Raw genomic sequence first — 247,760 nt, forward strand, 5'->3', positions numbered from 1 at the left:
AGTAAAATATATAAATTAATATATTGCATTAAAATAATGAAAAAAAGAAAAGCAATTTACCAGTGTAAAGTTTAGAGGGTTGAATAGTTCGTTATTTATTAGTTGAAAAGCATTTTTTACTTCATACAAAAATAGTACAGTGATATCATTAATTGTCATATGTGAATGTGAACGATTAATTTAATTAGTAATTTGATAAAGGGGACGATGCAATGGAATTATACCTTCATAAGTGTTGTAAACAAGTTTAAAAACAGAACCATTCGGTGTATATATTCTTACAATAAAATCAAATCAGTATAAGAGTCGACCAACGATGAAGGGATCTGCGGAAACCACTACAGAAGAGAAAGAAATCACATTGGACTATCTGTTTCAACTTACCATGAAAAAGAAATGGGATGAAGTTGTCGAAGTCTACAGACAACAGTCATGGGCTCAAAGCGCTAAGCTGACACACTCTGAGGAAACAGCTCTTCACGTAGCCGTCTCCAGTTACCAGACCGAAAGCATCAGCCCGTACGAGAGCTTCATCAAGGAAATGATCGACTGCATACCTAAAGGGGACGTGTTCGACATTTTGTCGATCCAAAACGACAAAGGAAACACCCCTCTTCATCTTGCAGCAGCAGTTGGATGGGTAGCTATCTGCGAATGCATAGCAGCCAAGGATCGTAGGCTCGTCGGCAGTCGAAATCTGAGAAACGAGACGCCATTGTTCATGGCAGCCCATCATGGGAAGCTCGAGGCTTTTCTCTGCCTGCATGAGATGTACACTAAGGAGCAAGAAGAAGTGGACGATTCATTGTGTAGGAGGAGTGATGGGAATACTATTTTACACTCAGCTATTGCAGGAGAATACTTTAGTAAGAACCATGTTAAGTTTCTTTTCTTTTTTGGTTCATATATATATGAATTTATGCATTTGCATTCTCTTCGATTGCGAAAAACTTCGCCCGGATTAGATTTGATCGAATCAAATCAATCACATAGCAAATGTATCATATTTGCTATATGATTGGTCACTTTTCCTAAACTGTACAAAAATCACACGGCAAGTGTATTCCACTTATCGTATGATTAGTTTAGAATCGGTCAAGTTGGGTCAGAATTAGAATTTCCTTTTTGTTTTGAGGAAACAATGCATTTTTTATCCTATCAAAGGATAATAATTTTGAAAATGTAGTATATTTGATCCAATTTTTGCAAAAAAAGTGTCAATTTCATGGAAAAACCACGTGTTTAATATGTCCGTTCTTCATACAAAAATCGGCATTTCATGACAAAAATCGGACCAAAATGTGCTTTTTTTTTTTATAAAAAAAGAATTAAACATGAAATTTCAGTTACGTAACTATTCACGATTGACAATTTTTATCCTGTAATTCAAAGCACAATTTAGTCCTGTATTTTTTTTTCTTCAATTTTAGCACAACTCTGGCCAATTTCACTAGAAAATCGTATGTGACTTGCATATGCCCCAATTACATTAAGATTTTCCAGCAGAACTAGACGAAGTTGCCTGAAATTGCAAATATTTTTAATTACAGTACCAAAAATTGTGAAATTTGATTTCAACAAGATCAAAATTTTTACCCCTAGAGTAAAAGGACTAACATTGCATTCAATCGTAAAACTAAAATTACAGTGGATCAAAAGTGTCGTCCCGCCACATCTATAGGACGAAAAATGTATTTGTTTTCCTCTTTTTTTTTATTATATGTAGGATCAAGAAATATATAAGTATATACTTTATATGAATTAATGTTAATATAGATAAGTATATTCTATGGAACAGGATTAGCTTACCAGATAATAAGCTATTATCCGAAGCTGATGAATTCGGTTAACGTGAAGGGAGAATCCCCTCTCCATGTTCTTGCCAAGAAGCCTAATGTGTTCAAAAGCAGTATCCAGCTGGGCCTCTATGACTCTCTTATTTATCACTGTAAGAATCCTTCCCCTCAGTAATTTACACATTTTTGCTTTCTCATTCCGTTTCTTCCAAATGAGACTGTTTTTTCCCTTTTCCAAGAATGTCAATTTCTTACAGAAGTTGTTGTGCTTCAAGACACTTGCTTGTTTGAAGAATTTAACATAATATTATTTTGCAGGATTATTGCAACAAAATATTGAGTGATATTTTAAAATTTATCATTAAAAATATTTATTAAGTGACGATAAATATTTATTAAGTCACAATATAATTATTAACGACAGAAATCGTATATAAAATTGTGGTGTAATATAGAATTCCGAATACAGGGGCAGCAAATAGTAACTTAGAATTAATTGATTTCCGACAATTGCAGGTCCGGCCGCCGAATTATTATAAAACAGCCGGAATTTGCTCGGATGGACAAACTTAGAGCTTTTCTATTTGGAGTTTTTATTTAGCTCAGCCTAAATTTCCAACAAAATCGAAAACAAAAAAAAAAATCGATGTTAAAATCAAGGATGAGTTAATTACCGAATAAATATTTTTCTTCTTGAATTTGTTGCTAAACTTTAAATTAGCGACGAATTCTATTATTTTGCAAGGGACGTGCGTTGTTGCTAACGACATTATTTCTTGGAGTGAAAGAGGATTTCTGATTTTTAATTTGTGGTTACAAGGTATGTTCGTGGATGAACTGAAGAGACAGAAATACAAACCTGGAGCAGTCCACAACGGTTGTTCTCCCAGAAACATCAACTACCCAGAGAACTACCTTACCTGTGCGAACATCCTACACCTTGTCTGGATTCCGATTCACAAGACCATCACAGGTGATTCTCCGACAATTGCTCTACATTCTACAGCTTAAAGTCATACAGGATTGATAGTCGCTCGTTAATTTGTTCCAGCTCGTCTCAAAGACGATACTACTGGCCGCCGGAAACAAGCTGGAATAGACGTGGAAAACCAACAGAAAAGCGAAGCAGAATTTGAGAGTATGATTAATTTCTAAACAAAGATTTTCCTTTACTGTTGCTACAAAAAAAATTTAAATTATTTCTGTATTATAAATTACTATAGCTTCAAAATCATGACAGATCAATATATTATCTACTATTGTCAAACAAAACTAATGTTAAAATTTAAGTTTGGCTGTGGGTGGTCAACATTTGCAATAGTTTTACTTATGGCCAAAATATTTGCTATAGAGTTTAACTAGATGCAACTAATATTTTAGCCTCGCTTGCAAAAAAAAAGCAAATAGTCGTTACGGAAGCATGGTGAATTAGTATTTGATATGATTTTTTTTATACCATAACAGGGTTAAAATGCAATTTACTTCCTTGTGATATGAAAAATAAGCAAAAATAAACCTTCTGTAAAAAAAATAGCAAACTACCCCCTATTATTTTTTAAAATAAAACAAAAACACCCTTGACGCTTTTGATGAGCTACATGAGGGTTTCTCAATATTTTTATTTTTTAAATTTTTTAAAAATGATATTTAATCCCTTATTTTGAAATTGTTGGATATTGATTTCAATTTAAAGGCGAATTTAAGAAGAAAAGGCTAGGGGACTGGTGCGGAAGGGGAAGTAGAAGGAGAAGGAGAAGGAGGAGAAGGCGACAGAAAGGAGAAGGAGGGGGGCCAACACTGTTGAAGGGGATTGGGGTAGCAGTGATGCCAAGGGAGGCAGAGGGGGAGGGAAGGCGAGGTGGAAGGGGGAGGTGACGGTATGAGGTGAGGGGGAGGGGGAGTGGCGCGGGACAACACTAGTCCTACAAGGGGAGGGAGGGGAAGAAGAGAAAAAAAGAAAAACATTGTTATAAATAATATATTAATATATATATATATATATATGTAAAAACATTATTTGTATCATTAAAAATCATGCACAGATGCAAGAAGGGAACGTGTGCTACACCATTGACAATAGGGAGGTATTTTACTTCATTTTAAAAAACGTAAGAGGGTCATTTGATGATTTTTTTTCTCAAGATTTTTTTTTTTGTGCATATTTTTTATGTCATGTGGGGAGGGGGTAAATTGCAATTTTTTTTTCAATAGAAAACTCATATTTCTTCTAGTGGTTGTGCTTGTTCATGAATAGGATGCTCATGTGATTTTTAAACTTTAGCAAGAATATAAATTTTGTGGAATTCCTGTAGCAGCCCAACATGTGGAGGAAGAGAGCAAGGATATCAATTCTTTTCCAGCCAATTATGCCACATGCATTATGCTTTTCAAGTTCGCAATGAAGGTCATCCTCACTGTTGTTGGAGTCGGTGAGTATAATTTTTTCAATATCTTGTGATAATTATGTTGGTTTTAATTGTTTCTAACTGGCGCTATTGCTCGTTAATCTTGAAAATGAAGGGTTTTATTGTGATTCTATTAGTCTGTAATTACAGGTGTTTGGCATTTTGGTGGAAAAATTACAATTTACGTTCCACAACTAACGTCGTTTGCAATTTTGGTGCCATTGGTTTACTCTTCACCACATTTAGTGTCATAAGTGTAAAAAAAATTGCAATTTACGTCCCACGCACATTTTCTCGTTAGATTCTTGACAAAAGGCACATGCTCCATTTACTTAACAGATGTTTGACTGCAATAGTGTGGAAAATTACAATTTACGTCCCACAACTTACACAATCTGCGATTTTATCCCATTGTTTACCCCTCACCACATTTAGTCTAATAAATGTATTGTTGTTTTAGTATTGGTTTGTATTTGTTGTTTGTTGTTCTATGGGGAGAATTGCCTCTTATTTGTCGTGTATATATATTTTGTTACAAGTTTGAATTAAATTGGGATGGAATGTTATTAAACCTATATTTTCACACTAAAGTATACATTAAATTAAACATACAACATATATAGATTTTCACAATAACAAAAATAGTAATGTTAACATAAAACTTACCATTTAAAATATATCTAGATTTTCACACTAACATATCTTTGATCCACAAAGTTCGTAATTTCACCCTCTTGCCACAATAGCATAACACTTCTTCATCACCATTATTTGTTGCTTGAGAGCTTGACTTTGTTCTTCTCAGGGCTTTGTGGACAACTTGATGCCTTCCCCTTATGCTCCTTACTGCTACTTTTCCCTTATGAATTAGGTGAAAAAGACAATAATTTATCCTTTCGTAAAAAATGTGGTAGGGATAAAATGTGAGTGGGAAGTAATTTACAATTTTTATGACACTTATAGGTCTAAATGTGGTGAGGGGTAAAATATAGGACCAAAATCACAAACCATGTAAGTTGTGGGTTGCAATTTTTCACACTATTACAGTCAAACGTTGGTTAAGTTAACAGATCTGTCAAGAATCTAAAGGAAAATATGAGTGAGACGTAAATTGCATTTTTTTTACACTTATGGGACTTAATGTGATGATGGATAAAACAATGGGATCAAAATCGCAAACGGTGTAAGTTGTGGGATGTAAATTATAATTTTCCCGCATTTTGATCCTTTAAGAAACGAAACTTGCGAGTTGGTTTGTTATTTTTCTAAACCTCTCTATTTTATGACATATTTTGTCAAGAAATTCCGAAAATTGGCATATACAAATCATATGTCGACTTAAATTTGGGAGCACAATGACTAACGCATGTGGTTACCCAACTAATTTTCAAATTTCCAACTAAACGTACTCTTGAATGGTAAAATTTAACATAAAGAACAAAATCACAAGTTTTATTTTTTAATTTATTAATTATCTCATTAATGATTCATGTAGGCTTTGATAGAGTGAAGAAGATCAAAGAAAAGAAAGAACGACACGCCCATGCATTTCGGATTATGAATCTATTGATCGAGTCAGAATCAAGCTACAAGTACGACAGTGATGGGCGACAACCTGTGCAAAAATTGCAACCTCAGTATTCAGGACGTATCGCACTTCCCGACACCCCACCTTCAGATGATAATCATGATTTAGAGTCTAGTACAGGAGCAATTTCATCAAATGAAGGTCGATTCAAGAATGAGAAAGGAAAAGATCAAAATAAATCAGGTAAGCAACTATATTTTTTTCCTGGTATGATCAAAGGCAACTCCATCTTGTACAACACTATTCAATTGCTAATATAACGCCGAAAAATCTTTCGGGGTGTGGAGATTGCTCTAATATTTTATCCAGGCTAATAATTCTGGAATTAACTTGTAATTTTTTTTAGGAGAAAATTTGTAGTATAGATAGTAGATAGATGACCTTTTATTAGGAATTTTTTTATCCAAACTAGGTTTGATCGAACCAAACTAATCCACTTTTCATGTGATTGGTCATTTTCTTGAACTTTACACCAATTGCACGGCAAGTATATTGCACTTGTTATATAATTAGTTCAGATCTGACCAAACGCGATTTGTGTTTAGAATTTCCCCCTTTTATTATGATTCACACCAAAGTTTCCTAGTAGAACTTAATCTTGAGCAACTTTAACGTAGGAAAATTTTACGAACCACATTAATTTTGTCTTTTGCAATTACCCTTACTTTCTGATTAACTGCAATTTACTCCCCTGTGATATGTAACGTGAGCAAATAACCCCATGTGAAAAAGAATTAATAAATTTTCTCTTATATTTCAAAAAATGAAGCAAATTACCCCCTATCAATGGTTTAGATAGGGGGTAATTTGCTTTATTTTTCAAAATATAGGGAGTAATTTGCTATTATATTTTTTATAGGAATTTTTTTACTCTTTTCTCGTGTCAGAAGAGGTAAATTGCATTAAGCCCTTTTTTAAACTCGTTTTCGATATCATAAAAACATATTCCTAAAAAAATTAACCAAAAATCCCTTAGATTAGAATTCCCTTGTCTTGTAGTTGAAAAGGAGAGTCCATTGTTACTAGCAGCGAAGATGGGAATTCCAGAAATGGTGGAGAAAATACTGAACACATTTCCTGTAGCGATTCAGGACATTGATTCCTGCGGGAAGAATGTTTTGCTACTGACAGCTGAAAATCGACACGCCAACGTTTTTGATTATTTACTGAAGATAGAGCTTCCGGAGTACGTTTTTCATCAAGTGGATGATGAAGGAAACAGTATTCTCCATCTTGCTGCAAAGCTGGGAGACCACCAGCCTTGGCATATTCCTGGTGCTGCTCTACAGATGCAATGGGAAATTAAGTGGTACAAGGTACTCTTTCTCCAGTTACATAGTTGCATTTTACTTGGGCAAACCATACTTTTTATCCCATAACATAGAGTCTTTTCACTTTTTGTTCCGTTGATTACGGAATTCTCATTTTTTGTCCAATATTTTTAAAAAAATAGCAATTTTGGTCCTGTGACACATTTTTGTCGATATTTAATGAAAAAGGCCACATGACAGTTAAGTGCATGGACCAATAATGCTACTTTTTGAAAGTTATGGGATCAAAAGTGAGAATTCCGTAACATATAAGACCAAAAGTGTAAAAACTCTAACAGCCACGTGCTAAGCACGCGACACGTTCCGCTAAAATATATAACGAAAATGTGTCACTAGACCAAAAATGCCATTTCTTAGAAGTTACAGAACCAAAATTGAGAATCTCTAACGAATAGGATCAAAAGTAAAAAGGCCCTAAGTTACGGGATGAAAAATGACATTTTCCCCATTTTAGTCCTTTATAAATATATTAATAGACAGAAAATCTCCTTAAAACAATTACAATGAGGTAACAACACTCTTGACATATAAAAGAAAAAGGAGAAACTACAATGACCTCCCTTGAGGTTTGACATAATTACGAGCATCCCTCGTTGTTTGAAAAATTACAAATACTCTTCTGATATTTGATGAAATTTAAATAATCCTTGGATGGAGGTATGAAATTGTCAACTATGCCCTTATTGTATTTTTTTTAAAATAAAAAATAAAAATTTGTAAAAAGAATCATATGGAGTTCATAAAAAATATATTTAGTCAATAAAAATTTTAAAAAATAAAATAAAATTATAATTCTTAGTTCATAAGGGCGTGTTGGTAAGTTCACTTTACAAATTAATGGAAACCCAACAGAAACAAACGGAATGGGCTAATTGTTAGATGGTTGTTAAATCAGGAGGCAATGGTAATTTTTCAAACAACGAGGGGATTCATAATTATGCCAAACCTTAAGATATGTCGTTATTATTTACCAAAATTAAAAAAAAAAAGGTCATTAGCTTTCGCGGTAGGGGTTTGCATTCATCTTTTACCTTAGGGGGGATGTTTTGCCTGTTATTGAATTTAGGAAGGTCATTGCATTGAAATATTTCGTGGTTTATCATGTTATCAGATTCGGACAAGAATTTTTCATTATGGTTGAACTATTTTCACAACATTGTGTAAAGTGGAAAGGTTTAGGTAGAAGTTATACCAATAGGGAGGATGAGGAATGGTTAACATATCAATAAGTCTAAAACAATTCAGTGAAGGCAATGAAATAACCAAGATGATTCATAATGCAGTATGTGAAGAGCTCTATTCCACCACTATGCTTTGCTCACAACAACAAGAAAGGCGAGACGCCTAGGAAGATATTCTCCAACACACACAAAAAACTTGTGAAAGAAGGCACCAATTGGCTCATCAAAACCTCAGAATCTTGCTCAGTCGTTGCAGCACTCATAGCCGGCGTTGCATTTGCTACATCAGCAACCGTCCCGGGTGGGCTAAATCAAGACACCGGTTATCCAATTATGGAAGGTCGCAGAGCTTTCGATGTATTCTCCATAACTTCGCTCGTGGCTCTCTGCCTATCCGTGACGGCCCTTGTTTTCTTTCTTGCAATTATCACTTCGCGTTGTCAAGAACACGATTTCAAGACGAATCTGCCTAGGAAGCTCTTGCTGGGGCTGACTTCTCTGTTTGCTTCCATTGCTGCTATGTTGGTGTCTTTCTGTGCAGGGCACACTTTTACTCTGAGGGAGAAGCTGAGACTAGCTGCGGTGCCCATATATGCGATTGCTTGCTTACCTGTGACATTTTTTGCTGTTGCGCAGCTGCCATTATACTTTGATCTTATGTGGGCTGCCTGTAGAAAAGTGCCATTACGCAGTTACAAGGTGTTCTATCAGTAGCCAATTTTTCCATATTTCTCAAAACATGCAATGCTAACTTAGTTGTTTTTCAGATGATTGTAATCAAAGACAGACATGGTATGTCTAATGCTCTATATTTTTTGGTAAAGAGAATTGAAGAAAAAACTACAAAGTGAAGCTAAGCTCTATATTATATTCAAGACAGAAAGAGATACAATTTATATTCAGATAAAGAAAAAATCTAGAGCGAAATTATTCTTTTATGCTAATTTCGCTAATTCTATCCAAAGATGTAATATACTAAAATATACAGAAATCAAGCAATATACATAGTGGAGTAGGATCTGTCAGGGAACACTCGACGGAAGCATGTGAAGCGATAGACGTACCCTTGGTGATTCCTGGGAATTTGATGTAGCATATGTGAATTATAAACAATAAAGTAAAATCCACATGTGAGACTATGGATAAGGTGCAAATAACATAAAATGGATGTTACCTCTTTTTGTTCTTTTTGAACGGCAAATGCTCTGTCGATTGGTTCACTTTAGACTTCAAAATAGAAGTCTTCCCAAGATATCCACACCACACGGAGAAGAGAAAGTTTGTGATCTCCTTGCTAGAGGAAATCAAACTTCGTTTGTGGAATATAGTGATTCAAGAGAACAACACTATGAATTAATGTTTTCTCTTTTATCAAAAATCCTTTTACTTTTCACTTGATCCTATATCAAATAAAGCAAAAGAAATAGCTAAGGGAGTGAGAGGTCAAGTCAATGTGTAGTTAAAGGAGAGTTGAGAGTGTTTCTGTATATTTGAATGGAAGAATAAAAATATGTTTAAATACATTCCACTCAATTACATCAATCAAGCTCCCTTGCACATGGTTTGATCACGTCATACCATATAGGGGACCACCAATTGTGGCTGAGTTGCACCTTCCAAAGGTGCAACTGGGTCACCTCCTATTTCTAAATAGGACTCCTCCCTTTCTAACTTGGAATCAACTCCTAGCTCATGGCCGTTAATTTAGTGGGCCGAGCTTCTTTTTCAGTAAATAAAACAAGCCCAAAAGGTCCAATGAAATTTAATTAAATCTTGTTTAATAAAATTCAACTAAATTATACAAACCATCATTTTATCCAATTAAAGACATAAGCACAAATACTCTTAATTAATAAATTCAATCTATTAACTAAGATAACCCAACTAAATTAATAAAATTAATTTAATCTTGGATCATTCATCCAATGAATTATCCCATGTGTAAATAATTCAATTATTTACGTCTTTCAAAATCAATTCTAAACTAATTCATCTACATACTCGGTGATCTGTGTGTGATACTTTAGGTTCATACTAAGCTAGATTTGGACTTGTGTCCAATACTATTGATTAATTAAATCTAATTTAATTAATCAATTTTAATTAATCATTAATTAGAAAAGCCCGTTACCATAGATGGTTGTGTAGCAACAATCCATGTCACTAGAGTCTAGCAGTGAATGTCAGTGTGAACATTTAGGCTTCCAAACTCCAACGTCACAACAGATACCCATAAAATATTTTACCGTGATTAATATATTAAATTTACCATTTATGATTTTGTTTAACTCTCGTTTCAAAGCTCACTCCCGACTTATATAGCTTAATAAAACGTGATTAAAAAAAATAAAAAAAAAAGACATTCAAATTAATGTGATTGAGATTTGAACCAGCACACATACTGTCACCTAAGAGTATTTTAAAAAAAAAATTATTTATGTTTCTTTAAAAAAATTACAAATATGGGGATGCCCTATGTATTTTGAATTGACTCACCAACTTCGATTTCAAGGCAGACTTTGAAGTTGATAAAGACAATCACTATTTTCAAGAATGCTTCTGAATTTTGTTAATTTCAATAATATTTTTTTTTGGGAGAGAGAGAGAGAGAATTTCAACAATGTTAGGGCCTTGAAATTTGCATATATAGAGAGTGATTACCTTTTCATCAAAACCCCTTGTAAAGTTTGTCATATTGAAGGTCAAAATTTAAGGTTAATTAATTACATGAAATAACAAAAAGTTTCCAAGACTTTGTTTATTTATCTGTAGAACATCATGACATGCTTTAAGAAGATGGGATAACCACAAATTTGTCATAAAAAAAAATAAGGATAAACTACCATTAATTCTTCTGAAGTTTGACATAATTACAAATACTTTCTTATTGTTTGAAAAATTATCAATATCTTCCTGATTTTAATTCTCGTCCAACAATTAGCTCAACCTGTTAGTTTTCATTAAGTTTCAATCCAAAGTTTATGATGAACTAATAAAATTCCCATTGTGGACTATGAATTATGGTTTTACTTATTTTAATTATTTTTGTGGAATTGTGATAATTTTTTTATAATATTTTAAAATTATTCATCCAAATCATTCGATTTTCTTGTAATTCAAAAAAATACAGTAAGGGCAAAGTTAAGAATTCTAGTCTCTATTCAAGAATTACATAATTTGATCAAATACCATGAAGTGTTTATAATTTTTAAAATAATGAAAAAATACTCGTAATTATGTCAAATTTTAAGAAACGTGTTGTAATTTACCCCAAAAATAATAATAGTTTTCATCTGTCAATTTTTTATTTTTTTCTATTGTTACAGATGCTGATTAATCGTGATCAAAACTTAACTTTTTCACATTAAATTGTTATAAAATGGTAGACTATAACTTATTGATGTGGTAGAGTTTTTTACGAAGGGATAAAAACTATGAATTTTACCTACGGCACAATTATGCATTAGGTGAAACACGATTTTCGAGAAAGGTCTTTTTGCAAGAAAAATAACCACTATTCATTGATAGTGACTATTTTTTCTTGCAAAAAGACCTCCCTCGAAAATCGTGTTTCACCTGGTGCATAATTGTGTCGTAGGTAAAATTTCTAGTTTTATCCCTTCATAAAAACCTCTACCACATCAATTATATATACCAGGATGTTCAAGTTTATGTTGATTTATATCGTACGGAATATTTTTTATTTTTTATTAAATTTAAAATTAAAAATAATGATTAGTATATACAATTTTACGTTTTAGAGCACGAATATTTAGGAGTTTGATGTTTATGGAAATTTGGATGGTGGTGGAATTAATTTTCCCAATGAAACACAATGTGCATGTTCTCAGCCGCATTGCTCGCTCGTCGTCGCCTCCAAATATTCTTTAGAAACATCCATTCATTGACTTTGAAAAATCCAACTCTCCGGATTCCTTCACGACAAAGATCATCCCCATTATTGTCTCCTTCTTGTTATTTTATATTATTTGTTAGTCATTATGGGACATTATTTATGCGTACATATAATAAATTATCATCGTGATACGGTATTTTTAATTACATAAGATAAATAATCTTTGATTTTATAAAAAAAAAAGATATAAAACCGACAAATTAGATTTAAAAATAAATAAATAAGTGGCGGCGACAACATAAACACGCTATTATTTAATACAGACTAAATACATATATATCCATAGTACTTGAACTCACAATCTCTTGATTGTGAGACCTCAACATCGAGGTTATATAATAAGTACCGGAAACTGCCTTCTTCTAGTAGGAGAATACGGATTTTTCGTTCCATAACTTTGGGTTTTAATTTTGCAATGAGTATGATAATACAAAAATATAGTACATTTGATCTAATTTCTATTGAAAAATACCGATCATTTCACTCGAAAAATGAGGTTGTCGCCGAATAGTTAGTATAAAAGAAATTCAAAGGAAACTTTGTAACATGGCTATTGGCCAAATAATATAAGCTGCAAATACAAAAATATAAAGAATAAACATCAAAATGATAATATATGTGTTTCAAGAACATAGTCTGGGCAAGGGTTTGCAACTTGTTGGACATGTTACATGATGATCACTCCTCCTACCAACATTTGCTGACCTCTTCTGCATTTTGCCCTTTGAGAAATGTACTAAAAGCTGTTCATGATCTAGGCTTGAAGATAATGAAGAATTACATGCGAATTCGGGACCCTTTTCGTCTTTGGATCGAGTTTTGAGCTTCGCTTGCAGAAACAATAGAGCAGCAGATGATGCACAAGCTGGAAATCTTGCATTTTTAGCTATGTTTGCTAGTGATTCTGATGAGAGCTTCTTATAGTTCAAGGCTGAACATACTCTGATTCTCTCTTCTTCACTTATGTTGTTGTGAGCCTGTCAGAAACACGCGATTTCAAAATTCAAGAATTATGAGCCGTCAACTGGATCAAATGCAACAGCCCTTTGTGAAAAAAAAAATAGCAACGCAACATCCTGAACTTTTGAAAAACACGGCGACGTGACTCCTGATGTGATGTGAAACGTAATAGGCGCGGGGGGGGAATGCAGTTAACTTGTAATAAACTACACTCAGAAATTTCAATATTACCTCAAAATACATGTCCATTACTTGACAAATTCTGTCATGGGATTCTCGTGCTGTGTCTGGTAGACCAGAGGCTAAGGCCAGAAACTTGCAAGGTTTGAGGTGAGGATCTGGAGCCACTTCAGCAAGGAACATATCAATCAAACAACCGACGTCCTTCAAACGCTGCACCAACCGTGTTTTTCTGCTTTCACCGATGAATACTTTCAGTAGCCTCAGAATCAAATCCACATCATATGCACAAGTCTTTCTGTGAGGCGAAGGAAACAACAAATCATCCAACGTAGCCTCGTCCAGACGGGGACCGATCATTCTCTCTAAACTCATGGCACAGTGTTTCTCCATTTTCAAAGTAAAGCATGCTTGAAGCATGTAACATAGATTTCTGAAGGGAAACCTCATAAAGCTTCCATTGACTGAGCAAAGAGAGTTGATCATAACCTCTATGATCTTGCACTTGTGGTCGCCTGATAAAAGGCCGGCGAATTTCACTCTCTGATAATGAAGAAGGAAAGAACAGATCATCCCATGGTCTAGTTTCCGCGAAATCATCGTACCCACAACTTTCTCAAACAATCCAACGGTCAAGAACTCAAGATCCCGTGACCAGTTGATGGTGTGAAAACTACTAGACCTGCTGCTATTAGTACTTATATCACCAGAAAACTGTACATCCGAGCAAGAAAATGCAAAGGGGCTGGAAACATTAAGCATGGAAATCTTTTCAACAACAGCATCCAAGAGTTCTTGAACCATATACCAAGATTTGATAAAAGACAGCAATTCTTGGCACTGCTTCAAGCACTCAAGAAGCTCAGACCATGTCCAGAAGTGAACGCTCTCGACGTATTTCATAGCGTCTTTCACATCAATTTCCAGGAATTCAGCGGCAGCATGCAGTAGAAATACATTACAAGGGCTTACGTCGATTCTGCGTCCATTGTAGCAGAATCTAAGTATTAGTTCAAACCCCTCCGGACCACCTGGAAATTCGTCGAATATCAGCTTGACGCTTCCTCTTTCTGACTTACTCAGCAGCTTCCATAGCTTACCAGAGAAAGATGCAATCAAATTCTGCAAGAAAAGAAGAGCAATGATGTCATTACAAGAGGGTACGTAATAGAATCATTAGAAGTTACGATGAGAAAGAGTAGAAAAGGTAGACTTTGAAAGTTACCATGCTGACAAAGAAGGTCTGTTGGCCATTCACATCTACTTCAAGATTACTGAACATGTCCAAGCAACAGCGGCTGTCTGAATATATATATATATATATATATATATCTCAAGATAGAAAGCAACTATCAGGAATCGAAACAAAGAGGCTGGATGGAGAAAATAAGAGGGAAGGGAAGATAAAGGTTTAGCCTAGCTCTCAGCGTTTTGTAATTGGAAAAAATGCAAGCAACCATATAATCGTGCAAATGAATAAATTATTCTCTGTAAAAAAATATAATTTATCTTTATGTATTTTTTCAAATACAATAATTTATCCCCTATATTTTTCAAAATGGAGCAATTTACCTCTCTTATACAAGAAAATAAATTACTATTCTATTTGCTTTATTTCCAATATCGCCTGGGTAAATTGCATTAAACTATTTGGAAATTCGGTTAGTCAATGAGGGTAGAGAAGGTGTCTGTTAGTATGGGGACAATGCATGGTATTAGTAGCATTATACATATGAAAAAGGGTCGATTATAACGACTTACCGTAAAGTTTGACATAATTACGAATATCCCTCGTTATTAAGAAAATTATCAATACCTTCCTAATTTTAACGGCCGCAACATGTAGTTCATTGTTCGTTAGTCTCTATTATTTTTTCATCCATTTGAACATATTGAAATGCCCTTGTGAACGAAAAGTTATAATTTTATTTATTTTTAAATTTTTTCGTTGATTAAGTGGATAATTTTTCAAACTTTTTCATCCACTCCGTCTAATTTTTCTTAAAAAAAAACTACAAGGGCTGACATAGTTGACAATTCCATACCACCATCCAAAAATTACATAATTTCATCAAATATCAAAAAGTATTCATAATTTTTCAAATTATAAAAAAATATTCATAATTATATCAAATTAAAAAAAAATCATTATAATTTACTCTATAAAAAACGAAACAAAAAATTGGAGGGACTTTGTTTTACTTAAATAAAGCTCCAAAATCGTTGATCAACAAGATTAAATATACAAGAGGTTTGCTTCCCCCAAGGTGCCAACTCTTTTTCAACCACAATTCTCCAATGCCAACTGATGATTTTGCATCAAGTTTTGGGAAAATTACATTTTTCATCCAATAATTTTCCGTGGCAATTTCCATTCGCTTCGATTTTAATTTCGTAGTCTATACTATTATATAAAAGAAACCTCATTTTTATTTACAAACAGTAGATACGGACACACCGCAACACCAAATTTTAAAATGACCATACATTTCGTTGACAATTTCTCTTTTTTATTCTAGCCGATGTTATTATTTTATTTCCTAAAAGTGTGTGACTCCACAGGTGGATGAATTCAATTTAATTATATTCATCTCCAATATGTTTTCTATTCTAATTAGTGAAGAATGTAATTTGATTTGAAAGTGGTGGCCATACTTTTTTGTCTTTTGGTAGGAGACATTTATAATAGATTGTTACTCTATATATTATCAGGTTGGTTTTGGTTTTTTCAATACTTTCAAAATTTCTTTTGGTACGTTTATTTGGTGCTTATATATTCCCAACCCCATGTGGTCTTTTTTTTCCTTTTCTTGCATAGATTTAGTATTTGATGAGTAGTAATAATTAAATCCACATATATATGTTTAATCACACTTGAATCAAATAACATTTAGCATAACAACACCAATATTTAGAGGGTTTTATAAAATTTATATTATGTTCTACATTATACTAGAAAATTGATTAAAAAAATATCCACATATTTTATTGTTTTTCAATCTAAAATGTTTTACTCCTACAGAAATCAAGATATTACCTAATAATATATTAATTTTAATATTTTAATGGCTTTCGTTATTATATATTTATATTTGAAAAGATTAAGGAATATAAAATACTTTATATGCTCATACTTTCGAAGTCACAGATAATGTTTTGATTATGAATCTAAGATCAATATATAGATTCTTAACAGAAATTAAAAAAAAAAAAAATAAGTACGTACCAAGAGATGTACTTGGGGAATTGATTATAAAAATTCTGTAATTTTGAAAATGAATTTAAACAATTCAATGAACTTTAACGAAATCTATTTACAAGAAATGTCCACATTCAGTTTTTTCAATTAATATATTTTATTAATTCAGTATGTTTCTAAAATTAAGTTTTATATAATTATAATATTGATTTACGAAAATACCAGTAAACTAATATAATTATAAAGAGAATTTAGTCAAATAAAAAAAAATGAAAGAAATCTTATTATGCAGGATGAAGTGCAATTTAGTCAGGTACTGGCATTCTGACCAATAGGGAAGGGCTCTGATTTTGAATTAGAACAGAGAACCGAAGCCCATGACGGACAAAAACAAAAGTACAACAGAAAGTGTCAGCAATCTGCATAAACACAAACTAGTATATCACACAAACACAACTCTTAATCAAGCAACCAAAACCTGACATTTTCTAGCCTTCTTTGTTGGTGACACTAGACAAAGGAAGAAAGTATTGACCAAACAACAAAGAATACTTCCATCAAATGCTATCAAATTACATTTACATCTGCAATTTTACAAGAAAGAAAATATCGGACAATAGAAGTACAAAAAATGGAATGAACAAACTTATATCATTGGAAAGGTTCCGCCTCCCAAGTGAACGTGCAACTTGTTCAGCCTGCCGAGGGAATACGCAACTTGTTGGCAACGTAGAGGAGATGGCTGATGTTGGTAGATGGATAGTGTTGGAGTAACTTAAGATTAGAAGTGAAGTCACCAGCAAGTAAACGCTTCCGGACAATAATCAGCATTGCACAACAAATTCGGAGCAGTGTTTCCTGCAGTTTTGTGAGGATAAGGTAAACTTGTAGACTAGTTCATTTTTTTGCACTTGTAGCTTCGGGCTGAAAGAAATAAAACTAAAAAGAATAACCAATGGCATCTAAAAAGTACCACCATTTGGGCATGCCAGAAAAAAAGAAAACAAGTAGACCAACATGCATCAACTTAGCAGTTATTGGGGGGGAGCTCGAATGGCGGATGGTTAATGATACTCAAACATTCCAAAAGCTATAAATGCTTATGATTAGGGATAATTGTACCTCCTCCCTTTTAGTTTGGCTAAGTTATATGAACGTCGTTCTCTGGGAAATTTCAATAACCTCCCTTGTTACTTATCTTTTGCTAACCAATTACTCCCTTCCCTTCTAATAGTCAACCTGATAATTTAGTGACATCATCACCAGAGCTTTTATAAATTTCCAAGATGCACTCATATATTTTGATGATGTCACATATTTTGTGAAGTCGTTCATAAATTTTACAATTACCCTCATATTAGACAATGAACCTGATTTCTACATCCCTGTAAAGATTATCCCATAACTAGGCATACCCACACTTCTAAACAACAACAATAAGAACTGATATCCAATTAGGTCTCGACCCTCCTAATAATTTACTAACACAAATTCCTAATTAACAAAGTTGGACACACTAATTTATGCCATAAAAATTAGTTATTTAAATTTCATTTTCCTGATCAAATTATAGACGATGTGGTAAATGGGATGCAATATCAGAAGGTTTCACTAAAGTCAACAGTGTGATTAGGTTTGCATAAATGTGTCTATCACATTTTTTATTTACTGCATAGTAATTGGAAGAAAATTATGTAGAATACAGATTAGTATGAAAAACGACTAGAAAATTGATCCCTATGATTGAATTTATAAATTCTAATATAGGACTTATCCATACAATACGGAGACGAAAGTTTTTTGCAATATTATTGTGAGTACTAGAACGAAATCAATTCTTACAATATGCCGTGAGCTCAATTTGTTTGGAAAGAAAGGATAACTAAGAAAAGAGAAAATAGAGAGAGATGTTTTAGGATTCCATCCTTTCCACAACTCTTACCACCTCTCAAATGGTGTCTAAATGAATCTGTCATTGTTTTGTTTAAGGAGAGTTGGACAAAGATTGTTTCATGAGTGCATGTGACAACGACATTGACCAAGATTAACATTGCATCGTAGCCTAACCTCAACTTTGGTAACTTCAAGCCAACTCAAGTAAATCTTCAGTACAGAGTAGGCTTATAGGTCTCTTCTTCTATACTGCTTTATGATGGTCATTTCCCAATTCAAAATCATTCCATGTATGTTAAATCAAACTCTTCCTCTAGGCTTGTCAGCAGCCAACCATTCTTCTTGGTAGGGGCATGGAATGTGCTCAGACTATCTCAATCAGTTCTCGCTCAATCTATTTCGACGAAAAATCAAGTTAGTTAGTTTGTGAATATAGCCATTTCTTTATCTGTTCTTCTTTCCACATAAATCTATTTTAACAATCTTTAGTTTCAGCTATTATCAAGTGTAACTATCATGCAGCCATCAAAATATTTCATGCAGATCCTAACTATGGAATTATCCCAGCTACTGAGAGAAGCTAAAATTTAGGCATTTTGACTTCTAACTACACCATGTGGGCAAATGCTTTTTAATCTACAAAAAGACGATCCAAGTGCACAATCTTCATTTAGTTCCAAATATTTTTGTTCAAGATTGTCTCATTACAAAATCCACTTCAGACATAATTGTGAAGTCTAATCAAGCAACCACTATCATCCACTTCAAAGGTACACCATAAAAGCTCCAGCTAATGTTAATATCATCTGAAACTGATAAATATTTGACTCAAACAGAACGCTTGATGCAGCCGCTATAGTCATCATAAGATGTGCTGAACTCTTCCTCTCTATTTTTCACTTTGATGAAAGCTTCGTTGTACAATACCAAGATACAATGCTCTAAGCTCTATATTTCTTAATGCAAAAGATATGTAACCAGAAAGGGTAAGTAAATGCTCTATAAACTAGAATACATGCACAGATATGTACCTCCAAATCAACACACCAGATAAGAAAATGACTTACTTGAGGACCATCAGGGTCACTCAGAAGTGTGTCCCAGATTAGGAGAATGTCTGTAAAATTGAATTCTTGGGTCAAAAGGAGTGTAATCCACCTGAATGCATAAAACTGGGGATTGACCTGCACATACAGACACAAGGCATAGGAAAAGAACTGTGTTACATTACACCGGCTAGAAATGAGGTAATAATCAAAGCTTCCATCAGCAGAAACTTTCACTAGATTATAAATTATATTCTTCAGTCATAGACACGACACTTGGATGGAACCGAAGTAGTGAAATGCCCAAAGTGCATCTAGCCCAGGGTCTTGCGGGGATTAGGCACAAGCTGTGGTGCATACCTCATCCAGTGAAGTAAGAAAATGTATGATTTTTCAGCGAATGATGATAATACCAATAACATAAGCAAATTTACAAAATGAACAAACAATATTTAAGACGGAGAATAACTTAGCTGGTAGAGTACATTCAGTAAATATTTATAAGATTTTCAGAAATAAATATGTATTGGAAAAAAACAAATTGAAATCAAAAGCAGCATAAACTGACAGCAAAAAAATAGGCAGTATCTCATCTAGGTCAACTCTTTGTTGCTGTCACGATCATCATTAGTTGATGCACAGTGCTCGTCATCTTTGTCAGTGTCACATTGGTCCATTCTACTTCCTCATCCATAAGATGACAAGTAGCAAATGTACATCAGTACATGAAGTGACAATTCTCTTAGTAATTGCTCTCGAGTTTTTAAGTAGATGCAGATTGTGGTAAAAATCCATAACCACAGCATCTTCAAGTCTAGAAGATTTGGCAATTCATGTCCAAATGCTATCACAAACAAACATAAGATCATAAGTGTCTGAAACAATCTTAGGGCAGGCATCTTTTTAGCATCCAACAATAGTGCTACCAAATAAAAAAGATCTACATGTTACAAGCAGTTGTTAATCAGGGAGGAAACCGAGCAGCTTAGCTTTCTCAAGCAAACTGAATTACTAAGGATGCCTTACACACAATGACCACCCTTCTACCTTTTCTTTCCAATCGTGAAGTATGGATACACTCCACTAGATGAAAGACTAATTAACTGAAGAAGCTAACAAGTAACAGGTCAAAAAGGCTGCAGTGTTGGTAATTAATTATCAACATAGAGATACAACGCAACTTTACTCGCTTCAGGGAAATTTTATAGATTCACCATTTAGCCACATAACCTTTGACTCTCAATGGGGATAATATCCATTCATAATACACAAAATTTGGCATGATCTAATGATACACTGAAGACTCACTGACAAAAGATTAAGCAGTTCAATTATTTGGTTGTTTTGTTTGTATCCTCTAGCACAACAGATGACCTTTGCATAAAAGTCTTAATGTCCTTTTCCCTTGAGATCAACAATACATGTATAAGTTAAGATGCGCCTGAAGGTGACACAACAATATTATACAACATACAGTTGAAAATTGAAGTTTGAGTATCTTCTCCTCTCACTTTCTTGTATGGATAAAGAGATCATGGTGTGCAAATCTGCCTTCCTATACTAGATTTTCTTGAACATTGTAATTGAATTTATATTCTTCAGCACTGCCACAACAGAGAAGATAAAACGCAGGGGATTAACAACATAGGACGCATAGATTCTTACTTTTGTTGACATCTCAAGATGACGCCAGAGTTCTTCATCATGCTCCTTTAGAAGCTGTGATAATCTTGTAAGGGTCGAACGGATTCCCACAACACTGTTATCAAGTTGTTGAACAAAATTATCCCGAAATCCACTTAATAACTCCACAAAACAGAAGAAAGTGTCTGCTTCAGCAGAAGCCTGCAGGGCTTGCAAAAGGAAATAGTAACTGAAATATAAACCAAAACAACAATACAAAGATACAGCACCCAATGCTGCATAAGGAAATGTCAAGCCTAAAATTACCCCCCCCCCCCCAAAAATGTAAAAGTTGCTATGCAGAATAAGAGTCAGCCTATTACTCCAAATGAAATGGGGAGTGATGCGAGCACCTTCTGACCCCAAGAATACCATCCAAAAAGTATCAGAGTGTCTGTTACTCTGAGTGAAACTAGGGAGTGGTGAACCTCAAAGTCAACTCAGTTGGGATGTAATTTGTATAATGACCAAATAATGGATATGCTCAAGTTCGGAGGACTGGCAGTTTGGAAAACTCTTCATGCAGCTGCTTTTCTTGTTATTAGACGTGTCTTGGGGGAGAGAGGAGGGAGTGGATGGAAGGTGAATAGATGGATCAACATATCTTTAGATAATGCTTAAAGACAGACTTTATATATTTAACTGGTATAAAATGGAACGAGATGATATTTTATTCGAAATGGGGTAAAAATTTCAATGAAGTCCAACTGGAATAATTAATTTATATTTGTAGTATTTGTTGTACCATTTTTTTTAAAGATAAAGCATGGTTGCATATTATCATTCAATTTAAACTTTTAAATCACTCGCATATTGTTGTAAAACAGAAACATTAGTAACCAAGAAAAATAACTTACGGAATTTTCCTCCTCGGGATCATTTTTGAACACATAGAATAGCGGCGCTAAGATTTCATTCATCCCTTGCACATATTTTATTCCAGGATTCAGTTTTGCAAATACAATCAATATGTTCCTCAAAGCCTCCTGAAAGCAAGATTCACGGGGCACATGCACTAAGCATGCATTGCTAGACTAGAAACAAAAGGAGAAGATAAATGGAACTAGAGCTCACTTGGTTAGATATAGCAAAAGTTGAGTCCCCAGAGAAAAAGTTCATGTCTGGATGAGTCCGCTTGACATCCCGGTCAATCTGTTGCATGATCTCACTGTCCTACAAAGTATAGATGTTGGAGTCAGATAACATATTTATCTTAGTTGGCATTGGTCTGCTGTATACCAGGCATACCATTAAGCACGCCGACAACTTTAAAGTCAAATAAAAAAGGGCACGAACACAGGTTGCACATCAGTGCATAACCTCAAATACATGCAATGCATGATTTTTAAGTGTTGTAAGGAATAAAGGTACCTGAAAGAATTGATTCCATATACTATTCTTCCCAAGACTTAAGGGATGCTCTCCATGAGTTACCTCTGATCTTGTGAGGAAGCCTGGTATGCCATCTAGATCATTGTTCTCAATTCCTGACTTTTCCAGCCTCCTCGTAATCTCTGACTGACTAGCCATGGAAACATTCAGAAACATGCTGGAAAATAGAAAAGATGTGTAGTCGAGATTCAAGAAATTCACAATCACAACTATGATGTCCATGCAAGCCAATCAAGATGCAAGTCTTAAGAATTCTCCTGAACACTAGCTTGCCACCCAAAAGGATAACAATGAGCTAATCAAGCTTTTAGGATTGCTGACTCTCAAGTAAGTGATGCCAAACTTTCACTTTAGAGAAATAATATCCTCCTCTCACTGTCTAAGACAGCCAATATCCTGGTAGCGAAGGATCAAAATTTCTAACTTAATACATTAACATCCGTAATTAGATAGCGAATTCGCCCAGCAGAACCAGGTCAGGAATTTTGCCCAATCAAGAAACTTCGTAAACTTTCGACCTGCCAGAATTGGTTTTTGTTAGAATACTTATATTATGTTGTCTTATTTATTTTATTTTATTTTAGTTAGGCATACAGATAACTTATATCATTCCCTAATTTATACTTAACCCTAATCCTATCTCTATCTATATGGGATGGAGATTCTTCAATAAAATAAAATTCAAAGATTCTCTTATTTCACATGATATCAAGCAGGTTTGGAAAGGAAAAAAACCGAAAGAAAAAGGATATTATCCCCCAACAGAATTACAACAACCCACTGTTATCCGCTCACTGCCACTCTCCTTCATCCTTCACCATTCACATCCAACTAATCCTCTGTTTTTTTCTCCAAAGAAAAAGGATTTGTATGTTGTGAATTTCATTGGTTGGTTGGCTGATCTGACTTTCACAGGCGATTACCATGTGAATTTTGCCGTAGCTAATTTTCTATTAGTTTCCAAGCCAACAAGATCTTTTAATAAAATAATTGTAACAGTCAGCACTTCTATTGCTGGGTCACTACCCTTACCATTACTGAGTTGTATATATCGGAGTCTGATCTAGTTACAATAAGCCAATAAGACCGCAAAACACTTTTTCACTGTTATGGTACATATTCTGCAACTTCAGTTGTTCCATCTCCAAGTGTTTTACTACTTCTGATGGTGTGCCTTCAATGTTAGATCCCCTTATCACTGATAGTGAATCTTATTTCTCATCCGTGTCTTTCTCTAATTCCTTGTCACCTGTTTGTATCACCAGTCCTAATGGAAACATCACTCTTTATGAGGTCCTCTTTGCTTCTCCCTTTATTATTATCTATATTATCTATTAGTCAACTTACTAAATCCAAAACCTACTATCTAACTTACTTTACTTGAAATTATGTGTTTTAGGACATACAGGTGGAGGGCGATTAATGGAATCCATGAGCATGGTGGCACTTTTACTTGGACGAAACTACTAAACCTGTAGATGGGAGTGCTCTTTCTGCCTCTTTTTCCCTAGCATTGTCGCCTTGGTCACCCATCATTTCAAATTAAGACAACTATTGCCATTAAATCTCCTATTGCTATCTTGGACTTAAGTTGTTTGAGTCGGGCAAGCATCATCATGCTTCCTTTCCTCCTTAAGTCAAAACAGGAAAGCAATATGTCCTCTGAGACCTGGTCAATCCAATGTCTAGGGTCCTTGTCTTGTTGAGTTTGTTGCTGGAATCCGAAACATTCTTATCTTTGTTGATTATTCCAGGATAACCTGGGTGTATATTTTATGATAGACCTCAAGTTCCTCATGCCATTACCTTTTATTGTAATTAAATAGAAACTCAATTGACTGCACATATTCATGTTATTTGAACCGGCAATATGCTGGAATTTTTTCAAAAAGAGGTCTCTGTTTCCTGTGAGTCCTTTTTACATCAGACTTCGTGTCTCACACTTTCTCAGCAAAATGGTGTTGCAGAACACAAACTTCTAGATGTTGCTCACACTCTAATTCTCAAATGAATGTTCCTCAATCCATTTTCCTTTGTTCTGGCGGGTGTGCCTCTGAGCAAATGGTGTTATAGAAAGCAAACTTCTTGATGTTGCTCACAATCTAAAGTTCAAATGAATGTTCCTACATCCATTCATTTTTTTCATGTGTCCTTGTTAATCATTACCTTCTAGTGTTCTCCATGGAGACCATCCCTACTTTTGTCTTTCTCTCGGTCAATTTCTCTTTTATGTTACTCTATTTCATCTCTTTTCTGCTTTAATTCACATTTCCTCCCCTTGTCATGATAAATTGCCTCCTAGATCAATCAAGTGCATATTTCTTCGCTATTCTTGCATGCAAAAGGGATACAATTGTTTTGATTAAGTCTCGCATTGATCCTTCAGTTTCTCCAGGTCTAGCACCTAGCACTCAAAGGTACCTCTCCTTCTGGGTTTAATTCTAAATCTTTTCCATTACTTATCCTGATCATCTGATGTTTGACCTCCTGAAGATATTACCACTCAACCAGAATAGGTGTATTCCTGTCATAGGCAACTACTACAACCCATCATGTGCAGTACCTCGGCTATTGACCTTCTTTTGCTGTAGTTTCGAAGTTATCCGATCTTTCAGCCTCTGGTGATGATCTTCCTATCTGTAATTGCAAAGGTAACGATCTTATATTGCATGTCCTTTAGCTACTTATCTCTGTTTTGATAATCTTAGCGTGCTTTTCATAGTCCCTTGTTTCCCTTCCATTAGAAACTATTCCCAAGTCTTATCTTAAGGCATTACAACACCTTAAATGGAAGATGGCTATAGATGAGAAGATGGCTGCACTTGTCGCTCAAGGGACTTGGGAGCTCATACCAGCACCTACTAGTGTCGAGACTGGTGCTTGCCTGATGGGTGTTTACTCTTTAATATTAGACTAATCAGCCTGTTAACCAATACAAGGACAAACTGGTTGCCAGAGGGTTAACCCAAACCTATGGTGTTGACTATCTTTAAACCTTTGTTTGCTAGTTGCATACTTAAACTCTAATCAGGTATTATTTTCCTTGGTTGTTAGATTGGCCTATACACGATGGATGTGAACAATGTCTTTTCATATGGTGATTTACACAACACTATTTTCACAGAGCACCCAACTAGGTAAGTTGCTCAGATGGAGAAGCAAAATGCGATCTGTAGATCAAAGAATGCAATTTAAGATCTGAAGTGAATCCCAATCATGATACTGGAAAAGTTAGCTTCCATATATGTCAGTCAAATTACTCTTTTTTGGCAATAGCTTTTGGGTTATAGAAGAAACTAAAGCATAATTTTCATCAAGGACCACCACATTCCTACAGATTTAATCGTCAGTTATGGAAGCCTGATGGTAACTATTTAGAGGAGAAAATGAAGTACAGAAATTTGTAGGGGAGTTGATACACCTGCAGATAACTAGATCTGACTCGCTTTATTGGCGAACCACGACTTATTCACCGAAGTTGCTCCTAGGATCATGGAGTACGTTAAGGCATCTCCAAGGTAAAAGGGTTGCTATTTAAGAAACATGAGCCCTTGAAGATAGAGGCCTAATCACATGTAGACTGTGTTGGCTCTAAAAGGTTATAGAAAATTCTACCTCTGTGCTCTGGGTATGGCAATTATGTTGGTGGAGATCTTATGACTTGGTCAGTTTAGAAACAGACTACAACATCTAGATCTGGTTGCAAAAGTTGGAAATAACAATGGCACATAAAACCAGTGACATGCTGTGGTTAAAGAAATTACTGGGAGAAATATAAGTAATTCGAGTTTGCTTATCTGCAACTTATGAACTTAGCCAAGTGCCAACAGAACGCTATAAAATGGTACCTAATTTTTCAAATTCAATGTAACAATCTATTATTTATGATGCATGGAGGTTGATAAGATCCATGCATTTAGCAACATCTTAGTTGTTTCTCTATCCCCCATTTATCGATTTCTTTCTGGTTCTTTATAGAGCAATTATGAAAAGTAAGTTGATCTAAAGGTTATTGTGGCTGATCCAGCAAAATTAATTCAATGAGAAGATGAAAAAGTGTGGGTTGGCTCTAGTTCAAGACCATGTGTTCCTGCTAAGTAGGTTAGTGATCTGTGGGAGGCCTCACAGTCAATGTTGGTTAAGAGCACTTATGGATAGTGTGCAGTTTACGTTTAGGATATTCTAGAAAAAATCATCACATAACCTACAAGAAGCCCTCATCTGTGCACTGAGAAAATCAGACAACTTTTATATTGCTAGTTTGCTACTAATCTAGTCTTTCATGAAAGAACTAAGCATATTGAAATTAACTTGCTTTATTTGTCAAATCTGTGATCAGCCAACAAATTAGCACCTCACCTACTCCTTCCTGGGGAGACCGCGGATGTCTTCAGCAAAGTATAGGAAAAATCATTTTAAGAATTTATGTGAGAGCCGCTTATGAAATTCAGCAAAGAGCCACTTTTCGATATTGTGCAGTTTATACTGAGGATATTCTAGAAAAAATCATCACATAACCTACAAAAAACGCCCTCGCCCGTGGACTAAGAAAATCTGACAACTATCATATTGCTACTAATCTGGTCTTCAACGAAAGAACTAAGCATATTTTTGAAATTGACTATTGCTTTTTTTTTGTCAATGTTAGCACCTGATCTACTCCTCTCAGGGGATACTGCAAATGTCTTCAGCAAAGCATAGGAAAAATCAGTTTAAGAATTGATGCGACAGGTTGAGCATGGCTGATATATAGCTCCAACTTGAGGCCAATGTTAGAATATCTTGCTAGAGCATTCAGATTACTCTTGTTAGAATATCTTATAGCATCTGGTCTAATTGAGTTAATTTACTTTAGGTATTCAGGATCTTGTTAAAGAATCTTAGTGTGTCTCGTCTAATACCAAACCCACGAGATGTAACCATCAGCAGATAATGCGAAGTGACTATATGGTCAATATCCATCAAATTCTTTTCCTTCTCCAGCTTCACAATCATTACAAGGAGAGAAATAGATAATAGCAGATACAGATATTGGTCAAAAGATTTGCAAGAACTTACAGGATTCATCAATAACTCCTCTTTTAAATGCTTATATTGAGACCTCTTCTTGGCCAAATCTGAAGGCCAAAGTGAGCGATCGGGTGGCAGATACCCCAATAATAGCTGAAAAGAGTTCAAGATAAAACCATAATCTAATTTTATTAAAGTTCCTAAATCAAGAAACAGGATTAAGGGAGAAAACCAAAAGCAAAGAAGAAAAAGAAAAAGAGTAACATCTCAGTTGTTAGTATTAAGCCTTAATGAAATTTTATATCAATATTTATTACGCATAAAAAGAGAACCAAGATTTACTCTCATTTATTCTTTTGCTATTAAGAAAAAAAGGGACAGGAGTTGGATATTGCTACTTTTATACTTCGATAATAGATTATCAGTCTTGGACTTCAATCAATGGCTTTGATATTTTCCAACATAAAAACTCCTCCATTCCTAATATTCTTGAGAAGCACGAGTACCCCATCAATGGAGTTACAAAAATTAAGAATCATGATGAAGGATAGGTGAAGCATTAATAATGGAGAAGAACCTCCATGGTAGGCTAGGATAGACTACTGTGTAGCCTAAATCAGTCAATACATGCTCTGATTCTACAGATTGGTCATAACATGGGACTGCTCAAATACTATTTTCTTTTCCTTTTTTTCCTGTGGGACTATGAGATTTCATCAGGTTTGTTTGAAAGAACGGAGAAACATAATCTATTCACTATTGGTATCCTTTATGTTAACCTAATAAATAGTTCGTTTTAAATTTGAAAATTCCACCGTGGACTACCATTCTGAGAATTCCATCAAAATATTGTGCCTCACTAGTTGATTTTGCTTCTCAAGCTCTAAATTCAAAAACCAGATCAGCATTGATGAAGAACAGTTTAATTGTTTAGACCCACAATGTATCGACATGATGCAGATATTGTAATTCCATGAATGTTTCCCTGTTCTTTTGTCATAATTCTACATTTCTTCATGAAACATAATTGGAATGTCAACCAGTGTACAATTATTTCTAATAATAAATAGTTTAACGCCCTTTCTACAATCGGATACTAATTGGTACAAGAAATTCTTACTTCTTAAACATCGCTTAAAATAAAATGCACCAAGATCAAAGACAATAACTTAAAATTAGTACCTTCCACACAGTTGCGCGAATACCAGCTGCACCAGGGATGCCTTCTGATGCTAGCCTCCTCAATTCTCCCATATTTATAACCTTCCTCGAGAGCTATGGTTAACAATAAAAATAAAATGCAAATTAACAGATAAAATAAACCAGCCCATTAAAACTGTAAAGGGAGAAAAAAAGCAGAAAGGATAAACAAAAAAATTTAATGCCCGACAAATGCAGTTATCTAACATGCAACTTTCAAACCCCATGCATTATTGCATGTACCTTGACCTGGGAGGACAGTGTCTCCTGCCTTGTCATGATTCACATCACTTATTAAATTGAGTATCCCTCTTTTCATGAGCATATATCTCTTGACAAGAAATAAAGAGGCACAGTCTACATAGCTGATAGCACATAGCAACTAATATACAGAAACAAGTTAGCTGTCAGAGATCAGTACAACAAAAAGAGTATATTCGTTTCATCAGGAGGTGATATTGAAGTTTATCTCCAGTAGTTGGAAGATCCCTATCTTCACGCAAGGAAAAATACCTACTCCCATTTTATTTGGATAGATCATTTGAGAGAATAGTTATTTTATATTATTAGATAATCCTAGATTTTTAGCATCATGATCATGACTCATACCACAGTTTCTCCGCGCAACAGGCCTCCACAGACTCAGCCAGTGTGGTAGCAGGGAGATCATCAGTGTCTCCTAATATGGGAAAGCTCTTTTATCTCTCCACCACCAACATGACCATAAGAAGATAATTTCACTAATTTACTAAAGGAAATTCTGAACTTGAGTTCAGACTGAAAGAAGCATTTCCCCTGGTCCTTTGCCTGAATAGATAATGTATAGCATTGCACATTGAATGCCTTCTCAAGCCCTCGTGAACAACACATGTGCGTTAAACTATATAGGTAGATTTATTATTTCTCCCTTGGGAAGCTGCATAATTTGCATGATTAACCATACCCATTTGTGAGTTGTGTAGTTCAATAGATCAGGGAACAGCCTATGAACACAATATAGAGTTAAAATTTTCGAGGCTCAATCCCTTTTATATCAAAGACATGATACGTTGGAAGAGAAAACCGGCGGAGGTAAGACTTATGTTTTGTTTACTATAATAAGTTGCAATAGCCAGTAATTATCGAGACCACTTGTATTTACATGACAAATTTAAACTGCCAGAATAAATTCCAAGTCAACGAGGACTTCAAGCATCAATGTGAGTGTGAGCAACAACGAGGACTTCAAGCATCAATGTGAGTGTGAGCAACTTTCATGAGATCCTACGTAGTACGTTACTCCTGCTGCAGTGCGTGTGAACATGCATTGTTAAGGCGCATGCACAAACAGTGGAACCATCCGCGCAGCACTGTATTCTGAGTTCGTCCGAGTGTTTGTGTTTGTACATGTATATAAGAGAGAGAGAGAGAGTTGAAAAACCTCTTGTAAAAGCTGAACATGCCTAGAGATTTCTTCAGCAGCAGGATGCGCGGATCGCAGACCACCAGCAGAAACCGTGGAATTGGCAGAAGAGCTCCTATTATCCTCATCACTGTGACACGTACTACTATTACTAGCATAATTACTGCTCAACGGATCCCTAATTCCCCCTTTCGCAGCACCAGTAGCGTGACCAGAAGAAGCTCTCACAGGCTCCGGTGGTGGAGGCGGCGGCTCAACAATTGGGGATGCAGGCCACTTCACGGGTTCCTTTGAAGGCGGTGATGGAGGCGGCTGAGGATTGGACCAGATGGAGCTGTTGAGCCAATCGGGCACTCGTTTCTTCACCATCATTCGAACAAATTACAGTAACTATTACTGGATCAACGGATTCGTAACAGATTGTCGTCAAATTAGTTGATGGAAAATTGGAGAATAAAAAAGCTTTAATTTGATCGTTGTGAATTAAGATGGTCGTGCTCGTGTGGAAGCATTGCCGCAATCAGCCGTATGCATTCTTCCGCGCGTGTGTGTGGGAAGAGAGTGGGGACTGGGAGGAACGAGGTTTGGCTGCCAGGTGGATTGGCCTTGGCCGTGGTCAAGTGAGTCTGGAGCAGTTGAGAATTTCAAATTGAAAACCTTCTGATTTCTCAAACACACATATATTCATCTACATTTATATCTATTTCCATATTTATTTAAAGGTTAAGTTACAATAATCTTATTTAAAATACGATATAATTATGAATATTTTTTTATTATTTTAAAATTTTTTGATTTTAACAGTCGATTAACAATTAGTCCAATCCATTGGTGTTCGTTCAGGTTTTCATTCATTTTTTTTCTATAAACTGACCAAAATATTCTTATGGAGTATGGACTAAGAACTATAGTTTTATTTATTTTTTTTATAATTTTTTCATCCACTTCGTTTGATTTTCTTTATAAATTTTTAATTTTTTTAAAAAAATAAAAGTATACAGTAAGGAGAAAGTTAAAATTTTCATAACTACATCAAATGATTACATAATTTTAGTAAACATCATGGGAATATTTGTAATTTTTTAAACAATAAGAAATATCACAATTATGTCAAATCTCAGTAGAGAGAGTCATGGAAATGAAATATAATTATTATGCGAATACCTCTTGATTATTTTGAATAGCTTGTGTGGTAAAATAAAAGGATAAATAGTTATGAAGTAAATTAAAAGAATTATGATGTGAAATAAAAGAGCTTCACGATGCATAACGATGTTGATGAATTTGTGTGGCATGTCAAGGAGATTCATTTAAATAGTAATTGATGAATAGTGATGTTGAGTTTGTGGAGAAAAAGACTATATCACTCGTCTTGTAAACAGACTACGAAAAGAAGAGTTTAACTAATTTTGTCAAAAAAAAAACGGGGAAAATGCAAGCAATTCCCATGTGATATCGCAATGAGCAAATCACCTTTTTATGAAAAAATAAATAGTGATTTATCTCCCTATATTTTTTAAAATACAACAATTTACACCATAAGTTTAGAAAAAAAAAATGAAATTTGTGAAAAATGTCAATGTAAAAAGGACATAAATCCTGGCTAATTAGTTAACTTGTCACTAAACTGTTAAGTTGCTTAGCACTTTCATAGATGGAAAATGCGCCTTCGTCGTTGGTCATTTTCTGCCTGAATTTGCCTTCATAACAAAAACCCTCTGATAAACCCTATTTCATAGTTAAAGACCACATTTCATACACAAAACAAGAAAATGGGGAAAAAAGATAGGCAGCAGCAAAGATCCGTGGAAGGGAACAACCGCGGCGGAGGGAAAAAGCAAGAAGAACTGCTGAAGACTCTGGGGGACTTCACGAGTAAAGAGAACTGGGACAAATTTTTTACCATAAGAGGCAGTGCTGATTCCTTTGAATGGTATGCCGAGTGGCCCCATCTCCAGACGTTATTAACACGGCTTCTGTTATGTCAGTCATCGGCACCGGCGGGATCCATCGGAGAACCTTCGCCGGCAGTGGAGGCGGCGGAGGTTAGTATTTTGGTGCCGGGGTGCGGGAACTCGAGTCTGTCGGAGCATCTGTATGATGCTGGGTTTAAGAATATAACGAATGTGGATTTTTCGAAGGTGGTTATTTCGGATATGTTGAGGAAGAATGTGAGAGAACGGCCGGAGATGAAGTGGCGCGTTATGGACATGACAAGCATGCAGGTAATTCTTTACCAATCGGAGGGTTGGAACATGGAAGCTCGCTTGCGAACTGAGAAATGATATATTGCTTTTATGTCGAATTAGCTTGTATATTCTACGTCCACGTTTTAACTTGGTTTTGTTTGATATATTGACAACACAAGTGAGACAAAAGAAGTTAGATATACTTTTGAATCCAATGATCCAAATATTATAGCATCTGTTTTCCAAGCTCTGCTTATGATTTCTTATTAAAAATTTTGTATATGAATATATTACTTAAATGGAAGTATATAATCTTAAAATACTCCATATATATTGTCAACAAGGTGAATTGGTCCTTTCCTTCACCTACTTTCATGGTATTTGTCATGTGTGACTTTGGGAGTGTAGGTGTCATGGATGAAGGGGGGTAAGGAAGGAGATTGTTGGTGCAGATACAAGGTTAAGGTAGAAAACAGAATTTTCGTCTATAAAATACATTATTGGGATTGATAATCTAGTTATGATAGTTTACACGTACAACTTCTGTGGACTGAGGGATCACACCCCTTCTTGTGAGACTCCCAGCTTCCCTGGTACACACCATCCCTTGCTGAGCATGCTTTCAATAGCTAGTATGATGTCTTGAGATGGGAATGCATTAAAAGAAAGACGCTTCTGCTGTAATTATCATTCATAACTTTCGAAGTAATAGACTTTCTTGTAGCATCTCTATTTGAGTTGAGAAATGAACTCCTTACCTAAAACCAAACATATACGTAAAATTTTGAATTGCTTATCAGTATTAGTTATTAAAATTCAAGCCTCTGTAGACTGTAGGTATATCAACTTTAGGTGCTTAAGTAGCTCTGTGACCCTCCTCAGTCTTCCATTTCATCTTTTAAGAATGAAATTCGCTGCAGATGTACTAGAATAGTTGCTGAAGAAATGCCACTGGTGTTTGTTATTTAAAGAAAAAAAGAAACGCAAAAAGAAATAAAGAAGAAATAAGTGCCTGTGGATGTGAGGAAAGTGGAAGCTTCCATTAAACCGAGCCTGGGTTCTTGCTTTCATATGATTTTCTACCAAACTGTTGCATGAGAGCTGCATCGCTGACCGCATTACTAGTGAATCCAAAGAAATCATCAACTTATCTATGCATATGATGATGGAATATTAGACCAGTAAACATTAAACAGAACAGAGAACTGCTTTAAAGTTTCAGAGTGGTTTCTTTTATGTTTGAAATCTCGTTTATGTTTCCCATATAATGTAGCAAGAAGCAGGCAGAAACCTATTGTATTCACTGATAAATCAGAAGCTATATGCTAGTTAGCTTCAATGGTGAATCAGAGTACATAAATTCTTGGCTTATTCATACTACTCCAGGGAGCACCTAATGTAACCCAAATATTTCACAACATTGAGATGGTAGTGCATTTGATGAGATACATATAGATAACTATTGGTGTCTCACTGTGAGCTTTTGGTGGATGCTAATCAAACCTTTAACTGTTAATTCTGATCTCTGGAATTGATTACCATTGAAGCTGATACTATGAATAGCTGCACGAGCAGAGGGTAGTTAGACCCTTGATACAAATAAATATAGATGCACGTGCAATAGGTGAATGAGGCTGCAGTAAACACTTGTGTGGGTTTAATCTAAACCTGCTGTCACATGGCTTGATGTTTTACTTATTTATCAGAAATTGCAATGTAACCCTGCTGCTGGCGAGATAGAGTTGGATTTGGATAATTTGTTGGCTTCTCTTTCTTTTTCTTATGCACTTGCAGCTAGGTTCTTGTGGAGGATATGCTTTTGTCAGTTGTTGAATGGTAGATTAGCATGGAACTCAGTTCTAATTCTTGACTGTGAAACTTTCTTCTCTACAGGCTTCCTTTTTTCTAACAATTTTGACTTTGGTTCAGTTTGCAAATGAGAGCTTTAATGCCATTGTTGATAAGGGAGGATTGGATGCTTTGATGGAGCCTCAGCTTGGACCCAGATTAGGAAATCTATATTTAGCGGAGGTATGATAGTCTTATTTGAAAATATGATTTTGATCTTGTTAGTTGTGATAGGTCCAAAAGCTTCACTAATCTAAGTCTTTTCTGTGTGTTACAGGTAAAAAGGCTTTTAAAATTTGGAGGAAAATATATTTGTCTCACCTTGGCAGAATCTCATGTGTTAGGTATTGTTCCTCAAATTATATCTGATTGGTGAAAAATTTTGGCTTCATGCAGTGAATTGTGGCAAGCTTGCTTGTCAATTTCTTCTTCCCTTTCTCTTATTTTGTCTCTATCTTTTGGTGAATGTAAACGATATTAGATAGATGTTTTGTTGAGTATCCTGTATTCTGATGCTGCTCCTTTGCTGTTTCTGTGCCGAGTTTCTAATTAATAGGATACAGTGTTTAGAATTGATACCATTTTCCATCATATGACTTTCTTCTAGATCTACTTTTCCCCAAGTTTCGCCTTGGGTGGAAGATGAGTCTTTATGCCATTGCTCCGGATCCATCATCTAGAAACTCAAAATTGCGGACCTTTATGGTGGTTGCTGAGAAAGATAATAATACTGTAGTTTCTGAGATATCATTGTACATGGATGAATGTTCTGTTGAAGCTCATAATAATCAGGTAGATGTGATTTCACCTTTTCTTTTTGCCTTTCCACTCCTGTTTCACGGAATAACATAACTTACATGAAATGTCTGTTTCCAAGAAAAGAGCATGGATAATTGCACAGGATTCCAAGAAATCCATCTTCACATTATTTTTCATCAAAGTTTACATGTTCATGAGATTCTTTAAGCTGAAGTGCTTTTAACGCACATTAAATTCCTTTTACTTGTATGAAGAAATTGATTTATTCTTTCAACATGTCTTAGGTGTGTGAACTGTACGATGCACTTGAGAGAGAAAAAAGGGTTCGGTCAGAATACTTGAGTGGCTCTGATATATTATACTCGCTTGAAGAGCTGAATCTAGGGGCAAAGGGAAACCTTAAAGAGCTTGAACCAGGTCGTAGGGCAAAGCTGATTTTAGGTGAACCTGGAGTATCCCATTACATCTATAACGGCATACTTCTTGATGCTCAGCAAGATTCTGGACCTTTCTCCTATCACTTTGGTGTATTCCTTGTTCCGAAGGTTAGTTCCTTTTCTTACAATCCTTATAGTGTCTTGTCTAACGTACTTGGAAATAAGTCGATTAAGCTTACTTGATGAGCGTTACAGAACTCTTTGTACTTCTCATTTTATTTATAGTTGGGATTCTACTGTTGTTTACTTCAGGAAAAGGTGAAGACCGTATACTTAAATTTATTAAAAAGCTGTAGATTCCATGTGCACAAATCAAACATCAGCATTCCCTTGGGATCCACATAAACATAATTCTTCTGAAAAAGTAGAACAGTGTTGAAGTGATCATATTGACTTTATTTGCCGAAGAACAAACCTCTCTTTGCATTTAAAGCAACTATTCTTTATTTTTTCTGCTTTTTTGGTAGCACAGGGTATGGAAGAGGGATCATGTTATTCCTGTAAATTAATTTTTCTTGTTGACCTGGATAACATTGCATTGAATTTTTCCCCTTTATGCCTAATGCTTTTGCCTTTTGGTGGCTGGCCTAATGCTATAATAAGAATGTCAAATCGAGTTCCTTTTCTTAACTGTCTTTACTTTTAACTTATATCTGTATTCTTTTGCTTTCTCATTTAAATACCTTCAGTATTTCAATTTCAGAATATCTCAGATCCTAGGAATTTTGATGGTTTCCTTGTTCCCTGTTAGGGAGTTGAAGCTGTCCCTTTTTCGGCTATTATGGTTCCACTCAAATATTGGCATATTGCATTATTTAATTAGTTTTCAACCCACCTAGTATGTGACTGAAGTTTAGATTTCAGACTCGAGTTCATGAGTGGCTCTTCTCATCAGAAGAAGGACAATGGCTTATTGTTGCAAGCTCAAAGGCTGCTCGATTAGTAATGGTAAATCTTTCCAGTCACTTTACAAACTTTGTGTATTCTCTTCATTCATCTTCTTTCTTTGTGGTTCATTCTTTAATAATAAAATTCTTTGAATTAATTTAGATTTTACTGGATTCCAGCAATTCTAATGCTGCCATGGAGGATATCCAGGTAATATCCAGTTTAAGTTTCTTTATCAGAAGGGTCACATCCTGTAAATTTGACGGCTGCTTATATTTGTTCTCCATATTTCAGATGGATCTCTCTCCCTTAGTAAGGCAATTGGCCCCAGGAAATTGTGTCGATGGAGTACAAATTCCGTAAGATCCATCAACATCTCCTCATGAGTAGACTATCTGATAATTTTAGCTCTTGCTTTCATCTAGTGTTTGCTAGTTGATATATGAAAGTCATTTCCACATCAGAATTGGTGTATGTTTGTAACAGTTTTGAATCCAAGAGAGTAAAAGAAAAGAGATGGGAAGTTGCCTAAGAGAACTGAGGATGGGGAGATAAGAAATTGCTAAAAGATTTTATAGATAATCTACAAATGTTCTTTACAGCTACTTAAACGTTCAACCTACAAGACAATGCTGACTCAGCTTTTTGGAAATTGAAATTAATCCTAATTAGGGGATAAACTGATCCCCCTAAAGCTAGATCAGAGTAGTGCTGCTGGAAGCTTTTGCCAGATGCCAATTTGCAGAAATAACATGGGCCGTTGGGTTGGATGAATGCATCTGGGCCATCCACGCATGAGGTCCTTGCTTGTACTCTTCGAGATGGCGTTATCCTCCTTAAGGGTTGAATGCAACTCCATAGTCGCGTTTGTCAAAACGTTGTCCTCTCTCTTAAGTTCTTTATTTCCTTGCCCTTGATCCTCCGTTCTAATTTCTTCCCCCTTTTTCTGATCCGACGACTGACATTGAAACTGGTTTCCTTCTCTAAAAACATAATAATGTTCTGTTTAGTTGCTTACTAGAATACTAGTTTACATTTTTGGTGCCATCCTTGCTGGCATTTGCCGATCTTTTGTGTGTTAGTCGTAGGCCACACAAGTTAACTTACTTCGATGATGTAACATCTTTAACTGGGCTAAAAGAGTTATCGAGGTACTAGGTTAGGCAATAATACCCTGCATGTGAATCAGTTCAAGGTGTATCTTATGCTGTGGTTTGATACTCTTGTAGGCAACTTGCCATTGAACAACTTGATTTGAATTGGATTACCATGCTTAAGCTGATGTATATTGGCCTTGATTTTACCATATTTATTTTGAAGTGCTTTGAATGACCAAAGTTTTGAGAGCAAGTAAGATGGCTTCTTTGAGAAAAATGAGACAACATACCCTGTAAAAGGATCCTAAAACTGCATGGCAGATGCAGTTTTTGCCTTTTGTTGGGCAACATAGAAGGAAGCATTTGAAACCAAGGGGTGGGGGTTGGGAATGCCGCTGGAGAGTGCATGTTTAAATGGCTTTTTGGAGTTCTGATAGGTACTTGATTTAGTGGAACTTATTTATAAGGAAGAGCGATATGCAGCATATCATTCAGTTGCATCTTGGGAACTGACTACTATGTTTATGAGATGTAACTTATTCTTCATTCTTTTTCATCGTTTGCGAGGACCATCTGAACTGCTGTATAGAATGCTCCAATTTGCACTACAAAATGACAAATTGAGATGTAAATATAACTATACAAGCATTAATTGGACATTTGTAGTATGCTTAAACTAAGTTGCACAAAAAGATCGTGAGAAAAGGAAGCATTCAAGCATGTGATGTTGCAGGTTCATTATGTCTGTAACTCGCTACAGAAATGAGTTCAAGAGTTTTGGTACATTAGATAAAACTCTTTCTTTGTTTTTGCTAGAGTTTATCAAATGTGTCTTTTGCAGGTTTATGGCTGCAAGTGATGGAATTAAGCACCGAGAAGTTGTACACCAGGTTGAACATCTACTTTCTCTTGTTTCATATTATCAAATGCCAAATTTTAGTCAATGCTTCTCCTTTTCATATGTGTAGAATTAATAAGTTCAAGCGTGTAGGTATCAGACAGTCTGACTGCTATACTATGAAGTTACATGTGCTTATACTTTGGTAGACACTGATAATTTTGACTTGGTCAATAGAGACTATTTTTTAGTTCTTACATCGATTATTTACTCTTTTAATATGCCTTACATGGTTCACACTGGGTTCCCTGATATACTTGTTTATGTCATTTGCATATGTACTTAATGCTATTCTGATATTGCTCCATCTCCATGGCGCAATTGAGCTTGTTGTCTAAAGAAGAAATCCTTTTTTGTGTCCAATTATGTCTCTAATCCATGGAAGCCATCTTGGTTAAGAACATACAAATATTTGTAACGCAACACGGCATGCAATTTGACATGTTTTTGTTGGGGAGTGTGCAAGCTAGCTGGATAAAGAACTCGACATATCTTTGGAATGGGGATATTGGAAAATGGGTTGACTGATGTAGTTGCATTTGTTTCTTTATGTTTGTTGATAGATAGGATGATTTTGTTTGTAAGCAAATTATGTATTTGGTTATCCTGTTGAAGCATATTGTAATTGACTCTCAGCTTCGTTAACGATGAAGAAATGTGGAAGCTGAAGCCTAATTAGAAAAGGTGAAAATAAGAAACAAGCCTGGACATTTGACTGGAGTCCTTGCGGTTACTAAATTTATCTACTGTGAAAGAAGCAACTGGAATGAAATGGGGCTGAGACTTGAGAACACATTAATGGTCCCTTGTGGTTTCAGAGATCAACTTATTCTATGATAGTATCCCCTTTTATTAGCACGGGTGCACTCATCAAAAGATGACGAACTTTTGTAGCTAACGAGCAAATATTTTGCCTGGGTTGTGCCTGAACATCTTAATTGAATCTTAGATTTGGAAACCTCTTGCTTACAAGTAGATAGGTGCGAGCGGAAATCCTATATTAACTTAAGAAAAGGAAAAGCAATCACAGTAACATCCTATTGAAGTTTCTCCTAACAATGGCCTTGAGAGGTGTCTTTTAACTTCATCCAGTTTTACTGACTAGCTCTTTTTAAGTGTTTAAACTGATGAATGTTTGCAACTAATCGTTGAGAACAGAGTGCTTTATCATTGCGGAAGGGATCTTTCAGTATAATAATTATGAGGGTAAATTGTTCTATTAATATCATTAATATGTGAGGTCCAACTTTCATTTCTGTATCCTTAGACCTAGCTGTTGCCCTTACTTGACACATCCCATTCTCATCTCTTTTGTCCTTTTGATATGTCGTTCTTTTGGTTTATCCAGGTTACATCGGCCTTGACCGGTCCAATTGTTGTCGATGATGTGATCTATGAAAAGATTGACAATGATCTTAATCATCGCTTTTCATCTAAGGATTTGATATTCCGCCGCCTTATTTTTCAAAGAACTGAGAGTTTGGTGCAATCAGAAGCTCTTTTATTAACTGAAGGATCAAAGGGAACTTCAAGTGAAGCAGAAATAAAGAAACTGCAGGCAGCTCCCAAGTCCAGGAAGAAAGGAAGACAGGGGAAGTTTGATTCTCTGACAATTGGGTCTCATGGTGATGCTCTGATCTCTATCTTGTTCTTGGTTAACTTCGGAGAAGTTTTCTTTGAAAAATTACATTGTTTGACTGAGATTTGCTTTTTAAAAGGAAAAAAGATTGATACCTGGTATACCTTCCCCTTTATCTTTTCCGTCCTGGCAATCTGGCTGAGCTTTTAAAAGCTCAACCCCAAATGAAACATTTGTACCTTAAGACGTGACTACATCTCACAGACTTGCATGCAAGAATGCAAAAAAGTTTGTAATGGGATATAAAAATGGTCAATGGGAAATATATTGTAAAGGTGACCTAAATTCACAGTTTGTGAAGATTCTCCTAATTCATACACTAAATTTTTTGTGGTTGATGTTTTCTGTGTTTGGTAGTTGGGCATGGCTGGCATCTTGGCTCGTCATTGTTGTTGAACACTTCCAGACCAGTGTAAATTGAGAGTTCCCTTAGTAGCTGAAAAACTTGGCTATGGCAAGGCCATGAAGCTCAACTAGCTTTGGTCTCTTTTGAGTTGCACTTCCAGTAAACTGATCCTAGTCAAGATATGTTGGAGCTTGCAACTGAATGTCCCTTTTCCCGACAAACTTGATAATACAATATAATTGTGAATGATTTGGTAAAACTAAACCCACATATTCTAGGTTGTACGCAGGCCATTCACACTATTCTCCCACAACTAAAGTGGGAAAACTTGTTGAAATTAGTAATGTTGGATGCAGAATATAGATACTTGAACATGTGTTGTTGAATTGTCTTTCGAATTCCTAAATGGATCATAATCATTCGGAGATGGCTGAAACTAACTCTTCATTTGAACTTAATTTTACATGCTTAATCAATAAGTTTTGTATTCTTCTAGGTGAATGTTACACGTTTAATAATTAAGTTTAACTTTATTTATTTTTCTTATTTTCTGTTCTTCTTTACCTCCAATCTCCCCACCTATATATAGAAGGTTACTAGTACCACTTCCTTTCTGCTTCATGTATTATCTTAATCTTGATTAAATGACATTGAAATAAAATTTTGGAAGTCTCATTTTCATACATTATTTATGCCACCAATAACATGTTAACCCGGTACTTGAGTAATAGAGCTTTCTTGATTCTATGCTACAGTTAAATGATGAAATCCTTGCACTTTTGTCCTCAAAATCTTTTCAGTTCACCAGCCTGTTTCTGTAGCTCTTAGTATTGTTTTGTAGGATTAGTGGACTTGATTCTTACATTGCAAGGATGGTTTCTTTGTGTATGCGTGCTATCAAATTTTTTGTTTGTTTTTCTATTATTAGGTAAACATTGTGTCTATTGATGCGCATTTAGGTTCCAGCAGCAGGGTATAGTAAGAAATGTAGTTCAGTGCAGTGCAATTTCCATGAGGTGCAACAGGCATATAGTCAACTTTTACTACTAAGTCATAGCTGAAATAATTTTAGTGCAAAGCCATTGTTTAAAATTTCCATTGGAATGTGAAATGTCGAATTTCAGATTTCCTGACCATGCTAAGTGAAATTCAACTTGCAGTGCATGGTAATTAATTTGATAATGAAATAATACATAAAGTTACTTCCTCAAAATTGACATGCGAATCCAAAAGCTTCTTCAATAAGAAATAGTGCCTTATTGTGGGATAAACAAGAGGGGATAGGAGTAACAAATTTGTGATGGATGTTGAAACTGATATACAATAGTGAGGAGGTCAGAAATGCTACTTATTTTTAAATTAGGTGGAATAGAATATAATCTAGTGTAACTTGCTACATGCATCTTTTACACATACTTAAGCTTGAAAGATGCGTAATTGTGCTAATTGGAAGTGATGAAGTTTCAGTTAACATTTCCAATTATTTCCATAAAATTCCATGATTTTTCCAAACTGAAATCAAGTTTTGGATATCCATTGAATCTCCACAGAAATTTTCATAAATTTACAGCTCCGAGATATTCACTGGAACCAATATGTTACTCTGCCCATGTGCCTGAAGTTTTCACCTTTTTATTGTGTTTGTTTATAGTTACCATTAATTCTACTGACCGCTGACAGGTAGGGGTAAATATGTTTATTCTTCATCATTAACTTGTGGATCATCTTTTGTCATCCTGTATGTGGCAGCATCAAGTGGTGAATTGGAAGCTGATCACAACTATTTAGCAAGTTCATACCACAATGGGATTATTTCTGGATTATTGTTGATATCCTTACACTTGAAAGGATCTACCACAGCAGGTGGGATGGTGAGCCATCCACTTCCCCTCGGAAGCACTTACAAGTTACTTGTCTTGTTTGGCCTCAATGTTTCTCAACAAGGAGGCCAACAACATAAGTTATATGTGGAGTATATACTATAATTTGTATTCATATTTATTTCTAAATTATAAACATGTGTATAATAGTTATTATTATTATTGTTGGTGGTGGTGGTGTTGCTGGGAGGATGAAGGGCACAGTTGCTGGAGAGAGGTATCGGTGTCGTAGGCTGTTGTTGGAAGAACATACAAATTTTCATACTACCAATATTACATGTTAAAAGTGATGCCTGTCTTCATGGGCTCTGCCCTTTGCCTGTGGCTCCAGTTTCCTGAAACATGCTTTGAACTGAAGGTGTCTCTCCCTCTTTTCCAGGTCAAAACTGTGGTTATTGGTCTTGGAGCTGGATTACTTCCTATGTTTATGAAGAAGTGCTTACCTTCTCTACAGATTGAGGTGTAACAGAATTCTGAATGTCTGTATTAGTATTTTTATTTTGCTTCCTGTTCTTTTGCTAATTCCTAATTGACAGGTCGTTGAGTTAGATCCTGTGGTTCGGGATGTTGCTAGAGACTACTTTGGTTTCAGAGAAGATGAGCGCTTAAAGGTGAAACTCCTTATTCTCCTAATTCGTGTCATCATCCTCATCAACTAGGTAAAAAAATTGGAGTGTGCTAAAAGGATATGTTTCTGGCTTAAGTTTTTAAATAAATTGTTTTAGTTCTATCTCAAAGTAACATTAAGCTGTTCTTTTAGCAAACTGTGTTTACACGGTTGAAGTTATCAATTTGTGGATTTGTCAATAACCTCAAGTCTAATGTTGAATGATTGAAACAAGAACATACTCTTACCTGAATAAATATGCCATGTGTTGATGCTCAATTTAGTCCAAAAAGATTTAAATTATTAGAAGATAAGATACTAAAATTCTTGTCAATCAGTCATAAGGTAACCAAATACTCCTGTTGGACTTAATGATTAATATGATGCAAACTGATGCATGGATTAATTCTTTGTGTTCAAAATTGAACTCCAGCTTCCTCATCTGTATCTTCTGAAAATCCATTTGACTTTAAGCAGAAATCAGCGTATTCATGAGTAACTTAACTCATAACCTTGGTCTGATTTTACTGATATGTACGAGAAGCTATTGAGTTTATTATTCTATTGTTGTTGTTGATAATTGGAACTTGAATTTAATGCGATGATTTCCCTCTGTGTGAGATGGTTTGGGCAGAGCGAAGCAGACTTATGACTTGCTTTGGCATGGTAATTTGTTTTGGTAAGGTTGAAATTTGTAAATGCAATAGAATGTTGTTTTAATGTTGGATGTGGAAGAGTTGCTTTACAGAGTCTTCATAAAAATCTCGGGGGCAGTTGCGACAATCCATATAGATTTCACAAAGAGGAGTATTCATTTGAATCTATATCAGGCCATGTCATTTTATATACTGATATTATCATCATACTTATAACTGTAACCGCAATTACATAACTCATTTATTTCGGTTGGGTGGGTGATGATTAGAGAGTTCACCTTTTGGTCTTATTTGCTTGGGATTAAAAATTAGTTGACCAGTTACCCTTTTGATACAGTACAAAGTCATATTTCACCGAAAGATGCTTGTATTGCCCTTAACTGCAAGCCTTAGGATTAAAATTAGTTGACTTTTTACCCTTATGATGTTACAATGCAAAGTCATATTTCACTGAAAGATGCTTGTATTCCCCTTAACGGCAAGCATTGCTTATATTTTTCCTTTCTTTTGCTTTTTCTCCTGTTAAGGTGCATGTTGCCGATGGAATTGAATTTGTCAGGGAGAAAGCAGATTCTGGGGCAGGTAAAGTACCATCAGCTAGTTCTAATAACCATGATGATATGCTCAAATAAAGTTACTCAGTCGTTGCACTATTGTCCGTGTAGAAGGAAATTGCACTTGTAAAATTGACACACTTATAGTTGATGTGGACTCATCAGACTCAAGGTAGCGTAGCTTTTAATCAAATCACTTTTGTCATCTTTATTCTATTCTTGCAAGTTCCATTTTTTAGAAGTGATCTTTATTCCATTCTTGTAGTTCCATTTTTCTAACCTGGTACACTTATCATGCAGTTCTGGTTTGACCTGTCCTGCAGCAGATTTTGTTGATGAATCTTTTCTTTTGACTGTGAAAAATTCACTTTCTGAGCAAGGTTTATTCATCATTAATTTGGTCTCAAGGTCCTCTGCTGTGAAGGGTGCAGTATATTCAAGATTGAAAAAGGTGAGAACTGAAGTAACATAAACTATGATTCTAAAATTATTCTAGTCAACAATGCTTTGCCTAGGCTAATGTTTGCCAGTCCAATTCATGGAAAGTCTTTTCCAACTGAAGCATAAAGTATAGATTGCTTAGGGTGGATAGATGCCAACTTCTGAAAGAAAAATTGTTGCTGAACACAATTCAACATCTTGTTGAGTTCGTTTTAGTGGTTGCTATTTGAGCTTTCTTCAGCATTGCACACTTTGATTAATTTGGTGCCTCCTTGGTGCATATTTGAAGGTATTTAGCAACCTCTTCTCCCTCCAGCTCGAGGAAGATGTCAATGAAGTAATTTTTGCTCTCAAGACAGACTCTCCAATCGAGGAGGAGCAACTTTCTGAAGCTTGTGAGGCACTTGCCAGATCATTAGAGCTGGAAAAGCAGGAGTGGGGTCAGAAAATCATAGATGCCTCAAAATTCATCAAGCCGTTGAGATAAGTGAAGCAGGATTTCTATCTTAAAGGTTGAGAATTACCATGCTATATGTTTGGGGGTATTTTGTTTCTCTCATTCAAATCCGGAAAAGATAGAAGTCCGTTCAGTCCTCTAGTTTCCAGTGCGGAATGGTGTATCTTGTGTACATTCACCTGTCACTTACAATGATTCTCTCAGAAGCAGACAACTGAACGGGAAGAGCATGAATGCAGGTCTTGTGGATTCTGCAGCTATTCTCTGACTCTATCCAAATTAGTATGGTACATAGGTAGTTTTGTGCCTGATGGTCAATCATATTATCATCGCACGTTGGATACTCAAAAGATTGTTTAGTTTTGTATTTCATTGGGGTGCTATCTGTTGGTGCTAAACCGTATCATAATCAATTTTCATCTAAATGACAACTTTGCACATTAAATACGATGTTTGTCTCGTGGAATTACGTATTCTGAGGTGCGGTCGCTGTTTCAGAAGCTCCTGCTACCTGCCTATGGACTCGTGTGCTAAATTCTGTTGCAACTTTGGTCACAGTGAAAGATGAGCAAGCCTATCAGGCATGGAACTCCATTACCAAGCATTTCAAGTAGGGGTGGCAAAATAGGTTAAGACCCATGGGTTCAACTCAACTCAACTCAATTAGTTTTGGGTCCAATTCATAAATTAAAATAATAAAAATTAAAAGAATTCATCATTTCCTCTTTTCTTATATACACAAACTCTCTCACATCTCCATACACAAATATATTCACAACTTCTCTTGCTTCATATATACTCACTCTCACATCTCTCTCACACACAAATACACTCGCAACTCCTCTTGCTTATTATACACACATTCTCACATCTCTCACTCACACACATAGCCCTCTTTTTCTACACACACATGCACAAACACACACACACAAAATAAAATAAAGTTACTCTCACAACTCCTCTCGTTCATTTTAAGTTATATTATTTACTATAAATATTATTTAAAATATTTTTTATTTTTTAAAAATATATTTTTTTGGTCTTCGTCTCCGTCGTCGGCCTACATGGTTGGCAATGACGCTTGATGAGGGGGCGACGTTGCGCAGATCTAGGGCGATGGTATCGCCCCTTTCGGAAGGTAGCGAGGGAACAGGGGCGACGCCAGGTCACCCCATTTCGCAGGATAAACCTCATCGTCACCCTCTCTGCAAGGGCGACGCCGCCGTTGTGCAGTTTGGCGGTGATAGGCGATCGCCCATATACATATATAATATATATTAAGTGTATATATAATTTTATATATAAATAGATAAAATATAATGACCATTCATTTTTAATAATTGAGATCAATGATAGATATAAGAAGGGTATAATAGACAATTTAGGACAAAATTTAACGCAGTAAATTTATTCAACAAAAGGGGAGATTATGCAATATTTGAGAAACATAGGAGGTTTTTTGCTAATTTTTTAATACATTGGAGTTTTTAGCTAAATTCTAAATATATTGAAGGATTTTATACAATAAATCCTTTTTTTATTTATAATCTAAGGGTAATATGAAGTGATATTAATAATGACATTCGAGTACTAATTAAGTTATTCTTAATTATCTATGCATTAATATGACATTAATAGTGAAATTGGAATAGTAATTAAGTAATTTATAATTACTCTAACACAAATATGACATTAAAGACAAAATTGGGGTGCTAAATGAATTTTTCAAAAATAAATTCAAATTTTGGACAAAAATAAATATTGGTTTCAAATAAAAAAAAATTCTGATTGGATTTTTAATTTTGATCATCACTTGGGAGTTTATATATTATACTGGTTATAGTACCCTTGATGATGTTTCCAAAATTTTGTAGAAACGTCAATGTCATTCATATATAGATAAAAGTGGGTAAATTACAATAAAATATTATTGTGAAATTATATCAGTTTAAGATAGAAAAAAATAGTTCTTTATGGTTTCCTATATATTACTACTAATGACAAATGTTGTATTTTTCAAAACATAGTATTTTCTTTAAAAAGTACAACTTATCTAAGATAACCAATTCTAAATTTAGTGAACTATATTAGTCATGAGTGGAGACTTTAGGAGAGCTTCACTTGACATCTTCTCCTTTCCAAGGAGGAGTTGACTCCTCATTGTCTTGGGTTGGACTGTACTTGTTTAATTTATCCGATAAATTAAATCAAGTTCAATCAATATTTAGAGGGTCGTTAATTAGTTTAATTAATTTTATACTCATTAGAAGTCTAAATGTCTATTATTCTGAGTAAGACACATGAGTGAGTCCAATCTCTCTAATTAATAAATTCAATTTATTAATTTAGACAAGTCAATTATTGATTAATTAGTCCAAATTCAATTTAATTCATCCTGTTAATTTAAAAGACTAAGTCCAATTAATTAATTAAATCTTGGATCATCATCAAATGGATCTTTTTTTTTAAAATAAATGATCTTAATTGTTTATATTCTCCATGGCTTAATTTAATCCAATTAAATGAATCTGTATATTCTAGAATTAATTCCAAATTAATTTCACCACTTCCACAGTGATTTGTGCGTGACTCTTTAGATTCAACATCAATTAAGCTTGGGTTTGTATCAAATACAATTAATTAAATTAAAATAAAATAAATTAATTATTTTTTATTAACCATTAATCAGAAACGTCTATTTTCATGGGTGGCTGTCTAACAAGGGTTCATGGCACTGGAAGCTAGGTGAATGTTGACATAAATATTCAGGCTCTCGAATTTCATACAGATATGGTTCTTCCATCAACCATCTCTCAGTCTAAGTCCAAAGCAAAGAATTGGATATGGGTTCGCATCCTTGACTAGACATCTATAGTTAATATTCAAGACGCGTTTACTCTACTGATAAACATAGGAAATCATTCCCTATTCGACCAATTGTTCTGGCCATAAGCTCAAAGAGTTTAAACCATCTTATAGCGCATAAGAGACTCGATTGTCATATGTTTACAGGTGATGGATCCTCTCTTGGAACTCACTGTCCTCTCTACATATTCTGACTGCATTGGATAAGGCTTATAATCATCACGTCAAAGATATGATCATTTCTCGCTAGATCTAAGATATGTCCATCATATGAATGTGGCTGTCGTGATTCCTCAAGTTCGAGGACTAATCCTATACTATCGAAGCTGAGGAATTTTAATCATACCGACCAAGCCTCAAAGAATTCTCTATGACACTTCTCCACGAGTCAGTTCAGTTGCTTGACAACCTGCTCAACTACCTACTAAAATTGCATAGACGTCTCATGTTTGTTGCAAATAAAACGCGACACTCGTCAAATAAATACAACTTTATTTCGAGTCTCAAAAGGACTCTCAACGCACTATCCCGAGGTCCTCGAATTTGAACTTTTCAAACCTAACCTTCAAAAATTGATTTTATAGTTGTCATTCAATGCGTAACTCAACTACATGACCTGTTTGATTGGTCAGTGGATGTTTTTTGTGATCTGAAGGTAATTCAATGTGATTAGTAAGCACAACAAACACATATAACCAAAGATCAACACTTACTTTATTCATCACATTAAATATTACATTTTCAAGTTTCTGAAAAATGTCATACATCATTTTTTTTTTTATGGCCTATTCTAACAGAAGGGGCTACTGAAAGGTGGTCTGGAGTTAAAAGTGTGCTTGCCTACAAATGAAGAGGGCCTAGGCATTAGGAGTTTACAACCTTTATTTTAAATAAAGGGGAGGGGGTTCATTTTTCGGTCCTGCCCCTTTGGGGGGAATGCCTCTTGGCTCCAGGGTGGCGATCTCTATAGCAGCAGGCATATCGGCAGTAGGAAGGGTTGCGCTTCCCTCATTACTGTCTCTAAGATGGTATCCAAATCTTCCTCTAGAATAAGCCCCCAGCCATGTTTTTGATTAGCCTAAATATACTTGAAAGAAAGGAAAAGAGGCGAGCAAAGCGATTAACTGAGTCCACGGGAGGTTTCTCCTAGCATGGCTGCTGAGGGACAACCTCATCAAGGTCGGAGGCATTCTCCAAACTCGCCTCCATGTCCAAGAAGGAAGCTTCCATGCTGGGGGTGAGGAGGGATGACCGTGAGCCTCAAACTACCATTAGCAAGTTGAAAATCCATGTACAAAATAGGGCCCCGCCAGGCAAGCCAGCTTTGACTGAAAGTCCTCAGACATGTTGTACTCAGTCAGGTAGCTCTCCCAATGGGATTCCTAGTAGGCTTGCTCTTTCTCTATCTAGAACCTAAATGAAGCCTTGTTGATGACCTCCTCTTGAGGCTTGGAAGAGGCCTTTAACTACTTTAGGTCCTTGTTGGCATGATGATCAAGAACTCCCTCCGGAAGAGCATCAAGTGATCAAGTCCCAAGTCTCCTTGACCTGAGCTTCCAGGGATACCGTGAGTCGAGGGGGACTTATTCTATAGCTCCTGGAAGAGGGCGAATGAGGGCTCAAGTCACCCTATTTCTGCAGTCCCCCTCGCTCGAATGAACTTTTTTGATGCAGAAAATTTTCAACTGAATTTTTAAACACAAAAGGGTTTTATGGAATTTATCATTCTAATAGATAATTCTTATAGTTCTTAAATTTTTCATCTTTTACTTTATCTAATATATAAATAATGTTTAGAAAAATGATAAATAATCACTACCTCTATCTTTAATTAACAATTAAGGTATACTTGATGCCAAGGAAGATAAAAAAAAAAAAAAAGTAATTGATCAAAATGAATAAAATGTAGGGGTTTTTATCGTTCAGTTACCGACCTATTCGGTATTCAATACAAGATTTTTTTAAATTTCAATATTAAAATATTGTATCGATTTTTTATACTACTGATACACTATACTGAATAGAACTAAATATACATTAAATTTTGATTTAGAATAATTAAATGTATGAGACGTAATTTCTTTTTAAAGAAGATTAGTAATTTCGATAATATATCAAATCGCACTGAATAATCTAATTTGATATTCGATACATCATTCTAGTGTAACAATATTTCAATCCGATAAAATTGAAAGCACAGCGTTAACAAAATGAATTAATTTTTAAAGTAAAAAAGAAATTATTGATTGAAGAAATAATTTATAAAAATAATATTTTGAATGGAGGAAAGATGATTAGGATTTGGATTTTAAAACATAGTATAGATGATAATGATATCATCCCTCTTAAAAAGAGAATGGGAAAAAGGGTTCCTGTAGAGTATTGGAAACTCCTATTACATGACAGGGGCGCGTGCCAACACTCGCGATCACGTTGGGTCGAGCGTTTCCAAGTTCGAATCTTGTTCAATTAATAAAATCCCTCTTTCGGAGTTTAAATTTAATATTCCCAATTGAAACAATAAAGGGAAAGACGCGAAAAGTAAAAGGGAAATCCGGCGATGTACTACGATTCGCACACACCAACATATATAGATACGCCTATTCAACGGTAATATCTATATATTTCTGCCGGAATTCGAAGGTTTCTTGGGGTGCGTGCAGCGGCGGCGACTCAGATCTGAGTTTCTAGGTCAGTAAAATAAGCGATTTGTGTGGGGGGGGTATGTTATGTGTGTGTCTGTATTGCTGGTTAATGTAATGTGGGAATCAGCCTGTGCTGCTGTTTGAATATGAGGCATAATTTTTAAGTGGGTTTCTGGTTTGGGAAATTTGTTGAGTGGGGAGATTGATTGGTGTTTGATTACTCAATTAGTGCACCCTTTGCTGTTTGCTAATTTTTTTTTGTTATGAATTTAGAGGGTAAATTCTTTTGTTATGGAATATTGATTCGGAATTCATGCAGTGGAATATTAGCGTTTGATTACTAATATTTTCTCCTTTTGCTAATTGCTGGATTTTCTCTTTTCTGGAGTGATTTGGAGGTTAAATATTTTTGTTGTAGAAGATTGTTGTCTTTCAAGTGTAACATCCGCCCCTCTTGTAAATGGAGTATGTTGACACTGAACATGAAAGTGGATTGACAATATATTTGCGTGTCCAATTTGTAAAAAGAGTTTATGGCTGAGACTGCTGCTTTATAAGTCCCTTACTTCTACAAGGTTTTTGTTCCAGAATATGTTCCCTAGTACTGAATGTAATGATAATTGAGTACTTACCCAACTGCAAGTATGTAGTTGCTGTAGAGGTTGAAGAATGTTTTGTTTTCTGCTAAATACAGGGGATCAATAAAAGCTAGGACCGGGAGTGTTACTTTTTATTTGTTATATATATATATATATATATTTTGTCTATGTCTTTCTTTATACTGGACACTTCAATATGCTGTATTATATTTTAGAGATTATCTGGTCCCTTTTTGATTGCATTAGTTTCATTTTTTCCAATTTCACTAGAAATTTACACATTTATAGGAGTTGTGCTAAATGAATGCTTTTTTACTCCATCTGTGATGCATGTTGTTTAAGATACTTCTAAAGTTTTACTTCTTTTTGCAATTGAATATTATGTTCCGAAATGTCCTGAGCACACTTTTCTGGACAGCATAAATGGTACTCCTCAAATTAAACATTCAGTGAGATGCATAAATTAAGCGTTGTGATTTAAGCAATTTGGACCCTATGTTTCTATTTGTTTGGCCCAATTTGGCATGCTTGTTCTGTCTAAACTAGTGGAGCACATTCGGCTACAATGTTGTGATTCTGGGGGGTGTGTGTGTGAGCGTATGTCAAATGGATGATATTTAATTTTATTATTGTTTTATGAAGGAAGCGTGGGTGCCTGATAAAGCATTCTTCACATTTGATTGCAAATAGTAGCGTTTCAATGATATAAAGGATTGCACTAAATTTTTGAAAAGATTTTCATTCAGATCACTTCCTTTGTTGTTTTAGAGTTTCTCCCACAGATATTCATGATGCAGTTTTTGAAGGAAGCCTGAAGGACTAACAATATGAGAGTGGGGTTTACCAGATAACTAAAGAAACAGATCCTTTGAAGCCTATAAGTTAACTGAAGGAAAGTAAAGAGACCGTGACCTAATTCAAAATCTTATAAGGTCTTCTGGGTTAAAAAGAACATGATTGAAATGCATTCTTTAACTTCAACAGTTGCTTAGGCATGCTATTTTTAAGATCTATTTATAAGCATGCCTAGAGTATGCCGTACCCAAGAAGTTCACAACCCATTACCATATATGATCTGACGGATAAGGTTGTGAGCCCTTTTCGTTCTTTTGCATTTTGTAAAAGAGTATCTTTCACCCATAGTTATATACACACCATGGGCATGATGCAAAAGGTGAGAGCCCAGCTCTGGCTTTCACCTGGCGCAGCCATGGTGCGCACCAGGGAGCTTTTTCTGGTGCGCCAGGCGTGCCTGAAGCAAGCTTTGAAAGGCTGCGTTTCTATGTAATGAGGGTAGAAAAGAAAAGCTGAATGATAGCAAAATTTGCTTTTTTCTTCAACCTTTTGGCTAAAATTAAAACCTAATCTTGAACATGCTGATTTTGGTAAAAATACTAATGGTAAAAAAAATATAAATTATTTATGCAAAGGTGTTGTGCAGCAAGAGGTGCGCGCCAAGCCGTGCGCCGCGTGCCGTGGTTCTGGAGCACCTTTCCTCTGTGATGCACCATATGCTTTTTAACAATTTCACCTGATTATACGATTCCTTATGTACATCTCATTTACTTACTCTCAATTCAAAATTGAGGGAATATAATTATATTTAACAATATTTTAACAGTGTTGATGCTTTCCTTAATGTAAATGTAGTCCATGGTTTATTCGCAATAGGACTACACTACCTTGTGGACTCCGCTCTTTGAGTTGGCAGTGGATTCTTTTGTTGCTGTGCTAATTTTTCTACAATGATTTGCATATTTCATCAGATTATGGGGCGTTTTAAAATTTTAGTTTTATAAAGAATAAATCTCAATTTGCAGCTCTGACACTTCCAAGTTCATTTGGGGTAAAAATTACTCCTTTGTACTTTTAAAATTTCTTTTTTTCTATTTTTTTTTTACGCGCACACCCAGGTTCAGAGCACAAGACCTTTCGTAGGAAATCTTGAGCCCAAACCAGTGTGTTGTGCCTTCAGGGGACAGTCTTAAAATTTCTATTAAAGGGGCCTGTTCCAGTTAATTAATAACAACTGATTAAGTATATTTTGTATTTTCTGATGCTTCATTTTTAAATGTCATTAAAATTTGGTGACATTTGATTATTTCTCTTCTATGCCTTCTCTAAACAGTATGCTTATAATCATACGTGTGATTGTTGTGTTGGGAAGAAGCTCTTAAATTAAACCTTAAAGCAAAGTGGATTTCTCCAAAGGAACAGATGAAAATGACATCAGAATAGAGAGTGCCCTACCCCTACCCCACTGATAAACTGCAGTTAGGCATATATATGAACTTTTAAGGTTGCGTATCTTTTTCCTCTTTTTCGGGTGGGGGCATTAAGGTTGAGTATGCATTAAGCTCACACTACACTAGTTAAATTCCTGAGTTGGAAAAGTTCCTAATTGCGCTGGCACCTTATTATTCTCCTACTATGGTGGAAGTCAATGCACGATAGGTCGTTCTAAAGCATGTTTGTTATTTACATATGGATGTCTTTTTAGCTTGAGACTTCATACAGTCTCTCTTGTCAATATATCAGGTCTACATGTATAAATTTGAATTGAACATTCTTGCTACTTGTTTATTGCTTTTGTTTATTATCTCCTATTTATGGATCTTTGTTTAGATTTATATTTCCACTCAGTGTATCGTTGTGGTGCAACTAAATTAATTATGCTGTTCCCTTTATTGCAAGTACACCAAGATATATAATTTTGTTGAAATTCCCATGAATCATTTATATCAACGTTTGATTGTGATGGCAGAAGTTCCGATATATTAATGATTGATTGTGTTGGGTAAAAATATATGATTTCCTGATACTTGGTCTTATTGATTATCAACTCCTTTCCGCTGAAACACATGCATGCCTACTACATTTAGAGGAAAAGAATTCTATGTCTTCAGTGTGATCGAAAGGAGTTTCTTGACTTTTTCTATATCAGTACCATGTGTGGCCTTTTAATAAATGTTGATTTTATTTGCTTATGCATGATCATGTTGGGGATGAAGTTTTATATTATGTAAGCTTACTCATAATAATGTGCATATTTTAACAAGGATTTTACCTGCATTTTCATCTGCAGGATTCGTGGAACTTATTTTACTTCCTGACACAATCTTCAAAAGGTCTTTCACATTCGAAGCCTTAAATATTGAGAAATGGCAGATGGTTTTTCAAGTTTTTGGGGCCCTGTAACATCGACTCATGAGTGGTGTGAGCCAAATTATGTCCACTCTTCCTATATTGCTGAATTTTTCAACACCGTCTCTAATGTCCCCTGCATTATTCTGGCACTTATCGGTCTTGTGAATTCACTGAGACAGCGTTTTGAGAAAAGGTTTAGTGTCCTTCATATATCCAATATGGTACTTGCCATAGGAAGCATGTTGTATCATGCCACACTGCAGCGGCTGTAAGTTTTCCTTTCATCTCCTTGCCCTTTCTAGTTTTACTTATCATTTATACTGGTTTTGGTGGACCTCTTTTTTCTTTTTTTCCTCTTCTTCCCTTTTTTATCTAGTACTAATATGGCTGGACACTTGCAATGTGATTACCATCTTAAATTGGAGATTACAGGGTCCTGAAAGAAAGCAAACATATAATATATCTATATATATATATATTAATAAGGAGAAGGAACTATAATCACTTTTCGACCATTGCAAATGCCAATATGATAAACATACAGGAGTTTGTAACTCAACCTTATTTGACTGGTAGTGTTTTTTTTTGTGAGCACGCTTTAACTAAAGGGTCTTTTAAAAGAAGTTAAAAAAATGAGTTTGCTCGTTTAAGCTTGAGGAAAGGTAACTGTACGAGTGATATTGATTATTTGTCTTTTGATAAATATATAGAGCATAATATTTCACATGCATGAACACCATAGCTTATTTTTAATGGAGCAGCAAGGAGAAATTGGGGAAGTTGGTAGCTAGCTTTAGTTTTGATTGTATCTGGCACTAGTAGCGTCCTGATATAATCCTGCTTTGAGAGTTGCTTTGAATTCTTTCTCAGGCAACAGCAAGGTGATGAAACACCTATGGTCTGGGAAATGCTCCTTTATATCTACATCCTATACTCTCCGGATTGGCATTATCGGAGTACAATGCCAACTTTTTTGTTCCTCTATGGTGCAGTATTTGCAATTGCACATTCACAAATTCGCTTTGATATTGGTTTTAAAGTGCACTATGCGCTGCTTTGTCTTCTTTGCATTCCTAGGATGTACAAGTATTATATTCACACAGAAGACAAATCAGCTAAGCGGCTTGCAAAGTTTTACCTGGTAACTCTTTTAGCTGGGAGTTTCTGCTGGCTAGTTGACCGTCTGTTTTGCAAGGACATCTCTTCTCTCTGGTACTTCAATCCACAGGGTCATGCCATGTGGCATGTTTTGATGGGTTTCAACTCATACTTTGCCAATACATGCCTGATGTACTGGCGTGCTGAACAACGAGGGTGGAATCCAAAAGTAAAGCAGTTTTTGGGTGTCTTCCCCTATGTGAAGATTCAAAAGCCGAAAATCCAGTAGAAGGTACTGCTCGTTAGCACCGAGCATTGCCCGAGTGAGAGTGAATACATGTTTCGTGCTGGTAGGCAAGCGCAAGTTGTGGTAATTCGTTTTTGTCCTTTTCATTTGAAGCATGTAATGTAAATGATAGCTGGGGGTAATTTTGGTTGGTTGATAGTGGTTAATTTTGACTGTAAAATTAGCATTTTGGTGATGTAGCATATTTATATGTACTCCCACAGAAGATTACGTGAACTAGGTATACTTTATTGATTTCTAATCTTTGATTCTCTGCTCGGACGTATTTTACTAGCTATTGACGAGAAAAAATGATTTGAATTTCATCTAATATTGTCTGTGAAATCCTGGATATACTCATCACAAATATGCACCAAACTGCATTATTTCCAGCCTTGTATTTTTGTACAGGGTGCATACAATGCACCATTACTGTTTGAACAAATTCTCTTTCTTCACTTGAGATGCAAGTATGTTCTTAACTGTATTTTCTGCAATACATATGGGTATGATCATCTCAGTTCCCTGGAATCAAAGTTTGTGCTTGTATTGAGTGCTTCTGTGCCGAAAAATATCTGTCGAATCTTGCGCATCTCTTCGGTAATTACTGAGATCCCATACTTTGCGGCAGCTCAAAGCCCAGAGATGCTCACACTGAAAGAGCTCGGAACTATTTGGGTTTCAGCAGAGGGATGAAGGGGATTTTCATTTGGTGATTTCATCTTTTCGCTTAATGGGACTCGAGCTTTAGGCATCTACAGATTACTGATGGAGAATTTACGAAGTGATAATTAATTTAGAGACATCGAAGTTTTCCAACTCCGTGTGAGGTTACTGTTCTACCTTTGATCTCAACGTTAAGAACTTTGGCCGAAAATGTAAACTATGGAACTCTATTGAATTAAGCATTTATAACAAACTTGCAACTACATTCTCACCATCACGATATCAGTGGTTTCTTGCACCATTTGCGGCACTCAATTCCATATCGAAGAATACAGGACTCGCGAGAGAGAGAGAGAGATTAAATTATGAATTTTGCATTCATTGGGTCAATTGGGTGGACCAATAGTCTTAGTATCTTTCTCACTCTTAAATCTTCTCCAATACTTTCGTTTGACTTATTTTGTTTAATTATTGCTTTTCGTAGTAATTCATCATCCAAATAACTCGATTAGTCATAGATTTGGTAGTTATTTCATTTAAATTCTTGTGATACATATTATACTATTTGACAGATAGTGCACTTGCCAGAGACCTACATATATTTTGGCAATCAGACTGCAATGGTGCATTCATTAGTTCTTGGATTTGAGGTTCCACAGTAACCTTATGTATAGGACAACTATAACTTAATTATGCCCAAAATAGTCTAAATTTTTACTTTAGGTAAAGGTAAATTTTATTAAGTACAGAAAAGAGTACAAATAATACAACATTTTCAACCTTGCCTCAAATCTAACCTGCGGGCTGAAAGGAATGGTACGACTAGGGAATGTGGTGGAAACGCAAAAATTAAAGCAATTAAAACAATTTCAAAGGGGTGTAATTCTAATGCGAGGAGCTAGTTGCACGTTCAATAGGTCCAACTCGAGGTATTTGGGCCTGGTTTTTCACAAGCCTTGGAAAGAAAACTTGAAAAAATTACATTAGTGCTCTAACACTCAACTCAGTATATAATGATAGAAATACGAATTAAAATTAAAAAGCATAATGTAGAGCAGTAATTCAGTGTAAAGGTGCTTTGAGCAACAATGGTATGCATGTGAAAGTGTTAACAAAACGTTATTCTTTAACGAGAGAAGATGATCCTCTTTATAGACTTCGCTTTCTGCCCGTTGGAGAGTCTGGTTCCCTTGAGAGTCAGGAAGAGATTGCTAAAGGATATACTCCAACTATCATTAGGCCTTTTCTTGTCCATGTGTTTTAAGATTTTTAGCTGTTGGGAACTTATCTCTTCGAATTGAATCCCTTCCTTGGATATAGCCTCTTCTTGAAAGGGGTGGTTATATCAACCCAAACCTTCTCCCCAGGTCTTCGCCCTTCCTTCCTGTTAAAACTCATCCACGGTGATTCACACTTTCTCTAGAATTGAGTGAGCGGTCCTAATGGACCTCCACAAGCTTTCCTAGGCTTTTGTGACCCTTTATAGGCTCCCAAGAGTCACCTAGCGAGTTGGACCTCCTCTAATGGTTGAAGCTAAAACTCTTTTTACTTATAGGCCTCTTAAGGAGTTGTCTTATCTCTTGGACTTCATTCCACGTAGTCTCCTTCTTGGGCTTCCACATCTTTGGGGCATCAAATTGATTATCACTTATATTCATAAAATTACGTAAATTTTAGTATATTAATTTTTGTATTGTGGTTTTAAGTTATTTTTTTAAATATAAATTTTTTAGTATTTTGATATTTAATTAATATATCCTATAAATAAATGTACTTTATTAAAAATATTTAGACAAAACAATAATTTAGTTTAGTTTATAATATATATAATAATTATCATTTATATTCAATATTTAAATTTAAAAAGTGATTTTAGTATATTAATCTATGTATTGTGATTTTAATTATTTTTCAATTTAAAAGTTAAACTTTTTAAAAATTTTGTGTTTTTACATTAACCTAATATATCTAAAATGAGGATCAAAGAACATTGATTTTTCTCATATATAAAAAAAAAAAAAATGAAGCCTATTCACAGAATAGACAGAAAAGTATTCATTAATTTCTAACAAAGAAGGAATTTCATGCTGTATTTTAATAATTCAAGAAATTTTTGACCTATAAATATAAAATTTAACATAAAGGGATTTTGTGTTATTGAGTGTTGTGCAATTTACCCTTTCTTAAAACAAAAAATTGAAGATTCTTACACGCCTCAAATCGCGATCTGATTGGAGGAGACACGTCCGGATACCTCAATCACGTGCGACATCTTTGTCCGTCTCTTTCATCTTGCAACGGTCCGTCCATCTTTCATTTCTGTTCTTACCGGCCCAAGTGTCTGAAATAAAACAAGAATTGAGTTGCACGTTTCTAGAATTATCTCAGAAGGATCTCTGTAACCAAAGAAAAGACCCCAGAGGATCTCTGTCGCAGATCCCAAAAGAAAACCCGAAAAATAAAATAAGGGAACGTTATACCCAGATCTGTCTGTCTTCCGGACAGTTTGAGAAATTGAAGGAAAACAAAATTTGTGATTGATTTGCAGAGGGGGAAGGGGGAGAGAAGATGAATATATTTAGGCTAGCAGGGGACATGACCCATTTGGCAAGTGTTCTTGTTTTGCTCCTAAAGATTCACACTATTAAATCATGTGCTGGTATGGATTTTTGACATTTCTTCTTTCCTTGTATTGCTTCTCAAGATCCAGACAAGTTCGATTTTACTTTTGGGAGACCAGTTTATGATTCTTACATGTTCTTATTTCCACATTGTATACACGTGTGCGTGCGGGGGTGTTTGTGTCTGGTATGGTTTTGAATGGAACTGAGTGTGTGGGTGCGTGTGTATACACTGTCTATGTTACTTATCGTGTTCTACCTTTATGAGGATACGCATATAATATTGTATGCATATGCGCCCACGCTATTTGGTTCTTGAATTTGTATGCTATTCTCTATTTCATTGTGAGTGGAGGATTCGACGTTTGTGTATCTTTGAGAGTGTGCCTTTTTTGTATTTTAGCCGTATGAGGGAATACATAGTTTTATGGTTTAAGGCAACTTTTGGAGATGGTTGAGGATGTTGGAAGGTGGGTTCTGAAGAAGTTTCTGTGTTGGCTTCAAATGTGTTTGATGATTGGTAGCTTGTAAGCTAATATATAGGTCGAATCTGAGTGAGGTTGATGTCAATTTGGTTACCATCAAGTGCTATAGGGTGGATTTTAGTATGGAGACCTACAAGAGTAGTCAGGCTATCTCTTTCTAATGGTTGAGAATAACTAAAGGACCTGATTTGTAAGTCTTTACTTGAGTTTGTGGAAGTAATTTGGGAGCTCTGTATTATAACCAGCTTTTTTTGCATCTAAATTTGCTTTGTGAGTGATAATGTGCACTGATCGAGCATGTCAAGTGTAAAGGAACTATCACCATTTTCCTGGTGATGCATGCATACTTGCAGGGTGCCAGGTTATAAAAAGATAGCGTCGAAACTCTAGTTCTTAAATGATTGATCGATTTCCAGCTCTCTCTATCTCCAATTCAGTCAACTCTTAAGTGTAGGTAGCAAGGTAGCTCAACTTATAGGGTACTGAAGACACATAGCGAGTAGAGAGGAGAGAAGTAACTCGTACGACAGGTATAGGGTCAATGAAATTGATAGAAGCAGGCAACCAAGCTCCAATATCGGGTATTGACAAAATACCCCTTTTTGGTACGGGCCTCAGGTCAGGAACGGGAGTGAGGGTAGAGTATGGTATCCCGAGAAGGAAAGGTGTTTATTGTTAAGTATCAGATTATGTGGTATTCATTAATCTTTTCACATTACCCTCTAGAAACAGCGGAGGTGGTAGTCGTTTATTTCCGTGCAGATTGATGAAGAATCGCCTTTGTTTCACCAACTACTATGAAGTGCCAACTAAAAATCCTTTTTGAGTTGTGTGTCCTTTAGTAGAGGAGAGGAGATCTGCAGTCTGCAAATGATATTATAGTGAGATCATATACGCACGTAATCTATGCTAATCGTCCATAAATATACTGGCTTGTGCGGGTAGACATTTTCCTTGTTTTCTTTTCTTCAATTTGATTCTGATCCACACATGTTATGGCTCATCAAATTTCTCCGGCTTCTTAATCATCTTGTTTGATGTTGATTTTATTTATTATATGCAGGCATTTCTCTTAAGACCCAGGAGCTCTATGCTATTGTTTTTGCTACTCGGTACTTGGACTTATTTACAGACTACATCTCGCTCTATAATACACTGATGAAATTAGTATTTCTGGGAAGCTCTTTCTCAATAGTCTGGTATATAAGGCATCACAAGATCGTCCGCAGATCCTACGACAAAGACCAGGACACTTTCCGCCACTATTTTCTTATTATACCATGTTTGTTATTAGCACTGCTTATAAATGAGAGGTTTACCTTCAAAGAGGTACTCTGATCCCATCAGATAGCCCTTTACTTGTCTTCATTTTATTGTGAACAAATTGTCAGAAACCTTTATATGTTTAAATTTTTTGTGATGTGATTAACCAGGTTATGTGGACATTTTCCTTGTACCTTGAGGCTGTTGCCATCCTTCCTCAGCTTGTCTTGCTGCAGAGAACAAGAAACATTGATAACTTGACTGGGCAATATGTTTTGCTTCTAGGGTAATTGATTACTTCCTTATTCTCACTCGTAGTGGCTGAAAATACTGTTCATCAGTAAACATTGTGTGAATCGAGTCTTGGGTCAAGTTGGGGATAGTGTTGCTTGTTTAGGTCCAATTAAATTCCATCCTTGACTTCAAAAATCCATTTTCTGCATTTACTTGTTTGCAACTTTTCACAATGTGAGCATATATGCTTGTAATATGTCTGCTTGCTTTTGCGATTTACCCTAACATTCCTGAAATCAGGAAGATAAACGTATATCAGAAAAATGATACTTTAGCAATTTCTCAGTCATTTGCCTATTATATTCCTATTTTTCAACCTTCATTCTTGTCAAGATTTGGCCACACAACACTAATATACTATGTTTAGCATTATTAAACAATAGGGTTTGATTTGGATTTGGAATTGAAAAGAAAGGGAACTGGATTTGGCGTCAATAACGTGTTTTGGAATAATTAGAAGTTTTAAGAAATTGCATTCACCATTACTCTTCATGTCCTTCAATGATTTACTGGGTGAGGAATATATGAAAGAAGTACCTTTTTTTCTTAGTTACAAATGGAAATCCCATCAAGTACCCCTTTTGAAATTGAAACATACCAACTTCGAATATAATCAAATGTGATCCATCTCATTAATCTAATCATGCCAAACACTATAATTAGGACCAATCAATACGAAAATCAACAAACTCCATCCTCTCTGGATTGCAGCTGCTGGTTACTTAGCTATAAACTTAATGCTGTTATTCATGAATGATTGAAGCAATAATATACAGGTTAAAAGTAAAGTAGTTCAAACCTTCCTCATTCTGACCTCTCTCCTATGCTGTTCTCACTTTCACATGCCTTCATAATTCTGCTTCCTCATCTCTCTCAATTTTAGGCCAACATTTATGACCTGTTTAATTTCTGATCAAGAGTTGGTATACTGGATTCACAGTCAACAGCTGTTGTAATGACACTTTCTTTTCATTATTCTGGTTCTGTTTATGGAAACAGAACTAAGTAGCATTTTTTGATCATTGTTGTTGTGAGTGACGGCAATGTAGACAATGTTAGTTGGAGGTGACAGTGCAAAACATGTAGATTTGTATATTCAGTTGCAAGGCCTGTTTAACTTTTGGTTGGTCTTAATCTAAATGGAACTCTTCTATTTGCTCTTTTTGCTTTGTTGGCTGGAATATTTTTACAGATAATATCTACTTTGTATTATCTGTTGGTTAGCCATCCGCAACACTTTTTCCCTATATTTTAATGTATAGGAGAAGAAAGAGATGGAAGAAATAGGATGAGTGGTGAACGAGTCTATGACTAGGATAATATATAAATTATTTGTAATAGTAATCGATTGCCTGTAAAGACTTAAAGTTTCAATTTGTTTTTTTTTTTAAGTAGCTAAAAGGTTCCTAATTGTTCACCCTTCATATGTTCACGTTCTTTTGCTTACTGCATGATCTCTTATACTCAGTTTGCAATAGCAAGACGTTATATGTAATAGTAGTATTGTAACATGATACATTGGATAAAAACTATTGAAAAATGACTCTTAGAAAGTTTGCTCGGAGACTTTAGTAATTGGAATTATGTAAGTTTTGTGAAATTGAGTCTGAGAACTAATTATCTACTTCCCGTGGAACAAACCTATTTGTCTAAGAGTTTCATGGCGTACTCAGTTTATGACTTTCCAGTTCATCATATAGAAAATGATTTGAAAACTTGTGATGCACGGTGTCCCAATGGGTACCTGAAATTAGTAATGTCAATTTTTACTTCTGTATGACAAAGACTTGTTATTGAAGATGTTGCAAAAGTGTTGTCTTCCCCAATTGCTGAAATGATTTTTGTAGGTTCTGATTTAGTAGAGATTTGATCAAACACGCTCTGTATCTTGCAGTGCATACCGAGTGTTGTACATCTTGAACTGGATTTATCGCTACTTCACCCAACCACACTATGTCCACTGGATAAGTATATTCTCCCCCCCCCCCCTCCATCAGTGCTTGGCACATTTTCTGCAAACATTTATTTTCTATACTCACATGAAAAATTGATGGGAAACTGGTTTTCTGCAGCTTGGATTTCAGGGCTTGTCCAGACGCTGCTTTATGCCGATTTCTTTTATTATTACTTCCAAAGGTAAAAAACTACCTTAGCATTTGTCCATCTGTAACAATAAGCCAAAAAGATTCCATCTCCAGAACATAATTAATTTGTCTCTGATTTCATCATTTCAGCTGGAAAAATAATGTAAAGCTCGAATTACCTGCTTGAAGCTCATGCTCGCAGAAGATAGAAGTCCAAAGAATTTGGAGAAACATGCAGAAAACATATACCCCCCCCCCCCTTTTCAGGCGTTCTATCTCACCATCTTTGTGCTGTCTTGTGGATTATCGATATGCGAAACAGGATTATCATATGTAACCTGGCGGAAGCTGGTTTTAAGTGACTTATGCTTAGTTGTAAAGGTATTGAAGCATAAATGCGCCAAGTCCAAGATTTGGGTAGGGAATTAGCATAGTTATTGACAGGTAGTTGCATAGCAAGACTCGATTTTGGATTGGTGCAGAGTTTGGGATTCAGAGTAATACATTAGCATTTGCCTGTAGCTTTTTTCATGGCTTCTTGTCCTACTATAGCTCTTGGATGAATGAATGCATCTCCTCCTGTAATCTTGGGATGACTAAAACTAGAGGGATCCGTGCAAGAGATAGTTATATGAAAAAGGTTTATTAGAAGAATTTACATTCCTACTAACAAATTCTGTGTTTGGATAATTTTAAAGCCTTAAAATCCAAAATTAAACTATATTTTGCAGGATATTAGTAAAATTTCAAATTCTTTTGATACGGACTCATTAGAAATTATTTCTGTTACATTCTCTAAAATTTAAATCCATAATCTTGCTTGTTCCCAAGCTTAAAGAGTTTGCTTTCATCTCTAATCAGTTGTGCCTTACTATATACACTGTTGACGTCCCCTATTTTGTTCCAATCTTATGAGTTTCAAAAAACTTGTAAGAAGGGACCACTGCTCCGGACAGCCATTTTTTGGTTTCGCAATACCAATGGTTGAACAGTTAAATTCCACCAAAATCGACCATCGTGGCCGAGCATGTCGATGAGAAGCAACAACATTTATTTGGAGAAACTGCTTTACTGAACTGTTCACTGGGGCAAAATTAGTTTAAATATTAATAACACAAAAATAAAACATTAAGGAAAATGAATTAAAAGGTAATATAAATAGAGGCATTTATTTCTTTAAAGCCTAGTGCAAAATAGATTCTTCTTATCAGCATAGCTAATCTACCAAGTTGTGGATGTAGAACATGCTGCTGGACCTAGAGGCTAATCTACCAAGTTAAAGCACAAAATTAAGGAGAAAGAAGATAATTAGTTGAAATAAGTATATTTTCACACATATAAAAAGAAAAAAGAAAAAAAGACAAACCAACCAACTTCTAGAAGAGCCTTCTTCCAAGATACTCAAATTTTGGTTTGAACAAAGATTTCCAGGAGAAAAGATCCAACTCAAATGATTTCTATCTTTGTAATACACAGATATGACAAACAACCATCCTCGATAATGTAAGAAATTTAGGTACAGGGAAGAGATCAAAGAACTCCAAAGAACGGATTATTGATGGCACTGTTTAACTCGCTCCCTGCAGAGTGAAGCACTGCAATGTCAACTTTCTCTCTCGGAAGATACAAAAACTCACCCCCTTCGATTTTCTCAAATCCACAGAGTTGCAGAAACTCAATGCTCCCTTTCAGTTTACCAACTCGGTCCTGTCCATCATAATCAAAGTATGATAGCCAACAAAACTGAATATGAGGATCAGCATGAAAAACTGAATTGTGGTTTATTAAAAACTATTCACTTTGCATGTCCAGGTGTGAAATTCTCATATTGGGGGTTTTTAGCATTCACCAGTTAGAAAAAGTTTGCACAGACAAAGTAAAGAGGAAGACAAAATAAGGTCGTTAGAGAAAATACAGGCGTCGATATATACAATGGGGACAAAGTAAATATAAATTTAACAGTTTAATGAACAGCACCTGAAAATTAGGGTTAGTGACTCTAATTTTGCGGTATTTCTCCTCATTCGGATTCGTCGCAACATTCTTTGCAAAAGTTAAAAGCGTGTTGAAAGCCGTCTTGACTTTGGCATCATCATCCTAGCCAATTAAAAACCCAAAATGTATTAAACCATGCTGACAGAATTAAAGCATAATGTCAGCCTAGGCACAATTACTAGGAACAATTCTTCCAAAAATCAAAATTAAAATGTAGCTCAATCATTTCAATTCTTGAAAACAATGTTCCCTGAACATGTAAGATGTCATTAAGAGCAGTATGCTTTTGTCCAGTACGTAAAACTAAGTGTGTTTTACTCAAATAAGCTCATGATTCCTCTGCAACACCTATATATCCTGGACAGAAACGTTTCTTCTGTGCAGAACTTGCACATATTCTTCTGTGGATAGTAAAAGTCACCCTCACCAAAATGCAAGACAAACTCCTATTTTAAATAGCATATTACAATTCATTACAATAATAAAAGGTTGCTATTACCTTGTGGTTCTGTTTAATGGCTCTTAGGCACTCTCTCATTTGCTCTGCCTTTGTAGCTGGCCTGACAGGCAGGAAGCTCTGCAGTTTAATTTTGAGAGGAGTAACTCAGAACAGCATATAAGGGTACACAAAATGGAGCAGGCTATGTAACTGAAGAATCAAGTAAAGCAAATACTTTTTTTTCCTCCACAGGCGGAGCAGAAGGTTTTGCAACAGCTGGATCTTCCGGGGGCAACCCAAGCTTCCTACGTCTTTCCGCCTGTTATACCAGAGGCTGTTTCTACTCAGAGCTTGAAGGAATTGATTTAACTGGAAAAGAAAGGGAAGCAAGAAGGAAAGAATACTAGTCTAAGAAAAACTTTATATCTATCACCCTGCAAGCAGAATAGGTATCCAGGAAAGTTATCATGACATGATTATCAAAGGAAACCAACTCCATTCTAAAACTCTAAAGCAGACATTAGAATACAGTAAAGGAGTGTTTCTGTAAACTTTTGCTTTGAAAAGCACATATTGTAGGGACAATGTAAAAGATATAGGAGGATATCACATGGACCTTATCTTCCTCCAATTTTTGACGAATTTTCTCCCTAGCTCGTTGTTCTTCCTCTTTCTCTGCTTTTCGCAAGGCCAGTAAACTGTAGCACAACCCAAGTCATTGAGTATATCGCCACTATTATCAATATCTAAATAGATGCAGACAAGTCATGTCAAACCGTTTTCTTTCATTTTCTTCTTCAATGCGTTTTGCTTCAAGAAGTTCCCTTCCCACTCGAATTCTTTCCTGCCAAGTTGTTTGAAACCATGTTACAGAAAATTGTGAGGAAATTGCATGAAATAATAGATATGCAGAAACTGCAAAAAAGTATATCAAAATATAAAAAATAACTAGAAATGATGCATTTACAAATTGAAAGTCAGATATGTTACATAAATTTAGACGCGAATAAACAACTAAACCTTCTCTCTTTCTCTCTCCATTCGTTTTTCTTCCTCTTCTTTCTTTTTGCGAGCTCGCTCCCTGAAATTTACAAAGTGGTTCGCAGCAGGAGTAAATAAAACAAAGAAATAAATATATGCAAAACTATGACATGCTATCAAGCATGCCAACATCATCTGGAATATAGGAGCAGGAGAAGAAACTGAGGATCATGAAAACATCCAAATGATGCTCAGTAACTGAATGGCAAGTATGAACAATGCCTGCAAAAACTGATTTAGGTATGCAGACTTATTCTAGCATGTGCCGCTTTTTTGAGTAACCCAACTTTTTGGGCTAGTTTACTAGGTAGGATTGGGCCGCGGTCTAGTGTTCACTAGCAAGTTCACTAGCAGATTGTCAGGCTCGGTTTGTGCTGAATTAGCATGGATAACTTGGGTGAGATAAGTATCCAGCCCGATACTGTTGGACCCATTGGATGCGAATTGTCTGTAATATCATTGTAGATTGGGACCACCTGAAGATTCTTTGGTCAAATTGGGAATTTTGCACTTAATCCCATATTGTATTCTATGTATTAGATGGTGTAATAGCACATACATACTTTTATCATCTTCGCAAGAAAATACAGTAAATGTTGAATTATTAATCCATACCCAATCCTATTCCAGATTTCATCCCCATTTATCCTATCCACCATTTTTCCCATACAAAAAAGTAAACAGGGCCTTGCTGTAGGGCAGGAAGCTATTAATACGTAGAATACTTCAATGAACAAGCAAGCAATACAGTAACTGCAAGAAAAGATGAGGAAAAAGTCCATCAATGAGTCAATTTTACCTTAATTCTTGTTGTTTCTGCTTAATCTCTTCTGGTGTGAGGGATGACTTAGCAGCCTCAGGCTTCTTGGAACTTGCAGGTACCTAAACATTCGGCCGGAGAGAATACAATAAAGTTCATGCTCTAACTAGCCAAAATCAGAAGACATTGATGCAGCAGTAGTACAGGAAGTAGATATATAGTGTTCTGTTCGTAAAAGCTCATATTATCTATATAATATATTAAAAGCTCATATTATCTCTATAACATCTTTACAAAAAATTGAAAGAAACTCCAGTTTCACTACACATTCTGAACTAACAAATAATGCTGGTACTTTGAAAGTAGAAATCTGATTACATGTGTTATACATATAATGTAAAATACTTGACAAAGAATATTAAGTTTCAACAAGCATACATTCATCTATTTAAACCATAAATATTATTAAATTGTTGTAATTTAACTGAATATTGTACACATAGAAAATAGACTCCAATACCTAATAGAAATACTAATTATAGTCATGTAGTTATTTCTAGTTCGTGTCATAATTGTAAACCAATAATATTGTTTTAGATATAAAATAGTTCTTGCATAATATCAAGATAAATAAAACACATATCATATTTTGCTCCTGATCAGTTCTTCTATATTCATGTTTTATCCATGTCCACGAATCGTACTATCCCTCCCTATATTTTCAGCCAATCTTTCACCCTAACTTCAAAGAAAATTACATAACATACTCGTATGTATTAAATGCTGAATACCTCACCACAAGTACTAACTAGGCTAAATATAATTTGAGAAAAGTCGAGAAAGAAGCCATAACCATGTTGTGCTGTTGCTGAATGGCAATGACAGCTTAAAGGAATGATTTTAAATAGCAAAATCATTTAGGCAGACACGCAGTAAAAATTTCAAATAACAGAAAAACAAGTTATCCAACAAACATCAGAGAAGATCAGTGGCCAATGGATCAAACCCAATAGACATGCTATTTACAAACTTGATTTTCATACTAAACAAACTGAACTAAAGCAGGAGAGTGTATAAAGAATGGGTCTCTTCGATCCTGAGCCCGATACACAAGCAGCTCAAAAAAAAAGAAAAAATAAATCAGCAAAGATTTGGAATACGTAGCCACATTTCAATTTTAGATGGAAGGTAACTTTTACCCAAGGTTAAACCAAATCAATGTCACGGTGATACACTTGTCTGTGATTAATTTTTTTTTTTTTTAATTGTACATCAATCACACTTCTCTAGTATTGACTAAAGAAATTGATTGTGCTTGCTTGTGACATACATCTCATCACTCTATCTGACCAAATTAAGATAGTGTTTAGCCGTAGAAATAATTTTAGCATTCGGAAAAAAAGAATTTAAACACATTTCACTAATTTTAAGGATAAACATATTATATTACCTGTACAATCATTACTTTTTTTTCCGTAACATATTTTACACATCACCTTTTATAATTGCATTATTATGATTATTTGAAAAGAAAAATAACCACTCTTAAATTTACAAACTATAATATTTTACTGTCTCTTGCAAGGATAGGATATTAAATTTTCCTACCATCTTATTGGTAAATAGTTGATGTCATTATACACTGAGATAATATAATATTATTCTGTAGTTAGAACTGGATTTCAATAATTATTTTCTCAAAACTATAAAGAAATATTAGAAATCTAATTTAATTATCCTAATTAAGAGTAGATCAGTTAATTTTTTTTTACTTGAAGATACGTGCCAGCTCTTGCTTGCCCTGTACACAGTACCAGGCTCAGGATCGAAGAGACCATAAAGAATGTAGGAGTCGAGTTCAAAAATAAAAGTTCTACTGTTTGGGTAGACGAGCTTATTTTATTAAATATGCATGGTTCCTTTGCAATCATGCATTGACCTTTTATTTACAAGCTTGGGGAACTATGGCGAACCAATATAAAAAGACAGGAAATTGATGACAAGGCAACTGGACCCTTAAGACCTGATCTCATTTAATTTACTGACCAGCAGGAGGAGGGAAGTGAATAAAGTAGAAGTCCAGTTCCCAAACAAAGTACTCCTCATTCCATGGATAAGCTTATTTCAAAAAAATATGTATGCTTCCTTTGTAGTGATGTACGTTTCACTTACAGCCTTGTGAAGTCTAATAAATAAGCAAAAAGGTAATAAAAAAAAATAAAAAGAGGATTAGGACAGGACCCGTTTAACGCCTGATTTAGTTCAAATATTGAGTGATATATATAACAAGAGCTAAGACTTAATTAACATTTTTGTGCAATCTGGTCTCACCTAAAATAATATTGTTGCAAGTTTTAGATTTTATAATGTAGCAAGCTCTTACTTAAACTAATTAACTTAAATTATGAACATGCATAGTTTATTATAAACAGATGCATATAAACTGCAAGGTAAGAATTAAGAAAAGAGCTCTTTTCTGTTTTCTTTTGTGAACTATTTTCCTTCTTCTCTTCTTTTTCTTTTTATTTTCTGTGTGTTGTGGGGGGTTGCAATTATTCTTTTTTTATTTGAGTACAAAAAATAAAAAAGAAGAATGGCAAATGTCCCGTCAAACTTTACTGCATGTCGGATTTGGAAAGTTATCAAAGATCCAACAGGATGAAATACTAGATCATGATGTATGAAGTGAGTTTACATCTGAATCCTAGCAGAGCTGGAATGTTAACAATGCAGAACTTTTATAAATTAAAAATACAAGGTAATGCTACTCCTTAGATAAGTACATCCCAATTTCTTGACATGGGAGACAATCAGCTTTTTTTTTAAAATTTAGGGATTGCATTTTCTTTTAGATTTTTTTTTTTGGGCCTATAGTGCTTTCACAGGAGGGTAAATGCAATTAAACGTTCCTAAAATAGCATGTCATACACTCATCAGAACGTAGCTGTCAATTTGCAGTTCCTGCTTATCATCAATGTCATAAATGAGCTGTGGGGATATGCGCATAATTCATTGTTGCAACTCAATCTAAATCAGGTCATATATTTGTATTACAAAATAGGGAAGGCATGTGAGACAATTGGGGACGGGGATGAGATCTCCAACATACCATGTAAGTTGTCAATAATGCATAAAGAACAAGAAAACATACCAACGGCATTTGGTCAATGTCGGGATCATTCTCATGTTCAACTATCCAATTTGCAGCTGCCTCAAGGCTAACATTGCCTGGAAGAAAAGAACACCAGTATTAATCCACTAATTTAACTTCATATATTTGGGACAAAAAAAAATCACAAAATTTAGCAAAACAAGCAATGTACACATCAAAAAAGCAATTAAACAGTCTGGTGGAGTACTTTTCTTTTATGTGTGTGTGTTTGAGAGAGAGATTGAGAGATGTGCACATATCTCGTCTTGACATCAGCGATAACTTGCAGAAAAGTACATAATAGAAAGTGTGACAATACTGAGGCCTTTGTTTGTTTTCATTCATCTGTCGGAAATGCAAAAAGAGGTTTGTTTTCATGTGATTTTATCTAAAAATATTTTCATCAACTTCTCATAATCATTACTTTTTCTATATATACACATATACAGACACATATTACATATATTTCAATTATTAACTTAATAAAATAACAACATATATTGTTAACCTGATGTCGCACCACTAACAACCTTAAAACAATAAATGATACAACTCCAGATTTTGTTCAAATATTTGTTGTCACAAACAATAAAAGTGCACACACCTTGTCAACTAATCCAAACATAAACCAATACAAAAATAAAAATAGATCTCTCCGCTTAGAAATTAAAAAATGAAAATGAACTCAAATTCTCTGTGAGTTTTCTCTGGTTCTGCAATCGTTTTCAATGTGTACCAACCAAAGTAAGTATAGAGCCAAGGAATAGACCCTAATGACATTCAAAGCTTGACATATGGCTCTCCGCGTGTTGGAGTCAATCTCATATAGCTTATTGATAATTCTTGGTTGTTAGAAAGCAGGCTATGTATAGAGTAGTTTTTGGTTGTTTTGGCATGGTGTACGAACTTTTTTTGAAAAAAAATAAAATATATTCAAGAAGATGAATGTTTGGATTTGTTTCTTAACGTAGCACTTTTTTCAGTTTGCTGTGCCGCCTTACGTTTTGACCATAAATATATTTCTTATTAATAAGTAATTTACATATGTAGAAAAATCTATTTATAAATTAAACAATTGAGAAATACATATATTTATGTACATGTATTTTGATGATTATGAATTTTCAATAATATTTTTGAGGAAAAAAGTTTGTAAACTTGAGATATAATTGGTTCTATTTTTGGAAAAAGATAAAAACCAACAATTAAAAAGAACCAAACGTTTTCAGCTTAACTAGAGAGTGAATAGGACACCAAAAGAATTCATCTTTTTTTTGGGATAATTACGTTTACACCCCCTCACCTATTGCCTTTTAGACAAATCAACCCTGCCTTTTGAAAAATTATACAAACCACCTGGACAACCTTTAAAACCCAAAAATGCCCCTGTTGACTAGGTCAACCTTTAAAATAATTTTTCAAGGACAGAAATGCCCTTAGGGGTGTCTCTGTGATTATCAAAAGGTAGGAGTGTCAAAGTAATATTTATGAAGATAAGTAATGAGCCCATATATTTTTTTATTATTTAAACCAATTTTTAATTTAAATTTAAATTATTTTATTAACTTTTTGTATTGAATCTCTATATAAAATTGCACCTTTAATAATTAAAATATTCAATTATTCAATTAATATATAAATAAAATTAGTTAACAGATTAAAAGTTTAAATTAAAAAATTATCACACTAGTATAAAATATTGGAAATTATTAAAAGGGATAATTATTTAAATAAAATACATAAATTATTTTTAATTTTTATTTTAGTAAAACTTAGTTATAAATAAAAATAGAGGATAACTAATCTTTTAATTTTGATGATTTGAAATATTTTATATAAGTGTGATAAATTTTGTAATTTAAACTTATAATCTATTAACTAATTTTATTTATATATTAATTGAATAGTTTAATATTTTAATTATTAAAAGGTGCAATTTTATATAGAGATTCAATAAAAAAATTAATAAAATAATTTAAAATTTTAATTAATGGTATAAATAAAAAAATATATATGAGGTCATATTATTCATCTTCATAAATATTACATTGACACCCTTTCTACCTTTTGATAACTACAGAAATACCCCTAAGGGCATTTCTGTCCTTGAAAAGTTATTTTAAAGGTTGACCTAGTCAACAGAGGCATTTTTGGGTTTTAAAGGGTGTCAAGGGTGGTTTCTGTAATTTTCCAAATGGCAGGGGTGGTTTGTGTAAAAAGGCAATAGGTGAGGGGGTGTAAATGTGATTATCCCTTTTTTTCAACAAAAAGAACTCACTATCTTATTCATAATACCTCCATTTCTCCAATACACATAAACCCTAATCTCCACCTTAATCAACAAAGATCCTTTCCCTGCTAATTTGAGTTAGGTTTTTCAGCTTCTTTCATTCGCCTAAACATTATATTCTTTTCATCCTTTCTCTTGAACACTAACATATAAGGAATCAAATATAAGAATCATTTTGATCCATGACTGTTTGATCTACAGGATAATATCTACCTATTCCACTTTTGTTTTTCTTTTTAGTTTGACATATGCAAGCGTATGAATTAGTTATTACCCAAGATGGATGATTATCAATGTTGATTTAAACCATGCATATCTGATCTTGGATAACCCCCGTATTTACCAAGAAATGGTAGTTTATTGCTACAATTCCAAATCCTATTCAACCAAAATTCCTTTTGGTAACTACAATGAGTTACGGCGGGAAAGGTACTTAACCATATGAAAGTCCAAGTTGGAAAAGAAATCTAAGACATACACTATATTTGTGAAGCTCTTTACAAATGAACCCACGCCTCTTCATATTCACCGAGTTTTATAGCTAGAAGGGAAACTTCAAGCAAATATGATCCATATAAAAAGGCCAATTATTAGATTCCAAAAAAATAGAACTTGAGGTATATTCATTACCTAATTTTTCAAGTATCCTCAATCCGAAACCATATAATTGTCATTGTAACTAAGGTAATTCCAGAATCAATGATTTACCATTGACATAATAGAAGTAAACGGATGAACCAAGAGCAACTAACATTCATCTTCACAGCATAACACCTTTTCTTCCTTACCTTCATAATCTCATTTCATCCGTCCGATCTGTAATACATCCACCGCCAACACTCTCAACTCTCTTTTTCCGTTTTTCACCTTTTCTGGGACTTAGTTAAACACTATCATTTATCATGTACGAAGTTCTTCGTCAATTGGAGGAAAAGAGCTCAATGCAAGATTCTTTTCTATATGACAAACCTACTATCTATTTATATTAATCTCTCATTAGTGTTTTTAAGTTTTTAGTTAACAAATCACGCATGAATTGCCAGGGTTACTCACCTAGCACAGTTATATCGAGAAAACATAAAGAAAATTATACCAATTCCTGTGTTATTAACAAACTGTGGTGCATTTTCATGTACAACAACTTCAAAAGTACAAATTCATCACATAGCATGCTTCTTAAGCACTAGACTTCAGCACATCCAATCAAATATTCGTTGGTTTCTCCACCACAAGCAGCTAAATATTATGTTAAACAATCTAAAGTATTAATAAATTTTTGCTTCACCTCCCTTCCAGATAACATCAAAGATCCAATTCATTTAATATTACTAAGTTCAGGTTACAGCCCATAAACTCTGATTTTTCACAATAGCAGACAACATGTGAGGGTCCAGCTTTCTCAAATTATCTTATGCTGACAACTGGCACAAGCAGCGTTGTGTCTTCCCCGTCCTTTTATCTAGGAAAGTTCTTCTTACTCTAATGCCCACACTGCATACGGAATCATGGATAAAACTATCTCATGAGGTTCCAACCCAGCTTTAATAGGTCAAAAGAAATCCTTGAAACATACTACAGCACTAGGTGGCGAAGAGCAGCACAACAAAAGGACAGTATCTTTCTAAACTACACTAGGACCTCAGATATGCGACTTGTCTGACAAAGCACCAAAACATTTAGGGGAGATGCATCACTTGTTCAATCAAGTAATTAACCAGAAATCAATAATATTCCCCAATTATACATTATTCAGGATAGTACTCAACAACTAGCAAAATAAGGTCTTGCATGAAAAACAAGAAACCAAATCCTTTCCATACTGATTTCTGGATCATGTGATAGCCTTGTACTAAACACACATGCTGGTAAAAAGAAAAAAGTAGGAAAAACAAATTGGAAACTTTGCAACACATAAGAACAGAATTGTCTACCATCACGCGATCCTAGTCATAAACTACCAGGAGACAAGAGAAGACCAGCAGATATATATTTGTATTTAAACGAGAGGATACCAGAAAAGTGAAGTGCACGAGTTGCTCTTTCTTTAGGAAATCCCATTTCCTCAAGTTCTGAGAGTAACTGCTGATTGACTTCAGGAACAATCATCTCTAAACAAAGGAAAACCATCAGGCAGCAGTGCTAGGAGATGATACTAACACTAAGAGTGCAGTTAAACAACACCACTAGCCACACATTTATCAGATAAAGATGTTCAATGTCAATGCAAAGATGTCTTGCAAACTCATGTCCTCATTCTTGAATTAATCAAATCAACATCCAGACAAATTAACTTCAGAATGAAACAAAAGGTAGGTTGAGATCGTATTCTGAAGATTTCCACACACACACCCGGGGGGGAAATAAAAAAGAAACAATAATGCCTGTCCAACACGTCCTTCTCCTCTCAAACTAATAAAACAAATGTCGACAGACTACAAACTAATAGATCCTCAACTTGGAATATATATGTTTTATACAAAAGAGTTAAGCTTTCTAGAAGAATACTTTACACCTAGCAGACACATGATCAAGAATAATGAGCCAGATAACCACACAGAAGATGACTACCTTCTTCTTGACTGCTACTACCACCGCCAGCCTCCTCCATCTCCAGATCCTTCTCAGGCTTTGGAGCTTCCAAACTTATTGGTTTAGCGGCCTCAGAAGTCTTATCCACAAACTCAGTGTGCCCCGTCCTCTTTGTATGCAGATCACTCTCCTGAGCTCCGTAAGGAAAGAAATTAGAAAAACCAGATGCCACATGCAATATTCTAAATTACAGAGCATTGTAAATTGACTAATCATTGATTATAATTACATGATACAAAGACGTGCAGGTTTCCTGGTGCAACCTTTATAATAAGACAAAAGGAATGCCGACAGAACATAACAGATGTACACACAGATAAACGCATGTGTGTGAAATATATTAAGCTAGTCATGACCAGAATGCCAAGATTTGGATGGAGAACCATTCCAACCATTTATCAAAGATCATAATCAAATGACAATGCATCTATTGCACTTTTATGCTCATAGGTATAAGAAAATCCTTGGTTGTTGAGTTTGATGGTATTCAAGAAATCAGAACTTGTATGTCCAGCAAAGAAGTGCCCATGAATGAAGATTGGAATATAAAGTTTAGTGCCAATATCTTAGGCAAAGGGACTGAGACATATTCTGGTAGACAGTTCCACATAAAGCCAATTTTAAGTTATAACATAACAACATTAAATAGTGGCATTTACTGATAAAAAAACAATACCAGCGCAACTCCATAATAAGTAACATATTTTAAAGAATACGCATCATTAGAGCAAACGTTATGAGAAATCAGCATGATGCTTTGGAAATTCCACCACAACAAAGAGGCATTTTTTTCCATGGTTTCCCAGGATCAATTACTAATGGGAAAATCTTTGAAGTAAGATATTGATCATAAAGCAAACTATTTCCTGAGCAGATTTTTCAAGATACTTTCATGTTTTCCAATATTTAGATGTGTGGTACCTTCATTATCTAGAAGTTCAGAAGAATCACAGGCACACTTGAAAGCTACCAATACAGTAATCTAAAGAACCCTAAAAAGCTAGTCCTTCAAATACAATGTAGAATGTTGAACTGACTCAGTTTCCCATTTCGCAAATCAAAATGTTCCAGTTCCAGGTCATTTTGTTCCTCAGAATTCCGCATGAGCAACAATGTCTGAGTCCTCCATAGCTCAGCCCCATTGCTGGAAAACAAGAGGCGCTGAACTCCTTTTAAATGATTGATCACCGTAACTATACACCTTCACACGTATCAAACACCATGAAGTAATCTCCGACAAAGCAAGTGAAAATATGCCCCAATAGTAAATTTCTACCTAACGCACTAGCAATCATCAAAATCCTGCAACTGTACAACGTTTCCCAAAATTGTGTTCAATACCCCAAATAAAGTTTACACCCAAGAAAGAAAAACTATAAAGCATAAACCCATGAATTATATGGACATTTGAATAGGAAAAAGTATCAAAACGTCTAATTTCCCGCAACTAAACACCATCAGCAAAAAAAATTCTGTAAAGCACATGATTAACATAAAAACCTTTAAACATGATCAAAAATGGCAGGCAGACCAATCATATAAAAATACAGTTGAAGAAAAGTACGGTTTTCGAGCGGCAAGGCTTGCCGCAGGACGAGCAGACTAAATTAAGCACGGCCTCGGTGGATTCGACGAAATTGGCGTGTTTGGTAAGCTCGGCGTGCTCCTGCGCCTCCTCCACCGACTTCAGAAGCGTTCCGCAGTCCCCGCATTTCAATGACACCCCCGCCATAGCAGATTGGTACTCCTAGAAAATGTATCACTGAGACTGGGAAAGAGTTCGATCCGTCGATTGATTGCGTAGCTTCGGGGAATGGAATGTTTATAGCTAGGGTTTGTGGTGGAATTGGAGTTAAATTTTAGGAGAGATTAAGTGAAGAGTCTCCCGAGTGATGAGGATTGAAAAAGGGTACAGTGTGACTGATCAAGGAAATTGAAAAGGTTGCAATAAAGAGGTCTTCGAAAATTAGAAAATTGTGATTTGGCCTCTTTAGAATGGGTGAATTACACTTGGACCCTCAAATGTCCGAGGTAGGGTGGCTGCGAGCCGGAATGGGAGTGGAGTAGACAACCACCCCACCAACTCTGGGAACAAGACCTGTCCTACCACGAACTTTTTTCTGTCCCGCCCCACTCTAAAACTGTCAGGACGGCTCTAACTCAACTGACCCAATCTTTTTTTTATTTTTGAAAAGATAATATTTGGAAAATTCATTCTTGGAAAATCAGTATATAAAAACAATGTGTAGGATTTGAAAATAGAATGAAGTAAACCATGAAAACAATTTAAATCCACAAACAAAACATAATAAAGTAAGAATACATTGTAGCTGAAGGCAGCAAAAGCGGGTAATCCACAGAGAAAGAGAGAGAGAGAGGACGAGTTAAAAAGAGCTAGAGAAAGTGACTCAGAGAGACAAGAGCGAGAGAAAGTGAGTCGAATAACGAGCAAGAGAGAGGGTGGCACAATGGCAACAAGCCAGAAAGAGAAAAGAGAAATCGAGAAGAAGTGAGATTAGGCCAATTGGTGTTAGGGATAAAGGGTCTAAGGAAAGGGAAAATCATTTATATAAAAAATTAAAATATATATACATATATAAAGTCCCCTCAAATATTTTTCCTCGAAGCCCAAAAGATAAAAAAGTGAGTCACGACCAAGCAGCCCAGCAAGTCGGGCTCTATTGAGCTATAAGCAAGGTAGTAAGCCCATGAACTTGTGTTATCTTTACTAACCTAGCAAACCCAATAAATGAATCCAATTCAGCAGGTTGAGTCAGCATACAATAGGGACGATACATCACATAGGTCACTAAGACCTTAGGACACGTCATACTAAAAGATCTCCAACTAACTCCAAGTAATCCGACTACAACTAACTCTAAGTGTAGTTGCATCTACTACAGGTGGATATGTTTCAGTATAATTTCGGGCTTTTGAGTAAAGCATTGGGCTACAAGTTTTAGCTTTGTACCTTACAACTTCATTTCGTTCATTTCTCTTTCGTACAAACACCCACTTATAGCCAACTGGCTTGACACTTTTTGGTGTTGGAGTTATAGGTCCAAATATTTCTTGCTTATTTAGCAAGTCTAGCTCATCTTGTATGGCTTTTTTTTTTCAAATTTTTCAATCATTTCGATGTCGACATTCCTCCATAGTTTGAGGATTATTTTCATCTTCACCCATGATTTAGACGGCTGCAGAATAGACAAAAATATCATTCATTTCAATACCAACCAAAAATGTTATGAGCATAATTGATACACATCTTGTGATTGTCCTCGAGATCTTATTTATTACTTTTAAAGTATTCAGATAAAGCCGGTTCAGGGATTTTATCCTTAGAGACAATATTAGTGGTCACATTAGTATCGTGATTAATTGAGATGATATATTCCTTTGTCTTTCGAGGATTTCATCTTTAGAGCCAAGTGGTCTACCATGCTTCCAGTGTATTTCTGACTCAGATGCCTTTGATTGAGTAAAAATCGCTTTAGAGACTTCTAAACAAGCTGGAATATGTGATTTTGTGACCTTTTTTGTATCTATCGACGCTTCTGGTAGCCTATTTGAAACATTTTGAAAATGTATGATCTGTGTTCACTATCACTTGTCAGTGGATCCATAAAAGACATAGATGTTGCATTCCATGTAATATATTTTCTTTTAATCTCCTTACCTACTCCCATTAATGGTCGGAATATTATCTCATCAAATTGACAATCCAAGTACCTAGCAGTGAATTGATCACCAGTCATTAGTTCGTTGATGAAGGGGTATGGAGACATACATTGCACAACCAAACACCTTTAAATGAGAAATATTTGGTTCTATTTCAGAGACCAATTGTAATGGAGAAACTTTTATGGTAAGCGGTAGGTCTAAAATGAATTAGAGCTGCCGCATGCAAAAATTGTATGCCCCCATGCCAATGAAGGCAATTTTGACTTTATCAATAAGGGTCTAACTATTAATTATAACCACTTAATTAACGACTCTGCCAGGCCGTTTTGAGTATGTGCATGAGCAACTGGATGCTCCACAACTATCCCAATTGATTGATAATAATCATTGAAGGATTTAGAAGTAAATTCTCCTAAACCTTATCCTGTTAATAGGATAATCAGGAAAATGAGTTCTCAATTTAATAATTTGGGCTAATAATCTTGCAAAAGCAACATTTCATGTTGACAATAAGCTTACATGTGAATAACGTGTTGATGCGTCAATCAACACCTTAAAGTATTTAAATGGGCCACATGACGGTATTATTGGACCGTATATGTCTCATTGAATTCGTTCAAGAAACATAGGAAATTCTACATTCACTTTTGACATAGATGGCTTTGTAATTATTTTTTTAAGAGAACAAGCCGAACATATAAAACAACCTTTAATAAGGAACTTCAGGTCCTTTAGTGGATGTCCATGTGAATTCAATGATCATATACATCATTGTTTTATCTGAGTGGCCAAGTCTATCATGCCATAAAGTAAAAGTACTTTGATCAACTAACTTCGAGTTAGTGATATTATGTGGTTTAATGGAGCTTATCAATGCACCATATAAACCAAAAGATATGTTCTCAATCTTTCTAAAACTTGCTTTTGGCCAATTTTATATGTTGTAAGGTACAAATATTCGATACCATTTTCATTCATGGTTTCAATATGAAAATCACTTTGTCGAATATTCTTAAAACTCAATAAGTTCCTATGTAATTTACTAGAATATAAGGCATCATTGATATATAATCTTGTTCCTTCATGTAACAAGATAGCTCTTTTGGAGCTTTCAATAAGATTACTAACTCATAAAATAATACTCACATTGATTTTTGTCATTAACAAGTTTGAGAAAAATTTCTTGTTTCTCAAAATTGTATGCGTAGTGGCATTATCAACAAGATAATGCTCATTGTCATTGATATTGTAATGGCTTAATTTATTGTATATAAATAAAATAGATATATAATAAGTAAAAGAAATTTTTTATTCATAAAATATAAAAACATTACAATATTAAAAGAAATACCCTACAAATGAAAAGTAGACATAACTTAATAATATAAACATACTAATAACATATGAGATAAATCTAATCAACAAGCATGTTGAAATGCTCAGTAATGTCACCAAACTGTGAGGGCAGCTCAGGAAGATCTTTATCATCATTTTCAATAGACTGAAAAAAATCTGATGTATCCATGTGGGTATTATCTGAGATTTCAACTTCAACAAAATTAGTTTCAACTTCTTTATCCTTTGCTTTCACAGAAACCTGGTATAATTTGACTAGATATTGTGCCGTACGACAGGTACGGAACCAATGTCCATACATCCCACAGCTATGGCAAAGATCTCTACTTGTAATTTTCTCTTGTTGATTATTTGTCTTGTTTCGATTGTTCTTCTGAATATTGAGATTAATCTATTTATTATGATGATTTTCCACAACCATTACCATGATAAGAATAGCCCTGTGGTGAGCCATGGTATGAACCACACCCCTTTCAAGAAGAAGTAGCATTGCTTTAGGCAATGTCGCTAAATTTTCAAAAAGTAGTTTGGAGTCAGTGAATCGAGTGTGATGATTATTCAACAAAAGTTGATTATTTTCTTCTGCAACAAGCAGATGTGAAATCAACTCTGAATAGGTTTTGACCCACGTTCCCTATACTGCTGTTGGAGTACAAGGCTGGATGCATGAAAAGTAGAAAATAGTTTTTCTAACATTTGTTCATCCGTCACATCTTCTCCACTTAACCTCAATTTTAATACAATTCGAAACATCTCATAATTATATTCATCAATTGTTTTGAAATCTTGTAGTCGCAATTATATCCACTTATCTTATATCTTGCACGTGGTAAGATTAAAGTCTTTTGATAGTCAAATCGATCCTTTAAACTTTTTTAGAGTTGAAAAGAATTTTTCACTGTTAAATATTGAAACTTCAGGCTCTCATGAGATGATGATGAAGTAAAATCATCACTTTAGCACATTATTGCTCAAAAGCACTAGTATTTTCTTTTATTATTTCTCATAGTTTTTTACTTGCCAAACGTAGTTCCGCATCAAGAACCCATGATAGAAAGTTTTTTCCAGAAACATCAAGTGCAACGAAATCCAATTTTGTGAGATTCGCCACTAAGCTACAACAACTTAATATGCACTTTTAGCATAATATTCAACATATACATATAAGTAAAATAAAATGTATTACACATGATATAAAGTAAAATGGACATAAGACATTACTAGCATTAAGTAACATATAAGTTACCATGTAATTAATTTGACTTATTATGGCATGTACGCATACATGGAATTAAATATATTTAAGTTTGGGTTAAATCTTATAATGTTATAAATGGCAATTAAATGGTATTCATGTCAAAGTTGTTTTACTAATAAATAAATTTTATTGCATATAAATTTACTAGCAAAACATGCAAAATACATACATTGGTATATGAAAGAAAACTGTGTAGGTAAAGTAAGTTAATTAAATTAACTTCAAGTTAATCATATTTTACTAGCAATAGCTATACTATGATATGGAAAAAAAAAATCATAAATCAATTAAAAAAACGGAGAAGCATCGGGCTTCTTGATCAAGCCATTATCTCAAAAATACTTTAGGTGGTGAGAAAATCAAACATTATACTTATCATCGCTTCAGAGATGATATTGCAAATAATTAGTATACATATTTTACCTACTACTGGAGATGATTTGAACTCATTACTTATTTCAGGAAGCAATGAAATTTTATAAAACACCTTCAGGGGATGAAATCAAGAATTGTATGCCTACTTTTGGAGGCAATATCAAATATAATAGATTTTTTTATTTATATATCCACTTCAGGAGACATTGAAATGTATAGAATATAATTACTCATATTTTGTTAAAAAATAATCAAGAACAAAAGTAACTATGATGTTATAGAGGTAAACAAACAAAGAAAAAATTATACAAGAAAAAATTAACATTCTACCTTGATCGAACGTAACGTGATAACGTGTTATAAATTTAGAGATATTCTAAATTTATTGGCTTATCACTCATAATAGGAATATAAAGTAAACAATATATGTATTTTTCTCCAAATAATTTTCTTATTCTCTCAAAAGCTTATCTACAAATGAAATACATGGTGGTATTTATACCAAAATTATGGTTACAAACTACACTAATAACTATTATAATTACGAATCATCACGGGAATATAAAAGGGTATAACATAATAAACATTAAAAAAAAATATCAAGAGGTGTATGTATTATATGAATATATAAAAAGAAAGCAAAAAGACAAGGAATATCAGAGCTTGTCGGATTTTTTAAAAACAAAGCGAAAACGAAGAAATCGTGAGTTCTGAATCTAAAGCACTAAAGAACGCTTTTTTCGGCTTCCGAGCAGCGTGAGCGAGTGCGAGAGCGAGAGCGACAATAAAAAGCAAATCAAAAAGCAAACGCATGAAGCTGGGGAAAAATCGAACAACGATATTACTACTGCACTTTCCTTTGCGATTTGTTCCATTCCAAGGATCAAAGACTTATAGCAATGAGGGCAAGGTTCAGATCGTCTATACCCTGAGATTTCCCCCCAAGAAATTATTCGCAGTACGATGGTGAAGAGGAACTGCGCGGATGGCTATCGTTTTTCTCCGTTGAAATCGAGAAGATTTGTTGCTAATAATTGTTCGATCGTGACTTGTGAATGGAGTCGTCAAAGAAGCCGATTGTGAATAAAAAAGAGGAGAAGCGGGGAGCACAGGAAGATCGCGCGAAGGTTATAGAATGGGAGGATTACGAGCAGGAACTCGCGCGTTTGTGCAGTTTGACTTCCGCACTTGAAGAAGCGAAGAAGAAGAAATTGTTGCTTGAGGAGAAGCTTCAATCCTTGATTCAAGTAAGAGTTTTGCTTTGTTTTCTTCTTATTGACGTGTTCTTTTGGGACTAGAGGAATGGAGACGGAATTAAGATTATAGGAATTGGTTGTTAGTGGGTTTTTATTTTTCCTTAGAAAACTTAGTTTGTTTTTGGTTTATTTGATTGTTAATAGTGGAAAGCTGAAGTATTTGTTTACGTGAATGCAATTTGTGCTTTGGCCTAGTTTTATCCATGGAGATATTAGGTGGAATTTATATGTCAAGTATCCATTGACAATGATATGCGCAATTGGAGTTGAAGTGATATAGAGTGTTTTTGTGTGGCTTCTTGAAACTCAAGTAAAACTAATGTCCTTCAGTTCGAGAATTGAAGAAACGTGCTTATGAGAGAGCAAAACTGATCTGAGAAAAAGAGTAGAACATAAAACTGTAGACTCCATTTTATGTACTCAAAGACAGACTTGTCAAAGTTTTCTATGAATCCACATTTAATTTGGAATATAAGATGCTATGTGCTCTGTTCCATAGCAAAGGAAAGACATTCCCTTAAACAAAGCTATGCAATTATGTGGTAGTTACATTGGGAATTAGAATACATAATGCATTTGTCTAAGTCATGATACGGGGCTCACTGTAGATTGGTGTTCCACGTAATTATGCCAAGCATCTAGCCATTTTATATTAGTAGCATGACAGCCTGAAATATGATATGTGTGGGGACCTTTTTCCCATTTTGTGGAAGACTGTTCTTCAGCTATTTGCATTCTTGTTAGTTTCCAACAAATGTTGGTCACTCAATGATGTTACATAGAGTAGAATTTCCCTAAATTAGGATTGTGAGTTATGTGTAAATGACTGGGGGTTGCTAACTTGTGTTAAGTTATCACTTTTTTACTTGCCCTCCTTTTCCATTGTTGATAACGTAACGGATTATGCTCAATAATATTTTATTTTATTTTTAAGTTGAACTATATTTCTAGCATGAAAACAACACCACTTAAGTGAGACGTCTGATGAGTTAAATACATTGGCTGCTTTCGTGGTGGACATCTGGAGTCATCTCTGCAAATGGTACTTTATATGTATTTATGTACATTTCCAATGCCGGCTTGTCCTCAATAAGGAATAACATAAAATGTACCCACCTGAGATGCCTATTATGAGTACCTTGGACAGAGAGGGCCTGAAAATTGGTGTTTACCACCTTGTTGTGGTTTCGTAAGTGGTACAGTGCCTTGCAAGTGGTCTAGGAAGAGGTAATGGCCGATAGATGTAATGAATGTTCCTCATAGTCAGGGCCATAGTGGATAACTTACCATAGTCATGTTTCTGTCTGTTTTTCAGGTTTGTGCCATTCTGTATTTTGTTCAATCATTGGTTTTTGTTGTATATTATTCCTCCTTCCCTGCTAGAATTCCAACGACTCCAACCAATCTTGATACAGCCATAATCTAGAACATGCAACTCCCTTCTGCAATTTATTTGCTACTTTTGGTTAGAAAGTGAACAAAAGCTGATGTTCTATTCTTGGAACTCATGGATGGATGTCTATGTCACTGTCATAACATATTTTGACCAAAATATTGGAAATTGCAAATATATCTTTATTTTCTCCTAAGTTTTCAGTTGTTAATACTGTAGACACTGTGTATTATTCTTGCATGTACCTTACATATCAAACAATTACACACTTTTTATCACAAAGATGGCAAAGGAAGAATTTGGTTGTGGCATGAGCAATTGATGTTCAACTTATGTGTGTAGAAGAAGTGTAAGGCAGCACTGTGAAACTTGTAACAATTTGCTTTTACTGCTAAAAAGACATCTATCATTAAGAAATGCATCACAATTTTTCACATTTCCTAAAACGACCTGTATTCACCAGTGAAAGTTTCATGTTCCAGAGCCTCATGTAGTTTATATATTCATCTTTCTAAGGTGGAGGATATTTGGATATGCTATTGCTGTTGGACCACTAATCACGCCACCTTTGTAACCTTGTCCCTTCATTTGAAATGCTCCAATTTGAAAAATTGAGTTTCTTATTGAAGGTAAAATTAAGGGAATGGACATATAAAAAGTATATTGGTACTAGAATAGCTCATAATTGTTCATACTAAGTAAGTATTTTTCAGATTCATAAGTTCTTTCTAATGAATATATTGCATGTCTGACTCGCATAACATTAATGTTATGTGTTTCTTGTGGTATCTTTAACGACTTTTGGCAAAGATTTTTCAAAATTCAAATAGTAAGATTTTACATAGTGGGCGCTGGAATTTTAATTCATTGGATGCGACCATATAAATGTATCACACTTGTGTGAGGTAATACTGACAAGGTTTTGCCCTTTGCTAAAATCCATTGGTGTTATTACTATGGACAGATTGAAGCTGAGTCATTAAAGCGCTCAAATGAGCTTGAGCAGATGCGTGAAAAATTGGAATCTCGTAAGTTGGTGATGGGAAACATGTCAATGCATTCAAAGGTTGTGAAGGAGAAAGTAAGAAAGCAGGAGGAACAACTTAGTACTGAAATTAGATCTCTATTGGCTGGTGGAAATTCTCTTTCTGAGGCCAACAAGCGTATGCAGGTAATCTTAGATCATTGTGGTTACTTTTTGGCTTTTCTTTTCCAGTTTTGTCCACTGAATTGAATCAGCTCATGCGCTTCGAGTGTTGACTGTTATAATCATTTCAATTTGTACTTTTATGGTAAATAGAAGGCTGAGTATGTTGCCAAGTGTGTTATAGAGTGAGTTGCTGATAAGAGACCTGAGTGGAAATGCTAGTAGGCCACTCTTGGTCACCAGCTTGCGAATTCATGGCTTATTTTGTTTGAAGTGAATTAGACAATGAAAAGGACAGTCTAATTTGTATATAGTTTTAGTAAGTTGTTAACCTTTCTCATCTTATCTTCTCATTTCCCTCCTTTTTTATTTTTTTTTTTCATTTTTTAGTTTAAAAATTGGGCCTGTGAAGTTCTTAATATAGCCCCTAAACATTCTTGTTTGCAATAGATTTTATCAGCAACCACAAATTTTAAGTGCAGTTTGAATGCTGGAAATACTGTGTATGTGCATGGTTTGCCTTAGGTTTACATTGACCGCTTTCAGCACTATAGTTCCTTGTTTGAGGTTACTGGAAACAGGGGGGGGGGGGAAACACATTTTCAAACCGTGGACCAGTATGTTTTATTAATGATCTATATAATGAATCTTTAAAAGATATTGTTTCTCATGTATCTCGTTAACAGTTGGATTGGATAGATGGACAGAATTAATTTTCTTTTCTAATACATCACAAAGTCCTATCACGGATGATTTATTTTGAGAGTTAAATCTGTGTGGGTGTTTGCTATAATAGTCTGGTAACAATATGAACAGGATGTTACTTTTTTCCTTGAAGAGAATCTTCATTCTGGAAGTCTGTCTTGTTCTGATATCTATGGTTTGACTTGTTCAAATAAATAATTTTTATGGCGCCAAGTCCCAAGCCGCATGATCATTTTGTGCTCTCAAAATGAGTTATGAAATCAAAACCAAATTTTTACTCATATTCTTTTAGTTTTAGCCTTTACTTCAAAGTGGAGTTATGAGAATAAAAAATCCAACCATACATTGTTCTCTGGCTTTTGTTTGATTCATCCAATATTTGTTTGTGGAAATTGGAATGGGTTAGTTCTGAAATTGTAAATTTGAGCATGCCATCCACGGGAAGTAGAGAGTTGTGGCTCTTAATTGATAAAATTTATTTACGAGCAAACACATTCTCTTTTTCTCTTTGTACTCCTGTGGGCATCCACAATACTTTCCTATGCTCCAATGGGAAGTTACAGAAAGCACATGTAATCTTGTCCTTCGGTTATCCGGATTAATCCTGATGGTACATAAGCAACTTATGTACTTTCAATGGATATAACCATCTCTGATTAGGTAGAATATCGGGTTGCATTTAATGTTTGTTTTGGGTATGAGATTATGCTTTCTCAGGCATTTTATTCCCACCCAGTTCCGTAGATATACTTTCTTCTGGTTTCAACCTATATCAGGCACAGTTCTATTATGCATTTTTAGAGTGTACCGGAAAAATAAGAAGGGTTTGCTTTACTTGAGTTCTTGTAAAATAATTCATGGATTTTTGTTGATATTTTCCGTTAATTTTGTTCTTAATGGAAATTAGATGTTTCTGAAAGGATATTGAAGTTATCTGTTAGTTTGTGACTCAATGTTTATGAACATGAAGAATGCCACATAGAATTATTGAACATTGTTTATATGTAAATGGCAAAGTATCTCAATGGCACTTTAACGAGCTCCTAGTAAATTTCCAATGGTTAAGGTTTTTTTTTTTGGTGCCTGAATATAAAGCTATATTGTTTTATTGAATGGAAAATCAGATCTGGATGAAAAAGTTCAAGTTAACTCTATTGGCTTTCTGATGCATTATCTGTTGGACTCTGTCAAAAGACGAGATTGTCACAAAACTGAGAATATAGGAAGACGAGAATCTATGTGGATTACCTCATCGAAGAATAGGATAAGACCATTTTTTATAGGCTTTTGTGTTTTGCCCATTTCGACTCCTGCACCAATATTTCTGCACTGAACTTGTATATTCATCGCTCTATGCCTCTACGCCTGAACAAGCCTGTGAACCATTTCAGTCTTGTCTTGCTTTCCTCTCTGTCCTTTTGATTTTCAACTTACAGTTATTGTTCAAACTTTTGTCTCTGGCTAAGATGTTGTTGCAGATTATTTAAAATCTCTTATGTCATCCTCAATTTTCTTTCTCGTGGAATGGTTTTAATATGTTAATTTCAGTTTACTCATCTGAAATGCGATTTTGTTCGGTCCAGGACTCAAGTAGGTCACTTGCCGGAGAAAAAGGTTACGGTCATCTGAAAAACTTGCAGAAATCATTGAGAGTGAGGCAACAGTATATGGTATCACAGGTTTCCTTGCTATATCCAGTAAAGGTTGTGATCAAGAAAGCTCCTGAACAAGAACTTGAATCATTTAGTAGCAGTATTAAATCAGGTAATGGATCTTATTTCTTCAGAGAGCTGATATGTCATTTAATGTATTTTGCTCTGATGCTATATTTTGTGCTGATAAGATAACACTGTAAAACTGGGCAAGGAGTGCCTTGGCAAATTGTTGAATGAGGGATTATGGGGTGCCAGCTTAGAGGGTTAAAATCAAGTTACTATTACTGTTTTTGGGTGAGGTCCTGAAGAAACTGAATTTGTGTTCCTTCTCTCGTGCTGAAGTTGGTTGGCTAGTGAGTTTTTGATTTATATTTGACTGGAGAAAGCTATACAAATAAAGGAATGAGCTAGTTTCATTCTGATCAGCTGTCCGCATAATTATAGCTTGGCGTGTTGCTCCAACAACTTGCATACCAAGCTGTACCCTTGTGTGACAGGACAAAGTAACATGAGACACCCATTCAAAATCAGATTTCATATCTAAGACAAATGCCCTAGAATCTCTCACATATGACCACTTGTTATACTTGACATAGATTTTCTTTTATGTTTCTGTTGTCTTATACACATATACATATTTTAATGCTTATTTAACTGCTTTATCATGCCAAATAAGTGGAGCATCCTTCCAGAATTGTAAAATTGACTAACTACCGATAGTGTGTCGCATTATCTATATCCAATATCAGGACACCTTTATGACTGCGCTCCTGCTAAAAAATTGAAAAATGGCATATCCAAGACTTCAGTGTCCTAGGTCATATATCCAAATCCAAACAGCATAGATTCTCAGTTTGATAGGATTTTTAAATGTTGTGAACGGTCTCTGCACAATTATTGTTACGGTCTCCATTTTACTGAAATGAATTAATGAAGCCTACAACAGTGACAAAACATTTTGCATCAGTGCGTGATGCCTATGGAAGAAGACCCATGAGAGTTGTCATTGCTCGTGACTGTTTCATGCTGCAGAGATGTGTAGGGTTGTAGTCAAATGTGTGCTTATTCTGTCATGTATCTTCTTTATACAGATGAAAACATTTTGACACTTTTGCGTAACACATATATGGAAGAGAGGGCATAAACATTGAACTATTATGGTTGCCAGTTTACTTGGTCTTAAACCAATGCGAGCAGTAAGACCAAGATATATGACTAGGGGTTACCTTTAATATTGTCATCCCACCTTATGTTCAATAGAGGACGTCATAGTATTTCGAATATTTGTTGCTTTCACACCAGTCTTTTGTGGTCCTTTGGAGTGTTTGCATCACGCCGCATACACTGTTCTATCTTTGATTTTCTTCATATGCATAATCTTCCCCCATAAACACATAAACACTTAAACAGTGTCAACTGTAAGGCTTATAATGTTGCTAGCCAAATGGCATGTGTTAGTTCACAACTTGATGGCTTCCAAAAATTTTGAGTATTTTGGTCTTTCGTATAACGAAAGTTGCTCTATGCAGCACCGACATACTGTCTCCCTTCTACTTTTGTAAAGTACCAATGACATATTGGATACTTTGGACGAATCATTAGTTGGTTTGATTTTAAGGTTCTCTTGCTGTTGTGCTTCTTGATGTTTTAAGGAGTCATTCGAGGCGTATGATTATATTTATTTGCTTTCTATACACTGCCTTTATGTATAAATTTTCAATTTGCAGATGAGATGCATATTCATAACTTGAACTTAGTTTTGGATATGGTTGATGTGAAACATTCCAAATATGCATGTTACATTTACTTGTGCTCTTTTCCCTGTCGTCACCAATTTCAGGTGTTCCTGATGGATCAAAACCTGTCGACCAGGGGACATTGACAATCTCAGGTCTGCACCTTACCGTGATCCCTTTTACGAAGATGAGTTTTTTCACTGACAAAAAGGAGGTTCAGCGATCTTCAACTGCCCTGGGATATGTAGCTCACGTGTGTTCTTCCCTTTCAGTTTTAGCAACTCATATTTTGATTCTCATCTGATTGGCTTGCTATTCACATTTAAAATATATGAAGCAGTATTATGCGGCCCTAGGGAGAAGTTAAATTGGCAACTGGACCAAAAAAATGTCAAATTGGCAAGTGTTTTATCATGAGTCGATGTGTCTCTATTGCATTAGGCAATCTGCTGGTGCACTAAATGCAAAGCTAATATTTCGTAATCATGCTGGTCGGGTTATGTTGCAGGCTGTCTCTCTTATTGCTTCTTATTTGCAAGTTCCTTTGCGCTATCCGTTACGCTTGGGAGGTTCTCGATCATATATACGTGACTATAGCCCTTCAATTGAACATTCAGCATCCAGTACAACTTTGGATTCAACAACTTCGGCAAGTACAAAGCCTGTAGAATTCCCCCTCTTTGTTGAAGGTCAAGACTCAACTAGAGCAGCTTATGCTGTTTTCTTGCTAAACAAGGTCTGCACCATTCTTGATTTTTGTTTGTGTTGCACTGGAAGAAGTTCAAGATATTTAGTGCTGTTTAAGATCATCTTATAACAATTTGACATTAAGAATTTAGGATATTTTGTTCATGCATCAGATTGGGCCAGACATTTTAAATTTTGGATAGCTATAGAGTACCCGCAGGATTGATCTAGTTACAGGTGAACCTCCACTGGTTTGAGGAACCACACTTAGCACTGCTGATGTTTCCTGTTTTCTAGCTAGTAGACTCAACATTGGTATTTTTTACGGAATCTGTCGATTTCATCATTAAAATGAATAAAAACCCAGGTTGTCCGTTCTGAATCAAAGCCATTGCAATACAAGCATGCATCTTCATCACCCTGTGTGATACTAATTAAGCAGAAGCATTTGCTAAGTCTCTGTTAAACAATATTGTATTTGTATCCCTGTTCAGAGTTCTACAGTGTACTTATAATTGAGTAGATTACCTTGTCAGTTTATCACACAGATGACCCTTATAACTTATCTGAAAATGCGATTGCAGGATTTAGAGCAGCTCTTGAATTTTATTGGTGTCAAGAGCTTAGGACCACGCCAAGTATTAGCGAACTTAAAGGAGCTTACAAGGACAATTCTTTCTCCAGAGTATATAGATATGTGATCTGAACTGCCTGAATCAATTGTAAGTTTCTGTAAATTGATCATTTGTATTCTTAAAGGGGTGCCCATTTTTTTTTAGCAGAGCACCTTACCATCTTGCCCATTTTCCAGATCGATGCCGATTATAATTGATATATACCTATCTGGTTTGCATCTTTTGCTTGGAGTTTTCACACTATTACAAACTTAATCTTTATTTCATTTTCTGATTTAGACTTCGTGGGCAATGACTAGTTAGAAACCAGACGGCCTGATTTTATTTCCTATGTTTAATTTCATTTAATTTGAAGTAAAGCATGACATAGGCTTAGTTAAGTTACTTTGTTTTTGTCTGGGCACTACCTTGTCAGATGTCTCACTCCACCCGACCAAGTCAAGGTAGTGTTTGGTTGCAGGAATAATTTTCTCATGCGGAAAAAAAAAAGATCTAACACATTTCATTATTCTTAAAAATACATATCACATCATCTGTAATTAGTACATTTTCTTTCTTACCTAATAATTTTTACTCATCATTACACTTTTATCCTCATCGAATCACATACTTCAAAAGAAATCTCATCTTGAGCAAACACATTCTATTTCATTTTTTCTCATTGAGATGAGATGACGTGAAATCACAAGCAATAACTAGCCTTTTCTTTTAGGGGCTTTTGGAAGGTGTATTTACTTGAATTTATAAAATATAGGGTAATTTACAGCCACCTCTATTGAGGTTTGATTTAATTATGAATGCACTTTCTTTGTTTTGAAAAATTACAAATACCTTTCTTGATTTAACGCCCCTCTAAATATGAGTTTTTTTTGCTAGCTTTCGTTATATTTTCATTCAATTTTGAGGTGAATTGACAAAAATACCTTTTGGATTATGAATTCTAATTTTAAATGTTTTTAAATTTTTTTATGGACTAATATACTTTATGAATTATTTACTTTACCCACCTCTATTTTTTTAGCAAGGGTGATGTAGTAATTTTCACATCATCATTTAGGGGATACATAATTATTTTTTATTTGATGGGGTATTTGTAATTTCTCAAACGAGAGGCTGTTCGTAATATGCCAAACTTTATGGGAGGTAATTGTAATTTGTCCTAAAAAATATATTTACTGAACAATCAATCTTGGACAACTACCCAATTTTCATTTGATGTTTGGACTACTTGTCGGCTGAAATTGATCTTACAACCTATGGCCCATAAATAATACGTTGAAGCACTCTGGTTTATGATGAATATGGTAAGAGCATTCTTTGTGATGAATGACGAATAAATCTAGTTTGCGGATGCCAGTAATCACGAGCCCTTTATGCGTATTGCCTCAAGACAGGTGTATTAGAGATTAAATTGACTCATAGAATTTGAATTGACGATGTATTTTATCTCATATCATTGCTGTAACATTGCTGTATTGTTTCCACAGTGATTTGTAACAAATGGTTACCTACATGCCTGTACTCCTTTAGCTACATTTCTGTGCATCTGCATTTTCGTTAACATCTCTTGCACTTGTTAACTTCCATTAACTAAGAGCTTCTGGGTTCGTAACTCGGAAAATGATAGCAGTAGATGCGCAAGCCTGGAGAATGGTATTTCGAACTTTTTATTATATGTGAGAACCTCACTGGAATCAATAGCTTGCTCAATTCAAGTAAATATAGTTCACACAATAATCTTTCTCTGCTCTACGTCCCTCGCTGTGTTTTTAGTTTGCTATATGCTGGAGTTGTTTGAAATCTTTGGTCACTAATATTGTTGTTTGTATTGGCATCAATTGTTGCTTTGAAATGCTTTTAGAATTTGCTTTGTTAAAAAAAAGCTGAATTGAGATAGAACAGTACATAGAAGTTGACGAACAATTAGTACTGTTGTCATTTGTAGAAGGCAACAGGATTCAAGTATAATATCTCCACATTGTTGAGGTTCATTATCCATTAGGTTTGTGTGGAAATGGTTGGGGGATTGTAGATGTTACGTCTGGAAAGGGCAGTAAGGAGATTGAGATCTGTTGACAGTTGGGATGGCATGCAAACAGGCCAAGAAGTAAGATGGGATTTCATGGTGAATAACAATGAAAGAGAGACGAGCAATGATAGGTCGATTATTTTGTTACAAGAGCTGTGTTTGCTTCGTTAGTGTACTTGAAATTGCATCTACACACGCCTTTTAATCTGACCTCAACTACATACATATATAATTATCAAAATTTATTACAAAAAGTGAGATTATAAATAGATTGAGGGGGTCGACGATTCAGTCAAGTTGTTTTCCTCTCTTGATATACATATAATACTAGAACGTATCACTTACGTTGCACGTGTATAAATATATATTTTGAGGTAAATATATATAGCTTATTTTTAACTACAAAAAATGTTAAGTTCATAATTTTATTTATATTTCTATCTTAGAGTCATTGGTGTATATAATTATATATTAAATAACTAAATAATGATTTTTTTTTGGTAATTGATAAGGAAACTTCATCCTATTATTTGTAATTTACTTCTAAATTTAATATGTACTATTAAAAAAATTTAAAATTGAAAGTTTTCACTTTCTATTTACTAATTATTAAATTTCAGGATCTTGCATTGAAACAAATTAACGCAAAAGTAAATTATTATAAACAAATTAGTCAACATCCTTTTTTTGTTTTTGATTTTTTTCCGCGGTAAGATCAGATTTCCCCTTTTTAAGCATTTATTTAGGAAGTGATCCCCTGCCCTTTTCCTATGACTATTTACCATTTCTTTTTTAATTTTTTTTATTCTCTTAAATTGTTTCTTTTACTACATGTGTTGAGCCTCTTTTAATTATTGATGTGAAACTAATGGAACTAATCATTTCACAATAAATGCGGTTTTTTTTTTTTTAATAGTATGCTCTTAAAGTGTTTGAGAAAATAAGATGTAAACGTTTATAAAATGTTAGAGGGTTTGACATAAGGGTAAATATCACTTTTAGTCCCTCAACTACGACACTTATATGAATTTAATCCCTCATATTTCCTTCTGATTAGAATTATTAAATAAAATGTGAAGATTTCATCAAAATTGATACTCGTCCTTAAAAATTCGTTGGTTAAAACTAACAGATTTGTCAAATAAAAAATAAAAACGCATGCAAGTGTTAAGTAAGGTTTCAAGTTGAATAGCATGGTTGGAAAAGTGATGATCTCACCACTTAACCAAACACATTTCCTTTTCTTCACCGGAAATATTATCTAATTATAATTATAAAATAAAAATTCGCTAAAACCCATACATCAATCTAGCGGTGGGTCTTCAAAATGGGGAATTCGGGTCTAGACCCAAACCAATCGGGTTTCAGTTTTTTTTTTTTTTTTTTTTATCGTTTTATTTTAAAAATTGGGTATGATTTTGAAAAATCTGGTCGGGTTTTGAATAGAACTCTCCTACACAAACTACCCAATTGAATACCTGATATTACAAAAACAGACGCTTTCTAATCCTTCAAATCTTCTTCTTACTTCCCAACAAAAAATTCTTTTTCAAATCTTTTTTTTATTTTCCTAAAATATCTCAAAAAGAAGGTGAAGTAAATCTTCCAAACCCAATAGTTAGAATTTAATGTTTAATTTTCTTATATTTTAATTTATAATGATTAACTTAATTTGATTTATTCCATATTTTATTGTTGAAAATCTAGTCGATTGAAGTTAATTTTTTTAATCTTTTTTTCCTTATTTTTCTTGTAAACTTTTTGTTGCTTAGAATTCTTGCTGGCCAAAATTCTTCTGGACAATGTCTTCTTAATTTCTGAAGTTGGAATTTTTTTTATTTTATTGTTTAGATTTTGGATTCAAGTCTGATGAACAATTGATGTATGCATTTCAACTAATTTTTATTTTAGCTTTTGAATAATGTTTCGGGTGAATAAAAAGAGCAAAAATAACTTTTGGTTGAGTGGTGGGATCACCACTTTTCCAACTATGTCCCTTGTTTTAACATATTTTGAATCGCCATGACCAAATTTGATGGAATCTTCAAATTTAATGGACTCATTCTGATGAGACGGAAACATGAGAGACTAAATTTGAATAAGTGACATAATTTTTATCCGCAATGACCAAAAACCACTTGTTTTATTGGCATTTCCTTCTAAGTAGTGAATGTGCATCGATAATTTCCTGCACTTAGAACAGAACAATAAGACGAACCAGACATTCAGACAAAAGGGTTCGATGACATTCAACGATCCTGTTATTCGACCAAACGATCCTTTCGCCTAGGATTATATTGGAGAAATGAAGTGGGTAGAAACTGAAGGTGCGTATGTGATATTGGATCTGCTCTGGTTTCTAATACATTTTAGCTAAGAGATGATAATTACATAAGCTACCGACATATCTTCTCTGCCGTCTCCTAACTTACACTGGAGAAAAATCAAACAATGGGGTCACAAGGGGAAAGGATGACAGTAAGGAGAATGCGAGGAAGATGAACCACACACAAGATGTGTTCACTCGGACTCAATTCAAAGTAACTAAATAAAGGAACCTCTTGATCATTTAGTAAAAGATGCACGTAAATGGACCATGATTGAACAGGTAAATGGCAAACTATTTCCAAAAGCAGAATCACATGAAATTGGCACATTTTCGTGCAGCAATGCAACAAGAGTGTATGTCTAATCGTACAAAAGTACATATAGAGGAAATTTAAGAGCTATGTGAAGCTCCATAATAGTGCACCACCTCATCTCAATGAATCAAAAGCGAACTGCTGGCATCAAAATCAGATTAGACGCTAGGAGATACATGTATGTGAATGTGCTATTGTGAAGAATCATTATGAAGGAATTTGATGGCAATACCAGGCAAAGATGTGGGCTTTCCACTAATGAAAGCATCTAGGAAGGATCATAGAGCAATTACACAGTCGACTGCAAGTGGACAAGCAGCAGATCTGCTGCCAGGATATCAAAATGTGTAGCAATATTACGCTCATCTAGCTAAGCATTCACTATAAATGCATTACTCTATATTTGTATGCCACAGAGTTTGCAGGGGGTTCCTCATGCTGAATTCTCCCAGAACACAGTTCAGATATTCGGAATAACAATAATACGAGGTGAGTGAAATCTACTTCCTTTTTTCGGTTGAATTAACACTAGGAAATCATCATTCAACGTAGTTACAATAAAAATTGGAGGTAAAGATTATTTGTATGCTATACCAAATAAGATCAAGGGGTACCAAGAAATTTTTTCAATGAAAAAAGGTAAAGAATATAAACTACATACCTATAGTACAGACGCCTAATCTGGAGTATCATTACTTTGTGAAAATCACAAACCCCCTAATACTTCAATAACTTAAGTTTCTTCATGCTCCTTACACCTGCAGGGTAAAAGGATATTATCCAGTGCAATTTGTGGCACTAACCATCAACAATGAACTGATCTTCTTGGTTATCTCCCTCAACCCGTGCATCACCATGAACCATAGCATTTACATGGTGCAAGTTCTGCATCATCTGTGATAGATAATGGCTGCTAGCTCCAGTGTGATCAGAAAGCCCAGCAGGGTGACCAGTCCACTGTGAAACAATTCCAAGAAACTGGTTGGTTAGATTCTGTTGCTCATGGAGTATTCTAGCTTGAATCTGACCCATTTCTGCTCGGTGCTGACTTAACATCTCATCCATCCTCTTCTTCCATTCTGATCTCCTCCTGTTCAACCTCTCTTCCCATTCCCTCTCATGCATTAATTCTTCCTCTCTTCTTCTTTCTCTTTCTTCATTCTCCCTCTCCATAGCTTCCCATTCTTGAATCCATTGTCTCCTCAACTTCTCTCTATTGTTCTCCCTGACTTCTCTATCCTTTTCCATATCTTCCCACTTCCTTTCACACTCTTTCTCCATTTCAATTTGGAGATGTTCTCTCCTTTGCCTTTCCCGCTCTCTCTCCAACTCACGCTGCTCAAACCGGGTTTCCATCTCCCTCAAGTGCCCTAACTGGTTAACAAGAAATCCCCATGCCTTCTTCTCCAGCCCTTTCAACACCTTTCTCTTCTTTCTCATATCTGCTGCATTTGGTTCAGTATCTTCACAAATAAATCTGGCACATGCATCTTCCCTCAAAGAAACCTCAGTTTTAGTACCTGCATTATAATTCTCTTCTCCCTCCTCTCCATCATAGTCGAACTCCAAATCCATTACTCCATTTTCAACCCCGTCGATCCCACCCACAAAATCCCCCTCCGGCACTTGACCCAGCTGCTCAAATTGCATAATATCCATTTCATGACCACCCCCCTCGAACCCCCCATTACATTCATTACCCCCTCCAACCCCATCATTGCTTGTAAATACAAGCGGCACATCTCCAAAAACCTCCTTATACCTAAGGAAGTTCGACCAATGCGTAATCCCTTCCATCCAATCAAACTCCTCCTCACCCGATCCCCTGATCGAAGATTCTTGCTTCTTAATCTTCTGCTTCACCAAGGCATACTGGTGCCTCATATTCTGCACCTTAGTGGAGACATCCTTCCAAGTCCATTGCCATGGATACAACACTGGGTCTCTCACGTGGTGCATGGAATTGACATGTAGAGCAATGGGCTTGTACTTTTTCTCCCTAGTTTTCATCTTTGATAAAGTCCCATCACAAGACATCTCTCCGTACTTATCTATCAGAGTCCTCTCCTCCGCCTCAGTCCATTTCTTCCTTCTTGGCTGAGGCGTCATCACTTTATACCACTAAAATAACTAAAACCACTCAACAATTCAATACTCATTCAATTGCAAAAATCACATAACCGTAGACTTCAGCAAAATATCAGGAGCCCAGATCAAGATTTCTTACATAGAGATGGCGATAGAGCTGTTTGATACCCCTCTGCGTAAAAACATATGCAAATGTGTGATATAGACATCAAGAATCAAGAAAAGGTACTATTGAACTGACCTTCAATTGGACAAGGGGCAATCCAAGGATGTCTTGAATCGGGTTGAGGTTGAAGTGAAGCCAAGGACAAGTGTTGCGGGGCAGAGAGGACTATTGGGAAAGTTTAGCGAATTCCTGAAGATCGGAGAAAAAGATTATAAGTATTTTCAGTGAGGGACTGATAAGGAATTTAAGGAGTAAATGGGGGTACAAACAGGGAATCGAGCTTCTATGTTCGAAAAATGAGAGAAAATGGAGTTCTCACTGCTCTAACAACTCGTTCTCACACGTAATTCCTACAAATATATGGGATTAACAAAAAATAAATTTATAAAAAAATATAAATGTAGAGTAAGATGAGCAGGAAAAAAAAAAAATGTAACATAAAGTGAGAAGAAAGAAAAAAGTATGTGAGCCTGAACCAAATAGCTCTAAATTCTATATTCGATCTTTTAAGTTTTCGTTTAAAATTAATTTAATTTCTCAATTTCATTTCTTGAGTTTTGTATCTTTAAATTTTGTTTTTGTATCAGTTTAGTCCCTCTGACAATTTTTCGACAAAAATATGGCCGGATTTTGACAAGGGTAAAATGGTCAATAAATATAATTTTATTATTTTAGTCCCTTAAGTTAATAAAATAATCAAATTAATTATCTTTTTACACGAAAAAATAACTTTGTGAGTTTATGTTTTGCACCAATGGTTAGTGTTTAATCTCTTTTCTTATAATAATTTTGCTACCTGGTATGTACTTCTCCAAGGAATGGAAAGAGTTTATATAGAGATTTTGAATTGGCTACTTGTGCATTCTCTTGCAAAGTTCAATCAACATTTTTTCTTGTCCTTTTATCAAGAGCAATTAAAGGTATTAACGGAACTTCGTCGGCACTAAAGACTGTGGATTTCCGATTTCTCTTCTTACAATCTCAGACCACTCCTCAATTCTCGCCTGTATGTCCAATAGCAATCGATTCATCCAAAAAATTTGAAGTAAATTCAGCATGTATCTTATGATCAAAATACAAAAATTCAAAATTAACTTTGTGAAAAAGAATAATAAGTTTGGGGGGGAAAATCTAAAGCTGTTTTGACAGACTTAAGCTAAAAATTAATGTGGAACATTGCTCAATAATATTTGTGAAAATTTACTTTAAGAAGTTCATTTAACCAGAACTGATACAATAAAGTCCGGAAAATACGTTATTTTTGAATTGTACTAAAAAGGAATTATACATGTGCTGACTGCCAGCGACGGAACATTCCATTTATAATTAAAAGATTTTGTGCTTGTCTTAATTTATAATTACAAATTACATGTGCAGAAACCGCGTGCAGGCTAAGAACAAACAAAGTAGATTATACATACACAAAATCACATTTGTGATTAAACAACAGATGAAAAAAATATGTAGCACATCATTTGCCAATAGCATAACTAAGTCCAATTTATCAAAAGTGATATTGCTCCACCCTTTCACTATTAATCCAGTGCTTCTAGCAAGTCTTGGAAGGAGTAGCATTTAATTCTTGAAACGAATGAAGCATCCATTTAGCTCCCACAGCTAAAATCACATAACCCACCTAGAGGCTAACAAACATCATCGTTCACTTTCACCAAATTTGTTGCTACCGGTATCATGGCCGAAAGATTCAAGTCAAGGAAAAACGACGTGCCAATAAAAGACAATAAAAATACTGTCAATGACATTTATATGCCTCCAACTGCCAAATAAAGGAGCCTCTTGAAGTATCTCAAGAAAACCACATAGCAGCTGGCAAAAGAATCATAAGATTCAGGGACAATGTGGACTAATAGTGTGCAAAACATGAACGCAAAAACATTTGCTGTTTGCTCCAATAGTGAAAAAGGAATAGAAAACGAAATCATGGGGCAAATTTGGAAGATATGGAGAAATGAAAATCAGAACCTATGACACAGTCGAAAAAGAAGTGCATCGAGATTGCATTTTGAGATACACCTGCCCAATTGTGATTCTTACACAAACTACATTTGGCTCTTCATAAATTCATGTAAATTAACAGACAGAATTGTTCCATAACAAAGCTCGCTGAAACAAAAATACAGACCACCGACAGAATTCAACAATGAGCTAAACCAAAATCAGTGATCAATGTCCTATTTCACTTTTGCTGATTATCTACATCTTCAACAACTCGGATTAAAGCCTTCACTGGGGTCCATGAACCCAAGGTAAAAGTGCATATTCATCAGCAAGCAAATCTATCAGAGACAGAAACACAGAACAGTGAACAACATAAATAAAACTTTTAATTACAGCCAATAAATTTTGCATCCATAGTTAAAAGAGGAAGAACAAAAAACATAAATATTTTCGTGCACTATTTTTAAAGGAGAATGCTATGGAAAAACCTAGAATTACAAACTAGTCCAAACCTAGATAGCTGAACAGAAAGCCAATTTGATGCGTGAATAGAAGAAAATTATGGCGACATATTGTTGCGTCACATATGACATCTCAAATTCACATCAGTTTCATTCTAACCTCCTAAAAACATGTTTCTGCGGTAAAAGTGGAAAAGAAATTCATATGTCACAAAAACAGCAATACTGTATTGAATTTCCACATAGAAACAAATGAAACATATGTGTTGATCGGTACCATTTTGAACCCTAGAGAAGAATACTTTTGATGCGACTGACTTTTAACTATAAAAAAAGAAGAATTGAAGATAGAAAGAGAAATACCTCCGCCACCGGCGATTTCTCTGCACTCTCCTCAATTACCGACATTGGGTCTGAAGGTCATTCAGAATGGGCGGCTCACAGCCAGCCTCCTCCTCGTCCATCTCAAGTCGCGTAAATTGAATAATTAAAGAAATACCCATATTGCATACATTGGACGAAGAGAATCACGGGTATGGGCTCTTGGTTGCTGGATAGTTGTGGTCGCCCTTGAGAGGAGATTTTGATGGGGTCCCAAAGAGAGGGAGAGAGGAAAAATGACGGTTCACTGAACATGTGTGGCGTTCTCTCACATCCATCTCCCCATTTTCATGGTCATGATTTTCCTTTTCTTGTGAGCCCGATGCTTAGCTGCAATTCTAAGTTTCCTCTTGGCATTTCGTGTTGGGTTCACTACAGCCATGATCTTTTCTTGTTGTTTCCGCTTATCCCGCTTCCCTTTGAGATTTTTCCTTATTTGGCTGTAAACTTGAACAAAATTTTGCATCCCTATTATATCTCTTATGCTTTCGCTGACCTCTTGTGCTAATTGTTTCAGATCATCTGCCGTGATAAAATAAGGGTCACAATTTGAAGCAAAAACTCAGTCAGACTAACAAAAAATCGAATAAGTTAGCACGTCATATCATGCCCACAGATAGTCACAGTTCTAATTAGTCAAATATCTAAAATTATCAGCTCATGAGGTATTGAGTATTTAAGTCTACAGGAAGACATTAAACACACCCACTTATCTCAAATCACAAAATCACAACCCTAATGCACCCTGTATGATCCAATTGGTACATAAAAGCTTCAGATTTCTGTTTCCAAAAGTTCAGAAAAGATTACTTCCGCTGTCCCAAGAACATGAATCCATTTGACTCGCATGATTAAAAATAAGAATGGGAAGGGAGAATCTTACTTTATCTTTACATTATTATCTTCAAAAGTACAACTAATGGTTGAGCTTAATGCTCCAACAAACAGAATTTTGCAAGAAGGTTCCATCTAGAAAGTGAAATCTTACTTTTTAATGTCCAAAGAAACAACAGAATATAAAGTGGGGATGAGGTCAGAATTAACAGATGAAGTGTTTATTAGCTCATCCAAACTTCAACATCCTCTGAAAATTCTAGACTGAAAAGTTAGAAAAGAGGCTCGTCTTCACAAAACTTGAGGTAAAGTCGATTTCCCAACAATCCATGGCAAAAATTGCCCTTCACATCTCAATTCCACACATTATTCAGGAAAAGAACTTAAGCAGAACGTAATATTTTTCAATCTGGAATGGTAGAGCAAGCTAGAGTTGGTTCATGTTTTCAACAATATAAAGCTCTCAGTGCAACATAATGTTCTCTGGATAGCATTCCTATATCACTGGTATATACATGGAAGATGTATATTCCAAGCTGCTTAGTGGTTCCTCTAAATGCATATGCATCAAACTCTAGGAGAAGTAATTTTTTTTTTCTTTCTCAAACAGGAGGAGACATTACTATCTCACTTTTAGGCATTCACCATTATTTTACTAACTTCTCTGCCTCAAAACTGGAACCTAAAGGGCGCTGTTTTCTTTAAAATAAATTAATAATAATAGAATCGTTCCGTATTATATGATAGGAAAGGGCATGTACAGACACAAAACTGGACACTTCTTTCCACATGCAAAAGGAAGGAGGCATTGAACAATAAGTTTCCTGTCTAGATGGAATTTCAAACAATGCTCACCTGAAACAACTTTTCCAGTATAACCTTCAACAACTCTGTACAGAGGCAACAACAGTAGATATGCATAATTATGGAGATCATCGTCGCCAATAGGTGATGAGATTCCATAGCAACCAAGAAGTTTTGGTGAAATTGATTTGAAACAATTGAAGACAATTTTAATCTGCAACAAAGGTTTAGTATGCCATCAATATTCACAATTCTTGAAATACAAAATAAGAAATTTGTCTATTCAAGATGAGAAAAGCAAATTGCAAATGAATAATACATATTTTGGCATCTCCTAAAACACACCTGATTGTCATCCATCTGAAATGTTATCTTTCCCATCCTCTGAAGCAAATAGGAGATAAATGGATGCTGATGTTGATTGTGCTGACCACTGGCATCAGAAGTAAAAGATGCAAGTATCATCTTTCCTTTTCTTGGATCAAGGGCACCAAAAGCTTTGAGGAAACGTTCTTGCTCACCACGTTCAAGGTTGGACCAGAACTTAGGAACATCCATGAATTCAACCTCCACTAAAAGGGAATGGAGACCACAAATTGAAAACACAAGATTTTGCATAATAATGACACCAGCTGCATCATCGATCAATTGCACCTTCAGTTGACAACATAGAGAAACAGCTGCAAGGAAAAGGATGCTCGGTTTCATCAGAAAGAATGTTCCCATCGAGACTTTTTTATCTCTGCAAGCAGTGGTTACTGCAGCAAAGTAAACAGACAAAATCCGGTTTGATATGTTGCGCAACCACAGGTGAGGATGCAATAGAAATTCACAGATGGTTTCCCATATATCCTGAAATCAGCCAGTGAAAGGAATATGAGAAGCTCAATAAGAAAGGAAACTGAAGGTAAGTCTATCCACGATACATACAGAGACTGAACTTTGAAAAACACTAGGAAGATAAGTTACTGAAAAGAATTTAACAATCAAAAACTTCAAATGTAGAAAGAAAGAAAGAATGGCTCAAGTCATGCAGACACAAGTACAGATTTTTTATTCTTTAAATATCTCTTGCGCATTGAAAAAGACAAAAATGCAGGAAAGAGTCGTTAAGTTATAGTGCTATTTAGATCAAGTGGTAAATGAGTCCAACTACACTCCCTGCCTCTGCCTGAGAGAACTGTTTAGAAGCCTGAATTTCGACCGGCAACCACAAAAACATCATATGGGGTATAGAGGAGGGAAGAGAGAGTCATAAAGAAATAGGAAAACCAGCTGGGTTATATCAGAGAGTGGATTCTCTGTAAACTCATATAGCAGACAGATAAAATCAACTCTGCATCATTATCAATTGAAATTCATTTATGATCCAATGCCTGCCCAAAATTTCCATTGAGACACTGAAACTTTGAAATGTTTACAATGAAGTTGATATTCTAGAGTCACATCTCCCACCTAATGTACAACTTTGTTTTGCCAAGAAACACGCATTATGAAACATTGATACCAATGACTACTTCCAAAGCCTAATGTTACTAAGGCCATTAAGCAAAATTGCATCATACACCCCTTCAAAAGATGTGACTTTAAAAACCAAAAGGAATTGACTTAGCACAAACAGGACTACTTCAGATGGAACAAGTTGTACCTCAAGCTCCCTATCAAAGAACAAAATATGGAACTGACACAGAAGCTTCTCCAACAAAACCAATGAATAATATGCCTCCTTCCAGAAAGGAGCAACTGCTTCATCCGAGGAATTTTGTTGAATTGATGTAACAGCACTTAAAGCAGACTGCAAAATATTTCTCAGTACTGGAAGTACTCTATCAAGGTTTTTCTCAAAACTTTTTCTCATTACTTCCACTAGTAAACCCAAAACCTGTTAAAAGAAACAATTAGATTAGTCATCAGAAGCAATAGTAGTACAGAATATAGAAAAGCATGAGATGGTAGACAACTTTATGATGTGCAATGGAAAGAAAAGATCATAATGTTATATAAAGATCTCCCTCACGGGAGAATTACTAACAAAATAAAAGTCATATCATGAATCCTACTAAAAATTATTATTGTCATTTTCTAGGTTGTTTCATATATAGTCCAAACTATGACCTCCATATTTAAGGCCAATAGAGTTCGTGATAAGGTGATTCAGGTCATTAATAATTACAAACACCAATACATATAGTTCAAAATAGTTACAATTATTAGTCACATGGAAGAGCATTAAGCTTATCAATTATCATTTTGTACCAGATACCAACAGCGTCATACCAACATATATTATACATCAATCCAACAGTTACAATATATCTAGATGATTTCTTCTGGTTTTAGAGTTTGCACATCCTGTTCCCAGAAATTATCCATTAATCTTAAATAACCAATACAAATTTCCTCATGGGAAAAGGAAAAGATGCACAATCATCAGAGGTAGAACTACTAAGTCATGTACTGAGCCATCGGTTATTTTAAACAGAGAAGAGTTCAATGATACAATTACGGTCACTGAATTTTTGTATTCACATCTAACAATTGTTCAATTTCAGATTTTTACAGTCATCTCAGTTTTGTATTCACATGTAACAATTACTCCATCTCAGTTCTATGTCAATAATAAAGTTGTATAATAACAATAGACTCTGAATATAATCAAATTTCATTTTAATAAACATTACCTTTAAAGGATTTTGCCAAACTAGACATTATACCAACGCTCATACCATTATTGACTTTACGTGTGGAATCAGTAATTCTCAAACTTTGGCTATCAGTGAAAGAAGACAGATTATGGAAAAAGAAAAGGACATCTGAGAGCTTCATCATCACCAGAGTACACTTATCTGTTTTTCCCTAGATTTGTTTCTTAAAGACCTCCAGCTCCCACAGCCATAATCAGGAAATACTAAAATTAAATGGATTAATGTAGAATCCTACAACTAAAAAGAAAATAAATGTAGAACAGGATATTCTCTAATGTTGTCTTTGAATTGATGAATCATTACAATTGTTTAGATAATTCTATGTTACAACAAAATTTAAATCCTTCAATTCCCATTTTGAAGTGTATGTGGCATTATACTGAACATCAAACTCATTTAATATGGAATTGTTTGAAATCATTTTCTCAAACCCCTCGGTCAAATCCAAATTCATCCAGATCTAAGTGAGGAGTAAGCAAATTTATAATGTATCTAACTTTTTATAGAATTAGGGTTCCCATGCTATGTTATTCAAATATCTGTATCAACACCTATAAAGATATATTACTAAGCGCATAAGTACTGTAAGCAAGTTCTAACATAAAGATTTAAACTCGACGAAATAACTTATAATACTGAAATAGAGCTTCCATGATGAAGATCATTAATAAAAATAGCAACCTAATATTAACAACTAGAAAACACTAAGCAGAGTCCTTGGTAAAGAAAATAATAAACAGCCGGTGGAATATCAATATTTTGTATGCAAATTTGTAGACAATTCAATTGTTCTTCCTAACGTTATAAGAATGAAGAGCACAGTCTCAAGATCATAACCAAATTTTAACCGAAGTAATAAAAAGCAGTTATGTGGGAGCACTATTTATTCCTTTTGACAATTGACAATGAGATTTTAAATGAGAATATGATAACCTGTGATAAGAGCTTTCCAGAGGATACTTCACAAAATATTATTATATATTATGTTTACCTGTGCTGCAGCACTCCAAAGATTCTGATTTCCACCTAGGTACCAAGACAAACTATACTCAAGAATGGAATGAAGTGAATGCGAGTTCACATGCCCAATAAGGCACTTTATTGCAGCTGCAGTCATGGAACGAACTTTGCTGTCATCATCATTCGCCAAGGAAACAACCAAATGCACAAACATTGTTTGTGATTGCGCATCTATAATATTCCTTGGAAATTTCAGTATAATAGCATGGAGCATCTCAAGAGTTGCTTCCCTTCCAGTGGGATGTTCATATCTGAAATATTGTAAGTAATAGAAAGAATGTTTGAACATCAGAATTAGATGAAAACGCAATAAGAAACAATACAATAAGGTTAAATATATTCACCTCAGGTTTGCAAGTAGGAAATCAAGATGTTGCTGTAAGCGTTTCTCAGAAAGATGGTAGCCAAGCAAAAATTGAAGCAAGATTTGACTACACTTTTTACGGATCGGTTCTAGTTGACTTTGTACCATCAATTCTGCAACTATTTGGACAATATCATATATCTCCGGAACTACCAGTTTCCGGTTCACAATTGCTTTCAGAAGTGAAAGCGCAGCAAACGAAGGATTTTTCGCAAAATCAACAAACATTGGAAATTGGATCAACATATGCAACTGATCAGCTGAAAGAGTAACTCTTGTGCTTCTTAGAAGCGCCGTCAACAACTTTATACATGACTCTGTCAATTGGCTGCTAGCATTTACCGAACCTTGTGCGATAACCAATAATGAATTCTTAATGCTGTCAGCTTGGGATTGAAGCGATGGCAAAGGCAACCTAACTAGAGGAGCCAAACACCTGAGAGCAGCAATTATAACACTTTCATACTTAGAACTCAAGCACTGACCCAACAAACTGACAAAAGGGTCTAGTAGTGATAACAGTTGCTCATCCTCTCTGTTAAGCTTCAAAGTTTTCATGAAATTCTGAAGAACTCCAAGAGCAAATGCGGTTATCAAATGAGAAAAACGTCGATCAACATTCACTAATCTCTCAACATGAATTGTTTTAACCCGTTCATCATCTCTGTCTAGTTCACTGTTCGTGGAACCGCAACTATTTTCATGTTCACTAGTTTCATCATTTATACCATCTTTAATAAGGCAATTGGTAAAGATAAACAGGTCAGTCTGGTTGACAGATGGATTGCATTCAATACCGGCAGCTATGGAACTTAGCATGGTCTCCAATTTCAATTTCATTTTCTGGGTAAGCTGCTTATGCAGATGAGCTGTAACAGGTGAAAGCAGTTTGAGAGCCTGAGTCTTGAAAGTGATACTCTGCGCAATCAATTTGAGGGTTTCATAAGACTTCTGCTTTCTGGTCTCTTTCATTTTTGAAGCAATCTTTTCCACCTCTTTCTCCTCAGAAACATCCCCAAGTATATCATTCTCTACGACGGAAAGAAGCTCTTCTAGACAATAATCCAACTTTCCACAAATTGGATTCATGAGAAATTTTGTCAACATGAAGTTCAGAGTGTATCCAAGCACATGTAATTCATAACCTCTCTTCAATGTGCTCTTCAAGACCTTGACAATAAATTGCAAGTACTCCAACCCCAGTTCTTTTAAACAAGCAGCCAATGCAGATCTAGCTTCATCACGTACACTTTCTAATCGATTTTTTAGAAAGTTAGAAATACGGTGAATGATAGTAGGAAGTTGCAACTCCATGATTTCGCTGGGCAGCAATTTTAGAAGTTTAAGTGCGACCAGGCTGATATTGACATTGACATTGTCAGAATCAGAGCTCAACAACTTTTGAATCTTGGGGAGTAAATTTTTGCACAGAGATGCCTGTATGACAGGAGGTTCAGCAGAACTCGTACATTTTCTCAATGTTAATGAAGAAGCAAGACTAGCAGCATATGGATCAGGAGGAACACAAGCAGAAACTTTTTTGTCTTTCTGGACCAAAGATGATTCTGAAAAATGAAACTGGTCAAGGATAGAGCAGATAAGTCGCAACAATAGCTTTTGCTTGTCTGGTTTTAGTGTCAAATCACGAAAGCATCTCATAAGCAAGGCATTATACTGATTCCATTTCATGCAACCAGAGATTGATGCAAGGGCATCAATACATCCACTTCTGATATGTTCATCCTTTCCGTCTTGCACGTCAAACAACATGCTAAAAAGCAGTGGAACAAACACTTTGTTGGTGATGACCTAGAAAATTCATAAGATCGATGTAAGAATTAGCATGCAACATCGAAGAATAAACTTTTTCGTGTATCCAAAAGAATTAAAAGGATTACCTCTGACAGACTTCCTGAAATGACTATGTTTCTGAAGCGAGACAGTGCCCTTGCCCTCCGGTGTTTCTACAAGAAGGAAAATGACATAACAAATGGAACACATACAAGAAAGCTACCATTTTCAAGGCCAAGACTTCATCCAGAATTTTAGTTGGACCTTTACCTGTAAGTGAACTATGTTATTGAAGAAATCTTGCTCTGCATCATCACTACACAAAGCTCTGTATGAATCAAGGTTTGCGACCTTGGGAAGCTTCAACACCATTTGCCGAAGTAAATCAATCCATACCTATAAGCAAACAAGAAACCTATTCAATGAGGAACGAGCTGCTGAAGTATATTACCATTGCAATAACCACCTGGCTTAACCCACATCCCACACCTACCCCCAAATCCAACACAACCACCCATGAAAAATGAAAAGTTTCTTAAGTGAAGAAAAAGAGAAAGAATCATAAGAAAAAGTAGAGAAAAAGGAATGCGGGAAAAAGGAAAAGACCCACAGATAGTAAATGACTCAACTAGAAGTCACAAACTATATAGCCCAGCTGAACTCTGACTGCCCACCCCATTCACATAACATGGACTCCCAAGAACTTAAAAGGGCTATTTTAGCATATGAAGCAGTCAGAAGCCTATTTTAATGTTATTTTCTGTTCTACCAAGGGGGCCCTCACCAACTGCTTTTCCAGCTAGAAGCTTCAATGTATTTGGCATCTCCACTTCTGCTTCCAACAGTAACTCTAGCTCTACTCTAAAGAAAAGTAAGCAGCACCAAAGAGACTACTCCTCACATTTACAAATGTTAGTAAAATTTACAGCTATTTCTTGGAGTTGGACCCAATCTAATCTTAAAATAATACAATAACTCAAGCAACTCTATCAAAATAATACTTCTCTGTCCTTCCTACAGTACTCTACAAAACCTTAAATTAGCACCTAAAGCAATAAGGAACATGAGGTGAATTGTGCCTACATACCTTTCACTGCTTATTTCTAACACATCTAAAATAATTTGGACAGGGATACCCCTACTAACAGAGAGGAGGAGAGCGATCCAACAAAGAAACCACGAAAATAAAAGGAAAAACTGAATTTGTAAAAGAAGAACCATGAACAAAAGGTTAATACCTTTTTAACAGCACCTTCCTTGTCCATAGCATTTCCCATGTGTTTCACGAAAAAATTGTGGACTATGTGCTGAATGCTGACATCGGACCAGATCAGGTCGGATTTTGGAGATCGATTAAGGATCTCAGCAGAAAATTCAATGAAGGAGAGCAATAATCTGTATGCACTTTGCCTTAAGATCAACTCTTCAGATGACATGTCGTGTATAGATTGTGCCAAGATTGGCAATGCATGCTCTTCTGTGATGGTGTAAAAGAATTGCACGTTAACCTTCTGATACGCAGAGAGTATTTTGTCATAGTCAAAACCACCCATTTCCATTTCTGAGGTTGCATTTAATTCACGAAGTATTTTTGCCTGCAAGAAACAAACATAGAGGAGAAGCTTACAATTTGTGATCTTCAAGGATCGCATAGGCCATTTTATTTATCAAAGAATTTTCTATGGGCTTGCCTACCAGTGTCAATAGAGACGAATCATTTGCGGCAATAGCATCAAGAACATCACATATAGATATACGGACAGCCATACCAGCTGAAATAAGAAGTGGGGCAATTGAATTCAAAATAGTTTTACTAATTCCACTCCCCAGCACTGGCACAACTTGTTGGATGATTTGCAAGACATCAATACAGGTATCTACAACAGCAGCAATCCAGGTTAGTGATAATTCAATGAAAACACTATCCTCAAAAGATCAAAATAGCTATATGCTAACCAGAATTCTGATGTTTCTTTGCAAGAAGTGGGAGCAATATATCAGCAAATAATTTGGCTGCTGAAGGCTCCTTTACATACTTTGATAACAAGTTGAAGATAGTGAATTCCCTTTTACCTGGGGACTTCGCCAAGTGCCTGTACGGAAAAGAGAAAAGAGAAATGGGAAAATCAAGAATAAGTACAATCCATGTGCAGTTGACCATATGCTAGAAGACAAAGAAAGAGAGAAATTTCTAATTTTATTTGATCAAATTCAGATGCATCTCATCAGAATCATATTGGCAATGTTTGGATTCATGTTTTCATATTTTCCGAGACAAGATAAAACACACTGAAGTTTGTTTTTGTGTTTTTACACCTTTTCTGTGTTTTTTTGTTTTTCAACTTTCTATATAATATATATATATATACATTTAATAATATAAAAGAGACATGATTTGACAATAAACACTGATTTTCGTCTCCCAGAAATACAACATTAAACATACAATATTTATATATATACATACGTATATATATAAATATATATAAAAGAGATGATTTGACAATGAACAGTGATTTTTATATCCAAATCCCAACATCAAACCTACACCACTTATTTTAAAATATTTTAAATTACCTCTAAACACAAATTCAAACATACCATCTATTTTCAACACACACTTACTTATCTCTATTTTTTCTCTCTCTATCTCCAAAACACAAAACAAAACACTCAAAACACAAATCCAAACATAAGGATTGGGTTTTAAGAACCAAGGGTATACTGCAGAAGGTAATGCTTCGCAATGAGTGACCAAAAAGACTCCAAGCATAAGTAGATGCATAACTTGAGATGAAACCTCAACAAGCTCAAGTTCATTAGAAATAACACTGCACTGGATCGCATGGCATTGTAGGTAATGGAAACAAATAAAAAATTCCCACAACATGTTAATCGTATTTAGCAGATTAACTTGGTTTAAACTCCCTTAATTCTGCCATCCAAGCAATGGGAAAAACAACCAGTCCTCTTCCCTTAATACTTCTTAGAATCTCATCTTGTGTCTCACCTGCTTTTAGGATATTAGAGGATCCTTGCTTCTCTCACCCAAAAGGCCTGTACATATGAAATTAATCCTAAAAAAGTTTAGAACCATCCCAACGTGTGCTTTTCAAATCCTTGACCCAGAAATGATTCAACAATATTCCACACAACAAGACCACATCGAAATTTCTTCCTCCACATGCTTATTGTGGTACTGATTCTCTTACCTGGGTCCAGCAAAAGATAATGTCTACAAATTATAAACCCTAATCTTTGTTGCAGTAGGCTCACTATAGTAGTTGCTTATTTCCTATTTTTTGCGGGCAATACACAAGCCATAAGATCAGAAAGCTCCAGGAATCATATCAAAGCACATCATAATGCAACAGCATAGACAATTGGTCGACATTCTAGTTCTTAGACTTTTAATGAACATACGGCATAAAAATATGACAATTTTCGCCCCAAAGTCTTCAGATGGATTGTGTGGCTCTATAGTAGTTGCTATTTTCAAATTGTTAGGGACACCACTGAGACCATAAATTCAGTGACAGCTCCAGGAATAATAAGTGCTGGCTTCTCAGTGATTAATAACACATCACAGTGCAAAGCATAGGCAATTGGTCAACATTTTATTTCTTGGACTTCAATGAAAATGCAGCATAAAAAAATCATGACCATATATGCCCCAAAGTCTTTGTGCTGTTCAAAGTTCTATATAGCTCTTGTAGGCTCACAACTCGCTATGATTGCAGAAGGCAATTGTACGATGTCACCCTTCAAATGGGGCAAAAATATACTAAAATTCATGCTTGAAAAATGCTAAAATGTAGAGACGGCAAATGGGTGGGTTGGTGGTATGGACCTAGATGGGTTGTGGTCAAGATGGGTTGAACCCAAAAATGGGTTTTAATGTATGGGTCAAAAATGGATCGGGTTTGAGTTTTTAGCTATCTTTGTGTATAATTATGAACTATTAGACTTAAAAAATCACTTTTTTTGAGAAACAACACTGACAAAACAGAGAATAACATAAAAAAAATAATGAGAAAAGCATTGCCACCTATTTTTACCCACTCTTGAGCTTCAATCAAATTTGAAAACTCATAACAAAGAATAAAAGAACAAAAAGGAAAATGAAATAATAACTGATAAACTTAAGGAAGAAAAAAGAACGAAAATTACACTCAATGCTGACTAAAGAATTTCTTGACAAAAAAGAACAAATCCTGATAGAAAGTCCAAAATATATAGGAATAGATGATGATGATGATCATAATAATAATAATAATAATATGTATAACTCAAAAAATTATAAGTAGAATACTTCATCTAGCATTGAAGTGAAGTAATAATTTAATAGTTACCAGAAATTGAAAGTCTAACCAACCTTTATATGGAACCAAATGAAGTTTTAAACAATGTGAAGGAAATGCTTGTTGATTGATCATGAATACAGTAACATCTTGCTTAAATTGCATAATACTATTAAAAGTTATATTTTATCGACTAATAAGAAATTGACTACGATGAAACCCATTTTTGACAAATCAGAACCAATATAGTATAGTTCAATAATCTAGTTGGGAATTAATTCCAGTTGACCGACATGATCCCAACTTAAAATATCTCAACTCCAACCCAAAAACTAGTTGGGTTCAGTTAGAATGGTCTCAACTCACATTGCCACCAGTACTAAGAGGGGAAGAAATGCACTATCAAATTAGTGGTAACAAATAGTATTAGCTTTAGTTATTTTTTATGGTTTAGACATTTGGTTATGTTTGATTATATGTGATAGTAAAAACAATTGTAAGAGTGACTCATCACAAGGGAATAAAATATTAATCAACTAATGCAGAAAATGCTAAAAAGGAATGAACTGCCATAGAGAGTTGGCAGTAACAAAGTACGGGCTTAGTTATTATGTATTATAGTTTCATTATATTCCATTAATTCAGATCAGGTTTGAATATGTCGCCCCAACTACAGCCCAATCACCATACAGAATAGGCTTATCTTCATGTAGAACTATGAATATTATTAGTAAAAATCCAACATTCCCCAAACCTCAAAACGGAAAACAGCTATTGGAAACCACTAAACATATTATTAGACAAAGAATTTTAAATTTTTTATATGACCCAGCTTGATACCACTCTTTCACATTCTACAGCTAAACCGTTTTTCAAAACTCCAGCAGTTTTACTATCATAGCAATAAAGATATCTCGAAAAACAACCCAAGCACTTAAAGTTGGCTTGTCCAACCTATAAGACAAGAGACGTTTAGCCGTACAAGCAAACTCTAGAGCACGTTATACAGAGCCGGGGACATATGAGACAAGTGTTCTCTTATAATCAGAGGCAAAATTTAAATAGGCTGAGCTTAACTTGCTATATGAAATAATTCAAACAAGCAAAGTTGTTATAGGGGAAAATAGCTAGGACATCCTGAAAAACAAAAAGGGAAAGCAATACCTCTTACTATCGTTCCCATTTGTGAATATACCATGCAAGCTGCAGATAAGCACATCAAGATGAGGAAGCAACATTTTCTTGACAGTAGTGTCTTCATTATCCAGTTCACTGTCAAGCTTCAATAAGTTCTTAGCAAACTTCAAAACACTAGACAATATTGATTCAGAAGCTGATGGGACAGTGAGCATGGAAAAGATATCAGGGACAAGATTTTCCTCCCTGTGTAATAGTGGCACAAGTTTATAGCTTTTACTCATAGCAAGAAAGCAATGAAACAGAGAACTTGGCTTCTCGCTACTGGCACCTTCTTGCTTAAAATTAGCAATCAAGGGTCTAATTGATGCAAAGAAGAGGTCCCAATATGCACTACCAAAATCATGATCCTCATATTTACTGAGAACAAGATATATGATCTTAAGGCATAAGGATCTCAAGTCTTTGGATTGCTTCACAGCCATCTTCTCCTGTAGAGGAATGTAGTCTATCAATTAGAACGTTATACATTCTTATACATAGTGTGAAAAAGAGATGTCCAGAGAAACATAAAAGTGGTCAAGATAATATTTAGCTTTGAATTTATGACTATATGGAGCAGAAAGAAATAAGGCATTTGAGGAGAGTTTCCAAAGTACACTGGAATCGAACAAAACATATCAGACCTGAAAAGAATAAGTTAGAATCAGAGAAAGACAGTTTCCACTCAATGCATTCAAAAAACGTTCAATTGTAGAAAAATAAGATTGCTTCTTAAACAAAGTTGTTATTGCTACAGCCTCATTTATTAACTGTACCTATGGGCACAGAACATCTAATATATTGGATTTGATATATAATTTACCAGTAACATGTCATTCTTTTTGTGGGTGGTCAATAATCTAATCCTTACACCTAACCAAAAAATGAAAAATGGAATTAATACAATGCCCAAATCCAGACCACTTTCCAGCTCAACTCAGTTGTAACTTTATTCACCAAGTGATCCCATCTTTTATTTCACTTCTCAAAGAGAATCCCTCACTGCTTATTCAACGTTCTGATCACAAGTATAGACTCCAACAGTTACTAGGAAACTGAGGGAATGAGCAATATGTTACTTGAAGGTCACATATAATGGAATTCCCTGCAAAGAAGTTACAGCACAGTAATCACTTGTCACCGAAAACATGGAATGGAACAATCAACTTCTGCTGGCAATTTGCTAAAATCCTTTAGCATTGTAACCCCCACCAGGAAGCACCCATGTCTGGTTATAACCCTTCTTAGAAAAGTTTCAAATCCCACGCCAGCCTTTGACATAGCCTTTATACTCATTTACAACCTATAATCAATTAGGGTGGAATATCTAATCTGGCATTTCCCCTAAGCTGCTATCCAGTCTGCATCTCACTGAAGCTGCATTGTGAGAATAATGTAGCCCAAGTTGGCTTACTGCGCAGCCCTTCTGCCAGATTGTAACCCATAGAAGTCCAGCTAGCACAGGGTACTTGCCTTCTTTAGATAGGTGGATGGCAATTTGTTTTATAAAGCTAGGGCTGGTGGCTTGTCCTTTATTCACACTGACAATTTATCCACCGAGCCCAAAAGTCAGTACGTTTACGGATTTTCATCTCATACTCAAACGTTTTACAAAAGAATATAAAAACTCTTACGAAAAGGCGCTCAATATAGATGTCAGTATTCTTGAATCAAACGACTATGAGAATAGTTTAGCCAAACCAGAACGTCCAACAGAAATTTGATATCTCTTCAGCCATTAAACTTAATTCTGTAATCCAAATCCCTGCAACCCCTTTTTGGACAGTCCTACACCATAATATAAGTCTTGATAATAAATTCAGACACTGCTTATTGATGAAATGGATGGCCCACCATAATTGACACTATTCCCATCTTTGTCTGAAGTACCAGATGGAAAGATAGACCTTAAAGTCAGGTGTAAAGATCTGCAGTCTTGGAGAAAATAAGTGTTTGGACCAGTCTCTTCTAAACGATGTGAATGGAAGTCTAGCTTTAGGACGACAGTGACATGCTCTGTGCATTATTATTATTTTTTTTTTTTTGAAAAAGAGATATGCATAGATGAGACAGGGTGGGCATGTATTATAAATTGTCAATAGATTGTATAAGCGCCACATGTGTACTATATTTTTCTATAGTACAGCTTCTATCTTCTTACCAAACAACAAACATTCAGGACGAAAATCTATGACTAAAAATATTATACAACGAGATATGCCCTGATCTCTTGTCTATCCTTGATATCCAAAAACTTATTAACAAATAATTTAATTAACAAACAAGCAGAACATATAAACATTACCTTGATCTCATCCTCCACTTCATTGTGATCAGCCACATCCAAGTCAAAGCTAGAACAGTTCTGTACAGAAGACAATCCTCTACTATTTGTACTGCCACCGGATGATGTGCAGCTTGCTAAGATCCGGACAACACAACTCATCAGTAGGTCAAGGAAAGGATTAAGATGAGATTCACCAAAAACTGCTAAAATATCTTCAACAACATGCAGAAAACCATATCTTTTCTTCCAAGACAGGGCCTTTACAATATCTGTAGTAAAATGTTTCAAGATATAAGATATATCAAATTCATCCTTGGGACTTGAGAACAAACTTGAGAAACTTTTCAAGGATGCATCATCTCTTTCAGAAATAGAAAGTAGGGGTTTAATCAACAGCCAGAAGAAAACAGGAAGCTCAGTAACGTCAAGCTGAGTTAAGAATCCAAGAACTGCCCTTCGATGATGTACACTTGCATTCTGAAAAGGTAAATACGCCTCATTGAGTTTTTGGTGATAGAAACAAGAAGAAAAACTTCAGTGCATTCACATCTACTAAAAAGGTCCAAGTATTAAATATGCTGTACCTTCTGGCAGCCAAGCATTTTCAAATTTCTAACTTTTGGTATTAGTATTTGTATCACAATTGGGACAATGTAAGCTCTGTGCCGCACATCGATGGCATCAGTTGATTTTGTTGATAAGCTCCACCTTGTAAGCTCCTCCCTTAGATATTTGGTATTGATCAGATTTTTCAGATGCTCACTATAGGGAAGCAAGAAATCATCTCTCCAGTTCAACAGGCAATCAAGAACTTTCATCTGTATGTCAGCATCTTTCTGATCGAGAAGCCTGGAATACCAACACCCCAGATCCAAGCCAAAAGAGAAGGTAAATTAGAAAAGGAAGAGAGAGAAACTAGCAACAAACAATTTTAGGAGTTTGTTTTATATTCTCAGTCAAATGTCCAGAGAAAAAGCTAATGATGCTGCTGAATTTAAAAATGGCAAGCACTACTTTAACCAACCTATATTGAAGAACGTCCTTGAAAAATTGACCTTGATGAAACGACTTGGGATTCCGCAACAATCTGAACAAGCTTAACCATTCTTTAAGGACCCCCTTCCATTCTTTCCCTTTATTATACAGTGTATATGCTGCGACATCGCTAAGTTGGGACAAAATATGCATGGTCAAACAAAATAAGATAAGTCATACAAAGAAGAAGAGAGGGACATAAAGGACATAAAAGACAACAGTATTAGATGTACATCCACCTTGTGATCTCATCAACATTGTAGCCCAAAAACTTCAGAAACAAAGGTATTATTTGATGAGAGTTGGATTCTGCTATAGACGGAACTTTTTGTAAAGACTGAATCAAGAGAGACAAAACTGTTGCGCATGGGGTACTATCAAATAGAGGGAAAATGTCATAATTGAAGCGCCCAACCAAACCTACAAAATCAACAAAGGCTTTGAGTTAGAATGGATTTCATAATTACATAAACAGTCATATAAGCAGTAATCATTATGCCGCATATGCAAACCAACATTCATTCAAAGGTAATCTTTTCAGGGACAATTCTTACTTCTGTTTGCCAACAAAACCGGGAGAAACAGAAATAATAGGTACATAAAGAGAAAATACATCTCAGAAATCTATGCTCTCCAAGAAGTTAAGAGTCATAACCAAAGAACATATAATCGAAAAAAGCCATACCAGTGTCATTGATAGAATCATTGTAGCCTCCACCACGCTGTCCATGACTTGTTAGAAAAACCAGTTGACCATGTTCAAGATACTTAACATATCTGTCCCACACCATTCTAGAATACTGACCAATGAGGACAGTGAGGCACTCTAAGGCTGGATTCCACAAATAGCTGAATCTGTTATGAAATATGCCAATAATTCCATTTAAAACAACAGGTAAATACTGTTCAGCAATTCTATGAGCACTCAGTCCCATCTGTATTTTAGATATCAGTAGAATGACCCTACGACTTGTTGAAATTGAAAGGGGAGTCTCTTCAATTGCTCTGAGAAGGTTGAGAACCTAAGATCAGAAAGAACACAGACAAACTTTTAGTGAATGGATGCATGATATCACATAGAAAGCACAAATAACAAACTTACATTATTATGGGGGTCATCCGCATGACTAGTCTCACAAACATCTATTATCGTATTACTTTCAACAGCACGTTCCTTCTTAGAATGCTCATAATAGATAGGTTCATAATAGCACAATATGCGTAGAGTTGAAAGCCGAATCTCCTTGTGGGCATGGCATAAATTTTCAGCAAATATGTCCAAAGCATCCAACACCTTTCCACCAGCATATTCTGGAAGATAAAATTGGCATTTTTTGTCTGGTAGAATAAAAGACCTGCATATTTTTTGAAGTTCAAAGCAAGTGTTATCCATTTACGAGAAGCAGAAAGCAAATATAAATTTGGCAACAAAAGAATGAAAAGAATTTTACACAATAATTCTCACCCAGAAATTGAATCCAGAATATCGGCCACTGCAGATAATATTTGAGGTGAAAACTTATATCTTTTCGCAAGATCCAAGAATTTGGTCATTGCAAGCTCCTCATGTGTATTATTTCTGCTAAAAACTAACTTATGATAAGAACGTAATGCGGCACCTATCAAACTCTGCCAAATGCTTTGTGGAAAGCCTGCAAACTCTTGAAAAAATTGTTACATAAATATATATCATAATTCATAAACAAACGACACAAAACAGGTATAACCTGATTACAGAACAGAAAATCCTCAGAGAAGTATAATGACAAATTAAGGACAATTTATTTGATATGATTTATTCCTGTGAAGCATTTACAGTAAGCCAATAAGCCTTGACACTAAAAATAATAATCTACAAGTTTCATAGTTAGTAGCAAACAGAAAGTGTTCAGTTCACCAAGAACCATACTGAACAATTCTTTCTAACAGAATACGCGTAAAAGAAAGGAATGTAGAATCTTAAGTAAATATGAATCTTAAGTTACAGGACATCCAAAAAATAACATAAATATCTTACTAGATTCCCCCATCATAAGCTTGTCCATTGTGTTTATCAAGTCCATCAATAAAGATGAATGTGTTTCGGCATCTGTGAAATGAGAAAAGCACCGAATAACGCCCCAGAGGACTGCCAACTTATTTTGTTGAAATAGAATGGGAGATAAATTCCCTTTTATAGCTTCATCGATCTGTCCAAACCAATAACGAAGAGTTTCCTCAAAGAAAATGTGAATTCTTGAGAGCTTTTCCCTGGATTTCCCATCCAAAAAGCTAGGGATTTCCCCTCCCAGTTTCTCACAGAAATTCATCATCAAATTTAGAACTCTTTCAGCAGATACTTCTATCAAGTTATTGAATGCACTGCAATCAAAGAAGAAATCAAAAGAAAATAGCTAAAGAAGTGAAAAAGATTGTACAAGGCATTTCACATATCAAAGGAAAGATTTAGTTAGCTTTTTGAAATTACCAAAGAATATGTGTCCCAAAGATATTGAGAATACTAGGATCCCTCGTTAGAAGATCTTCAATGAAAGTCAGTAAACTGTATCCAGAACATGTGTTAGGCCGACCAAATAAACAGGGCAACTCAGTCGTAAGTACTGGCATAATTGCACTGACAAATTAAAGTGAAAGCACTACCGTTCACTCCTTAAATCAAATACTGGCACCCATTGTGAAGAAACCTGCAGCAGAGCTTGCATTTTCTTATAATTTGAGAGACCATCAACAATGCAAAGCATTAGCTGCAGGACCTTATCAATGACCTCAGAGTCTGGGTCCACAATCTTCATGGTAAGAAGCAGACCAACAAGTTCCACCATGGTTTGGTAGTCTGTAATAGAACATCTTCAAAGGTGAGACTGAGTATGCATGATTTGGAAACTAATAAGAAAAATCTTGAAACCCCACCAGAGATTTTCCGAAGATAATCATTTTGAACTACAGAAATAAGCAGCGTTAAAAGCCGGCTCAGGTGTAAGGATTTTCCATTTGTCACACTATCCGTTATTTTGCTGCACAAGCATTTCCAGATGAAAGTCAGTTCCACGGGATCTAGCTCTGCATACAGTCTCTGGAAGGCCAGAATAAGAACTTCGAGAACAGCTTCTGAGCCTGCATCTGTACGAATATGTTTATGTATAAATTATAAAGAATCTAAAACGTGTATCTAAATCTTTTCACAATTTTTTTTTAGCTTTAGAAACCTCTAGTTCCTTCCCTCGAAAAGTAAACAAATCAGTGAAGAAATAATGATTGTGAAGCATGTATTTTACCATTCTGAAAAGACAATAATTTCCATCTGTTAACCACATAAATCTTTAGTAGCTGATAATAAAGCTCATCTAAAATTTCTGCTTCCTCTCTAACAGATTTCATTTTTTTTTCCCAGTATGATCCAGAAGTCTTCACAAGATTCATGAATCTTCAACAAATGCCAAAACATAAAATACCCAGAGGCAGAGTTGCACAGAGTGAATACGAAATGCTTGTTTCCAGGCTTCAAACCACGACACACATATTTTTAACTAATAACAAATTCTATAAGATGAGAAGCAACAGTTTTACTTAATAGATGAGAAATACTTCATTGTCAGAAATGCGACTAAATTTAAACATGATAGTCAAGCAGCCCATTTGCATGTCCTAACTGTTGGTCGTGACAATTCGTGTGCAACACTCACTGACTTTCTAATGACCTCTAATTAAAAATTGACATCATGCTGAATCATATAGTATGTCACCCCCAAAAGCATAAGATAAGAAAGAAACAGCAAACTGAATCTAAACAAATTTCTTATGAAGGTATTGCCCATACTTGTTAATAGCGCACGCATTTTTATAGTACACATGTATCGAAATAAATTATATATTTCATACATCAATATATATCCACATCAATAATGCACAAATAAGTAAATATAACCAGGAGAAATAATTTTAATGATCATACCATAAAAGAAATTTGCAAAATAATAAGTTTTAAGGAAAAACAAAAGAATACAAAACATGCAAAATGATTAAACCTACATAATCATTATAAAACAAACAAAAATATATAATATCCATCAATCAAAATCCAAATCTTCCCTAATTTCTAATTTCACTGATATTTTGATTGTTTTTATTTTAATTTTTAATAAATTTACACTGGGCGAAGCAACTCACCGCCATTTTTGTAAAATGGCGCTGAGCGTGCACAATGTGCACCTCGCACCACGGCACACCATTAATAACTATGGTATTGCCGAAAAAGGAGCAGTAAAGAAGTGCAGTATCAAAAGAATAGGTTTCAAGAACGCAGCAAAACCTTCAACGTTTGGATGATCAAGAAAGGAAGACCCATCCACCAGCAGTGGCATTAATGTTTCAGCCCTTGAGTGCAATTTTGATGATGTAATCCTCATAACATGAGATAATAATGCACCTACACCAGATTTTCTCCAGTCCGATGGTTCGTCTACAACCTCACCCATAAGTTGTGCAATACCTGTTCAAACTTTTAAGTCAAAAATTGTTCTCTGGTGACAGAGTATCAAACTAACCTAGCAACAAAATAGACAAAAGACACGAATACAATCCAATCCAATCCAACACATAATGAACATAAAAAGCACATTCATGTCAACATAAGAATGCTAAGTGACTCAACTTCAGAGATTATTATTGGAAACTGACTTATAAAATTAATACGGATTCTAACAATTCGGATATAGAAAACAAAAAACAATAAAAAAATCTCTCTTCTAGAAGGAAATATACTTTAATTCATAAGGAAATTACACGGGTAGCTCCTTTTCCGCATGGTATGTGCATTTGCACACTACTGGCTTCCATACGAGGATTTACATATCTTCATTGGACCTTTATGCATATTATGGGAGTAATATCAGAAGCAGAACAATATGGTCAATCCATACGTATGGATCTGGAGAATAGTAATATCTGCAGGATTTTTTATAAAACTGAAGGCATGCACAGGGATGAGATAGCGCACGTTTTCTATTTCCTATTTCTGCCAGCATGACAGTATTAGTTCATTCAGATGATTTCTTTAGCTGAAAACCAACTGTTATGCATCATGAACACCTCATGTGTAAATTCAACCAATAAGGAAAGCATGCAGCAGTCTAAGCTTAAAAACCCATTTTTTATATCATCCTGTTTAAATCTTGCCAATCTAATCTAATAAGAAATTTTCCAACTAGACCAAAAAAAAAAAAATCAAAAGCTAACAATGCTGTGAATGATTAAACCTGAAAAAGATGCTAAGCAAATAAATTATGACAGAAAGCAATACCTTTCTTTAGCTGCTGAACTGGTGTTTTCCTTAACAAGAATGACACTGACTCAGCCATAAATTCTCGAACATAATCTTTTGGGTAGTATCTTAGCTTTGCAGTAATTCTGCGAGTTAGGAAGACAGAAAGGGAGAGCAAGAGAAAATTTCCCCATATTAGTAAACTCAAAAGAATGACAGAGATAACATCAAGTATATCTGAGAAAGCAGTGAAACAAGTACAATTATTACATAGATTTTAAAGGCGTAAAATATAATAGTATATATTGTACATATGATGTCCTATGAATTGGAAATTGCTTGCTGGAATCAGATTAAAGTAGTCTAAAAGAATTATATGATCATTCAACCGATAACTCTCTACTTTCCTCTTCCTCGATGCTCCATAAACAAAGCCTCTTGATGAGTATGTTTTACTTTTAAATGTTAGAGTGACAACTGGACTTGAACGAATCATTACAAAACATATAGATAATAGTTTGTCTAACACCTTATGTACGGATCTCAAGTAACTACCTCAGAACATGACTGACATCTTTGATAAGATACTTCTGCAGGTACATCATGATGTTCGACCATGATGTGAATATCTGCAAACAACAATTACAGCCACAGAACTCATCACTCGCAAATTCATGATATCAGTATATGAACAGAGATAATATGCAAAGATTCCCACACCTGCTCGATTATCTCTGGATCCCTATCAGCACCACTTTGAAGAAGACATTCCAACGAATCAGCAATTCTTTGGAGAAAGCTGCAACCAAAAGACAACAAAATGAATATGATGGACCGTACTAAAAATGACATAGTTTATGCTCAACTGCAAGACATCTTCGTCTACATTTATAAACTCAAGAAAATCCCAAAAAACTACACATTTTCCACACCTACTCCTAAAAGTCTGTCCATCTTCAGTACAAATTACAGGTCAACATCTATTTTGCATGGATATGGCTATGTGGATGTAAATATAATATGATACAGATACAGTTATGAGCTACACAATCCTGGGAGATTGAGATCCTCAGAAAGAATCAAACAGTTTAAGATAGAAAACACATATCTTAGGATCCAAGCAAGCTGCAATCTGAGTCATGCTAAACCTATTGGACCATCTTTCGTTTGGCTTACACACCTCAAGAGATTACCTATACAAAGTATACTTGTACACTTAAATCAGTCTACATATAATTTCCACTAGAAAAGCCATTCCTCCAGCACCTCTGATTATCTCGCACCAGCGAGCATCTCCAGTTCATCTCACTGAAATGCAGTTCCTTTAGTGATATAGTATTATGTTATTTAAACTGAGCTACATGGGAATAATGGATGAAATAGGAACTAGAAAAAGTAACCTGGGCCATAAAGAATATGGAGGAGAGCTTACATTCTAAATTCAATTTATATTAAGAGGAGAATACACAGATAAGGCAATGTTCAACTCTTGGGCGAATTGCTTAACAAGATGTTGCAGATGCTGAAATCATTTGTCCCCACTAAAAGAAAAAAGACCCTTCACACCTCCTTAGCGTTTAAACAAGCCTGCTATAAATATCTCACTTTCTGGCAGGTCGAACAATACAATACCATAAGATTCAAGGATTTCGCATTCTGCCATCCTTTAACAGTCAATGTACGCACAACTATTATAGAAACTTTCCAGCATTCTACCCATCTATTATTACCGTTAAATTTTCCAAAAGTGTTTAATAGTAATACGTTGTGTTAAAGTCTCATTTCAGGCAAGTTTCAAAATCATTTTCCCACACGATACAAGTGCGTGCAACATAAGTGGTCAAATAACCAAAAGAAAAGGGATCCTTTCTTCCCTTATTGTCATGAACTCTGCTCCATCACCCTAATATCTTGATCCTCTTCTTATTATCTCTCTTGTGCGTATGTCTATAATTTGTCACTCTTACACTTCATCCCACAGAAAGAAAATTTAATTGCATAGAAATATTTACTGAGCCCATGAGAGATTTAACATCATAGTATATACAAGTGAAAAGAAAACAAATCAATTCATTTATATTGACGTTTTGAAGTACCCTTTCCACTTCAGGTCCTCGCCATTTAGAACCAAAACTAGACATTAAGAGATTTAACAAAGAAATTTGTCTGTATGAGAGAGTTCTGAAAAATTATGGAAATTATAAGTATTAGAAAAGTACTTTTCGATTCAGAAGTACTATATTCTTTACTTGTAAAAAATCTAACTATAGATTATAGTAAATCATGTTGGTTCCTTTCAGAACTATGCAGATGATACTTTTGATGTATAACAAACCTATAATTAAAACATAATGTTTAGCAAAATAATAATTTTCAGGAACGCCATATTTTATTGCTAACTCATGCATCAGTGCAAAGAAAAATAAAAGACCACCCAGATATACAAAGAGATAAACTTCTGCCCAAAGCAAATGGAACTTACGGTATGAAATCCTCCAGCAGATCTCTCGATAAAGCAGCTATCAACCTAGAGCACAAAATAATGTCATTCATAAACAACAAGATTTTCAGACATAACTGAATAAAAAGAACATAATGGAGCTGATGTAGCACAGACATAACCAAGACAATCTTGACCACTGTCCCAAGAAGCAGCACATAAGTAAATAGTATATTCAGCTTGAAAGAACTTAGCAGCTACACTTCAATAATAAGTCAGTGTCCATAACTCTATATTATGTAGAACAAAATTAAATTAATATCGAAAATATGCCCATGCATCCACCAAGACATCTTACAGACCAGCATGGGCTTCCTGTGCACAATATATATACATATATGTATATATATTCTCTATAGCAAAATGTTCACTGGACCATAATAAAAGATCTTTCAAAGACCCAAATATCATGAAATAATTTACACTTATGAAACAAAATCTCAACATTTAATGCCTACATTGTTAGGCTGAAACATAAAATCTCACCCATCTAAGCACAAAAAAGAACTGCTACATTTAAATTCCAGTTGCACAACATACACATTTCCTTGTAAATTCCATAGTGATACATAACTACAGGGGGATCCAGCCCAGACCAGAAACTGCAAAACCCTCACAGATACAATAAATCCTGCTTCTTCAAACAGTACACTTACCTCAATACATCCATTATGATTTTGTTTTTGAGAGGGGGAGAGAGAGAATCCAGTAATCAGCAAGGACAATGCCTGAACTGATTATGGTCTATAAGCAATTTGAAATCAGTTACTGCACTGTCTAATTCTTGGGATCACCACAAAAGTGACAATTCTTAAATTAACTTTTACACATTAACCAGCTACACTCTGATCTAATCTATTTAACTCTAAACCTTGTAAATTTGGCACCATGTGGATTGCTACAAGTGACAAGCATACATGCACTCACAGATAGCATTGACCAAAATCATACCAAGAAAAGGATGAACCTCATTAAGAATCTCATTCCATCCAAGAAAAGCAACAATTCTGCACATCCTTTTCAATATAAGACAAAGAAGTACCTCAGTATAGGTTCATGCGACAATCTCCCTTCCATTTTCAATCTAGATAGAAGGCTGGAGACTATCAAATCCTTTTGCAAGATAATTTGTGGAAGTGTTTGTACCAAGGGAAAAATTTCCTCATAAATTGATATAAAATCCTCAGCAGTGTTTAGTTCCTGTATATCATGACAAAAGTTGCACAAAGATTGTGAATATGGAAAATTGCAATTAAGTGTATATAAAAGCATAATCTTTAAGCCAGTTGAATTTTAACCAAACATATTTTGTGCAGAAGCAATCTTTAAGCCAGTTGAATTTTAACCAAACATATTTTGTGCAGAAGCTTTATCGTACTCGTCCACAAAGACAAGAGTATTTCGTTTGTTCATATTATATGACTGACATAAATGAAAACAGGATGTCGTTTCAGTGGTAAACTGGGACTGCATGAATAAGTTATAATAATATGCAGCAGAAAAAAACATGGCTTATGTTCAATTTTAACTAAAACCTAACGAAACTATTTGACTATCAATGGGGAAAAAGGTAGGAAATTAATACCAAGAAAAAGACGAAAAGACTGCAGCAAAGGAGAACCACCTATCTCTTCTTTGTGTTATAGAGTTTCGCAACCTTTTTCTCTTTTAGTGCATATCTTATGCACTTGATAGAAAGACATTTAAGATGTACTGATTCTCATGCTTCACCAAATACTAGACATTGGGCAGTAAATGTAAAGAAAGAAAAAAAAGAACTTTGTGATTTCAGTCATCGATAAAAAGCATTGAGCAGTAACATAGTGTCATAGACCACCAGCAATTTATCATCACAAATAATCATTTCAGGGAGTTCTCAAAGATATAAATGCTTGTTTTATAAAGGAAAGACCAAGCAAAAGGCACACATCCTCATCTACAATATATGTACAAGAAACTAGTTCTGCATGGACACAAGTTGGGCAGATACAACATGCTATTTTGCATTCCAAATCACATTACAATTTTACACAAATCATTACTCTGTCTTGTAAGTTAACTTTGTGAAATATGCATATAATTAAAAAATTCTAGGTGATAATTGCACTTTTTGTACTATCATTCATATGAATACTTTATTTGCATCATGTCATCTCTACATATAGAAGTGATTGCTGCCTGTTAACAGATAACATAGTACAGAAAAAATCTATTGGAGTTCAAATCACCAATTTCAGTTATAGCACATAGAATTGGACACCAAGGGTACCAATAAAATAGTCTCTCTATTTATTCCGTCAGAGAGCTTGAGCTAGGCATCATTAATCATCGGCCATCGCATGCTTAATTAAACCTATTTGCAAACACCCTCCTCAACCTTAAACCGCACTTTCGTTCTGTTATAGATGAGCTAATATGCACTTTGCTGTTGGACAAGTACAAAGCAGTTTGGCAGAATAAATAGATTTTATGAGTGCAGCAAGGAATTCTAGTCGGTTCAACAAGACAGTTTGAGAAATCCCTTGGAGATAAAGGATTCTTGACAAAGTTGTCTAACAATGAGACATAGTTCCACAGGCACCTTAGATGCAGCTTTCAGCCAATGTTTCATCAACCACAGAACCAATAATTTTGGGAAACCCAGTCATCTGCTTAGATATTTTCAGACTGCAATGTATAAGAGTGTAACCTTTGTAAAGACTTCAGAACCCAATCAGCTAGGAAAAATACAGCACTTAGTCAGATCCACAATATATTTCAGAGCGCTTTTTCTGTGAAATATTATAATTTATCAAAATTGTCTTAATCTGTGCACTTTCTGTTGATTAAGCTTCACCACTTAAGAAGGTTCTTAATCCCAATTATTTTTCCATAACAGCCAACTAGAACTACTTTAAGATTCTGCATCGTATCTCCCTTTATATACGTCAATGCTGATTCCAGCAACACAAACATGCAGACATACACAACAAAGACCTTCAAGCAAAAATAGTAAAAAAGGAAACATAGAAGAAAACAAGTAACATACTCTGTATTCTACAAGACAATCACGAAAAAAGGACGAGCCTTCAGAAGGTTCAGCTTTCAAAGGGTCAAGACTCCGGTAGACATCTATGTCAATCTCCTCTATTCTTTGAGAAAATGTCTTGAACTGCGTCAACAAAATTCATCAACTAATCACAGTACAAAAAACATACAACTGGAAAATCCAAATCTTTTTCTCAAAAACTTACAACAAAACGGCGGCCGCCGGAAGATTTATTCAGAGACTTCACTGCACGAGCCTCTGAAGGCGTCGCCATCTTCAAATTCGAGAGGCTTACTGCGTTCACAGTATGAGCACCCTAAGTCAGGGTTTTGGGTTTAGAAAATAGAGAGAAAAGCTGAAGAAGTTTTATGCGTGTGTTTCTCGATTTTTGTCTGTCCTTCTCAACCTTATATTTATACCAACTCGTCCTGCCAAAATCGAAAACAATATGAACTACGTTTTGTTTCAGACCGTCTTTGGATTCGTTTTGGGCCATCTCTGGATTCGTTTTGGGCCATCTTGAGATGGCCCAAAATAGACCCAATATTTGTGTCAAAATAAGTTTATTTTTATATAAAAAATACTATTTATTTTTTCCATTTCTTTTTATTTATTTATATAAACTTTATGTAAAAAAATAAAATTTTATAAAAGTAAGTGAGTAGTCAGACTCACCGTTTTTTTCTTTTTATATTACTTTTATATCAAATTTGCCGAAGTCTACAACAACCCCAATTTTTCTTTTTTCTGTTTTTGCTTATTTATTAATTAATACTATTAAGTATTAATAGGTGGCCCCATGGGCCAATGGAAAGAGAAGTCCCGAGATGGCCCCATGGACCTTCCCCAATTAGGAAGCAAGAAAATCAGAGCCCAGAAGAAGGATTCGTCTCTTGGAGGCCCAATTATAAACAAAACTGCCCACAAAGCACTTGTCCAGGTTGATTTGAGAATTATTTGTCAATCTTTATTAAAGTGATGTTATTCAAATGAATAGAGTAAGTATTTATTACTGGCTCAAGTATTTGTTGTGTTTACTATTTACATTGAATAATATTTTGATGTCACAATAAATGCACACAAATCGAAAGGTTAAACCCATGGAGTTGTGTTGCGCATAGGTTGACAGTTATGAGACCAATTTTTTAGGGTCAATTTGAAACGTTCTAACTCAAGGATCTCAAGATAGGGCATCAATAGTCTTTAGAGACGTATACTAAGTATGCAATACCGTGTTCCATTGACGGGAGATGTAAGTCATCTATAAAATTTTAGTGGGTTGGTCAGCAAGATAATTGATTCACGAATTGACTTGTGGAAACCGTTATATTGGCCGATCGGTTGTACTGTAAAAACGTAATTTTCCAAAGCTTTCATATGACAATTCCCATAAGTCAGTTCAATCAGTCGACTATCTAGCTAACTAACACACTAAAATTTTATAGACGTTCAACGTCTATCGACGATGAAACACAACATTCATCTAATGAATGTAATATCTAGTGCAAGTTTCTATAGGACTCACGATACCCAGTCTTGAAATCCTCGCCTTGGAACTTTTTAGACCAACCTTCAGAAGTTGGTTTCATAGCTCCATCTAATGTAAATCCCAACTGCATAGGTTGTAATTGATCTGTGTGCATTTCTCGTGATATTAAAATACCGTTTAATATAATTAGTAAATACAACAAACACATTATGTCAAGGATGGACACTTGCTATATTCATCAAGATAACATTACTTTAATAAAAATTATTGAATAATTCCCAAAACCATCAATTTAATTGATTTTTTGGTCACCTATTCCAACATGTAAAACCAAGGGCTTTGAATACATAGTGGCAAGTCAGTCAAACCAATATATAAAGTATATCAAGGCTTAATTTTATTTCGGGCATGTTAGCTCTGATAAAAATCATGTGATGTAACTATTAAGTTTTTATCATAAAAGGATAACATGGTAACTAATTGGGTTCAAGAACCAAAATTACTACAATTTTGAAGGATAGACAACTGAAATTGCTATATTCAAAATTAGAGGACCAAAATTGTCAATCCTTTTAAAAATACAAGACCAAAATTACAATTAAAAAATTACAACTTGAACTACCACGTCATCAAATCAACCTAAAGCACCAATTCTAGGTGTTGATGTTGATTCACATGGAATTTTTTGGCGAAATTAGCTGAAAATGACTAAATTTGCCATAATTTTAAAATTATAAAATCAAAATACAAATTTTAATTTAAATAGGACAAAAATTATCAACTCCCCAACTTATGGAACATCTTTTCCATCTAATGACAATATTGAGGACAAATAAGTTGAGAGATTGTGAAATATTTGCAGGAATTTAGAAGATAAATCATTTCGATCTCTACATATATTAATTTTTAGATAGGTTGTGGCATTTTGAAGGACTTATTATTATTTTTTTATGGTAAATTGGGGGAGTTATTTTATATTATGAAACTACACATCACATCACCTTTGATCAACATTCCTTAGTGTACACTTCTGAAATGGCATGAAGCCATGCAATGGGATTGGAGGAATTAGTTAAGGGGCCCAAAGAGAGAGAATTTAGAGGGGAAAATAGGAAGAATGTTGAAACTGTTAGCTTAGCACGCAAGACAAAATATTGAGAAAACAATAATTAATTAGGAAACCCTTAAGCAGGAAATGATGAAGAGTTGGTCTGTGGGCTCAAATTAAGTAATGACCAAACAACCGGATAATTACAGTTTTGGTACTCATATATTGTGATCAATTCATTTTTAGTTCCTAAATATATTAAAATTTTATTTAATTTTTCATTTTTCAAATTATTAGCAGTTTCGATCTTTAGGTTTAATTAATGATTATTTTGTCCTTTTAAAAAAAATATATAGTACAATTATCTTTTTCCTATCTTCATGATCAAGACCAACAAGTTTTCGGAAATAAAAGTATGTCTTCATAAGTTCATACACTAGAAAAAAAAATTACTATTGGCTACAATATTAATGGCTATGGCTAAAAATATGGTAAATGGCTACTACTAAGTACGGTTAAATAAAATTGATGCAAAAAACTAGGTTTTCCACCATGAAAAAATTATTTGCCACGACTAAGAGCCATGGTCAAAATATTTGTCATGGCTGAAATGTTTTAGCCACCACGGCCAACAACTGTTGCGTGGCTGTGGTCAATAACTATTTGCTACGGCTATTTGTTATTAACCATGGCAATTAACCGTAATTAAATGTTATAATTCTTTCTAGTCATACATTTCTTTGACTGCATTGTTCTCTGGGTATTCGAAGTCCTTGATTTTACGCAATTTCTCCAATTACACTACCCGGGAATACCGAGGACTTGTTGGAGGCTTAATTTTATTTTCGAAAGCATGTTGGGCCTAGTCGTCCATGAGCATAGGGAAAAGATAGTTGGACTATATATATATTTTATTTGAAAGGGTAAAATAGTCATTAATCAGATCTAAGGACCAACTGTTAATATTTTAAAAATTGAAAGATTAAATAGAATTTCAATATGTTTAGGGATTGAAAATGAATAAATGGCAATATACGAGTACTAAAACTGTAATTATCCCAGCAAACAAGAGTACAGTAGGTTGAGTTGTACAGTTTAACTCACTAACAACAACTCCCTCCAACCCAACCCACTGATATCATAATTAACCCTCCAACTCCCCCCCTAACCCCTCACCCTTTGTTGCTTGCATCTGCTTCATATATACATATATAGCTTGTTCATGAAGCCTGCACTATTCTGCTGTTTGCAGGGCTGCTATTAATCTGGTTGGAGATAATTACGTTGCATGCTTGTCTGCTAACTTTGTTACTAGATTGGATCATCGATTGTGCATGTTTGGGTATGTAAAAATGATGATAAGAGATGAGCGTCTCGAAAGGTTTTTGCTTCTTCCCTTCTCCATCGGCTGTGACTCTCGGAAAAGTGTTGCTCTTGCCGCCGCCGCCCATTCGCCGGACTATTCAGAACCAAGTACTCTCTCTCTCTCTTCTCTTTCTCTCAAAGGGGTGTTGATTGGATTGAATTTTCGGGTGAATAATAATTTATGTCGTTGTTATATTGAAAAGGAGTATATTATCCCTATGTGGAAAAAATATAGCAATTTATCCCCCTATATTTTTTAAAATGAAGCAATTTACCTTCTTATACATGGAGATAAATTGCTTCAATTTAAAAAACATAGGGAGGTAAATTGTTGTATTTTAAAAAATACAGGGAAGTAAATCGCTATTTTTTTTTCATAAGGGGGTGATTTGCTCATTTGCGATATCACAAGGGGTTGCTTGCATTTTTCCCTTGAATTTTCTATTGCAATTACTTATGTTGTATTTTTTGTTGGTTTCTAATATACAAATCATATATAAATTTAACGTAATTTTTTAAAAACATGGAGTATATATATATAAAATGAACAATAGTAAATTGCAATAGAAATTCGACTCGGTGATTTATATGTTTAAATTCAAGATGTATGCGTGATTGTGGGGCCTACAATAATGAGGTCTAATTTAGGTGGTGAAGTTGAGATTGCATTACTATAAGGTCCAACGTGTAAGATGTTATTCTAATTTAATAGTAGTTGTAGTTATCTGATGCGGATGATTAGTTTATGATTGCAATAGTTGTCGATAGTTGTTAGATATAGATATTTGATATTAATATTGTAATGGATTTACTCAAAAAATAATAGTTAATATAAAATAATAAAATTTTAGTAATAAAAAATTTGTAATCAATTTTTAAACAAATATTATGTTTTAAAAATAAAATTTAAAATAAATATTATGTTAGTATATTTTTTTTTTAATTTATCTAAAATTTTATAACAGGTTATAATATTTTATTGTGCTAATTAAGTCTAAGAGGAGCAATTTGTCACTCTACCAACCTCAATATTTTAGAACTTTTTGTTAAATAAAAACAATAATATTTCCACCAAATATTGATTGTCTTTTCAACTGCCAAACATATAATAATTAAAGCCCATTTTCATTTAATAAAGAAAAATGCTCCCCACTATGTGAAATTTTAGTACGGACCAAATTTGGGTAGACACATATCAGTTATATGATAAATATAATATGTTGTTATCATAATAAAAAAATAAATAAATTATTTTTTATATTATCTACTACAGTCAAATAAAATAAAAGTGAAATTTAAGTTTTGACTATGATTAATCAATTCGATTTAATTGTAGCCAGAATAATTTTTTGATCTGAAATTTGAAGCGACGAACTATTATTAATTGAAATAACTCGATTACAATCACTTCTTGTCAAATATCAATATATAACAAAGACAATTACAACATCAATAACATCAGATAAATGAAATTGAGACAACACCCACTATACAGTAGAACAACATCCAACGCATACAGCTGTAGCCAAAACAATTATCATGGTGTTCTGTTGTAACTAATTTTTTGGTATTTCCTGCAGAAACAACGACTATAACCGTTTCAGGTTATTTATCATTTTTTACCATGATAATTAACTATAAAAAAATTATTTTTATTAATGTATATGATTAGTTCGATTTAGTCAAAATTAATTTAAATAAGAATTATTCCCTCCAATTGAAGTAATGTACTTCATTTCCCCGTTCCATTACTGGTTATGAACAAATCGAGAACTTGCAATCTAAAGACACTTCACACGTCACGAACTAGAAAAATCCTTCTTCGTTCCATTCCTATTCCAAACCCCCCTTCTTGATGATGATACAAAGGGGGTATTTATACTTCGTACTGCAGGTAATTAATACAGGGACGTAAATTCATTTTTACCCCTCACCGATTGTCAATATGTGGACGTAATCCACTAACTAGGGATAATGTAGTAATTACAAAACAATTAAAAATGTACGGTTTCGATCTCTTGATAGTTTGGAAATGACATCGTTGTCCTTGGCTATTTGCAGGAGAAAAGGTTGGAGAAGAGAAGGTGTCCAAACTGAAAATGAAAAGAAATCAGGGTGTTTCTAAAGCATCATTCTCTCAGGGATTACAAAGATTAATCAACCGTTTCAAAAGTTTCTCTCACTTCTTTGGTAAGTTAACACTATCAACCATCTAATAGGGGAAATAACATGTTTGTCCCGTAATTTAGGATTTTTTTTTCGTTTTTGATCCCATTAGTTATGGAATTTTCACTTTTAGTCTCGTAATTTTTTAAAAAATTGTAAATTTTGTCCCATGATATCTTTTCGTTAGATGTTTAATGAAAAAGGCCATATGACCATTAAGTGTATGGACCAAAAATGCTATTTTTTAAAAATTATGGGACCAAAAATGATCATTCTATAACTTATAAGATCAAAAGTGTAAAAACTCTAACAGCCACGTGTTAAGCACGTGGTCTTTTCTATTATAATATATAATAAAAATGTGTCATGGGACCAAAAATATTATGTTTAAAAGTTACGAGATAAAAAGTGAGAATGGGACTAAAAATGAAAAGGTCTTAAATTACGGGACGAAAAATGTCATTTTTCCAAAATTGATATCTATGTTTTTCTTGACTTCATGAATACAAAATTTAATTACTTCATTAATCAAATTAAGAGGAAAAGATTTAGAAAAGCAAATCCAAGTGGAATATATGGAGGGATTTTAAAATTACATATTTGTTATTTTTTAGTAATATTAGCATCAATTTTGATTGTCAAATGAAGATAAAAATATTTACGGAAATTAAATAATTTTGTTTCGATATATTTTCAAAAATAAACTAATCGTCGTCCTCAAAATAATTGTATAGGAAAAATTATAATTTTAGTCCTATAAGTATGGGAGTGACAGTTTTTTCATATGTATGAATTTGTTTTAGAAAATTTGTCGTGTAATTTTAAAAAATTCTCATTTTGAGGACAAATTTGGTCATAATGTGCTAACCTAGTTTGAAAAGTGCCCCTAATTAAATTGATTACGTGCACTTTTTTAATCATTTTTACATAATAAAATTATCAAAATAGATACATACAGAACTAAAATTATCACCCCTGCACCCTACATTTATATATGATTAAAATTATAATTTTTTCTAATTGTATATGGCATGGGCCAAATAGGAGACATCACCTATTCTAGAATGATATCATATCAAAACAGCAAACCCCATCATGATAAGGAATTTTTTTTTTCTAAGATTTGCATAATTATAAATGCTCCGTCGTTATCTTCTATACTAATAAAAAAAACTTTATTTTTACTCATAAAGAGCGGTTACTTACACCGCAATATCGACTTTTTAGATTATAAAAAATATCTCGTATGTATTCACAGACGACGATTTGTGATACCGCGACACTAAAATTTTTATGTTGATGATATACTTAAGTTGATTTCTTTTATCTAGTTATTTATTTATTTTAAATATAGTATTTTAATTTATATATTTTATTTTTATGTATAATATATTTTAAAATATAAAAAAAAAATATTTATTATATGCACGCAGAGACGGTGTGCCATAACAACTAGTTTAGAAAATCAATACCCATAAGTTAAACCATCATCCAACAACTAATTTAATTCATTAGTCTCCATTAGGTTTTCATCCATATTTGTGGTGAACTGACTAGAAAGTCTTTGTGGACAATGAATTATAATTTTAATTTTTTTAATATTTTTTGGGCCAAGTGGACAAGTTTTTAATTTTTTTCTTTTTATCAAACTCAACCTTTTGTCTATTTTTTTCTTTTAAAATGCAACAACGGTATAGTTAACAATTATAGACCCCCATTCAAAAAAGACATAATTTTTTATCGAACATCAAGAGTATTGATGATTTTTCAAATAATAAGGATATTCATAACATACCAAATTTTAGTGAGCTTGTTGTCTTTTATTGTAGTACTGAGGTTTTCCAGATAACTAGTGGTGGGGGGTCTTCAATCTACCTGCCTCAATTGCCATCAATAAATGAATTATTATTATTATTATTTTGAGTGAATCGATTATAATTATATTATGAATTTTAATCATCAACAATCAATATACGTTAATTATTAATATTAAATATGCATAACTAATCAATAACTATTATTACTGTAAACCAATACCCACACATTAATGGGACTCAAATCTATGACCTCTTGGTCATAGAGCTCGATTTCGCTAAATGAAACTAACCCTCAACAGTTTCAAATACTTAAAACCACAAAAACAAAAGAACACAAGAAAAGGGGAAGGGGGAAAAAGAATACAAATTTTGACCTGTAACTCATGGAAGATGTCATTTTTAGTCTTTCACGAATTAATTTTCTCAACTTAGTCCTATAAATTTTAGTTTTTTGCAGTTTTGGTCATTTTTCGACCAATTTCATCGAAAAATCGTATGTAACTTGCACATGGTCAAATTAAATTGCATATTTAGTCCTGTAACTTAAGAGAGGTTGGTATTTTTAGTCCTATAATTTAAGATATTGACATTTTTGGTCCTATACAAAATTGATTTATTGAACAAAAATTGCAACTTAATTGGATAATGTGTGAGTCACATATAATTTCAGATCAAATTAGCTGGAGAAAATGACTAAAATTACAGGACTAAATTACAAAGTTTAATTTATACGTATCTAAAAATGCCAACCATACTTAATTACATATTTTTTTCCCCATCATTTCTCTATGCTAGTTGATTTTACCTCATACTATAATTCCCTTAACCTTCTCTATGTCATCAGTTTACAAAGAGGAAATGGAGCAGATGGAAAAGGAAATGGAGATAGGGTTTCCAACTGATGTGAAGCATGTTACTCACATAGGCTTGGACGGATCCACAACGCTAAATCCGGAAGTCTCCAACTCCAACTGGCAAAATCTCAAACCAACTGAAATACTCTCATTTCCTTCCATTTCTTTGCAAGAATTCCAACTTGCCATGTCTGCCCAATCTCACACCCCCCTTAGAATTTAGTGTCCTCTATTCATAAGAAATGTAGCTGGTGTTACTATACGAGTGTGTTTGGAGGTATTATTTTGTGTGATATGAAAGAATTGTTTTGATTTTTTTTTTGAAGGATCAAGAATGTGCACGAAAAACGACTTGATTTGTATGCGATTAATGTGCTAGCAAAGTTGATTTATAGCAAATTGGATATTCAACTGCAAGAAAATGGATTATTTCCCTATATTACAAAACGATCCTTAAAGCGGTTATTTATAAGTTTTTTTCAATTGTTCGATTTTATGTGAACTTCATACAGATGTTAAAATGATCCGGTCGACGGCCACAGTGAGTCCATATGTTTGGATTTTGGAGGTATCCAGACTATGTTGTAAAGATTCTAAGGGTTCGTTTGGTTCAAGTGAAAGAAAAAGGGAAGTGAAAGGTGGTGGGGGAGGGGAAGAATAATAGTTCTCCTTTAAGTTGTTTGTTATGATTGGAATGCGAGTAAATCTCAAATACTTCCATTTGTTGGTATGAGAAAAAGAGACTGAGAAGAAAAAACTATTTTTTGTAATTTTATTGAATAACTATTTTCTTCATTTTGTACTAGAAAAAAGAATAAATTAATATTATACTAATATAATTTTAGTATATAAAAAAATTAAAAACCTTATTAATAAAATATTTATCAACCAAGAACAAGAATATATTTTATTTAGAAAAATCAACATTTTCTTTGATGCAATAGTTTTCAGCAATTTTATTATCTTTTCTCTGGCCATTATGTATGGTATTATGAGTGGGAAGCAAAAAGGAATTGGAGGAAAATTATATATATGGCAATAGAGTAAATAAAAATAAAATATATATTTTTATGTCTTTTTGACATTATACTTTCACTTTTCTACCCTATTTTGAATGAAAATAAAATTGGAATCCAGAGGAATTTCATATACATTGAGTTTTACTTCCCCTCTATCTCTTCCCAATAAATGCTAACAATCTCTTATACATTCCCTTTTTACTTCCACTTCTTTTATACTCTCACTTTTTGCTCCAACCAAACATACTCTAAATAAATACTTTAAGCCCAGAGCTTGTTTGTAGATTCAATTGAGGAGAGAATTATAATTTTGGTCCCTATACTTACCACTTATTTCATTTTCGTTTCTAAATTTTTGAGTTTGACAATATTAGTCTTTAAATTGATATTTTTTTAATAATTCTGGTCCCTGTCGTTAGATTTTCTGTTAGAATTGACGAAGGCAGCATTGGAGGGGAAAAAAACTCCTTTTTCCCACCTTGGATCTTGGATAGTTCATGAAATAGGTTAAAAACATCAATTTCCACTATTTTTGTTCAAGTTTGAATGTTTACTTGAGAGATAATTAGGAAAAAAAAATTCTCATTCTCAAAACTCCTAAGAAGTCTAGTCTCCATTCTTCAGCAATTGTGGATTTAAGCTTCCATTTTTAACATCATGGACTCCTTGCAATTTGGGTAGAAAAATTCATGCCTGTCCAAATCATGATTAGAGTTTTAGGGTTCTACACTTTGTGGATTTGGGCCTAGAAACTCAAAAATTTCAAATGGATTTTGAAGAAAATTAGTTTAATTTAGTGAATAATAGAAAATTATCAGTGAATTTGAGAAAATCCATTTAGGTCCCTTTGGGAAAGAACGGGAGTTGGAAAAAAAAATGAGAGAATGAAGTAAAGATTATTTAAAAATAGTTAGATTGAGGTTTAATATTGTTAAGCCCAATAGTTTGAGAACCAAAACTGAATAAGTGATTAAGTTTAGGGACCAAAATCATAATTTTTCCTATTCTTTTCCTATTATTTTTGCCTCACATGCATATCACATGACATTTCTCTATCAATTCTAATGCCAAATCTAACGACAAAGACGAAAACTGTTAAAAAAGTATAAGTTTGAGGACTAATATTGTCAATCCCAAAAGTTTGGGGACCAAAACTGACTAAATGGTTAAGTATATGGTCCCGTTTAAGAGCAACCTTCAAGACCTTCAGAAAATTAACCCACATATCAAATACTATATCTATCATCAATAGACAAAATCAATGTAAAAACTTAAGTTGTAACTATGAATAAAAATTGCCATGGCTAACTATGGTTAGAATATTATCGTTGGTAATTTTTAGCCATAACAAATATTTTGATCATGCCTGTAAAACCAACAATTATGAATTATTTACATTACCATAATTAATTAATATTCACTCTAATTTTTACCTTTTGACAATGACAAATATAAAAAAAAATTATTTTTTCTTTAGTGTTGGAAATTCTCATGGCTTGATCTTCTTATATATGAGGCATGTGTCTGTTTTCACCCTGATGGTCAAACAATTATGGTGGTCAATCCAACAAGTTTGTCAATAGGGAGTTCCCACCATTCAGTCCTCACATTTTAAAAATTATAATTATCCCACTTTAGCTTTATTTTATCTCATGTATATCCTACTCTGTTGAATCTTGTATGTGATATTCTAAAATTATCTATTATAAATTTTTTAGTGTAATTTAACTTTTTGAAGATAAAAAAGCCATTTGAATTAAATTTCAAGGAAAGTATAATTTGATTATTGTACTGATGTTGCAGTACTTTAAAGTAAAAATTATTGGCTGGAAAAAAGCGAAAATACAATTAAATATGACAAGATGAAGGAGACAGTATTAATGAGAGATTGAGAAAAAAAATAAACAAAAATAAGGGCTAATGTTATTATATATTTTGGGCATTTTGGTTATTTTTTACACTTTTTTGTTAGGGTTAGTAGGAAGTGTTTGCGAGCGTTTCAGAAAAGCGCTTTTCAACTTATGATTTCAAAAGTACTTTTGAAGTGTTTGACATTTCAACTTCTACTTCTAAAACGGCTAAAAAAAGAGTGCTTTTAGGCCAAAAGTTAGAAGCACCCCTACCTGTTTTGATTTTTTTTGTAAATAAACTCATCGAGGATATAAATAATTAGATTATTTGCACGTGGGATGATTCATTGGATGGATAACTCAAAATTAAATTAATTGGGCTTAACTTAATAAAAAAATTAGATTTATTAATTAAGAGATATTTTGGGCTTGTGTCTTTAATTAAATGACATTGGACTTAATTAGGTTATATTTTATTAAATCGGATTTAATTAAATTCATTTGGATCTCAAAATTATTTTAAATTTAGTCCACTAAATTAAGGTCCATTAGCCAAAAGTTGACTTCTATTGTTGAAAGGAGGTTCGACCAAGTTATACTTTTTGAAGTGCAAACTTAAATTTGTTTGGGGCGCTTCTCTATATGATATAATTGGATCATATCATATAGGAAAGAGTTTGTCTTGTAGGTTAGTAGAATGTATCTAGACACATTTTCACTTATCTACACAAGACTATATATACATATATATATATATATATATATGAGTGTGATCATAATAATGCACATAATATAAAAACCACAGAAAACCCCACCCTCCTCTCTAGCAACATAGGCCGCCCCTTTTCTCTCTTCTCCAACGTTGATTTTGATCTTTTCAAGTGAAGGGATCAAAGTCGTCTTCCTCGCGGTGTGGTATAGATCATTTCTAGAGGATTCCTTCTTTCGAATCTAAGGTGAATGAGCTCATTTTAAATTACGTATCTTCTTTCGTTTAAACCACAAGGTTGTATGATTGGATTCTCTCTAAACCCTCACACTTCGCCGAATGCTCGGAAACACCAAGGGTACACCACTTGATTGAAATTTTATGCATTAATTTTATGGTTTCTTACCAGGCTCGCTTCCACTCGCGCGTTCCCGGGCCGATTCACTTTTCCTTCAAACCCCTATGAAAGACATGCTTGATAAAATTTCTAGTGGTGGATGTTCCTTCAGCAAATAAAGTAATTTACAGGGGGCCTACTCTTAACATCTTTGGTGTTCTTGGCCTAGATTTTTATTATTGTACACCAACGACTGGGATAGATCAAGAGTACACCCATTAATTGGGTTATGTTAGGTTTTAATCACTTTATTTTGATTTTTCGCACTTCCGTCGCGTTTTCTAAACCGATCCACTTCCTTTATATTCAAAAAGAAGAAAAATTGTTTCATCCCCAATCAGAGGGGGAGTACAGGCAAATTATTTTATCAACAACATTGACAAGCTTTGCATGAAATATTCCCACCATAAACTATTAGTGACAAAATAGACTTAATAAAATATTCCACATTACTAGTGTATCAATTACTATCCACATGTCATTTATAATTCTACGTATAATTCTTTTATCGTTAGTTCTTATTAATAACATCTTTTATAAAATAATCGTCAATTGGAAAACTCTTTATTTTGACGAAGTAAAACGTTCTGTCATGACTTAATTATACCTATTATAAGTGTCAATATCAAAACTATCATCTAAGTTTTTTTCACTAATCATTTTTTCTGTTCAATTTTAGGGTAAAAACTACCAAAAACCTCTTTTTTTTTTTTTTAAATAATTCAAAATTTTAAATAATAAAGTAAAATTGAAAAACAAAAAGAAAGAGAACACTGGAAAAAGGCAATAGGGAAAGCCAACTTCAATGACTACGGGACGTCTCTCTCGTTTGAATTCTCGACAGCGATACCGCTTGCCAGGCTGCTACTGAGGTGGGATTACGCCTAAAAAGAGCATGTAATGTGCCAATATTGGGAACATGGTTGATTATTGAATACAATATTGGACGGTGTGTCTAATTTTTATTTTTAATTATTTCATAAATTTTTGGAATTTAATGTAATTTACCCCTTGTGATATTGCAAATGATTGTAAATTACTTTCTTATTAAAAAAAAAATAATAATTTATCTCCCTATATTTTATAAATTGAAGTAATTTACCTCTTGTGTTTTTAAAATGAAGTAATTTACAACAAATGCTCACATACCAATTAGATAACCCATGTAGCTGGGTTACGTATTGGATGATGGGTATAAAACTAGCTTTTGAGGGCTTGTATGAAACATTCGAAGTCGAGAGTCTCAAGACTAAGCATCCAGAGTCCTATAAAGGCTTGTACTAAATATTGTATTCATCCAATGAGTGTCATGTTTCATGAGTGATAGACATTGGACGTCTATGCAATTTTAGTGGGTTAGTTGACGAGGTAGTCAGTTGACTGAACTGAATTGCTGGAATCTGCCTTGGAGGCTTGATTGGTGTGACTGAAATTTCTGACTCCGATAATACGAGAGTAGTCCTCACACTTGAGAAACCATGGCAATCACGTGCACACGATTGCTACATCTTGGATCTACAAGAGGTGATTGTATCATCGACATAACCATTATAAGTCTTGTCCAGTGCTTGGATTGGGATTGTGGGCTTGGGTCTACTGAATATGATCTTGGACCAATTTTTCAACACCTATAAACTCTAAAGTTATAGAACTTCGACAACTTAATTATGTCTTATTAGTGAAAATATAGACTTAAAAAATGCGTGTTTTTCTTGGCAATACTCATTGATTGAACCACTACATATTGACGCGGCTACAGTTTCTCGTGCAAAAATTAATGGTTCAGACGATGCCAATAATTAAGGAATATCCCACATTAAAAAAAAAAAAAAACTTTTGATTTTAGGTTCTTAAACAAGGTCTACGTATAAAACCTTTGTTTACATTAATTAAGATATCCGTGGACTTCGTCAACTTATTTTCGGCGATAACCATCTAACTAAAATAATCAAATTAGATCAATTATCATCATCTTCCTCATGGAGAAATTTTAATTCAAGTCGGGTTTAGACCAATCAAAACCAACTATACAGTAAGTATAATATATTTATCGTGTGATTGCTCTATATTATTAAAAAAATAATTAATTATATGATAAATATATTGCATTTGTTTTATAATTAATTAGGTCTAGTTGAACCTCGATTGAATAAAAATTTTCCCTTCCTCGTGATCATTTGCATATAGTCATTTGATAATTACTATGTCATACATTAGTTTGTGGAGTATGTACTAAAAACTTCCATCTCTCTCTAGTTCAATACAAATGGAAGCATGGGCTATTTTAGCTGGGACTCAATTCAATTAAATTTAAATTAAACATATGGTAAGTGTATTAATTGGTGTATAGTTTAAAAAAGTGATAAATCACGTAACAAGTGTGATATATTTACTCTTGATTATTTGTATTAGCCAAACTTTATTCGGACATAAATTTTATAAAGAGACATTGTACAAGTACAAGGCCGATGATATATATATATATATGGAAAAAATATAATTTTAAAATTGTGTAACTTATGGGGATGGCAATTTTTGGTCATACACAAATTGATTTTTGCAACTTAATTAGTTATATAACTTTAAAATTTGACAAATTTCATCATTTGGACGGAAAATTGCATGTGACTTGCAATAACCCAATTAAATTATAATTTTAGTCCTGTAACTTGGGGGGTTGGCATTTTGTCCTATAATTTGAAAGTGTTGCCATTTTTAGTCCTTCATGAATTTATTTAGAGGAGTAAAATTGCAAGTAAATTGCAATTTCAGATCAAATTGACCAGAAAAGGACTAAAATTGGCAAATCTATAAAATTATAGGATTAAATTATGAAAATTAATTTGTACAGATATAAAATGATACCAGTGAGTTTTAGAACTAAAATTGTAATTTTTTTTTACAGTCAGAGATTAATTATGTCAAGAATTCTTGTTAGAATATATATATATATATGTATATACGTATACAGATGCAATGGTGATCATGTCCATTGGGACTGAAACAAATTCACCATATTAATGGCTGCATTTCTCCAATGCAAGTGGTCCAATCCTTGTACGCCTCCGAAGAACAACCCTTTTGCCCTCTCCATCAGATTTCCCAATTCATGATCCCTATGCCAACTCTTAGGACACTTGAGCAACCCAATATAGTTTTCCAGGTCATGAACACAAGAGGGATTATGCATCTTGAAGAAATCGAGCATCAACTCAACCCCTACGTGGGCATAACAAGAACAGCTCCATGGGAACTCAAACCCCCCACCAAAACCCCTGAAATTCTCATTGAAAACAACCCCAGGTAGCTTTGTGATGGGGTCATTCACATTCACTACTCTAAGAACTTTCACTCCCAACTCTTCGCACCTCTTCTTGAAGCCCGAATTACCAACTCTTGGCCCTCCAAACGAAAACACCGTCACCGGAATCTCCTTCTCGGACCCGTTATTGCTAGGTTTATTCAACCCGAGCTCTGCGATGTCGTATGCTAGAAGGAGAGCCAATGAGCTCCCCATGCTGTGCCCTGCAAGAGTAATGCTTATTTCTTCATCTTTATGCTTGTGCACTAACCTAGACACTTCCGACAGTAGCTGCTCTCGGCAGCTCTCCAGCCCGAACCTGCTACCGCTTTCATTCGAAGTGTACAAGCTCAAGAACCCGGCCTCCACCTTCACATTCGGCCTCGGATCGTGCGGATCCAGCCGGGCTGGCGTTAGTGAGCTCATTAGGTTAGCTAGCCATTCGGGGTTCGTCACCGTCCCCCGGAATGTGATGACTATATCCCGCCTACCTAGTGTCTTCACCTCCCTATCTGAGGCCACGCCCACATATCCAATCCATCTAGCAGCCCCAGTTTGGATAGGGATGTTGATATCCGGCGCTGCCGCATATATGTATTTGGTGACTTCATAGCCCGAATCCGCCAACCCCGCTTCTCTCAACATGCTTCTTTTACCATACTTGCAGTTCAAGTACCTCTTGGAGCTGGGATCGAGATCAAATGCCTTGTAGCAGGCAGCTACCAGCTCTCCATATCTAATGATCTCATGCCTCAGCAGAGGGTCTAAGGGTTCAACCAAGTTTTCCCAGTTGTTCAAACCTTGGATGTCTCTCCAAGCACTTGCCAGCTTCGAGACTACGGATTTTGCACTAGTTATCGTCCTCGTTCTTGACTTGGCAGCATAATTTACCGAATCCGGTGCCGGCCCGGATTGCAGGTAAGTTTGGGACAATGGAGTAGTAGTAGAGGGATTTGATTTCAACAAAGGCAAAGAATTACAGGGGTGGGGGATAGGGTCTGTGACGAAAGTAGCAGAGCTCATGATGGGATTTGGCATAGAACATGATAGGAGTGATGAAGCCATAGAGGAAAATGGGGTTTTCCCTGGTGAGATGTATGAAGAAAGAAGCAAAGATTTGAAGCGGGAGGGGTTGAGGGAGCGAGTGAGAATATATAAACATGTGTGTATAGTAGTAGCTAAAGGGTACGTCGTACGTAGAGAGGGGTTTGACGAAGGGTTGTGGGATGAGGACTGGATGGCCGGAGAATAACTATAATTCAAACTACACGCGCTAAGACACGTATAATCTCATCATATACTGTCTCCGTCCGTATATTAAACTCCAGTTTGACTTCATTGCTTGGTTTTTTCAACCACAAGTACACAATAAGTGAAAGTATTGAAGTACATATATATATATATATATAGCTACTCTCTTTGTCTTTTTTTTTTCTTTTTTTTTTGGATCGTAGTGATTATTTACCGGTTCTTCAATATGTGTTGGGGATAATTATCCCGTTTCTTTTATTGAGATTTGATATAATTATACGTGGTTCATTGTGGTTTGAAATATCAGACTTAATACTTTGAAGATTTGTTTCTATCTAATAAATAGATTTATGCATTGGTAAAATTCAAGAAATTTATTGATATCGGGAAAAAAAGTTAAATGAAAATCAACATTTATCCCCCCTTTACTTATTACAAATTTATTGCAGGCCAAGCTAATGTTTTCTGACCTTACAAGGCTGAACGTGTACTTTCTCACATGCGTTAGCATGTAAATATATTTGGTCGAAAAATATTTGCCATTGTGAATTAGGGGTAAATATGAATTTCTATTCAACTAAATTTTTGCTAATATCCACAAATTTAATGAATTCTGAATGCTAATGTGTTAATTAAGAAGCTTTAATTGTAACTTTTGTTCTATATCTCTCTCTCTATATATATGATTGGTGGAGTTTTGATCTTGTGAAGAGTTGATTTGGTAATTTAAATTAGAGAAAATTATTTTTTTAGTCCGCTAAATATATCTAATATTAATTTATGTAACTATTTTTTTTATTAAGTTCTTTAAATTTAGAAAATGATGAAATTTAATCCTCTAATGATTCGAAATTTTAATCTTTGATTGAAAAAATAACATGGCATGCAACTATATATTTTTTGTTAGTTTTTAGTCTTATATGGCTTTACACATAAATTGAAGACAGATTGGATATAATTGCAGTATATATAATTATAATTTATAAAAATAAAATTATTATTTTTAAAAAAAATCCACCCCACGCACCACCATCCCCCTCCCCTCCTTCCTCACCACCCTGCTGCACCCCGCGAAGGGGGGGGGGGGGGGGGCAACGGTCATCGTTGTTTTCCGTTTAGGCGACGTGAGTCGCCCAGATCAAAAATAGCTTATCGCCCTCTGCCATGATGGGTGATTGTTGTTGCCTAGGGGTGAGTCGATGTGCCCTCCTCTGCAATAGCGTCATCATCCCTTCACTAGTTAATTTTAAAAAAATTAATTAAAAGTAATTTAAAAAATCAAGTTTTTAAAAGAAAGTGAAAAATATTTTTAAAATATTACTAAATTGATTTATCTTTTCCTAAATTTATAAATAATATAAAAAAATTTAATATTATTTATAGTAATCGTCCGGTCAGCTTCACACTTATCTAGCCGTACACGTGGATAAAATTCAAAAATTGATCGGAAAAAATTACATACAAATCCTAAATCGTCCTAAATTTCATCAATTTTAAAAGTCAAAAGAACTTAATAAAAAATGACATAACTACAGGATTAAAATTAATATTCAACATATTTAACGTACTAAAAAATCAATTTTCCCTTTAGACTATCAATTCATCAATTTCCTTCTGCTGGAATTTTAAAAATCACCAATTTTCTGTCATCATGTGGCGTACATGTGGAACAATCTATGGAGTTTCACAAATTTCGGCCAAAAAAAAAAAATAATAATTCTCAATGCAATTTGCGAAAATACTAAATTGATAGATCAAATTGCTAAATTAATTTTTTGTGTATATAGGACAAAAATTGCAATTAATACCCTTTGAAAATATTTTTGTTGATGTCTAGTGGTTTGACATTAGTAATTCTAGTGTAGGGTATTTCTGAAACATCATTTTAGGAAATAAAATTTTATATAGATCATACAAAAAGAATTATGAACAGTGGCAGTATAAAAAAATACTATTTCTCGAATTAAAATAATACTTATCCATAAATAGTGGTGTGCAGTTTTTACTTTAATTAAGATCCCCTTGCGTTACTATATATTTTTTGTACAATATTTATTGCATTCTATTATTCAATAAAATTTACCTTCTGAAACTGCACTCAATTTACTGCTTTTCTACTGCATCTTGCTTACTTATATTATTGTTGTCGGATTCTATGAGCTATTCTTGTCGGGTCTCGTGTGCTGTGTCGATGGGAGTTTAGTGTTGTTGTTACCCGACGGAAGTAATTGTTTACTGCGGACTACTAGTCATAGGATGCTCCTTTCTCCGCATTACGAAAGACGCTATGTGAGAGAGGTTGTATTTATAGTTTTTTCTTGAACATATATATTAAAAAATAAAACTTCCATTATATGTTAAAATATTAAATTGAGTAAACCAATCTCAATCCATATATAACATATATCTATGGAATTATTAAAAAAAAAAAAAACTCTACTATGTAACATTTTTTAAATAGTCATATATAATCTTAAGCTCTTCCTTCTCTATAATAAACTTTGTCATATAATATTAATTTTAATATTTTTTTAATATATTTACTAATATACCCTCTACCTTCCTCTATTTTTTTTACAATTTTATGTTTTTGAAACCATTACATCACGTATTGATAACCAACTTATGAATAAAAATCTTAATTATTTGTAATTTTTAAATATTTTTACACACACATCGATCGAATAGGCCGTGTACCGCTACTACATGTGTGTGTATATATACACACATATATATATATTCCACGATTGAAATGAATGAACTTTTACTATTTTCATGGTTTTACACATATATAATGCAATCAATGTACAAATTGATTAACCCCCCACCCCCCCACCCTCCAAAAAAAGAAATTTAAAATTTTTTATAATTGATGACTGTCTAGCCTTTTATGTTGTATTGTACTGATATACTACCATTTATTTAATGAATTTATATTTATAAAAAAAAATTTTAAAATTTAAAATTAAATAATTTCAAAAAAAATTAGAGTGCCATGTCAGCATGCAGAGCTCGTCCATGCACACGGAGTTGAGGAAGACTATTCATAGGAACACCATATGTTTTGCAAGGATTTGACTGAAAAAGTTATATAGAGCTGAAGAAATGAAATCACAATAAGCTAAGTGGTCGGTTGGGGGGCGAAGTAGTTAATATTTAATGAGAAGAGAGTTGCGGCTATGAATATTAAAAAACACCCAAAATGAAGAATACCGTCCTCCCACAATTTTCGCCGGTTGACTTCAAACCTTTGATGCTATCTTCTGCTTCCTTGCTTTGAATTTTTAATGCATGGCTTTCATACTCATTTTTTTATACACATACATATTTTGATCATATATATGTATTGCTGATAACTGATTGATGTGGCTTGTGATTAGATTGATACATCGTTGCGCGAGGTATTGTCTGTTTTGACTTCGTATGAGTCTTATGACTTTGTCATGAAAAGACGTCTTGGTAGGAAGGAGAGATTTTGAGGCTTATAAATCACTCAAACTCTTTATCTTCAGTTAATGTAAATACCTTGTAGTTTGAAAGGTCATGTGAGATGCACATGTGTCTTTCCAATGAGAAGGGTGAACTCCGAAGAAAACAAGAACTGAAATCATGAATATTAAAAAGATGTAGAACTAAAATACTAGTTTAGAAGTTAAAGAATCAAGACACCAAATAATCTAAGTTATGAAACCAAAAATACATTTAAGCCTAAAAATTTATATCTTCAACTCTCATTTATACACGATATTGCTCCAAGTTAACAATTATGATTTAAAACGAATGTATATAATTTTTCTTTATACTTTAATGAGGTACAAGTTAGGAAAAATTATATTTTTGTCTCATAAGTTAGATCTATTTTACTTTTAGTACCATTTACTATGGAATTAGCACTTTCATTAATTAGACAAGCCCATCTACTAGTTCACTGCAAAAAAAGGCGGAATTTGTAATGGCTTGGAACGCAGTATCATGGGAGACTGACTGGATACTGAGCCCAATCTACTCAAGTAAACAGAGCCTAACAATAAATCATGAGATGAAAAATAATTTTTTGGGTTAATTACATTCAAAATTCTCTTTTAAAATGTAAAATTATAATTTTTCTAAAAAAAATATTAAAATTATACTTACACTCCCATCAAAAATTTAGTATTTATACACCATCCCTTTTTATAAGAATTTGAATAAAAAATATTGACGTTAGTAAAATAAAATACATAAAATTTTAATTTAACCCCTCATTTAACATTTTTATGAAATAATTTTGTATGTATGAAGGAAAAAATATAATGATGTTAACCTCACAATATTTATATATATTTATTTATTATATTTATCCCTTTATAAGTATAAAAATATAAATAAAAATATTCAATAAGGGGTAAAATTAAAAATTATGTAACTTTTTTGGCTTATGTTAATATTTTCTACTCAAACTCTAATAGAAGGGAGTTAGGTGTAAATTGATAATTTTCAAAATGAGTATAAATGTAATCTTAATTTTTTTTAAAAAAAATAAATAATTTAATATTTTTAAAATGATAAGTTAATAAACCTAATTTTTATATTTACTTGCAATTGAAATTTGGATGAAATGTAAGACCATTGAAATTAGATTGGGTGGTGTGAATTTGTAAAGATGACTAACCATCTCCACTTTATGTAGAAGACGCACAAGTGGCCTAAAAATGAAGATCCTTCGTGATTGAGAAAAAAATAGGGATAATTATACTAATTTTTTTAAAATTTAATATAATTATACATATATCTTATGTAGTTTAAAATTTTATATTTAGTATATTTAGAATTTATTTCCATCTAAAAAAATAAGTCATTCGTTAGTCAAAATTCATCAAATTTGCTGATATTAAAAAAATTGATTAAAATCTATATTTATCCTGATTAATTTATTATTGATTTATAAAAAGCTAATAATTTTTTTATGATCAAATTACCTTTATACATCTTCACATGTTAATACACTTGAAAAGGTATATTTTCGCCGTTCTAAGAGTAGTTTTGTCAGAAGAAATGTGTTTGACTTGCCATAAATCGGTAATAAATTAATCGATAGTAAATATTAATTTTTATTTATTTTTTTATTAATATAAAAAATTTAATGAATTTTGACTAACGAACGGATCTATTTGTTAGACGAAAGCAAATTTTAATGGTATTAAATATAATTTTTAAAGCACAAGAAATCTATATTGATGTGCACAAAAATAAGTTGACCCAAAAAAGCCCAAGCGATCCAAAAAGAAGGAAAAAAATGAGATGCACGTGACATCCTAAGAGGCCCAAGAGGATCTAGCAGGCAGCCCTGGCGGATGTCTCCCAGAAAATAGATTAGCAAAGGGAGGACACCTAGGACATCCCCCAACTTGGATCATGATCAAAGTCCGCCAAAATATATGGCCCAAAAGGCCAACACACATAGCAACTCACTTTCCCACGTGGCATCTCATCTGACCAAAGGTCAGCAATTATTCTAAAACCACATCAACCCTAGCAAGGAGGATATCCCAAATGGTTGGGACTCATTGCAGATGAGAGGGTCCCCCAAAGCCCTGAACTCCTTGGCGGCTAGGACTCCTAAGCTGTTAGGAGTCCTCGCTGATGAAGGGTCTCCCCCAACTCAATGATAAACATTCAAAAGCATACATAACAGAGAATAAAGACAGATTATAGCTTATCCAAATGACCTTCATCCATTTCTCTTCGAGAATGAAGGAAATGTACAGAACCCCATCGCAGGGGGACATCCCCTACAAATACAATTTACTCCTCCATACGGTGGTTTACACTTTCCTGACACCTTTCTCACTCTTTGGACACCCCCTCACGTCTCTCACAGTTCTCTTACCCTCTAAACTATTTCTCTCACTTTCTAAGCACTCTACAAGCACATTATTACGTAGTTTTGCACTTTTTACCAATTTTATTTACCATATCTCGGTTGTAGGTCCTTCTTTAGGATTTGCACTTGCTTTGGCCCAAGCCTTGAATGATTGTCCAGATCCATTGTACCCGGGCGTTTTTTGAACGCATCATTGAGTTAAAGACGTGAGTAACAATAAAAACACCTAGCAATGCATTGAACAAGGAGAAAGCCGTGGAGACTGCTAGTAGTACCCATGCACTTCAGGCTATGCCAGGGACACCTTTGGCCCCCTCCAGTGGGGCGATGGTCCTAGGACCCCCCGAACCTGCTAACCCGCTGACTGAACCTCAGGCGCAGTACCTCCTCAGACACCTCCTTGGGGGAGCTCCCCTCAAAACTCATAGGGCTATACACAGATGATCACGACGGCTATACAGGAACAAATGGCGACACTAGTCCCAACCCCCATAGTAATTCCATTAGACGTGGATGTACCTAAGGAAGAAGGTCAAAGGGTATCCCCTGCCCTTGCACTGCTGGTCGCAGAAAGCCAGGGACCCCCTCGCGAACTCAGCAAGACGTCCTTCCTTAATAGCTTGCATGGCTGGAGCGCCTGCAGAAAGGCCTCCAAGACGTCCAGTACCAGATCACGGAAGCACCATTGGAGGAGCAACAGGGTGTCCCCTTCAGCGAAGAAATCTTAGCAGACGAACTCCCCCTTAATTGGAAGGAGCCTAACCTGCCGGAGTACAACGGAAGCATGGATCCCCAAGAGCACCTCTCCTACTCGAGAATGTTGTCCTTCTCCACCGTTACATAACTGGGATTAAGTGTTATGTGTTCGTAACCACCTTCACACGGTCGGCCTAACAATGGTTCAATTAATTGCCTTTGGGATCCATATGTTCGTTTGGAGAATTTCACTCTCTCTTTCTCCATCAATTAGCCAATAGTAAATGATGTCAAAAGACAATCATGAACCTTTTTTCTTTACAACAAAAAGAAGAAGAATCACTGAGGGAGTATCTTCAATTCTTTAATTTAGTGCCCCTAGAGGTCCCTATTGTTACATCTAATACACTAATTTGTGTTTTTACGTAGGGATTACAAGATGGAGATTTCTTCAAGTCTTAACTAAGAAGCCCCCTCTCAATTTTTACAATCTCCTAAGACTAACTGAACAATACATTAACTTGGAGGAGGCTACGGAGTACAAGAATAAAGTCATTGGTGAAATATGTAAGGAACAAGAGGACGATGACCAACTCCACCTAGATGCCTTCCCAAAATAAACCCTGCCTCTAGGAGGGTATCTTTCTCAGAAAGTAAGCTTTTCCCTTTGGCAGACATCGCTCCCGGAATAAGCCCTGCCCCCAGGCATGCATCTTTCAAGGAATAAGTTATGCCCTTAGGTAGATATTCCCCTCAACAAATAAATCTTCATATGCAAGTTTCCCTCAGGGAGTATCCTTAATACTTTAACTTAATAGCCTTGGAGGTTTATTTTACTATCTTTGATGTATTGACGTGTACCTTCTTGTAGGGATTTCACGAGGGAGGCACATTTATCAAACTTCTCAAATAAAAGTCTAGTCTTCTACACAAGTATAGAGACCCTTCTCTGTGGAGGCACCCCGGCTCTCCTTCAGGTAGGCACTTAGATCCTTTTCTAGGGGATTTGTAAACTCTGTCCCCTGCAGGCACCTAAGCCTTTCTCTGCGGAGGCATATAAGCCCTGCTTCCAGCGGACACCTTATTCTTCCTCCAATAAAGTTTCTAACTCTTATTCCAAGGAGACCCCCCCTTAAACAAGTTCTCCGAGGAGGAGGCATAATAATTTTACTTCGTGCAAGACTTATTCGTAATGTATATCTTTATTATTTAACATCTTCTTGCAAAAAATAAAGCCCTACACTGAAGTAGGCACAAAAAGCAACTGTTAAGCTCTCCTTCATGGAGGCACCTTCATAAAAAGCTTTGCTTCTTACAAGCACGAAGTAAGTCTTCTTTTTCTAGACATGCCTATGCCAACAACATTCTTTGCAGGAATAAAAAAAAAAAAAAAGCTCACTATTTGGGCTTCATCTCTAAAGATATCTAATCTAATAAGTGCCGAAATCTCCACTTATTAGAGTGAGGGAGGGGGGCTTGCATAAAACTAAATTGACTAAAGAGGCCCAAGTGATCCAAAAAGAAGAAAGAAACAAGAGGCCCGTAACTTCCTCGGAGAACTAAGAGGAGCTGGCAGGTGGCCCTGGCGGGTGTCCCCCAGAAAACAGATTAGCAAATGGAAGAGACCCAGGATATCCCTAACTCGGACCATGATCAAAGTCCCAAAACATTTGGTACCAAAGCCCATACACGTAGCAGACCACTCTCCCACGTGGCACCTCATGGAAGACATCCCTAACGGTTGGGATTTCTTGCAAACGAAGGAAGTCTCCCCTAAGTCCTAAACTCCGTAGTGGCGAGTACTCCTTAGCAGTTAGGAGTCCGCGGTCTCAACCAACTTGGAGATAAGCATTCAAAAGCACACCTAACATAGGATAAAGGTAGATCATGGCTTATCCAAATTGTCCTTATCCAGTTCTCTCCAAGAATGAAGAAAACGTGTAGAACCCTATCGCAGGAAGACACGCCCTATAAATACAGGTTTACTCCTCCATTTATGTAAAATTTTCCTCCTAAACATCCTCCCACGTGTAACAACAGCAAAAAAGGAGTTAATTGAGTCAACTAACAGCACTTTGACCCTTTCCGTTAAGTATTGATGGAAAATTAAAAATGGGACAAATAATGCAACTATTTTTAATTCTTTAAGGACTAAAAATGAATTTGTACAAATTACATGATCGAAAAAGGCACTAATCCTTCTTTGTGGGTCCAAATATATTTAGCCTATTTAAATGACTGAAATGAATAGTGGATAAAGCTAATAGATGAAAAAAATTAATTTTCGCTATAAAGCTCCGTTTCCTATTCCGAACTCCCACCAGAACTTCCACCTTCGGGTTGACTTTCAGTAAGAAAATGGCAAGCTCCGTATTGCTCTCCCACCCTCTTTCTTCACAGCTTCATCTCCCCAAACGCAAACTCCTCTCTCCCAATCCCTCTAGGTTTCCTTGTTTTTACCTCAAAACCGCTAACCAATGTAAGTCCTTCAATGCCCACTTGCCAAGAAGACCTACAAAGTTGAAGAATTTTGTGTTACAGGTGGCGAAAACCGATGTTGAAGGAAGGGATGGTTCCCAACTGGTGGGGGAGGATTCGGCGGTATTCGTCTTGTCCAAACAAAAGATCTCTTCGTGGGTTTATTTCACTGGAATTCTCGGGGTCGTACTTTATGTTCTAAACGTGGCCTGGATTGATAACTCCACTGGCTTTGGGAAAGTTTTCATTGATGCCCTTTCTAGTTTTTCCGACAGCCCTGAGGTTTGAGTTTGAGCCAGTTCTTGTGTAATGTTTTTACTGAATTCTAGATTTAGTTTGTGGACGAAGCTTCTTTCTTTCTTTGTTGGTTTTTGTTAATAATAACTAGAGTTGTTCATAAGCTTTCTTTGGTAAAGAAATATTGTTAAGTCTTGACTTTTATTGTGGAAGTTTATTGGCATGACTGATATCAGTTTCATTCTGTTTTAGGCTAATGACTTTGCGGATAACAAACTCAATTTCCAAGTGAAAGATGATTTCATGAATTTGTTACCCTGTGGTCTTTGCACTTGAGGCTTTGTTCCCCCTTCAAAATTCAATGAGGATTTCTTTTCTTTAAATTTTGAAATTTGATACTGGTTGCTGATAATCATAATTACAATATCGGGAAGCAGCAAGGCTATGAGTGTAAGAATTACAGGCCTTGATATGATCATGTCGGCATGTTAAATATTGTCCGTTAGTCTAGTGGCTTAATAGTTTATTACATTGGAACAACTAGAACAGTTGATCTATAAGCTAGAGATAATAAAATGTCAGGGTAATCCGATAGTTGTTTTGATGGGCCACTCATGTTTTGGTTTAGCGTTTTCAAGGTAACTTCTAAAGGTAATATTTAATCATTCAGAAGTTTATGTTTTATTCTAAATTCCTGTGGAAGTTTCTGAGGAGAATACTAGAAGGAAGTTGGCATATCAGAACAATGACAATTAGCAGCAAGTGAGTTCTGGAGATCAAGAAAATACAAATGATTAATTTGGTGGCATGAAATTTGGTTTTGGAATTGAACTATATGAAAAACAGCTTTAGAAAAGAATGTTTGTGAATACAAATTCTATAACTCAATATCTTTCTGACAAATGCTAAACAGACAATGATATAATTATATAGAGGAAGTTAATTGATTCATGCTAAGGAGAGCTATATCTGGAAGTTTCTCCATGCTTCTTTCTCCTGCTTTCTCTTGTCTGTACTTACCTGTTAGCCCTTTCTTTTCTCTCCAACTTATTGCTGTGGCGTGTCTCTTGTAACTTTATACTCATTGTTATTGGCACCTTTTATGTGCAGGTTGTCATGTTACTACTTACTCTCATTTTTGCTATTGTCCATAGCGGCTTAGCTAGCCTCAGGGACACAGGTGAGAAAATCATTGGAGAACGGGCATTCCGTGTATTATTTGCGGGGGTATCTCTTCCGTTAGCTGTTAGTACTGTTGTGAGTTCCTGACCACGTGGTTTAGTCATATTTTATGTTTTTGTTGTTTGATGTTTATGGGTTATATGTTTATGGCATGACATAAAAACGCTTATGGAGTAAAGCTTGATTTGACAATCTAATTAGGCGGTCATGTTTTCATGGCAGGTTTATTTCATCAACCACAGATATGATGGCGTGCAGTTGTGGCAACTTCAGGGTGTTCCGGGATTACATGAACTTCTTTGGTTCTCTAACTTTATTTCATTCTTTTTTCTTTATCCATCAACCTTCAATTTATTAGAGGTTGCAGCAGTTGACAAGCCCAAAATGCATCTCTGGGAAACTGGAATAATGAGAATTACCAGGCACCCACAGGTATGAAATCCAACACATCAGCTTTCATAATATAGATCAACTGCTCATAATATCTAGTAACTTACGAAATCTCCTGTTAGTTTTCCTTCTGATGCATCTCAAATGACTAAATTCTAATGCTTATTGTACGTTTACCAATTTCATGAGATCTCTTCATAGGCTTATTTTGGCGGTAGAAAACTAAATATTCGTCAGTCTTTTTTTTTTTAATAAGCACTTGATCTCATTCATCATAGAAATATTTGCTAACATCTTACAAGAAAAATAAAAGAAATAATGGCCAGTGAGAATCTACCAGGCCAAGCAACATGAAAAAATAGATAACTAAAGAATACAATAAAACAAGCATGTTCGTCAGTCTAATTGATAAATTATTGTATATGAAGAAGACGTAGCCAGTTCATGAGTCTCTTGGCATTTTTAGCCAAACAAGTCTCTCCTCTACAAAATTAATCTTTTACATCTATGGATCTTTATTTTTACATTTTATGATTTTATTAATCATTTCATGGACGGGGACAGGGTTACAGTTGATTCCAATCACACTACATACAAGAATGACAATTTTAGTAACTTAATTTTCACTATCTTCAGTAACAACTTGTTAGTAGCAAAGGTTCTTTTTCTCATTAGAGTAATTGCCGATTATTTATTTGTTGGCCATGGTTTTATCTTTTAACTGTCAAGCAAAAACAAGAAGTTTGACTTATATTACTTAAAAAATGGATGGAATTCTTTTCAATTATGAACCAATGCCATTCCGCCAATGAGTGTTAGAACTTATTCTCTTGGTTGGGTTGCTATCAGGAGCACCCTTGAGTGTTGGTTGTAAACTTATGGACTTAAATAGACATTCATTTGTCACTTTTGGTTATTTTCCAATTTCATGAAAAAAAAATGATAGTCATTGATGTCAAGTTCTTCCCACTATAATCAGTCAGCCAAAGTTCGACGCCCATTGGAAAAAGTAGCTTTTTATTTTGTTTAAAACCTCTCAATAACACTATTATGCTTAATGTCTGTCTCTTATCATTGTTACCTTCTTTAATACACCATTGCCTATTTTATTATGGAGCCGATAACACATTATCCTTCTTGTCACGAAATCTGAAACATAATTTTTTGTAAATATATGCATTTGCTTGTCACCTTATTTATTTTAATGGACATTTAAAGATAAATTGTGATCCTATGAGCATGGTACCAGAAGCATCATTCTTGTAGGTTGTATAACCGGTTCCTCATTTTGCTTTTCCAGATGGTTGGACAAGTAATGTGGTGTCTAGCTCACACAATTTGGATTGGAAATTCAGTTGCAGTAGCAGCTTCTATAGGATTGATTGCACACCATCTCTTTGGTGTTTGGAATGGAGACCGAAGATTGGCCATTCGGTATGGTGAAGCTTTTGAAGCTGTAAAGAACAGAACTAGTGTAATTCCATTCGCTGCTATTCTTGATGGACGTCAGAAGTTACCCGACGATTACTACAAGGAATTTCTCCGGTTGCCATACCTATCAATCACGGCATTGACATTAGGGGCATATTTTGCTCACCCACTAATGCAGGCTGGGAGTTCTGGGCTTCATTGGTAGTTTAATGCTATGTATTCCTGAAAGAGTTGTTTTCATGTTGTATGTGCATCCATGACTAAGGATTGTTGTACCATTCATTTGAATACTTGAAAAGCGAACCTTATGCTTTAGGCGGTTGTATTGAAGCTGAGGGCCTGAGAGCATCTTATAAGGCCTTGGCTGACTGCAACTAAAAGATACCTCTACAGAGGACAGATGAGATATCAAAAAGTCTTACTTCCAACTGCCTGTTTTCAAACAAATAATGAAGATTATGCCATCAGCAGTGTGATTCATCCTCTGTTTTAACTCTTTAACGTGCGACAATTGGTACTTTCAAGAAATCTGGTTATCTTTTCTTGCAATGTGCTATTAAGTTTTGGCATCGGTAGCAGACACAAGTTTGCGAATTAATTCAGCATGTACTCTAGCGTGCTGGGACAGCTACTTGCACATGCACGTACACGTCATTTTCATATGAACAATTTTTGTATAATTATTTCCATGGGGAAAATTGCATTTTTGGTTCCGAACAATAGGGTGTGTTACATTTAAGTTGTACAGTTTACGTACCTAGCATATTTAATCTCATAGGATAAATATTGTAGTATTTTTGATCCTATAGGATAAAATTATAGTGCATTTGGTTCTATAATATATAAAGTTGTGGTACATTTGGTCTTATAGGATATAAAATTATTTATATTTTAATATAATATAATTAATAAAATAAAATATATATACATTGATTTTCGGTTCGAATCGGTCATTGAAAGGTTACGGAAATCGAATCGAAAACTGAAAGTCGAACCAAAATTTTCGATTCGGTTTTCATTTTGAACTGAATTTTCAATTGGGTTTGATTCGAGCGATTTAACCAAATTGTGAACACAGTGTATGATAACTTTGAATGAAGTTTGCCTACATAATTATATGCAAAATTGCTAAAAATCACACAAACCGACAAACCCAAGATCATGGTTTTCCCTAGCTCAACTCCACTAATTTGCTAAGACTTGTTCCATCTTTGATCTATCTCCTCCTACATGAGAAGAACGTGCCCCTCCCCTTCAATGGACTGCATTTTTACGACCCTACCTCAACTGTCTTTCCTGCCTTAGTGTCCTCTTTGTACTCCCCCTTCACAAATGTGGGATGGCTGCCATTTGCAATTGAAATCTTTCTAACCAACGAAGAACTGTCACTTTAGTAGAAATAAAGAAATCATTACAAAAAATGAAACCAAAGTCGTCCAATGAGACGATCACTGAGTCGCATTTTCCCGGCCACAGCCCAATTTTCATATCCGTGCTGGCGACCTCGCTCACCGGCACTGCCTTAAAATTGACAGCCTTAACACAATTGTCTGTTTTCTTAACGCCAATCCCATCTGTTGGACAACCCTGTCAGCAATGAAGTTGTGTCCACCATCCTCTCACTTCCTTGCCATTTATTTGGCCTACCATGAATATCATACCTTTGCCACATGATTTCCCACATGCCGCAGACCGAGACTGCGTTGCATTCACCACCTGCATTGCACAAACTTGGTTCTGCCTCGTCTCACTATTACCAGCGTTTGTTTTACTCACCAGCTTGTTCAACTTGTTGCGTTTTGGGGCAATGCTGCATCTGATGTTCAGTACTGCCACAAATAAAACAGCTAGCCCTCGGCATCTCTACCGTCAGACGGAACACGAAAGATTCTGACCCAACTGTAGCACCTCCTTCTTAATACATTCCATCTCATCAGAAATTGACATTTAACCTAATAAGATAAACTCTATCTTTACTAGTAAACTACATAGACATTATGAATTTAAATATTTTATTAAATTTTGGTATCTATACCTGTATGGAACTCGAAGTCTAAATATTCACGCCAACATTCAGCTAGTCTCTAGTGCCATGGATCGTTGCTAGATGGCCATCCATGGTAACGGGTATTTCTGGTTATGGGAAAATATCATTTACACTAATTAGTAGTGCAAAATGATTTGATTTTCTTCCACTGATCTAATTCTTTCACGAGTGTTGTGTGTACTAGCTTTAAAGGGATTTTACTTTGAATTCTCTCTTGGACGAACACGATGGAGATTAAAGTCAACGTTTGAAGCCGAACAGAAAAATGAGAAAAATTATTTTTTGTAGTTATTTTTCTGTTCTTCGTATAATCAAAATTATTTTTGCACTAATAAAATTATAATTTATCAAAAATGCAAAAATAATCACAATTAAATCAATATTCATAAAAATATGAGAAAGCAATACAAAACAGTTTCAGCCGCCACCAGTTGGAGCATTTGCAACACATTGATCACTAGCCACGCTGCCCGCTCACAGGCCCCCTAGGTAGCTGTTCCCCACGCACAGGCGCAGCACGCCTTCAAAGCCCTACTGCTGGGCATGTGCGCGTGTATGCTTCCCTTGCCTACGCAGCCTACGAGCGCATGATCACGCCTGTTGTCTGTACACGGCTAAGTAAGTCCTGTGCCGTTTGCCATTTTTAAACCATTTTCTGATAATTGAATATTTACATGAATATTAGCCATGAGTGTTGAACTGTGCTTTGATACCTCTAAAAGATTTGGTATAGGCTCGGGAAATAAAAATAGACAGAAACAACTAAAAATAAAACTTTTCATCAATTATAGAACTACTTCCAAAACTTCCGTAAAAAATAGGACCAAAAATATATTCGGGTCAAATCATGGGATGAAAAATAAAAAATTTCCCCTTTCTATTTAAATGGCGCCAAGTTGAAAGCAAGCAATAGAGTTTCTACAGCAATTATGAATGCCAGTCATGAAAGCGTTGAATCTTGAATAAAACAATTAATCTTGTCAATTACAGAACGAATAATTTCGATGAGTAGTACACTTTTGAAAATTAACAAAATTTTGACCATTAATATTTCACAAGTCATTAACACCAGCATTATTATGGTAGATTTGGTTGTCCTCCCACTTCCCTTTTCCTCGTACGTTCTGATTATGGCATTTACCAAACTCCAATTGCATCTTCATATATTATTATATTTGATATGCATAATTCATATATATTATCACTCGATCATCGCATGTTTTTGTCATGATCATCATCTTCTGTCTTGTTGTCTTTGGGTGACAAAACAAATATAAATGTCACTTCCTAATACTGTTCTAATGTTGAAACTAATGTTATTGGCTTCTGCACCATCAAGTCAATCTTGGTTTAATTTAAATATGAAATTACGTATTCACAGTTAAAAAATGATATGTACCGTTATAATCAAATAAGTAATTATATAACTAGTTTTTTAAAATTTGGTGAAAAGTGATTTTCTTTTTTTATATTAGTGTAGATATCAAATACAAGGTTAGGGCCGATGAGGCCTAATTCAATTGGTGAAAGTTGAGGTTCCATGACTTTTAGAGGTCATGGATTTGAATCTCACCATATATGGGTGGGATGTTGTTCTCCAGAATAATAGTTTATCGTTTCAAATAAAAAATAAATAAATAAAAAATACAAGATCAGGTCTAATTGCATAAATCATCATGCTTTTATAAAATTATAAGTACACCTCCTGTTAGGGGTGGGCGTCGGGTCGGGTTCCTCGAGTTCGGGTTTGTCGGGTCGGGTACCCGACTTGTCGGATAGTGTATAACACTACCCGACCCCGAACCCGAGTAGGGCGGGTACCCGGTTAGTCGGGTACCCGACGGGTTCGGGTAGTTGTCCTCAAGTTTTTTTTTTTTATTATTATTATTATAAAGCAATGAAATTTTATTCATAAAATAAATTGCAATGGCAAAGAATCACAAGAGACATTCAATTTTTGCAAACATCATTACCAACCAACATGAACAAAATAATCCATCAAGTCATTACATTCTAATCATCAATTTACAATTACATGTGAAGTACTAGATCTAAAATAGTCCAAACTCCAAAGTAGTCCAATCAAATATCAATTATGGTTGAATCGACTCCCAATTTTGTCAGCTCTATATGAAAACAAACAAAAAAAAGATTGAGATTAATATAAATAAAAGTATATAGAATTTAATATAAAACAAAGCAAAAGAAAAAATAAAAAGTACCTTGCTCAAATATTTCAATTTGACTTAAATCTTCTTTTATGCTTATTGGCTTGGAATCTTTACGGATCCAATCTTGAGCACGAATAATAGTTTGAACAATTTTAGAAGAAAGTGAACAATTATATCAGTGAAGGGATCAACCAATTAACTGAAAAAAAAGTATCGAAATATACTCCCAACAAGAAAATGTTGCTTTGGCAGATATAGATGTGAATCATGTGATTACAAATATTTCCTCCAAAATTTGGGTATGAAAAAAGCACAAACCAAATTACCATGAACTTAGATGATATAAATATTTGGATTCTAATCTCAACCAAAATTCACTAAAACAAAAAAATAACAGAAGCCCATTAAACCTTTAACTTTGAGGAATTTAAGCAGAACTGAGACCCTATACATGAAATTCAGGACTTCATAATGATGGAAAATGGTGCGTACACAGTAGAATTTTGTTTCTCCTTCTTTCAAGAATTTTGTTAATGTGAATTATGTGATCAATTTATTGCTGGCTGTCCTTCCGTCTAACGAATAATTGACATTCGTCTTAACCCAACTACAGAACACTTGAGCAAAAGCAGTATCTTTCGTTCGAAAATGGCTGCCGCAGGTGTAAAACAAGCTCTCTCCAGTATTTTTTAATTTTCTTAATGTGATCTATAGACTGTTATTCGTTTTCCTTTTGTTTATGTTTTTTTGTTTTTCATTCTATCCCTTAAATTACTTGAACCGCTTGATACACAGAAATCTGTCTTCCAAGTTAGCCATGAGGAGCCTAATAATTCTGATTTAAGTTAGCTTCTGTAAAATACTGACATTAATTTAAAGAAATCATTCAACTAAGTTTTGATTCTCCAGTTCCTACCATTAATGCATAAATAGATTTCTAAAGATCATATGTAGAAGTGTAGAACAGTAGAAGGGTGCTTGAACAAATAAGCATGCTGCGTATTGACACCTGAGAAGAGTATCTTGTATGAGACAGACAGATAGTAGCAGCAAACAGAGAGCAACTTCATCACTTTGAAATTTGAAGCTAAGCAAGAAGGCAAAATTGCAGAAACATTATATCATATACAGATTCCTTACCGTGCGGCGAGTGACGGCAAGAAGGCGACAGCGAGTCTTGTGCGACAGACGGCGAGAAGGGTTAGTGAGAGAGAGGGAAAACACAGACTGAGAGGGAGGAAGAAGTGGTAGGAGACGGGATAAAACCCTACAAAATTTTTCCCCCTTTTTCAATCGGGTACCCGATCGGGTTAATCGGGTTGAGTATTATAACCCGAACCCGATCCGATTAAAAATAGGCGGGTTTCAGTTTATCCGAACCCGCCAAAAAAACCAGAACAAACCGACTCCTTTTACCCGAACCCGATCGGGTCGGGCCGGGACCCGATGAACCCGACCCGATCGCCCACCCCTACCTCCTGTATATTTGGAGCCAAAAGTTTACGAGTACACCCCTGAAGTAAATTATATTGAAGTCCTCTGAAAAATTTTGTATTGTCTAGATATGTCGTAACTTTGTCATGACTTTTAAACAGAGCCCATATTTTGGTATGATTGCACAACTTTGACCTATTACGTTCTACCATTATTTTTTCTATTGGGTCGTAACAATTAATCATAACAATCATATTTTTCAAAAGCACAAATTATACATCATCGCTGACTTTATTCTTACGTAATACACCATTTCAACGTAGGATGACTACAACGACAACAAAAATGTTTCTCAGTACATAGTATGAAACGACAGCGACAAATATCACTTGTCAGAATGTTGTGAGACTTGTTAAGCATATTTTGACCTGAAATGTGCAGATGTTGGGGAGAATTCAACGCATCAGAATCATTGTGATGTCCCTTTTAGACTTGAAAACGTATATGAGATCTTGCTTTTGTTTCCCAGTCTGCCTACTCAATCACTGTCTCCATCGTCCACTTCAATCCATTAGTCATTGAAGTTGGGCCAGAATGGCAGAAAATTCAGATGTGGAAGCTTTAATTTTCATGCCCTCATTTGAACTTAGAAAAGGCAAAAAAAGAAGACAAATTGGACTTGATGTTTACCAAAAGTCCACTAGTACCATATAAGTTGGAAGAATCTTTGGTGTATCGTCAAAGGAAAAAAATGTAAATAATTCTACGTGGTATTGTAAATAAGTAAAGAAAAAATATAAATTTATTTTTTTATATTTTTAAAGTGCAGCAATTTTTTGTCTTTTATATTTTTTAAAATGAAGCAATTTATTTATCTACTTATACGGAGAAGTAAATTGCTATTTTATAAAGCACGGGAGATAAATTGTTATTTTTTATTATGTGGGGGTAATTTGTTCATTTACAATATCACATGAGGGTAAATTGTATTAAATCCTATCCTAAAACTGTTGGAGGGCTAACCTGTAAATTAAGGATTAGTTCCGACACTCAAGTTAGCAATTGGCTTAGTGAAAAAATAAAACAAGAGTGAAAAGGAAGATATGAGAATTAACAAGTTTGGTGGTAAAATATGTGAAGAATGTGTGGAATATGACGTAAATAGTGAATGTTGTAAGTGTTGGTGAGCTGAATTCTTGTGAGATCAGTCTAAATGTGAAGTTGAAAGTGGAGTTATTTTTGGTAATTTGTATAAACCTTTATTTGTAGGAGAATAATGAGTGAAATGTGGAAAAAGTTGTGCACATGACATGGTAAGTCCAATTATAGGTCACGTCACCCGTATCCCACACGAGCAGGAACAGACTCTGACATATTAGTAGGAAAATTTTCTAGTAATGTTTTTTGGATTGATGTGTCGTTTAAAGTAGGAAATAATGCTGACGTATCAATTGAGTTGATTGAGCTACTAAACTGAAAGTGGACCTAATTTTGCTCAGTTTCAGCAACAGGTTTCAGCTAACTTGCTTATACCCTGTTGATGTATCTTTGGGTCAATGTATCGTACAAGGTCGAAAGAATTATATTTTTCATCTTGTAACTCTAAAGAGTTCATTTGCATTTTCTAGTCCTTTTAAAACTGGAATTTGCAACTAAGGACAACAATCTAGAACATTGAGTACAAATTTAATTGAAAATTGAACTTAGATTTGGGGATTTAGAATTTTGGTGCTGTAACTGTGAGGAGGAGCTTTTGATACACCAGAAACTCCAACTGGATGAAGTGGAAAATTTTGTTTCCAATAGAATTTGAACTTGATTCTATCAAAATAAAAATATGAACCTGTTATGCTTCAACTATCCACAAATTATGAGATTTTGCTTGCAAGGTTTGTAATATGATCCTAATAAAGTATTTATACATACTTTGATGCACAATATAAAATTAATATTATGGAAAAAAAATTTGAATATTTTTTATATACATTATATTAATTAAAAAATGGCCAAATTTGATAATACCCCCTATTTTTTTTAAAATTCAGCTAAAAGCCCATTATTATTTAAAAATAGACAAAATATTTATCTGTGTTCTTAAATATACCACACTTGTCCCTCATCATTAATTGAAGTTAACGGTGTCAAGTTTTATGTCAAAAGACCATTATGCCCTTATCAATTATATCTTATATTTTATTTGTATGACTGTTGAAATTTTTTTAATTGCATAACAGTCGTAAGATTTAATCAATACATCTCAATTATTAGATCTAATTATTAAGGGTCAAAATTTAATATATTATATCCATAATTATAAAATAGAAAATATTATTTTTAAAGAATAAAAAATAATAAAATTAACCCCCATCCCCGCCACTAGGCCTCCCTCCCTCCTCTATCCGCTGCCCAACGCAAAGGGGGGTGACATCGCTGCCCAACACTGAGGAGGGCGACGTCGCCGCCCAACGCAACCATTGCCCCGATCACCCAAGGAAATCTGGGCAACAGGCCGGGGAGCTCTGTTGTCGCCATCACCCAATTTTTTTTTTATTTTATGTTTTTAGTAAATTTAAAAATTAATTTAAGATTTTTTTTTTAAATGACAAGAAAAATTGATTTAAATTTTTAAAATTTTAAAATAGTAAAAAGAATTATTAAAATGTATTGTAAATACATATACTAATAATTTAACTTTAAATTGTTTACAGTAGATAATTTATTAAAAATATATTTAAATTAGTTAATAGAATATTATTGTTATTGTTCATTAACATTTACATTGATACAATGTTTTAAAAAATAAACTTAGTATACTATTTTTTGTATTGTGATTTTAATTTAATTTTTTATTTAAATTACAAATTTATAAACAATATATAATTTGATATTTTGTATTTTGATATTTAAATAAATATATTTAAGACCAAAACTATTTACTTTTTAGAAGGGATGAAGACGCAAAAAAAAAGAAACAATTAAAAATAAAGTTAAAATAAATATATTTGATCATGTTAATTTAAACACAATATAAGGGTATTTTTATCAATTAATAACAAAAAATATCAAAAGATTCGTAAAAAGATCATGCCTATTCACACCACCCGTGAGTGTAATCCACCTTCCATTAGCTTCCGACGGAAGGGGGATTTTGCTCAGAGTTTTAGTAATTATGGGGATTTTTGCTTATCTTTAAACACAGAGTTTTTAATTGAACTTTGAAAACACAGGGAGTAAGATGCAATTTGGCCTTAAAAAAATTACACATAAAAATATATAGACATGGAAATAACTATACCATATTTAATCTTTATAAAAGTACATCTATTTAGTACATGAATTTAGATAACTCTATTATTGAAGAAAAATAATAATATATTACATATAATTCACTCGTACATTTTATTTATTTTATTTAAATTTTAATATATTCCATTAAAATAAAAAAAATGCATTATTTTATTTCAATGTAATAAAAATAAATATTTAGATGTTCGCATATTTAAATAAAAAACATTAGATGCTTGTATATTTATAAAACATGGTCCACTTATTTAAAATATTTAGTACTTACTATGATATAACATATTTAAAAATACTTTAAATTAACTTATAAATGTACGACTTCATTTTACATAATCTGTCAACAATTTTCTTCATTTATTAGTTAAATTATATTATTAATTTCTTAATCTATGTAAAAATTATTTTAATATTATTATTTTCGATACCCCTCAACTATTTTCTCCTAAACCTCAGAGCAAAGGCCGCGACCCTCATTGAGCAATCGAGTAAGCCTGGCTTTGTTGGCCCATAAGTATAAAATCATAATTTCTATATTCACATTGATTTGATAGGCCCAACAATAAGTCCAATATAGCAGGATGACTCATCAGATATTAGGGATTACACGTTGTATATATTCCTAATATTCGAGGATATTCCGTACTAATAATTCTCCAACAAACTAACCATGGATCTATGACAGTTGACGTGTCAATACCAGGTAAAATATATTATGTAGAACTCGAGTTGACTAGGCATTACTCACTCGAACAGTCATATCCTCGTTCAAATAAGTGCAAATCCCAATCCGCTTTCTTTGTTAGTTAACTAACTCATATAGCTTTCGAATGATGTATTATATGCAGCAACTACCTTCAGAGTTTGCTCCCAATCGACCTATAAGTAGAAGTTATTATATAGCCATAGTTAAACAACAAGGTCTTTGCTAGTTTTTCACTCTCACATGCATAGTTTCACCCACATTTCAACATTTCAGTACTTTATTCAAATTATTACTCCATACTCTTACGTTATTTTTAAAGTATTCGCGTACTTATTTTTCAATAAATCAATTTATTAAGTTAAGCATAAAAGTATCAATTATTGTTTTGTAGGTTAGTCCTCCTTTGATCTTAAAATTTTCATAAAGATCCTTCACTCGTTGTGATGTTGTTGAACTTCTTTACGCATCATTTGCATCTTTAGTGGGAACACTTGAGCTAAAGACATGAACACTTCCCTCCCTACTGCAATATTTTCCGTGGTTCCACCTCTAGAACAAGTCCTGGGGAATATTAATACCCTCACTACTGCTCTAGATTTGGCAGCCATGCCTGTTGCCTCCAACTTGTTGTTCTGTGAGCAACTCTGCAAATTCATTATTGAAGACCATCAACTCAACCCTTCGGGTTCCCTTACTAGAGAGCTGGACAATCATCTCAACAGGAGAAACTTAGCAATCCTGGAGAGCATGGAGCCAATGGACAGAGTCCCATTGTGCTCCAGCAGGATGAACCTACTTCGCTGATCCTACTAAGGAAGCCCTGCTCCTGGAGTGAGGTATTCCCTTCAACGCTGCACTTCAGGGGTCGAAAAATATAGAAGCCATATATGTGTTTTGGGTTTTAAGGATATTGAAAAAAATTAACATAGTCTTAATTAAATTTTGAATGAAAAATACAAATGGGTCAAAAAAGTAGAGCACATTTATGGTTTTTTACCCACAATTCTATCATTGAATACATTAAATTGAAAAGGGTTAATTACACGTAGACCGTTTTTGAAAATGTGAAATTATCCCAAAAAAAATTTAAAATTACACTTACAACCCTTTCGAAAATTAACTTTTTACACCTGACCCTCTTTTACCCATCATTTAATGTTTTCATGTAATTAATTTTGTACTATGAGAGAGAAAATGTAATGATGTTAACCTCGCTCCATATTACATTTATCCATTTATAAGTACAAAAATATACATAAAAATTTTAAATGAGGGACAACATTAAGATTTTTTGTATTTTTCTTTGTTTTCATCAGCATTTTCTATCCAAATCCTAACGAAATGGGGTCAAGTGTAAATTGAGAATTTTGGAGGTGGTGTAAGTGTAATTTTTAAAAAAAAAATAGGGAAAAGTATAATTGAATATTTTTAGAAGGAGTCTACGTGTAATTAATAATTACACCTAGAAAAATAAAAAATAAACAAAGAATGCTGCTATGAATAAAGCATTAATGGTTAGGCATTTGTGAGAGGTTTTGTAGATGACTTCTCATCAATTTGGGCTAAATGGATCAAACACTACAGATTGAATGCTAAAACAATTTAGACAATAAACAGCTCCTTAGGCCCTTAAGGAGTTGGAAAAAAATCATCAGGCTTAGAGGTGTTATGCTGATGGGCGTCTGTTCATGTTGTGGTAAGACATCTGGTGCGGTACTGAGCCATTGATTCATAGATATTGCAGGGGTCCTGCCATCACTGGGTTGCCACTGGACACAATGCTGCATATGGTTATTAAGAATGGGGATTGGCATTGGCCTGCCTGTAGAAGAGCTTGAGGAGCTTGTTGGGAAAATTTTATCACAATGCTGGTTTTCGCATTGAAATTGACTGGATAAAAATTGACTTAAAAATTAGTTACATTCATTCATTGAGCATATATATGTATCAGATTCAATGCAACGATTATTATCAATATATTGAATAAATAAAGCAATAAATTGAAAGACCTGAGTTGTATACCAACAACTCATCACCAGATATACCTATCAGTCAACGACACTGTTGTCAGTCAGCTCGTCGCCATCATCCAGATATTCCATTGGGTCCTCTTTAGGATCATCCTTTGGTTCGTTTGGTATCATCTCAGCTAACTGATCCAGGATCTCTCTGAGGCTGTCTACTTTATTACAAAGTTGCTGATTTTTTTATTGAAGATGTTCTATCTCAAGTTCGTGTTCAGCCTTGAGAGCTTCTATCTCCCGAGAATTGAGTTCTTCCATCCAATTCGTCAGCCCTTCGTTCTGCCCAGTAATGGTAGTAAGCTTATCTGGATAAGTCATTCCGTTCCTCCATTTTGTCAAGCTTGTCTCGTAATTATTTTTGTAGTTCAGCAATCAAACTTGTAAAATATTCACCGAGGTTTGACGACAGCGGTCGGCTGGGCATGACTGGTGACAACATCACAACTGAATATCATATTTAACCAAATTGCAGTAGAACTGTTTGCCTTGAATAAATTAAACACCCCGTATCAGGTGCTTTAGATACAGTATTACTTTTTCCAGAATAAAATGATTACTATTTGTTCAGTATTGCACTTATACTGACAAAACCTCGAAAAACACTCAATAGCCTTTATCGAAACAAGAGCTCAAAACTTTGAAAATTTTTGAAAGAGATTTGAGAGCTTATAGAGATGAGAGGAACTCGATTTTGATATGTTTGAGATGAGAAGTGCTTGGCCTTTTATAGGCATTTCCAAGCACACCTTCATTGCAGCATTAAAAATAAGCCAAACGACTCGAGGAAAAAAAACTGAAACAATAGCTGAAATTTTTAGTTTCAGGTTTTAAAAACTTAAAACCTGAAACTGAAAATTTTAAGCATTTAAATTTAATTTAAAAACTGTTATATTTAAATAAATCAAAATATTTTTGCTGTAAAAAAATATATCCTGAGATTTTCGCCCTAAGAAAAAACTGAAACAACAGCTGAAATTTCAGCTTCAGGTTTTAAAAACGTAAAGCCTAAAACTGAAAATTTTTAAACATTTAAATTTAATTCTAAAAACTATTAAATTTAAATAAATTCAAAAAATTTCCTGCAAAAAAATATATCTTGAGATTTTCACCCAATTACCCAATCAAGTCAAGACAAGCGGCAACATATACATGTTGGGTAACCTCATATTCACTCAAGTCTCCATAACACTTAAAGTACAAATTTGGACTTGAATTTAATATAAGGAGTTTATTTTTTCAATAAACTTCCTATGTGGGACTATGAGATGTGAGTGTATTACACTCATTCCTATAACACCTTATATACTTATCAATTTCTTTACTTTTTCCATCATTCTCCTATATGGAACAAGTCATTTCCTCTTCTTTTTCTCAACCTAATCTATGGATTTCTTCATGTAATTTATTAAAAATTACAATAGAGCTACGTACCTAGCATTGCTCTTGGACAGGATTTGCATTATGTGGAAACCACAAACATGCCAATATTCGATTGTTGATGCATATAAACTTTTTCACCCACAGGTACATATCTAAAGTTCTTTGGCTGGGCATTATTGAGGGGTCATTGTAAGATAGCATGGAATACTTTTATCTTGTGGTTGGCCAATCTGAGAAAGTTGTCCACCATGGATAAACCATGGTTGTAAAATCAAAACCAAGTATATGTGTTGTTGCAGAGTAAAGGGAGGAAACACACTCCCATTTAATTATTATTTCAATACAAGTTTTTAAGGCAATGTTTAACCTTTCTGCATGGGGAGGTTCGATTCAGCTTCCACACTTTTAGAGTGTCAGCAGGACATGTAGTAGTCGAGTAGAAAGTGGAAGAGTCAAGATGCGCAGTGGATCGGGTTGGGCTAGCCTCACTCAAAATCGAATTGAACTAATAAAAAAAATTAGCTAGATTGGCCCAAGCCCACTTTGAACGGGTTGGACTTAGGCTGGTTGCAGGTATTGAAACTTGGAACCAAGTCGGCTCAACTGCTCAAGACCACCTAGTCTTGAGCCGAGCTTGGGCAGGACCTGCCAGACCATTTTATTGAAAAACTAATACATGATATATAGATGTTCTATTTTATTCTCCTAAACTGATTATTCTAATAGCTCTTTTATACTTTTTAATCTCTAAGACTATTATCGTTATTGTTCTACTTCTAAATTTTGGGCACTTTAATTCATTAGCATTTTTTGTTTGTTTCAAGTCCTTTTCGAATTTATTATCATCTAAGTTTATTATTGTAAGCTTATTCATCAAATTATTATTTAAGTTTATTATATATTATTATATAGTCTTAACTATTATTTTTTCTAGTCGTAATTCTTTTTTGTGTTATTTAATTTATTATTTAGTTTATTTCATAATACAACCATACATCTAAGTAATTGTTCAAAGGAAAATCTTAATTTCATAAGAAAATAAAAATAAAACAGGTACATTCAGCCTAATCGAGTTTGGTTTGGACATGATCCGAGACTCAATCGGATCAGTCCATAAGATGGACCTCGATTTCTAAATCAATCCAATATTGACCACACAACAAAAGTGGGTCAATCCTGATTCGAACCTTTTTGGGTTGGTCTGTGCCAGTTTTATATGGGTTCGACCCACTATACATCTTAATGAACGTGCAGTGAGTGCAAAATCAACCCTTCTAGTCTCACTTGTCTACCAGGTCGAATAGAGCCGAAATAGGCAACGATTCTAAGATGTTTCAGCCCCGAAAGAGCAGTCGATAGATTGGTACTTAAGCAAGTTAGACATTGGATTGTTAGTGAAGGCCTGCAATTTTCTCTGCAAGCATCTGTTTTATACAGACTTTGGAAGTTAGAAAGGTACTTCCTCTCTTTTTTTTTTTTATTTATGAAATTTACATTTTTAAAAATAAAAAATAAAAAATAAAAAAAATCAAATGGGTTAAAAGAACGTAGAGCACGTCACCCACAATTCAAATATTGAATAGATTAAATATATAAAAAATTCAAATATTTAATGGGTTAAATTAAATAAAGATTGAAGTGGTTAAAATCAAATAAATTCAGAAAATTTTCAATTAAAATAAATTCAATTTAAAAATGCTTAGCATTTCAAAATCATTGATGGCATATACATTTTTCTTGTGAAGGATTAGACATTTGCTAATCAAAATAAAATATCATCAATAAATAATGTTGGAAAAATTATTTAAAAACACAAAATTCAGTAAAAAATGAAAGTAAAGTTTTAGTAAAAAAATAAATAAAATATAAATGACATCTACGACAATACGACTTTAGCTTTATCAAACATGAAAATATACAGCATAATAATAATAACAATTTTTGTAATTTATAAAAAATGAAAATGTCGAAGCCATCTACTCGACTGTTTGCGAAAATTTATATTTTTCCAACTTAATTTAAGTTTTTACAAACATTTCCTACATTTTCTAATTTTTAAATATTTCTAATATTATTCAAAAATCAACTTTCTGATTAGCAATTGGACTATCAGTTAAAAACAAAATATAAAATTAATAATATTAAATAAATAAAATATAAACGACACCTGTTATTACAGTAGACAATATCTAATGCGCAGTAAAACAACAATGCACTTTACATTAAATATCACATAATATAATATGTGAAACCAAATAATGTAATGATAAGGAAATGAATTGTAATTCCATTTGATATGGCATCCAATTTGATAAGATTCCGCACGTTTAGGGCTCCATCCCATACCAGAGCATGCTGACCGGGCGCGAGAGCTTGCTCAGGGTTGTCGGCAAAAGGCGACGTTACCTGCCCAACCGCCGCTCCTTTCTCTCCGCCTCTTCCTCTTCTTCTTCCTTTCAGGTATCTTATCATTTCAAAATATGCCAATTTCATTGATATTGAAGTTTTCACGATTGGCCAATATGTTAATTTATGCATCTACATATGTATATATATGTACATAAGCACACACACATATGTATACATTTATATTATATTTGTATTCTGCTGAAATTATTTTTGGCGTGGTTTTCCAAAATGCCAGAGTTGTTTGAGTCCGTGTCAAAAAGATGAAAATGTCAAGAGAAACTCTGTGGAGGAAACAGCGAGTGGTGGTGGTGGTGACATGGTGGAATCAGTGAACTGTCCTGTCTGTGGAACCCAACTTCGGGGCCTGGATAATACCCTCATCAATTCTCATTTAGGTCTCGTAAATTTGTGACTATACGTTGGCATGTTTTTGCTTCGGATTTTAGATCATTTATTTCGACTATTGTATGCTGCGAGAGATTTTCCCTTCACAAAGAAATATTGTACTGCTAATTGCTTTTGGGCGTAAGGCGGAATACTGCCACTGCTGACTCTGGTCTCTTCATCTGTCTACTTATGCCACTCGTGAAGTATTTAGTTTTGGTGGTCTATTTCTACTACTCTCTTTTTGCTTTGTTATATAATTTGAGCTCATTCCCTGATGCAATCAGGATTAACTATAAGAATATGCATATGATTTGATTATGATGTGTTGCATGTGATGAAGAGGTACTTTCAGTCTTTAACATTTTTTATCTTGTTGCCATACAAGGTAGTTATAACTTATAAGCAGGAGATGTTTATTTGCTGAAGTATCAGTCTTAGTGCTATTTATGTTTCAAAGCTCTGATCAATGAGGTTGACAGGAGATTAAGTGCTTTTGATTTATAAAGAGCTCTTGAAACTAGTCAATGAATTTAAGCAAAATGTTAAACTGAGCTCAATGGTTGAAAATTTATTGAATTCTCTTCATTTTTTTTCAATCGCTGTGCAGTTTTGTGCTGTAAGTTTTGTCTATTTGTTCCTTTTCTCTTTCGTTTCATTTCATTTCAGTTCATTGTGTAGCTGGAAAAAGTTGTAAAGCTATAATAAAGAGTTTCTCGTGTTATGAGCTATCCATCTTTGTTCCGTGTTTATTTTGTTTAAATTATGATTTTGTGATGTGCATTATTCATTTGATGGTTTCAGATGAGTGCCTTGCCAAAGGAAGTAAACGGAAACTGAGCCAGCTTACTCTTCTTCAGTTCAACTTTTCCAGGTCTAAAGTCAAAGTTCATTCGAATTGGCAAAATGATAAAGGAGATCAAGTTATTACAAGTGACCTCAACAGGATTAGCAGTTGCGATTTAATTCATAATGCAAATGAGTTGGCTAGTTCTGAAGAGGTTTCTTTGAGAAACAATCCATTTGCAAGTGGTGTAGAAGATTTGGTTTCTGATGCTTTTGCCGACAATAAGGTTCCCTCACTGCCATTAGTTTCGGAAATTGAGAGGCCTAAATATGTTGTGAAGGAGTATTTTGATGATCATGACATATTTAAGGTTTCTTTTCCAACTTATATTGTTGGCCGTAGGTACGGCAGTAGGAAGGAGTTGGATACTGAATCAAGGGTATGCCTCTCTAGAGACCCTGAGAATGCTAAGGATCCAAATGCAATTAAGGTTTAACTTTTTTTTTTCCCTTTTCTTTTCTAGTTTTTCTATTATTGTGGTGTCCACTTGATTTATTAATAAGAGACTATTATGTGCCCTTTGACCAGGTACTTTATGCAGGTTGTGATTGTGAATATGATAACATGCTGGGTTATATACCACGGGAGTTGGCCCAATATCTGTCTCCTTTGATTGACAAGTTCTACTTGACCTTTGAGGTAATGAAGCTCTATTATTGGAGTACATAATATGCACTATGGAATCAGTTTCTCTTTTGCCAAAGAGTCATTTCTATTTGTGAGTCTTCTCCATTGGGACCTTGCAAGATACAAAAAATGATGTCTTACGCTGCTAGGTGTTATTCTCATGCACAACTTGCTTATCCGCTGACTACGTTCCGTAACTAATGCATGATTGAAGTGTCTGAGAATCTCCTTTCCTCTACTTTCTTATTCTGATGACTGGATTGAGATGGAATTCTTTATTTTCTTAATGATATCTTAGTTATACTGGCATCCTATCTTGTCCATCCATTTCTTAATTACGATGGTGAAGAAGAAAATAGCATTTAGATTACATATTGTGTTGAAAAATTATGCATTCATCAAAAGAACGGGTTGAAAAGACTGAAAGTGGCCAACAGCTAAACTTTCTTAACCTTGGAGGCTGTTGGATGATTTCATAATCTGGCCCCAATTTTGAAGTTCAAGTATATCAACTTACCAAGGATATTGGATATGAGTCTTTTGATTGCCATCATGATGTCTGCCTCTCTCACTATCTGTATGGAGGTTTGAAAATGTCACCATAACTCCATAAGGGCATGAGGAACCCACTCATCACCTAATACTTGCAGAGTTCTAAAATGTAAATGATCTGCAAATTTTCAAATAATTTCTTGATTTTTGTGAGTAACTTGTTTTTAATTCCTAATAATACTTACAGGGCAGTATTATTTCTGTACCAAAAGATGCTCATGCTGCAGTCCCAATTCAGATTGTATGCAAAAATGGGCAAATATGTAATAAAAAATCAGATGCAAACATTCAAGAGATTAAGTCTCTATGGAGACAAGCTCTACATGTTGCTGAACTTGCAAAAACTAATCCCTCGGGGATGACCAGGTATCAACGCAACCTGGTACTACTTATACAAGATGTTTTGGAGAATAATCGACATCTTTTTACAACCAGAGAGATGTCTTTCCTAGGTACCATATTAAGCACTATTTATCATTGATTACATGATGTTTTATCTATTTGTTCAGAATTTCATGATGAGGTTTGTGCATTTTCTCTTTTTCAGAAGCATTTAAGTTGCTTCCAGATGATAGCCAGAGACTCTTCGCTCGACTTTATACACGCAAAGGTTTTATGCTAAGCACACATTTTCTTCCAGTCAAGTATGCTTCTTGGGTTTCAATAATTGTGTCCCGAACATCTTGCTTATATAGCCAAGTTATAAAGCATCTTATCTTGTCCCTTATTTTAAAAAATCTGTTTTATAGAGAGGTGACTGGTATGATTAAAACATAAGACCCCTGATGTTGGTAAAGTAACCTGGGAACTGACCGTACAACGAATTGTGCATGATGAACATGATTTTGCCGGCCTTGTATAGGGAGTCCCAGGTAGCTGTGTATGTTCATGGTTTTGGAGTTGTCCAGTTTGTGTTTTCTGTATTTATAGTAGCTTTATAGATGTCTCGAAAAATTGGATAGACTGTGTGGAAAGATGCCCATATGCAATATTTAGCATGGGATAAACACATAGAAATTGTTCATTTGATGGCTCAGTGAACTCTGGAAAAACTAACGTTGATGCCTATAATGTTCTTTCCATGCTATCCTACTGCGCTTGAAGGGAAGTTCACTCTGCGTGGGCAACAAAATCTATTCTTTGTTAAAAAAGGTTAAGTTTTAATTTGGGATATGTTTTTGGATATAGTTAATACATGGATCAAGTGGTATAGACATTTAGAAGTAAAAGCTAATATGGATTCTAGTTTTGTTTAATGATATGGTTGTATGGTCGTATCACCATTGCAGGACATGGAACGGTAGCATGCAATAATATTGGTGGACTTACTTTAGAATCTTTCCGGTCCTAGCTATTGAACATTGGACCACCCAATTGTACATGTCTTATTTTCAAACATTTTTAAGAAATTTGACGATTGAATTTGAAGCATTTGTTTCTGTATGATGAAAAGCGTATGGACTGGGTCCGTTAAGAAAATGGCTTTAGGATGCACATATCTTGAAAACTATTTTCATGTGAAGCAGCAATCATAGTTTGACGGATGCTAGATTTAGTTTTTTCTTTTATGTGTTAACTTTCCAATGAGATGTGAGTTCAATTTGCAATTCTCTCTCTCTCTTAATAAGTAAAATTAGTTTTTGCATATTGACATGTTATTTGATAACCTCTGAGATGGTTGGTTTCTCTCACAGGGCCCTGGTTTCGGGTGTCTAATATTTCATACCCTGAGATAGCTGATTGCCACCTAGCAATAAAGGGACTCTTAGGTAAAAGTCGATTATTTTATTTGCACTCTTAGTAATATCATTCAGTCTCCTTATTCTTTTTCTGAATTGAACATTATAAAAGCTTGTCGATGTTCTCATAATGTAGAAACGCGCTATGTATGTTCCCTTGCATGGAGGAATGATGTAGAGGACGATGGTGTAGCCGAGGTCCTAAACATACTTAACATTGATGAGCTACGGGAAGTTTTGCGCATGCTTAACAAGGTGTTTTGGCTGTGGTTTACTTTAGTTCACTGTAATGTTTATAATGCTTAGTCATGTTTGTTGCACCTGAATGAAAACATCAAATAATGGCTTTGGTTCATCCACCAATGTTTATGTTGCAGCTGAAGCAATTCTTATTATAGTTGCTATTTTTTAATGAGTAAAGCCTACCTTTCAACTTCGAGTCTGGTTGGAAATGGTTGTTAGTGGCTATTTATCACTGTTACCTTGAAAATTTTCTCCATTGTTAAAAATATTAGTTGTGTTATAATCTATGCAGTCCCTTGAACTATTCGGTTCATTTGACCATCTGTATATTTACCAAGACTTATTTGTTTGTCTTTAAAGGTTCTTCCTTCTTTTGTACACCATTTTTCCTGCGTCGAGTTTTGGAACTTTGAATGCTTAACAAATGCAACTTGATAATAAGTGGATGCATGTCTTTTTCAGCTGCATGCTGAGATCTTTACATGACATCTTATCAATGGTCCCTCTAAGAGAAATCATGATACCCATTGCTTGACACTCGTTAACCCTACTTTCTGGATAATTGATGCCTCCTAAAGTCATTATTCCGTAATGCAATTTGTACACAATGGAGCAACTTGGATGGTTCATTCTAGATTTGGCTGATCCATGGTTTTTGCTCCTAAATTGATTTTGGCTTCTGATGACTACATAGAAAAAGACCTCCTGTGTGGACAGATACGGGCCAGATACTTTTTAGCCCATGTGGTGATTTGCATGTCTGGACCATCAAGACAACCTTTGGAAGTTTTGAATGTGAAATCCATATGTAAAAAGCCAAGGGCCCGTTTGGTTGTGTTTTCATTTTCATTTTCAGTTTCCAACATTTGGAATGGGTAGAAAAGCTTTATTGGTTTTTGTGCGAAAACTGAGAATATGTTTGGATTAGTTGTTTCCAAATGTAGGTATATAGGTGTGAGAATGTTGAATATAGATATATGTATTTTTGATGTGATAGATGACCAAATTGATTGAATATGTGAAATTATAAAATAATCAAAGTGAGTCTTGCCATTTGAAATAATTTTAATTGATTTGAAACAAGAAAAGACATGCTGACAAGATAAGACAAGTATGACAAACCCATGTGACCTATAATTTCAAAAATTTGAGAATTAAAATAGGAATGCATTCTCAATGAAAATGGCTTGACCAAACAAAATTCCAACCACCCAAATAGTAAAAAGTGGGAAAAATCTCATTGAAAACACAACCAAACGGGCCCCAAATGTTTTCGCGTCATTAATTTAACGGGTTTACAAACATCTGTTTTGTTGAGTTCTCTATTTTACTTCATCCTTCTTCGTCATCACATGTATATGGAAAAGTGCTTTTTCATCTGAAGTTTTTGACTTGAAGAATTTCTGAAAAAAGAAAATTAAGCGTTTGTGCAGAAAGTTTTGGTCATGCAGTTTCTTCAAGTATGTAAAAATTGGGGCTCATCTTGCTACCATATTAAGTAATGGTAACTGTTCATAATTTGATACAGTGGCTGAGGTTTTTAACTTTATTCTATCCAGTTGAGTTTGCTTATTGTGTGTCATATAGGACAATATAATCTGCTTTTGCTTTTCATGGTATCAGGAGTTCTTTTTCCCCCTCAATCTTTAAAATGTAGTGTTGATCTAATGAGAGTGGCAAGAAATTAGATATTTAATAGCTCTTATGTCTTTCAAAATTAAAATATAACTTGTGTACTTTCTCATATTTTCTTTTAAACTAGTGAAGATTCTAGCAGAAGTTGCTGATGCTTGAGACACATCCAAGAGGCTTAGGTTCCTTGGTTTTCGGTTCGTCCTCTGAAGGATAAGCATTGGTGTTTAACACGTCCAATAGAACATTTATAAAAAAATTAGATAATTTGAATTATTTTTACAACTAATGCTTTTAACAACTCTCTGCTTGATGTTTCCTGCTAACTGTTGATTCTCTTCGGTTCCACGTAATTCAGAAATGTGATCGTAGCACAAGAAAGCAGGACATGATTGATTTGCTTCTATCTTCAAGCAAGAATATGGTAAGGTAAATTTTCGTTATTCATCATGTGCCTATCAAATTTTCAATGTATCTCTCACATGATTGGGTTTCAACAACTCATGCAGCCCTGAGCTCCGAAGTTCTGTTTTAGCTATAACTGGGTCCTGTATCAAAGTATCTCCTTTGGCCGAATCTCTAATGTGGCGAGCTGAGGTAATTTTCTTCCATTTTGCCTTAAGTTGGTCACTTAGTCTACACAGAGTTGTGCATTTGTTGTCTGTCTATATGCAATGTTTTGAGGATTCCTGTTGCCAACTTACTGTTCTAGTAGGAGAATGCTTTTAGACACAATATTACCCAACACCTTATCAAATCTAGAGTAAGACAGTAAACAAGCTGATTCAACAAACTGCTGCTGTTAATTTATCATGTCAAAATAAAGGGACAACACACATACATGCTCCAATGACATAGCAAGTTGCAAACTCTAATAGGAATATTTGAAAGCAAAATGTAAAAAGGCTGAAGCAACTTCTCCACTAAAGGTTGTGCCTTGTGTAATTAGTAAAAGCAATCATGAGGGAAGAAATTAGTGATAATTTCAAGTCGTTCTATTTTGTTTTATCATTGTGGTCATTTTCAATAGCCCTAGACAGGAATAAAATTTGAAATGAGAGCAATCTAGGTTTCTCCTGTTATGTATAGGATGAAGCTTGATTGTATTGCATTTTTCTATCTTGCTTCAGCCTTATGAGGTTCCCAATGCAAATTTGAGTCGACAAATTGGGCTTAATTCTTGCTTATGACGACCATTTTATAAGATACTATAACATTTTCCAAATATACATCCTTCCACCTTTGCTTATTTTGGTTACATATGTAATCTAATTTTTTTCCTCATGCAGAGGCTTTTTTTCCTTAATGGAGAGCAGGACTTGTCTGCATTTTTATTTGTGGACTTGGGAATTGTGAAGTTTCCTGCTTATACATGTATAATCTCAGATCCAATCTTTCCAAATAGGAGAGACTTGCTTTCTTATGAAGAGGTATGCTTTATTTTTGTTTGATATGTGAACTTCAGATCAGAATGTGTCTACACTTACCAAGGGTAATTGATGATTGCAGGCTATTGAAATATCACAAATTATGGTTGAATCTCTTGATGAGAACAACTCTGAGTTGGTTTTAAGATGCATAGAGGTTTCCAGTTCTCGCATGTCAATTGCTTTGCAAGAGGGGAAATGTTCAAGTGGTGGAGCAATGGTTGCTTTCTTCTCATACTATTCAGCCTCCTGGGTCTACTCTAAAGTGGTCTTATTAGGTGTCTCTTTTTTTGAGCGTGAGAAGAGGTAACGTTGTTTAAAATATAATTTTTTTTACCCATTTGTACTTCTTTCCCTGAAGCCGTGAAACTGATGAATTCTCAATACCAATTGCTTTCCAGTTCGTCTTTGTTAAGCAAAAATGAGAAACAGTCACTTGATACTATACTTGAAGATGAATTTTCATAGGTGTAGAATGGGATGGCAAATGATTTTACCAAATCTATCATCTTCAGTTCTTAGTTATTTGGGCAGCCAAAGCTTTGGACCAAGTAAAGCAGGACAGAGATCGTATTACATCTCATTAAATGATCTAGATTATTAGGTAGATACTATTAGAGATAATAAGGAACTGGTTGAGCTTTACTTATAGGTCCTTTATAATTTTCAAAGATTGCTTAAAATTGAGAAATGAAAGAGAAAAGAGGGCGTAAACCTTAAAAGGTTTAATAATAATGAATAACATACACCACATGACAACTTGATCAGGCTTTATTTTATATTATGTGTAGCCATATTCTTGATTGAAGTAGTAATAAGGATTCTAAATTATGAAATACTCCCTCCATTCCAGAATTATTTCCTTAATTCTCTTTGAAAAGAGGTTTTTGATGATAGTTCAGAAAAAATGTAAGTCTCACTATCTCAAGATTCTTTCCCTTTATAGTGGTATACAGTTAATGGATTCACATCATTACTTATAGTGATATTATAGTTTTGGGAAAAAGTTCATATTAATAAATAGAGCCTTATCTTGGAATATTCTAAAAAAGATGTAGGAGCAACAGGTTTTGGGACAGAGTATATCACCGGATGGCTAGTTTTAATTTACTAAAATTGCTGAAAAACTTTTACATCATAAACTGTGTGTGTTTTAGGTGTAAAGTTGATGGTATTCACTTAAAATTTCTTCAACGGGAAAGCAAATCGTGCTGATTTTAGGCAAGGGAATATGCTGAAGGAGCTTGTTTAACATCCAACTTTCTTCTTCCTAGTGTCTTATTGCTTTTATCATCTACTTCTCATTGGTGTAATTGAGCTACGGAGTTAGATTAGAGATTATCATTCTTTCCAGAACTGTATCAGCTTTTGAGGTTTTTCTATAATGCGACATTTGGAAAGAAGGAATTAAATTTATGAAAATTTTTTCAAATGACTTCATAGTAAATAGATTTGAAATCCATCGAAATGCCACAAAATATAGTTCAAAATGGAGTTTAAGGATTTGAAATCCTTTGTAACATGAGATAGTATTGAAACAAGTTTAAAAAATTTATTAAGAATTTGAAATCCTTTGTAACATGAGATAGTATTGAAGCAAGTTTAAAAAATTATTAAGAATTTGAATTCTATAGCTCCAAATACATCACTCACAACCTAAGAGAAGTTCGGTAAAGTAAGAATCTAACAATAATTGGAACAAGAAATGACTAAGCATCCCTAGATTGCCATTGGAACAACCTCCATCCTTCACCAATCTTGTAAAGGGAACATAAACTTATACTTGCCAGGCATACTGAATTTATGTAGAGGAAGGTCTCCATATAGCTTTCCTGCAGATGTTTCTCTGTATTACGGGGGGGAGGGGGGAGGGGGGGGGCTTACTGCTCGCTCTTTGCATGTAATAAAGAACTCAGATTCCTTTGTGTGTACTTGCTGCTACCAAGCATTCTCTTGAAGTATGATTTTTAGCTGTCGCAGGTACATTGATGCCATCAATCTACTCAGGCAGTTGTTGGATGCATTTATTTTTGATGGAAGAAGGGGATATTGGACTTTAAGACTGTCTGTGGATTTGGAACATGTGGGGCGTCTAGATGAGAGCCTGCAAGTTGCAGAAGATGGTTTACTTGATCCATGGGTTCGTGCCGGTTCAAGAGTAGCCCTGCAAAGACGAGTACTACGCTTGGGAAAACCACCTAGGCGTTGGAAAATCCCCAGTTATTCTGAGTCTGTTAAGAGGAATATTTTTGAGGTAGATGCTAATATAAATGCCAAAATTTGGTCTCGTATGGTCTTGGGTAAATAATCAAAACTCCCCATTAGGTTTGGCCTAGTTAGTAGACAAGTAGATTTAAACAAAACCAAAAATAAAAAAAAAAGTTAGAACACAACAAAATCTTATTTTGGACCATGATGTATCTCCTAGTCTCCTTCATTAGGTCCCCTTACCACATGAAACCTAGCTGCAGATCAACATTGGCCTCCTACAGGTGGTGGATGGATGTGGTAGAACAAGCGGGTGGAGGAGGTGGAAAGAAGGGTGGTGGATGAGGTGAAGGTGGGACGATGGGTGGCAGGGGAGAATTGGATTAGGTGGGGAGAGGGAGCTGTTGAGATGGGAAGGGGTGGATATGTGTTCGTTGCTTGGGGGTGGCAGGATGGTGTGTTCAGTACGGGAGGTTGGGGTGTGAGTGAGGGTATGCTGGGTTGAGACTCTGGTGGGGTTGGAACTGAAGCTGGTGGGGTGGTTGCTACTGGCAGGCTTGGATGGACAGTAAGGATGAGGGGAGAGTGTCTCTTGGTGGGTGGTTGTTTTCATGGTTAGGTGATCAATTTTGGGAAGAATATGAGATTTTACTTATTTTCTGTTCTGGTTTTCTGTTACTAACTACCTTATCTTATAATTTCCCAATCAAGAAACAATTTTGCAAAACTAGTTTCTATTTTATTATTTAAATTTGAATTTAGTTATGTTTTTTAGTTTTCCTATAGTACATTCCATTGAACATTCATGTCAATCATGATAAGTAGCTTAAAGTTTTAGATTATATTAGTTTAAGTAAGTTTTGTTTGATTGCAATAGATTTCAAATATGTGCTCATGTTTACTTAAATTGATTTTATGATAGAAAGAAGAATAAATATAGAACAAATTATTATCTAAAAAGAATTTAAATTTGAGAAAATATCAGATTATTTGTAATTAATTATAAACGCACAGTTTTATTTAAATCATGTCTAGGCCCCATTTATATTGAACTAATATAAGAAGGTAACTTTACATCTTCTGAATATTGGAGAAATTACAATTAGCCGAGGACATTTTGTCTAAAATAATTTGAACAGTAGCGCGAGCAATCTTTTTCTGGCAAACAACATTCTCACCACGGCAATCAACCATTTGGGTAGTTTGTGATTAGGGAGGTTTTGGTAATTTTAGTGTAACATATTAATAGTGTCAATCTTGTGTCATTTGCCATGAGTAACCTGTACTTTGTTTTGGAGGGTATTGAGCTTATAAGCTATTCAAAATATTTTATAAGATATTTGAGATCTTATAAGTTCTACAAACTGTTATGTAAGTTTTTTCTTAAAGAGCTTATAACATTCTTAAATAAGATGGTTACAATCTTATAAGTTCTCAAAAGAACAAAAGCCAAAAAAAGCTGAACCCATCTTTTCTAGGTGTTTGGCTAAATTCTTTTTATAAGATGTTATAAGTTCATATATTTGAGATGTCTTTTTAGCTTATAAGATGTTATCTTATTTTATAAAGAAGCTATTGATGTGTTTGGATAAAATAAGATCATGGAGATTACAATATGTTACTAATGACAAATTTATAATTGAGTTGGAGAATATGGAACTAACTTGTTAAGATTTTGAAACTAAATTGGGGAATTCCTTACTTTTTTTTGAAGGAGCTCGAAGAGCTCCTCATATCCTAGTTTTGGATCTATTAGCTCCTTTCCTAAAAATTTACCAAACACTTTGTAACATCTTATAAGTTTTAAAACATCGTATAAGATGTTCTATGGAGTTTATAAGTTCACCTAAACACACTTTATGTTCTTTTTAAGTCTTACATCCAAGAGACAAAAACTATGGTAGCTAATTTGTTTGCATTTCACTCTTACCGTTCGCATATTAATGTGTCTTCCGCAAGTGAGAAACATCTATTTAGATTATTCTAAATTCAACTAGTTTTATGGCATTTTTGGTATTGTTATGATATTAGGAACTTATTATGGCAAATACTTGACATCTTATAAGCTGTCATATCTTATCTATCCAAATACTTTAAGAGTTTATTTTTAAAAAAAGATTTAATGTGTTTACACTCCTAAAACATCTTATAAGGTTAGTCAAACACCCTCTTAATTGTACTTTGATTTAATTGTTTCTATTGGTCCAATGGCAATTTAGGTTCATGTTCAAGGAAGACCATTGAATTGTAAAGCAGGGATGAAAAGCATATTTTATGGTGAAGATGGAGAACAATGTGGAGTAGAACAGCTTGCACTACACTATTATGCTGGGGAAGGAGGTGGTTGGCAGGGTGTTCATGCAGAAAGTGGAATTTGGCTAACAATTTTTGGGGTCTTGATGTGGGATATTATTTTTGCTGATATACCAAATGTCTTCCGCACTAAATTTCAGGTATGCTAAGTAAAACTGACAATATTATTCCTAGAGGCTATCTAGAAAAAGCTTTTTGAATATTTGAAGCAAAGTTTGTAGACTAACACGCTGACTTGCTTTTTCATTTTTATCGTTCTCATAATTATCATTATATGCACACATGTGATCTTCTCTTTGCAGACTGCACCCTTGGATCTGGAGACTGATAGCTTTTATGAAGTGAGGAAGGGGCTCATTGAAGAACTCCTGGACAAAATTCAAGATGGAATGGCAGAAGAGATACTTATCACATCATGGGAATCACATGTTGGAACAGCGTGTCGAGGAGTGAACTGGGAGAAGCACTCATTGGCTGATCTACGAGCAGCTGTTAAATGCATTGGTGGTCACTGCCTTGCATCAATTTGCCGGCATTTGGCTCAAGATTACCGCAGCTGGTCTAGTGGTATGCCGGACTTACTGCTGTGGCGTCTCCATGACTGCTACAGAGGTGAAGCAAAGCTTGTAGAAGTAAAAGGCCCCAGAGATAGACTTTCAGAGCAACAGCGTGCATGGTTGCTGGTTCTAATGGACTGTGGCTTCAATGTTGAGGTCTGCAAGGTTACTCCGCCTCCAGTACCATCATGATGCATTCCTGTTTTGCTTTCCTTTAACTCTCAAATCAAGTCCAATTTTTGTTGGACAAGCTGTGCGGTGGATGACTTACCTCTGGATTATTCGGACCTAAGGATGTATGTTCCGTTCTACAGAGCTTGTTTTGGGAAGTTCTCACTAAATCCATTTACATCGGTGTTGAAATGTTGGATAAGAGCAGATAAACTTGCTGTTCCTTCCTGGAACTGGTTCCAGTTCTGGCTTCTCTTATTCTTTAGCCGTTGCTCTAAGACAAGTTGTATATCATCCAAGAGCACAATTGCTGTTATGACAATTGCAGTTCCTAACTTCTTACAGTATAAACCATCACTTTATATCTAATGGAATTTATTTTCATAATTCACTGCAATCACTTATGCTGTTAGTTCTCCTTTAAGAAACTTGAGAAAACTTACTAAGAATCTGAGAAAAGAATAGTTATGCACAACTATTTTCCCTTTATAATTTGATTATTTTAGGTGGTCATTTCATTGTTCTTCTGATTCTCTTATATTCCTTTGTTTTAATTTAATTCTTGTGTAACTGTGTGGCTGTACACAAGAATGGCTACGGCCATGACATCACCGAAACCTGTGCAGGAGATTGTTCTGTATTTGCATGCTACTTAACCAACATGATCTGTGTGATATAATTTAAGGTTAGGATCACAACTGAATGACAATTATTTGGACGGTCAAGGCAGAGCTATAAATTCCGTTGAAGGAGGCCATAAACTAGGTTTAGATGTAAGATGTATAGATAAACTGATAACAATTACATTCTTATAATTTTGCTTGTGAATTTGTTCATTCTAACACAACAAATTATGGGGATGTGAAAAATTCTGAAGTAGATCTTCTGATAAGAGGTTCAAAAACAAATAAAGTCTACATATGCGTAATATAGAGCATTAATAGGAGCCAAAAATTTAGCAATGAATTTGCCACGACCAGCCACATTTAGCTGTTTTTGTTGCGAAACTCATTGCATAAGCACAATGAACGTTAGAGACGTAACGACTTATTTTGTTGACAAATTCGGCGGGAAAAGGTGTCATTGCATGTTGTTGCTAGTTTGGGACAACCATGATTCCTTGCAAGCTTGCAACAGTTATTTGATGCGAGTACTTCGGAACAAAGTGGCGATAGGTTCTCATCTTGCCGATGATCTCAAATATACCTTCCTATTATTACTTAGTTTTGTTGTTTGTTTATTTCTCAGATGAGACAGGATGTCGAAGCAATTGCAGATGCTAATCTTGAGCAGTTTAATCTTTAAAATAGAAGAAGTTGCTATAGGGATAGTCAGAATGAGAATAATTGAAATTAAGTTGATTATGATTTTACAAATTATAGACTCGTAATACGTTTGACTACTTCTTTTATATTTATTATAATTTTGTTTTTATTATTTTTTATTTTTTCTTTATTCAATTGATATATAATATTGATATATTATGTAGCATCTTTGGGTTCAACATTCAAGCTTCAAGGAGGAGTAGCAACAGCTGCATACTTGAAGACGATGCAACTACAGTACACAGCAGCAAAAACTCCTATTTATTTCTTTTTTCACATAAATCGTTCCACGTTTTTATAAGTGATTGAATGATTTATCTCTGATGAGTTAGTTGCCACCTGAAATCCTAGTTGGCCTGTTAGTTGAAGGCAGTTAAATTCATCTTCTTCTTTCCGCTAGTGTATATATGTTTTCAAGAGCTTAGAACTAATTTTCAGTTTTTAGCTGAACGAAGTTCTCGTTCATTCTTGAAAATACCTGCAATGGCTATGCTCTATAGTTCAATGAACTTTTTTTTGTTACATGGTATCAGAGTCTTCAATTGAAGGTCTCTGAATATCTGAACTTTGTAATTCCATATCAATACACTAGAATTCATGAGACCAGTTTACAATGGCGGAAATGTCAGCCACTACGACTACTGTGCCGACCAGGGAGATTGCTTTGCATGAACATTTACAACTTCATGGGTCTGATCATCCAGAGATGGTGTTGGTAAGCGCGCCTCTCACCGGCAACAACTACTTATATTGGAGTTCTGGAGTGAAATGTGCACAACGTGCAAAAATGAAGCCGGATTTCATTGACGGAATCTCTGCAGAACCAAACACCAATGATCCTGATTTTGTACAATGAATTAGAGTTGATAATATGGTGACCACTTGGATCTTGAATTCTATTTCTAATGACATTGTGGAAGCATTCATGTACACAAAATCCTCCAAAATTTCCCGGCGCGATCTTGAACAACGTTATGGAAAGTGCAATGGGCCACAGCTGTATCAATTACAAAGGGAAATATGTTCTATGACACAAGGAAATTCATCTCTATCTTTTACAAACATGAAGAAGCTTTGGGATGAAATGGCAAAATTAAATCCAACACCATAATGCACTTGCAATGGCTGTACATGTGGTGCTTGGAGGGCAGTGGCAGAATCAGTTGCATTCACACAGCTAATGCAATTTCTTATGGGCCTTAATGATGCATTTGGTAATGTAAGACATCAATTGTTGGTCACGAACCCTGTTCCTTCAATTAACAGAGCATATCCGATGATTCAGTGTGGAGAAAAAAGAGAAAACAATTCACATGGAGTTGGCAGATAGTATTGAGAACACAACACTTCATGTAAGAGGAGGAACAAGGTTTAACAAGAAAAGATACAATAGTGAAAGGCGAACTCAAATCTACACTCACTGTGAAAGAACTGGCGTAGCAAGGACACATGCTTTAAGATACATGGTACCTATGATTGGTACAAGGAACTGGAGGGGCTAGAGGTTTCATTGTAGCAGCTACTACTAGAAAAGAAGATCAACAACAACATGATACTAGGGAGGAATTGCTACATGAGTTGATCAGATTGATGAGAAACACTATACAACCTGCAGTGCAAAGAAATCTAGCACATGTAGACAATTTTGCCGGTATGAATGTTGCCTTTACTAGCTCTAGAACTAACATTTTATTCTCTTAGATTGTGGATACGAGGGCAACTAACCATATGTGTGCTTGTAGGTGCTCACTTGATAATGTTGCTATTCTCTCTCATCGTACTTTGATACACTTACCTGATAACTCCACTCAGTCTGTTACACACACTGGAAACAATACTTTACATAAAGATTTCACTCTTACTGATGTGTTGATAGTGCCTTTCTTCAAGTTCAACCTCCTCTCAGTACCTAAAATTTGTTCCTCTTTATCTGTTGAAGTGTCATTTCACTCCTCTCATTGTCTTTTCAAGGACCTGAAGACTAAGAGGTTCTAGCTCTAGGAAAACAAGAGAGAAATCTGTATTTCTCGGATAGTTCTCTTTTAATTTTGCTGTCACATAATCTTGTGTCAAAAGAAGTTCTTGTCTTACATCACATACTTGTACAAATTCATTGTGGCACAAAAGGCCGCAACATCCATCCTCTATTGTACTCCAACATATTCCAGCAATAAAGCATGACGTTACTTTGCACAAACTTAATTGTGAGATATATTCTATTGCTAAACATCACAGAGTTCCCTTCTTTCCAGCACCTCTCACTCCACAAAAATATTTGAACTCGTTCATGTTGACTTATGGGGTCCTTATCGTCTAACCTCTCTATCTGGTTGTAACTATTTTCTTACAATTGTAGATGATTTCAATTGAGCAACATGGACCTTCTTGCTCAAGTACAAATCTCAAGTGCCTCAGATATTAGCCAATTATCTCACTATGACCAAAACTCAATTTCAGTCCCATGTCAAAATTATTCATTCAAAGAATGGAACTGAATTAGCTAATCATCAAAGTCAGTCCTTGTTGAAGTCATTAGGAATTCTTCACCAAACTTCATGTCCTTATACGCCACAACAAAAAGGCGTGGTTGAACGGAAACATAGACATGTCTTAAACGTAACCATTGCCCTGTTATTTCAATTCCATTTGCCTAAATCCTTTTCGGGGGGGAGTCTATCCTCATAGCAATATATCTAATAAATAGACTGCCCACAGCCATTCTTAACTGAAAATCACCATTTGAAGTTCTTTACAACAGACCACTAGACCTCACCCAGCTTAAGATTTTTGCTTGTCTTTGTTACGCCACTAATACTTTACCCCAGAAACTTAAGTTTGACAAATGAGCCACTAAATGTGTTGTCTTTCGATACAGTCAGCCTAAGAAAACCTACAAAGTATATGATTGTGATACACATGTTATGTTCACCATCAGAGATGTAGTTTTCCATGAAAATTCTTTTCCTTTCCAATCATCTCCTTCTGACTCTGCAACCATCTCCTTGCCTCTCCCTATTTTTGACTTAAATGTCCCTGTTGTTCCTACTCCAACTTCTGTACCTTGCTCTTCATCTCCAGCCTCAACCTCTAAGCTTGAAACTCCCAATCTTCCTGTCTCTTTACCTCGAGACCTTTCTATATTACCTGTTTCTTTACATCGTTCTCAAAGGGTCTCTCCAAGCCTTTTTGGCTCTCTATCTATGACTGTAATTGTGTACCCTCTGCTGCATATTGTGTGTCTACATCATTTATTGCTGCACATATCCAGTTTGTTGCCCAATTGTCCACTTTGCAGGAGCCTAAAAGTTATCTCCAAGCTAGCAAAGATCAGAATTGGTTGGAGGCAATAAGGCAAGAACAAAAGGCTCAAAATTGTCTCAAACTAACCCTCAACTTATTTCTTCTCTCTTCCAAAACATAATTCAATTTCTGTAGAACAATCCTACTTATCTTCAACATTCTCTCCCTATCTTCAAAGAGCAAAAAATAATCAATACCAAAAAAGAGTATTAAAGAAAATAAAGTAAAAAAATTTTAGAGAGCAATTTAATTTTAAAGGAAAGGATTAATTACAATAATTAGAATGGAATAGATAGACATATTCTCTTTCTACAAAACAAAGATATCTAGACCAACTGAAAATCTAACTCCCATCTTAATTATGGATTATTCAAATATGGATGCCAATTGGAATGAAGGAGAAACCCGAGTGGAAACATATTCAAAGGAAAAGAAGTACCTAAATCAAGGAAAAACTCATTCTGGGATATACAAATAATACAGCTTCGTCCAAATGAACAACACTTTGGAAATAAACATATAATCGATACAACATAAATTGTTAGGCCTTTAGAAATAAACACACAGGCGACAAAAGCAGTCCTAGAAACATTCAGAATATCAGCAACCTGAGAGATCCTAATGCTGATCTTTAGAATAGCTTATGTATCTCATGATTCAGGCATGAACTCTTTTCAATCATTGCTCAGAGCATATAAGTACCAGTTTGCAAACGAAGTCCGTAAGCAGTTCACCATCTTCACATTGCGAAGGTCTTTCGACTGCATTGATCAGTGAGATAAAATTAAAAAATGATATTGCAGTAAATGATTGTTCAATATAAAACAATTACAAATGAAATGTCAAGCAAGTTCCAGAAAAATAACTACTCCTGGTGATCAGGCTTTCACATATCAAAATTATTTGCAAGGCAATGAGAACAGAGGAAGATGCACCAGAGATACAAGAATCATGTTTGAATTGTTGAGAAACAACTCACTCAAATTTTTTTTTTCTCAATTACTCCGCTTGCCAGTAAATAAAACTTCTCCAGGAAACAATCATGACAATTTCTATTTCAGATTACCAGGGCAGAAGTACTTTTTTCATCCTAATATAATGCTCAGAAATTATTTCTAAGGTGTTTGAATGAGCTTGTAACGTATTACAAGATGTTTGAAAACTCATACAATATATTTAAAAGGTTTAGTGCACTTTTTTAGAGAATTGAGTTTTTAAGCTTCAAAAATAAAATGTTAATTGTTTATAAGATCCTTTTGAAAAAGTAAGACGTCCCAAGTTTTGTCAAAATTTTAACTCCCCCAATTTTGGTCATACTAATTACAAAATTGCCATCTTACAAGTTTCACAACCTTATTTTTCACAAACATTTCAAGAGGTAATTTTTAAAATATGATGTAACATCTCATAACATGCATGAGCTTACGAGTTTATAAGGTATTTTAAATAAATTTAGCTAAACATCCTCTAACCGTCATAATATTACCATTTATACTCTGAACTTCAAATACAGCAGTTTTATTAATGATGGAAAAACAGAAATGTTTTCAGCTTTACTACAGCCAACTTAAAAACCAAATGTATAACAGGAAAAACAGCAAGAACTCATACACAACAGTAACATTACCAAAAGGGTAAGCATCAGTGCTGCAATAAGTATATCTAGTAACAATGATAATGCTGACAAATATGGTCATTGCAGCTTTCGACAAGGATTTTTGGGGATCGACCAAGTGTAATATATTAATAATGTTTTAAATTAGGCATTTTCATAGCATGCATAAGCAGACCATATTCATATAATATAGTACTTGGTTTTGAATTCAATTATTTTAAAGGTAAATTAGAAGGAGCTCCATGAGGTTTCGCATACTTGCAAATACCCCCTTGTAACCAATACCCCAAATTTGAAGAGCCGTCCAACAACTAATCTATTCCGTTAGTCTCTATTAGTCGATCTGTTTGGCTAAAATGCCCTTGTGGACTATGAAATAATTTTTCTTATTTTATAAAAGTTTCTAATTTTTTTATGGATTAGAAGGGGAAGAACGAATTTCACCTCGTCAGCTTTATTTTTACAAATTTTCAATTTTTTTTAAAAAAAAATACCACCTCCAAGGCAAAGTGGACGTTTTCCAAGCGTCCATCCAAATATTACATACTTTAATCAAACATCATAATGGTACTGGTAATTTCTCATATAACAAGGGGGTATTTGTAATTATACCAAAACGTCAAGGGAGCGCATGTAATTTACCCTTATTGTAAAGATAACTTGCAAAAACATAAACACCTTTTAGCTACATACCCGAGATGGTCCTGAGCCTGGTCACAAGCTCCAGGTTCTGTATCAATTTTCTGTATGCATGCTTCTGAGTACTTGTCCATGTGCAATCTAGAATCTTATTTAAATCGATTCAGCTTCCATATTTTTGCTTTTCAGTGACAGTCAGAGACCGGACAGAAGCTTCACGCACCAGGTAATGAGCTAGATCTCAGTGCTGCTTGCACATCTTCAAGACAATCTACAAGATCTCTATATTCTTCAATGTTAGAAAAATTTACAGCCTGTTTAATTGTACTTTTCAAATGCATCTCAGCAGCAAATAGTTCTCTACGACTGGAGCCACGCAATGCAAGTTCTTGATAAACCCTACAAAGTTCCAAGGAAGCATGTGCAAACTTCACAAACCGGTCTCGGTCCTTCCATAAGTCAGATCCTTGGTACGATCTAACTTGCTTCAGTAGGGCCTCTGAGCACATTGTAAGATCCCCTTTCAGCCTGTGCCACCTTGCATAAAGTCCCCATGTGTCAGCACTACCACCACTTTGAACAATCTGTCTTAAGATTTTTCCAAGCAGTTCAATCAGATGCTCCGTTTCCCGTCTACTTGCAGAGTCGACCTCCAAACTCTTTGCTCCATTGGCATCAGCTACATTTGACTCAAAATTAGAAGAGTTGGCATGGTTGATATTATCGTTTGAGACATGAGATTGAGAAAGACCAACTGAAACTCGACCCTCAATTTCAAGCATGATTCTTTCTAACAACTCGGAGTCAATTCTCTTCTTTTTAGTCATGTCCAGCACCTTTTGTACAGCTTCCATTGCCTGGGTAAAGTTCCCAATATCTGCAGCAACATGGCTATAATTCTCCCACATTTGCCAGCTGTCTCGCTTCTGTTTTAGCGCCTCCTTAAATGCAATGAAGGCCTCCTTGCTTCTCTTTTTAATCATATGCAAACAAGCAATATTATTCCAAGCCTCTCCATTTTCAGGATCAAGTTGAACAGCTCGTGTGAAAGCATCCAGTGCCTTATCAACATCCCTAGATTTTAAGGCAGCAGCACCAAGAGCAAACCAGCCATCTGGATGCATGGAATTCAAAGCCATTGCTGATTCCCATAAGAGTTTCGACTTCTCATACTCTCCTCGGTTGTAGGCCGAACGAGCAAGAGACCGAAGTGCTCGGACAGACCTATTTCCTGAAACTTCAAGGCCTTTCTCATAGGAAGCATCATCGTTTGTAACATCACCAAGGGAACACCATAACCTTGAGTCATAAGGCTTCTCAGACAGTCGTTTCTTGATGAGTTCAACAGCCGCTGCTTTCTTATCCACTAACTGATAACAATATATCAGATTATCCCATAGCTCAAGATCCTCATAAATTTTCATAGCTTCCCCAACCAAGCCACAACTCACTAAAAGATCACCATACTCCCTGGGTAAAGAGTTGGATGCCGGTCATGTAAGGAAATGAACTGTATCTAATAATATGCACATAATGCAATGTATAGCCAAATGGACTTATCCTTTTCTTCCAACTAAGCGGAAAGTATCAGAACCAATAAACAACATAGCCTACCTACGCAGTGCAGGAATAGAAGGCATGTTAACTCCAAAGCAATAATACAATCTTTGAGCAACTCCAGGAGAATTATTGTACACAGCTTCAACCTGTTGCAAGATTATGCAAAGTTTGTAAACACACATGCTAATTGCAGGCAATGATCTTCCAAACCGGAGATATTTACAAACATATCAACAAATTTACATGCTAGCTACAGGCAACGACAATATAAAATAGAGATATTAACAATAATTTCACCAATTGTGCAAGGAAGGTGCAAAGCTACTACCCTACTACAATAGACAAATCCACTGATTAGGCAAATTACATGGTCATATCATCTCTTGAAACTTCCATATAGCAAGCACCATTAGTCAGGCTCCAGCAATGTTTATATACAAGTTACTTTTCCGCCACAACACAGGAAGACAAGACTTGAAAAGGAAAAGTTTCAAATACCTTTCACAATATTCGCACTAAAAAATCAGTAGCTGAGAATTAGTGATATCACATCACCTTGTGAGGTTAAATTTTGGATAAAGTTTCATTTTAGGAAATGGAGTCCAATTTGGGATTTCGAAGAGGAAACAGGAGCAACAAATTTGGGAAAGAAGAATTTTGATATAGCACCGAGCAAACAAATAAAAGAAAACACAGAGTCCCACACTGTATACTCTACAACCCAATTATGGTAAGATCAACTCGATAGGTACAAGTTCAACAAGAAGGAAAGAGAAAATTTTGATTGTAACAAAATTGCTAAGATCAGGCTGGTGAGCTTAGCTAGTAGAAGAGATTAAGTTTACAGCTTCTGAAATAAATGCATAAAAGAAAGAGAACTTCGATCTCTTAAAACACTCACAACAGAAAAAATAAGTTGGTTTATGGTTGACTACTACAAAATTATTTTGAAACTTTGCATACGACATCGACTATTTGGCCAAATTATTCAGCATCTCTCTAAAATTTCATCCATCATAAATGAGCTCTTGACATTTTAAATTCAAACAATCTACAGAAATTGGACGACTGTTTACTAATATGAGGCTATTTCAAATAAGCATGTGTATCATATGAAAATTCAATTAAAATTGTTACACTTAACAAAGCTTCTTTCCTTGTCAGTATTTAACTCATTGGTGTAAGATTTCAACCATTAAAATTCATAGGATCATCTTAAAGTGTCAAAAGAGCCATCCAAGCTTAAATGAATGGGGTCCTCAATTGATGGGATATTTGTGGAATCAACTACAGTACATTACTGCCTAATGTGATCAAACATTATGCTTTCCATGACTGCTTTATCAGTTGTCCATTTTCAAGATTTTCTCCAATATCCCATGAATAATCAAATCAAGCACATTGTAATGTAAGAACTACCACAATGAATATATATACATATATCAATATTAGTTTGGAACGAAATAAATGAGAGAATACTTCCCTTACCACTCTTGGTTCTGAAAATTTTGTTTCTGGTACCAGTTTCCCTTTTCAACAAATTATAATTAAGTTCCTACACACTTAAACTGTTTGATACTACCAGCAATACCATCTTCATTTCCAGCTCTTGAGTTCAATAGAGAGGGAACCAGAGTAAAAATCAATAGTGAATCCCACAAAACTGTAACACCATACTATGGGAAATCAGAAGAGGAAAAGTGAAAATTTTCACCTAATGATCAATAGCATAACAAATACGATTCACAGGTACAAAGATCGTTTATCATACTCTTCTAACGAAACAAAAATGGGAGACCAAGAAAATAGATATTTCCTAATATAAAAGGATGAAGTAAAAATATTTCAAATGTTCAACCATCATAAATGAGAGGAGACTGAAATCTCATATCTTGAAACATAAAGAATGACTCTCCATTGCACAAACCCAATTAAATTGAAAACAGAAAATACTGTACTGCATATTGGCTATAGAAGAAAATGCACATAGGAAGCCAGGGCCTGTAATAACATAGAGCAAGACTATAACATCAACAACAAACAATGACAAAAGGAATTTACCAGCTTATCCATCATCAATAATGCACGTTGCTTTGTTTTTGTACGACTCAACTCCCACCTGATACGTAATATATTGCAAAAACATCGAAGCTACAAAAATAAAATGGTCAGATTGTGATCAAGCAGAGGAAAAGCCAATTAATAATAGAAAGCTCAGCACAGGTGATAATAACGAAAGAATACTAGTCCCAGGAATCTAAGTGATGGAAAGAAACAGAGAAACAGGAAAACTAGATAACTAGGCAAACATTATGATGCCTTTGTTCTTCAACAGGCGCTTTAAAGCACAATGCAAACAATATGCATATAGAAAGCAAAATAACCAGATAAATGATCATCAAAGAAATATGAGTAGCAGAAATTTTCTAATTAGATAACCTTGTACTAAAAAATAACAAACAACAACAATCCATATAATGATAAAATCCAAGGCTGCCTTTTTGCTAGAGGTGATGATCATGGTGCGGTTTTGGTTTTATTAGACAATCTCAAATCGTATTGCCATATGTGTTTTCACAAAATAACAAATTGAAAATCCCCTTCATGAAACCAAAAACAAGGGTGCAGTTTTCGGCAGTTTCGGGCGGTTTATACAGTTTAAAAGTAAATTTGTTTCCAAGTAAAAAATAGTTAGAAGTATTTATGTTAGTAAAGAATTAGAATAAAACTATACTGTTTAAATGATTAGTAGTCCGTAATCATATATATAATGCATAAAACTTGTGACGTACTTGTTGCATGGTTCAAAGATTACACATCAATAAATATTCAATATACCAAATTAAATCTACAAGAAAAACAAAAACTTAATGAATGGTGATGAATAGTAAGAAAGAACCTAAAGGACAATATTAATGGTAAATTTTATTTTTCTCTAACTATATTGTATTGCCTCATATCTTCAAAAACCAAACAAGAACCAGAAAACAAATGTGAGTTAATAAACAAGAACGATAAATCTTCAATTCACCTTGATTAAAAAGTTTGAGCAAACACAAAGAAGTTTCACCTCTGATAAAGATCTAAGAAGTCTCTGAGGAAGCAAACTGCAAACAGACTATGATATTTTGCAGAAGCAATTATTTTCCATTTAGCTTGGTGCAGTTCAGGTCGAAAAGAATGCCTGTAGCTTCAGGAACCACTACTTGACTGCTAGCTAGATTTGGTAAAAGATCATACTCTTTGCCTCTTTTTGGTACGAGATTCTAAGTTTGTTAAGGGGTCTAATTGTGGCAGACCTCAAAAGGAATTTGCAAGCAGTTTTTATGGAATTAGTGTAGTTTCTGCGCAGACTTCCATCCCTCCTTGGAATCTATTTTTTTCTTTATAAAGTTCATATTTGACATAAAAAATTAATCTGTAATTGGATGCAAAAGAATCACACTGAGTTTCTCCGTATATCACAGGCATGACCAATTTTCTGCTTAGTTCATGACAATTCAGACATTGACCCAGGAGGATTAAGTGTGAATAGCGTGTCAGCGACACATATCCATTAGGACATGGAGTACACTAACATAAAAGCTCAACATAGGAATCATGTCAAGTTCATGAATTCGGAAGGTGATAACCAAAAAATTGATATTCAGTCTCTTTAATGATGCGGACTTTTGAAACTCACCATACAGATTAAATTCATAAACCCTACGTTTATATGACTTTCAGATGTGGAGACATATCAAACATCAATGAAAGAGAAACAATTTCACATTGGTAAAGCGATCATCTTTATCGTAACGAGCCTTACGTAGTATCATAAAGATGTATTGTTGCTTACAATGAATGGTGATGCATCCTGAGAATCAATAGCCTCTATATATGGAGCCATTTCCCACTCTGAAAAGAAAAACGAAAAAAAGAAATAGTATGAGTGAGGATTCCAGGTAAAAATAAATGTTGTAATGAATCAAACATGCTCAAAAGTGTGACAAACAATTCAACAGTAGCATCATATCATTCTATTTAACTTATGGGTTAGCTTGCTAGTTTCTTTATCCCAGATGTTAAACCTTATTAACATACTTCAAGATAGCCTTCTGGTATTTAAGTCATCAGGTGCTATCATCTCTATTTAGGTTCTCTTGAGCTCATTTCTAATTTTCTACCACGAACATTCTTGTTATTTCTGATCACGAGTTTCTGCAACTTGTAACTAAAAGATCGTAACAATATTGGTTCTACTCCAATTTCAGTATCAGCATAGATCTGATTGCAACTATAACAAAAAAAATTATGGGTCCTCACATCCCTCCTACCTCATATTAGTAATGATCTATTATTGATATTGATTGATCAAAAATAAAATCACAAGCACAGAGAATCGACCTTAATCATTTTAGTAGTTCAAAGACGGCCAGCTCTGATAGCTATCATGACTCAAAGCTTTGTCTTTTTCACATCCATCATCTCTGTCATACTATAAAGGAACCACAACATTAGAGTATTATTTCTCTCCTTTTTGCTTCTTTAAGTGATTTATAACTGCCACGAACCTAAAATAGGCCCTAATGTACAAAGGTGAAAAATACACGCCAAAGAAAGCTAGCGTGCCATATCAGCAACCAATCTCAACCATATCTTTCTGATATGAACTATCCATAAATGAGCGGGGTCACTATCCAGAGATTTTCAAAAGTGAACTAAGGAACCTTGCCTGAACTTAAGCATCTAAGTAGTTTAAAGGGGATATAGAAACAAGTATGACATAAACATCCAGGGACACATATAAGTGACATAAAAGGAATCCCGGCATCCTTTTATTTGACAATTTTTAAAACTAATACATTGACAAATAAAATGGGATATTGGAAAGGATATCTCAAAGAAATGTCTTCAACAACTACAACGAAAGTCCAGGCAAAGATATTCAATCCCTTCTTAAACCCCAATTCATTCTGACCTACCTCCTAGAGATCAACTGGAGCTTCATCACTGGAATATGAATACCTAACTTAGAGGAGAGTTTCAACTATGATGACATGAGCTCACTAAGAAGATATTGACATCCAGGGTTGAAGTACAGTGTAATAACTGGTTCAACATGAGTTTGTTATGTTTTAAGAACTTTTTTTTACATGCCAATTGATACATGCATACTTAACATCCTCTGATATGAAAAACTTTCTTCCTTTATATAAATCTCGCTGCAAAATGAAGGTTGAATTATCCAGCTAATCAAGAACCTTAGACCTGGTGTCTTAGGACAAAAAATTTCAAATACTTCAGAATAAATTGGGATCTCAAACAGCTTTAAAGAACAGGTGCATACTCTGCAATTCATCATTACGAGCAGTTTTCTCGATAGAAAGACATTGAGCCAGAATCACTGCTTGGTGGACTGCATTCAATTGGGAGGCTGCAATAGCATTATTTTGAGCACCCAGCTCAACACCTTCAGACTGTCCCTCATCTTCTACGAATCTAGGGATCATCAATATATCAGATGCTTCATACACTTCAGAAGGTTGCTGAAGTGGATAATTATCAGTAATGCTTGACTTGTGGCTTACTGGTGCAGAGGTATCTCCATCATTTGCTCCAGCAACAAGACGGAGCTGAGCTTTTGGTTCCACCTATAATTAATATTATCAGTGGATGCACAGAGAGACAAGGATTCCCGACCACTTTCCAGTAATGCAAGTAAATTATATACCTGATGGAGTGTCCGAAAACCAAGAGCCCCACTTACAAAAAAATTGTAGTTGGAAATCTCAGCCGCTGATTCAAAATGCTGCCTGAAACACAACATTTTCACCATTGAAGAAAGTGAGTATGCGAGTCATGTAAAATATGTGATGTTTCACAACCATTCGTCAGATGAAAAACCTAAAAGCAAATAAATTACGTCGTAAAATGCATCACTAGGTAAGAGAACAGCAGAGATAGCAGTTGAAAGACACTTACCACAGGTTTGTGAATTTCAGTATATACAAGAGAAATTAAGATGTGTGAAGGGGCATCAAAAAAGGCAAGGGTGCAAGAACTTATAGGGAGGGGGGGGGGGGGGGGGCGAGTTCCATTCAACAAAATATGATGCTGTCAGAGAAGCTAATACTTTTGATTATAGAAATACAAAGTGATACACAAGCTCCTTTAACGGTTTCACTGTTTCTCCACCATATCACTATTTATTTGCACCAATTTCACATGCTTCAACTCTACTGGAGTTCTAGAATATCATATTACACAAGTTCCTCGATACAAATATGTCTACAATGAGGCTTATATACTTGGATAAATTCATCTTTTAGAAGGAAATCTGTCCAACAAAAAATTATATGATATCTGTACCACTCTGAAAAGAAAATTTTTAAAGTATATTAATTGCAAATTGCAAAATTATTCTAATAAAAAAAAGAAAAACTTGTCGATTCCAGGTATATAGCATAACAAGGAGATCTTTGTATACCTGTGACACATAGCAATTCTGAAAACTTAAGCCATGTGGCAAATATACTTAGCTATTTAGCACACAAAACACAGTCACACCCATAATCTCTGCTGGTGGTTCTTGAAAGAAAATTGTAGGTCCTCACCTCAGAATGCAGAAAGGAACACCATTCAGAAAGAATCAGCTTTTTTACTTTTGTATCTTTATACGTAAGAAATTCTTATTATTGTATTAGAGTTTGCTTGAGTTCCATTGAAGAGTCAAACAAGGGTACAGATGTTTTAGCTAAAGTCATAGGTTACAGATCATCACTGCTTTCCATGCTGATCTATATTAGGAAATTCCCTCATTCAAATGTCAGATGAGACATTCACCATCATCTTCTTCATTTAACTACAATTTATAGCATCTCAAATGATGGAAATGGATACATGAATTAAGAAATACTAAATACATAATAAATATCATGACTCACTTGGAAGTATCTACACGCCCATAATAAAGGTCCAGTATCCCCACTTCTAAATGTAGCATCGACAAAATAGTTGAATAATCTTCAATGGCACACCAATAATCTTTTATCTTCTCCAAGGTGCCCAGAAAAGACAAACTTTCATGTGTATTAACTTGTAACAGATCAAAAAGAAAAGATGACCGTTCATCCAACAGTTTCTGATGCAAGAATAAAGCTCTGGCCAACCACCACGAGATACTTCTTACTCCATCTATTGAAGAAGAATTTCCTTCAAATAGCACATCTTTTGTCCTCATAAGCAGAGTCCTTGCAAAAACTAAGTACTGCAGCAAAAGAAAGAAAGCAAAATTCCAAAAAGAAAAAACAAAAACAAGTTAATGTGGAAAACAAGAGTGGCGATAGAACTTTCAAGCAAATAGATTGCTTACTGATGCAGATAATATTTCTACATATTATGTATAATATCTTTAAACATATAGCATCCTCATCAATCTGAAGAAACCCAACCCACCAAAAAATGGTGGTTGGTAAAGTTTGAGCCAGCATTATCAAGAAAATTACCAACAGGTTCAACTGTTCATAAGAGATTGAAATTATTTGCAAATTTTAAATTGACAACAATGTACATTCAACTTATATTCTCAATATCATCTTTCTTATATTAAGTAAAAGCTCAAAAGCATGCAAATCAGCAATTTAGACATATGCCATTCAACAGTCAAGTAGAAGATAGATTGTTTCTTGAATATAAAATATTCAATTGAATATAATAATATATTGAAAAAAACAAGTATATATCGACTTTTGCAGAAAAAGAAACAATAATGTTGATAAATTCACCGTCAGCACAGCAGCAGCAAAATATAACGAACGGGTTGCTCTAGGCCAGGATAGAGCTTATAAAAGCCTATGCTTGGTCCATGTATTTGCAAGGATATACAGTTTGAATATCAACTAGCATTCCTAGATGACACCGCTTTTACAAAATTCAGACTGACAAGGTTCAATACCAATCAGATGCCTTATTTCTTCTATTAATTATTATGAGACAAATTAAGATAGGAAATAATTGGATTTTCTGAAATAATATGCGCAGAAGATCTTGCCATTTGGGAGAAAAAAGTTCTAAATTCTAAAAAATAATATACATGGAGATGAACAGATATATTCATATAACACTAACTATTGGAAATTGAAATATAGTTTTCACAAAGCAGGATAAGGAACTAAAGTATGCCTCCATGGGACAAAAAGGAAAATTCAATAAAAGCATAAACAGCATAGTGTGTAAGCAAAGAAAAGAAAAATAAAAACAATATAACAATCAATATTTAGTATGTTGGCACTAAATAAGATAATTGTGCGTGACATCTAGCATATGTTGTATACACAGCACTGGATACTGAACCAAACTCAAAGCCTACAAATGAACGAATTGGAAAAAGATAAAACTGAAAATCAAATGCCTATAGCCTTATGTTCAACTCACAAATAAAAGTGAGAAGAAAACGAAAAAGGACCATTCAACTCATGAGCATGTATAATTTCCTCAAATTCGATAATAAATACTCCAATTACATTAAAGACAGAACTGAACAATAGCGCATTCTATCAAAGAAGCAGTGAACAATGTTAATATACTCTGAAAAAAGGAAACAAGTAAAAGAACTTAAAGAATAAAAGCTGCAAGTACCTGCAAATTACAGAATTTCGCACACAAGTCAGAACCAATAGACATTAGTTCCTTAAGTGCCCATGCTTCCCACTCTTTCCAATCGCCACCTCCAGCTTCATCCTTGAGGACAGAATATTCCACAAGTGGCATCAGAGGAAGGTTATCCAGTGGCCTGTTACATGTGTGCGGACAATAGGAACGCCCCAAATAAGCCGTGATTATAAAATTATATTTATATTTTATCAACAATTTCAACCTTCTTACACAGTTATCTAGCATTACATCTAAACCATTTTGTAATTTATCATTACAATTATCTCAATAACCTTAGAAATTATATCAACGCAAAAGATCCATGCAGAAGAGATTTTGGGGAAGAACTTATATGTTATGTCTCCTGCCATTCTATTTCAGAAGACTATATAGATCTTATAAGCATTATTATACACTTTTATGCTTCCTTTGAATTCAAAAAGCTGCTGACGTTTTATGTTATATTAGATTATAAGCTTTAGATTATATAGTTTCAATGTTCAAGAAATATTATGGAGTGAGCTAACTTCAAATAAAGCCCGATGCTTGTCAGAAAATGTAGATACGAAGAAAAATTCTGAATTGAGTTTGAAACTATGGCCATCAAGCTCAATCATAGTTGAGCTTGCACATTGCAAACTCAACTCATAAAGGCCAATTGATAGGATAGGCACATACACTACCATACGCAATATCACATAGGTAAAACTAGCTGGAAGATTGGTAGTTGGAAAAAACATGTAGCAGAAAAGAAGGTAAAATAGAAAAGCTTGCACTCAGCCAATTAACGTTTCTAGTGAAAGCTTCTATTCGGCAAATTGAATATGGCTTATCCTTACTACCTATTAGTTTTCTTTCCCCTTTTTTATCAGTAATGCGTATTTGTTTTGATTTATAAAAGAATAGAACAGAGAGTACATTGTCACAGCAACTATCAAAAAGAATGTCAGGAAGCATGGAACTATTACCAGAGGAGCAAGGTTAATATTTCACAATAATCTGGCAGGAACCACTGCATTGTTAGTGGGGTCAGTTAATCCAATGATTTGAAAAAAGAAATATCATTATATATAGATGTTTTAATTTTCCGTGACCAGTAATTTGCTAGTTTGGTCGCACAAAAATCGTAAGGACAAATAATACAGGATATGAAGATCAAAAACATAAATCAAGTAGAAAAATAATTAGAAAATTATGTATTCTCCTTAAAAACAGCCAGAATTTTCAATAGCCCTGCTAGTGATCTTTTAAAATATCCAAGAGAATACTAGGCATCTTCTGAGTTGCACTTCAACAGTATTACCCTGGACTCTATTATAAACTTGGACCATTTCCACTCCCTTCCCTCGCTTGGACTGGTAAAAATAGATAAGATAGGCAGAAGATGTAAAACAATTTATATCGTGTTGTACTCTCACTTTGAACTCAAAAAATCTACTTTTCTATATGCAAGTGCATCAATTAAAGACTTAAAGTCAAGAACACATATAGTGATTAGAACAAACAAAAATCCTACGAGGGCACATGAAGAAAGCTGCGAGTGAACGAGAAACGAGTGACTGACCCAGTAATGTTGCACTGAGTAAAGGCAAACAAAGCCGCAACCCCAACAGCCATGACAAGCAATCCTTTATAACCCAACTCTACGGAGTCTGTAGTGCCATTAATATCCAGAAACGAGCTAACGCATTGGGGAAGTGTCTCAGAGTAGAAGCGGTGGGCTGAGTCGGAGGGTTCGAATTTCAGATTTGAAAACAGGGCCCGAGAAGCCGGAGAGGAGGCGAGGGCTTGGAGAAATTGACCTGATTCGATAAGAACCAGAACATCGTTTATGAGGTGGTGGAGGTGGGGAAACACAGGAGGGACGGACGGGGAGGATTGGTCAAGCGACGACGGCTTCAAAGGATAGTCAGACGGCAGAGAGCATCGAAGGAGGCGTAGCTCCAGAGAACGGACGAGGACGGCATCGTTTGCTGCCATTTTCGCGAGAGGGCAGCGGTAACAGAGAGGGGTTTTTGCTAAGGCCGAAGACAAGGGTTTAACCTTAACGTTTGGTATCAGCCGAATTGTTACGTGGGAAATGGGTCGGGTCGGGTTACCCAAGGTCTGGTCCTTTTAGGGTGCAAACAAGTTCGCTAAAAAAAAACTTCGCCATCCAAAGAATAATCATTTCACCTTGCTCATAACCAGTCCAGCACGGCTATACATGGCTATGGACCCGCTTCCTGCTCTGCAGTGGCCCAAGGGTTCCAAAGAAAGGACCTAATTTTCTAAATTTAAATATTTTTGTAGATACCATAGAAAGTACGGTCATGATACGAACAGGTGCTGCTAGCTAAGGCATGAGATAGAATAGTTGATCCAAAAATAATACAAACTTATTCTTAATCACTACCCAATTCAAGAAAACTTTGCACAACTTCCCCTTCAATCCCTCTAATCGCTTGCATTTTATGAAACAAAAGTTACAAAGAAAACAAGAAGTCATCTTCCATTATACAATTAAGAGTGTGCAAATCTCATGATCCTAGAAAACACATACAAATAACATATCCGAAAGGTTTATGAAAATACATTAATTGGTATGGCTCTTCCGTAAACTTTGGAGGAGAGACTTTGAAGATGAAACGGTTCCAAATGCACCCATAAGCACACCAACTGCTATGAGAATCAGATTTAGGAGCAGCAGAGGGCTCCTGATTTCTGTCCAGAAAATCTTAGTGTAGAAAGCACATGGCAATATGATGCAAATTCCAACACTCACAAGGGAGCCCGTGAGGCTGAGAACGTGCTCGAAGTAGGGGACGGAGAGAGCAAGAACGAGTATTAATAGAAGCAGAATGGAGCCAATGGTGCCCCGTATGATGGTTCTGGTTCTTGGCTTCATTGAGTGTGGAAGGGTTTGTTCAAGCTGGATGGCGAAAGGTGCGAATTCAAGGGCGTATTTTGTCATGGGTGTGAGAACTGTTGCCCAGAGTGCAATCTTTGTGACTATGAGATTTGGAGGCATGCTTAGAGTGATCTGGGAATTGACTTGAGGGCCAAAGAGTTTGGCTCCCATGAATGCTAAGCCTGTGTACAGAATTGTCACCATTGAGAAGCTCACAATAGATACCTGCATCATCATCAACACAACAAATTACCACCTTACCCTACTCATCAAACTGCAAAATCTATTTTGGAAAAAATCTAACTAATTAAACTAGCTACCCTTAATTACTAATACAAATTGGTTTCTCAGAGTTGGATTACTCAATGGTTTAAGGATCTATTTCAATTTCGGTATTGTAATATAGGTATTTAATGCTTTGGTCCTTTAAGAAATAGAACTTGTGATTTGGTCCATTTTTTTTTGTAGTTTTTTTCCATTTGAGGACATAATTTTCTGAAAAGTTCTAAATCCGTTGGTAATTAACATGTGCAAGTTATGTGCTGGTTTAAATTTGAAGACACGGTTCACTTGTACCTATTGTTTTCAAGCCCATTTTCAAATTTCCAACAAAATGCGTCCTCAATAAATAAATTTACAATTATAAGGGACCAAATTGCAAGTTTTATTTTTTAAAGGACCAAAACGTCAAACACCAAACACCTAAAGTTATTGGACCAAATTGCAATAAAACCATGATTATTAATACATTAGGCCCCTACGAAAATATGAGTATTTTTCTTTTTTCTTTTTTTGGAGGGAGGGGTTTGACAACTATCATTTTTGCAGGGGATAAAATTAAAAGGAATGGTGTTCAAATTTGATGGAAGGAACTTATGAATACCTGAGTGAACTTGGAAGGGTCCTTCATGGCAGTGTAAAGATTAGGGAAAACTATATGACCAGCAAAACTAAAGATATAAAGTCCAGAAATAGCAGGAATGTTGTGAAGCTGCAGGGGCGGAATGTCATGGTTAGCCCTCACACCTCCAAAAATCGCGGTGCAGGCTACCGTCACAAAAATGAGAAGCGACATGAGAATCCCAGCAGTGGAGAGGAACGATATGGAAGAAAGATCCCTTAGCCACAGGCTAGGAAGCGCCACCAAGACCGCTATCGTGGCAAGGAGCTGAGACGTGGTTAGATGAGCCCACCTGAGGTCGACGCCCATAAACACGATGGCTAGATTGTCATGAAGAGATATGGTGTAGGAAACAAGGGCCATGAAAATCTCCATGTAGATCAAAGTTGTTGCTATGATTCTTCCTTTTGAACCAAATGCATGGTGCCCAATATCTTTGTAGTCCCTTGACTTAGGATTATTGTGCAGGCATTTTCCGAGTAGATGGGAACTATATGCACATGCTGCTCCCAGCCCCACTAGCAGGAATGCAGAGGCCCAACCTCCATTTTCTAAGGCATAGGGAGTTGATAGCTGCCCTAAACCTGTTACAACATTACATATACAGACAAACTTTTTAAAATCATATCCCGTTCAAGAGAAAAATGCAAGCAATTCTATGTGATATCGTCAATTGAACAAAGTACTCTCTATGAAAGAAAAATAGTAATTTGTCTCTCTGTATTTTAAAAAATGCAGCAAGTTTTACGTCCTATGTTTTCAAAATAAAACAATTTACCTCCTTAAATATACGGAGGGTAAATTGCTATTATTTTTTTTTATAGAAGGTTGATTTGCTCATTTGCAATATCATAGAAAAATAAATTATATTAAACCCATTCCGTTAAATGCAATAGACTTTCCAATAAAAGTACTAATAAAAAAAAAACTCTACTTAAGAAAGGGTAACATGGCGTACTGAACTCTTAAAAAAGAGGCAACGCAACCTCTAATGCTAGAGGTAGTGAGCTTCTTTTTATAAAAGTTCAGGAGTTGCATCATCCATTTTTTGATGGTTAAATACAATTACCCGCTTGCGTGAATTTGAAAAGTTAACCAAAAAAAAAAAACTATAATGAAAAAAGAAGATATAAAAATCCTCATGATGTTTGAAAAATAATGCACACTACCTCCCGCTCCAAGAGGATTTTTTGCATCATTTTTCAATTGCCAAGTTTCTTTTATATTCTATTTTCAGAATATTTTTTTACCTTTTTAATTTTACAGAGGATAAATTACATTTAACTCATTTCTTATTAGGAGGTAATTTTCAACCTACCAATTCTTTTACAAAAGCTAAAATGCAATTAATTCAATTAATATTAATGGTTAATTAACCATCTGAATTATGATTGTTTTTACACTTTGGCATCTATTACCATCTCAACGTCATGAAATTTTGCATTTTGTCATTTATAACTATTTTTTCAACCAAGTTTTTCATCGAAAAACATCAAATGCAAGCACATTCACACAACATGCATGTGATGTTCTTCTGGCCAAAAAATTAATAAAAAAACAGTCATATATGACAAGATGTAAATTCCACAAAGTTGAGATACTAAGTTGAAATAAAAAAAAAAAAATCAATGACAAAATATAAAAACAAGCATATTTGGAACAACAAAATATAATCCACCCCAATATTAATTACTGAAATGTGAAATAATTATGCGGTTTGTCATTCAATCTTTTCTTCACTTTTTATGAATTGCACACCAAAAAAGAAACACGTGCCCGATGAACATAGATAAAATATGTGTAACTTTATACACAGACATATCTATACCATTACTGCTAGTAAAGAAATTTGAGCACAGAAAGTGAGTGTGAAGTTGTATGTAATTACCAATAAGCATCCCAACCATGTTGACGACTGCATGAAGGAAAGAACTGTTGGGTTCTGACTGCTCCTCAACGCCTAACTTCTCTTCTCTTTCCAAACTCTCCAAGTCCTTTGCGCTCTCAGCACTACTGCTCTTCACCTTAACGTCTTCCCTGCCGACGCCGACGACGACGCTCCTCCACTCTTGGGATTCACTGCCCACACAGCGCGAACAGTCTGAGTTCTGGCTGCTTTGCTCCTCCCTGGATTTCGAAATCATTGCCCGCATTGTTTTCTTAGCTCAAGAGCTGTATAATGGGCTGGTTGAATGTGGATGGCGGAGGTATAGGGGCCCGAGGAGTGGTATTTATAGCTTCGGAATCCATGGCCGTGTATGAATATTGTTAAAAGGATGACGACTGTTAGAGATGAGAATAATTTAATATTTTAGAATAAATTATAGGACAATTGTCCGATGTGAAATTTAATTACGTAAATAACTCTTATTTTTTATTAAATTATAGGTACGTCTCTTGAGAGGACGGTAGTGCGATATATTTAAAGGGTGTTTTCATGAAATTTCATCGCTAATGGGAGAGTACTTGTAATTACAACTACAAACTCAAGAAATGTGTTTGTAATTTTGCGAATGGTAAAAGGTGTTATACGTAATAATCTTAGTGGGTGTAAATATATTTAAACCAGTATTTTAATATGCCTTTCCTCTTACTTGGCTTAGGCTTAATACCGTGTTGAACGACTATCTCATCTAAATGTTTAAGCTTTTCAGAGAAAAAAATAAAAAAAATATTTACTATTTAATATCGTAACAAATATATTTGCAACTCGTACTCTACAGAATCCATCGCTGATGACATAATATAGATGAATTTTGATGTTAAAATGAAGGGATAGTTAGACTCGCTTCCACTGAGGTTTGATGTAATTAACTTAAATTTTTTGTTGTTTGGAAAATTATATTTAGTACTTTTGAGATTTGCTTCAATTTAACAAATGGGTCCATCCGTTAGTCTAAATTCACTAAATTTTATTGATATTCAACCCAAAAATTGATGAAAATTAATATTTACCCTCAATTGATTTATTACTGATTTAGTGTAGGTCAAACAAATTTTTCTATCCAAACTTCATTTATAACTGTGAAAATATACCTCCTCACATTCATTAACATGTGAAAATATATAAGGTTAATTTGGCTATAAAAAAAAATTATTTGTCCTACAATAAATTAGTGATACGTCAATCGGGGTTAAATATGAATTTTTATTCAATTTTTTTATTAATATCAACAAATTTGATAAATTTTAACTGACAGGGGGACTTATTTATCAAATAAAAACAAATATTGAAAGTACTAGATATAATATTTTAAATCATAAAAAACTTACGTGTAATTGCACCAACCTGCAAAGGGGGAGTGTAATTATTCCTAAAATGAAAGGAATTTTTGGCAAGATTCGAGCTCCAACTTCCAGGGTAAATTCCATGTTCTGTGAGTGTGAATATACCTACCTAACTACAATAACTTGTGTTTAAATTATTACGTCTCAACAGATCATTGTCCAAGTGTAACTATCACGTTGTTCATATATTTAAATTATTTAAACGAACAAAATATTAATGTATATAATAATAAACCACATAACAAGTGTAGTATACTTGTCATATAATTCATTTTTCTTAAACCGCACACTAGTTACATGACGGGAAATTCTTGTCCCGATCCAATTCGATCGAACCTGAACCAATCATATGGCAAGTGTAACATACTTGCAGTGTGGTTGGTGTATAATTTAGGAAAGGTGACCAATCACAATAATAAATATGATATACTTGCTCTGTGATTGGTTTGATACAGCTAAACCTAATCCGAACAAGAATCTTCAGTTACATGGTATATACGCTATACTTATTATATAATTGGTTCAGATCAATCGAAATCAAATCTGAACCACAATAATTGTAATATAAAGAGAAAAAAAAAACATAATTTTCTTTCAAGAACCCCCCCCCCCCCCAAATTCTCTATTAAATTCCCAAATAGAACAAATTCCTGGAATAGATGGGATTCCATATGAAGTATGAGCCTAACTTCACCAATAACTGGATTAGTTGCAAGGACATGATTCTCTTGAAAACCTGATACCATATCCCAAATATTTTACTTTTTTGGGATCCTCTAGAAATTAAATATCCTCTTACGTCACATAATATATTCTCGTCTATACCTTTATATATACTATCCGCGGCGGCACTTCGTTCTTACGTGCATACAATAAGCTCACATTTTAAAATATATTATAAATAAGATAAATATATAAATTAGTACATTATATTAATAAAAAGAAAGAAAGAAAAAAGTTGAAAAAAGTTGAATAGGTTAGTTATTTTATCATGAAGTGCATTTTTTACTTCACAAAAAATTGGTATGGCGGTGTCGTTAGCCGCCGTTTGTGAGTGTGGAAGGACTTTTCTTGAATCAGATGATATAGATTAGCAACGAGAGTTTTACTTGTTAATTATCTCGACCCAAATTTTTTCCGTTGCTATTGAACAATTTTCTTGCAGTGAAACCCCTGAGAAAAATGGTTTAGATAGACGGTAATGTGCTTCATTTTTCAAAACACAAAGAGATAATATCCACTCATTTCACATATTACAAGGGTAAATTGCATTTGGGCTGGTTGGGATGGGTGGTGAGAGGGGGAGAAAGAGGCATACTCATACGTGATGGAATCCCCTTTCCCTTAGTCCCCATGCTGTGCTCATCTCTTTCATTCTGCATATGTCGGACTTCCACTATGTGAAGTGTGTGAAAATGATGCCAAACGAATCAGGGAGAAAATTCTCAACCTCATTCATTCCATGCCTAATTGTTTGGGAGGAATTCAATTCCATTCCTTTACCAATTTTCAGATCCATAAAAAAAGAAATAATAATACGTAGAATTTTTCGAAATAATCGTATTTTTTACTCTTACATTAACAATACCGTTTATTTGATTTCAATCCCAAAATAATGACTAGGGTAATTTATTACGGGCTTTCTTGAAAAATCTGTCATAGTCACAAATACGCCCTCGTTGTTTGAAAAATTATAAATGCCCACCTGAAATTACAAGCACCCAAACAAATACCCTCTGATGACAACTTATTGTAGGGGGTATTTGTAATTTTGCGAGGATGTGTGTTTATAATTTTTCAAACAATAAGGGGGTTTTTGTAGTTAAAGCAAACCTCAAGGGAGCCCATTGTAATTTACGCTAATCATTACTTACACTTTTGATTAATGAACTAATTACACTTCTTTTACTATTTTGATCATTTTCGATAATTGACTGTTGAATGAGATGAAAATAATTTTTTTTTCCCTGCCTCACGTGCACAGGATATGATGTTTTCTCTCCGATGTAATGGAAAAATAACCAAAAAAAAGGGGTGTATGTTTATGGACTAAAAATGTAAGTGCTTACATTTATTTATGGACTGAAATTGAATAAGTGGTATTTTTAGGGAACAAAAGTATAATTTTCTCAAAATTTTCTCTTTAGAAAACACTTTTAATTTTTGAAATATTGACGTAGTAATGTAAATTATTATTTCTATAATAAAAGAATTTCCTCTCCTAATTATCCACATTATTTTAATTAAAGTTATTATATGATAAAGTTAACTATGGTGCTGCCTAATTTTGATCATTTGTATATTGGTTCAAATATTTTACCTAAATTCAATTAACAACGAGTAATTTTAAAGTGATTTTTTTTATTGATTTTAGAGAATATTTTTAAAGACCTCATCATTATTTTATATTAAAATATTTTCAAGTATTTTTAACCTATTCTTAATTAAGCTTGTGAAAACCATATAAAACAAGTTATGATCTTTGGGTCGAGGTCGAGCAGACCTCTGGGGGTATCAAATCGCAAACAAGTAACAGAACTAAAAAAACGAGCAAATATTATACTTACCGGAAGGTTCCCGCTTAAAACCCTTGGATACTTAAACAATTCATATATGAGATCAAGATAAAACACAAATACATTTGATAAAAAGACTAAAATTACGAGTAAATTATAATTTTTGATCAAATCAGTCGGAAAATGATTAAAATTATCAAAATTATAAAATAACGTGACTAAATTCCGAAACTAAAATTACAATTTTCCCAATAACTTAAGATTCCTCCAAATGGGCAGACTCCAGCTGAGTTTTTGGCATAGAAATGTGGTTGATTAGAACAAATATCCTCAACAAAACAATATGCAAATTTTACTCAAAAAGTAGTTTATGTGAATTATTGAAATGGTTGGGCATCATTTTCTCTGGTACTTAGTAAAAAATATCTCAATTTCTCTCCGGTTTTGGGTTAGCTGCTGCAGACTGTGTTTTCACAGTCACATGAAATAGTTAACAGGTTCTAATTGGGTATATATATATATTAGAAAATTGCAGTTGCTCACTTTATGACTCACATGTCCATTGCCTCAATCTCACCTATCAAAATCATGCTTCCATTTTTATTCTTTTTAATGAAATTGAAGTATTTTATTAAACAACTACTTAAATTTATTATTATTTTATATTTTAAAAATTATATGCCATGCATTATTTTATTTTTTTTTAAAAAAATTGGGCCAGCTCGGCAAATTTTGCCTTAATTTTAACACATTTGGTAATAGGCCTGGCGCAATCAGTTCTAGGTTGTCAAATTTGATGGTCCGTAATTTTTGTGGCCAAAATATGTTGCAGTAAAAAGATGTGGTAATAACATGTTAAAACACTTCGCATGTGGCAATAATGTAATAATAACGTGTCGGAACACGTGGCCATGATATGTCTTTTTGGCAACAAAATGTACGGAGAACCAAATTTGACTATTCATGACCAAATTTATCGACTCGGTATCAAATATGACGGCTGACGCCCTGGATCAAATATGTAAAAATTAAGATCCAACAATGAGGTGCACAAATTATAGGACTAAATCTATAATTACATATTTAAAATTTAATTGCATTTAATTAAAAATGTGCTCCATGATGGAGAAAAACAATATACTTGAAATATGGTGTTGTTTATAGTAAAAACAAAGAAGAGCCCAATCAAGAAAAGAATAAATAACCAACACACTGACTTTTGGAAGAGAAGGAAATGAATGGGCAGCGCCCTCTCAAGAAGTATGAATAAAGAGCTTTTTTGGCTTCATCCATGTGTTTCTCTATTAATATACATATATATAGGGAGAAGTACAGACAAATTTACTCTAATATTGTAAATGAGCAAATTATCTCCTTAGAAAAAAAAATAATAATTTATCTCCCTCTGTTTTTAAAATATATCAATTTATCCCCCTGTGTTTTCTAAAATGAAATAATGCAAATGTATCGTTTTAAAAAGTATAGGGGGATAAATTACTATTTTTTCTTTATAAAGGGCTAATTCACTGATTTGCGATATTTTAAGGAGTAAATTGTATTAAACCATATATATATATATATATATATATATGATCCCTTTTTTGTGCTATTGAAAACTTATGATTTGGCTGTCATAAAATATCATAAATATCTTGAACTAAATAGAGTAATATGCTCAACTCCTTGTATTCAAATAATTAAGGCACATGATCTTAGTAGGATTTATCCAACTTGATGTATCCCTTTACTCAAAATGCCCTATTTGATAATAAAGGGAAAAGGGACTCAACTTGATTCATTGCAAATAATTAATTCTACTATATACAAAATGTTATTCGGCATTTCATTTAATATTTAGGTTTTTTCCTTTTGGGATAATTTCAATTTTGGTCTCCTGAATTAATTACTAAATCCCTTTTCGTACCTCATGTTCTGACTTCATTAATTTCGATTCCCAAATTTTTTAAAATGATCAAAATTAGCACTGACCGTTAGTTATCCATTTAAACTAACAGAGAGACCTTTTTGGTCATCTAACGGTCATGACTAACTTTGACCAATTTAAGAAAATTTGGGACAAAAATTGATGAAGTTGGGACATGGAGTATTAAAAGTGATTTAATGACTCAATTTAGGGGACTAAAAGTGAAATTAATTTGACTATTTTCACCGAAAAAATGGTGCCTCGGACCTCTTTTCTCTATTGCAAGTAAAGGGTTGTTAATTTTTGGCCTTTATTGTTGGTTCGGTCCCTTTTTTTCTCCCATCCAAAAAGGTCGATGGCCGTGACTAATTTTGATAACTTTTTTAGTATATTCGGAGACCAAATTGACGAGGTTGAAACATAAATATTATACATTTATAATTGTCACTAAAACACTTTTTGTACAAAGTCTGGACTAAACCATAATATTATACCTTATGTTAAAACATGTACCAAGTCTTGCAGATGTCGGGCCTAGTGATACAACACCACGCATGACCTATTTACTATACTTTTACTTATATTTCTTATTTATTATCAATCATTACAGACGTAGCAAATTTGCAAGGACAATCCGTCGCCAAAAGAGTGACAAGATTGTGTCTTAAAATCCGTCCTGGCATGGGAGTGCCAGACCGTTGTCCAAAACTGTTGCCTCGGACGTATCCATCGCAATAACAAGACAAAGTTAATTTGAATTTGTTATGGATGGGAGTTACGAAGTCCATCTCAAATCATGGTATTACGTTTTTCACCATCATCTGATGCAAACTTAATGTGTTTCAAATAATTTTATTTTCTGAAAAAAAAATGATCTTTGCGACGATAACATTTTTCATCTTAGAAATTTTGCAATTGACTTCAGGTTGCCCTTATGTCAGTCACAAATTAAAATATGTGATTGATTTCTTGAATTTTTCGTCCTAATAAATTGAGTTTCTTTTTTGTTTTTTTGTAGTATTTACAAAATAATATAAACGACATTTTTCCTTGCAAATAATTTCTTTAGTTTATAATAGTTTTTTCAAAAATATGAATATGTTCCCACTTTTCACCTTTTATATTTTTTTAGCCACAAAACATTTTAATATATTTGCACACTAGACTTCGAATTTTCTCTACACCAAAACAACGACATGTAAATTAATCTTTTTGGTTTCATGATATGTATTGTTTTTCTTTTCATTTCTCAAGCATCAAAATTATGAAAAATCTTAATTAAGCTTAATTTTTCAACATTTTGGATTCGTATTCGTGCAAATATATTAAGACATCTTATGGACAAGCTTTTTTTTTTTTTTTTCGCGATTTCAAAATAAAATTTTACTTTTAACTCTTTTGGTTTGGCAAAATAGGTCTTAATTACTTGAAATAATGATACAAAATCTATTTACCCCTTCTAATATTGTAAATTACACGTTTATGAAAAAAAAAAAATAGCAATTCATCCCTATATGCATTTTAAAAAGAATCAATTTAATTACCTCAATATATAATGAGATAAATTGTTGTATTTTAAAAACATGAAAAATAAATAGTTTTTTTTTTCATAAAAAGATAATTTATTCATTCATAATATCGTAAAAAGAGTTGCTTGCATTTTTTTTTATGTTAAACTTTGTATTGGGCAAACTTGGACTGTAAACATTGCGCAATGGGACTTGGGAGTACTTTTGTCTTGTCCAAAGAATTTTCCTAATTCTCCCCATCACATCATTGAAGAGAAAAATATACCAAAACTTTGACGGTCCAAACAAAATAATCATCAACTGTGCTAGAATACTTTTTTCCTAGTCTCAATTGATCAACAACTTTGTTGAATCGAAGTCTCAATTGACCTCAGTGATCTTTCTCTTGTGGTATGGTTTCTGTGGTGTAACTATGGGCGTGGCTGTTTATGGTGGTTAAGTCTCTGTGACTAATAATCCTAAACAACAGTGGCTGGATCTGGCAACAATCTGAGCATATTCTCATTATCCTATTCTTTCATTATTTCTGTATATCTGTTATAATTTTTATTGCTTATATTTTTGTTTGTATTATTAAGGAGTTTCGTACTCCATATCTCTTGTAATAGTTGGCTAGGTCATTTTGTGAAAGAGATATCACTGAGGGGTTTCCACCCTACAGAATGAAATAAAACTTTTCAAGTATTTTTTTTTTATTATGATTAATAAACTCTTTGGAGATATTTCGATTTTTCATCATTTTCTCAGCAAAGCTTCTGCCCCAATTTTGCTAAAAAACAACGACAACAACAAATGGAGCAAATTTCTATCCCAAGTGTTTTATGTGTCAGGTTCCCGCGTTATTGCATTGACTAATTGACACGTGCCATGAATATGCGCCTTTTTATAGCTTTTCAACGGGATATTTGAAAGACGACAAAAAATGCAAAGTTTTTTTAATTTGGAACTAACTAACTATGCTGAACTCGTAAAATTTGGATTACATACATATGAAGACCTTCAATTAATGGAGCTAAAAGTATAATTTTGCCCTACTAAATTAACAGTTGTGTGAGAAGCACGTGCCAGTTGCTGTAAAAAATTAAGAAAAATCTAATATCTGAACTGAATTTGCGAACTTTTCTGAAATTTGATATATAAAAATAAATTTTCGGAAAGTGTAAAACCATTTTTATATAGAGCCCATATCCCGTTGGTTCAAAAAAACATATTTGCCTAACATTTAATAAATTTTTAGGTTAATTATACTTAGACTCCCTTCAAAAATGTAAAATTATACTTCTCCCAAAGAGATTTTGAAATTACACTTACACCTCTTTTGAAAATTCTTCATTTACACCCGACTCCCTTCTGTGAGGGTTTAGACGAAAAATATTAATGTCAGCAAAAAAAAATATAAATTTTTTTAATTTTGCCTCTCGTTTAGCATTTTCATGTATGTTTTTTTGCTTATAAAAAGATAAATATAATATATATATGTATATGGAGTGAGATTAACATCATTATATTTTTCCCGAGAAAATACAAGTAACCCCCTTGTGATATTGCAAATGAGCAAATTATCCCCTTATGAAAAAACAAATACCAACTTACCTCCCTGAATTTTTTAAAATACAACAATGTACCTCCCTATGATTTTTAAAATGAAGCAATCTACTTCTCTCTATAAGGAGGTAAATTGTTTTATTTTAAAAAGTACAGGGGGGTAAATTGCTATATTTTTTTCATAGGGGGTAATGTGTCCATTTTCAATATCACAGGGGAATAAATTGCTATTCGCCCCATTTTTCCCCTTAGAAGTATAAAATTATTACATGAGAATGTTGAATTAGGATTAATTAAAAATTTATGTAAAATTTTTGCTAACGTCAGCATTTTCCTTCCAGAATCTAACAAACGAGGGATATGTGTAAACAATAAACTTTTAGAGGAGGTGTAAGAGTAATTTCAAAATTTTTTTGAATAAAATTGTAGTTTAACATTTTAAAAAAGGGTCTAAGTATAACTAATCCTAATTTTTTTTAAATACCTTACAGAATATATATATATATTTTTTTAACATACCAAAATATTGTGAAAACTATCCCATAGAGCCTTGCAATCCTGCAGCAGAGGAAGAAGATGTTTGGGTGGTTCTTTCTTCCTGCAAAAAAGATTAATAAGCATTTGAGAGTCGGTTTGTATAATTAATTTATGGAATCCTTTATCTTGGGCAATGGATAGTCCAAACTTCAGTGGTAGAATTTGTACCCATTCTAGAAATATTTTAAATAACTTACAACTCATCCAAACATCCTCAAAATTTTGTCTTTTCTCATGTATATTCTATATATATATATAGAGGGTCAATAGCAATTTATGTCCCCGTAATATTGAAAATAAGTACATTACCCCTTTATGAAAAAATATCATAATTCACCCTCCTATACTTTTTAAAATGAATCAATTTACCTCTGTATACAGGGAGGTAAATTGCTTTATTTTAAAAATTATAGGGGGTAAACTGTTGTATTTTAAAAAATATAGAAAGATCAATCGCTATTTATTTTTTAATAAGGGGGTAATTTGCTCATTTGCGATATCATAAAAGAGTTGCTTACATTTTTTCCGATATATATATGCTGCCTTGAAATTCAGAGAGGGGGGCAGGTATAGCCTAAAGGAATTTTCAAACAATTCATTCCCCTGAGAGCATACATAGAAGGAGGAAATTAGACAATTCAAACATTGGTACAAGGTTTCCAATTCCAACCAGCTGATCCATCATGTAATGAATAATTTATCTCTACCAATTCCACAAAAGACCTAATGGCAGTTTAAAGTTAATGGTAAAAGATCATGTTCTATATATCACATATTCATATTATAAAGAGATGATTACACTCTTTCTTGCCGAGATTTAGTGTAATTATATATGGATTTTTTGTGGTTCGAAAAATTTCATATATTATCTTTGAGGTTTGTTTTCGTCTAATAAATAAGTCTCTCAATTAGTGAAATTTCACTGAAGTATATTAACAAAAAAAAATTAAAAATTGATACTTGTCAATGGCTCATTGTAGGTCAAATAAATAACGGTAAAAATATTCCTACTCACATGCATTAACGTGTGAAAACGTATGAGGGTAATTTGGTCATAAAAAGATTTATTTGAATATAATAAATAAAAAATAAGTCAATCGAGAGGTAAATATAGACTCTTATCCGTGTTTTTTTTTTTTTTATATCGACAAATTCTATGAGTTTTGACTAACTGGAGAGATTTATTTATTAGATAAAAACAAATATCATGAGTGTTAAATGTAATCTTCTAAATTATAGGAGGTTTATGTATAATTACATTAAATTTCAATTCTACTTTTAAATAATAACATGATTCAATTAATTACATTTTTAAACTATATAAAAAAAAAAAGAAGTCTTATTCACTCGTTGACGTAATATTATTATTAAATGTATGATTGAAGATTCAAACCCGAATTTCACAACAAAATGCAACAGTGTTGGGACTGACAAGCAATTGTCGGAATTTTCAGCTGGACTTTGCTGCCATGCATGCACATGTTTTGAAACACCCGAAAACAAAGGAAAATTTTTGTTCGAATCAGGTTTGATCAAACAAAATAAACCTGAATAAAATTCCACAACTAATAGTTTGCTTTGAAGTTCAAATTTATATATTACCTTCCCTAAGCTATATATATCCAAAAATGCAGAAGCATTGAGGTAGAGCAATCCTCATTAAATCTGCCTTCCAAGAACATGGATTTCCAGTTCCTCGCTACCAATATCACTACTCTGTTCCTCTTCTTCTCCGTCGTCTTATTCATAAGAAGAAGCTGGAAGAAATCCAAAGACAAGAATGAACCAGCAAACCTCCCACCCGGCCCGCCAAAGTTACCGATAATCGGCCACGCACACCTCCTCGGAACACTCCCTTTCCGTTCTTTCAAAACCCTGGCGAAAACCTACGGAGACATCATGCACTTGAAGCTCGGTGAGGTCTCCACCATCGTCATATCGTCGCCTGCGATCGCAAAAGAGGCGCTCAAAACCCGCGATCCTATGTTCGCGGACAGGCCGGAGAGTGTGGCTGCCAAGATAATGTGGTACGACTATGTCGACATCGCGTTTAGCCCGTATAACGAGTACTGGAGACAAATGCGTAAAATATGCATTGTGGAACTCTTAAGTGCCAAGAATGTTCGGTCGTTTGGCTCCATAAGAAACGACGAGATTGCGTTGCTCATGCAGACGATACGGTCGTCGGCTGGCTCTGTAATCGACCTTACCGAGAGGATATTCAAGCTGACGAGCTCGATAACGTGCAGGGCTGCATATGGTAAGGTGTGCAGGGACAGAGACGCCCTTATAAAACTGATGAACGATTCAATAGTTTTCGCAGGAGGGTTTATGTTGGCTGATTTGTTTCCCTCATCAAAGCTGCTTAATGTTCTAAGTTGGAATAAGATGAGATTGGTGAGGATGCGTCGTAAGCTTGATGTGATTCTTGACGACATCATCAACGAGCATAAAGTCAATTTAGCGCGTATTAGGAGCACAGAGGTGTCGGAAAAAGGAGATGTAACGAGAAGGGGAAACGGGGAGTTGGGGAATGAAGATCTAGTCGATGTTCTACTACGGCTGCAGGGAAGTGGAGAGCTTAAATTTCCAATCGCCAACGACAACATCAAAGCGGTCATTTATGTAAGAGAACTTCCTTCTTATATGTGTGGAAAAATTGTTTTTTAGGTCCGACAAGTTAGCCCCTTATAGCTAGAATTTGATCCCCTATTTTGGAACTCACCACTTTGCTTTCCGTAACTTCAAAAAGTTTTAGTTCCGATCTTTAATTTTGCTAAATTTCTAACTAACTTATGGAATAAACATCAATACCGGTCCCTAAGGGATACAATGAGCTATTTTTTTAAAAGTTGAAGGATCGTATTGTTTTATATTTATTAGTATTTTCACTCAAGTAAAATGCAATTAAACCCTCTATATATATTCCCTTATGTTATTTCATTCTTATTAGTTTGTCATGGAGATAATCAAATTCATCATGCTACTATGCTACATATAGGACATGTTCTCGGGTGCAACCGAAACATCATCATCAACGCTGGATTGGGCGATGGTGGAACTCGTGAGGAACCCACGCGTGAGGGCGAAGGCACAAGCTGAAGTTAGACAAGCCTTCAAAGACGGCAGAAGCATTGATGAAAATGAAGTTGGAAAGTTGAAGTACCTGAAGCTGGTGGTGAAAGAAGTTTTAAGGCTACATCCTGCAACTCCTTTAGTCCCCAGGGCATCCAGGGAAGACTCTGAAATCAATGGCTACTATATACCTGCCAAGACTAAAGTTCTGGTTAATAACTGGGGTATGGGAAGAAATCCCAACTACTTTCCCAATGCAGAAAGCTTTGAACCGGAGAGGTTCGAGAGCAACGGTATCGACTTCAATGGAGCTAACTTCGAGTACTTACCCTTTGGGGCGGGGAAGAGAATGTGCCCGGGCATGACCTTCGGCTTAGCAAGTGTTGAGCTTCCTTTAGCCCATTTGCTGTACAACTTCAACTGGGAACTTCCCAAAGGAATTAAGCCAAGTGATTTGGACATGACAGAGAACCCCGGAATAAGTGCGCCAAGAAAACACCATCTTCACATAGTTGCTACTCCTTATGATCCTTCTCCTTGAGAAATAAGACACATGAAAGATTCATGATGAAATTATTATACCTCCGGATGATCTTTCTTGTAATTCAAATAAATTCCATGATAATGGTTTTGATCATCTAATATATCTTTCCTCACATTGTAAAACTGTGTTAATCGTTCATACAGAATAAAAGTTGAGTGTTTTTCAATAGGCACCTATTTTTTATATGGGTTTTCGAACATCTTCTAATCAAATTAACTTTTTGATTCAATTCATTATGGGTCTAATATTTAATTTAGACTCTCCAAACTCATTTGCCAAGAAATCTTATTCAATTATTGCTCCCCATGACTTAGTGAGACAGGAAAACAATGAAAAATATTCATTTGAGCAGAATGATAGTGCAATTTTCCATTACTTCCAAATTTGTCACGACTCGTAAGACTACTTTAAAAGAAAAAAAATGATATTATCTCATCCTTCATCATTATTGATGGTGACTCAAGATTATCAAATCCAACTTGACTTTATCCTTTAATGGGCCCAATTTCGATTGGCTAAATACAGTTATTTTTTTTATTTTAAATTGATTAAATTGATAAAAAAAAATATATTAAAAAATGACCTATCAGAAAATTGATCCATATCCATACCCATGGTGTGCAAACTCAATAGATGTGAGTTCAAACTACTATAGTCCTAATCATCCCTATAAAAAGAGCCCTCCACCACTCAAGTCAAGAAGGGTATACAACATACAAGATAAGTCTGTATATACAACACACAAGACGCAACAAATCAAAGGACCATAGTCCAGAACTCTCTGCCACAAAGAAGCTTTGCAACCGCAAAGGTTTTGCGTCTTCCTTGACATTAAATTTTCAAGTTTTGATACCAAATTTTAAAGTAACATGTAGCTTGCTCAACAAAGTCAGAGAAGATAATACATCTACATCCAAAAACAAACTTCAAGCTCTTTGATCCATATTTGGAGCGAAGAGATTATCTTTTTACAATGATTGTATTCACTTTTCTTTTAAATCAATAAATTTTACTTGTCTATATTTTTCTTGTCTTGTAATTATTTTTACATACACGAAAATTTGTGTGAACAATTAGTCTTCATTAGTCATGGTATATCTACACACACATAAATATATGTGTGTATCATTTTTAAGTGCATGTTGTGTATGCATATAATTATTTTGCCCCAAAAGTTACTTATATGAATCGATTTTACTTACTAAAAATTATGCATAATGCATTTCGAAAAAAAAAAAAAGTTTTTATAAAATATAGTAATTTATCCCCCAAACTTTTTAAAATGAAGCAATTTACCTCCTTATACAGGGAGGTAAATCGCTTCATTTTAAAAATCATAAAGGGGTAAATTGTTGTATTTTAAAAAATATAGGGAGGTAAAATGCTATTTATTTTTTCATAAGGGGGTAATTTGTTCATTTGTAATATCACAATGGGTAGCTTGTATTTTTCCCTACTATAATATATATATAGAGAGAGAGACAGAGAGATTAAAATATAATCATACTTTGTAATAGTATTATATAATATATAATGCCAAGAAAGACGTACATTGATGTATTTTATTTTCAGAAATTCTACAAAACTATTTGTAAAACCAGAAGAATGAACAGCAAAATAACTAGACACAGAGTCTCACACCAACCAACTCATCATGCAATCGGTGTACGATTATTGATTCAAGCAGAGGAAACTGCACAAGCTGGAGGGAACAGCTGCCCTGTCACTTTTGGCTTCACATTGGCACATTCAGATGTGGCTTTTCCATCGCTTCCATGATAGGCCAGATTTATGTTACTCAACCCCACATTCTCGCATGGACTCGCACTGCTGCATCGAAGCCTCACTGCCACTTTGCTTGCCGATGTTCCCCGAATATCGTCGAAACTGACGTCACTGATCTTAACACGCGACGGCACCTTATAGAGATCAAGAAAAAGCAAAACCCTTTTAGAAATCCGAATTCACACCCAAGTTTAAGTTTTGACTATGGTTAATTAGTATTCGTTACGGTTTTACGTATACTAACTTTTTTTGACTTCCTTTGTAGAAACAACGGTTAATAACATATGCAGTACCTTTTTGTCGCACTTGTAAGGGCAATATTCTTGATCGATCGAAATAGGTGTGCTAACGTTGTTCATGACGATGTTCTGAAAGTGCAAGTCACGTGCTACACCCTCTGAAGGAGAAGCAGGCCATGTCTCCACCCTCACTCCACTCATAGTGTGGGTGATGGTGCAATTCTTCACTGTTACTCCAACCACTGGTTCTTCGTTGTTGTACTTGCCCAGGCTTCCGATGGCGATGCCGTGGCCCGGCCCGCACTTCACTTTCTCTATGTTCACCTGTTGGCTGCCGTCGCCCACGGACACACAGTCGTCGCCAGTTTTTATGTCAGCCTCGGTCACGTTGATCCCGCTCGAACGCACGATGTGTATGCCGTCCGTGTTCAGGCTTTGGTCTGGAGCCGAGATTCTGATGCTTCGGAATGTCACGTTCTTGCAGCTCAACACGTCAATGTGGTATTGCTTGCTATCGTAGGATGTGATGGAGTGGATCAGAGCGTTGGTGATTCTGTTGAAGCTCAAATTCTGTTTACAAAGTCCAAGAAATTAAAGGCCGGATCCACCAATCCAAATGCCAATCATAAAAAATTCTATTTCGTCAAGTTATCGAACCAAACCAAATCAATTATAAAGCAATTTTATCACGTTTCCTATGTGATCGATCACTTTCTCCTCAACTGTACACCAATTACACTGTAAATGTATTACACTTATTATATAATTTGTTCAAGTTCAATCGAGTCAGATACAGATTAACATTTTCCATGAGGATACATAAGAAGATCTACATTTTTGGTCCTTTGTTTAACGCAAACTTTGAAATAATTTTCAAAAAATGAAATTTTTTGAAATATTTAATTCCACATCTCAACTTCCATCAGAACGCATGTGACCATTATTTGTCGATGAAAATTTGCTTTCAGTACTAAATGTGTCGAAAAGAATGAAAAGTGGGTACCAAAAAGTGCAGACCTTTATATCTTGTGAGACAAAAAATATTGGGGGTAAAATTGTATTTTTCTTCTTTCATAAGAAGAGGGTCTACAATTTTGGTCTCATAATTGGATTTTTTGGAATATATGTAATTTCAAAAGTCATTAATCTTAAGAAAATAAAATAAAATAATGATTACGTGTGGGACATGTCATTTACTGTCTTTTTTTTTTTTTTTTTATAAAAGTTGAATTGTAGAGCAAAATGTGTTGAATAAAATTCAAGTCCGGGACCATTTTAAAATTTAAAGAAAGCAAAATGGTGAAAATGTGGATTTTCTTATTATGTTGGACTAAAAATGTAATTTTTCGAACGAAATATATATAGGAATTTCTTTTGTGAAGAAAAAGGAGTGAAAAACTTACAATAGGCATGGAACCACATTTTCCTGTTCCCACACAGTTGTTCTGGTGCCAGGCGAGCTCTCCTTGCCCATCAAACCTTCCTCCTTGGAGGCCAAACCTGTCTATGCCTACGAAGTTGATCCAACCATTACGCGCCCTCAATTGGTTCGGGTTAATCGGGGCAACGAATCGGGCTTTATTCGCTTCGATTGTAATCGGAGCTTTACAGGGACCCTCCATTATCATCGAACCAACCATATAGGTTCCTTTTGGGATCAAAACATTGCTCGCCTGCCCCGAATTGCACGCCGCTTTCCAGGCATCCAGGATCGCCTAGAACAGAAGAAAAAAATGTGTCGTGAAGATCATAGAAAAAATGACATGATCCGTTTAATTACAGGTTTCATTGTATTTTTCATCCTGTGACTATGTAGAGTTTCGGATGCTTTTAATTTTTGCGGATTTAGAGCACATTTGGTCCGAAAGTCCCTACGTGCCCTGCACGTGTCAGTGAAGACGACAGGCGATCTAAAATTTTCCGGCCAAACATGTCACAAATTCGTGAAAATTGAAAATATGCCGGACTAATTCACAACCCTAATAATAATATAAGAACCATTAGACGATAAAAAATGCAACTAAGCCACTAACTATATATAAGAATTCATGTTATATATAAAGAAGTTTGGAACCTTGCTATCATCGGACTTGCCGTCGGCCTTGGCACCATAACTCTTAACATCGAAAACAGCAGCATGGTTTCCAGCCACCATAGCCATCATCAGCATCCAAATCCAAATGCCTGCCATCTTCCCTTTCCTTTGTGTGTGTGTGCTCTTTCTTGCTGGTTTCTGAAAGTATGTGTGCGTTGTTGAATGGTGGTACTGATCACTTATATATACATATGCAGCCAACGGAAAGCAAGATCAAGACCACAAAATCTTGAACCTAAATTTGGGTAGATTGAGAATGTCTGGTAGTTTGTGTGTTTATGGGCCACAGTTCTCGCAAGGGCACCTGATTTTGCGTCCATTTCGCCATCTAAGAAAAAATAATCGTGGTGTGGGATGAGATGAAAAATAAAATTTGTGAAAATAAACAAACGTGGTGTGAATGGATGAGATGTAAAATGGCATGTGAGAATAAAGAGACATGGAGTGAACCGGGCGAGAAATAAATAAATTGTAATTGTGAGCTTATTAAAAATTAATATGGAAGTTTCTGAGTAAAAGAATTCGAGAAAATATGGAGTGGTGGGTTAAGAGAACAAAAAATATTGCAATTGTAAGGTTATTAAAGAATTATTAAAATTATTAAGGAAAACAATGGATTAAAGGGTAAATTTGGATATTCAAAAGTTGAGATGATAAAAAGTTTTCTTTTATAACAGAATATATGTCAATTGGCTAGAATAGCCTAGACAATTGCCTTCAAGTGTTCTTGAGGTAGCATTCGCCTAATAAACTAACAAATATAACACGTATCCCTAAGACTAAATATTTGCACAAGATTGCCTTTATGTTATATGCACATATTTCACTACAAGAAATATAGCATTTTAACCATGGTTAATGCCATGGTTAATAATAAATAGTTATTGACCACCATCACACAATGGTTGTTGGTTGGGATGGCGGCTAAAACATTCGTTATGGATTTTATTTTACCATGACTTTTAACTATAGGAAATAAAATTTTCAAGCGTCAAAGATAGTTTTTCTTATCGATTTTATTTAAACGTAAATAATAATAGTTATTTATCACGATATTTAGCCATAATCATTAATATTAGTTGTCGCCAATAGTAATTTTTTTTCTAGTGCTTGTAATACAAAGCTTTTTTGTTAAATCATTTTGCATCTTAAATCCAATTAAAATTTTCTCAATTGAAAAAAAAAAAGAAAATTTGATTTACAATAAAGCAAAATATAATTAACAAGTTAAGTAGTGCAAATTTTCTAGACTAAAAGTTAAGTATAAATGAGTACAATAAGCACACTCAAATATTTCATGTAAAAAGTTATGATTTGGTAATAAAATTAAGTTATTAACTATTTATTATTTCAGATAAACAAATAATTAATTACATATCCGCTTTTTCAAATATATTTATCAAGAAAATCTATAATAATTTTAATTTTTGGTTAAGCATATTGTCAATATATATTATGTTTGTCATATATCTATTATATTAACTAAGTACTTCACTTTTGATTTAAATTCTTAATTTATTAAATATTTTTCTATATCTTGATTAAAAATATTATTCATTTAATTAAAAAATAATTTAATGTGCGAAAAACTGAAATATACTTAGAACTATATAGTAAACTATGGCATTCTTTTAAACCATTGGCTCAGCCTATCTATATATATTTATTAATAAGATTCGATTCATTATAATTGAGATGTCATTCATTATATTTAAATTTAAATATTAATTTAATACATCAATTTTTAAAAATTAATAAATATATTCAACGTAAATGAACAGATCATGCTTAAATGTATTTTTAGTTCCGTGAACTTAGGTTATTTGTTGTTTTCATATTTTAACTTTCTAGGATGAAATTTTGATACTGTATTTTTTTTATTTTTGTGATTTCAGTCCTTTTTTCTGTTGGTATTCACTGTCTCGTCGGAAAAATACATGTATATCTCACGTGACCTTTTAAAATTAGACTATTATTCATATTATCTCATTTTTTACTATGTGGAGCATAGTTTGGGACCTTCTATTGATGGTTTTATTCTATTATGATGCAATTTTATGGATTATATAATTTATCCGTTGTATCAATTACAAAATAAATATGATATAAATTATTCACACAATAATCATCTAATGATTCATATAAAATAAATAAACTATTAAATTATTATTTACTAAACATTGCAATATTAATCCCATTCAAGAAAAGTGAAGCAGCCTAAGTAGAATTGTAAAAGCGACAAGGACACGGCACAAGAAAGCTTGTCAGCAAATGGGCGCTGACCGGAGAAACGTACCACTGTTCAAAGTCAATGCCGACAGAAAGAGTGTCGGATTTCTATTTGTTCATCGCATTGGCCTCCTGAAACTTTTGGATTTGCACCCAGTTTGCCTCCGTTGTGATTAAATGGCAGAGGCAGTTGTCTCCGTCACTCTAGAGACTATCCGCGACCTCCTTGTAGAAGAAGCCAAGTTCTACTATGGAGTGAGGTCCGAGGTGGAGGCTATCCAGCAGGAGCTCCAGCGAATGCGATCGTTCTTGAAAGACGCTGATTCCAAACAAGACACGGATGAGAGGGTCCAGAATTGGGTTGCTGAAGTTCGAGAGGCAGCCTACGATATCGAGGATAACGTTCTTGTTTTCGTCGCTGCTAAGGTTGCCTCCAGGAGGTCGAGAAATTCAAGAAATGTTTTCAGGAGAATGGGCTGTTTTTTGAAGGAGATTGTCACCACTTACAGGGTTGGGTCCCGGATTTCAGATATCAAGAGCAAGATTTCTGGGCTCACCACGAGCTTGCAGACTTATGGGATAAAGCCGATTACTGATCCTGGAGAAGGGGCCAGTTCCAAGAACGGAAGAATCAACGATTTGAGGAGGTCTTATTCCCATGTCGTGGAGGAAGACATCGTGGGGTTGGAGGAGGACATTAAGATGTTGGTCGGGCATTTGGTGGACGAACAGAAAGATAGAGTAGTTTCTATTTATGGAATGGGAGGTTTAGGGAAGACCACCATAGCCAGGAAGCTTTACAGCCATAGTGATGTCAGGAGGCATTTTGATGGATTTGCTTGGACTTGCGTATCTCAGCAGTGGGATAAGAAGGATATTATGGTAGGGATATTGATCAAACTTATACCGGAGAAACGGGAGGATATTCTTTGTATGAGGGATGAGGAATTGGTGAAGCAGCTCCATGATGTGCAGCTCAAGAAGAAGTGTTTGGTGGTTCTTGATGACATCTGGTCTGGACAAGCTTGGGAGAGCTTGAAACCAGCTTTTCCGAATTCCAGGACAGGGGAAGGTAGCAAGATACTGCTCACGACCCGCAACAAAGAAGTTGCGGTGTTTGTGGATCCTAATGGTTTTCTTTATGAACCGAGGTTTTTGAGCAATGAGGAGAGCTGGGAGCTGCTGCAGAAGAAAGCATTCCCTAGAAGGGGAGATGATAATGCTGGTAAGATTGCCATATTTGCTGCAGGCCTGTTTATATACTTTCGAATAAGATTAATGGGGTTGCCACATATTGGTCAATTTTAGTTCATTGTTTTTCAGTTTGTGAATCCTTAGCTGCAAAATCAATTTTTTGGTGCTCTACATGGCTTTATTAGACTTCCCTTTTTACCATAATATTATATGCAAACTCCATTGCGATAGGTGTGCTCATACAGTCATACTTCATTGACTACTGAGAACAGCACCCGTTAAGCTATCAGATTTCAACCATCAGAAAACAGGAAGGCACTAGCACAGTTTCCTTGTCATATCACTCACTTGAGCGCTAAACTGATCTTCAATGTGATAATGAGGTCTCAGTATTTTCGAATATTTGCTCCTAACATGTTTGAGTATGAGATGTTAATGTATCTGCCCTCTCCTGTTCCTTGAAAGCTATTTCAGTGTCACTGGTAATAACATGTAGAATCTAACTTCAATTCGTTTAAAGGGACTTGGTATTCCATCTGGACCAAAATCCTGAAAGATGGAGGCCGCATGATTCTTTATTTCCATATAATTGTTTATTTACATTTCTTTATTACTAAAACGAGAATGCAAAATACGAAAGAATGAGCTTGTATTATTCTTTTTCAGAGTTTAAGATTGATCCGGACATGGAGAAATTAGGGAAGGAAATGGTTGGACCTTGTTGTGGGTTGCCACTAGCCATTCTCGTGCTTGGTGGACTTCTGATCACAAAGCATACACTAAGAGATTGGCAGATGGTATATGAAAACATCAACTGGTACTTGGCCAGGGGCAGAGGCCATGGACAACAACAAGCAGTGAATGATGTTTTAGCCTTCAGTTACCATGACCTACCATTCCAATTCAAGCAATGTTTTCTTTATTTCGCCAATTTTCCTGAGGATTTTGAGATAGAAGCTGAGAAGGTATACCAGTTCTGGTTGGCTGAAGGTATTATATCACAAGACGAGAGGGCTGAAGAAGAAACAATGATGGACGTTGCTGAAAGATACTTGGCTGAACTGGCTCAAAGGTGCATGGTGCAAGTCAATGTTAAGGAAACTGCTGGTGGTTTCAAAAACTGCCGTCTTCATGATCTAATGCGAGATCTGTGTATATCTAAAGCCAAAGATGAAAACTTCACTAAGGTCATTGATTTTAGACGTGAAAAGAAAGCAACGGAATCATATGCATCCAGCAACACTGCGCGGAGAGTTTCTGTCTACTTGGAGACCAATGAAACCAATTCTCCAGTTGCTTGCAGTGAATATAATCACATCAGGTCAGCATTCTTCTATGCCAGTGATTGCAAGGGAGACTTTTTGCAACATATGAAATCCCACCTCGGCAGCTTCAAATTACTCAGGGTTCTGGATCTTCAGGGATTTCACTATCCTGATGAGCTGCCTAAAGCCATCGGAGACTTAATCCATTTGAGATACTTGTGTTTAAGCTATTCTCAGTTCAAGAAGTTGCCATCGTCGTTAGGCAAACTGATATTCTTGGAGACACTTGATTTAGAAGCGGATACCACACTCGAGATCCCAAATGTAGTCTGGAAGATGGGGCGATTAAATCATTTATATCTTCCTAGTAACTTTCTTACTCAAGACGGTGCAAAATTGAGATTGGACGGATTGAGTGAGCTGGAGACACTGGTAAACTTCAATACTAGCTTATGTGATGTAAAAGATCTTGATAGATTGACTAATCTTCGGAAACTACGAGCAGCAATAAAGGATAATCTTGATGACCTGCCAAATATCATCAAATACATAAGCTTCACACAGAATCACCTCCGGCGCTCTTCCCTTTCCATTTCCTGTCCACAATTTTGTTCGGATGCAGAGTTAAGCCTGTTGAGGACATTGCTAGGTTGCCACCGTCTGTACAAATTATCCATACGCGGGCATATAGCTAAGCTGCCAGAGCATTATCATTTTTCTTCAACCATTGCCAAAATTGCCTTCAAGGCGTCAGCACTCAGTGAAGACCCAATGGCCACGCTGGAGAAGCTACCAAAGTTGAGCAGCCTAACGTTATACGATTCCACCTATGTTGGAGAGGAAATGGTTTGCTTGACAAAAGGTTTCCCTAGGCTATTGTATCTGAAACTGTGGGGTTTGTCGAACCTGAAAACATGGAGAATTGACGAAGGAGCCATGCCAAAACTCACACGTTTAGTCATTGCTCACTGTGGAAAGCTGGAAATGCTTCCGGATGGTTTGAAATTCATAACCACACTCCAGAAGTTGAATGTTAGGTGGATGCCTGATGGTTTTAAGAATCGGCTCAGAGCAGCAGACGGTGAAGGAGAAGACTTCTACAAAGTTCGACATGTGCCTGACATCAAGCTCGATTAACTCTTCTCGTTGCTGCATGATGTCGTGAACGATTGCAGCTTCTTGCACGCTTCTTTTACTGTGTTATATGGTACGTTTGCTTTGATATTATTAATTCTTCTGTGTTAGCTGCAGAGGTATCCATTCTATTAGGGGCCCAGATTTTAGAGCCTCAGTGTTGATGACTTTATTTATGTTTAAGATCATTGCTGAACTGCTTCCTTTCCTCAGATGTTTCTACCTTTGTTGATTGCTTATGTGTTTTAAGAGTCTATTATGGTACCACTTATCTAACAGGTGTCCGGCTGATAAATTGTTGAACACTTACTATTAAATAAGGGTTAATTGCAGTTAGATCCCTTTTGAAAATGAGAAATTATACTTTCTGCCAGAGATGTTTTGAAACTACACTTACACCCCTTTTAAATTATCTGTTTACATTCGGCCCCCTTCCATTAGGGTTTGAATGAAAAATGTTGACATCAGGAAAAAGAATTACATAAATTTTCAATTTTGCCCTTCATAATTTGTGTACTTATAAAAAGATAAATATAATATATATACATATATATATATATTTATATATGGAGTGAAGTTAATAACATTACATTTTTTCCTTGATAAGTCAAAACTATTATATGAGACTGTTAAATGAAGGGTAAAATTGAAAATTTATGTAATTTTTTTTACTAATCCCAGTATTTTGTCCAAACCCTAACAAAAGACGTCAGGTGTAAACAGTGAATTTTCGAAAAAAATATAAGTGTAATTTTAAAACTTCTCTGGAGATAATGTAATTTTATGTTTTAGATGGGGTTTAAGTGTAATTAACCCAATTAATAGATTATCTAACAAAATAATAGTTTATATCTTTTGGGCTTGCATATATAAGAGTCTATTCTCTATTCCTTCTATGTTTCTTTTATCATTAAATAGGTTGTACTTAGATTTATATTATTCTTTTGAGCATTATATAAATTAAAATACCACAAATACAACCCTTCTAGTAAGAGATTCACATTAAAATTATTAAGAAAAATCCTTATGTTATCATATCGTACAGAGATAATTACACTCCTTTCCTCTAAGGTTTGATATAATTACACTTAAAATTTTTTGTAGTTTGGAAAATTATATCTAGCACTTTTGAGATTTGCTTCCGTCTAATAAATAAGTTTCTCCATCAATCAAATTCATCACATTTTGCTGATACTAACAAACAAAACTAAATAAAAACTGACATTTACCCTCAAGACTTATTACTGACTTATTGCAGGTCAAACAATTTTTTTCGACTAAACTATCTTTATAATGATGAAGATATACCTCCTTACATGCATTAACGTGTGAAGACGTATGAGGATAATTTGGCCCTAAAAAGATTTGTCTGACCTACAATAAATAAGTAATAAGTCAATCGAAGGTAAATATAATATTTTTTTCAATTTTTTGTATTGATATCGGCAAATTTGGTATTTTGACTAAAAAATAATTTATTTGCTAGATGGAAGCAAATTTCAAAAGTGCTAGATGTAATTTCCAAACCACTTAAGATTTAAGTATAATTACACCAAATTTCAGGGTATCAGTGTATAATTATCTCTTTCATATATTGTATAAACCTCAAGCAATTAAAGGGTTGGTCAATTTTGGGTATTTATTACTCAATTGTAGCATTTATGATCTTAAGAAGAAGGAGAAAGAAGTGAAGTTCTCAGCTACTATAAATTTGGAATACAATTCCACTCAATGTCTAATATCTATATAAATATACAGCTAGAATTCCAAACAGCGGTGAAGTAAAAAATTTGGTTTAGTCCTATCAAAAAGTTTATAATTATTGGAAATTTATATAAAAAATTAAATTACTATAATTTATCGTTGCAAGTTAAATACATATTATGATATAAATACAACTAATTTCTATCACTATTACTTAAAAAACGAGGGGTAAGTAGAAAATTTTAGTCCTCATCCACTTTTTTGTCTACAATTTGACAATGTAACAATACATGCCTAGCATGTGATCATTAAGTATTTTTTGCTGGAGAGAAAATTGATTTGTTTTCCAGCTCAGAACCATTTTTGGGGGAAAAATATAACTACGTTTGAGGGGAAAAAATAAATTTTGAAGGAAATTAGAGCAAAAAATATAGCGATCTTCTTTCTTCTCTCACAAGAATTGAATTCTATTCTTCTTATATTTCTATAAGTTGAAGCCAAGTAGAATCAAGAGAGAGAATCATGCTTTCTACAAATGAATGAAGTAGGTCAAATGAAGCACCCATATGCTACTATTAAAGAAAGCCCCAATTTTTCCTCTAACGAAAAATACTTAACTGCAATGAGCTAGGCATGCAATCTACTTTGTTAAATTGTAGATGGAAAAGTGCATGAGGACCAAAGTGCTAATTTATGGGACTAAAAGTGCTAATTTCGTAATGAATGAAACCAAAAGTGACATAAACCTAACTTGTGGGTAAAATGCTATTTCCCCTATGTCTTTACATACACACTAAGACACACTAATAGTCATTCATCATTCGGGCTAACTAGAAAGACACGTTCTCTCGCATAAAATAAATAGTTCTCTCAAATGAGAGTTCGAGCATACATGTAATTGTGCATGCGAATTTTATCATGTCTATAAATTAAAATTTACAAGAATTGTTACAAATAAAATATATTGATTTAAAAGGATTGAAAGGAGTGCAATTTCTATTTTTTCCCCTAATTATTCTTTCAAAATAATTTTTGTGGATTTGACTAATTCAATGGCAAAATTTTCGCCTAGATCTTATTTGGACTTGAATTTTTATAAAGTTAATTCGAAGGCTTCTGCCTGTAATTTCGAATTAAGCGTTATAATCTTGATTTTGGTTTTGAGAATTTGTAAATGTGTTTGCCACTTGAATCTTTTTGAAAATTTATTTGGATATTTATAACGTTAATTCGAAGGGTTAACGCCTATAATTAATTATGAATTAAACACTATAATTTGTTGTGTACTTTCGATGGACGACTCGATCTTCGCATTGAACACTTTTGAATATTTTTGAACTCGAGAAACTTGATAGAGAGAGTTTGGTATTCTTCTCTTGCTTCACCCTTCGTTCTTTATGTATGTATCTATTTCTTTACTGTGTTAGAATAGGTGATCAGAAAGCCAATTTGGTTGTCGATTTTGTAACTTATTTAGCAACATCAGAAATGTAATATTGAATGCGACGAATATAGTAAGTATTCATTTTTTGGCAATATGTGTTTGTTTATACTTACTAGTTAGATTGAATTACTTTAAAGTCACAACAAATGTCCACAAACCAAATTGATCATGTAGTTGAATTGTATATTGGATGACAACCACGAAACTAACTTTTGAGGGTTGGGTTTGAAACGTTCTAAGTCGATTACCTCGAGACAGGACATTGTGGATCCTATTGAGACATGCATTAAAGTTGTATTCATTGTATCATTCATGCGTTTCATCGGTGACAGACATAGGTCGTTTATTCAACTTTAGTGGGCGATTGATACGTTATCAAGCCGACTGCACTGACTCATGGGAAATCATCACATAGAAGACTTTAAGAATTGATCGGTATAACTGGTATTTCCAATTCTGATAGTACGGAATTAATTCTTAAACAAACAAAAAAAAAAAAAATCGCTCGCGCACAATACCGCTCGCATGAAGAGGGTATTTTGAACTTTTTCTCAACACTAATAAGATAAATTGCCATTTTATTTTTTTTGCAAAGGGACTATTTATCTATTTTCATAACATAGATTGGGTGAATGCAATTAACCCAATTCGAGTATGAACACAAACAAAAGTTAAAATTGGGAGCACGTGCGAAGCCTTGGAACTTGATGGGCAATGGATACTGTCATTTGTGGGCATAAACATCCAATTTGGAACGGAAGTTTGGGGGAAAAGGAAAAAGAAAACCCCAATTGAGAAGACAGCAGAAGTATAAAATTATATGAGTAGTCCTCGTTAATTACGAGAATTTAGAGACACAACAGCCCATAAATAAATAGTAAACAGGGTACCAATGATCATCAGACGAGCGACCTCAGTAAAATCCAGAAAAATGGAGTTGCGCTCCCACTCGCTGCTGCTCCTACTGTCACTGTTCAATTTTCTCGCTCTCAATCGAGCCAACGAGGATGGCGGCGCCGGAGTCATCAAAGTCAACTACAAATTCGCCGGCTCCGACGCCAGTCTTAGTGCTCTCAGAGCTCACGACGACGTTCGGCATCTCGCCATTCTCGCTGGCGTAGACCTACCCCTCGGTGGCACCGGCCGCCCGGACGCGGTTGGGTGCGCTATTATTTGTTGTTTTATTTTTTTATTTCTTCTTTTTTGTGTTTCCTATTTTTCGTTTTCCCTTTCGGTTTCACGGCGTTTGTTTGAGTAAATAAGGTGATGGTGTAGTTGTAAGTGCTTAGATATAGTGGGTGGAAGTTTCTTGTTTAACGGAATGGATGATTTTTATATTCTGATTCTGTGCCTGATCCTGGGACTATATGTCACAGTGTTCAATCTTTTTGTGTTTCCAGCGTTTGGTTTGTGTTAGCGTTTGAAAAAAGATGAATGATTCTGAAGTAATATTTGCGTAAAATCTCATGCTTAATTTTCTTTAGGGTAATCAATTCAATGATCGAATCCTAGGTCTTTTACAATAGTAACTGTTACTGTGAAAAATAGTGGCTGGTTATCAAGATTGTCTTTGCTTCTGCCTCATGGTATGCAAGAAAGAAATGAATTGCTAATGGGGTCTAAGTGAAATGTACTAGTGTTTACTTCGGTGCATGCTTTCATGTATGAGTTACTAATTACTAGATTGGTGATGCCTAGCTGTGGAAGGTTCCTACATTTCTCCTGAGCATCCTTACACATAGTTTGCTATATAGTTTTGCACCATTAATTATTTATGTTGCACTGAAGCATGTGTACTATGGTGCAATTCCCACCATTATTGCCTTGCTGCTCCCTATGTAGTATGTATATCCACACGCTATATAGCAACTGGACTAACTAGTGTAATTACCACCATATATGTAGAAATAGACTCGTGGACAAACTTTCGCATATCGACATATCTAAATCTTCAAATAATAATTGGCTTATGCTGTGTATTCGAATGTTAGTTTAAACTTTTATATTTTCCTTGTTTAATAACATGTTGAGGAAACTATGATCTGTTGTTAAGAATATTTGGTCCTGAAATCCCCTCACATCAATATTTGGTCCTGAAATCACCTTAAATGAGTCTATCTGTAAAATATTGTGTGGACAACTTACATGTGACCATATGGACACATTTCATTTTGATGGCATAAGGACATGACCAGACACCCGCTGCATAGAGCCATAGACACTCTTAGATGTCTGTTTGGCTATTGATTTTTACAATGTATAAACTTGCAAAGCCTTGTAAGGCTCTGCAAGATCTTTTGAATATTTTCAATTGCTTATGCAAAATAAATTAAGCAAAATTTCTTCTGCTATTTCTGAGTTCATAGGAAAAAGTATTTGTTCGTTCTTTCAAAGAGAGAAAAAAAGGATTGACTAGAATCTTTAGCTCATTATATTGTCAAATATGACAGTATTCTTCTAACTTATGTATTTGCTACTGATATTGCAGGCTCTATTATGCTAAAATAGGCATTGGAATGCCTTCCAAGGATTACTATGTGCAAGTTGACACAGGAAGTGACATAACATGGGTTAACTGCATTCAGTGTCACCAATGCCCCCGAAGAGGCTACCATGGTGTATGACCTTATCTTTATGTTGCTATATATTCTGGACTAGGAATGAGTTTCTATGCTTTTACAAGGGCGACATCCCTTTGTTTTCATCTTTGCTTGTTCTTGTAATAGAATTTACTTTATGTTTTGGCAGATAGAACTTACCCTTTACAACCCAAGAGATTCTCTTACTGCTAAACTAGTATCATGCACACAAGATTTCTGTAAAGAGATTGGTGGTGGCTTATCTGGTTGCACGGCAAATACATCATGTTTGTATACTGAGGTTTATGGAGATGGGAGCTATAGCATGGGCTACTTTGTTGAGGATGTTGTCCAGTATGATCGAGTCTCTGGTGATTTACAGACCAAATCGGCAAATGGAAGTGTTATTTTTGGGTATGTTATAATTCTTAACATTATCATTATCATTATCATCTCTCTGGTATGAAGTATGAACTACTTCTGATGGTCATTCTCTTTTGGGTTATTTTCCCAAATGTCTCATGATGTGCCATTATCTTTCTTGCATGTTTATATGCAGGTAATGATTTGACGGTCGGTTAATTACATTGTGCCATCCAAACGCAATTGAACCTTTTTTTTGTGTGAAGTTACCACCTCAACTTTATAAAATTTTGCACTTTGCCATTTGTAACTGTTTTTTGACCAATTTTTTTGTCAAAAAACATCACATGCAGTGAACATATGATATTTAAGGGTTATGTGATGTGATATTTTTCACATATGCACAACATGTGATATTTTTCAGCCAGAAAAATCAATAAAAGACCTGTCATATATGGGCAAAGTGCAAATTTCTCAAAGTTGTGATGGTAAGTTGATACTAAAAAAAGTTTTGATGGCCAAGTGTAAAAGCAAACAAGTTTGGATGATAAAATGTAATTTACCCTTTAACGGCTAGCAAGTGGTTACTTAGACTTCACTCTTCACCACCTCTTTTCATATTTTTGACCCTTAACTCTTGTCGAAGTGATAATTTAGGGTTGCAAGCTGTCACTTTATCTTCCATGCATATTGTCCTGGTCATCATATTCTCACCTAATTTACCTTCGTTGGGAAATCTTAACTCCTCTTAATTTCCTTAACTAATCTTACTTAGGCTCGAGCATTTATTACTGCTTAAATAACTGGTTATTTATATCTTAGGACTAATGCTATTCTTACCGTGGGTTTGACAATACATCGGTGTGATGTTAAACTAATTCATAATTGAGCAGGATATTTTGCATGGTTCAATCGATTGGAGCTTGGTTAAGCAATCTGCGTTCATTTTTCTTTTCTGGGTTGTGATTGATGTATTCCTTTTCCTCTTACCATTTCTGTGTTATACTCTTACTGTAATTACTTTGTGTTCTGTCCATATATTATTGAAATTTGTGGCTTTATCATCTTGTTGTCATTTATGAAAGCTTCTGGATACATTCCATTTCCTGTCTATACACGTAACTATTATAATATAAAATTTTGAATTCTTATCTATCTGATTAATGTAGTTATTTTGAATCTCTGATAAGTATATATGTTTTTTCTTTGAGCAATTACTAAGTACAAATTTTTGAGCAGATGTGGTGCTAGACAATCTGGAGATCTGGGGCCATCAGATGATGCATTGGATGGGATACTGGGTTTTGGAAAATCAAATTCGTCAATGCTTTCGCAGCTAGCTTCATCAGGAAGAGTGAAGAAGATGTTTGCACATTGCTTAGATGGCGTGAACGGTGGAGGTATCTTTGCTATTGGGCATGTTGTTCAGCCACAAGTGAACACAACACCACTGGTGCCAGACACGTAAGTCAGATCCTTACCTTTCTATTTTGATTATGTCACTTTGCTTTTGGCCTGCAAGTGTTCATTTCAGGTAGTAAACTGATGTTTTATGGCACTCCATTTGTTGTTTCATTGTGATATCTAGTAAATCTTTGCTAGTTACCATAGCCAGGTAGAGAACATAGAGGGCTATGAGGCCATTGTAGTTTGCCAAAGTTTGAACCACTTACATTTTCTCATATCTTCAACATGATATGAGAATATCTTATCACTATAGGACCTAATGGTGCTATCTATTCTTCATGATGATTCCTAGAATGAGTGTGATCTCAAATGTATTGCATAATTTATTTTCTCATATTTTGTAGGGTTAGTGTAAGAAAACAGTAGTCCAGCAGTGAGCAGGGGGTCGTAAAGTATAGAGGATGCATCTGGATATACTCTGTGGCTGAAGTATTAGGAAAATATATAAGGAGAAACATCTGAGAATCTGGTTGGATAGAATTTTAGGACCTGCAAATATGGAGCTTGAGAAGTTAATCAACTGCAAAAAGTGCTGAATGGCCCTCGATATATATAGAACTAAGAGTTGAAAGAAATCCTTTGGGTTTGATATAAGCAAGTAACAATAGGACCAAAAAGAATGATATTAGGCAGCTCCCATTTAACTCAGATTCTGTTAATATCATAGCATCAAATTGACATTATGATAATTGATCCTCACTCTGGAAAAAGTGTACTTTATTGTCTTAGGGACTTTTTAATTCAAAAACTATTTTCGACTACTATGTCTTCTAATGATGGTAGACAACTCTATGACTTTCATTTTGCATGCAGACTCAGCTTTTCTGTAGCCTTTTCCAGGTCTATCATCGGTGTTCTGTATTTTCTTCTATGAGTTTCCTTCTTACTAAGTTCTCATTTGTGGTGGCTGCTCTTTTGTTTGCATATAGCCATATCTTAGTTTTGAAAATCCCTTAAAAAATTCTTCTATGAAATTGTAGGCCCCATTACAATGTCAATATGACTGCAGTTCAAGTTGGTCATGATTTTCTGAATCTGACAACAGATGTGTATATGATTGGAGACAAGAAAGGGGCAATAATTGACAGTGGTACCACACTGGCTTATCTGCCTGAGGTGATTTATGATCCACTAGTCAAAAAGGTGACTAGTTTGCCACTGATCCCTTGAAATTTACTTTGATTACTAGAATTTGACAGCGGAAAGCTTACCGTTCTATGTGTTTTACATTTAGATACTCTCATGGCAGTTGGATTTGAAATTACAGACCCTTCATGATCAATACACTTGCTTTGATTATTCTGGAAGGTATTATCCATTTGTTAATCTCCCTTGAACGTTTGTTAATCTCCCTTGAACGAGTTAATCTCAGTTGCTAATATTTATTATTTCTGTATATTTGTCAAATTCTTGAATTAGTGGCGATTGATCTGACTTCTTTTCTTATTTGACTTCTCTCTTTTCACCATTTTCCTCTATTTTCTTCTGATGCTTGACTTTTGATACTTCTAACTTGTTTGCATATGTATTTTCCTTTCTTATCTTGCTGTGATCCTGTTTATTATATCTTTTAGGATTAATCTGTGTTTGTTGGTTTCTCTAAATTAGGGGTTGATTTTCATATTTTTTAAGGCAAAAGTTACTGATCTTTATATTCTTTAGCTCTTTCCGATAACTAATGTGGTTGGTGATCAATGTTTAGTCTTCGAGTTTCGTACATATGACGGAGGATTGCCTGACCTTCATGTTTGTATGCCTTCGTTCTATCAGTTAGATACGTCCTTATTTTATATGTTAAATTGTAAGTTAGAAGATGCTTGTTTTTATATTTAGAAGAATTTGTTTTGACTACGGAATCGATAAAAAAAGGACATTATATTGGTTGAAAATAGTGAAGCTCCATTACATCACTTTGTAAAAATCATTACAAATTGGAATTACCTTTAAAAAGCTAATTTACAAGATCTAGTGCCAATAAATTATGGATTAGTTTAATTTTAGCTTCATTATACAACTCCAACTTTCCTTATTTATTTTCATCTCATTATGTTGGTGGACTTAGGTGGATGAATTTGTTATTTTCCACATGATAGAACATAAGGGGTAAATTTGGCATGCGTTTAGGGCACAATACAAACAATTAACTTTAGAATTGACTCTCTTTAAATTTTAATTCATTACAAGCACAATCTCTCCACGTTAGATAAACGACAAGTAAATGGAGAAACCAAAGAAACTGATTTTTATAGACAAACACAATCTCTCCAAGTTAGATTAACACAATCAACTGCTTACCCTATGCCATAAGCTATAACAAGCAGAGGCGGAACTATATTTCCTTATAGACTTAGCCCCAAGCACCATACTAAAGTGACTGTATACACTTAATAGCACAAAGAGCCATATGAAAGCAACTGCTGGCATGAAGGTGGTTGTGCTCCCATAAGCACCACGGGTCAGGTGGTTAGTCCTCAAATTGTTATATTCTCCTGAATCAAAGAATTAAACTGACAATAGAATATAGATGTCAACAATTAACCCCCTGAGAGATTCGAATCCATGAACTCACTCTAATACTAACTATAAGACTGGTTCTTACCAACAGGCCAAAAGTTATAGCTATTAGTAGGATGTGTGACTTTATTGTTTTTTACACTTGCCGGTGCAAAACACCATACTAAAGCGACATTTAGCATGAGGTGACTGTTCTCCTGTAAGCACCATGGCTCATGCTATTAGTCCTAGGCTATTCCCGAATCAAAGCTATAAGGATAAATGCATAGGAAACTATTTGAATGATGTCATCATTTTGTGTTAAAAACCCTAATGGAAGGGGATTTTATATAAACTTTTCAAGCTTGGAGAAATTTGTAATTTCAAAAGGAGAGGAGTATATTTTGGCATTATACTAATTTTACTGGGGTGGTAGTTGTAGTTAACCCTACTTTTTTCTAAAGGGTGGAGAAGTTTATACTTGAAAAGATGGCTTTCGTTATATATATGTGTGTGTATGTGTATCTTCGTCTTTTTTTCAATTTATAAGCCAAAATAACTGTGACCTGAGAGAAAACTTTTGTAAAATCTGACATTTAAAGTGCATATGAATTATTTATTTATTTATTTTTTGATAAAATGAATCCTTATGACAAGTAACTCAAATTCAGCACAAAGTTAGGTTATTTTCAGTTATCTGATGTTGTCGTCAGTACTTTGATGCATTCTAATGTCTGGCAATTGCAACTGAAAGGGAAGTACAAAATTTAAATGCAATGGAATTTGACATTATAGTTGATAACAATTCTCAGTGTATATTTCATGTGTAACTTTTTGCCCGAACTTTTTCAAAAGTCACGACAGGCCTAGAGAAATATCATATTAAGTTTTTGTAATATCTGAAAGTGCACGAAAACAATCATGCGACTAATCTTGTTTTCTCCCTACATTTGATTTATTGTGTATCCAGCAACTACCAACTTGACTTATGTTTCTATACTTGCGCTTGAGACTTTTGGGTTTAAGTAATTGAATAAGTGGAGTTTTACTATTCTTTAACTGCTGGGTGATAATTCTCATTTTCAAGTAGATTCATAAAAAATGTACTCTTCAACAGTTATACATGCAGTATCCCCGAAGACATGCTCTTCTAGTGATTTGCTTCAGGTGTTAATTTCATATGTACCTCAGTGTAACTTTTGTTTTTTCATTTGCTGCAGTGTTGACGATGGATTTCCACCTGTCACTCTTCATTTTGAAAATTTACTTACACTGAAGGTTTATCCTCACGATTATCTGTTCCCTTTTGTAAGTATACTCTTTTACTCAAGTATAATGTAGTATGGTTCTTTGCCGGACCGCCCACTATTTTGTGTTGTCAAATATTTGCTTATCTACCTTTTTCTTCTTTTCATTTTTCGTTAACCTCTAGAGTATATAGATACATTACTCTTAAAAGATAAATAAAATAAATAGAAAGAAGCGCAGGCTGCCAGAATGTTGTGTTGACTGCTTGTGCTACTAGTTAGGTGCTTACATAAGTAAGAGGTTATTTTGTTTCATAGTTCACTAATTAGAAATCCTTCAACCCCTTCTTGGTGGGCCTATTGGAGAGGTCCATCTCCCCTCCTGCCATAGTTGAGATTAATTACTTGACTTGATGATTTGCTTCTTCGCCGCAGATTTATGAAGCCATTTGCATAATTAAGGTTTAGCTGAATTCATCCGAATGAAAGATACTTTCCCAGTTGACAAGATGATACTGCATTCTTCAGCTTACTCATTCAATTTTTTTCTGCAACTTCTCTGATCTATCTGCGCAAGTTTTGGAATTTCATGTGCTGATTACATAAATGTTGGGATAGTAGAAGAGTAGATGCAATCTATAATTATTATAATATGTCAAATTACGTTTAGTTTACAATCGAGAATGAAAAATTGTTTATGATAGATGACAAATAGTAAACCTCAAGGAAAGATTTTATATAGACAGACTTTAGGGGTGATTTCCAGTTTTATTACTTTTTATTGATTGGTGATTTTCTTGGCTTGACACTTTTTTCTGTCAGTTTTTATCACTATATGTTTTTTCCTGTGTCTTAGATTTTTGTAATAGTTCTGGGACCTAGATCTGCTGTTTTTTATTTTATTTTTTTCATTTTCTTTGGCAGGAAGACTTGATTTGTATTGGTTGGCAAAACAGTGGGATCGAGTCCCAGGACAAAAAGAATATTACTCTTTTAGGAGGTAGGACCATGCTCATACTCACTATTTTGTCAATTCTTATTATCATATTTAAATTGCTTTGCTGGCATGAAATATTTATTTCGTTTGGTTCCCTTCTTGATGACCTTGAAACTATTCAAAGAGCTCTCAGGAATCATAACCTTTTGTCTTTGTTTGTGGAGCACTGTAAATCTTGCATGTTATTGTAGATAAATCCTTTTACTTATTTTTTCTAGTTGTCGCCAATTGGTTTGTGGAGCTGATACTAAAGAGATTGATATTTTGACAGCTGGTAACTATGATAATAATATTATTGCCACAACTTCACTGACTTCTAGAGTGACATTATTTTTCTGTTGATCTATGATACTGACAAGGATGATCAAGATGAACTTGATTTCCTTTCCCTTCTTTTATTAGATGAGTTAGAGGTTTACTGGCTTGAATAGGATGCTATTTCTTTGAAACTTAGGCTTACTGCAAAGACGTGAAAGTTTTTAGTTTTAAAATCTAAGATTTGACTAAGGAGCAGGACTGGAGCAATATTTTCAACATTATAAACTAACTTCTAATTCTCACTTTGTAACTCTTGTAACAATAATTCAAAATTTCAGAATGCTGCATGAATCATGGTACTCTTAGAAAATGTTGACCAATTGAATTATGTAACTGGTGAAAATAAACTTATGTACATAATCAAGGATGTGACAATATTTTTTCAGGTAAATTTTTGGTTCTGAGTTTTGGTTGGTCACTTGTTGGCAGATTTAGTTCTATCAAATAAGCTGGTCCTGTATGATCTTGAAAAGCAAGCGATTGGATGGACTGAGTATAACTGTAAGTATTGATTTGCTTATATTTTACCACTTTATACTTTTGATATAGACTCATGATGAGCTGCAGATTTTTCAAATTATTGATGTCTAAACGAAAGAGTGATAAACTTATTACCCCGAAACTTCTGTTGCCTTTTGACTGGCAGTACCAAGAAGGTGTTTGGCTAAGTTTATCTAAACCAGCTTTTTTTTTTTTTTTTTAAATAAAAGATCCAATATCCTATAAGTTCTAAAAATATTTTGAAAACCTTATATGGTCACGCAAACACCGCCTAAGTTACACAAGTCAAAAGTTAGAGCGGAAGCAGGAGCAGGAATGGGAGTGAGGTAAAATTAAAAGATTTTGAGAGTCTGGTCGTCTTAAAGTATCTATTACAATAACAAAAGATGTTAATACTTTGTAGTAGAATGGTTAGTTAATGTGAAAAATATTGCAACTCATTGGAACTTCTACAAAGTTTTAATATGCAATCCAAGTCACTATATATTTTCTCCTGCAGTGTAAGTGCTTTATTTGGTAACTTGATGAAAATAGTCCAGCCAGATATTTTTATTCTCATATTTAATTTAGAGGGAAAAGAAAGACATAAATATGAGTAAAGTAAAAAACCCTAATCCGTAATCCTCCTAAAAAGATTCAAAATTCCGCCGCCAGTGGAGCACTTTTTTCAATTCCTCGTTTCCTTTCATCAATCTCTTATGTCTCATCTACTTGCTCTTGTTCCCTCCACCATCCTTCTCCCCCTTGCAATCTGTTCTGTTTTTTTCTCCCCTCATAAATGGTGTTCATTGATATTCATAAAATCCTCCATGTCACCACTTTTGACATTTTGCCCCTCTTTAAAACATTAGTGCTCTTCAAATTAGGGAATAATGAAGGCGCAAATTAAAATAAAAAAAGTTGAATTAAGAAAATTAGGCATTGGAATGGCTGTGTGCCCTGTACTGAAGTTGCGAGACTGCAACTTGTGTGCTGGCGAATTATGTGATCTAGTTATTGATTTGAAGGTGATCCATGCGTACATTTATTATATGATATGTTTTGAAGAATATACTTGGTTAAAGCCATCCCAATTGCTACAAATATGAAATTCTCATTTTCAGACAGAAATAAAATTTTCTACTTCTTGAGTTATGTAATTTTCTCATGCCAAGTTTTGTCGAACAGTGAGGTGAATGTGTGGGATTAAACGTAATGATTACATTGCCATGCTACTATTTCACGTCTAGTTTATTGCGGAAGCCATGCATCATAATAGGAGTTTTTGCCTTGGCATTTGACACTCATGTGGAGGCTATTTGAAGGTTTCTTTTGTTGCTCTCAGAAGGTTTCGTCATCACTATATGGCAGCAGTTTGCCTAATAATACTTCTAGCATCTATAAGCATTTCATAATAGAGTTCACATAGTACAGAGAATCGTATATCATCTCTAGAGCTCTTAGCCTGATATATTTGACATCAAAACGAGTACTTTGGTTCCTTCCCATGACATTGAACAAGAAATGAACTTGTTGTTACCCTTACAAGGATTTATTAATACTAAATAGAACCAGCTGAACTAAAAACCACTCTACCATCTATAAACGATTCTCAATGTCGTTCATGAAATACTTAATGTAGACAGCTAGTCTGATATCTTTGACGGTGAAATGAGTTCGTTCATCCCTCTTATTCTTCCCCTATAACGTTAAAAAAGATTGTTGTCCTGTTTTTCATCTGTATCTATGTTCCATATTTCTTGAGGCATTACTTTCTGAAAGGCCCCCTAAGAGTTTAGTTGTGAAGTGTTGCATGAAAAAAAATTATAACTGATAAGTTCCCATACCATGCTACATTAATCTTTTGCATGCAAACACGTTATTGAAGGTTGTAACCTTTTTGGTCAAAAACATTTCAAGTTTTAGGTTCCGATGACTGGTGCGTTACTGTAGTAACTTTAAAATAGAGCGGCATGAAAAGAAAGCATGATCAGATGTATCCTTTCTCACTACTATTTGCACTAGTTGAGAAATAATTTTTGTGGTCTTTGACGAATTTTCTTTTATCGTTGTTTATCCAAGATTAGAGGACGACTATGTTCAACTTGAAAATTTCAGCACCTTCTCTTGCTTGATAATGTTTATCTGTTAGTTATATACTAGACATAAGCTCTGATATAACTTGATTGTTGAAGTAACTTCAGACACGAACATCTTCAAGCAGATTGACTAATCTTTTAATCTGTGTGTTGGTGAATGTCCTGTTGCTGCCACGAACGAGATTTTCAGATCTGCTGTTATTCAATTCATCTATTGAATGACAGCTTCCTTGACTCGGTCACAAGAGATGAATCTATGTTATGTTCAGATCATACTTATCTAGAAAATGCTCAAAACTTCCTACCTTTTTAGAAATGTGAAAGAGTTGCTTGTTCTGGCAGTAACTCTGTTTCAATTTTCCTTGGTGTCAGGCTCGTCAAGTATTGAATTGAAGGATGAAATTACTGGGTCCGTACATCTAGTAGGAGCTCACTCTCTATCTCGTGGTTGTAGTGTTAATGTTCAAGCTATATTCTTCTTACTAATGGCTCTGTTGTATAGTCTGTTACTGCCACCAATACTATGACCGTCGTCTTAGCAATCTCAGTATAGGAAAATATTGAAAGGTGGAACAAATTCTTCTAACGAATTTCCACAATATACAGAAACTTCACTGGATGTGCATAATTTCACAGTTGAGGAAGCTTACAGTATCACAGCTCATCTCAGCATCCTGAAATAACATTTTCAGTTTTGTAGCCTATACAGAAAGACGTAATGTAAATAGTTCTTTGTACATATACATTCTTATATGGCTTCATATGGAAAACTAGCATTTGGCCAAATTAGATTGGTTATCATGGCTACAATATCTCTGCTTGCATACATTTTGAGATTCCAACATACAGAAAAGTCTGAGAGATCTGAGATTTGGAAGCTGCATTTGGACTTATCGAGTCTTAGAGAGAAAGCTATAGTCATGGTAAGATTGGAATCTTTTAGTTTTTATTCAACAAACAAGCAGTTTGCTAGTACTGATAGTCCAACGCCTGCATTATATCACGCGTGTGCAGAACGTCTGCGGTCTGCACGCACTGAATGGAGTCAATGAAGTAGTTGTAAGAACACTCCGGAAGAAAAAAATATAATAAAGGTATAGTTGACGATTTTATACCTTCACTCCAAGGATTACATAATTTTATCAAACATTAAAGAGTATTTATAATTTTTCAAA

General features: G+C 34.6%; 19 protein-coding genes and 1 pseudogene across 30 annotated transcripts; 11 read left to right on the forward strand and 9 right to left on the reverse strand.

The window, feature by feature from the left end:
* Positions 1–253: 253 nt before the first annotated feature.
* Positions 254–9,067, forward strand: LOC105158734 (uncharacterized). 3 transcript variants are annotated; one of them, XM_088878344.1, is made up of 8 exons: positions 254–866; positions 1,799–1,948; positions 2,617–2,769; positions 2,848–2,934; positions 4,109–4,225; positions 5,697–5,972; positions 6,771–7,105; positions 8,404–9,067. In XM_088878344.1, the coding sequence occupies exons 1-8, from the start codon at positions 317–319 to the stop codon at positions 9,013–9,015; spliced, it is 2,280 nt and encodes a 759-aa protein (XP_088734470.1). In that variant the 5' UTR covers positions 254–316; the 3' UTR covers positions 9,016–9,067. The 3 variants fall into 3 exon arrangements, with proteins under 3 accessions (XP_088734470.1, XP_088734471.1, XP_011073874.1); XM_088878345.1 differs by having other exon boundaries at positions 4,112–4,225; XM_011075572.3 differs by having other exon boundaries at positions 256–866; positions 6,789–7,105.
* A 3,773-nt stretch (positions 9,068–12,840) lies between these two features.
* LOC105158735 (BTB/POZ domain-containing protein At3g22104 pseudogene) lies at positions 12,841–14,639 on the reverse strand (annotated as a pseudogene).
* A 2,314-nt stretch (positions 14,640–16,953) lies between these two features.
* LOC105158666 (uncharacterized) lies at positions 16,954–30,842 on the reverse strand. 3 transcript variants are annotated; one of them, XR_847534.3, is made up of 10 exons: positions 30,201–30,842; positions 28,763–28,855; positions 27,629–27,733; positions 22,550–22,696; positions 22,253–22,351; positions 22,036–22,164; positions 21,161–21,340; positions 19,517–19,633; positions 18,624–18,843; positions 17,276–17,414 (listed from the first exon to the last, which is right to left on the reverse strand). XR_847534.3 is itself a non-coding variant. In XM_011075493.3 (9 exons), the coding sequence occupies exons 1-9, from the start codon at positions 30,552–30,554 to the stop codon at positions 17,250–17,252; spliced, it is 1,389 nt and encodes a 462-aa protein (XP_011073795.1). In that variant the 5' UTR covers positions 30,555–30,840; the 3' UTR covers positions 16,954–17,249. The 3 variants fall into 3 exon arrangements, 2 of the variants coding, with proteins under 2 accessions (XP_011073795.1, XP_088734719.1); XM_011075493.3 differs by lacking the exon at positions 18,624–18,843 and having other exon boundaries at positions 16,954–17,414; positions 30,201–30,840; XM_088878593.1 differs by lacking the exons at positions 18,624–18,843; positions 22,036–22,164 and having other exon boundaries at positions 16,954–17,414; positions 30,201–30,841.
* Positions 30,843–31,891: 1,049 nt separating this feature from the next.
* On the forward strand, positions 31,892–45,325 carry LOC105158668 (S-adenosyl-L-methionine-dependent methyltransferases superfamily protein). 2 transcript variants are annotated; one of them, XM_011075496.3, is made up of 17 exons: positions 31,892–32,407; positions 34,301–34,402; positions 34,497–34,563; positions 34,827–35,011; positions 35,263–35,523; positions 36,280–36,363; positions 36,466–36,513; positions 36,598–36,662; positions 38,242–38,290; positions 39,647–39,923; positions 42,033–42,154; positions 42,543–42,623; positions 42,700–42,774; positions 43,954–44,008; positions 44,095–44,152; positions 44,281–44,431; positions 44,711–45,325. In XM_011075496.3, the coding sequence occupies exons 1-17, from the start codon at positions 31,955–31,957 to the stop codon at positions 44,906–44,908; spliced, it is 2,331 nt and encodes a 776-aa protein (XP_011073798.1). In that variant the 5' UTR covers positions 31,892–31,954; the 3' UTR covers positions 44,909–45,325. The 2 variants fall into 2 exon arrangements, with proteins under 2 accessions (XP_011073798.1, XP_011073797.1); XM_011075495.3 differs by having other exon boundaries at positions 31,893–32,407; positions 44,092–44,152.
* A 4,768-nt stretch (positions 45,326–50,093) lies between these two features.
* On the forward strand, positions 50,094–55,780 carry LOC105158669 (alkaline ceramidase). The gene is made up of 3 exons (XM_011075498.3): positions 50,094–50,434; positions 54,073–54,402; positions 55,005–55,780. Exons 2-3 carry the CDS (start codon positions 54,149–54,151, stop codon positions 55,519–55,521), a joined length of 771 nt encoding a protein of 256 aa, XP_011073800.1. The 5' UTR covers positions 50,094–50,434; positions 54,073–54,148; the 3' UTR covers positions 55,522–55,780.
* A 2,708-nt stretch (positions 55,781–58,488) lies between these two features.
* On the forward strand, positions 58,489–63,462 carry LOC105158670 (ER lumen protein-retaining receptor). 2 transcript variants are annotated; one of them, XM_011075499.3, is made up of 6 exons: positions 58,492–58,843; positions 60,354–60,619; positions 60,724–60,839; positions 62,742–62,815; positions 62,920–62,983; positions 63,082–63,462. In XM_011075499.3, the coding sequence occupies exons 1-6, from the start codon at positions 58,753–58,755 to the stop codon at positions 63,116–63,118; spliced, it is 648 nt and encodes a 215-aa protein (XP_011073801.1). In that variant the 5' UTR covers positions 58,492–58,752; the 3' UTR covers positions 63,119–63,462. The 2 variants fall into 2 exon arrangements, with proteins under 2 accessions (XP_088734464.1, XP_011073801.1); XM_088878338.1 differs by lacking the exon at positions 62,742–62,815 and having other exon boundaries at positions 58,489–58,843.
* A 758-nt stretch (positions 63,463–64,220) lies between these two features.
* On the reverse strand, positions 64,221–77,122 carry LOC105158671 (ubiquitin-associated (UBA)/TS-N domain-containing protein). Its single transcript, XM_011075500.3, has 12 exons — positions 76,761–77,122; positions 75,176–75,326; positions 74,620–74,715; positions 70,318–70,394; positions 67,206–67,288; positions 66,386–66,446; positions 66,142–66,209; positions 65,982–66,063; positions 65,601–65,684; positions 65,426–65,503; positions 64,909–65,028; positions 64,221–64,638 (listed from the first exon to the last, which is right to left on the reverse strand). Exons 1-12 carry the CDS (start codon positions 76,926–76,928, stop codon positions 64,462–64,464), a joined length of 1,245 nt encoding a protein of 414 aa, XP_011073802.1. The 5' UTR covers positions 76,929–77,122; the 3' UTR covers positions 64,221–64,461.
* A 5,500-nt stretch (positions 77,123–82,622) lies between these two features.
* On the forward strand, positions 82,623–91,304 carry LOC105158672 (UV radiation resistance-associated protein). 2 transcript variants are annotated; one of them, XM_088879185.1, is made up of 7 exons: positions 82,623–83,116; positions 85,483–85,689; positions 87,954–88,134; positions 89,866–89,916; positions 90,102–90,160; positions 90,270–90,497; positions 91,033–91,304. In XM_088879185.1, exons 1-7 carry the CDS (start codon positions 82,925–82,927, stop codon positions 91,147–91,149), a joined length of 1,035 nt encoding a protein of 344 aa, XP_088735311.1. In that variant the 5' UTR covers positions 82,623–82,924; the 3' UTR covers positions 91,150–91,304. The 2 variants fall into 2 exon arrangements, with proteins under 2 accessions (XP_088735311.1, XP_011073803.1); XM_011075501.3 differs by lacking the exon at positions 90,102–90,160 and having other exon boundaries at positions 82,630–83,116; positions 89,866–90,014.
* Positions 91,305–96,244: 4,940 nt separating this feature from the next.
* LOC105158673 (uncharacterized) lies at positions 96,245–98,314 on the reverse strand. Its single transcript, XM_020692516.2, has 2 exons — positions 98,084–98,314; positions 96,245–98,014 (listed from the first exon to the last, which is right to left on the reverse strand). Exon 2 carries the CDS (start codon positions 97,861–97,863, stop codon positions 96,553–96,555), a length of 1,311 nt encoding a protein of 436 aa, XP_020548175.2. The 5' UTR covers positions 97,864–98,014; positions 98,084–98,314; the 3' UTR covers positions 96,245–96,552.
* Positions 98,315–99,306: 992 nt separating this feature from the next.
* On the reverse strand, positions 99,307–128,314 carry LOC105158674 (ARM repeat superfamily protein). Of its 4 annotated transcripts, none has more exons than XM_088878278.1 (32): positions 128,123–128,314; positions 127,918–128,040; positions 125,932–126,089; positions 124,872–124,916; positions 123,110–123,188; positions 122,945–123,018; positions 122,429–122,535; positions 121,439–121,618; positions 120,040–120,249; positions 119,770–119,962; positions 119,597–119,671; positions 119,147–119,490; positions 118,595–118,790; positions 118,232–118,484; positions 117,815–118,151; positions 117,363–117,549; positions 117,119–117,259; positions 116,679–116,943; positions 116,113–116,571; positions 113,793–114,256; positions 110,284–110,420; positions 110,023–110,204; positions 109,566–109,922; positions 108,598–108,723; positions 108,435–108,500; positions 106,517–108,345; positions 106,144–106,423; positions 104,096–104,329; positions 102,793–103,299; positions 102,499–102,661; positions 100,792–101,331; positions 99,307–99,835 (listed from the first exon to the last, which is right to left on the reverse strand). In XM_088878278.1, exons 1-31 carry the CDS (start codon positions 128,189–128,191, stop codon positions 101,078–101,080), a joined length of 8,094 nt encoding a protein of 2,697 aa, XP_088734404.1. In that variant the 5' UTR covers positions 128,192–128,314; the 3' UTR covers positions 99,307–99,835; positions 100,792–101,077. The 4 variants fall into 4 exon arrangements, with proteins under 4 accessions (XP_088734404.1, XP_088734406.1, XP_088734405.1 ...); XM_088878280.1 differs by lacking the exon at positions 99,307–99,835 and adding an exon at positions 100,006–100,305 and having other exon boundaries at positions 118,595–118,781; XM_088878279.1 differs by lacking the exon at positions 99,307–99,835 and adding an exon at positions 100,006–100,305 and having other exon boundaries at positions 117,369–117,549.
* A 3,292-nt stretch (positions 128,315–131,606) lies between these two features.
* Positions 131,607–137,018, forward strand: LOC110011746 (CRIB domain-containing protein RIC4). The gene is made up of 3 exons (XM_020692889.2): positions 131,607–131,927; positions 133,881–134,009; positions 136,647–137,018. The coding sequence occupies exons 1-3, from the start codon at positions 131,789–131,791 to the stop codon at positions 136,877–136,879; spliced, it is 501 nt and encodes a 166-aa protein (XP_020548548.1). The 5' UTR covers positions 131,607–131,788; the 3' UTR covers positions 136,880–137,018.
* A 6,529-nt stretch (positions 137,019–143,547) lies between these two features.
* Positions 143,548–145,039, reverse strand: LOC105158736 (galactolipase DONGLE, chloroplastic). The gene has a single exon (XM_011075575.3). The coding sequence runs from the start codon at positions 144,995–144,997 to the stop codon at positions 143,615–143,617; it is 1,383 nt and encodes a 460-aa protein (XP_011073877.1). The 5' UTR covers positions 144,998–145,039; the 3' UTR covers positions 143,548–143,614.
* An 8,974-nt stretch (positions 145,040–154,013) lies between these two features.
* Z-ISO (15-cis-zeta-carotene isomerase) lies at positions 154,014–157,940 on the forward strand. Its single transcript, XM_011075506.3, has 4 exons — positions 154,014–154,502; positions 155,568–155,714; positions 155,862–156,071; positions 157,330–157,940. The coding sequence occupies exons 1-4, from the start codon at positions 154,101–154,103 to the stop codon at positions 157,663–157,665; spliced, it is 1,095 nt and encodes a 364-aa protein (XP_011073808.1). The 5' UTR covers positions 154,014–154,100; the 3' UTR covers positions 157,666–157,940.
* Positions 157,941–172,795: 14,855 nt separating this feature from the next.
* On the forward strand, positions 172,796–186,018 carry LOC105158677 (zinc ion binding/nucleic acid binding/hydrolase). 2 transcript variants are annotated; one of them, XM_011075507.3, is made up of 15 exons: positions 172,796–172,982; positions 173,167–173,326; positions 174,120–174,592; positions 174,691–174,801; positions 175,529–175,793; positions 175,889–175,951; positions 177,036–177,110; positions 177,217–177,335; positions 179,314–179,384; positions 179,465–179,552; positions 180,245–180,385; positions 180,465–180,688; positions 182,354–182,636; positions 184,810–185,043; positions 185,206–186,018. In XM_011075507.3, exons 1-15 carry the CDS (start codon positions 172,875–172,877, stop codon positions 185,650–185,652), a joined length of 2,862 nt encoding a protein of 953 aa, XP_011073809.1. In that variant the 5' UTR covers positions 172,796–172,874; the 3' UTR covers positions 185,653–186,018. The 2 variants fall into 2 exon arrangements, with proteins under 2 accessions (XP_011073809.1, XP_011073810.1); XM_011075508.3 differs by having other exon boundaries at positions 172,797–172,982; positions 182,363–182,636.
* A 4,658-nt stretch (positions 186,019–190,676) lies between these two features.
* On the reverse strand, positions 190,677–204,829 carry LOC105158678 (Protein prenylyltransferase superfamily protein). Its single transcript, XM_088878471.1, has 10 exons — positions 204,269–204,829; positions 202,690–202,843; positions 200,997–201,319; positions 199,784–199,865; positions 199,400–199,703; positions 197,909–197,967; positions 196,132–196,221; positions 194,125–194,216; positions 192,565–193,980; positions 190,677–191,017 (listed from the first exon to the last, which is right to left on the reverse strand). The coding sequence occupies exons 1-9, from the start codon at positions 204,682–204,684 to the stop codon at positions 192,726–192,728; spliced, it is 2,775 nt and encodes a 924-aa protein (XP_088734597.1). The 5' UTR covers positions 204,685–204,829; the 3' UTR covers positions 190,677–191,017; positions 192,565–192,725.
* Positions 204,830–205,169: 340 nt separating this feature from the next.
* Positions 205,170–208,703, reverse strand: LOC105158679 (Transmembrane amino acid transporter family protein). The gene is made up of 3 exons (XM_011075511.3): positions 208,384–208,703; positions 206,478–207,079; positions 205,170–205,819 (listed from the first exon to the last, which is right to left on the reverse strand). The coding sequence occupies exons 1-3, from the start codon at positions 208,646–208,648 to the stop codon at positions 205,280–205,282; spliced, it is 1,407 nt and encodes a 468-aa protein (XP_011073813.2). The 5' UTR covers positions 208,649–208,703; the 3' UTR covers positions 205,170–205,279.
* A 10,683-nt stretch (positions 208,704–219,386) lies between these two features.
* LOC105158737 (premnaspirodiene oxygenase) lies at positions 219,387–221,619 on the forward strand. Its single transcript, XM_011075576.3, has 2 exons — positions 219,387–220,459; positions 220,836–221,619. Exons 1-2 carry the CDS (start codon positions 219,515–219,517, stop codon positions 221,448–221,450), a joined length of 1,560 nt encoding a protein of 519 aa, XP_011073878.1. The 5' UTR covers positions 219,387–219,514; the 3' UTR covers positions 221,451–221,619.
* Positions 221,620–222,957: 1,338 nt separating this feature from the next.
* Positions 222,958–225,735, reverse strand: LOC105158680 (exopolygalacturonase). The gene is made up of 4 exons (XM_011075512.3): positions 225,552–225,735; positions 224,881–225,192; positions 223,532–224,047; positions 222,958–223,372 (listed from the first exon to the last, which is right to left on the reverse strand). Exons 1-4 carry the CDS (start codon positions 225,666–225,668, stop codon positions 223,133–223,135), a joined length of 1,185 nt encoding a protein of 394 aa, XP_011073814.1. The 5' UTR covers positions 225,669–225,735; the 3' UTR covers positions 222,958–223,132.
* A 2,067-nt stretch (positions 225,736–227,802) lies between these two features.
* Positions 227,803–231,606, forward strand: LOV1 (NB-ARC domain-containing disease resistance protein). The gene is made up of 2 exons (XM_011075513.3): positions 227,803–229,026; positions 229,662–231,606. Exons 1-2 carry the CDS (start codon positions 227,979–227,981, stop codon positions 231,395–231,397), a joined length of 2,784 nt encoding a protein of 927 aa, XP_011073815.1. The 5' UTR covers positions 227,803–227,978; the 3' UTR covers positions 231,398–231,606.
* Positions 231,607–235,282: 3,676 nt separating this feature from the next.
* Positions 235,283–247,374, forward strand: LOC105158682 (Eukaryotic aspartyl protease family protein). The gene is made up of 10 exons (XM_011075514.3): positions 235,283–235,703; positions 237,031–237,160; positions 237,291–237,535; positions 238,724–238,948; positions 239,932–240,094; positions 240,186–240,259; positions 242,665–242,752; positions 243,616–243,691; positions 244,436–244,507; positions 246,958–247,374. Exons 1-10 carry the CDS (start codon positions 235,435–235,437, stop codon positions 247,110–247,112), a joined length of 1,497 nt encoding a protein of 498 aa, XP_011073816.1. The 5' UTR covers positions 235,283–235,434; the 3' UTR covers positions 247,113–247,374.
* The last annotated feature ends 386 nt before the right edge of the window (positions 247,375–247,760 follow it).

Source organism: Sesamum indicum, linkage group LG3 (genome assembly GCF_026168435.1).
Source record: "Sesamum indicum cultivar Baizhima isolate 11 linkage group LG3, ASM2616843v1, whole genome shotgun sequence".
In the NCBI taxonomy this organism is placed as follows: Eukaryota; Viridiplantae; Streptophyta; class Magnoliopsida; order Lamiales; family Pedaliaceae; genus Sesamum; species Sesamum indicum.

Excerpts from the sequence above, each read along its gene's own strand:
- LOC105158734 (XM_088878344.1), top strand. The coding sequence starts at position 317 with ATGAAGGGATCTGCGGAAACCACTACAGAAGAGAAAGAAATCACATTG. Across the intron at positions 867-1,798 it reads TATTGCAGGAGAATACTTTA|GATTAGCTTACCAGATAATA; the intron begins GTAAGAACCATG and ends TCTATGGAACAG. Across the intron at positions 5,973-6,770 it reads AAAAGATCAAAATAAATCAG|AATTCCCTTGTCTTGTAGTT; the intron begins GTAAGCAACTAT and ends CCCTTAGATTAG.
- LOC105158666 (XM_011075493.3), bottom strand. The coding sequence starts at position 30,554 with ATGATGGTGAAGAAACGAGTGCCCGATTGGCTCAACAGCTCCATCTGG. Across the intron at positions 28,856-30,200 it reads ATGTTCAGCTTTTACAAGAG|CTCTCGAGGAAGGTTATAAA; the intron begins GTTTTTCAACTC and ends TGTTAACCATAG. Across the intron at positions 22,165-22,252 it reads CTTTTGCTATATCTAACCAA|GAGGCTTTGAGGAACATATT; the intron begins GTGAGCTCTAGT and ends TCTTGCTTTCAG.
- LOC105158668 (XM_011075495.3), top strand. The coding sequence starts at position 31,955 with ATGGGGAAAAAAGATAGGCAGCAGCAAAGATCCGTGGAAGGGAACAAC. Across the intron at positions 38,291-39,646 it reads ACCGAGAAGTTGTACACCAG|GTTACATCGGCCTTGACCGG; the intron begins GTTGAACATCTA and ends TGGTTTATCCAG. Across the intron at positions 44,009-44,091 it reads GAAAGCAGATTCTGGGGCAG|AAGGAAATTGCACTTGTAAA; the intron begins GTAAAGTACCAT and ends TTGTCCGTGTAG.
- LOC105158669 (XM_011075498.3), top strand. The coding sequence starts at position 54,149 with ATGGCAGATGGTTTTTCAAGTTTTTGGGGCCCTGTAACATCGACTCAT. Across the intron at positions 54,403-55,004 it reads CATGCCACACTGCAGCGGCT|GCAACAGCAAGGTGATGAAA; the intron begins GTAAGTTTTCCT and ends ATTCTTTCTCAG.
- LOC105158670 (XM_011075499.3), top strand. The coding sequence starts at position 58,753 with ATGAATATATTTAGGCTAGCAGGGGACATGACCCATTTGGCAAGTGTT. Across the intron at positions 58,844-60,353 it reads CACTATTAAATCATGTGCTG|GCATTTCTCTTAAGACCCAG; the intron begins GTATGGATTTTT and ends TATTATATGCAG. Across the intron at positions 60,620-60,723 it reads AGAGGTTTACCTTCAAAGAG|GTTATGTGGACATTTTCCTT; the intron begins GTACTCTGATCC and ends GTGATTAACCAG.
- LOC105158671 (XM_011075500.3), bottom strand. The coding sequence starts at position 76,928 with ATGGCGGGGGTGTCATTGAAATGCGGGGACTGCGGAACGCTTCTGAAG. Across the intron at positions 75,327-76,760 it reads AGCCTTGCCGCTCGAAAACC|GAGAGTGATCTGCATACAAA; the intron begins GTACTTTTCTTC and ends TACGGAGCTCAG. Across the intron at positions 74,716-75,175 it reads TAGTAGCAGTCAAGAAGAAG|AGATGATTGTTCCTGAAGTC; the intron begins GTAGTCATCTTC and ends TCCTTTGTTTAG.
- LOC105158672 (XM_011075501.3), top strand. The coding sequence starts at position 82,925 with ATGGAGTCGTCAAAGAAGCCGATTGTGAATAAAAAAGAGGAGAAGCGG. Across the intron at positions 83,117-85,482 it reads AGCTTCAATCCTTGATTCAA|ATTGAAGCTGAGTCATTAAA; the intron begins GTAAGAGTTTTG and ends TACTATGGACAG. Across the intron at positions 88,135-89,865 it reads TAGTAGCAGTATTAAATCAG|GTGTTCCTGATGGATCAAAA; the intron begins GTAATGGATCTT and ends CACCAATTTCAG.
- LOC105158673 (XM_020692516.2), bottom strand. The coding sequence starts at position 97,863 with ATGACGCCTCAGCCAAGAAGGAAGAAATGGACTGAGGCGGAGGAGAGG.
- LOC105158674 (XM_088878278.1), bottom strand. The coding sequence starts at position 128,191 with ATGGCGACGCCTTCAGAGGCTCGTGCAGTGAAGTCTCTGAATAAATCT. Across the intron at positions 122,536-122,944 it reads GATGTCAGTCATGTTCTGAG|AATTACTGCAAAGCTAAGAT; the intron begins GTAGTTACTTGA and ends CCTAACTCGCAG. Across the intron at positions 120,250-121,438 it reads TGATCATCCAAACGTTGAAG|ATGCAGGCTCAGAAGCTGTT; the intron begins GTTTTGCTGCGT and ends ATATTCGTACAG.
- LOC110011746 (XM_020692889.2), top strand. The coding sequence starts at position 131,789 with ATGTTTGGGTATGTAAAAATGATGATAAGAGATGAGCGTCTCGAAAGG. Across the intron at positions 131,928-133,880 it reads GCCGGACTATTCAGAACCAA|GAGAAAAGGTTGGAGAAGAG; the intron begins GTACTCTCTCTC and ends GGCTATTTGCAG. Across the intron at positions 134,010-136,646 it reads AAGTTTCTCTCACTTCTTTG|TTTACAAAGAGGAAATGGAG; the intron begins GTAAGTTAACAC and ends CTATGTCATCAG.
- LOC105158736 (XM_011075575.3), bottom strand. The coding sequence starts at position 144,997 with ATGGCTTCATCACTCCTATCATGTTCTATGCCAAATCCCATCATGAGC.
- Z-ISO (XM_011075506.3), top strand. The coding sequence starts at position 154,101 with ATGGCAAGCTCCGTATTGCTCTCCCACCCTCTTTCTTCACAGCTTCAT. Across the intron at positions 155,715-155,861 it reads CGTTAGCTGTTAGTACTGTT|GTTTATTTCATCAACCACAG; the intron begins GTGAGTTCCTGA and ends TTTTCATGGCAG. Across the intron at positions 156,072-157,329 it reads GAATTACCAGGCACCCACAG|ATGGTTGGACAAGTAATGTG; the intron begins GTATGAAATCCA and ends TTGCTTTTCCAG.
- LOC105158677 (XM_011075507.3), top strand. The coding sequence starts at position 172,875 with ATGCTGACCGGGCGCGAGAGCTTGCTCAGGGTTGTCGGCAAAAGGCGA. Across the intron at positions 174,802-175,528 it reads AGTTCTACTTGACCTTTGAG|GGCAGTATTATTTCTGTACC; the intron begins GTAATGAAGCTC and ends TAATACTTACAG. Across the intron at positions 179,553-180,244 it reads CTCTAATGTGGCGAGCTGAG|AGGCTTTTTTTCCTTAATGG; the intron begins GTAATTTTCTTC and ends TTCCTCATGCAG.
- LOC105158678 (XM_088878471.1), bottom strand. The coding sequence starts at position 204,684 with ATGGCAGCAAACGATGCCGTCCTCGTCCGTTCTCTGGAGCTACGCCTC. Across the intron at positions 199,866-200,996 it reads GGGCGTGTAGATACTTCCAA|GCAGCATTTTGAATCAGCGG; the intron begins GTGAGTCATGAT and ends GTTGTGTTTCAG. Across the intron at positions 197,968-199,399 it reads TCGTAATGATGAATTGCAGA|AGTGGGAAATGGCTCCATAT; the intron begins GTATGCACCTGT and ends TTTTCTTTTCAG.
- LOC105158679 (XM_011075511.3), bottom strand. The coding sequence starts at position 208,648 with ATGCGGGCAATGATTTCGAAATCCAGGGAGGAGCAAAGCAGCCAGAAC. Across the intron at positions 207,080-208,383 it reads CATGGTTGGGATGCTTATTG|GTTTAGGGCAGCTATCAACT; the intron begins GTAATTACATAC and ends ATGTTGTAACAG. Across the intron at positions 205,820-206,477 it reads ACCCTTCCAAGTTCACTCAG|GTATCTATTGTGAGCTTCTC; the intron begins GTATTCATAAGT and ends ATGATGATGCAG.
- LOC105158737 (XM_011075576.3), top strand. The coding sequence starts at position 219,515 with ATGGATTTCCAGTTCCTCGCTACCAATATCACTACTCTGTTCCTCTTC. Across the intron at positions 220,460-220,835 it reads ACATCAAAGCGGTCATTTAT|GACATGTTCTCGGGTGCAAC; the intron begins GTAAGAGAACTT and ends TGCTACATATAG.
- LOC105158680 (XM_011075512.3), bottom strand. The coding sequence starts at position 225,668 with ATGGCAGGCATTTGGATTTGGATGCTGATGATGGCTATGGTGGCTGGA. Across the intron at positions 225,193-225,551 it reads GCAAGTCCGATGATAGCAAG|GCGATCCTGGATGCCTGGAA; the intron begins GTTCCAAACTTC and ends CTTCTGTTCTAG. Across the intron at positions 223,373-223,531 it reads CTTACAAGTGCGACAAAAAG|GTGCCGTCGCGTGTTAAGAT; the intron begins GTACTGCATATG and ends GATCTCTATAAG.
- LOV1 (XM_011075513.3), top strand. The coding sequence starts at position 227,979 with ATGGCAGAGGCAGTTGTCTCCGTCACTCTAGAGACTATCCGCGACCTC. Across the intron at positions 229,027-229,661 it reads AAGGGGAGATGATAATGCTG|AGTTTAAGATTGATCCGGAC; the intron begins GTAAGATTGCCA and ends ATTCTTTTTCAG.
- LOC105158682 (XM_011075514.3), top strand. The coding sequence starts at position 235,435 with ATGATCATCAGACGAGCGACCTCAGTAAAATCCAGAAAAATGGAGTTG. Across the intron at positions 235,704-237,030 it reads GGCCGCCCGGACGCGGTTGG|GCTCTATTATGCTAAAATAG; the intron begins GTGCGCTATTAT and ends CTGATATTGCAG. Across the intron at positions 238,949-239,931 it reads ACACCACTGGTGCCAGACAC|GCCCCATTACAATGTCAATA; the intron begins GTAAGTCAGATC and ends ATGAAATTGTAG.